This window comes from Chiloscyllium plagiosum, unplaced genomic scaffold (genome assembly GCF_037043375.1).
Source record: "Chiloscyllium plagiosum isolate Xiang-an unplaced genomic scaffold, Cpla_swu_hap1 HiC_scaffold_15, whole genome shotgun sequence".
Lineage (NCBI taxonomy): Eukaryota > Metazoa > Chordata > Chondrichthyes > Orectolobiformes > Hemiscylliidae > Chiloscyllium > Chiloscyllium plagiosum.
In genome coordinates, this window is record NW_028270153.1 from 68,315,731 (window position 1) to 68,604,088 (window position 288,358).

At 46.3% G+C, this 288,358-nt stretch overlaps 2 protein-coding genes across 4 annotated transcripts; one reads left to right on the top strand and one right to left on the bottom strand.

Annotated features, from left to right (window-relative positions):
- Positions 1-1,608: 1,608 nt before the first annotated feature.
- LOC122559935 (uncharacterized) lies at positions 1,609-233,685 on the bottom strand. 3 transcript variants are annotated; one of them, XM_087995010.1, is made up of 8 exons: positions 233,149-233,685; positions 192,935-193,106; positions 163,032-167,063; positions 28,284-28,399; positions 27,785-27,954; positions 16,460-16,558; positions 7,017-7,711; positions 1,609-2,904 (listed from the first exon to the last, which is right to left on the bottom strand). In XM_087995010.1, exons 3-8 carry the CDS (start codon positions 167,010-167,012, stop codon positions 1,867-1,869), a joined length of 6,099 nt encoding a protein of 2,032 aa, XP_087851136.1. In that variant the 5' UTR covers positions 167,013-167,063; positions 192,935-193,106; positions 233,149-233,685; the 3' UTR covers positions 1,609-1,866. The 3 variants fall into 3 exon arrangements, with proteins under 3 accessions (XP_087851136.1, XP_087851138.1, XP_087851137.1); XM_087995012.1 differs by lacking the exon at positions 192,935-193,106; XM_087995011.1 differs by lacking the exon at positions 233,149-233,685 and having other exon boundaries at positions 192,935-193,149.
- A 16,903-nt stretch (positions 233,686-250,588) lies between these two features.
- On the top strand, positions 250,589-266,312 carry LOC122559975 (uncharacterized). The gene is made up of 6 exons (XM_087995013.1): positions 250,589-250,809; positions 255,393-255,542; positions 255,677-255,778; positions 255,996-256,111; positions 256,482-256,633; positions 262,958-266,312. Exons 1-6 carry the CDS (start codon positions 250,651-250,653, stop codon positions 263,575-263,577), a joined length of 1,299 nt encoding a protein of 432 aa, XP_087851139.1. The 5' UTR covers positions 250,589-250,650; the 3' UTR covers positions 263,578-266,312.
- The last annotated feature ends 22,046 nt before the right edge of the window (positions 266,313-288,358 follow it).

A 288,358-nucleotide genomic window follows, 5' to 3' on the forward strand; every position in this document is an offset into this window, starting at 1 on the left:
CATAAATTACTTAGATGAAAATGTAGATGGGTGGGTTTGTACATTTGCAGACGATACAAGGACCAGTGGAGTTGTGGATAGTGTAGAAGGTTGTAAAAAGGATACAGCAGGATATAGATAAATTGCAGATATGGGCAGAGAAATGGGAGATGGAGTTTAATCTGGAGCAGTGTGAGGTGCTGCTCTTTGGGAGGTAAATGTTAAGGAAAAGTATACAGTTAATGGCAGAACCCTCAACAGCACTGATGTACAGAAGAATCTTGGGGTTCAAGTCCATCGTTCCCCGAAAGTGGCCACACATGTAAACAGGGTGGTAAAGAAGGCGTATGTCATTCTTGCCTTTATGGGTCAGGGAAATGAGTACAAGAGTCAGGATACCATGTTGCAGCTTTATAAGACTTTGGTTTGGCCACACTTAGAATATTGCATTCAATCCTGGTCACCACGTTACAGGAAGGATGTGGAGGCTTTGGAGACGGTGCAGAAGAGGTTTACAAGGATGCTGCCTGGATTAGAGAGCTATGAGGAGAGGCTAGAAAACTCAGGTTGTTTTCCCTTGAGCAGCAGAGGCTGAGGGGAGGCTTGATAGAAGTCGACAAAATTATGCGAGGGCTGATGGTCAGAATTTTTTTTCCCAGAGTTGAAATGTCTAATACCAGGGGGCATGCATTTAAGGTGAGGGGGGAAATGGTCAGAGTAGATGTGAGGGGCAAGGTTTTATTACACTGAGAGTAGTAGGAACCTGGAATGTACTGCCAAGGATGGTGGTGGAGGCAGGTAAGTGAAGGGCATTTAAGGGACTTTTCGATAAGCACATGAATATGCACGAAATAGAGGGATATTGCGCAAGTGCAGGCAGAAGGAGATTAGATTAATTTGGCATCATGTTTGCAACAACATTATGGGCCAAAGGCCCCATTCCTGTGCTGTGGTCTATATTCTAGGTTCTAAAAGTCCCTAAGAACAGGATCCATTATTGGAGAGGTATCTAACACCTCCCCTCAGAATGTCACCATCCAAGCATTCATCCATCTGCCCTGCTCCTCCTTTAATCATTAACTCATAACAATGAAGATAATTACCTGTGACAGTCTCTTGTTTATCTTTTTTGTGACGGGGTTTTAGATCAGAGTGGTGCTGGAAAAGCACAGCTGGCCAGGCAGCATCCGAGGAGCAGGAAAATCGATGTTTCGGGCAAAAGCCCTTCAACAGGAATAGAGGCTGGAAGCCTTCAGGGTGGAGAGATAAATGGGGGTGGGGGTGGGTGGGAGAAGGTAACAAGGACCCCTTGTCCTATGGAAGTTATTGATACAAGATGAATTATTATGCTGAATTGTCCAAACACATCTGCCAATGTTCTGAGAGTCTGGGGTTTGACCGGGGAGAGAGAGTTTTATTCTCTGACTTGTTCATGCTGTACATCTCCACGATTCCACATAAAATTCATCCGGAATATATTAAGTGTCAAATTGGTGACATACAGCACTTGAGATAATAACTGGGAATGGGGACTGTGGGGTAGTGCTATCTTTTGTTCTGTGTTGATGGGAGATTGAGAGACAATGCTGAGGTCATTGAACATGCAAAATCCATACTCTACACAAGAGCCACTGGAGAAACATCAACTCTTTATTAGCAACAAGTGTGAAAAAACTGACATTCCCTTCACTCCACCTACACTGGGGAAAAAAGTCTCACTCAACAAGATGCGACGTGAAATGATCACATGCAATAGTTCAATAATACATTAGTTTCAAAGGTACAGTCAGCCTGGCAAATATTCCTTTAGTTACAATCCACCAATCTTTACATAACCTGTTAATATCAAGCACTAATGTCCACACACATCCTGAGCAGCTCTCATGTCTATTCAGTCTCAATGATGAGTCTGTCTTCATCGCTGCTGCTCTCCTCATTCTCCATTTGATGCTGTATGTTTGTCATTTCCAGGGATTTGCCTCTTCTCTGGTTGTGCGAAAGTGCAGCAGTGGGAAGGTCCTGGGATCGACCAATTCCCTCGCACTGCTTCCCATCAATCCACTGGAACTTCCTTTGCCCTAAGCAGGGCCCACTTTCAGAGTTGAGTGACCCACTGATAATTGAGGGCAGGGCATTAGACTTCCTGTGGGAAGGAGTTGGGAGACCTTTTTGTTGAGAGAGCTTCTGCTCGTTGAGCTCCATGGATTCTGAATATTTTCGATCCAAAGCAAGAACGCTGACAGGAGATTCAGTGCGGTCTTGGGCAGTGTTTCCCAGCTTTGCCAGAGTAAGATTGGTGCAACCTACATTCTGCACAGCAGGTGTCTCTCTAAACTGACAAGCCTGGCCTTCAACAACACCACACCCAGATACAGACACGAGTAACTCCTGCATCTCTCCTGTGGAGTCAGCAGATGCTATAGGGTTACTGGAGACACTGGGAATTGCAGGTTCACTGCAGATGGTAGGAATTGAGGAGTCACTGGAAATACTGGGAATCACAGGCTCACAGGAGATGGTAGGAATTGAGGAGTCACTGGAAATACTGGGAATCACAGGCTCACAGGAGATGGTAGGAATTGAGGAGTGACTGGAGACACTGGTAATCGCACGGTTATTATGGACAGTGGGAATTGCAGGGTCTTGAGGGGCACTGAGAATTGTGTGGTCACTTGAGAAAGTAGGAACAGTGCACCCTGCAAATGGCCACTGAAGGATTATGGAAGAGAGTCCTGAAGGAAGGAGGAGAACATTAGGCTGTGCACTCTCTAAACCAGTCATCCCCACATCATTTTGTCCTCCAATCTGCAGTTGGCAGCTGTAAGGAGCTGAGGAGCTCTGGGAATGAGCTGCAGGTAAGTGTAATAACTGAACCATTCCAATGTTGACTGAAGGCTGTATGTCTCCTGAACACAGAAGCACTGACTGTGAACAAAAAGTACAACAGAAATATAAAGAACTTATCACAGTTTCGAGTTGTGCAATTGATAATATTGTGTTAGGCTTTTATAAAATTTATTTCATTCTGTCTATTTCGGGGCTACTTTCTTTTCAAGCTCAGGCCTTGGCTATAACAGCTTGAGGTTAAAATTAACAATCATCCCACTAGAAGTCAGGCTCACCCACAAAACTAGGAATGCCCTCTGAGTGAACCCTTCACCTTTGGGACTTTGTGCAGCTTATCTTTGTTTTTCTCACTTCCATAAGTTGTGGCCAACATTTACTGCCCATCCCTAAATGCAGGAGATCGAAGATGAAGAACAGCTTGAAACGTTTAGCACATTCCAAGCAATAAGCTGAATTGTGGATGTAAGCTTTCTCGCTGAGCTGGAAGCTTTGTTTTCAGACGTTTTGTCACCGTACGAGGTAACATCATCAGTGAGCCTCCAGTGAAGCACTGGTGGTATGGCCCGCTTTTTATTTATGTGTTTAGGTTTCCTTGGGTTGGTGATGTCATTCCCTGTTTTTTTGTTGGGGGTTGTAAATGGGATCCAACTAAATGTGGTTGTTGATAGAGGTTTGGTTGGAATTCTCATACACATCTCTGTTAGGCTTGTTCTAGGATGGATGTGTTGTTCCAGTCTGTTATCTGTTATATCCAGTCCTCATCTGTTATGTAAAGATACTAATGAGACTTGGTCATGTCTTTTTGTGGTTAGTTGATGTTCATGTATCCTGGTGGCTAGTTTTCTGCCTGTTTGTTCAATGTAGTGTTTGTTACAGTTCTTACAAGATATTTGTAAATGACATTAATTTTGCTTGTAGTCTATATAGGGTCTTTCAAGTTCATGAGCTGTTGTTTTAGTGCGTTAGTGGGTTTGTGGGCTACCACGATGCCAAGAGGTCTAAGTAGTTTGGCAGTCAATTCTGAGATGTAGTTGATGTAGGGGAGAATGCCGAGGGTTTCTGGACATGTTTTGTCTGCATGTTGGGGTTTGTTGCTGAGAAATCGGTGGATTATGTTCATTGGATACCTGTTCTTTTTGAATATACTGTATAGGTGATTTCCTTCTCTCTTTCTGGTTCCTCTGTGCTGCAGTGTATGGTGGCTCGTTGAAATAATGTTCTAATACAACTCCGTTTGTGGGTGTTGGGATGATTGCTCCTGTAGTTCAGTAGTTGGTCTGAATGTGTTATTTTCCTGCAGATACTGGTTTGAAGTTCCCCATTGGTTGTTCGTCCTACTGTAACATCTAGGAATGGCAATTTGTTGTTGTTTTCCTCCTCTTTAGTGAATTTTATGCCAGTAAGGGTATTATTGATGGTCTTGAAGGTTTCCTCTAATTTATTTTGTTTAGTGATGACAAAGGTCGTCATCCACGTAGTGGACCCAAACGTTGGGTTGGATGGTTGGCAGAGCTGTTTGTTCGACTCTCTGCATTACTGCCTCTGCTAAGAACCCTGATATCGGAGTTCCGTTGGTGTTCCATGGGTGTTCCGTTGACAACAAACAAAACTAATGTCATTTACCTTGCAAGGACTGTAACAAGCACTACATTGGACAACCAGACAGAAAACTAGCCACCAGGATACATGAACTTCAACTAGCCACAAAAAGACATGATCCACTGTCCCTAGTAGTTTTACATACAGATGAGGAAGGACACCACTTTGACTGGGTCAACACATCCATCCCAGGACAAGCCAAACAGAGACGTGTGTGAGAATTCGTAGAAGCATGGCACTCCAACCAGAACTCTACCAACAAACACATTGACTTGGATCCCATTTACCATCCCCTGAGGAAAAGAACAGGGAATGACATCACCACAGAAAATGACATCACCACAGGAAATGACATTGCCAACCCAAGGAAACCTAAATACATAAATAAAAAGCGGGCTATACTACCAGTGCTTTACCAGAGGCTCACTGAAGATGTTAGCTAGCATGGTGACGAAACATCTGAAAATAGACCTTTCAGCTCAGCGAACAAATCTACATCCAGAACCTCAACCTGAGCTACAAATCTGCTCAAAACTCATTGAGGTGAATTGTTTGGCACATGGCCACCAATAACAATATTTTTAAAGAAAGTAATTTTGGTAAAAATAAAACACCAACTACCATACAAGTTAAAAATAGTTTAGTAATTTTTAAAAGTTGTTTCCAGTCATTTAAAACTAGAGCTGGAATAATCCTCTGATCAATCCAGTTCCTCTGTACTAATTGTAAGAACTGAATCTTTTTATTTTCTATAGTTTCAATTATGGACTGTATTGGGAAAAAGGACTGTTTGTCCAAGGATTATGGAAAAGATGATTGCAGTTTTTCAAAAGCAAGTAACTTGATACTCATTGTAAATGCTGTATACAGAGCTGCCTGTTCAAACAGTGGGGGTGGATCCTACAGATAAACCGGTTAGGGATTGGAGAGGAGAGGATACAAAGATTTATCAGGTCGTTGCCTGTGCTGGATAATTATAGTTTTGAGGGGAAACCTAATTATGGGTTGTAAAATTATGAGGGATCCAAATAAAGTGAATGGGAAAATCTCATTCCCTCAGGTGTATGTTTATAAATAAGATTCAAAGTACTGGTTAAACAGCTTCAGTCTTAGACCCATCAAGTCAATCCTGTGCATTTCAAAATATCAATTGCCGCACCTCCTCCTTTCTTCCAAACAATGAGTAAGCAGGAAGATGAAGAACCCATTCCCGGTCCTAACTGAGCTACCTACTGGTTAGTGCAGTAGCCTCATCACCGCAGATATTAATTTATATCCGCAGCACATGGTCACTACAGACATTGAGAGGCAGACTGATTAATAACTCCTGCAACACATTTGCTCCTTTCCTTAACACATTTCTTGTAGTCCCTCTGTTTCCATCTCATTCCTACTCCTTCCAGCTATATTTGGTTACCCTCCCTAGTCTAACTTGTTTAAAACCCTCATACAAATAAGTTTGAATGGCCAATCCTGATAAAAAGATCACTTAACCTGATTTGTGTTGGAATCTGTTCTGCTCCTGCATAACAGATTCAATGGGGATGAAGGAGCATGAAGCTCAGTGGAGTCACCTCAGCAATACAGGGTACGCCGGGAGGTGGGGAACTCACTGTACATTCACAAACATACCCAGCCTGGGCAAGTCCCTCAGGATTATTATTTATTCACAATAAGAGGAACGATGATCCTAGCCAGCAAGAACACTGAGGTCAAAGCCTCCCTGTATGCATATGTGGTAAGAGAAGTGAATGGGGATTGAGGAGTATGGGCTGAAGGACTCCTTGTGCACTGAGAGAGCTTTTTAAACAGCCTGCCGAACACTGAAGGGAGGGGGAGGGCCTGGGGATCTGGGAGAGGGGATGAGGGAGGGGGAGTAAATTATGAGCTCTGGCCAGCTCAGTCAAAGAGCTGGCGCAAGTATGGTGATGGGCTGGAAAGCTTTCATTCCAGTAAGTGACCAGAACACATGTTCAGATAGTGTCATTGGCATTGTTTATGTCACCTGAGAGGTCAGCATGGGCTGAACAGTACCTCTGCCACAGCAGCACCCCATCAGTACTGCACTGGAATGTCATTCTTGAATATGATGTGGAGGAGCCGGTGTTGCACTGGGGTGGACAAAGTTAAAAATCACACAACACCATGATCCAATCTGACTCAAGACTGGGATACAGACAGACTCTAACCTCACACCTCTAATGCATTGTCTGGGCTGAGATATCACCTTGTTTTTATAAAACCTTATCTCGAGAAGGTGACTTAAAAGAAGTTCTGGGATTTACATATTAATGAACTGAAATCTGCAACCCATTCTAAAAGATGAAAGACTTAACAGCAATCTAGGTTTGTTCAATATATCATTTCAGTCGCATGACACTGTAATATTTTGCTATAAGTCTTGTGTCTTATGGTCCTGCTCCACAACCACCTGATGAAGGAGCAGCGCTCTGAAAGCTAGTGCTTCCAAATAAACCTGTTGGACTATAACCTGGTGTTGTGTGACTTTTAGTCTTCAATATTGATGGTTAAGCATGGAGTGACAGCTGGCTGCACTGTTCATAATCACCATCCCCTCTGTATGGACTCACCTCTGCCTGATGAGTCTGAAGAGCTTCTGTTTCTTTTAGGACGCGGTCTTTGATAGATTCGGTGGACCTTTGCTGTATTTCCATTTGCAGTGGCAATCCAGAGACAGCAGTTGGACACATCGAACTCCCAGATGATTGGCTGACAAGAATTGTCTCAGTTCCTAAGTGCAAAAGCTGCGCAGTTTTTGAATTTGCAACATGAGTAGCAGATGAGTTTTGGTCATCAGACAAGGCATCACTGTTTGCTTGCTCTGGGACTGCAGCTACCGGCAAGACACAAACACTGGTGCTGTTGGAGTTGGTGAGCTCATTCACACCACCCTTCACTATAGATAGCTTCTGGGGTTCAGATATTGCTGTGATTTTAGAAAGTGACCACACAGGAATCTGAGAGCAGAGTGATACAGTTGAATTCTCAGAGTCAGTCAGTGTCCAAGCAACTTTGGATGATTCGGAAAGGCTTGGGTTTGGTGATAGAACCAGTCGTGGAGAGATCATCGGACCTCTGCAGTCAGCAGGGCAAACTACAGCCTCTCCTGGTTGATAAAGGACAAGACGTCCATTTGAGAAAGGGCTGGATTTTTTGATAAGGAACTGGGAGTGTAGGTCGACAGATTTAGGTGTACTGGAAGCCAGGGAGCATACTTGTGTCCATTTTAAGAGATGCTGTTTCCCATTTAAACATTTTCTTTCACCTGAAGAGAAAAATGAAGATCACAGGCAGCACTTAGCAAACTCACAGGGATGTGGAGCCGCATTAAGAATAAACTAACAAACCATAGGCTGGTACTGGCCAGTAGACAAAACCAGATCAAAAGATCTCACACACACTGATACAGTCTGTTACAGGTTGACCCCACCTCTCACAGTCTGATCCCGTCCCTCACAGTCTGATCCCGTCCCTCACAGTCTGATCCCGGCTCCCAGAGTCTAACCACATCCCTCGCAGTCTGACCCCCATCCTTCAGACTATAATACCATCTCTCATAAGTCTCATCTATCCCTCACAGTCTGACACCATCTCTGATGTCCTGACATTGTCCCTCACTGTTGTCTGACCTGCCCCTTTACAGTTTGACCAAGTCTATCTGTTTGACCCAGTCCCTTGTAGTCTGACCCAGTCCCTCATGGTCTGACCCAGTTCCTCAATGCTTAATCCACCCTCACAGTCTGACAAAGTCTGTCTCCATCCCTCACAGTCTGTCCTAGTCTCTTATTGTCTGATCCAGTCCCTCATGGTCTGACCCAGTCTCTCAAGTCTGACCCTATCCTCTATCTGACCCATGCCCTACTGTCTGACCAAATCCTTCACAGTTTGATCTAACCTGCTATAGTCTGGCCCAGTCATTCGCAGTCTGACATAGTCTGACACAGCCTTTCAAGTCTGGCATCGTTGTCCCAGTCATAGAGATCTACAACACAGAAGCAGGTCCTTCAGCCCATTATGCTGTGCTGGCCAAAAGCAAATACCTAACTATTCTAATCACATTTTCCAGCACTTGCCCCATAACCTTGTATGCCTTGGCATCGCAAGTCCACATTTAAATATTTTTAAAATGTTATGAGGGTTTTTGCCCCTAATACCCTTACAGACAGCGAGGTCCAGATTTCCATCCTCTGGGTGAAAAAAGGCTTTCCTCACATTTCCTCTAAACCTCTGTTTACCTCAAAACTCACCTGGCCAATCATCCCTCCATCAAGGGGAACCGTTTCTTCTTGTCTGCACTATCTATGCTGCTTATAATTTTATACATCTCAATCACATCCCCTCTTAATCTTCTCTGCTCTAAGGAAACCAACCCCAGTTTGTCCAATCTTGCTTTATAATTGAAATGCTCCCATCAAGGCAATATCCTGGTAAGTCTTCTCTGCACGCTCTCCAATACTCTAGATGTTAACAGTATTTATACAGCTCCAGCATAACCTCCCTGCTCTTAAACTCTATGCCTCAACTAATAAAGGCAACTATACCACATGCCTTCTTGACCCCCTATTCTGAAACCTCAAGGGTCCAATGTACGTGTTCCCTGTGTCTTTGGTGCATTCCAAGGTTCCTAACATCCACCGTACATTCCCTTGTTTGTCCTGTCCAAATGTATCATGCCACATTTATCTGGATTGCATACCATTTGCCACTAATCAACTCATCTGACCAGCCCATCTATATCCCTCCATAATCTAAGGCCTTCCTCACAATATTTACCAGATGACCAATTTTTGTACCATCTGTGAACTTACTGATCAACCTTTTACATTCTATGAAGTCTCAACCATTTCTCTAAACCACAAAGAGCAAAATGACCCCTATGGGACCCCAGGCAGAAAAACACACCTCAATAATCAACCTATGCTTCTTGCTTCTCGGCCAATTGTGGATCCATTTTGCCAGATTTCTTTGGATCCCATGGGATCTTACCTTTGCTATCAGTTCCCCATATGTGGCCTTATCAAAACCCTTGTTGAAGTCCAAGTGGACTATGTTAAATGCATTAGTCTCATCTGCACACTTGGTCACCTCTTTGAAAAATTCAATCAAATTGGTCAGACATGAAAACAACCGTGGTAAGGGCTTTTGCCTGAAACGTCGATTTTGCTGCTCGTCGGATGCTGCCTGAATTGCTGTGCTCTTCCAGCACCACTGATCCAGAATGAAAACAACCGTGCTGACTGTTCTTGATTAATCCTTGCCTCTCAAAATGCAGATTAATTCTGTCTCTCAGATTTGCTTCAGATAGTTTCCTCACCACTGACTGTCTATCCCTTCCTCCCTTTTTGAATAAGGGTATCACATTGACTGTCCTCCAATCCTCCAGTACCTCTCCTGTGGCCAAAGAGGAATTGAATATTTTTGCAAGTGCTCTTTCTATTTCCTCCCTTGCCTCAGACAAGAACGTGGGATACGTTTTATCTGGCTTTGGAGGTTTATCTCCTTTTAATTTTGCCAGACCACTCAGAACCTGCTCTCTGTCTTCCTGAATTTCTTTAATTGTATCAGACACCTTCTCCTGATTTCTGTACTCACGTTGCCCCTCTCACTAGTGCTAACCGTCCCAAAGTATTCATCTTGAACCCTAACTCATCTTCTCGCTCCATGCACAAATTACCATTGTGCTCCTGAGTGGGCCCTATAGGTTCCCTTGATATTATTTTACCTGTAAAACTTAGGTTTTTCCTTTAACTCTCCCTCAATGTCAGCAAAACTAAACAACTGATCATTGACTTGAGGAAGGAAGGAGGAGGACATGCTCCTATCGACATCAATGGAGTTGAGGTGGAGACAGTCAAGAGTTTCAAGTTTCTAGGATTGACAATAACCAACAATCCGTCCTGGACCTCCCATGTACATGTGATAGTCAAGAAGCCACAACAAAGCCCCTACTTCCTCAGGAGGTTTCGGGAATTCAGCATATCCATAAGGACCCTCACCAACTTTTACAGATGCACCACAGAAAACATTCTATCTGGGTACGGCAAAAGCTCTCCAGGACCATAAGTTGTGAACACAGCCCAGACCATCACAGAAGCTAACCTTCTCAAACAAATCTTCTCAAATACTTTGCTAACCTCCCATCGATAGACTCCATCTACACTTCTTGATGCCACGGAAAGGCTGCCAACATCATCAAAGACCCCTCCCTTCCTGGTAGCACTCTCATCCATCCTCTTCCATTAGGCAGAAGATGGAGAAGCTTAAACACATGTACCAACAGGTTCAAGAACAGCTTCTTCCCTGTTGAATGAACCTAATTTCAAACCTAATGTTCACCTTGTTTTTGTGCACATCCCATGCAGCCTTACTCTGTCGAAACACTCTATGATCCGAATGTCCTTGTTTGTTATGAGCTGCCTGAACTGCACACAAAGCAAAACTTTTCACTGTACTTAGGTACATGTGACAAAACTAAATCAAATGAAATATTCTACCTGTTAGTATCCTTCTGTATCCCCTCTTTGTTCTCCTAATCTCTCTTTTCAACTCTCTCTTGCACATTCTATAATCCTTCGAGGCTTCTGCTCTCATCTGCCATAAACATCCTTTTTCTCTCAATCCAATGCCGTACATTCCTTGATATCCAGGGGTTACAGTCACTCACAGACTGTCCCAGTTCATCACAGTTGGATACAGAGCTTGAGGGAGTAGAAAGATGTTTGAGGGACAGAGTTCAAGGTTTCGGTTAGCGCTTGTGGGGTCAGATACTGATTTTGAGCAGATAGATTCAGAGCTTGAGGTGGCCAATGCAGAGTTGAAAGGGTCAGAAACAGAATTCAGAGGATGGATATAGAGATTGAGGAATCAGTTCTGGAGTTCAAAGGTTTGGATACAGAGTTTGAGGAGTCAAATTCAGAGATTAGTTTGGGGGGAATGGAGGGGTCGTATACAGAGTGGAGAGTGTGGTGCTGGAAAAACGCACCAGGTCAGGCAGCATCTGAGGAGCAGGAGAATCAATGTTTGGGCATTCTTGATGAAGGTCTTATACCCGAAACATCGATTCCCCTGCTCCTCAGATGCTGCCTGACCTGCTGTGCTTTTCCAGCACCACACTCTCGACTCTGATCTCCAGCATCTGCATACTTCACTTTGTCCTGGGTTATATACAGAGTATAGATTAGAGTGGTGTTGGAAAAGCACAGCAGTTCAGGCAGCATCCGAGGAGCAGTAAAATCGACGTTTCGGGCAAAAGCCCTTCATCAGGAATGTGGAGGTTGCACATCCTCCCAGTGTCTGTGCGGGTTTCCACCGGGTGCTCCGGTTTCCTCCCACAGTCCACTGATGTGCAGGTTGGGTGAATTGGCAATGCTAAATTGCCCGTAGTGTTAGGTGAAGGGGTAAATGTAGGGGGGTGGGTTGTGCTTTGGCGGGTCGGTGTGGACTTGTTGGGCCAAAGGGCCTGTTTCCACACTGTAAGTAATCTAATCTAGTAGGTAAGGATGTTTGTGCAGCGGCTAAGGAGATCTGAGCAGAGGGTAGAAACATTCAAACAGATAAAAGCTTGAGCACAAGTTGAACTGTCAAGGATCTCAGTAATCTCTTCATTTAGGCACCTGAAGAACAAATTTAGAAGAATATTTCTGAGAGATGCAAAAACAATCAAATTATTGTAGTGAGAGACTTTGATTATCGCAACATAGACTTGATTAATAATAGTGCTGATGCCTGTGAGGGGAAGACTTTCTGAAGAATGTGCTAGGTCAGTTCATGTTTCTGTCCTGACAAGGAAGGAGGCATTGCTGAATCAGAAGAATTAGGTGGGTTAAGTGCTAGGTAGCATTTTGGGAATAGCAATCATAGTATCATACAGTTTACATTCACTATGGAAAGAACAAGCTAAAATTCAGAGTAAAAATAATTAATTGTAGAAGGTTCAAGTGTGATGGAGTGAGATTGAATTTAACCCAGATAAAGTGGGATGAAAAATTGGCAGCCAAAATTAATATAGAGCCTTTGAAAATGAGAGAGCTCAGTATAGTCAAGGCACATTTCCATGAAGGCAGTAGGTTGGGCAAATAAATCCAAAGCTCTATGCATAACAGAGAAGATATAGAGTAAGATGAAGATGAAGCAGAAAAAGAGTGTATTTGACAGGCATTAGATTAACAATACATGTAAGAACAAGGCTGAATGTGGACAGTCCAGAAGGGAAGTAAAAATGGAAATCATAGACACAGAGTGTATGAAAAAGACTGACAGCTAACACAAAGCAATTCGAAAGTCTTCTCTTGACATATAAATAGCAAAAGGGTGTAAAAGAAGGAGTACTAGAATTATGGATCAAAAAGAAGGTTTGCACACAGAAGCAATGGAAATACCTAAGGTACAAAATGAACACTTTGCATCTGACTTAATCAGGGAAGAACATGCTACAGAGCCTGAATGAAATGGTTTGAGGGGACTGGGTGCGAGGGTGGGGAGGGGGGGGGGGGTTAGTCTGTAAAATTGATCAAGAATGCTTCAATTGATTAAAAAATGCAAGGGAACAACAACGTGAGAATGAAATAAGCAAAAATAAATAGCGAATGCAGTAAAGTAGATGAGATATTTAAAATGGCATTGAATAGAATTCAGGGACAATTAAAAAAGAGTATATGGAACAAACTAAATAAACTCAAAGAGGATAAAACCCCTGTTCTAGATTGATTGCATTCATGTATTTTGACAGAATTTAGTGAAGAGATAACAGAGGCATAGCTACATATATTTAATAACCTTTTAAGGAAAGCTGTAACTTCCCTGGACTGGTGAATAATTTAAGAAAGGGGCAAGACCAAGAAATCTAATTTCTTACTTGTGAGATAAGGGTGCATTTATTGTACATTCCTAACTGCCCACAGGGGAGTTAAGAGTCAACCACATTGCTGACGGTCTGGAGTCACAAGTAGACCAGACCAAGATGACAGTTTCCTTCCCTAAAGGACATTAGGGAATCCGATGGGTTTTTCCAAACAATCAACAATGGTTTCATGGTCAGCATTAAACTCTTAACTTCAGGTGTTTTATATTGCTGTGGTAGGATTTGAACCCAGCTCTCCAGAGCATTATCTGGGTTGCTGGAATAACAATCCAGTGGTAACAGTGCTAGTCTCCCCACATAATAGCTAGGTGATAGCAAAAAACCAGGTAATCCACATTTAAGAAGTATATTGTTACAGAGTTGGAGACAGATAATAAGCAGTTAAGAGAAAGAGAGTATAGAGTTGTAAATAGTTGTTGTTTAATGTTCACTTTAGAGTTAAAGAATAAATTGATATTATTTTCTTTAATTAGTGGAATTTGGGAGTTCTCTGTCACTCATATTTTAATAGATTACGTAGACAATGGTAAAGTAGGTGTCAGCAAGATAATCACTAAGAAATGCAATCAGGAACTCTGATAAAACACAGAGTAGTGACAATGTGGAACCCACTGTCGCAGGGAATGAGGCAAGTCAATAGTGTAGATACATTTAAAGGGAAATCCAATGAGTCTATGAGGGACAAGGGAAGAAGGTATGATGATAGTTTTAGTCGTGGAAAGATGTGAATGGAGCATAAAGACTGAGATGAATTGGTTAGCTCGATGGCCTGGTTCTGTATAAGTCCCATGTATATTCAGAGGAGGTTTCATCATGATGGGTCTGAACTGAGTACATAGAGAGGAGCAGTCCTCATTTATGGAAGAGTGAAGGTTGGGTGGAATGGTGGCTCAGTGGTTAGCACTGCTGCTTCATAGCTCCAGGGTCCCAGGTTCAATTCTAGCCTTGGGTGACTGTCTGTGTGGTGTGTGCACATTCTCCCCGTGTCTGTATGGGTTTCCTCTGGGTGCTCTGGTTTCCTCCCATAGTCCAAAGATGTGCAGGTCAGGTGGATTGGCCATTCTAAATTGCCCATAGTGTTAGGTGCATTAGTCAGAGGGAAATGGGACTGGGTGGGTTACTCTTCGGAGGGTCGGTGTGGGCTTGTTGGTCTGAAGGGCCTGTTTCCACACTGTAGGGAATCTAATCAAACGACAGTGATTTAAAGTGTTTAGCAACAGATCATGGAGACATCAGGAAAAGTCTTTTATGCAACAAGTGGTTGGTATGTGGAATGTTCTGCCTAAATGTAGTACAGGCAGATCCAACCATAGTTTTCAAAGGGTTATTCAGTAATTATATGAAGAGAAAATGTTTGCACAGCAATGGGAAAATAGCAGGCAAATAAGAATAACAGAATTTTTGTTGTAGGGAGCTCGTATGAATTCAATAGGCTGTTTGTCCTCGTGTGCTTGAACCAGTCTATGATTCCCAGAAGATTTAGACAGGTTAGTTATTTAAATGATGTTAAAACAATGACTGCAGATGCTGGTAACCAGATTCTGGATCAGTGGTGCTGGAAGAGCACAGCAATTCAGGCAGCATCCAAGGAGCTTCGAAATCGATGTTTCGGGCAAAAGCCCTTCATCAGGAATAAAGGCAGAGAGCCTGAAGCGTGGAGAGATCAGCCAGAGGAAGGTGGGGGTGGGGAGAAAGTAGCATAGAGTACAATGGGTGAGTGGGGAAGGGGATGAAGGTAATAGGTCAGGGAGGAGATGGTGGAGTGGATAGGTGGGAAAGGAGATAGGCAGGTAGGATAAGTCCAGACAAGTCATGGGGACAGTGCTGAGCTGGAAGTTTAGAACTAGGGTGAGGTGGGGGAAGGGGAAATGAGGAAACAGTTGAAGTCCACATTGATGTCCTGGGGTTGAAGTGTTCCGAGGCGGAAGATGAGGCGTTCTTCCTCCAGGCGTCTGGTCGTGAGGGAGCGGCGGTGAAGGAGGCCCAGGACAAACATGTCCTCGGCAGAGTGGGAGGGGGAGTTGAAATGTTGGGCCACGGGGCGGTGTGGTTGATTGGTGTGGGTGTCCCGGAGATGTTCCCTAAAGCGCTCTGCTAGGAGGCATCCAGTCTCTCTGAGGGTTTAACAAAGATTACTGATATTTAGGCAGACATTAAAGGGGACTGAGTGATTATTAAATTGATTTTGACACAGTGTTCTATTTAAAGAAGTTACAGCAGAAGATATGGATTTGAGCAGAGGTTAAGGATGTTTAGACAGAGGCTAAGAAAGCATTAACAAATATTAAAGTGATTAGAGCAGAGGGAAAGGATGTTTAGACCAAAGATAAACGGGTTTATACAGAGATTATGCTGGTTTGGACAAACAAAATTGTTTTGGACAGTGTTCTGAGAGTGAATCTATGGTGAGATTGTGGAGACTGGTTGGTAAAGTGGTAAACAAGGTGTCACAGACTGAAAATTGTCATTGGAAGCAGTGGGGAACAGTTAGGAGGTTTGTTTATGCAACAGGATTATTCGAACAGGAAACGTTTACCATGGGGGGGGTAATTGAGAGGGTTATACAGAGAATAGGGTATGGCTCACAACTCAATTAGACAAGGATTGCAGAGAAGAATGTAAATGGATTTGGAGAAAGAGCAGGGATCAGGAGGAGAGAAACTCAAGGAGAGTCGGTGCTTCATGTTTTATGAGTGTAACTCACCTTAATTTTGCTAGAAAGGTCTGGTTTTGGCCTCTCTCACATTCTCCACTTCCTTTTGGTGCATACCCAACTGATGATAGCATATTCAGGCAGCAGCATCCCCACCAACACCTCCCCATCCTGCCCAGAATGACAGCATAAACTCTCATCATCCATTTGAATTTCCCAGAGAAGACAAACCAGTGAATCCGAAATTTCATTTCACTCTCTCTAATTGTCTCTCACGTCAATTTTGCAAACATCATGGTGCATTTGAGGTTCAGGCTGGTTACTCAGGGTAAGGGTGAAAGATGCAGTAACACTAAAGACAGAGCTGTGCCCTGTACCAAACTCATGACAACCCAAACTTTCTACTGCCTGGATCTCACCACTTTTAAAAAGCACAAAATAACCCTTGCGTCAATAATTATAACACACTTTGATCACCTCTTTGAAATCAGAAAGCTCACCTTCTTCTGCCAGCTCCTGGCCCTCTGGATTTGTGTGGGTTTGTGGTTTTGCTTGTGTTTTCCTGTGGATCTTGGATTCGACATGTTTGGTCAAGTTCCCTGTCAGAATCATTCGGATTTTATTAGGTTGACATTTTAACTGGATGTAAAATTGCCCGACACATTCAATGACAACATGGTGATATTGGACTCAATGAACACAGTCTCTCTTCATCTTATTCATGTTTGGCAAAACCCATGGGAACCAAATTATCGAGACAGAAGACATCAGAACGGGGGAGGACTGAGCAAGGAATTTCAGTCCTTGAGTATATTTAAAGTAGTTGATTGCCAATTCTTTGATTTTCAATGACATAAAGGGTTATGGAAATAGTGTGAGTCAAAAGAATTGAGGGATTCATTCAGCCATAATTGTTTTAAGTGGTGCAGCAGGATTAGCAGATTAAATGGCCTACTCCTGTTCCAGTGTCAATGCATTGAAGATGGTTCAGAGAGGCTTTCTGGACCTCTACTGTTTTTGTAGAGGAGGGTTGCAGAGTTGTCTCCTGATGACAAGCGAGGCTAATATCAACTGGAATTAAGAAAAGCGGTGACTGGATTGAAGGTTCTGAGGGTCTTAACCAAGTGAATGTGGAGAGGATGGTCCTCTTATGGAAGGACCTAGAACGAGGGAGTCACTGGTTTAAAAATCAGGGGTCATCCACTCAAAACAGAGATTGGGGGAACTTTTTTCTCTCTGAACATTGTAAGCATTTGGCCTTTTCTTCTCAAAAGGTAATGAAAGCAGCGTCCATGAATATTTTTAAGGTCGAGTTAGACAGATTCTTGATAAGCAATGGAGATGAAAGGTTATCAGGGTAGTTAGGACAATGGATTTGAGATTATAGTTACATCAGAATTGATCATATTGAATGGTAGAACAGGTTCCAGGGGCTGAATGGCCCACTTCCATTCCTAATTCATTTGTATTCATGTGTGAAACTCCCCAGGACTATCTCTAATGTAAAAGTGCTATAAAAAGTTCCTATTGTTGCATTTGATGCTCAGAAGGATTCAGGGACATCATTCTAAACAATTTTCCTGTGTGATCCATGGGATGGATTTAAAGTTCCAGTTGCTGAGAGTTGGGGAGGAAACGAAAAGTCAAAGGCCTAGATTTTCTGATCTATTAGATGAGTAGAGTAATGAACCAGACTTTATAAAAAATCTTAAAGTAAGGGAACACTTAGGAAGCAGCGACCATAATATGGTAGAGTTCAGTCTGCAGTTTGAAAGAGAGAAGGCAAAATCGGATGTAATGGTGTTAGAGTTAAATAAAGGTAATTATGAGGGCATGAGAGAGGAACTGACGAAAATAGACTGGATGCAGAGCCTAGCAGGGAAGACAGTAGAGCAAAAATGGCAGGAGTTTGTGGGTAAAATTGAGGACACTGTACAGAGGTTCATCCCCAAGAAGAGAAAGATTATCCGGGGAGGGATTAGACAGCCATGGCTGACAAAGGAAGTCAGGAAATGTATCAAAGAAAAAGAGAGAGCCTATAAAGTGGCTAAGAGCACTGGGAAATCAGAAGATTGGGAAGGCTACAAAAACAAACAGAGGATAACAAAGAGAGAAATAAGGAAGGAGGGGATCAAACATGATGGTAGGCTAGCCAGTAATATTAGAAATGATAGTAAAAGTTTCTTTCAATACATAAGAAACAAACGACAGGCAAGAGTAGGCATTGGGCCACTTCAAACTGATGCTGGAAGCCTAGTGATGGGAGATAAGGAAATAGCAGGAGAACTTAATAAGTACTTTGCATCAGTCTTCACAGTGGAAGACATTAGTAATATCCCAACAATTAAAGGGAGTCAGGGGGCTGAGTTGAGTATGGTTGCCATTACAAAAGAGAAAGTGCTAGAAAAGCTAAAAGGTCTTAAAATTGATAAATCTCCTGGCCCTGATGGGCTACATCCTAGAGTTCTGAGGGAGGTGGCTGAGGAAATAGCGGAGGCGTTGGTTGAGATCTTTCAAAAGTCACTGGAGTCAGGGAAAGTCCCGGATGATTGGAAGATCGCTGTTGTAACCCCCTTGTTCAAGAAAGGATCAAGACAAAAGATGGAAAATTATAGGCCAATTAGCCTAACCTCGGTTGTTGGCAAAATTCTAGAATCCATCATTAAGGGTGAGGTTTCTAAATTCTTGGAAGAGCAGGGTCGGATTAGAACAAGTCAACATGGATTTAGTAAGGGGAGGTAGTGCCTGACAAACCTGTTGGAGTTCTTTGAAGAGGTGACAAGTAGGTTAGACTGGGGAAACCCAGTGGATGTGGTCTACCTAGACTTCCAAAAGGCCTTTGATAAGGTGCCACACGGGAGGCTGCTGAGCAAGGTGAGGGCCCATGGTGTTCGAGGTGAGCTACTAGTATGGATTGAGGATTGGCTGTCTGACAGAAGGCAGAGAGTTGGGATAAAAGGTTCTTTTTCGGAATGGCAGCCGGTGACAAGCGGTGTCCCGCAGGGTTCAGTGTTGGGGCCGCAGCTGTTCGCATTATATATTAATGATCTGGATGAAGGGACTGGGGGAATTCTAGCGAAGTTTGCTGATGATACAAAGTTAGGTGGACAGGCAGGTAGTACTAAGGAAGTGGGGAGGCTGCAGAAGGATCTAGACAGTTTGGAGAAGTGGTCCAGGAAATGGCTGATGGAATTCAATGTGAGCAAATGCGAGGTCTTGCACTTTGGAAAAAAGAATAGAAACATGGACTACTTTCTAAACGGTGAGAAAATTCGTAAAGCCAAAGTACAGAGGGATCTGGGAGTGCTAGTTGAGGATTCTCTAAAGGTAAACATGCAGGTTGAGTCCATGATTAAGAAAACGAATGCAATGTTGTCAATTATCTCAAGAGGGTTGGAATATAAAAGCACTGTTGTGCTACTGAGACTTTATAAAGCTCTGGTTAGGCCCCATTTGGAGTACTGTGTCCAGTTTTGGTCCCCACACCTCAGGAAGGACATACTGGCACTGGAGCATGTCCAGCGGAGATTCACACGGATGATCCCTGGAATGCTTGGTCTAACATATGAGGAACGGCTGAGGATCCTGGGATTGTATTCATTGGAGTTTAGAAGATTAAGGGGAGATCTAATAGAAACTTACAAGATAATACATGGTTTGGAGAGGGTGGACGCTAGGAAATTGTTTCCGTTAGGCGAGGAGACTAGGACCCGTGGACACAGCCTTAGAGGGGGTAAATTCAGAACAGAAATACGGAGACATTTCTTCAGCCAGAGAGTGGTGGGCCTGTGGAATTCATTGCCACAGAGTGCAGTGGAGGCTGGGACACTAAATGTCTTCAAGGCAGAAATTGATAAATTCTTGATGTCACAAGGAATTAAGGGCTATGGGGAGAATGCGGGTAAGTGGAGTTGAAATGCCCATCAGCCATGATTGAATGGCGGAGTGGACTCGATGGGCCGAATGGCCTTACTTCCACTCCTATGTCTTATGGTCTTATCTCATTGTCCGGGTACATGGATCCCACGGTTGCCAGCCAGGTTAACAGGGTTGTTAAGGAGGCATATGGTGTGTTCGCTTTTATTGGTAGAGGGATTGAGTTTCGGAAACATGAGGTCATGCTGCAGCTGTACAAAACTCTGGTGCGGCCACATTTGGAGTATTGCGTCCAGTTCTGATCACCACAGTATAGGAAGGATGTCGAAGCTTTGGAAAGGGTTCCGAAGAGACTTACTAGGATGTTGCCTGGTATGGAGGGAAGGTCTTACGAGGAAAGGCTGAGGAACTTGAGGCTGTTTTCGTTAGAGAGAAGAAGATTGAGAGGTGATTTAATAGAGACATGCAAGATAATCAGAGGGTTAGATAGGGTGGACAGGGAGAGCCTTTTTCCTTGGATAGTGATAACTCACATGTGAGGATATAGTTTTAAATAGAGTTGATGGATATCAGACAGATATCAGAGGTAGTATTTTTACTCAGACAGTAGGAGGGCTGTGGAAAGCACTGCCTGCAACAGTAGTAGACTCGCCAACTTTCAGGGCATTTAAATGGTCTTTGGATAAACATATGGGTGAGAATGGAATAGTGTAGGTTAGATGGACTTCAGGTTGCTTTCACAGGTCAGCGCAACATTGAGGCTGAAGGGCCTGTACTGCGCTGTAATGTTCTATGTTCTATACTTAGTCAGAGACTGCAAATACTCTGGCAGAATGCCTCAGGTACCCTCAGAATTCACAGTGCAGACTACATGGTACTTACCTGTGAAGTTTACATTTTTGATGGGGGTTAATCTGGCATCTTGAAACGTCCAGAAAGCACACCCTCCCAACTGTGTTATAATTGGAAATATCAGATAATATTGACTGATTTGTCTGGCTAGTTACTCAGAAAAGGTTTAAGGATCAATGAGTATATATTGGGCTTGATAATCCTCAACTCCACTTTCCTGCCTTTTTCCTATAACCCTCAATTCCCTTATTGACTAAATATCTTTTTATCTCAGCATTTTGAATATACTTAATGACCAGCCTGAGCAGCCTTTGCAGTAAAAGATTCTATAGGTTCATTACCACTTGAGAGAAGAAATTCTTCCCAATCGTTGTCTTAAATGGGTGATCCCTTATTTGGAGACAATGCGCTCTGATCCTAGACTATCCCACAAAAAGAAATAATTTTTCTGTATCTACACTGTTAAGGACCTTGACTATTTCAATAAGGTCATTTCTCATTCTTTTAAATTCCAGTGAGTATAAGTCGCATTGACGCAACCACTCCTCATTAGACAGTCCCTCCATAAGACATAGAAGCAGAAATTAGGCTATTCATCAAGTGCGCTCTATCCCTCAATCATGGCTGATAGGCTTTTCAACCCCATTTCCCATTTTCTCCCTGTAACCTTTGATCCCCTTGGAAATACTCAATGACCTGGCCTCCACAGCCTTTTGTGGCAATGAATTCCCCAGATTCACCACTCTCTGGCTGAAGACGATTCTCTATATCTCTGTTCTAAAGAGTCTTTCCCTTACTCTAAGGCTGTACCCTCGGATCCTAGTCTCTCCTGTCAACAGAAACATCTTCCCAATGTCCACTCTGTCCAGGCCGTTCAGTAATCTGTAGGTTTCAATCAGATCTTCTCTCATCCTTCTAAACTCCATTGAGTATAGTCCCAGAGTCCTCAAACGTTCCTCATATGTTAAGCCTTTCAATCCTGGGACCGTTCTTGTGAACCTCCCCTGGGCCCACTCCAGGGCCAGTACATCCTTCCTGAGGTATGGGGCCCAAAATTTCTGACAATACTCTAAATGTGGTCTGATCATAAGACTTATAAAACCTCAGAAATACATCCTTGCTTTTATATTCTAGTCATCCTGAGAGGAATTACAACATCTTACAGTCAGATACATTAGGGACATTTAAGCGACTCTTGGATCGGCACATGGATGATAGTAAAATGTAGTATATGTAGGTTAGTTCGATCTTAGAGTAGGATAAAAGGTCAGCACAACATGGAGGGCCGAAGGGCCTGTACTGTGCTGCACTGTTCTGTTCTATGTTCTGCATAACATTGTGGTTGTCTTCCTAACTACCAACGCAACTCGCAAGTTTACCTTAACAGAAATCTGAACTAGGATTCCCAAATCCCTTTGCACTTCAGATTTCTGAATTTTCTCCCCTTTTAGAAAATTGTCTATGCCTCTATTCTTCCTACCATGACCTCACACTTTCACACATTCTATTTCATCTGCTACTTCTTTCTCCTAACCTGTCTAAATCTTTCTGCAGCTTCCCCACCTCCTTAATACTGCCTGCCCCTCCATCTATCTTCCTGATGAAGGGCTTATGCCTGAAACGTCGAATCTCCTGCTCCTCGGATGCTGCCTGACCTGCTGTGCTTTTCCAGCACTACACTCTCGACTCTGATCTCCTTACTTTCTCCTGCACCTCCATCTATCTTTGTATCATCTGCAAACTTAGCCAGAATGCCCTCAGTTCCTTCAAGTAGATCATGAATCTATAAAGTGAATAGTTGTGGTCCCAATATTGATCCTTGTGAAACACCACTAGTCACCGGTTTCCATTTTGAGAAGGACCCTTTAATCCCACTCTCTGCTTTCTGCCAGTCAGCCAAGCTTCTATCCATGCTAGCACCTTGCCTCTGACACCATGGGCCCTTATCTTACTCAGGGCGAACGTGAGGACTGCAAATGTTGGAGATCAGAGTCAAGATTAGAGTGGTGCTGGAAAAGCACAGCAAGTCAGGCAGCATCCGAGGAGCAGGAAAATCGACTTTTCAGGCAAAAGCCTTTCATCAGGAATGAAGGCAAGGAGCCCCTGGGATGTAGAGCTAAATGGGAGGGGGGTGCGGCTGGGGAGAAAGTAGCCAAGAGTACAATAGGTGGATGGAGGTGGGGATGAAGGTGGTAAGTCAGAGGGGAGGGTGGAGTTGATAGGTGGGAAGGGAGATTGGCAGGTAGAACAGGTCATGAGGATGGTGCTGAGCTGGAAGGTTGGAATTGAGGTAAGGTTGGGGGAGGGGAAATGAGGAAACTGGTGAAGTCCACATTGATGCCCTGGGGTTGAAGTGTTCCGAGGTGGAAGATGAGGCATTCTTCCTCCAGGCGTTGGGTGGTGAGGGAGCGGCGGTGGACGAGGCCCAGGACCTGCATGTCCTCGGCAGAGTGGGAGGGGGAGTTGAAATGTTGGGCCACGGGGCGGTGGGGTTGATTGGTGCAGGTGTCCTGGAGATGTTCCCTAAAGCGCTCTGCGAGGAGGTGTCCAGTCTCCCCAATGTAGAGGAGACAGCATCAGGAGCAACGGATACAATAAATGACATTGGTGGATGTGCAGGTGAAACATTGATGGATGTGGAAGGCTCTTTAGGGGCCTTGGATAGAGGTGAGGGAGGAGGTGTGGGCACAGGTTTTGCAATTCCTGCGGTGGCAGGGGAGGGTACCAGGACGGGAGGGTGGATTGTTGGGGGGTGTGGACCTGACCAGTTGGTCACGGAGGGAATAGTCTTTACGGAAAGCGAAAAGGGGTGGGGAGGGAAATATATCCTTGGTGGTGGGGTCCATTTGGAGGTGGCAGAAATGTCGGAAGACGATGCGGTTTATGCGAAGGTTAGTAGGATGGAAGGTGAGGACCGGGGGTTCTGTCCTTATCTTATTCAGCAGCCTCCGGTGCAGGCTTTCTGGAAGTCCAGGTAGATAACATCGATTGGTTCTCCTCGGTCTAACCTGCTTGTTTCCTCCTCAAAGAATTCCAACAGATTTGTCTATTCCTGATGCTGCCTGAAATGCTGTGCTCTTCCAGCACCACTAATCCAGAATCCCTTTGATGAAGCCATGCTGACTGTGCCCTATTTTATCATGCACTTCCAAGTATTCAGAAATCTCATCCTTCACAATGGATTCCAAATCCTACCAACAACTGAGGTCAGGCTAATCAGCCTATCATTTCCTGTATTTTGCCTTACTCCCTCCTTAAACAGGGGAGTTACATTAGTGATTTTCCAGTCCACTTGGAGCTTCCCTGACTCCGGTGATACCTGAAAGGTCACCACTAAAGCCCCCAATATCTCTTCAGCTATCTCCTTCAGTACACTGGGGTATAGCCCATCTAGTCCAAGTGATTTGTCCACTTTCAGACCTTTCAGTTTTTCTAGCACCCTATCTTTGGTGATGATCATTGTACTCATCTCTGCCTCCAACTTCCTTGAAATTTTGGAATATTACTGGTGTCTCCCACTGTGAAGACTGACACAAAGTACTTATTCAATTCCTCAACCATTTCTTTGTTCCCCATTACTACTTCTCCAGCATCATCTTCTAGTGGCCCAATGTCCATTTTTGCCTATCTTGTGCCCTTTATATATCGAAAGAAACTCTTACAATCTTCTCAAATATTGCAGGCTAACTTACCCTCATATTTAATCTTTTCCCTCTTCATTTTTTTCGTCATTTTTCTGTGTTGGTCTTTATAGACTTCCCAATCTTCTGGCTTCCCACTGCCTTTCGCCACATTATGTGCTTCCTCTTATGCTTTTATACTATCCCTGACTTCCCTGGTCAGCCATGTTTGACTCATCCTCCCTTAAGTATGCTTCCTTTTCCTCAGGATAAATTTTTGCTGTGTCTCCCAGATTATTCCTAGAAACTCCTGCCATTGCTATTCCACTGTCTTTCCTGCTAGGCTCCTCTCCCAGTCAATTCGACCTATCTCCTCCCTCATGCCTCTGTAGTTGCCTCTATTCAACTGTAATACTGTTACTTCTGACTCCACTGTCTCTCTGTCAAACTGCCATGCCTGGTATCAGCTGAGTGAAGCTGCTTCTAATTCCAGTATATCTTGCCTTAGATAAGAGGTATTCCAAATACCTCTTACTGTATTCCAAATGTGATCTAATAAATGCATTGTATCGTGTTAGTAAAATACCCCTAAAACTCCCCTCAATCACTCATACTGATTTCACTTCTCTCCTTGTCAAGGAGCTTTTGACCTTTAAACCCTAACCTTTTAACCTAGTTACTGCTGTAAAAAAAGGGTGTGTTATTTGGCCTCCGGTTCCTATCCTGTGCTGAGCCAGAAGCTTGCAGATCAGTAATGGTCCCAGTTTCTCAAGAGAATGGAATCTGCCAAAAAAGGAACTAACATGGAGGATGTAGGTAAAAGCCAATGGGATCCAGGATAACTTGGTAAGTTGGATTCAAAACTGGCTCAGTGGCAGAAGACTGTTTGTTAGAAGGCTGTTTGTGACAGGAGGACAGCGTCCAGTGGCGTTCCACAGAGATTGTGCTGGATTTATTAATAGTCAAGATACATATATAAACAATGTAGATAAGAATGTTGGAGGATGACAAGTAAGTTTGCAATGACACTAAGATTGGCCAGATTGGTGTTGACAATGAGGAAGAAAGTCTTAGCTTCCAGGATATAAACAGGTTGGGCAGATCAGTGGCAGATGGAATTTAACCCTGATAAATGTGAGTTGATACACTTTGGAAGAAGCAACAAGACAAGGGAGTACTTAATGAATGGCAGGACATGAGGAAGCTTAGAGGAATAGCTCTTTGCCCACAAATCCCTTAAGATAGTTAAGAAGGTACTGGGGACACTTGCCTTTATCGTTCAAGGCATAGATTATAAGAGCCGGGGGGTTGTTTTGGAGCTATATAGGACTTTGGTTAGGCCATGGCTGGAGTACAGTGGGCAGTTCTGTTCACAGCACTATGGGTAGGATGTGATTGCACTGGGAGGGGAAGCAGTGAAAATTCACCAGGATATTGTCTGGAATCGAACTCTTCAGCAATGAAGAGAAGCTAATAAGCTCAGGTCATTTTCTCTGGTGCAGAGAGAGTTGAGGGGAGAACCTGATTGAGATGAATAAGATTACAAGGGACATGGACAGAATGAAATCAGCTGTTCCCCTTGTTTGAAGGTCAATAACAGGGGGCCATAATTGTAAGGTGAAAGGAAGGATGTTTAGATTAGATTAGATTAGATTAGATTACCTTACAGTGTGGAAACAGGCCCTTCGGCCCAACAAGTCCACACCGACCCGCCGAAGCGTAACCCACCCATACCCCTACATTTACCCCTTACCTAACACTACGGGCAATTTAGCATGGCCAATTCACCTGACCTGCACATCTTTGGACTGTGGGAGGAAACCGGAGCACCCGGAGGAAACCCACGCAGACACGGGGAGAACGTGCAAACTCCACACAGTCAGTCGCCTGAGGCGGGAATTGAACCCGGGTCTCTGGCGCTGCGAGGCAGCAGTGCTAATCACTGTGCCACCGTGCCGCCCACTTTAGAGGAGATTTGAGGAAATGATGTTTCACCCAGAAGGGGTGCGGGTCTGAAATGCACTGCCTGGGATGTATTTGAGCCTGGAAACCTCACACAACCTTGAAAAAGTACTTGGGTGAACGCTTGAAGTATTGTAACATTCAAGGGGAGTGAAGGGTTATGGGGAAAGTGAACATGAGGAATGTTGGATCAACCATGATCCTACTGAATGGTGGAGCAGCTTGAGAGCCCAAATGCCCTATCCCTGTTCAAATTTGTTATGGTCTTACAAGGCTCTGATCCTAGTTCTAGATGGTGCAATAGTGTAGGTTTGTGTACTTTGGCAGTACAGAGAAGATAAGCTGAAGGGTCTCTCTGTATTGTATGATTCTATGAATCTATGATAAGCATCAATCCAACTATGATTCTCACTCTGGGAAGATCCAGGATTTTTCCATTACTGCTATGGAGCTTGTGGTTCCCAAATATCGTCCCACCATCCCACTGCCTGCTCCTTCCACCTCATCGATTTACTCACCTGCCTCTCCTTCCCGACTTCACTCACCTGTTCCCCCTCACTCCATTCAGCTGCCCCTGCCTCTCCTCTCATGCCACTCACTGGGTGCTGCCAGACCCCTGCCCACTTTGCTTTACTCACTCGGGCCTGCCAGCTAGGCTCAAACGAGATCGGCCCCTTGTCTTTTCATCTCACTCTGTTAATGGACATTATTAGTGAATGCATTCAGTCTCATCAATGGTCACCACTGAGGCCAGTAAGCGACTTCATGTGGTGTCTAAAAGCCTGAGGTGTGAATTAACAAGTGAAGGTGGGCTCATCTCTGACTCTGTCATCAATCCTGCTTGAATAGTGAGTCGTAGACATGGGTGGGGGAGGAGGAGAATCTATTCCCTGGAGCAATGGAACTCTCCCCCTCCAAAGACAGGGACCTGCTTATCTTTCACTCTCTCCCATTGTCTATGTTTTCATCCTTCATCAGACCTAGGGTCAAAACCTCCTTTTTCTTGAACTGAGTCATTAGAAGATTTTCATAGAATTATAGAATCGCTACAGTGTGGAAATAGATCATTTTGCCCAACAAGCCCATACTCTGAAGAGTAACCCACCCCTACCCGATTACTCTACATTTCCCCTGACTAATGCACCTAGCCTGCACATCCCTGAAATCTTTTGGCAACTTCCCATGGCCAATTCACCTGACCTGCACATCTTTGGACTGTGGGAGGAAACCGGAGCACCCGGAGGAAACCCACGCAGACACGGGGAGAATGTGCAAACTCCACACAGTCAGTCGCCTGAGGCTGAAATCAAATCCGGGTCCCTGGTGCTGTGAGACAGCAGTGCTAACCACCGTGCCACTAATTTTGTGCTACTCTCTACACTTCATCTGATGAAGGAGCAGCGCTCCAAAAGCTTGTGATTTCAAATAAACCTGGTGGATTATAACTTGGTGTCATGTAACTTGGTCTGCCCTAGAACTCCGCCACCTCCACATCATCTCGGCATTTGTGCGTACCTTTCGTTTTGAAGGATCGATCACAGAGTTTGCAATGATAAGCCTGCTCACTGATGTGAGTCTGTAGGTGGATCTTCAGGTTGCTGGGTTTCTGAAAGCAGACTCCACACTCCTTGCATTTGTGTCTCTCGTGGCCACGACCTCTCTTGTGTGAATCATCGACTTGACGTCTATAAAAGAAATCAATCTTTTCAGAATTAATGATAAACAATCCAAGCAAATGAGCATCACCGTCCACTCATAGTCCAACGCTAGCTCTGATGATAATAATGTGACTGGAATCTCCACTCCATCTTGTCAATGTGACCAGAGGGTGCAAATCTACTGGGCTATATTGCAGGGGGAGCCACAATTCAGGATAGGTTTGTAGGTCTATAATCAGAAAGAGCAGCAAACGCCAGGCACCAGGTCACAGTCTGAAACAATACAGCACCCATTCAACATACACAGCCCCGGTAGAGAAATAGAATCAGACCGTAATAGACAACTGTCCACTCACCCTGCATCGGAGCTGCTTGAACGTCTGTGCTTGGCCACCCTCCTCCTCCTTCCCTTGGTAGTCACCAGCGACTTGGGGGCCAACCTCTGTCTGGAGTGAGAGTGCAACTTCTTTAGCTGGTAACAAGTGGAAAGGATATTAATCTGAGGGTTGACAGTGTTTGATACAACTGACCTGTGAGAAAAGCTAGAACTCATGGTAGAAAAGGGACAATAACTATGTGAATATGAAATTGGCTGAGTAACAGGAAACAGAGAATAAGGTCACGGGATATTTTCCAGCCTGGAGGAAGGTTTGTAGTGAAAATCTCCAGGGATTGGGATTTTCCTGATGTATATATTAATGATCTAGACCTTGGGAGAAAAGGAACAATCTGAAAACCTTCAGGGTATATAAAACTTTTGAAACATAGAAGCAGGAGTAGGCCATTCAGCCCTTCAAGCCTGCTGCACTATTCATTATGATCATGGCTGACCATCCAACTCAGTCGCCTGTTCCTGCTTCTCCTCCAGATCCTTTGATCCCTTTAACCCTAAGAGCTATATCCCCCCCAACTCCTTCTTGAAATCATATGATGTTTTGGGCCACGACTGATATCTAATAACAAATTCCACAGGCTCACCACTCTCGAGGTGAAGAGATTTCTCCTCATTTCAGTACTAAATAGTTTACCTTGTATTCATACCCTTTGACCCCCGGTTCTGAACTCACTTGCTATCCATAAATCCTTCCTACATCCAACCTGAACAGTCCTTTATAGGCTTCTATGAAAACCCCTCCTCATTCTTCATTCCAATGAAGATAATCCTAATTAATTTAGTCTCTCCTCAGTCATCCTCGGAATCAGTCTGGTAAACCTACACTGTACTCCCTCTTTCACCAGAACATCCTTCCTCAGATAGTGAGGTCAAAACTGCTCACAATACTCCAGGTACAGTCTTACCAAAATCCCATATAATTGCTGTTGTACCAACTCCTGTTCTTGAATCCCTCGCTATGAAGGTCCAATATTCTATTTGCCTTCTTCTCTACTTGCTGCACCTGCATGCTTACATTCAATGACTGAAGAACAAGGACATCCAGAACCCATTGCAGGTTCCTCTCTCTCCATTTATAGCCATTCAGTTAATTATCTGTATTCCTGTTTTGCTCCTAAAATGGCTAATTCACATTTATTCACTGCCTACCATTTTGAAAAAGACTTATTTATTCATACTCTTCACCTATTTCCTGTACATCTCAGTACACTATCCCTGATCCCATGCACTTTAATTTTACACACTAACCTCTTATGTGGGACTTTGCCAAAAGAGGTCCAGTAGATTTGTTAAGCATGTTTTCCCTTTCATCAATCCATGCTGACTCTGTCTGATCCTGCCACTGATTTCCAAGTGGTCAACTATTAATTCTTTTATAATGGACTCAAGCATTTTCCCTACTACCAAGGTCAGGCTGACTGCGTGATAAATTTTAGAGTCATAGAGTCCTACAGCACGGAGACAGGCCCTTTGGCTTGAACTGGTCCACACCAATCAAAATGTCTGTCCATGCTAATCCCATCTCCCTGCACTTGAATCAAATCCTTCTACTCCTTTCCTATCCTTTACGACAACGGGCACTGCACAACAATCAACAGACAAGAGGGTTCCCTCCCAGTTGGGGAACACTTCAGTGGTCCAGGACATTCAGCCTCGGACCTTCGGGTGACCATCCTCCAAGGTGGACTTCGGGACAGGCAGCAGAGGAAAGTGGCTGAGCAGAGGCTGATAGCTAAGTTCGGTCCCCATTGGGAGGGCCTCAACCGGGACATTGGGTTCATGTCACATTACATGATCACCATTGCACTACACACACACACTCTCACATACACGGACACAGGTACACACAGACGCGCACACAGACACCCACACACACCCTTATAGACACACACACTCCCACACTCACACACTTTCTCACACTCACAACCCCCACCCCAGACAGACACACACACACACAGACAGACAAAGACCCACATGCACACATTTATTTCGTGGGGTGAATTTGTACTTGCAGAGTTGCATTGCACTTTGCTCAAAAACTGCATTCATTCATGTAGAACTCTGAGCTCAAAAACTGCATGAATTTATGTAAAACTCTGTTATCTCACTTTTTAGATTAGAATCAATCTAAACATCAGGTCATAGACAGAGAACACAGGGGGCTAACACCTTCAACATATTGTCTAGCTATCACCATTGTTAACAGCTTATCCGAGAATACAACTTTAAAAAAAAGGGTTTTGTGATTTACACATGAAAGAAGTGAAACTATCACTGTATTCTAACAGATGAAAGGCTTAACAGACAATCAATTCTTCAATGTATAATTTCAGTTACATCACACTGCAAATTTTTGCGATAAATTCTGTGTTACGATCGAGCCCTCCACAATCACCTGATGAAGGAGCGTCGCTCCGAAAGCTAGTGTGCTTCCAATTAAACCTGTTGGACTATAACCTGGTGTTGTGTGATTTTTAACTTTGTACACCCCAGTCCAACACCGGCATCTCCAAATCATTTCCTATCCATGTATATGTCCAAATGCCTTTTAAATGTTGTTAATGTACCCGCCTCAACCACTTCCACTGGCGGCTCATTCTATATGCGTATCACCCTCCGTCTAAAAATGTTGCACCTCAGGTTTCCTTTTATTCTTTCCTCTCTAACCTTAAACTGATGCCCTCTAGTCCTCAATTCCCCAACCTTGGGAGAAAGACTGAGTACGTTCATGCTATCTATGCCTCTCATGATCTTATTCACCTCTTATTCACCCTTCAATCTCCTACGCTCTAAAGAAAACAGTCCTAGTCTGTCCAACTTCTCCCTATAACTCAGACCATTGAACCCAAGCAACATCCTTGTAAATTTGTTCTGCACTTTTTCCAGTTTAATAACATCCTTCCTCTAGCAAGGTGACAAAAACTGAACACAATATTCCAAGTGTGGCCTCACCAACGTCCTGTACAACTGAAACATAACTTCCCAACTTCTATACTCAGTGCACTGCCTGATGAAGGCCAGTGTGCCAAAAGCCTTATTCACTCCCCTGTCTACCTGTGACTCCACTTTCAGAGATCTGTGAATCTGAACTCCAAGGTGCCTCTGTTCCATGACACTCATTAAGGCCCTGCCATTCACCATGAAACTCCGACATTGATTTGACTTTGCAAATGCGAGACACTTATCGATATTAAACTCCATTTGCCATTTCTCAGCTCACACACACCCAGCTGATCAAGGTCCTGTTGCAATTTCTGAGAACCTTCCTCACTGTCCACGATACCTTCTATTTTATTATCATCAGCAAACTTACTAATCAGGTCTTGTATATTCTCATCCAAATCATTGATATCGATAACAAACAGCAATGGGCCCAGCACTGACCCCTGAGGCACTCCACTAGTCAGAGGCCTTTAGTCCAATAAGCATCCTTCCACTATTACCCTCTGCTTCCTATCATCAAGCCAATTGTGTATCCAATTTGCCAGTTCCCCCTGGATCCAACGTAATCTAACCTTCCAGAGCAGCCTACCATATGGAACCTTATCAAAGGCCTGACTGAAATCCATATAGATTATGTCTACCACCCTGCTCTTGTCAACTTTCCTGGTCACTTCATCAAAGAACTCTAACAAATGTGTGAGGCATGATCTCCCATTCACAAAGCCATGCTGACTATTCCTAATCAAACCCTATACTTCCAAATGCATGTAAATCTTATCTCTCAGACTCTTCTCAAATAACTTAGCTTTCTCTTTGCCTCCCTTCATCTGTAGGAATCGTTCCTGAGTCTTTAGCATCTTGGAGTATGACCACTAATTCATCCACTATCTCTAGGATCACTTCGTAAGTACTTGGAGAAATAAATTATCAAGCCCTGGCATCCTTATAGAGGTTTATAAAATCATGAGGGCCATGGATAGGGTAAACAGACTGGGGGAATCTAGAACTAGAGGGCATAGGTTTAGGGTGAGAGGGGAAAGATATAAAAGGGACCTAAGGAGCAACTTTTTCATACAGAGGGTTTTGCGTGTATGGAATTAGCTGCCAAGGAAGTGGTGGAGGCTGGTACAATAGCAACATTTAAAAGGTATCTGGATGGGTACATGAATAGGAAGGGTTTGGAGGGATATGGGCCGGGTACTGGCAAATGGGACTAGATTAAGTTAAAAATCACACAATACCAGGTTATAATCCAACAGGTTTAATTGGAAGCACACTAGCTTTCGGAGCGACGCTCCTTCATCAGGTGATAGTGTTAGGACTAGATTAGGTTGGGATATCTGGTCAGCAGAGACAAGTTGGACTGAAGGGTCTGTTTCTATACTGTACATCTCTATGATTCTATGACTCTATATATCTGTCTTGAATCCCATTAATTTGCCCAACACCATTTCTCTACTCATACTGATTTCCTTCTGTTCCTCCCTGTGCTCCCCAATGTTTCGGGTCTGTTATTTGTATCCTGTTTTGTGTGGATGGAACCAAAGTACATGGGCTCCCGATTATGAACGTTTCACACACAAACACTCATACTTACAAATGCGATCCCATACAGGGGTGTAATTTTAAATATCCGACATATGAACATTTCCTGTACTTACAGCTATTTTATATAACAGAATCGGTTCACAATCTGGGGGGACCAGCATTAGTTAGTTTGTCAGCCACCTCTTTTTTCCCCATTATTATTAATTTCCCTTTTTCTAGAATTGTCCTCACCAATCTTTTTCTTTTTGCATGCCTTAATATAAACTTTTACAATCAGTTTTTATGATCTCCCAAGGTTACTCTTGTACTCTAATCACCCTTCCTTCATCAATCCCTTTGTCCTCCTTTCCTGAATTCTAAACTGCTCCCAACCTCAACCTTGTTGTGTTTTCTAACCAATTTGTATGGATCTCCCTTGGATCTAATACTATTTCTGACTTCCTTTGTGAAGCCATGGTTGGATACCTATCTGTCTTACTTCTGCCCAGACAGGAATGAATAATTGTTGCAGTTCCTCCTTGCACATTTTAAAGATTTACCATTGGCTTTCATCACCATCTCTTTAAGTATTGTAATCTGCAAGGAGAGTGTTCTATTTTTTATTCATTCATAGGATGTGGGCATTGTTAGCTGTAATAATGATAACAAGGTCGATCAGCTGGACAACATAAATGATGGGTTCCCTGATTGGGGCTGTTAATCTGGATGAAATACTTTATGGATGAAAATTTGGACTACAAACCTCAACTTTATCCATTTGGAGTGACAAGGCAGTGCTGCCCATAGATTTGGGCTGCATTATGCGCTGAACACTGACACAAAGTGCTTATAGGTTAGAAGGGAGGCCAATTAGCGAATGCATTGACCTGTCTCCCTTTAAGGGATATTACATTTTCTGGACAACTCCAAGTTACAGCTGACAATATCACTCTTTGGACACAGAAAGATCCAGTCTTCCACAACTGAAATAATTGGTATTAATGAGGGAAAACAAAGGGCAGTCGCAACCGAAATTAAAACCTTTTTGGACCCGGAGACACCATCTCACAGTAGGGGCTGGCATATTGTTATAGGGAGCAAGAGTGATTGTCCTGAGCAAACGTCACATCAAATACTGGCTGAACTCCAGCAAGGTTATCCAGGGCTTTAGAAAATGAAGATGTTGTCAAGGAATTATGTCTGGTGGCCCGTCCTTGGATGCAGATATAGCTGCATTGGTAAGGCAGTATGCAAGTGCAAACACAGACAAACAAATACCGCCAACAGCTCCCCAAATCCACGGGAATAGCCAGGGAAACCTTATACACAGTTGCATGTTGATGATGCAGGTCCTTTCATGGGCTCAATGTTCTTAGCTGTTGTAGACAATGGCCTAATGGTATTATTGACAAGAGTGTTGTGCTGGAAAAGCACAGCAAGTCAGGCAGTATCTGAGGATCAGGAGAATCAACGTTTTGGATAAAAACCCTTCATCAGGAATGAGTTTTCTGCTCATCAGAAAGTGAGCAGTACTCACTTTCGCCTAATGGCGTTATTGTATACTATTAATCCAGAAACTCAGCTAATGTTCTGGGCACCTGGATTCAAATTCCATCATGGCTGATAGTGGAGTTTGAATTCAATGAAGAATCTGGAATTAAGAGTCTAATGATGACCATTGTTGATTGTTGGAAAAACCCATCTGGTTCACTAATGCCCTTTAGGGAAGGAAACTGCCATCCTTACCTGATCTAGCCTACATGTGACTCCAGACCCCAGCAATGTGGTTGACTCTAAACTGCCTGATGAACAATAAATGCTGGCCTAGCCAGAGATGCCTACATCCTGTCAGTGAATAAAAAGACTTCATTCAAAGTGTGTGTATGTGTGCAGGGTCCACTTGTCAAACACGAGGATGATGACAGAAGGACTGCACACATCTTTTGCAATACACAGAGTCCCAGAAGTGTTGGTCACAGAGAATGGGCCACCATTTACCAACAGGAATTTTGGTTATTTTTCAAAATCAAATGGGATTCCACAAAAAGTGTATCACCACATAACCCATCATCCAATGGCCTTTCAGAAAGAGCAGCAAAAGCAACTTTGAGGGCTGGCTTGCAGAAAGAGCCTACAGCCTCACTAGGTACCAAGCTATAGCAGTTCCTATTTGATTATAGGACCACCGCACATGCAACCACAGGGATTGTACCAGTTGAGTTGCTAATCGGTGGAAGACTCCGCACCAGGTTATGTCTGACCTTTCCAGACTTGGCAGGGGAAGGTGAAATAGCAACAGGAAATCCAGTGCTGGACACAAGACTCTGCCAAGCAAGAGAGACAGTTCCAAAGTGTGGTGCAAGAATCACGGAATTGGCCCCACATGGATAAGAGGCGTGAATAATGCAAGGTCAGTACCAGTGTTGTACAAAGTTCAGGTAGATACTACAGTCCTGAATAAGGATGTGGACCATATGCAAGCTGTGAATTCTCAAACAGTTGTGGGAGCAAAATGTACCCTGCTTGTCAGAACCTTCAGAAATGCTGCGGAATCCCTGGGTTCACCCTCTCTGTCAAGTGTTGGCAAGTCCTCTGAATCCGAGATGGACATGACAGAAGTATCCGCCTTGATATTTTTGCCTCCAGAAAAAGAAAATGAAAGTCTACCTGGGCGCTTCTGGTGCAAGAGGCAAGCTCCCATGTGTTACACTCTGTTTGCATCAGACACTTGGTCAGAGGAACCTGACTCAGTGCTAAAATGGGCCAGGAGGACTCCGAGGGGGAGGGATGAAATGATTGTAATGAGGTCAGCCATCTGGACCTCACAGAATATGAGTTCCTTGTTTTGGGCAATTAATCTGATCCAGTCAGGGAGCCCTTTCTGATAAAAAAAAGGGTGAATGTGAGAGATACTGACAACCTGGTACCTGACTCTTCACTATGTGCTGTACGTCTCTATGACTCTATGACTGTATGGTCAGCATGGATGAGTTGAACCAAAGGGTCTGTTTCCATATTATATACCTTTATGACTATAACCTGGCGTTGTGTGACTTCTGACCAATTAGGGATGGGCAACATACCATTAGCCAGTGAAATAACTGTACAGAGGCCAGTATCCCATCACTAAGTTACTCTTCATGAGGCAATACCAGAGGCAAAGACTATTCATTTGTAAATAAAGAGTAAATAAAGAGTAACTTAGTGATGGGATACTGGTCTCTGTACAGTTATTTCACTGGCTAATGGTATGTTGCCCATCCCTAATTGGTCAGAAGGCACACAACGCCAGGTTATATTCATAGAGATATGTAATATGGAAACAGACCCTTTGATTCAACTCATCCATGCTGACCATACAGTCATAGAGAGGTACAGCACGGAAACAGACCCTTCAGACCAACTCATCCATGCCGACCAGATATCCTAAATTAATCTAGTCCCATTTGCCAGCACTTGGCCTGCTAAACCCTTCCTATTCATATACCCATCCAGATGCCTTTTAAATGTTGTAATTGTACCAGCCTCCACCATTTCCTCTGGCAGATCATTCCACACACGCACACTTCCCTCTGCGTGAAAAGGTTGCCCCTTAGGTCCTATTTAAATCTTTCCCCTCTCACCCTAAACCTATGCCCTCTAGTTTTGGACTCCCCCACTCCAGGGAAAAGACCTTGTCTATTTACCCACTCCATGCCCCTCATGATTTTATAAACCTCTATAAGGTCATCCCTCAGCCCCCTACACTCCAGGTAAGGGTGAGGGTTTACTTCCCTGAAGGACATTAATGATCCAGGTGGTTTTTCCTGACAGTAGACAATGGTTTCACTGTCATCATTAGACTGCAAATTCCACACAGACAGTCACCCAAAGCTGGAATCGAGCCCAGGTCTCTGGCACTGCAAGGCAGCAATGCTAACCACTGAACTACTGCGCCTACCCTTATTAGTAATCAGTAGAATTCTTGCAGGAGTGGAAGGACTTGGGTGTATATGTGCATAAATCATTAAAGGTAGCGGGACAATGGAGAGAGCAGTTGACTAAGCACACAGCATCCTTGGCTTCATTGATGTTACATGATGAAGGAGGTGATCTCGAACTTGTTTGGTGACCTTCAAGGTGAAAATGAGCCTGTAATGATGAGAATAATCTTTCTGATCTAACCAAAAACATCTTGTTGAGTAAGCAATTTGAAATTTACTGCATTACGTAACTTCTTTACAGGTTACACGAATATGTCCAACCTTACGACAGAGGCTGTTGATGCACACTAGCCTCAGGTCTGTCTCCTGCAAGAATCTTGCCACACCACTTGTGGAAAGCACAAAAGATGAAGCGAGATGATCTCAATGTCAAGATGAGCCTTGCAGGATTTCTCGTCTAATTCAACCACACATCTCGCCATAGCCTACATCACTCAAATCTCTCTAAGGTTCTGCTGAAGGACCTTCAGAGGAAAAAAATGTATCTATACCTTCTCCATAAGCTTGGAGTCATTATCCTTGATTAAATGTTATTGTACATACTACTGTCTGTTATAAACCTCTTCTCTAGATACTGCACGGCAATGTACTCTCTATCTGATATCTAGATAAGCCCAAGCCAAAAAGACAAAGGAGGATTGGTGGCAGCAAACTGCCAGTGCCTACTACTGGTACAAGTGGCAAGTACCATAGGCTGGCAGCAGTAGTCATGTGTGAAAATACTGCAGACCCATTGGACACACAAGAAGAAAGCTTTTTAAAGTCAGTGATTAGGATCTAGAATTGGAGTGAATGTGGTGGAGAAGGACTGAGCAAGGCTCTCACGAAGGAATTTGAAAGCTATTTGAAAAGAATTATGGGAATAAAGCAGAGGAGTGCAACCAGCTAAATTGCTTCTTTGGAAAACGCAGTGCAGACACAATGGACCACATTTATCACACTGAAGGAGGTAGAGTTCCATGAGTCTGTGAAATCTTTGAATGTGACAAGATCAAGTTGAGATGGTTTGATAGAAAGGTTTAATGAAATCTTTTGCTTCATGAGTATAACAGCATGGAAGCTAACCTGCAGCTTTATGAACAGCGTTAATGCCCCAACTGGAGTACTGTGCTCAACTCTGGGCAATGCACTTCAGCAGGGTATCTGAGGACTTGGGCGGATGAAGAAAGGATTTTACCAGATGGCACTGGATGGAGGGGGAAGGATTGCAGCTATGTGGAGAGACTGGAGTTGTTGAGGTTGGAATCAGAGAATTCGACATTCGATGGAATAAGGACGGTGAAATAGTTTTCAGTAATGTATTGGTTGGGAAGTAGAGAGACATATTACAAGCAAAAGAACAAGAGGGGAAATGTGGAAAAATATCATTCACACATTGAGTTGCTGTGGTGTAGAACGTGCAGCCTGATTCATACTAGAAACATAAATACAGATGTAAAGAAATTAATCCAGGAGTGAAAGATAAAGTAAACACAATGCACTTGAGTTTTCAAACAGACTGTTTAGGTTATATGGCCCATACATTTAAAACCAATTTTCAGCCATAGAATATCCGGGCACCAACAATGGGGCAACGTATATTGGATTGAGATCAGTTTGTTTAATTAATTAATTAATGGAATAATTAACAATTTACTGCTTCATGAACATGTATGAAACTGTGATCATGTGATTGAGGACATTGCTGTGTTTGTTAGGGCAAAACCTGAAACCGCTACAAAGATTCTCATTTAGGTAAAGCTGACATCAAGATGATGAGACAGTTTCCGAAGAAAACAAGTACTTAATCAGGACCAGAGAGTTAGCAGCACTAATTTAAATTAAATAACAGTAACGAAAACCAATAATGGCATGAAAGAGAGATAAGTTCACAGGAGCAGATAAGAGGTCAAAGGGCTAATTAGACAGAAGTTTTCAATAGATGAAGAGGAAGAGATAATGTGGTTTTAGGAGAAAGTTATGGAGCCGATAAACACTGAAAATAGTGGAAAACATGCAGACAGACAGTTTAGAGTGAAGTACTGGACTACATGTACACATCAAGAAGGGACAGCCTCTTCACACCTAATGTTCGAATCCTCCTTTTGTCCATAAAGTTATTGGAAGTGAAATCAGTTGTAACATTTAAAAGAGGAAAGACTGATAGGGCTATACACACAGACAGCAAAAAGAGGGAAAATTCAACAAGCAGAATGGGACAAATGGCTCTATTTATCTGACATCATTCTGTGAAGTGATAACAAGATCAACTATCAAGGACAAGATCAACTATCAATTTCAGAAAGTTACTGACCACAGAGGCACATAATCTAATTCACTTTGTAAAATCATTGAGTTACAAACAGTCAAAAAGCTATGGCTATGACTATTCCTATGATTTCAAAATAAACTGCAGCCAGCATAAATATTGAGATAATACTATATCAGATGCACTGGGATACAAGTCCCACAAAAAATGACTCACACTGATTTTCAATGGGATACAGGTCCCACACAAACAGACTCTCATTCGGGTAAAGTTCCTACACACACTGATTCTCACTGAGGTACAGGTCCATATTCAGCAATTTGTACGTGGGTATGGATCCCACATGCACTGACTCACACTGTGGCACCAGTTCCGCACACAGTGATTCTCACTGGGGTATGGATCCCCAGATACTGACTCTCACCGGGGTAAAGGTCCCTCATGCACTGAGTCTCACTGGGGTGCAGGTCCCACACACACTGACTGTCACTGGGATGAGGTTCACACACACTGACTTTCTTTGGGATCTGTGACCCTTCCACATTCCATCACTAGGTTACAGGATCCACAGAAAATGACTGTGTCCGGAGTACTGGTCCCACATATGCTAATTCTCACTGGGGTACGTGTCCCACAAAAACTGAATCTCACTGGGGTACAAATCTTACATACACTGCCTGTCACTGTGGTATAGGTTCCACACACACACACACACTCATACACTCACTCACTCACTGGGATATGGTTCTCCATAAATTAACACTTACTAGGTAATGGATTCCACACACATTGACTTCTCTGGCGTATGGATCCGACACTCACAGACACACATTAGGGTACAGGTTGCAGATACACTGTCTGTAACTGGGGGGTGGAGCCCTCTCAAAATGACTCTCACTGAGGTACAGGTCAATAGACAATAGGTGCAGGAGTAGGCCATTCTGCCCTTCGAGCCTGCACCACCATTCAATAAGATCATGGCTGATCATCCTTAATCAGTATCCTGTTCCTGCCTTATCTCCATAACCCTTGATTCCACTATCCTTGAGAGCTCTATCCAATTCTTTCTTAAATGAATCCAGAGACTGGGCCTCCACTGCCCTCTGGGGCAGAGCATTCCACACAGCCACCACTCTCTGGGTGAAGAAGTTTCTCCTCATCTCTGTCCTAAATGGTCTACCCCGTATTTTTAAGCTGTGTCCTCTGGTTCGGCACTCACCATAAGCGGAAACATGTTTCCTGCCTCCAGAATGTCCAATCCTTTAATCATCTTATATGTCTCAATCAGATCCCCTCTCAGTCTTCTAAACTCAAGGGTATACAAGCCCAGTCGCTCCAGTCTTTCAGCGTAAGGTAATCCCGCCATTCCAGGAATTGACCTCGTGAACCTACGCTGCACTCCCTCAATAGCCAGAATATCTTTCCTCAAATTTGGAGACCAGAACTGCACACAGTACTCGAGCTGTGGTCTCACCAGGGCCCTGTACAGCTGCAGAAGAACCTCTTTGCTTCTATACTCAATCCCTCGTGTTATGAAGGCCAGCATACTATTAGCCTTCTTCACTACCTGCTTGACTGGTGTACAAGAACACACAGATCTCTTTGTACTGCCCCTTTACCTAAATTGATTCCATTTAGGTAGTAATCTGCCTTCCTGTTCTTGCCACCAAAGTGGATAACCATACACTTATCCACATTAAACTGCATCTGCCTTGCATCTGACCACTCACCTAACCTGTCCAGGTCACCCTATAATCTTCTAACATCCTCCTCACATTTTACCCTGCCACCCAGCTTAGTATCATCAGCAAATTTGCTAATGTTACTACTAATACCATCTTCTATATCATTAACATGTATTGTAAAAAGCTGCGGTCCCAGCACTGATCCCTGTGGTACCCCACTGGTCACTGCCTGCCATTCCGAAATGGAGCCGTTTATCACTACTCTTAGTTTCCTGTCAGCCAACCAACTTTCAATCCAAGTTAGTACTTTGCACCCAATACCATGCACCCTAATTTTGCTCACTAACCTCCTATGTGGGACTTTATCAAAAGCTTTCTGAAAGTCCAGGTACACTACATCTACTGGATCTCCCTCGTCCATCTTCAGAGTTACTTCCTCAAAAATTCCAGAAGATTAGTCAAGCATGATTTCTCCTTCATAAATCCATGCTGACTCTGACTTATCCTGTTACTACTATCCAGATGTGTCGTAATTTCATCCTTTATAATAGACTCCAGCATCTTTCCCACCACTGAGGTCAGACTAACTGGTCTATAATTTCCTGCTTTCTCTCTCCCACCTTTCTTAAAAGGTGGTACAACAGTAGCCACCCTCCAATCCGCAGGAACTGATTCCGAATCTATCAAACTCTGGAAAATAATCACCAACGCATCCACGATTTCTCGAGCCACCTCTTTCAGTACCCTGGGATGTAGACCATCAGGCCCCGGGGACTTATCAACCTTAAGACCTAACAGTCTCTCCAACACCAATTCCTGGCAAATATAAATTCCCTTAAGTTCAGGTCCTTCAGCCGCTGTTACCTCTGGGAGATTGCTTGTGTCTTCCCCAATGAACACAGATCTGAAGTACCAATTCAATTCTTCTGCCATTTCTTTGTTCCCCGTAATATATTCCCCTGTTTCTGTCTTCAAGTCTTTAGTCTTTTAGTCATTACCATTTTTTGCCTTTCACATATCTAAAAAAAACTTTTACGTTCCTCCTTTATATTTTTGGCCAGTTTATCTTTGTACCTCATTTTTTCTCTGCGTATTTCCTTCTTAGTAATCCTCTGTTGTTCTTTAAAAGCTTCCCAGTCCTCCGTTTTCCCACTTATCTTTGCTATGTTATACTTTTTCTCTTTTAACTTTATATGTTTCTTAACTTTCCTCGTCAGCCACGGCCGCCCATGCCTCCTCCTAGGATCTTTCTTCCTTTTTGGAATGAACTGGTCCTGCATCTTCTGCATTATACACAGAAATATCTGCCATTGTTCCTCCACGGTCATCCCTGCTAAGGTATTGCACCATTGAACTTTGGCCAGCTCCTCCCTCATAGCTCCATAGTTCCCTTTATTCAACAGAAGTATTGTCATTTCTGATTGTACCCTCTCCCTCTCAAATTGCAGATTGAAGCTTAATGTATTATGGTCACTACTTCCCAATGGCTCCTTCACTTTGAGGTCCCTGATCAATTCTGGCTCGTTGCACAATACCAGATCCAGAATTGCCTTCTCCCTGGTCGGCTCCAGCACCAACTGTTCTAAGAATCCATCTTGGAGGCATTCCACAAAGTCTCTTTCTTGAGGTCCAATACCATCCTGATTCTCCCAGTCTACCTGTCTGTTGAAATCCCCCATAACAACTGTAGTAACATCTTTGCAACAGGCCAATTTCAGCTCCTGGTTTAACTTACATCCGACATCCAGACTGGGGGCCTCTTTGGGGGCCTATAGATAACTCCCAAGAGGGTCTTTTTACCCTTAGTATTTCTCAACTCTATCCACTTTGACTCTACATCCCCTGATTCTGGGTCCCCCCGCGCAAGGGACTGAATATCATCCCTTACCAACATGGCCACCCCACCCCCTCTGTCCGTCAGTCAGTCCTTACGATAGCATGTGTACCTTGAATAATCATTTCCCAGGCCCTGTCCACTTGAAGCCACGTCTCAGTTATCCCCACAATATCGTATCTGCCAACTTCCAAAACAGTCTCAAGCTCATCCATCTTATTTCTAACGCTTCGTGCATTCATGTATAGTATTTTAATTTGTTACTGCCCTCACCCTTCCCATCAACTCCTATTTCACTCAACCTTACAGCATGATCCCTTTTTGAGTTTTCTGCCTCATTGATACCGTTGTCTTTCTTGACTTCCCTTGTTCTAACTTTCCCTCCAATTTCCTTCTTAAACATCCAGTTTGTCCCCCTCCCCCCCGCTACTTAGTTTAAATGTAGCGGTGTTGCAGTAGAAAACCTGCCTGCCAGAATGCTGGTCCCTAACCTATTAAGGTGCAAACCGTCTCTCTTGTATAATTTATGCTTACCACAAAACATACCCCAGTGATCCAAGAATTTAAATCCTTGCTTCCTGCACCAGTTCCCCAGCCACACATTCAAGTCCATTATCTACCTGTTTCTGGCCTCTCCAGCCCGAGAAACTGGAAGCAAACCGGAGATAACCACCCTGGACGTCCTGCTTTTCAGCCTTCTTCCTAGTTCTCCGAAGTCTTGCTGTAGTATGTTCCTCCTCTTCTTCCCGACATCATTTGTGCCGACATGTACCACCACCTCTGGCCCTTCACCTTTGTCCTTGAGGATTTCCTGCACTCTGTCTGTGATGTCTTTCACTCTAGCACCAGGAAGGCAACACACCATCCTTAAGTCCCGCCTGCTGCCACTAAAACCCCGGTCAGTTCCTCTCACTATGGAGTCCCCTATTACCACGGCTCTGTGCGGTGTCCGACTCTTCCGCTCTGCCTCCACACCAACCTTTGATTGACAGACCTGGCCGCCTCGCGAACTGGCAGTGTCATCTGTCTCTACTGATTCCAAAAGATTCAACTTGTTCCTGACAGGTACTTCCCCCGGGGTCTCTTGCACCTGTCTCCTCTCTGCCTTCCTCATCGTCTGCTCTCTTCTGCTCTCTTCTGGTAAGGTCGGTGTAATCACCTCGCTGAAGGTCTTGTCCAGAAAGATCTCGTTCTCTCGGATGAGCCTAAGGTCCTCGAGTTCTTTCATCAGTGCTGCAATATGCTCTGTCAGTAGCTGAACGTGCACACACTTTCCACACTTCTACGAGCCAGACACACCAGAGTCGCTGACCTCCCACACCAAGCACGTAGCACACTGAACCAGCTGGGCAGTCATGTCTTCACCCTCTTCAACTGTGGCGTAATCACTTCACTCAACCTCCTTGTCAAGGACTCCTGAGCTAAAGCCTCACTCTTCAATCCACAGGAACTTCCATGGAACATCTTTTTGGGGCAAGTCTGTGGACTTTTAATTTAGGTTAGAGGAGGAGGGAGGGAGGGAGGCCCTACTTTGTAGGACCTGGGGTCTAGAACACACCCAAGCAAATAACAATCACTTACCTTCCCGACCGGCTTTGTCCTCCTACTTTACTTTGGCCCAGCTCCCACACACACTGACTCCCACTGGCTATGAATCCCATACACACTGATTCTGATAGGTTGCCCAAACAGAAACTCTAACTGGGTTGCATGTGTCACATACACAGATGCTCACTTGGGTGCAGGTCCCTCCCACATAGACACACACCGGTATATGAATCCCACACATACATTGATTGTCACTGTGTTACAGGTCTGAAATAGACTGTATTCACTGCGATGTGGTCTCAAACAGGTAGACTATCACCGCGGAACAGTTACACAAACGCTGACACCACCTGGGTCATGTTCAACAAATACTGACACTCACTGGGATATGTAAAATGTACACTGGCTCTCACTGGGGTATGGTTCCCAATATTAATGACTCTCAATGGGCTATGGGATACACGCACTGACTGTCACTAGGGTACAGGTTCCACAAACAGTTACTTTAATTGTGCTCAAGTTCTTCAACACACTGACTCATATTGACAGACACTGATTCTTAGTGAGCTGGAGTCCCACACATACTGACTCTCATTGATGTACAGATCTCACCCATACTGGCCCTCTGTGGAGTATGTGTTGGATGAGTACTGACTCTTACTGGGGTATAGATCCCACAGACATACTGACTCTGACTGGGGTACAGGTTCCAGAAACAGTGACTTTCTCTGGAGTACAGTGTCTCCAACACACATTGACTCTCGTTGGGGGCCCAGTTTGGAAACACAATGACTCTCAGTGGTGTATGGGTCCTGCATGCCCATTGACTCTCAATGGTGTATGGACTGCACACACATAGGCTCTGAGGGGTGTATGAACTCTACATAAACTCTCACTGTTGTATAGGTCCCACACACACAATGACTATCATTAGTGTAAGCGTCACACATGCACACTGACTCTCACCCAGGTATGGTGACACACAAGATATGTTCTAATCAATCTCTTTAAAGACAGAGTCGTTGAGGTCTACAGCATAGAAAACAGACCCATGCAACCCAATTTTCACAATTTAAATTAGTCCCATTTGCCTGTATTTGGTCCATATCCCTCCATACCCAACCCATCCAAAACAGGCCATTCAGTCTATCAATGTCATTCCACACCTCTGGAGCAGGTGGCATGAACCCAAACCTCCTTGCTTACAAGTAGGGTCACTTCCAGTGTGCCACTCGGGCCTGGTGGCAGAGAGGCAATTGGATTATTAACTGAGGGCCCCCAAGGTAATGTTTGGGAACCTGTGTTCAAATCCCACCTTGGCAGATGATGAAATTTAAATTTACCAAAAACTCAATTTTAAGGGTTCTTGTGATGTAGTTGTAGTGTTCCTACCCCTGAAATAGGAGAGCCAGGTTCAAGTCCCATCAGGTCTCAAAGCTGTGGAATAACTTCTCTGAAATGATTAGAAAATATTTAATCCAAGGAAGCATGCGGTCCACAAACAATAACTTTTACTAGGAGAAATGTTCCAATAAACACTGACTCTCACTGGGAACAGACTCATCATACACTGACTCTCACTGGGTACAGACTCATCATACACTGACTCTCACTGGGAACAGACTCATCATACACTGACTCTCACTGGGAACAGACTCATCATACACTGACTCTCACTGGGTAAAGACTCATCATACACTGACTCTCACTGGGAACAGACTCATCATACACTGACTCTCACTGGGTACAGACTCATCATACACTGACTCTCACTGGGAACAGACTCATCATACACTGACTCTCACTGGGAACAGACGCATCATACACTGACTCTCACTGGGAACAGACTCATCATTCACTGACTCTCACTGTGTACAGACTCATCATACACTGACTCTCACTGGGTACAGACTCATCATACACTGACTCTCACTGGGTACAGACTCATCATACACTGACTCTCACTGGGAACAGACTCATCATACACTGACTCTCACTGGGAACAGACGCATCATACACTGACTCTCACTGGGAACAGACTCATCATTCACTGACTCTCACTGTGTACAGACTCATCATACACTGACTCTCACTGGGAACAGACGCATCATACACTGACTCTCACTGGGAACAGACTCATCATTCACTGACTCTCACTGTGTACAGACTCATCATACACTGACTCTCACTGGGTAAAGACTCATCATACACTGACTCTCACTGGGAACAGACTCATCATACATTGACTATCACTGGGAACAGACTCATCATACACTGACTCTCACTGGGTACAGACTCATCATACACTGACTCTCACTGGGAACAGACTCATCATACACTGACTCTCACTGGGAACAGACGCATCATACACTGACTCTCACTGGGAACAGACTCATCATTCACTGACTCTCACTGGGAACAGACTCATCATACACTGACTCTCACTGGGTACAGACTCATCATACACTGACTCTCACTGGGTACAGACTCATCATACACTGACTCTCACTGGGAACAGACTCATCATACACTGACTCTCACTGGGAACAGACGCATCATACACTGACTCTCACTGGGAACAGACTCATCATTCACTGACTCTCACTGTGTACAGACTCATCATACACTGACTCTCACTGGGTACAGACTCATTATACACTGACTCTCACTGGGTACAGACTCATCATACACTGACTCTCACTGGGTACAGACTCATCATACACTGACTCTCACTGGGTACAGACCCCACACACACTGACTCTCACTGGGTACAGACACATCATACACTGACTCTCTCTGGGTACAGACCCCACACACACTGACTCTCACTGGGTACAGACACATCATACACTGACTCTCTCTGGGTACAGACCCCACACACACTGACTCTCACTGGGTACAGACACATCATACACTGACTCTCACTGGGTACAGACTCATCATACACTGACTCTCACTGGGTACAGACTCATTATACACTGACTCTCACTGGGTACAGACTCATCATACACTGACTCTCACTGGGTACAGACCCCACACACACTGACTCTCACTGGGTACAGACTCATCATACACTGACTCTCACTGGGTACAGACTCATTATACACTGACTCTCACTGGGTACAGACTCATCATACACTGACTCTCACTGGGTACAGACCCCACACACACTGACTCTCACTGGGAACAGACTCATCATACATTGACTATCACTGGGAACAGACTCATCATACACTGACTCTCACTGGGTACAGACTCATCATACACTGACTCTCACTGGGAACAGACTCATTATACACTGACTCTCACTGGGTACAGACTCATCATACACTGACTCTCACTGGGTACAGACCCCACACACACTGACTCTCACTGGGAACAGACTCATCATACATTGACTATCACTGGGAACAGACTCATCATACACTGACTCTCACTGGGTACAGACTCATCATACACTGACTCTCACTGGGAACAGACTCATCATACACTGACTCTCACTGGGAACAGACGCATCATACACTGACTCTCACTGGGAACAGACTCATCATTCACTGACTCTCACTGTGTACAGACTCATCATACACTGACTCTCACTGGGTACAGACTCATCATACACTGACTCTCACTGGGTACAGACTCATCATACACTGACTCTCACTGGGAACAGACTCATCATACACTGACTCTCACTGGGAACAGACGCATCATACACTGACTCTCACTGGGAACAGACTCATCATTCACTGACTCTCACTGTGTACAGACTCATCATACACTGACTCTCACTGGGAACAGACGCATCATACACTGACTCTCACTGGGAACAGACTCATCATTCACTGACTCTCACTGTGTACAGACTCATCATACACTGACTCTCACTGGGTAAAGACTCATCATACACTGACTCTCACTGGGTACAGACTCATCATACACTGACTCTCACTGGGTACAGACCCCACACACACTGACTCTCACTGGGAACAGACTCATCATACATTGACTATCACTGGGAACAGACTCATCATACACTGACTCTCACTGGGAACAGACGCATCATACACTGACTCTCACTGGGTACAGACTCATCATTCACTGACTCTCACTGTGTACAGACTCATCATACACTGACTCTCACTGGGAACAGACTCATCATACACTGACTCTCACTGGGTACAGACTCATCATACACTGACTCTCACTGGGTACAGACTCATCATACACTGACTCTCACTGGGAACAGACTCATCATACACTGACTCTCACTGGGAACAGACGCATCATACACTGACTCTTACTGGGAACAGACTCATCATACACTGACTCTCACTGGGTACAGACTCATCATACACTGACTCTCACTGGGAACAGACACATCATACACTGACTCTCTCTGGGTACAGACCCCACACACACTGACTCTCACTGGGAACAGACTCATCATACATTGACTATCACTGGGAACAGACTCATCATACACTGACTCTCACTGGGTACAGACTCATCATACACTGACTCTCACTGGGAACAGACTCATCATACACTGACTCTCACTGGGAACAGACGCATCATACACTGACTCTCACTGGGAACAGACGCATCATACACTGACTCTCACTGGGAACAGACTCATCATTCACTGACTCTCACTGTGTACAGACTCATCATACACTGACTCTCACTGGGTACAGACTCATCATACACTGACTCTCACTGGGTACAGACTCATCATACACTGACTCTCACTGGGAACAGACTCATCATACACTGACTCTCACTGGGAACAGACGCATCATACACTGACTCTCACTGGGAACAGACTCATCATTCACTGACTCTCACTGTGTACAGACTCATCATACACTGACTCTCACTGGGAACAGACGCATCATACACTGACTCTCACTGGGAACAGACTCATCATTCACTGACTCTCACTGTGTACAGACTCATCATACACTGACTCTCACTGGGTAAAGACTCATCATACACTGACTCTCACTGGGAACAGACTCATCATACATTGACTATCACTGGGAACAGACTCATCATACACTGACTCTCACTGGGAACAGACTCATCATACACTGACTCTCACTGGGAACAGACGCATCATACACTGACTCTTACTGGGAACAGACTCATCATACATTGACTATCACTGGGAACAGACTCATCATACACTGACTCTCACTGTGTACAGACTCATCATACACTGACTCTCACTGGGTACAGACTCATCATACATTGACTATCACTGGGAACAGACTCATCATACACTGACTCTCACTGGGTACAGACTCATCATACACTGACTCTCACTGGGAACAGACTCATCATACACTGACTCTCACTGGGTACAGACTCATCATACACTGACTCTCACTGGGAACAGACTCATCATACATTGACTATCACTGGGAACAGACTCATCATACACTGACTCTCACTGGGAACAGACTCATCATTCACTGACTCTCACTGTGTACAGACTCATCATACATTGACTATCACTGGGAACAGACTCATCATACACTGACTCTCACTGGGAACAGACTCATCATACATTGACTATCACTGGGAACAGACTCATCATACACTGACTATCACTGGGAACAGACTCATCATACATTGACTATCACTGGGAACAGACTCATCATACACTGACTCTCACTGGGAACAGACTCATCATACATTGACTATCACTGGGAACAGACTCATCATACATTGACTATCACTGGGAACAGACTCATCATACACTGACTCTCACTGGGTACAGACTCATCATACACTGACTCTCACTGGGTACAGACCCCACACACACTGACTCTCACTGGGTACAGACACATCATACACTGACTCTCTCTGGGTACAGACCCCACACACACTGACTCTCACTGGGTACAGACACATCATACACTGACTCTCACTGGGTACAGACTCATCATACACTGACTCTCACTGGGTACAGACTCATTATACACTGACTCTCACTGGGTACAGACTCATCATACACTGACTCTCACTGGGTACAGACCCCACACACACTGACTCTCACTGGGTACAGACACATCATACACTGACACTCACTGGGTACAGACTCATCATACACTGACTCTCACTGGGTACAGACTCATCATACACTGACTCTCACTGGGTACAGACTCATTATACACTGACTCTCACTGGGTACAGACTCATCATACACTGACTCTCACTGGGTACAGACCCCACACACACTGACTCTCACTGGGTACAGATCTCACACACACACTGACACTCACTGGGTACAGATCCTACACACACTGACTCTCACTGGGTACAGATCCAACATACACTGAATCTCACTGTGTACAGACCCCACATACACTGACTCTCACTGGGTACAGATCTCACACACACTGACTCTCACTGGGTACAGACCCCACACACACTGACTCTCACTGGGAACAGACTCATCATACACTGACTCTCACTGGGTACAGACTCATCATACACTGACTCTCACTGGGAACAGACTCATCATACACTGACTCTCACTGGGAACAGACGCATCATACACTGACTCTCACTGGGAACAGACTCATCATTCACTGACTCTCACTGTGTACAGACTCATCATACACTGACTCTCACTGGGTACAGACTCATCATACACTGACTCTCACTGGGTACAGACTCATCATACACTGACTCTCACTGGGAACAGACTCATCATACACTGACTCTCACTGGGAACAGACGCATCATACACTGACTCTCACTGGGAACAGACTCATCATTCACTGACTCTCACTGTGTACAGACTCATCATACACTGACTCTCACTGGGAACAGACGCATCATACACTGACTCTCACTGGGAACAGACTCATCATTCACTGACTCTCACTGGGAACAGACTCATCATACACTGACTCTCACTGGGTAAAGACTCATCATACACTGACTCTCACTGGGAACAGACTCATCATACACTGACTCTCACTGGGAACAGACTCATCATACATTGACTATCACTGGGAACAGACTCATCATACACTGACTCTCACTGGGAACAGACTCATCATACACTGACTCTCACTGGGTACAGACTCATCATACACTGACTCTCACTGGGAACAGACACATCATACACTGACTCTCTCTGGGTACAGACCCCACACACACTGACTCTCACTGGGAACAGACTCATCATACATTGACTATCACTGGGAACAGACTCATCATACACTGACTCTCACTGGGTACAGACTCATCATACACTGACTCTCACTGGGAACAGACTCATCATACACTGACTCTCACTGGGAACAGACGCATCATACACTGACTCTCACTGGGAACAGACGCATCATACACTGACTCTCACTGGGAACAGACTCATCATTCACTGACTCTCACTGTGTACAGACTCATCATACACTGACTCTCACTGGGTACAGACTCATCATACACTGACTCTCACTGGGTACAGACTCATCATACACTGACTCTCACTGGGAACAGACTCATCATACACTGACTCTCACTGGGAACAGACGCATCATACACTGACTCTCACTGGGAACAGACTCATCATTCACTGACTCTCACTGTGTACAGACTCATCATACACTGACTCTCACTGGGAACAGACGCATCATACACTGACTCTCACTGGGAACAGACTCATCATACACTGACTCTCACTGTGTACAGACTCATCATACACTGACTCTCACTGGGTAAAGACTCATCATACACTGACTCTCACTGGGAACAGACGCATCATACACTGACTCTCACTGGGAACAGACTCATCATTCACTGACTCTCACTGGGAACAGACTCATCATACACTGACTCTCACTGGGTACAGACTCATCATACACTGACTCTCACTGGGTACAGACTCATCATACACTGACTCTCACTGGGAACAGACTCATCATACACTGACTCTCACTGGGAACAGACGCATCATACACTGACTCTCACTGGGAACAGACGCATCATACACTGACTCTCACTGGGAACAGACTCATCATTCACTGACTCTCACTGGGAACAGACTCATCATACACTGACTCTCACTGGGTACAGACTCATCATACACTGACTCTCACTGGGTACAGACTCATCATACACTGACTCTCACTGGGAACAGACTCATCATACACTGACTCTCACTGGGAACAGACGCATCATACACTGACTCTCACTGGGAACAGACTCATCATTCACTGACTCTCACTGTGTACAGACTCATCATACACTGACTCTCACTGGGTACAGACTCATTATACACTGACTCTCACTGGGTACAGACTCATCATACACTGACTCTCACTGGGTACAGACTCATCATACACTGACTCTCACTGGGTACAGACCCCACACACACTGACTCTCACTGGGTACAGACACATCATACACTGACTCTCTCTGGGTACAGACCCCACACACACTGACTCTCACTGGGTACAGACACATCATACACTGACTCTCTCTGGGTACAGACCCCACACACACTGACTCTCACTGGGTACAGACACATCATACACTGACTCTCACTGGGTACAGACTCATCATACACTGACTCTCACTGGGTACAGACTCATTATACACTGACTCTCACTGGGTACAGACTCATCATACACTGACTCTCACTGGGTACAGACCCCACACACACTGACTCTCACTGGGTACAGACACATCATACACTGACACTCACTGGGTACAGACTCATCATACACTGACTCTCACTGGGTACAGACTCATCATACACTGACTCTCACTGGGTACAGACTCATTATACACTGACTCTCACTGGGTACAGACTCATCATACACTGACTCTCACTGGGTACAGACCCCACACACACTGACTCTCACTGGGTACAGATCTCACACACACACTGACACTCACTGGGTACAGATCCTACACACACTGACTCTCACTGGGTACAGATCCAACATACACTGAATCTCACTGTGTACAGACCCCACATACACTGACTCTCACTGGGTACAGATCTCACACACACTGACTCTCACTGGGTACAGATCTCACACGCACACTGACTCTCACTGGGCACAGATCCCATTTACACTGACTCTCACTGGGTACAGATCTGACACACACTGACTCTCACTGGGTACAGATCCCACAAACACTGACTCTCACTGGGTACAGATCCGACATAAACTGACTCTCACTGGGTACAGATCCCACATACACTGACTCCCACTGGGTACAGACCCCACATACACTGACTCTCACTGGGTACAGATCCCACACACACTGACTCTCACTGGGTACAGATCTCACACACATATTGACTCTCACTGGGTACAGATCTCACACACACACTGACTCTCACTGGGTACAGATCTCACACACACTGACTCTCACTGGGTACGGATCTCACACACACATTGACTCTCACTGGGTACAGAGGCATCATACACTGACACTCACTGGGTACAGACTCATCGTACACTGACACTCACTGGGTACAGACTCATCGTACACTGACTCTCACTGGGTACAGATCTCACACACACACTGACTCTCACTGGGTACAGATCTCACACACACACTGACTCTCACTGGGTACAGACTCATCATACACTGACACTCACTGGGTACAGATCTCACACACACTGACACTCACTGGGTACAGACTCATCGTACACTGACACTCACTGGGTACAGATCTCACACACACTGACTCTCACTGGGTACAGATCTCACACACACACTGACTCTCACTGGGTACAGACGCATCATACACTGACACTCACTGGGTACAGACTCATCGTACACTGACTCTCACTGGGTACAGACTCATCATACACTGACACTCACTGGGTACAGACTCATCGTACACTGACTCTCACTGGGTACAGATCTCACACACACACTGACTCTCACTGGGTACAGATCTCACACACACACTGACTCTCACTGGGTACAGATCTCACACACACACTGACTCTCACTGGGTACAGATCGCACACACACTGACTCTCACTGGGTACAGATCTCACACACACACTGACTCTCACTGGGTACAGATCTCACACACACTGACTCTCACTGGGTACAGATCTCACACACACTGACTCTCACTGGGTACAGATCTCACACACACACTGACTCTCACTGGGTACAGATCTCACACACACTGACTCTCACTGGGTACAGATCTCACACACACACTGACTCTCACTGGGTACAGACTCATCATACACTGACACTCACTGGGTACAGACTCATCGTACACTGACTCTCACTGGGTACAGACTCATCGTACCCTGACTCTCACTGGGTACAGACTCATCATACACTGACTCTCACTGAGTACAGACTTATCATGCACTGACTCTCACTGGGTACAGATCCCCTACACACTGACTCTCACTGAATACAGATCCCACTTACACTGACTCTCACTGGGTACAGATCTCACTCACACTGACTCTCACTGGCTACAGGTCCCATGCACACTGACTCTCACTGGGTACAGACACCACATACACTGACTCTCACTGGGTACAGATCCCACATACACTGACTCTCACTGGGTACAGATCTCACATACACTTACTCTTACTGGATATGCATCCCACATACACTGATTCTCTCTGGGTACAGATCTCACACACACTGACTCTCACTGGGTACAGATCTCACATACACTGACTCTCACTGGGTACAGATTCCACACACACTGACTCTCACTGGGTACAGATCCCACATACACTGACTCTCACTGGGTACAGACCTCACACACACACTGACACTCACTGGGTACAGATCTCACACAAACACTGACTCTCACTGGGTACAGATCCCACACACACTGACTCTCACTGGGTACAGATCTCACACACACTGACTCTCACTGGGTACAGATCTCACACACACTGACTCTCACTGGGTACAGATCTCACACACACTGACTCTCACTGGGTACAGATCCCAGGCACACTGACTCTCACTGGGTACAGATCCCAGGCACACTGACTCTCACTGGGTACAGATCTCACACACACACTGACTCTCACTGCGTACAGATCCCACACACACTGACTCTCACTGGGTACAGATCTCACACACACTGACTCTCACTGGGTACAGATATCACACTCACACTGACTCTCACTGGGTATAGATCACACAAAAACTGACTCTCACTGGGTACAGATATCACACTCACACTGACTCTCACTGGGTATAGATCACACAAAAACTGACTCCCACTGGGTACAGATGTCACACACACAGACTCTCACTGGGTACAGATCTCACACACACTGACTCTCAGTGGGTACAGATGTCACTTCCACTGACTCTCACTGGGTACAGATCCCATTTACACTGGCTCTCACTGAGTAATGACCCCCACATATACTTACTTTTACTGAGTACAGATCACACAAACAATGACTCTCACTGAGTACAGATCTCACACACACTGACTCTCACTGGGTACAGATCACACAAACACTGACTCTCACTGGGTACAGATCTCACACCCACTGACTCTCACTGGGTACAGACCCCACTTACACTGACTCTCACTGGGTACAAACCGCACTTCCACTGACTCTCACTGGGTACAGATCTCACTTCCACTGACTCTCACTGTGTACAGACCCCACTTACACTGACTCTCACTGGGTACAGACCTCACTCACACTGACTCTCAGTGGGCACAGATCTCACACACACTGACTCTCACTGGGTACAGAACGCACTTCCACTGACTCTCACTGGGTACAGATCCCACTTCCACTGACTCTCACTGTGTACAGACCCCACTTACACTGACTCTCACTGGGTACAGACCTCACTCACACTGACTCTCAGTGGGCACAGATCTTACACACACTGACTCTCACTGAGTACAGATCCCACATAGACTGACACTCACTGGGTACAGATCAAACAAACACTGACTCCCACTGAGTACAGACCGCACATGCACTGACTCTCACTGGGTATAGATCCCACTGACACTGACAGTCACTGGGTACAGATCACACTTACACTGACTCTCAATGGGTACAGATCCCACACAAACTGACTCTCACTGAGTACAGACCTCACACACACTGACTCTCACTGGGCACAGACTTCACACACACTGACTCTCACTGGGCACACATCTCACACACACTGACTCTCACTGGGTACACATCCCACACACACTGAGTCTCACTGGGTACAGATCCCATTTACACTGACTGTCATTGGGTACAGATCACACACACACTGACTCTCACTGGGTACAGATCTCACAAACACTGACACTCACTGGGTACAGATCTCACTTACTCTGACTCTCACTGGGTACAGACCCCACTCCACTGACTCTCACTATGTACAAACCCCACTTACACTGACTCTCACTGGGTACAGACTCCACTTACACTGACTCTCACTGGGTACAGACCTCACTCACACTGACACTCACTGGGTACAGATCAAACAAACACTGACTCTCACTGGGTACAGACCGCACATGCACTGACATCTCACTGGGTATAGATCCCACATACACTGACTCTCACTGGGTACAGATCCCATACAAACTGACTCTCACTGAGTACAGACCTCACACACACCGACTCTCACAGGTACAGATCCCATTTACACTGACTGTCACTGGGTACAGATCCCACACACACACTGACTCCCACTGGGTACAGAACTCGCACACACTGACTCTCACTGAGTACAGATCTCACACACACACTGACTCTCACTGGGTACAGATCTCACACACACTGACCCTCACTGGGTACAAATCTTACACACACACTGACTCTCACTGGGTACAGATCCTACGTACACTGACTCTCACTGGGTACAGATCCCACATACACTGACTCTCACTGAGTACAGACCCCTGATACACTTACTCTTACTGGGTATAGATCCCACATACACTGATTGTCACTGGGTACAGATCCCACATACACTGACTATCACTGGGTACAGACCCCACATACACTGACTATCACTGGGTACAGACCCCACATACACTGACACTCACTGGGTACAGATCAAACAAACACTGACTCTCACTGGGTACAGACCTCACTCACACTGACACCCACTGGGTACAGATCAAACAAACACTGACTCTCACTGGGTACAGACCGCACATGCACTGACATCTCACTGGGTATAGATCCCACATACACTGACTCTCACTGGGTACAGATCCCATACAAACTGACTCTCACTGAGTACAGACCTCACACACACCGACTCTCACTGGGAACAGATCTCACGCACACTGACTCTCACTGGGTACACATCCCACACACACTGACTCTCACTGGGTACAGATCCCATTTACACTGACTGTCACTGGGTACAGATCCCACACACACACTGACTCCCACTGGGTACAGAACTCGCACACACTGACTCTCACTGGGTACAGATCTCACACACACACTGACTCTCACTGGGTACAGATCTCACACACACTGACCCTCACTGGGTACAAATCTTACACACACACTGACTCTCACTGGGTACAGATCCTACGTACACTGACTCTCACTGGGTACAGATCCCACATACACTGACTCTCACTGCGTACAGATCCCACATACACTGACTCTCACTGGTTACAGATCCCACATACACTGACTCTCACTGAGTACAGATCTCACACACACTGACTCTCACTGAGTACAGACCCCTGATACACTTACTCTTACTGGGTATAGATCCCACATACACTGATTGTCACTGGGTACAGATCCCACATACACTGACTATCACTGGGTACAGACCCCACATACACTGACTCTCACTGGGTACAGATCCCACACACACTGACTCTCACTGGGTACAGATCACACAAACACTGACCCTCACTGGGTACAGATCACACAAACACTGACTCACACTGGGTACAGATCACACAAACACTGACCCTCACTGGGTACAGATCACACAAACACTGACTCACACTGGGTACAGATCACACAAACACTGTCCCTCACTGGGTACAGATCACACAAACACTGACACTCACTGGGTACAGATCTCACACGCACTGACTCTCACTGGGGACAGATCACACACGCACTGACTCTCACTGGGTACAGATCTCACACGCACTGACTCTCACTGGGTACAGATCTAACACACACACTGACTCTCACTGGGTACAGATCACACACACACTGACTCTCACTGGGTACAGATCACACAAACACTGACTCTCACTGGGTACAGATCTCACACACACTGACTCTCACTGGGTACAGACTCATCATACACTGACACTCACTGGTTACAGACTCATCATTCACTGACACTCACTGGGTATAGACTCATCATACACTGACTCTAACTGAGTACAGACGTGTCATGCACTGACTCTCACTGGGTACAGATCCCCCACACACTGACTCACACTGGGTACAGATCCCACTTACACTGACTCTCACTAGGAACAGATCGCACACACACTGACTCTCACTGGGTACAGACCCCACATACCCTTACTCTTACTGGGTATGCATCCCACATACACTGATTCTCACTGGGTACAGATCCCACATACACTGACTCTCACTGGGTACAGACCCCACATACACTGACTCTCACTGGGTACAGATCTCACACACACTGACTCTCACTGGGTACAGATCACACAAACACTGACTCTCACTGGGTACAGATCTCACACACACTGACTCTCACTGGGTACAGACCCCACATACACTGACTCTCACTGGGTACAGATCTCACACACACTGACTCTCACTGGGTACAGATCACACAAACACTGACTCTCACTGGGTACAGATCTCACACACACTGACTCTCACTGGGTACAGACCCCACATACACTGGCTCTCACTGAGTACAGATCCCCTTCCACTGACTCTCACTGGGTAAAGACCCCACTTCCACTGACTCTCACTGGGTAAAGACCCCACATACACTGACTCTCACTGTGTACAGACTCCACTTACACTGACTCTCACTGGGTACAGATCACACAAACACTGACTCTCACTGGGTACAGATCTCACACACATTGACTCTCACTGGGAACAGACCCCACGTACACTGACTCTCACTGGGTACAGATCTCACACACTCTGACCCTCACTGGGTACAGATCACACAAACACTGACTCTCACTAGGTACAGATCACACAAACACTGACTCTCACTGGGTACAGATCTCAGACACACTGACCCTCACTGGGTACAGATCACACAAACACTGATTCTCACTGGGTACAGATCACACAAACACTGACCCTCACTGGGTACAGATCACACAAACACTGACTCTCACTGGGTACAGGTCACACAAACACTGACCCTCACTGGGTACAGATCGCACACACACTGACCCTGACTGGGTACAGATCACACAAACACTGACTCTCACTGGGGACAGATCTCACACACACACTGACTCTCACTGGGTACAGATGTGTCATGCACTGACTCTCACTGGGTACAGATCCCCCACACACTGACTCTCACTGGGTACAGATCCCCCACACACTGACTCTCACTGAGTACAGACGTGTCATGCACTGACTCTCACTGGGTACAGATCCCCCACACTGACTCTCACTGGGTACAGATCCCACATACACTGACTCTCACTGGGTACAGACCCCACATACACTGACTCTCACTGGGTACAGATCACACAAACACTGACACTCACTGAGTACAGATCTCACAAACACTGACACTCACTGGGTACAGATCTCACAAACACTGACTCTCACTGGGTACAGATCTCACAAACACTGACTCTCACTGGGTACAGATCTCACTCACACTGACTCTCACTGGCTACAGGTCCCATGCACAATGACTCTCACTGGGTACAGACACCACATACACTGACTCTCACTGGGTACAGATCTGACACACACGCTGACTCTCACTGGGTACAGATCCCACATACACTGACTCTCACTGGGTACAGATCTCACATACACTGACTCTCACTGGGTACAGATTCCACACACACTGACTCTCACTGGGTACAGATCCCACATACACTGACTCTCACTGGGTACAGATCTCACACAAACACTGACTCTCACTGGGTACAGATCCCACACACACTGACTCTCACTGGGTACAGATCTCACACACACTGACTCTCACTGGGTACAGATCCCAGGCACACTGACTCTCACTGGGTACAGATCTCACACACACACTGACTCTCACTGCGTACAGATCCCACACACACTGACTCTCACTGGGTACAGATCTCACACACACTGACTCTCACTGGGTACAGATATCACACTCACACTGACTCTCACTGGGTATAGATCACACAAAAACTGACTCTCACTGGGTACAGATATCACACTCACACTGACTCTCACTGGGTATAGATCACACAAAAACTGACTCCCACTGGGTACAGATGTCACACACACTGACTCTCAGTGGGTACAGATGTCACTTCCACTGACTCTCACTGGGTACAGATCCCATTTACACTGGCTCTCACTGAGTAATGACCCCCACATATACTTACTTTTACTGAGTACAGATCACACAAACACTGACTCTCACTGGGTACAGATCTCACACCCACTGACTCTCACTGGGTACAGATCTCACTTCCACTGACTCTCACTGTGTACAGACCCCACTTACACTGACTCTCACTGGGTACAAACCCCACTTACACTGACTCTCACTGGGTACAGAACGCACTTCCACTGACTCTCACTGGGTAAAGACCCCACTTACAGTGACTCTCACTGGGTACAGATCCCACTTCCACTGACTTTCACTGTGTAGAGACCCCACTTACACTGACTCTCACTGGGTACAGACCCCACTTACACTGACTCTCACTGGGTACAGATCCCACTTCCACTGACTCTCACTGTGTACAGACCCCACTTACACTGACTCTCACTGGGTACAGACCTCACTCACACTGACTCTCAGTGGGCACAGATCTTACACACACTGACTCTCACTGAGTACAGATCCCACATAGACTGACACTCACTGGGTACAGATCAAACAAACACTGACTCCCACTGAGTACAGACCGCACATGCACTGACTCTCACTGGGTATAGATCCCACTGACACTGACAGTCACTGGGTACAGATCACACTTACACTGACTCTCAATGGGTACAGATCCCACACAAACTGACTCTCACTGAGTACAGACCTCACACACACTGACTCTCACTGGGCACAGACCTCACACACACTGACTCTCACTGGGCACACATCTCACACACACTGACTCTCACTGGGTACACATCCCACACACACTGAGTCTCACTGGGTACAGATCCCATTTACACTGACTGTCATTGGGTACAGATCACACACACACTGACTCTCACTGGGTACAGATCTCACAAACACTGACACTCACTGGGTACAGATCTCACTTACTCTGACTCTCACTGGGTACAGACCCCACTCCACTGACTCTCACTATGTACAAACCCCACTTACACTGACTCTCACTGGGTACAGACTCCACTTACACTGACTCTCACTGGGTACAGACCTCACTCACACTGACACTCACTGGGTACAGATCAAACAAACACTGACTCTCACTGGGTACAGACCGCACATGCACTGACATCTCACTGGGTATAGATCCCACATACACTGACTCTCACTGGGTACAGATCCCATACAAACTGACTCTCACTGAGTACAGACCTCACACACACCGACTCTCACAGGTACAGATCCCATTTACACTGACTGTCACTGGGTACAGATCCCACACACACACTGACTCCCACTGGGTACAGAACTCGCACACACTGACTCTCACTGAGTACAGATCTCACACACACACTGACTCTCACTGGGTACAGATCTCACACACACTGACCCTCACTGGGTACAAATCTTACACACACACTGACTCTCACTGGGTACAGATCCTACGTACACTGACTCTCACTGGGTACAGATCCCACATACACTGACTCTCACTGCGTACAGATCTCACATACACTGACTCTCACTGAGTACAGACCCCTGATACACTTACTCTTACTGGGTATAGATCCCACATACACTGATTGTCACTGGGTACAGATCCCACATACACTGACTATCACTGGGTACAGAACCCACATACACTGACTCTCACTGGGTACAGACCTCACTCACACTGACACTCACTGGGTACAGATCAAACAAACACTGACTCTCACTGGGTACAGACCTCACTCACACTGACACCCACTGGGTACAGATCAAACAAACACTGACTCTCACTGGGTACAGACCGCACATGCACTGACATCTCACTGGGTATAGATCCCACATACACTGACTCTCACTGGGTACAGATCCCATACAAACTGACTCTCACTGAGTACAGACCTCACACACACCGACTCTCACTGGGAACAGATCTCACGCACACTGACTCTCACTGGGTACACATCCCACACACACTGACTCTCACTGGGTACAGATCCCATTTACACTGACTGTCACTGGGTACAGATCCCACACACACACTGACTCCCACTGGGTACAGAACTCGCACACACTGACTCTCACTGGGTACAGATCTCACACACACACTGACTCTCACTGGGTACAGATCTCACACACACTGACCCTCACTGGGTACAAATCTTACACACACACTGACTCTCACTGGGTACAGATCCTACGTACACTGACTCTCACTGGGTACAGATCCCACATACACTGACTCTCACTGCGTACAGATCTCACATACACTGACTCTCACTGGTTACAGATCCCACATACACTGACTCTCACTGAGTACAGATCTCACACACACTGACTCTCACTGAGTACAGACCCCTGATACACTTACTCTTACTGGGTATAGATCCCACATACACTGATTGTCACTGGGTACAGATCCCACATACACTGACTATCACTGGGTACAGACCCCACATACACTGACTCTCACTGGGTACAGATCACACAAACACTGTCCCTCACTGGGTACAGATCACACAAACACTGACCCTCACTGGGTACAGATCACACAAACACTGACTCACACTGGGTACAGATCACACAAACACTGATTCTCACTGGGTACAGATCACACAAACACTGACTCTCACTGGGTACAGATCATACAAACACTGACTCTCACTGGGTACAGATCTCACACGCACTGACTCTCACTGGGGACAGATCACACGCACACACTGACTCTCACTGGGTACAGATCTAACACACACACTGACTCTCACTGGGTACAGATCACACACACACTGACTCTCACTGGGTACAGATCACACAAACACTGACTCTCACTGGGTACAGATCTCACACACATACTGACTCTCACTGGGTACAGATCACACACACACTGACTCTCACCGGGTACAGATCTCACACACATACTGACTCTCACTGGGTACAGACTCATCATACACTGACACTCACTGGTTACAGACTCATCATTCACTGACACTCACTGGGTATAGACTCATCATACACTGACTCTAACTGAGTACAGACGTGTCATGCACTGACTCTCACTGGGTACAGATCCCCCACACACTGACTCTCACTAGGAACAGATCGCACACACACTGACTCTCACTGGGTACAGACCCCACATACACTTACTCTTACTGGGTATGCATCCCACATACACTGATTCTCACTGGGTACAGATCCCACATACACTGACTCTCACTGGGTACAGACCCCACATACACTGATTCTCACTGGGTACAGATCTCACACACACTGACTCTCACTGGGTACAGACCCCACATACACTGACTCTCACTGGGTACAGATCTCACACACACTGACTCTCACTGGGTACAGATCACACAAACACTGACTCTCACTGGGTACAGATCTCACACACACTGACTCTCACTGGGTACAGACCCCACATACACTGGCTCTCACTGAGTACAGATCCCCTTCCACTGACTCTCACTGGGTAAAGACCCCACTTCCACTGACTCTCACTGGGTAAAGACCCCACATACACTGACTCTCACTGTGTACAGACTCCACTTACACTGACTCTCACTGGGTACAGATCACACAAACACTGACTCTCACTGGGTACAGATCTCACACACATTGACTCTCACTGGGAACAGACCCCACGTACACTGACTCTCACTGGGTACAGATCTCACACACACTGACCCTCACTGGGTACAGATCACACAAACACTGACTCTCACTAGGTACAGATCACACAAACACTGACTCTCACTGGGTACAGATCTCAGACACACTGACCCTCACTGGGTACAGATCACACAAACACTGATTCTCACTGGGTACAGATCACACAAACACTGACCCTCACTGGGTACAGATCACACAAACACTGACTCTCACTGGGTACAGGTCACACAAACACTGACCCTCACTGGGTACAGATCGCACACACACTGACCCTGACTGGGTACAGATCACACAAACACTGACTCTCACTGGGGACAGATCTCACACACACATTGACTCTCACTGGGCACAGCCTCATCATACACTGACTCTCACTGGGTACAGATGTGTCATGCACTGACTCTCACTGGGTACAGATCCCCCACACTGACTCTCACTGGGTACAGACCCCACATACACTTACTCTTATTGGGAATGCATCCCACATACACTTATTCTCACTGGGTACAGATCCCACATACACTGACTCTCACTGGGTACAGACCCCACATACACTGACTCTCACTGGGTACAGATCACACAAACACTGACACTCACTGAGTACAGATCTCACAAACACTGACACTCACTGGGTACAGATCTCACAAACACTGACTCTCACTGGGTACAGATCTCACAAACACTGACTCTCAATGGGTACAGATCTCACAAACACTGACTCTCACTGGGTACAGATCTCACAAACACTGACACTCACTGGGTACAGATCTCACAAACACTGACTCTCACTGGGTACAGATCTCACAAACACTGACACTCACTGGGTACAGATCTCACAAACACTGACTCTCACTGGGTACAGATCTCACACACACTGACTCTTACTGGGTACAGATCACACAAACACTGACACTCACTGGGTACAGATCTCACAAACACTGACTCTCACTGGGTACAGATCTCACACACACTGACTCTCATTGGGTGCAGATCTCACACACACTGACTCTCATTGGGTGCAGATCTCACACACCCACTGACTCTAACTGGGTACAGATCTCACTTATTCTGACTCTCACTGGGTAAAGACCCCACTTACACTGACTCTCACTGGTTACAGATCCCACTTCCACTGAATCTCACTGTGCATAGACCCCACTTACACTGACTCTCACTGGGTACAGACCTCACTCACACTGACTCTCAGTGGGCACAGATCTCACACACACTGACTCTCACTGAGTACAGATCACAAATAGACTGACACTCACTGGGTACAGATCAAACAAACACTGACTCTCACTGAATACAGACCGCACATGCACTGACTCTCACTGGGTATAGATCCCACTGACACTGACAGTCACTGGGTACAGATCACACTTACACTGACTGTCAATGGGTACAGATCCCACACAAACTGACTCTCACTGAGTACAGACCTCACACATACAGACTCTCACTCGGCACAGATCTCACACACACTGACTCTCACTGGGTACAGATCCCACTTACACTGACTCTCACTAGGTACACATCCCACACACACTGACTCTCACTGGGTACAGACCCCACACACACTGACTCTCACTGGGTACAGATCTCTCACACACTGACTCTCACTGGGTATGGATCCCACATACACTGATTCTCACTGGGTACAGATCTCACACACACTGACTCTCACTGGGTATAGATCCCACATACACTGACTCTCACTGAGTACAGGTCTCACATAAACTGACTCTCACTGGGTACAGATCCCACATACACTGACTCTCACTGGGTACAGATCTCACACACACTGACTCTCACTGAGTACAGACCCCTGATACACTTACTCTTACTGGGTATCGATCCCACATACACTGATTCTCACTGGGTATAGATCCCACATACACTGATTCTCACTGGGTACAGATCCCACATACACTGACTCTCACTGAGTACAGACCCCTGATACTCTTACTCTTACTGGGTATAGATCCCACATACACTGATTCTCACTGAGTATAGATCCCACATACACTGATTCTCACTGGGTACAGACCTCACACACACTGACTCTCACTGGGCACAGATCTCACACACACTGACTCTCACTGGGTACACATCCCACACACACTGAGTCTCACTGTGTACAGACCCCACGCACACTGACTCTCACTGGGTACAAATCTCACACACACTGACTCTCACTGGGTACAGATCATACAAACACTGACTCCCACTGGGTACAGATCACACACACACACTGACTCTCACTGGGTACAGATCTCACACACACTGACCCTCACTGGATACAAATCTCTCACACACACTGACTCTCACTGGGTACAGATCTCACACACTCTGAATCTCACTGGGTACACATTCCACACACACTGACTCTCATTGGGTACAGACCCCACACACACTGACTCTCAATGTGTACAGACCCCACATACACTTACTCTTACTGGGTATGGATCCCACATACACTGATTCTCACTGTGTACAGATCCTACTTACACTGACTCTCACTGGGTACAGATCCCACATACACTGACTCTCACTGAGTACAGATCTCACACACACTGACTCTCACTGAGTACAGACCCCTGATACACTTACTCTTACTGGGTATAGATCCCACATACACTGATTCTCACTGGGTACAGATCCCACATACACTGACTATCACTGGGTACAGATCTCACATACACTGACTCTCACTGGGTACAGATCCCACACACACTGACTCTCATTGGGTACAGACCCAACATACACTGACTCTCACTGGGTACAGATCACACAAACACTGACTCTCACTGGGTACAGATCTCACACACACTGACTCTCACTGGGTACAGACCCCACATACACTGACTCTCACTGGGTACAGATCTCACACACACTGACCCTCACTGGGTACAGATCACACAAACACTGACTCTCACTGGGTACAGATCACACAAACACTGACTCTCACTGGGTACAGATCTCACACACACTGACTCTCACTGGGTACAGATCACACAAACACTGACTCTCATTGGGTGCAGATATCAGACACCCACTGACTCTAACTGGGTACAGATCCCACACACACACTGACTCTCACTGTGTACAGACCCCACGCAGACTTACTCTCACTGGGTACAGATCTCACACACACACTGACTCTCACTGGGTACAGACCCCACATACACTGACTCTCACGTGGTACACATACCACACACACTGACTCTCACTGGGTACAGACCCCACACACACTGACTCTCACAGGGTACAGACCCCACATACACTTACTCTTACTGGGTATGGATCCCACATACACTGATTCTCACTGGGTACAGATCCTACGTACACTGACTCTCACTGGGTACAGATCCCACATACACTGACTCTCACAGGGTACAGATCCCACATACACTTACTCTTACTGGGTATAGATCCCACATACACTGATTCTCAATGGGTACAGATCCCACATACACTGACTATCACTGGGTACAGAGCCCACATACACTGACTCTCACTGGGTACAGATCTCACACACACTGACCCTCACTGGGTACAGATCACACAAACACTGACTCTCACTGGGTACAGATCACACAAACACTGACTCTCACTGGGTACAGATCTCACACACACTGACTCTCATTGGGTGCAGATCTCACACACCCACTGACTCTAACTGGGTACAGATCAAACTTACTCTGACTCTCACTGGGTACAGATCCCACTTCCACTGACTCTCACTGGGTAAAGAACCCACTTACACTGACTCTCACTGGTTACAGATTCCACTTCCACTGACTCTCACTGTGCACAGACCCCACTTACACTGACTCTCACTGGGTACAGACCTCATTCACACTGACTCTCAGTGGGCACAGATCTCACACACACTGACTCTCACTGAGTACAGATCACAAATAGACTGACACTCACTGGGTACAGATCAAACAAACACTGACTCTCACTGAATACAGACCGCACATGCACTGACTCTCACTGGGTATAGATCCCACTGACACTGACAGTCACTGGGTACAGATCACACTTACACTGACTCTCAATGGGTACAGATCCCACACAAACTGACTCTCACTGAGTACAGACCTCACACACACTGACTCTCACTGGGTACAGATCCCACATACACTGACTCTCACTGAGTACAGATCTCACACACACTGACTCTCACTGAGTACAGACCCCTGATACACTTACTCTTACTGGGTATAGATCCCACATACACTGATTCTCACTGGGTACAGATCTCACACACACTGACCCTCACTGGGTACAGATCACACAAACACTGACTCTCACTGGGTACAGGACACACAGACACTGACCCTCACTGGGTACAGATCACACAAACACTGACCTTTGCTGGGTACAAATCTCACACACACTGACCCTCACTGGGTACAGATCATACAAACACTGACTCTCACTGGGTACAGATCTCACACGCACTGACTCTCACTGGGGACAGATCTTACACACACACTGAATCTCACTGGGTACAGATCTCACACACACACTGACTCTCACTGGGTACAGATCACACAAACACTGACTCTCACTGGGTACATACCCCACATACACTGACTCTCAATGGGTACAGATCCCACTTACACTGACTCTCACTAGGAACAGATCGCACACACACTGACTCTCACTGGGTACAGACCCCACATACACTTACTCTTACTGGGTATAGATCCCACATACACTGATTCTCACTGGGTACAGATCCCACATACACTGATTCTCACTGGGTACAGATCTCACACACACTGACTCTCACTGGGTACAGACCCCACATACACTGACTCTCACTGGGTACAGATCTCACACACACTGACTCTCACTGGGTACAGATCACACAAACACTGACTCTCACTGGGCACAGATCTCACACACACTGACTCTCACTGGGTACAGACCCCACATACACTGGCTCTCACTGAGTACAGATCCCCTTCCACTGACTCTCACTGGGTAAAGACCCCACTTCCACTGACTCTCACTGGGTAAAGACCCCACATACACTGACTCTCACTGTGTACAGACTCCACTTACACTGACTCTCACTGGGTACAGATCACACAAACACTGACTCTCACTGGGTACAGATCTCACACACATTGACTCTCACTGGGTACAGAGCTCACACACATTGACTCTCACTGGGAACAGACCCCACGTACACTGACTCTCACTGGGTACAGATCTCACACACACTGACCCTCACTGGGTACAGATCACACAAACACTGACTCTCACTGGGTACAGATCACACAAACACTGACTCTCACTGGGTACAGATCTCACACACACTGACCCTCACTGGGTACAGATCACACAAACACTGATTCTCACTGGGTACAGATCACACAAACACTGACCCTCACTGGGTACAGATCACACAAACACTGACTTTCACTGGGTACAGGTCACACAAACACTGACTCTCACTGGGGACAGATCTCACACACACACTGACTCTCACTGGGCACAGCCTCATCGTACACTGACTCTCACTGGGTACAGATGTGTCATGCACTGACTCTCACTGGGTACAGATCCCCCACACACTGACTCTCACTGGGTACAGATCCCCCACACACTGACTCTCACTGGGTACAGACGTGTCATGCACTGACTCTCACTGGGTATAGATCCCACTGACACTGACAGTCACTGGGTACAGATCACACTTACACTGACTGTCAATGGGTACAGATCCCACACAAACTGACTCTCACTGAGTACAGACCTCACACATACAGACTCTCACTCGGCACAGATCTCACACACACTGACTCTCACTGGGTACAGATCCCACACACACTGACTCTCACTGGGTACATACCCCACATACACTGACTCTCACTGGGTACAGATCCCACTTACACTGACTCTCACTAGGTACACATCCCACACACACTGACTCTCACTGGGTACAGACCCCACACACACTGACTCTCACTGGGTACAGATCTCTCACACACTGACTCTCACTGGGTATGGATCCCACATACACTGATTCTCACTGGGTACAGATCTCACACACACTGACTCTCACTGGGTACAGATCCCACATACACTGACTCTCACTGAGTACAGATCTCACACACACTGACTCTCACTGAGTACAGATCTCACACACACTGACTCTCACTGGGTACAGATCACACAAACACTGACTCTCACTGAGTACAGGTCTCACATAAACTGACTCTCACTGGGTACAGATCTCACACACACTGAGTACAGATCTCACACACACTGACCCTCACTGGGTACAGATCACACAAACACTGACTCTCACTGGGTACAGATCATACAAACACTGACTCTCACTGGGTACAGATCACACACGCACTGACTCTCACTGGGGACAGATCTTACACACACACTGAATCTCACTGGGTACAGATCTCACACACACACTGACTCTCACTGGGTACAGATCACACAAACACTGACTCACACTGGGTACAGATCACACAAACACTGACTCTCACTGGGTACAGACTCATCATACACTGACTCTCACTGAGTACAGAGCACACACACATACTGATTGGGTACAGATCTCACACACACTGACTCTCACTGGGTACAGACCCCACATACACTTACTCTTACTGGATATGCATCCCACATACACTGATTCTCTCTGGGTACAGATCTCACACACACTGACTCTCACTGGGTACAGATCACACAAACACTGACTCTCACTGGGTACAGATCTCACACACACTGACTCTCACTGGGTACAGACCCCACATACACTGGCTCTCACTGGGTACAGATCTCACACACACTGACTCTCACTGGGTACAGATCACACAAACACTGACTCTCACTGGGTACAGATCTCACACACACTGACTCTCACTGGGTACAGACCCCACATACACTGACTCTCACTGGGTACAGATCACACAAACACTGACACTCACTGAGTACAGATCTCACAAACACTGACACTCACTGGGTACAGATCTCACAAACACTGACTCTCACTGGGTACAGATCTCACAAACACTGACTCTCACTGGGTACAGATCTCACAAACACTGACTCTCACTGGGTACAGATCTCACAAACACTGACACTCACTGGGTACAGATCTCACAAACACTGACTCTCACTGGGTACAGATCTCACAAACACTGACACTCACTGGGTACAGATCTCACAAACACTGACTCTTACTGGGTACAGATCACACAAACACTGACACTCACTGGGTACAGATCTCACAAACACTGACTCTCACTGGGTGCAGATCTCACACACACTGACTCTCATTGGGTGCAGATCTCACACACCCACTGACTCTAACTGGGTACAGATCTCACTTATTCTGACTCTCACTGGGTAAAGACCCCACTTACACTGACTCTCACTGGTTACAGATCCCACTTCCACTGAATCTCACTGTGCATAAGACCCCACTTACACTGACTCTCACTGGGTACAGACCTCAATCACACTGACTCTCAGTGGGCACAGATCTCACACACACTGACTCTCACTGAGTACAGATCACAAATACACTGACACTCACTGGGTACAGATCAAACAAACACTGACTCTCACTGAATACAGACCGCACATGCACTGACTCTCACTGGGTATAGATCCCACTGACACTGACAGTCACTGGGTACAGATCACACTTACACTGACTGTCAATGGGTACAGATCCCACACAAACTGACTCTCACTGAGTACAGACCTCACACATACAGACTCTCACTCGGCACAGATCTCACACACACTGACTCTCACTGGGTACAGATCCCACACACACTGACTCTCACTGGGTACATACCCCACATACACTGACTCTCACTGGGTACAGATCCCACTTACACTGACTCTCACTAGGTACACATCCCACACACACTGACTCTCACTGGGTACAGACCCCACACACACTGACTCTCACTGGGTACAGATCTCTCACACACTGACTCTCACTGGGTATGGATCCCACATACACTGATTCTCACTGGGTACAGATCTCACACACACTGACTCTCACTGGGTACAGATCCCACATACACTGACTGTCACTGAGTACAGATCTCACACACACTGACTCTCACTGAGTACAGATCTCACACACACTGACTCTCACTGGGTACAGATCACACAAACACTGACTCTCACTGAGTACAGGTCTCACATAAACTGACTCTCACTGGGTACAGATCTCACACACACTGAGTACAGATCTCACACACACTGACCCTCACTGGGTACAGATCACACAAACACTGACTCTCACTGGGTACAGATCATACAAACACTGACTCTCACTGGGTACAGATCACACACGCACTGACTCTCACTGGGGACAGATCTTACACACACACTGAATCTCACTGGGTACAGATCTCACACACACACTGACTCTCACTGGGTACAGATCACACAAACACTGACTCACACTGGGTACAGATCACACAAACACTGACTCTCACTGGGTACAGACTCATCATACACTGACTCTCACTGAGTACAGAGCACACACACATACTGATTGGGTACAGATCTCACACACACTGACTCTCACTGGGTACAGACCCCACATACACTTACTCTCACTGGATATGCATCCCACATACACTGATTCTCTCTGGGTACAGATCTCACACACACTGACTCTCACTGGGTACAGATCACACAAACACTGACTCTCACTGGGTACAGATCTCACACACACTGACTCTCACTGGGTACAGACCCCACATACACTGGCTCTCACTGGGTACAGATCTCACACACACTGACTCTCACTGGGTACAGATCACACAAACACTGACTCTCACTGGGTACAGATCTCACACACACTGACTCTCACTGGGTACAGACCCCACATACACTGGCTCTCACTGAGTACAGATCCCCTTCCACTGACTCTCACTGGGTAAAGACCCCACTTCCACTGACTCTCACTGGGTAAAGACCCCACATACACTGACTCTCACTGTGTACAGACTCCACTTACACTGACTCTCACTGGGTACAGATCACACAAACACTGACTCTCACTGGGTACAGATCTCACACACATTGACTCTCACTGGGAACAGACCCCACGTACACTGACTCTCACTGGGTACAGATCTCACACACACTGACCCTCACTGGGTACAGATCACACAAACACTGACTCTCACTGGGTACAGATCACACAAACACTGACTCTCACTGGGTACAGATCTCACACACACTGACCATCACTGGGTACAGATCACACAAACACTGATTCTCACTGGGTACAGATCACACAAACACTGACCCTCACTGGGTACAGATCACACAAACACTGACTCTCACTGGGTACAGGTCACACAAACACTGACTCTCACTGGGGACAGATCTCACACACACACTGACTCTCACTGGGCACAGCCTCATCATACACTGACTCTCACTGGGTACAGATGTGTCATGCACTGACTCTCACTGGGTACAGATCCCCCACACACTGACTCTCACTGGGTACAGATCCCACACACACTGACTCTCACTGGGTACAGACGTGTCATGCACTGACTCTCACTGGGTACAGACCCCACATACACTTACTCTTATTGGGAATGCATCCCACATACACTTATTCTCACTGGGTACAGATCCCACATACACTGACTCTCACTGGGTACAGACCCCACATACACTGACTCTCACTGGGTACAGATCACACAAACACTGACACTCACTGAGTACAGATCTCACAAACACTGACACTCACTGGGTACAGATCTCACAAACACTGACTCTCACTGGGTACAGATCTCACAAACACTGACTCTCACTGGGTACAGATCTCACAAACACTGACTCTCACTGGGTACAGATCTCACAAACACTGACACTCACTGGGTACAGATCTCACAAACACTGACTCTCACTGGGTACAGATCTCACAAACACTGACACTCACTGGGTACAGATCTCACAAACACTGACTCTTACTGGGTACAGATCACACAAACACTGACACTCACTGGGTACAGATCTCACAAACACTGACTCTCACTGGGTGCAGATCTCACACACACTGACTCTCATTGGGTGCAGATCTCACACACCCACTGACTCTAACTGGGTACAGATCTCACACACACTGACTCTCACTGGGTACAGATCACACAAACACTGACTCTCACTGAGTACAGGTCTCACATAAACTGACTCTCACTGGGTACAGACCTCACTCACACTGACTCTCAGTGGGCACAGATCTCACACACACTGACTCTCACTGAGTACAGATCACAAATACACTGACACTCACTGGGTACAGATCAAACAAACACTGACTCTCACTGAATAAAGACCGCACATGCACTGACTCTCACTGGGTATAGATCCCACTGACACTGACAGTCACTGGGTACAGATCACACTTACACTGACTGTCAATGGGTACAGATCCCACACAAACTGACTCTCACTGAGTACAGACCTCACACATACAGACTCTCACTCGGCACAGATCTCACACACACTGACTCTCACTGGGTACAGATCCCACACACACTGACTCTCACTGGGTACATACCCCACATACACTGACTCTCACTGGGTACAGATCCCACTTACACTGACTCTCACTAGGTACACATCCCACACACACTGACTCTCACTGGGTACAGACCCCACACACACTGACTCTCACTGGGTACAGATCTCTCACACACTGACTCTCACTGGGTATGGATCCCACATACACTGATTCTCACTGGGTACAGATCTCACACACACTGACTCTCACTGGGTACAGATCCCACATACACTGACTCTCACTGAGTACAGATCTCACACACACTGACTCTCACTGAGTACAGATCTCACACACACTGACTCTCACTGGGTACAGATCACACAAACACTGACTCTCACTGAGTACAGGTCTCACATAAACTGACTCTCACTGGGTACAGATCTCACACACACTGAGTACAGATCTCACACACACTGACCCTCACTGGGTACAGATCACACAAACACTGACTCTCACTGGGTACAGATCATACAAACACTGACTCTCACTGGGTACAGATCACACACGCACTGACTCTCACTGGGGACAGATCTTACACACACACTGAATCTCACTGGGTACAGATCACACAAACACTGACTCTCACTGGGTACAGACTCATCATACACTGACTCTCACTGGGTACAGACCCCACATACACTTACTCTTACTGGATATGCATCCCACATACACTGATTCTCTCTGGGTACAGATCTCACACACACTGACTCTCACTGGGTACAGATCTCACACACACTGACTCTCACTGGGTACAGATCTCACACACACTGAGTCTCACTGGGTACAGATTATACAAACACTGACTCACACATGGTACAGATCTCACACACACTGACTCTCACTGGGTACAGATCTGACACACACTGACTCTCACTGGGGCACAGCTCTGCCACATACTGACTCTCACTGGATACAGATCTGACACACACTGACTCTCTCTGGGTACAGACCCCACTTACACTGTCAGTGTGTGTGTGAGATCTGTACCCAGTGAGGGTCAGTGTGAGTGAGATCTGTACCCAGAGAGAGTCAGTGTGTGTGAGATCTGTATCCAGTGAGAGTCAGTGTGTGTCAGAGCTGTGCCCCAGTGAGAGTCAGTGTGTGTCAGATCTGTACCCAGTGAGAGTCAGTGTGTGTGAGATCTGTACCCTGTGTGACTCAGTGTTTGTATAATTTGTACCCAGTGCGACTCAGTGTGTGTCAGATCTGTACCCAGTGAGAGTCAGTGTGTGTGAGATTTGTACCCAGTGAGAGTCAGTGTGTGTGAGATCTGTACACAGTGAGAGTCAGTGTGTGTGAGATCTGTACACAGTGAGAGTCAGTGTGTGTGAGGTCTGTACCCAGTGAGAGTCAGTGTGTGTGAGATCTGTACACAGTGAGAGTCAGTGTGTGTGTGTGAGATCCGTACCCAGTGAGTGTCAGTGTGTGTGTGAGATCTGTACCCAGTGAGAGTCAGTGTGTGTGAGATCTGTACACAGTGAGAGTCAGAGTGTGTGTGAGATCTGTACCCAGTGAGAGTCAGTGCTTGTATAATCTGTACCCAGTGAGAGTCAGTGTGTGTGAGATCTGTATCCAGTGAGAGTCAGTGTGTGTGAGAACTGTACCCAGTGAGAGTCAGTGTGTGTGAGATCTGTACACAGTGAGAGTCAGTGTGTGTGTGTGAGATCCGTACCCAGTGAGTGTCAGTGTGTGTGTGAGATCTGTACCCAGTGAGAGTCAGTGTGTGTGAGATCTGTACACAGTGAGAGTCCGTGTGTGTGTGAGAGTCAGAGTGTGTGTGAGATCTGTACCCAGTGAGAGTCAGTGTGTGTGAGATCTGTACCCAGTGAGAGTCACTGTGAATGTGTTCTGTACCCACTGAGAGTCAGTGTGTGTCTGAGATCTGTATCCCAGTGAGAGTCAGTGTGTGTAAGATCTGTACCCAGTGAGAGTCAGTGTGTGAGAGATTTGTACCCAGTGAGAGTCTCTCTCTGGGGACAGATCTGACACACACTGAGTCTCACTGGGTACAGTTTATACAAACACTGACTCACACAGGGTACAGATCTCACACACACTGACTCTCACTGGGTACAGATCTGACACACACTGACTCTCACTGGGGCACAGCTCTGGCACACACTGACTCTCACTGGATACAGATCTGACACACACTGACTCTCTCTGGGTACAGATCTCACTCACTCTGACTCCCACTGGGTACAGATCTCACTCATACTGACCCTCACTGGGTACAGATCTCACACACACACTGACTCTCACTGGGTACAGATCATACAAACACTGACTCACACTGTGTACAGATCTCACACACACTGACTCTCACTGGGAACAGATCTCACACACACACTGACTATCACACACACACTGACTCTCACTGGGTACAGATCTCACACACACACTGACTCTCACTGTGTACAGATCTCACACACACTGACTCTCACTGGGTGCAGATCTCAGACACACACTGACTCTCACTGGGTACAGATCTCACACACACACTGACACTCACTGGGTACGGATCTCACACACACTGACTCTCACTGGGTACAGATCTCACACACACACTGACTCTCACTGGGTACAGATCTCACACACACTGACTCTCACTGGGTACGGATCTGACACACACAGTCTCTCACTGGGTACAGATCTCACACACACTGACTCTCACTGGGTACAGATCTCACACACACACTGACTCTCACTGGGTACAGATCTCACACACACTGACACTCACTGGGCACAGCTCTGGCACACACTGACTCTCACTGGATACAGATCTGACATACACTGACTCTCTCTGGGTACAGATCTCACTCACACTGACTCTCACTGGGTACAGATCTCACACACACACTGACTCTCACTGGGTACAGATCATAGAAATACTGACTCACACTGGGTACAGATCTCACACACACTGACTCTCACTGGGTACAGATCTGACACACACTGACTCTCACTGGGTACAGATCTGACACACACTGACTCTCACTGGGTACAGATCTCACACACACACTGACTCTCACTGGATACAGATCTGACACACACTGACTCTCACTGGGTACAGATCTGACACACACTGACTCTCACTGGGTACAGATCTCACACACACTGACTCTCACTGGGTACAAATCTCACACACACTGACTCTCACTGGGTACAGATCTGACACACACTGACTCTCACTGGGTAGAGATCTCACACACACTGACTCTCACTGGGTACAGATCTCACACACACACTGATTCTCACTGGGTACAGATCTCACACACACACTGACTCTCACTGGATACAGATCTGACACACACTGACTCTCACTGGGTACGGATCTGACACACACAGACTCTCACTGGGAACAGATCTCACACACACTGACTCTCTCTGGGTACAGATCTCACTCACACTGACTCTCACTGGGTACAGATCTCACACACACACTGACACTCACTGGGTACAGATCATACAAACACTGACTCACACTGGGTACAGATCTCACACACACACAGTCTCTCACTGGGTACAGATCTCACACACACTGACTCTCACTGGGTACAGATCTCACACACACTGACTCTCACACACACACTGACTCTCACTGTGTTCAGATCTCACACACACTGACTCTCACTGGGTACAGATCTCACACACACACTGACACTCACTGGGTACGGATCTCACACACACTGACTCTCACTGGGTACAGATCTCACACACACTGACTCTCACTGGGTACAGATCTCACACACACTGACTCTCACTGGGTACAGATCTCACACACACTGAGTCTCACTGGGTACAGATTATACAAACACTGACTCACACAGGGTACAGATCTCACACACACTGACTCTCACTGGGTACAGATCTGACACACACTGAGTCTCACTGGGTACAGATTATACAAACACTGACTCACACAGGGTACAGATCTCACACACACTGACACTCACTGGGCACAGATCTGACACACACTGACTCTCACTGGGGCACAGCTCTGGCACACACTGACTCTCACTGGATACAGATCTGACACACACTGACTCTCTCTGGGTACAGATCTCACACACACTGACTCTCACTGGGTACAGATCTCACACACACACTGACTCTCACTGGGTACAGATCATACAAACACTGACTCACACTGTGTACAGATCTCACACACACTGACTCTCACTGGGAACAGATCTCACACACACACTGACTATCACACACACACTGACTCTCACTGGGTACAGATCTCACACACACACTGACTCTCACTGCGTACAGATCTCACACACACTGACTCTCACTGGGTGCAGATCTCACACACACACTGACTCTCACTGCGTACAGATCTCAGACACACACTGACTCTCACTGTGTACAGATCACACACACACACTGACTCTCACTGGGTACAGATCTCACACACACACTGATTCTCACTGGGTACAGATCTCACACACACACTGACACTCACTGGGTACGGATCTCACACACACTGACTCTCACTGGGTACAGATCTCACACACACACTGACTCTCACTGGGTACAGATCTCACACACACTGACTCTCACTGGGTACAGATCTCACACACACTGACTCTCACTGGGTACAGATCTCACACACACACTGACACTCACTGGGTACGGATCTCACACACACTGACTCTCACTGGGTACAGATCTCACACACACACTGACTCTCACTGGGTACAGATCTCACACACACTGACTCTCACTGGGTACGGATCTGACACACACAGTCTCTCACTGGGTACAGATCTCACACACACTGACTCTCACTGGGTACAGATCTCACACACACACTGACTCTCACTGGGTACAGATCTCACACACACTGACACTCACTGGGCACAGATCTGACACACACTGACTCTCACTGGGGCACAGCTCTGGCACACACTGACTCTCACTGGATACAGATCTGACATACACTGACTCTCTCTGGGTACAGATCTCACTCACACTGACTCTCACTGGGTACTGATCTCACACACACACTGACTCTCACTGGGTACAGATCATACAAATACTGACTCACACTGGGTACAGATCTCACACACACTGACTCTCACTGGGTACAGATCTGACACACACTGACTCTCACTGGGTACAGATCTGACACACACTGACTCTCACTGGGTACAGATCTCACACACACTGACTCTCACTGGGTACAAATCTCACACACACTGACTCTCACTGGGTACAGATCTGACACACACTGACTCTCACTGGGTAGAGATCTCACACACACTGACTCTCACTGGGTACAGATCTCACACACACACTGATTCTCACTGGGTACGGATCTCACACACACTGACTCTCTCTGGGTACAGATCTCACACACACTGACTCTCACTGGGTACGGATCTGACACACACAGACTCTCACTGGGAACAGATCTCACACACACTGACTCTCTCTGGGTACAGATCTCACTCACACTGACTCTCACTGGGTACAGATCTCACACACACACTGACACTCACTGGGTACAGATCATACAAACACTGACTCACACTGGGTACAGATCTCACACACACTGACTCTCACTGGGTACAGATCTCACACACACTGACTCTCACACACACACTGACTCTCACTGTGTTCAGATCTCACACACACTGACTCTCACTGGGTACAGATCTCACACACACACTGACACTCACTGGGTACGGATCTCACACACACTGACTCTCACTGGGTACAGATCTCACACACACTGACTCTCACTGGGTACAAATCTCACACACACACTGACTCTCACTGGGTACAGACCCCACTTACACTGACTCTCACTGTGTACAGATCTCACACACACTGACTCTTACTGGGTACAGATCTCACACACACTGACTCTCACTGGGTACAGATCTCACACACACTGAGTCTCACTGGGTACAGATTATACAAACACTGACTCACACAGGGTACAGATCTCACACACACTGACTCTCACTGGGTACAGATCTGACACACACTGAGTCTCACTGGGTACAGATTATACAAACACTGACTCACACAGGGTACAGATCTCACACACACTGACACTCACTGGGCACAGATCTGACACACACTGACTCTCACTGGGGCACAGCTCTGGCACACACTGACTCTCACTGGATACAGATCTGACACACACTGACTCTCTCTGGGTACAGATCTCACACACACTGACTCTCACTGGGTACAGATCTCACACACACACTGACTCTCACTGGGTACAGATCATACAAACACTGACTCACACTGTGTACAGATCTCACACACACTGACTCTCACTGGGAACAGATCTCACACACACACTGACTATCACACACACACTGACTCTCACTGGGTACAGATCTCACACACACACTGACTCTCACTGCGTACAGATCTCACACACACTGACTCTCACTGGGTGCAGATCTCACACACTCACTGACTCTCACTGCGTACAGATCTCAGACACACACTGACTCTCACTGTGTACAGATCACACACACACACTGACTCTCACTGGGTACAGATCTCACACAAACTGACTCTCACTGGGTACAGAGATCACACACACACTGACTCTCACTGGGTACAGATCATACAAACACTGACTCTCACTGGGTACGGATCTGACACACACAGTCTCTCACTGGGTACAGATCTCACACACACTGACTCTCACTGGGTACAGATCTCACGCACACTGACACTCACTGGGGCACAGATCTGACACACACTGACTCTCACTGGGGCACAGCTCTGGCACACACTGACTCTCACTGGATACAGATCTGACATACACTGACTCTCTCTGGGTACAGATCTCACTCACACTGACTCTCACTGGGTACAGATCTCACACACACACTGACTCTCACTGGGTACAGATCATACAAATACTGACTCACACTGGGTACAGATCTCACACACACTGACTCTCACTGGGTACAGATCTGACACTCACTGACTCTCACTGGGTACAGATCTGACACTCACTGACTCTCACTGGGTACAGATCTGACACTCACTGACTCTCACTGGATACAGATCTCACACACACTGACTATCACTGGGTACAAATCTCACACACACTGACTCTCACTGGGTACAGATCTGACACACACTGACTCTCACTGGGTAGAGATCTCACACACACTGATTCTCACTGGGTACAGATCTCACACACACTGACTCTCACTGGGTACGGATCTGACACACACAGACTCTCACTGGGAACAGATCTCACACACACTGACTCTCTCTGGGTACAGATCTCACTCACACTGACTCTCACTGGGTACAGATCTCATACACACACTGACACTCACTGGGTACAGATCATACAAACACTGACTCACACTGGGTACAGATCTCACACACACTGACTCTCACTGGGTACAGATCTCACACACACTGACTCTCACACACACACTGACTCTCACTGTGTTCAGATCTCACACACACTGACTCTCACTGGGTACAGATCTCACACACACACTGACACTCACTGGGTACGGATCTCACACACACTGACTCTCACTGGGTACAGATCTCACACACACTGACTCTCACTGGGTACAAATCTCACACACACACTGACTCTCACTGGGTACAGACCCCACTTACACTGACTCTCACTGTGTACAGATCTCACACACACTGACTCTTACTGGGTACAGATCTCACACACACTGACTCTCACTGGGTACAGATCTCACACACACTGAGTCTCACTGGGTACAGATTATACAAACACTGACTCACACAGGGTACAGATCTCACACACACTGACTCTCACTGGGTACAGATCTGACACACACTGAGTCTCACTGGGTACAGATTATACAAACACTGACTCACACAGGGTACAGATCTCACACACACTGACACTCACTGGGCACAGATCTGACACACACTGACTCTCACTGGGGCACAGCTCTGGCACACACTGACTCTCACTGGATACAGATCTGACACACACTGACTCTCTCTGGGTACAGATCTCACACACACTGACTCTCACTGGGTACAGATCTCACACACACACTGACTCTCACTGGGTACAGATCATACAAACACTGACTCACACTGTGTACAGATCTCACACACACTGACTCTCACTGGGAACAGATCTCACACACACACTGACTATCACACACACTGACTCTCACTGGGTACAGATCTCACACACACACTGACTCTCACTGCGTACAGATCTCACACACACACTGACTCTCACTGGGTGCAGATCTCACACACACACTGACTCTCACTGCGTACAGATCTCAGACACACACTGACTCTCACTGTGTACAGATCACACACACACACTGACTCTCACTGGGTACAGAGATCACACACACTGACTCTCACTGCGTACAGATCTCAGACACACACTGACTCTCACTGTGTACAGATCACACACACACACTGACTCTCACTGGGTACAGAGATCACACACACGGACTCTCACTGTGTACAGATCTCACACACACACTGACTCTCACTGCGTACAGATCTCACACACACTGACTCTCACTGGGTGCAGATCTCACACACACACTGACTCTCACTGCGTACAGATCTCACACACACACTGACTCTCACTGCGTACAGATCTCACACACACTGACTCTCACTGGGTGCAGATCTCACACACACACTGACTCTCACTGCGTACAGATCTCAGACACACACTGACTCTCACTGTGTACAGATCACACACACACACTGACTCTCACTGGGTACAGATCTCACACACACACTGATTCTCACTGGGTACAGATCTCACACACACACTGACACTCACTGGGTACGGATCTCACACACACTGACTCTCACTGGGTACAGATCTCACACACACACTGACACTCACTGGGTACGGATCTCACACACACTGACTCTCACTGGGTACAGATCTCACACACACACTGACACTCACTGGGTACAGATCTCACACACACTGACTCTCACTGGGTACAGATCTCACACACACTGACTCTCACTGGGTACAGATCTCACACACACACTGACACTCACTGGGTACGGATCTCACACACACTGACTCTCACTGGGTACAGATCTCACACACACACTGACTCTCACTGGGTACAGATCTCACACACACTGACTCTCACTGGGTACGGATCTGACACACACAGTCTCTCACTGGGTACAGATCTCACACACACTGACTCTCACTGGGTACAGATCTCACACACACACTGACTCTCACTGGGTACAGATCTCACACACACTGACACTCACTGGGCACAGATCTGACACACACTGACTCTCACTGGGGCACAGCTCTGGCACACACTGACTCTCACTGGATACAGATCTGACATACACTGACTCTCTCTGGGTACAGATCTCACTCACACTGACTCTCACTGGGTACAGATCTCACACACACACTGACTCTCACTGGGTACAGATCATACAAATACTGACTCACACTGGGTACAGATCTCACACACACTGACTCTCACTGGGTACAGATCTGACACACACTGACTCTCACTGGGTACAGATCTGACACACACTGACTCTCACTGGGTACAGATCTCACACACACACTGACTCTCACTGGATACAGATCTCACACACACTGACTCTCACTGGGTACAAATCTCACACACACTGACTCTCACTGGGTACAGATCTGACACACACTGACTCTCACCGGGTAGAGATCTCACACACACTGACTCTCACTGGGTACAGATCTCACACACACACTGATTCTCACTGGGTACAGATCTCACACACACTGACTCTCACTGGGTACGGATCTGACACACACAGACTCTCACTGGGAACAGATCTCACACACACTGACTCTCTCTGGGTACAGATCTCACTCACACTGACTCTCACTGGGTACAGATCTCACACACACACTGACACTCACTGGGTACAGATCATACAAACACTGACTCACACTGGGTACAGATCTCACACACACACTGACTCTCACTGGGTACAGATCTCACACACACTGACTCTCACTGGGTACAGATCTCACACACACTGACTCTCACACACACACTGACTCTCACTGTGTTCAGATCTCACACACACTGACTCTCACTGGGTACAGATCTCACACACACACTGACACTCACTGGGTACGGATCTCACACACACTGACTCTCACTGGGTACAGATCTCACACACACTGACTCTCACTGGGTACAAATCTCACACACACACTGACTCTCACTGGGTACAGACCCCACTTACACTGACTCTCACTGTGTACAGATCTCACACACACTGACTCTTACTGGGTACAGATCTCACACACACTGACTCTCACTGGGTACAGATCTCACACACACTGAGTCTCACTGGGTACAGATTATACAAACACTGACTCACACAGGGTACAGATCTCACACATACTGACTCTCACTGGGTACAGATCTGACACACACTGAGTCTCACTGGGTACAGATTATACAAACACTGACTCACACAGGGTACAGATCTCACACACACTGACACTCACTGGGCACAGATCTGACACACACTGACTCTCACTGGGGCACAGCTCTGGCACACACTGACTCTCACTGGATACAGATCTGACACACACTGACTCTCTCTGGGTACAGATCTCACACACACTGACTCTCACTGGGTACAGATCTCACACACACACTGACTCTCACTGGGTACAGATCATACAAACACTGACTCACACTGTGTACAGATCTCACACACACTGACTCTCACTGGGAACAGATCTCACACACACACTGACTATCACACACACACTGACTCTCACTGGGTACAGATCTCACACACACACTGACTCTCACTGCGTACAGATCTCACACACACTGACTCTCACTGGGTGCAGATCTCACACACTCACTGACTCTCACTGCGTACAGATCTCAGACACACACTGACTCTCACTGTGTACAGATCACACACACACACACTGACTCTCACTGGGTACAGATCTCACACAAACTGACTCTCACTGGGTACAGAGATCACACACACACTGACTCTCACTGGGTACAGATCATACAAACACTGACTCTCACTGGGTACGGATCTGACACACACAGTCTCTCACTGGGTACAGATCTCACACACACTGACTCTCACTGGGTACAGATCTCACGCACACACTGACTCTCACTGGGTACAGATCTCACACACACTGACACTCACTGGGCACAGATCTGACACACACTGACTCTCACTGGGGCACAGCTCTGGCACACACTGACTCTCACTGGATACAGATCTGACATACACTGACTCTCTCTGGGTACAGATCTCACTCACACTGACTCTCACTGGGTACAGATCTCACACACACACTGACTCTCACTGGGTACAGATCATACAAATACTGACTCACACTGGGTACAGATCTCACACACACTGACTCTCACTGGGTACAGATCTGACACTCACTGACTCTCACTGGGTACAGATCTGACACTCACTGACTCTCACTGGGTACAGATCTGACACTCACTGACTCTCACTGGGTACAGATCTGACACACACTGACTCACACTGGGTACAGATCTCACACACACTGACTCTCACTGGGTACAGATCTGACACTCACTGACTCTCACTGGGTACAGATCTGACACACACTGACTCTCACTGGATACAGATCTCACACACACTGACTCTCACTGGGTACAAATCTCACACACACTGACTCTCACTGGGTACAGATCTGACACACACTGACTCTCACTGGGTAGAGATCTCACACACACTGACTCTCACTGGGTACAGATCTCACACACACACTGATTCTCACTGGGTACAGATCTCACACACACTGACTCTCACTGGGTACGGATCTGACACACACAGACTCTCACTGGGAACAGATCTCACACACACTGACTCTCTCTGGGTACAGATCTCACTCACACTGACTCTCACTGGGTACAGATCTCACACACACACTGACACTCACTGGGTACAGATCATACAAACACTGACTCACACTGGGTACAGATCTCACACACACACTGACTCTCACTGGGTAAAGATCTCACACACACTGACTCTCACACACACACTGACTCTCACTGTGTTCAGATCTCACACACACTGACTCTCACTGGGTACAGATCTCACACACACACTGACACTCACTGGGTACGGATCTCACACACACTGACTCTCACTGGGTACAGACCCCACTTACACTGACTCTCACTGTGTACAGATCTCACACACACTGACTCTTACTGGGTACAGATCTCACACACACTGACTCTCACTGGGTACAGATCTGACACACACTGATTCTCACTGGGTACAGATTATACAAACACTGACTCACACAGGGTACAGATCTCACACACACTGACACTCACTGGGCACAGATCTGACACACACTGACTCTCACTGGGGCACAGCTCTGGCACACACTGACTCTCACTGGATACAGATCTGACACACACTGACTCTCTCTGGGTACAGATCTCACACACACTGACTCTCACTGGGTACAGATCTCACACACACACTGACTCTCACTGGGTACAGATCATACAAACACTGACTCACACTGTGTACAGATCTCACACACACTGACTCTCACTGGGAACAGATCTCACACACACACTGACTCTCACTGCGTACAGATCTCAGACACACACTGACTCTCACTGTGTACAGATCACACACACACACTGACTCTCACTGGGTACAGATCTCACACACACTGACTCTCACTGGGGTACAGATCACACACACAGTGACTCTCACTGGATACAGATCTCACACACACACTGACTCTCCCTGGGTTCAGTTCTCACACACACTGACTCTCACTGGGTACAGATCTCACACACACGGACTCTCACTGGGTACAGATCTCACACACACACTGACTCTCACTGGGTACAGATCTCACACACACTGACTCTCTCTAGGTACAGATCTCACACACACACTGACTCTCACTGGGTACAGATCACACACACAGTGACTCTCACTGGGTACAGATCTCACACACACACTGACTCTCACTGGATACAGATCTCACACACACACTGACTCTCCCTGGGTTCAGTTCTCACACACACTGACTCTCACTGGGTACAGATCTCACACACACTGACTCACACTGGGTACAGATCTCACACACACTGACTCTCACTGGGGCACAGCTCTGGCACACACTGACTCTCACTGGGTACAGATCTCACACACACTGACTCTCACTGGGTACGGATCTGACACACACAGTCTCTCCCTGGGTACAGATCTCACACACACTGACTCTCACTGGGTACAGATCTCATACACACACTGACTCTCACAGGGTACAGATCTCACACACACTGACACTCACTGGGCACAGATCTGACACACACTGACTCTCACTGGGGCACAGCTCTGGCACACACTGACTCTCACTGGATACAGATCTGACATACACTGACTCTCTCTGGGTACAGATCTCACTCACACTGACTCTCACTGGGTACAGATCTCACACACACTGACTCTCACTGGGTACATCTCTGACACACACTGACTCTCACTGGGTACAGATCTGACACACACTGACTCTCACTGGGTACAGATCTGACACACACTGACTCTCTCTGGGTACAGATCTCACACACACTGACTCTCTCTGGGTACAGATCTGACACACACTGACTCTCACTGGGTACAGATCTCACACACACTGACTCTCACTGGGTACAGATCTCACACACACTGACTCTCTCTGTGTACAGATCTCACTCACACTGACTCTCACTGGGTACAGATCTCACACACACACTGACACTCACTGGGTACAGATCATACAAACACTGACTCACACTGGGTACAGATCTCACACACACACTGACTCTCACTGGGTACAGATCTCACACACACTGACTCTCACTGGGTACAGATCTCACACACACTGACTCACACACACACTGACTCTCACTGGGTACAGATCTCACACACACTGACTCTCACTGGGTACAGATCTCACACACACTGACTCTCACACACACACTGACTCTCACTGGGGTACAGATCTCCGACACACACTGACTCTCACACACACACTGACTCTCACTGGGTACAGATCACACACACAGTGACTCTCACTGGATACAGATCTCACACACACACTGACTCTCCCTGAGTTCAGTTCTCACACACACTGACTCTCACTGGGTACAGATCTCACACACACTGACTCTCACTGGGTACAGATCTCACACATACTGACTCTCACTGGGGCACAGCTCTGGCACACACTGACTCTCACTGGGTACAGATCTCACACACACCGACTCTCACTGGGTACGGATCTGACACACACAGTCTCTCACTGGGTACAGATCTGACACACACTGACTCTCACTGGGTACAGATCTGACACACACTGACTCTCTGGGTACAGATCTCACACATACTGACACTCACTGGGCACAGATCTGACACACACTGACTCTCACTGGGGCACAGCTCTGGCACACACTGACTCTCACTGGATACAGATCTGACATACACTGACTCTCTCTGGGTACAGATCTCACTCACACTGACTCTCACTGGGTACAGATCTCACACACACTGACTCTCACTGGGTACATCTCTGACACACACTGACTCTCACTGGGTACAGATCTGACACACACAGACTCTCACTGGGAACAGATCTCACACACACTGACTCTCTGTGTGTACAGATCTCACTCACACTGACTCTCACTGGGTACAGATCTCACACACACACTGACACTCACTGCGTACAGATCTCACACACACTGACTCTCACTGGGTGCAGATCTCACACACACACTGACTCTCACTGCGTACAGATCTCAGACACACACTGACTCTCACTGTGTACAGATCACACACACACACTGACTCTCACTGGGTACAGAGATCACACACACGGACTCTCACTGGGTACAGATCTCACACACACTGACTCTCACTGGGTAGAGATCTCACACACACTGACTCTCACTGGGTACAGATCTCACACACACACTGACTCTCACTGGGTACAGATCTCACACACACTGACTCTCCCTGGGTTCAGTTCTCACACACACTGACTCTCACTGGGTACAGATCTCACACACACTGACTCTCCCTGGGTTCAGTTCTCACACACACTGACTCTCACTGGGTACAGATCTCACACACACTGACTCTCACTGGGTTCAGTTCTCACACACACTGACTCTCACTGGGTACAGATCTCACACACACTGACTCTCACTGGGGCACAGCTCTGGCACACACTGACTCTCACTGGGTACAGATCTCACACACACTGACTCTCACTGGGTACAGATCTCACACACACTGACTCTCACTGGGGCACAGCTCTGGCACACACTGACTCTCACTGGGTACAGATCTCACACACACTGACTCTCACTGGGTACGGATCTGACACACACAGTCTCTCCCTGGGTACAGATCTCACACACACTGACTCTCACTGGGTACAGATCTCACACACACTGACACTCACTGGGCACAGATCTGACACACACTGACTCTCACTGGGGCACAGCTCTGGCACACACTGACTCTCACTGGATACAGATCTGACATACACTGACTCTCTCTGGGTACAGATCTCACTCACACTGACTCTCACTGGGTACAGATCTCACACACACACTGACTCTCACTGGGTACAGATCTCACACACACTGACTCTCATTGGGTACATCTCTGACACACACTGACTCTCACTGGGTACAGATCTGACACACACTGACTCTCACTGGGTACAGATCTCACACACACTGACTCTCTCTGGGTACAGATCTCACACACACTGACTCTCTCTGGGTACAGATCTGACACACACTGACTCTCACTGGGTACAGATCTCACACACACTGACTCTCTCTGGGTACAGATCTCACTCACACTGACTCTCACTGGGTACAGATCATACAAACACTGACTCACACTGGGTACAGATCTCACACACACACTGACTCTCACTGGGTACAGATCTCACACACACTGACTCTCACTGGGTACAGATCTCACACACACTGACTCACACACACACTGACTCTCACTGGGTACAGATTTCACACACACTGACTCTCACTGGGTACAGATCTCACACACACTGACTCTCACACACACACTGACTCTCACTGGGGTACAGATCTCCGACACACACTGACTCTCACTGGGTACAGATCACACACACAGTGACTCTCACTGGGTACAGATCTCACACACACACTGACTCTCACTGGATACAGATCTCACACACACACTGACTCTCCCTGGGTTCAGTTCTCACACACACTGACTCTCACTGGGTACAGATCTCACACACACTGACTCTCACTGGGTACAGATCTCACACACACTGACTCTCACTGGGGCACAGCTCTGGCACACACTGACTCTCACTGGGTACAGATCTCACACACACCGACTCTCACTGGGTACGGATCTGACACACACAGTCTCTCACTGGGTACAGATCTGACACACACTGACTCTCACTGGGTACAGATCTCACACACACACTGACTCTCACAGGGTACAGATCTCACACATACTGACACTCACTGGGCACAGATCTGACACACACTGACTCTCACTGGGGCACAGCTCTGGCACACACTGACTCTCACTGGATACAGATCTGACATACACTGACTCTCTCTGGGTACAGATCTCACTCACACTGACTCTCACTGGGTACAGATCTCACACACACTGACTCTCACTGGGTACATCTCTGACACACACTGACTCTCACTGGGTACAGATCTGACACACACAGACTCTCACTGGGAACAGATCTCACACACACTGACTCTCTGTGTGTACAGATCTCACTCACACTGACTCTCACTGGGTACAGATCTCACACACACACTGACACTCACTGCGTACAGATCTCACACACACTGACTCTCACTGGGTGCAGATCTCACACACACACTGACTCTCACTGCGTACAGATCTCAGACACACACTGACTCTCACTGTGTACAGATCACACACACACACTGACTCTCACTGGGTACAGAGATCACACACACGGACTCTCACTGGGTACAGATCTCACACACACTGACTCTCACTGGGTACAGATCTCACACACACTGACTCTCACTGGGGTACAGATCTCACACACACACTGACTCTCACTGGGTACAGATCACACACACAGTGACTCTCACTGGGTACAGATCTCACACACACACTGACTCTCACTGGATACAGATCTCACACACACACTGACTCTCCCTGGGTTCAGTTCTCACACACACTGACTCTCACTGGGTACAGATCTCACACACACTGACTCTCACTGGGTACAGATCTCACACACACTGACTCTCACTGGGTACAGATCTCACACACACACTGACTCTCACAGGGTACAGATCTCACACACACTGACACTCACTGGGCACAGATCTGACACACACTGACTCTCACTGGGGCACAGCTCTGGCACACACTGACTCTCACTGGATACAGATCTGACATACACTGACTCTCTCTGGGTACAGATCTCACTCACACTGACTCTCACTGGGTACAGATCTCACACACACTGACTCTCATTGGGTACATCTCTGACACACACTGACTCTCACTGGGTACAGATCTGACACACACTGACTCTCACTGGGTACAGATCTCACACACACTGACTCTCTCTGGGTACAGATCTCACACACACTGACTCTCTCTGGGTACAGATCTGACACACACTGACTCTCACTGGGTACAGATCTCACACACACTGACTCTCACTGGGTACAGATCTCACACACACTGACTCTCTCTGGGTACAGATCTCACTCACACTGACTCTCACTGGGTACAGATCTCACACACACACTGACACTCACTGGGTACAGATCATACAAACACTGACTCACACTGGGTACAGATCTCACACACACACTGACTCTCACTGGGTACAGATCACACACACTCTGACTCTCACTGGGTACAGATCTCACACACACTGACTCACACACACACTGACTCTCACTGGGTACAGATCTCACACACACTGACTCTCACACACACACTGACTCTCACTGGGGTACAGATCTCCGACACACACTGACTCTCACTGGGTACAGATCTCACACACACTGACTCACACACACACTGACTCTCACTGGGTACAGATCTCACACACACTGACTCTCACTGGGTACAGATCTCACACACACTGACTCTCACACACACACTGACTCTCACTGGGTACAGATCTCACACACACACTGACTCTCACTGGATACAGATCTCACACACACACTGACTCTCCCTGGGTTCAGTTCTCACACACACTGACTCTCACTGGGTACAGATCTCACACACACTGACTCTCACTGGGTACAGATCTCACACACACTGACTCTCTCTGGGTACAGATCTCACTCACACTGACTCTCACTGGGTACAGATCTCACACACACACTGACACTCACTGGGTACAGATCATACAAACACTGACTCACACTGGGTACAGATCTCACACACACACTGACTCTCACTGGGTACAGATCACACACACTCTGACTCTCACTGGGTACAGATCTCACACACACTGACTCACACACACACTGACTCTCACTGGGTACAGATCTCACACACACTGACTCTCACACACACACTGACTCTCACTGGGGTACAGATCTCCGACACACACTGACTCTCACTGGGTACAGATCTCACACACACTGACTCACACACACACTGACTCTCACTGGGTACAGATCTCACACACACTGACTCTCACTGGGTACAGATCTCACACACACTGACTCTCACACACACACTGACTCTCACTGGGTACAGATCTCACACACACACTGACTCTCACTGGATACAGATCTCACACACACACTGACTCTCCCTGGGTTCAGTTCTCACACACACTGACTCTCACTGGGTACAGATCTCACACACACTGACTCTCACTGGGTACAGATCTCACACACACTGACTCTCACTGGGGCACAGCTCTGGCACACACTGACTCTCACTGGGTACAGATCTCACACACACTGACTCTCCCTGGGTTCAGTTCTCACACACACCGACTCTCACTGGGTACGGATCTGACACACACAGTCTCTCACTGGGTACAGATCTCACACACACTGACTCTCACTGGGTACAGATCTCACACACACACTGACTCTCACAGGGTACAGATCTCACACATACTGACACTCACTGGGCACAGATCTGACACACACTGACTCTCACTGGGGCACAGCTCTGGCACACACTGACTCTCACTGGATACAGATCTGACATACACTGACTCTCTCTGGGTACAGATCTCACTCACACTGACTCTCACTGGGTACAGATCTCACACACACTGACTCTCACTGGGTACATCTCTGACACACACTGACTCTCACTGGGTACAGATCTGACACACACAGACTCTCACTGGGAACAGATCTCACACACACTGACTCTCTCTGTGTACAGATCTCACTCACACTGACTCTCACTGGGTACAGATCTCACACACACTCTGACACTCACTGGGTACAGATCTCACACACACTGACTCTCACTGGGTACAGATCTCACACACACTGACTCTCTCTGGGTACAGATCTCACTCACACTGACTCTCACTGGGTACAGATCTCACACACACACTGACACTCACTGGGTACAGATCATACAAACACTGACTCACACTGGGTACAGATCTCACACACACACTGACTCTCACTGAGTACAGATCTCACACACACTGACTCACACACACACTGACTCTCACTGGGTACAGATCTCACACACACTGACTCTCACTGGGTACAGATCTCACACACACTGACTCTCACACACACACTGACTCTCACTGGGGTACAGATCTCCGACACACACTGACTCTCACTGGGTACAGATCACACACACAGTGACTCTCACTGGGTACAGATCTCACACACACACTGACTCTCACTGGATACAGATCTCACACACACACTGACTCTCCCTGGGTTCAGTTCTCACACACACTGACTCTCACTGGGTACAGATCTCACACACACTGACTCTCACTGGGTACAGATCTCACACACACTGACTCTCACTGGGGCACAGCTCTGGCACACACTGACTTTCACTGGGTACAGATCTCACACACACTGACTCTCACTGGGTACAGATCTCACAAACACTGACTCTCACTGGGTACAGATCTCACACACACTGACTCTCACTGGGTACAGATCTCACACACACTGACTCTCACTGGGGCACAGCTCTGGCACACACTGACTTTCACTGGGTACAGATCTCACACACACTGACTCTCACTGGGTACGGATCTGACACACACAGTCTCTCACTGGGTACAGATCTCACACACACTGACACTCACTGGGCACCGATCTGACACACACTGACTCTCACTGGGGCACAGCTCTGGCACACACTGACTCTCACTGGATACAGATCTGACATACACTGACTCTCTCTGGGTACCGATCTCACTCACACTGACTCTCACTGGGTACAGATCTCACACACACTGACTCTCACTGGGTACATCTCTGACACACACTGACTCTCACTGGGTACAGATCTGACACACACTGACTCTCACTGGGTACAGATCTCACACACACTGACTCTCTCTGGGTACAGATCTCACACACACTGACTCTCTCTGGGTACAGATCTGACACACACTGACTCTCACTGGGTACAGATCTCACACACACTGACTCTCACTGGGTACAGATCTCACACACACTGACTCTCACTGGGTACAGATCTCACACACACACTGACACTCACTGGGTACAGATCATACAAACACTGACTCACACTGGGTACAGATCTCACACACACACTGACTCTCACTGGGTACAGATCTCACACACACTGACTCTCACTGGGTACAGATCTCACACACAATGACTCTCACACACACACTGACTCTCACTGTGTTCAGATCTCACACACACTGACTCTCACTGGGTACGGATCTGACACACACAAACTCTCACTGGGAACAGATCTCACACACACTGACTCTCTCTGCGTACAGATCTCACTCACACTGACTCTCACTGGGTACAGATCTCACACACACACTGACACTCACTGGGTACAGATCATACAAAAACTGACTCACACTGGGTACAGATCTCACACACACTGACTCTCACACACACACTGACTCTCACTGTGTTCAGATCTCACACACACTGACTCTCACTGGGTACAGATCTCACACACACACTGACACTCACTGGGTACGGATCTCACAAACACTGACTCTCACTGGGTACAAATCTCACACACACACTGACTCTCACTGAGTACAGACCCCACTTACACTGACTCTCACTGTGTACAGATCTCACACACACTGACTCTTACTGGGTACAGATCTCACACACACTGACTCTCACTGGGTACAGATCTCACACACACTGAGTCTCACTGGGTACAGATTATACAAACACTGACTCACACAGGGTACAGATCTCACACACACTGACTCTCACTGGGTACAGATCTGACACACACTGAGTCTCACTGGGTACAGATTATACAAACACTGACTCACACAGGGTACAGATCTCACACACACTGACACTCACTGGGCACAGATGTGACACACACTGACTCTCACTGGGGCACAGCTCTGGCACACACTGACTCTCACTGGATACAGATCTGACACACACTGACTCTCTCTGGGTACAGATCTCACACACACTGACTCTCACTGGGTACAGATCTCACAAACACACTGACTCTCACTGGGTACAGATCATACAAACACTGACTCACACTGTGTACAGATCTCACACACACTGACTCTCACTGGGAACAGATCTCACACACACACTGACTATCACACACACACTGACTCTCACTGGGTACAGATCTCACACACACACTGACTCTCACTGCGTACAGATCTCACACACACTGACTCTCACTGGGTGCAGATCTCAGACACACACTGACTCTCACTGTGTACACATCACACACACACACTGACTCTCACTGGGTACAGATCTCACACACACTGACTCTCACTGGGTACAGAGATCACACACACACTGACTCTCACTGGGTACAGATCTCAGACACACACAGTAACTCTCACTGGGTACAGATCTCACACACACACTGACTCTCACTGGGTACAGATCACACACACACTGACTCTCACTGGGTACAGATCACACACACACTGACTCTCACTGGGTACAGATCTCACACACACTGACTCTCACTGGGGTACAGATCTCCGACACACACTGACTCTCACTGGGTACAGATCTCACACACACTGACTCTCACTGGATACAGATCTCACACACACTGACTCTCACTGGGTACAGATCTCACACACACTGACTCTCACTGGGTACAGATCTCACACACACACTGACTCTCACTGGGTACTGATCTCACACACACTGACTCTCACTGGGGCACAGCTCTGGCACACACTGACTCTCACTGGGTACAGATCTCACAAACACTGACTCTCACTGGGTACAGATCTCACACACACTGACTCTCACTGGGTACGGATCTCACACACACTGACTCTCACTGGGTACTGATCTCACACACACTGACTCTCACTGGGGCACAGCTCTGGCACACACTGACTCTCACTGGGTACAGATCTCACACACACTGACTCTCACTGGGTACGGATCTGACACACACAGTCTCTCACTGGGTACAGATCTCACACACACTGACTCTCACTGGGTACAGATCTCACACACACACGGACTCTCACAGGGTACAGATCTCACACACACTGACACTCACTGGGCACAGATCTGACACACACTGACTCTCACTGGGGCACAGCTCTGGCACACACTGACTCTCACTGGATACAGATCTGACATACACTGACTCTCTCTGGGTACAGATCTCACTCACACTGACTCTCACTGGGTACAGATCTCACACACACTGACTCTCACTGGGTACATCTCTGACACACACTGACTCTCACTGGGTACAGCTCTGACACACACTGACTCTCACTGGGTACAGATCTCACACACACTGACTCTCTCTGGGTACAGATCTGACACACACTGACTCTCACTGGGTACAGATCTCACACACACTGACTCTCACTGGGTACAGATCTCACACACACTGACTCTCTCTGGGTACAGATCTGACACACACTGACTCTCACTGGGTACAGATCTCACACACACTGACTCTCACTGGGTACAGATCTCACACACACTGACTCTCACTGGGTACAGATCTCACACACACTGACTCTCACTGGGGCACAGCTCTGGCACACACTGACTCTCACTGGGTACAGATCTCACACACACTGACTCTCACTGGGTACAGATCTCACACACACTGACTCTCACTGGGTACGGATCTGACACACACAGTCTCTCACTGGGTACAGATCTCACACACACTGACTCTCACTGGGTACAGATCTCACACACACACTGACACTCACTGGGCACAGATCTGACACACACTGACTCTCACTGGGGCACAGCTCTGGCACACACTGACTCTCACTGGATACAGATCTGACATACACTGACTCTCTCTGGGTACCGATCTCACTCACACTGACTCTCACTGGGTACAGATCTCACACACACTGACTCTCACTGGGTACATCTCTGACACACACTGACTCTCACTGGGTACAGATCTGACACACACTGACTCTCACTGGGTACAGATCTCACACACACTGACTCTCACTGGGTACAGATCTCACACACACACTGACACTCACTGGGTACAGATCATACAAACACTGACTCACACTGGGTACAGATCTCACACACACACTGACTCTCACTGGGTACAGATCTCACACACACTGACTCTCACTGGGTACAGATCTCACACACAATGACTCTCACACACACACTGACTCTCACTGTGTTCAGATCTCACACACACTGACTCTCACTGGGTACGGATCTGACACACACAAACTCTCACTGGGAACAGATCTCACACACACTGACTCTCTCTGCGTACAGATCTCACTCACACTGACTCTCACTGGGTACAGATCTCACACACACACTGACACTCACTGGGTACAGATCATACAAAAACTGACTCACACTGGGTACAGATCTCACACACACTGACTCTCACACACACACTGACTCTCACTGTGTTCAGATCTCACACACACTGACTCTCACTGGGTACAGATCTCACACACACACTGACACTCACTGGGTACGGATCTCACAAACACTGACTCTCACTGGGTACAAATCTCACACACACACTGACTCTCACTGAGTACAGACCCCACTTACACTGACTCTCACTGTGTACAGATCTCACACACACTGACTCTTACTGGGTACAGATCTCACACACACTGACTCTCACTGGGTACAGATCTCACACACACTGAGTCTCACTGGGTACAGATTATACAAACACTGACTCACACAGGGTACAGATCTCACACACACTGACTCTCACTGGGTACAGATCTGACACACACTGAGTCTCACTGGGTACAGATTATACAAACACTGACTCACACAGGGTACAGATCTCACACACACTGACACTCACTGGGCACAGATGTGACACACACTGACTCTCACTGGGGCACAGCTCTGGCACACACTGACTCTCACTGGATACAGATCTGACACACACTGACTCTCTCTGGGTACAGATCTCACACACACTGACTCTCACTGGGTACAGATCTCACAAACACACTGACTCTCACTGGGTACAGATCATACAAACACTGACTCACACTGTGTACAGATCTCACACACACTGACTCTCACTGGGAACAGATCTCACACACACACTGACTATCACACACACACTGACTCTCACTGGGTACAGATCTCACACACACACTGACTCTCACTGCGTACAGATCTCACACACACTGACTCTCACTGGGTGCAGATCTCAGACACACACTGACTCTCACTGTGTACACATCACACACACACACTGACTCTCACTGGGTACAGATCTCACACACACTGACTCTCACTGGGTACAGAGATCACACACACACTGACTCTCACTGGGTACAGATCTCAGACACACACAGTAACTCTCACTGGGTACAGATCTCACACACACACTGACTCTCACTGGGTACAGATCACACACACACTGACTCTCACTGGGTACAGATCACACACACACTGACTCTCACTGGGTACAGATCTCACACACACTGACTCTCACTGGGGTACAGATCTCCGACACACACTGACTCTCACTGGGTACAGATCTCACACACACTGACTCTCACTGGATACAGATCTCACACACACTGACTCTCACTGGGTACAGATCTCACACACACTGACTCTCCCTGGGTTCAGTTCTCACACACACTGACTCTCACTGGGTACAGATCTCACACACACTGACTCTCACTGGGTACAGATCTCACACACACACTGACTCTCACTGGGTACTGATCTCACACACACTGACTCTCACTGGGGCACAGCTCTGGCACACACTGACTCTCACTGGGTACAGATCTCACACACACTGACTCTCCCTGGGTTCAGTTCTCACAAACACTGACTCTCACTGGGTACAGATCTCACACACACTGACTCTCACTGGGTACGGATCTCACACACACTGACTCTCACTGGGTACTGATCTCACACACACTGACTCTCACTGGGTACTGATCTCACACACACTGACTCTCACTGGGGCACAGCTCTGGCACACACTGACTCTCACTGGGTACAGATCTCACACACACTGACTCTCCCTGGGTTCAGTTCTCACAAACACTGACTCTCACTGGGTACTGATCTCACACACACTGACTCTCACTGGGTACGGATCTCACACACACTGACTCTCACTGGGGCACAGCTCTGGCACACACTGACTCTCACTGGGTACAGATCTCACACACACTGACTCTCACTGGGTACGGATCTCACACACACAGTCTCTCACTGGGTACAGATCTCACACACACTGACTCTCACTGGGTACAGATCTCACACACACACGGACTCTCACAGGGTACAGATCTCACACACACTGACACTCACTGGGCACAGATCTGACACACACTGACTCTCACTGGGGCACAGCTCTGGCACACACTGACTCTCTCTGGGTACAGATCTCACTCACACTGACTCTCACTGGGTACAGATCTCACACACACTGACTCTCACTGGGTACATCTCTGACACACACTGACTCTCACTGGGTACAGCTCTGACACACACTGACTCTCACTGGGTACAGATCTCACACACACTGACTCTCTCTGGGTACAGATCTGACACACACTGACTCTCACTGGGTACAGATCTCACACACACTGACTCTCACTGGGTACAGATCTCACACACACTGACACTCACTGGGCACAGATCTGACACACACTGACTCTCACTGGGTACAGATCTCACACACACTGACTCTCACTGGGTACAGATCTCACACACACTGACTCTCACTGGGTACAGATCTCACACACACTGACTCTCTCTGGGTACAGATCTGACACACACTGACTCTCACTGGGTACAGATCTCACACACACTGACTCTCACTGGGTACAGATCTCACACACACTGACTCTCACTGGGTACAGATCTCACACACACTGACTCTCACTGGGGCACAGCTCTGGCACACACTGACTCTCACTGGGTACAGATCTCACACACACTGACTCTCACTGGGTACAGATCTCACACACACTGACTCTCACTGGGTACGGATCTGACACACACAGTCTCTCACTGGGTACAGATCTCACACACACTGACTCTCACTGGGTACAGATCTCACACACACACTGACTCTCACAGGGTACAGATCTCACACACACTGACACTCACTGGGCACAGATCTGACACACACTGACTCTCACTGGGGCACAGCTCTGGCACACACTGACTCTCACTGGATACAGATCTGACATACACTGACTCTCTCTGGGTACCGATCTCACTCACACTGACTCTCACTGGGTACAGATCTCACACACACTGACTCTCACTGGGTACATCTCTGACACACACTGACTCTCACTGGGTACAGATCTGACACACACTGACTCTCACTGGGTACAGATCTCACACACACTGACTCTCTCTGGGTACAGATCTCACACACACTGACTCTCTCTGGGTACAGATCTGACACACACTGACTCTCACTGGGTACAGATCTCACACACACACTGACTCTCACTGGGTACAGATCTCACACACACTGACTCTCACTGGGTACAGATCTCACACACACACTGACTCTCACTGGGTACAGATCTCACACACACTGACTCTCTCTGGGTACAGATCTCACACACACTGACTCTCACTGGGTACAGATCTGACACACACTGACTCTCACTGGGTACAGATCTCACACACACTGACTCTCTCTGGGTACAGATCTCACACACACTGACTCTCTCTGGGTACAGATCTGACACACACTGACTCTCACTGGGTACAGATCTCACACACACACTGACTCTCACTGGGTACAGATCTCACACACACTGACTCTCACTGGGTACAGATCTCACACACACTGACTCTCACTGGGTACAGATCTCACACACACACTGACTCTCACTGGGTACAGATCTCACACACACTGACTCTCTCTGGGTACAGATCTCACACACACTGACTCTCTCTGGGTACAGATCTGACACACACTGACTCTCACTGGGTACAGATCTCACACACACTGACTCTCACTGGGTACAGATCTCACACACACTGACTCTCACTGAGTACAGATCTCACACACACTGACTCACACACACACTGACTCTCACTGGGTACAGATCTCACACACACTGACTCTCACTGGGTACAGATCTCACACACACTGACTCTCACTGGGTACAGATCTCACACACACACTGACTCTCACTGGGGTACAGATCTCCGACACACACTGACTCTCACTGGGTACAGATCTCACACACACACTGACTCTCACTGGATACAGATCTCACACACACACTGACTCTCCCTGGGTTCAGTTCTCACACACACTGACTCTCACTGGGTACAGATCTCACACACACTGACTCTCACTGGGTACAGATCTCACACACACTGACTCTCACTGGGGCACAGCTCTGGCACACACTGACTCTCACTGGGTACAGATCTCACACACACTGACTCTCACTGGGTACGGATCTGACACACACAGTCTCTCACTGGGTACAGATCTCACACACACTGACACTCACTGGGCACAGATCTGACACACACTGACTCTCACTGGGGCACAGCTCTGGCACACACTGACTCTCACTGGATACAGATCTGACATACACTGACTCTCTCTGGGTACCGATCTCACTCACACTGACTCTCACTGGGTACAGATCTCACACACACTGACTCTCACTGGGTACATCTCTGACACACACTGACTCTCACTGGGTACAGATCTGACACACACTGACTCTCACTGGGTACAGATCTCACACACACTGACTCTCTCTGGGTACAGATCTCACACACACTGACTCTCTCTGGGTACAGATCTGACACACACTGACTCTCACTGGGTACAGATCTCACACACACTGACTCTCACTGGGTACAGATCTCACACACACTGACTCTCACTGGGTACAGATCTCACACACACACTGACACTCACTGGGTACAGATCATACAAACACTGACTCACACTGGGTACAGATCTCACACACACACTGACTCTCACTGGGTACAGATCTCACACACACTGACTCTCACTGGGTACAGATCTCACACACAATGACTCTCACACACACACTGACTCTCACTGTGTTCAGATCTCACACACACTGACTCTCACTGGGTACGGCTCTGACACACACAAACTCTCACTGGGAACAGATCTCACACACACTGACTCTCTCTGCGTACAGATCTCACTCACACTGACTCTCACTGGGTACAGATCTCACACACACACTGACACTCACTGGGTACAGATCATACAAAAACTGACTCACACTGGGTACAGATCTCACACACACTGACTCTCACACACACACTGACTCTCACTGTGTTCAGATCTCACACACACTGACTCTCACTGGGTACAGATCTCACACACACACTGACACTCACTGGGTACGGATCTCACAAACACTGACTCTCACTGGGTACAGATCTCACACACACTGACTCTCACTGGGTACAAATCTCACACACACACTGACTCTCACTGGGTACAGACCCCACTTACACTGACTCTCACTGTGTACAGATCTCACACACACTGACTCTTACTGGGTACAGATCTCACACACACTGACTCTCACTGGGTACAGATCTCACACACACTGAGTCTCACTGGGTACAGATTATACAAACACTGACTCACACAGGGTACAGATCTCACACACACTGACTCTCACTGGGTACAGATCTGACACACACTGAGTCTCACTGGGTACAGATTATACAAACACTGACTCACACAGGGTACAGATCTCACACACACTGACACTCACTGGGCACAGATGTGACACACACTGACTCTCACTGGGGCACAGCTCTGGCACACACTGACTCTCACTGGATACAGATCTGACACACACTGACTCTCTCTGGGTACAGATCTCACACACACTGACTCTCACTGGGTACAGATCTCACAAACACACTGACTCTCACTGGGTACAGATCATACAAACACTGACTCACACTGTGTACAGATCTCACACACTGACTCTCACTGGGAACAGATCTCACACACACACTGACTATCACACACACACTGACTCTCACTGGGTACAGATCTCACACACACACTGACTCTCACTGCGTACAGATCTCACACACACTGACTCTCACTGGGTGCAGATCTCAGACACACACTGACTCTCACTGTGTACACATCACACACACACACTGACTCTCACTGGGTACAGATCTCACACACACTGACTCTCACTGGGTACAGAGATCACACACACACTGACTCTCACTGGGTACAGATCTCAGACACACACAGTAACTCTCACTGGGTACAGATCTCACACACACACTGACTCTCACTGGGTACAGATCACACACACACTGACTCTCACTGGGTACAGATCACACACACACTGACTCTCACTGGGTACAGATCTCACACACACTGACTCTCACTGGGGTACAGATCTCCGACACACACTGACTCTCACTGGGTACAGATCTCACACACACTGACTCTCACTGGATACAGATCTCACACACACTGACTCTCACTGGGTACAGATCTCACACACACTGACTCTCCCTGGGTTCAGTTCTCACACACACTGACTCTCACTGGGTACAGATCTCACACACACTGACTCTCACTGGGTACAGATCTCACACACACACTGACTCTCACTGGGTACTGATCTCACACACACTGACTCTCACTGGGGCACAGCTCTGGCACACACTGACTCTCACTGGGTACAGATCTCACACACACTGACTCTCACTGGGTACAGATCTGACACACACAGTCTCTCACTGGGTACAGATCTCACACACACTGACTCTCACTGGGTACAGATCTCACACACACACGGACTCTCACAGGGTACAGATCTCACACACACTGACACTCACTGGGCACAGATCTGACACACACTGACTCTCACTGGGGCACAGCTCTGGCACACACTGACTCTCACTGGATACAGATCTGACATACACTGACTCTCTCTGGGTACAGATCTCACTCACACTGACTCTCACTGGGTACAGATCACACACACACTGACTCTCACTGGGTACAGCTCTGACACACACTGACTCTCACTGGGTACAGATCTCACACACACTGACTCTCTCTGGGTACAGATCTCACACACACTGACTCTCTCTGGGTACAGATCTGACACACACTGACTCTCACTGGGTACAGATCTCACACACACTGACTCTCACTGGGTACAGATCTCACACACACTGACTCTCACTGGGGCACAGCTCTGGCACACACTGACTCTCACTGGGTACAGATCTCACACACACTGACTCTCACTGGGTACAGATCTCACACACACACTGACTCTCACAGGGTACAGATCTCACACACACTGACACTCACTGGGCACAGATCTGACACACACTGACTCTCACTGGGGCACAGCTCTGGCACACACTGACTCTCACTGGATACAGATCTGACATACACTGACTCTCTCTGGGTACCGATCTCACTCACACTGACTCTCACTGGGTACAGATCTCACACACACTGACTCTCACTGGGTACATCTCTGACACACACTGACTCTCACTGGGTACAGATCTGACACACACTGACTCTCACTGGGTACAGATCTCACACACACTGACTCTCTCTGGGTACAGATCTCACACACACTGACTCTCTCTGGGTACAGATCTGACACACACTGACTCTCACTGGGTACAGATCTCACACACACTGACTCTCACTGGGTACAGATCTCACACACACTGACTCTCACTGGGTACAGATCTCACACACACACTGACTCTCACTGGGTACAGATCTCACACACACTGACTCTCTCTGGGTACAGATCTCACACACACTGACTCTCTCTGGGTACAGATCTGACACACACTGACTCTCACTGGGTACAGATCTCACACACACTGACTCTCACTGGGTACAGATCTCACACACACTGACTCTCACTGGGTACAGATCTCACACACACTGACTCTCACTGGGTACAGATCTCACACACACTGACTCTCACTGGGGCACAGCTCTGGCACACACTGACTCTCACTGGGTACAGATCTCACACACACTGACTCTCACTGGGTACAGATCTCACACACACTGACTCTCACTGGGTACGGATCTGACACACACAGTCTCTCACTGGGTACAGATCTCACACACACTGACACTCACTGGGCACAGATCTGACACACACTGACTCTCACTGGGGCACAGCTCTGGCACACACTGACTCTCACTGGATACAGATCTGACATACACTGACTCTCTCTGGGTACCGATCTCACTCACACTGACTCTCACTGGGTACAGATCTCACACACACTGACTCTCACTGGGTACATCTCTGACACACACTGACACTCACTGGGTACAGATCATACAAAAACTGACTCACACTGGGTACAGATCTCACACACACTGACTCTCACACACACACTGACTCTCACTGTGTTCAGATCTCACACACACTGACTCTCACTGGGTACAGATCTCACACACACACTGACACTCACTGGGTACGGATCTCACAAACACTGACTCTCACTGGGTACAGATCTCACACACACTGACTCTCACTGGGTACAAATCTCACACACACACTGACTCTCACTGGGTACAGACCCCACTTACACTGACTCTCACTGTGTACAGATCTCACACACACTGACTCTTACTGGGTACAGATCTCACACACACTGACTCTCACTGGGTACAGATCTCACACACACTGAGTCTCACTGGGTACAGATTATACAAACACTGACTCACACAGGGTACAGATCTCACACACACTGACTCTCACTGGGTACAGATCTGACACACACTGAGTCTCACTGGGTACAGATTATACAAACACTGACTCACACAGGGTACAGATCTCACACACACTGACACTCACTGGGCACAGATGTGACACACACTGACTCTCACTGGGGCACAGCTCTGGCACACACTGACTCTCACTGGATACAGATCTGACACACACTGACTCTCTCTGGGTACAGATCTCACACACACTGACTCTCACTGGGTACAGATCTCACAAACACACTGACTCTCACTGGGTACAGATCATACAAACACTGACTCACACTGTGTACAGATCTCACACACTGACTCTCACTGGGAACAGATCTCACACACACACTGACTATCACACACACACTGACTCTCACTGGGTACAGATCTCACACACACACTGACTCTCACTGCGTACAGATCTCACACACACTGACTCTCACTGGGTGCAGATCTCAGACACACACTGACTCTCACTGTGTACACATCACACACACACACTGACTCTCACTGGGTACAGATCTCACACACACTGACTCTCACTGGGTACAGAGATCACACACACACTGACTCTCACTGGGTACAGATCTCAGACACACACAGTAACTCTCACTGGGTACAGATCTCACACACACACTGACTCTCACTGGGTACAGATCACACACACACTGACTCTCACTGGGTACAGATCACACACACACTGACTCTCACTGGGTACAGATCTCACACACACTGACTCTCACTGGGGTACAGATCTCCGACACACACTGACTCTCACTGGGTACAGATCTCACACACACTGACTCTCACTGGATACAGATCTCACACACACTGACTCTCACTGGGTACAGATCTCACACACACTGACTCTCCCTGGGTTCAGTTCTCACACACACTGACTCTCACTGGGTACAGATCTCACACACACACTGACTCTCCCTGGGTTCAGTTCTCACACACACTGACTCTCACTGGGTACAGATCTCACACACACTGACTCTCACTGGATACAGATCTCACACACACTGACTCTCACTGGGTACAGATCTCACACACACTGACTCTCCCTGGGTTCAGATCTCACACACACTGACTCTCACTGGGTACGGATCTGACACACACAGTCTCTCACTGGGTACAGATCTCACACACACTGACACTCACTGGGCACAGATCTGACACACACTGACTCTCACTGGGGCACAGCTCTGGCACACACTGACTCTCACTGGATACAGATCTGACATACACTGACTCTCTCTGGGTACCGATCTCACTCACACTGACTCTCACTGGGTACAGATCTCACACACACTGACTCTCACTGGGTACATCTCTGACACACACTGACTCTCTCTGGGTACCGATCTCACTCACACTGACTCTCACTGGGTACAGATCTCACACACACTGACTCTCACTGGGTACATCTCTGACACACACTGACACTCACTGGGTACAGATCATACAAAAACTGACTCACACTGGGTACAGATCTCACACACACTGACTCTCACACACACACTGACTCTCACTGTGTTCAGATCTCACACACACTGACTCTCACTGGGTACAGATCTCACACACACACTGACACTCACTGGGTACGGATCTCACAAACACTGACTCTCACTGGGTACAGATCTCACACACACTGACTCTCACTGGGTACAAATCTCACACACACACTGACTCTCACTGGGTACAGACCCCACTTACACTGACTCTCACTGTGTACAGATCTCACACACACTGACTCTTACTGGGTACAGATCTCACACACACTGACTCTCACTGGGTACAGATCTCACACACACTGAGTCTCACTGGGTACAGATTATACAAACACTGACTCACACAGGGTACAGATCTCACACACACTGACTCTCACTGGGTACAGATCTGACACACACTGAGTCTCACTGGGTACAGATTATACAAACACTGACTCACACAGGGTACAGATCTCACACACACTGACACTCACTGGGCACAGATGTGACACACACTGACTCTCACTGGGGCACAGCTCTGGCACACACTGACTCTCACTGGATACAGATCTGACACACACTGACTCTCTCTGGGTACAGATCTCACACACACTGACTCTCACTGGGTACAGATCTCACAAACACACTGACTCTCACTGGGTACAGATCATACAAACACTGACTCACACTGTGTACAGATCTCACACACTGACTCTCACTGGGAACAGATCTCACACACACACTGACTATCACACACACACTGACTCTCACTGGGTACAGATCTCACACACACACTGACTCTCACTGCGTACAGATCTCACACACACTGACTCTCACTGGGTGCAGATCTCAGACACACACTGACTCTCACTGTGTACACATCACACACACACACTGACTCTCACTGGGTACAGATCTCACACACACTGACTCTCACTGGGTACAGAGATCACACACACACTGACTCTCACTGGGTACAGATCTCAGACACACACAGTAACTCTCACTGGGTACAGATCTCACACACACACTGACTCTCACTGGGTACAGATCACACACACACTGACTCTCACTGGGTACAGATCACACACACACTGACTCTCACTGGGTACAGATCTCACACACACTGACTCTCACTGGGGTACAGATCTCCGACACACACTGACTCTCACTGGGTACAGATCTCACACACACTGACTCTCACTGGATACAGATCTGACACACACTGACTCTCACTGGGTACAGATCTCACACACACTGACTCTCCCTGGGTTCAGTTCTCACACACACTGACTCTCACTGGGTACAGATCTCACACACACTGACTCTCACTGGGTACAGATCTCACACACACACTGACTCTCACTGGGTACAGATCTCACACACACTGACTCTCACTGGGTACAGATCTCACACACACTGACTCTCACTGGGTACAGATCTGACACACACAGTCTCTCACTGGGTACAGATCTCACACACACTGACTCTCACTGGGTACAGATCTCACACACACACGGACTCTCACAGGGTACAGATCTCACACACACTGACACTCACTGGGCACAGATCTGACACACACTGACTCTCACTGGGGCACAGCTCTGGCACACACTGACTCTCACTGGATACAGATCTGACATACACTGACTCTCTCTGGGTACAGATCTCACTCACACTGACTCTCACTGGGTACAGATCACACACACACTGACTCTCACTGGGTACAGCTCTGACACACACTGACTCTCACTGGGTACAGATCTCACACACACTGACTCTCTCTGGGTACAGATCTCACACACACTGACTCTCTCTGGGTACAGATCTGACACACACTGACTCTCACTGGGTACAGATCTCACACACACTGACTCTCACTGGGTACAGATCTCACACACACTGACTCTCACTGGGTACAGATCTCACACACACTGACTCTCACTGGGGCACAGCTCTGGCACACACTGACTCTCACTGGGTACAGATCTCACACACACTGACTCTCACTGGGTACGGATCTGACACACACAGTCTCTCACTGGGTACAGATCTCACACACACTGACTCTCACTGGGTACAGATCTCACACACACACTGACTCTCACAGGGTACAGATCTCACACACACTGACACTCACTGGGCACAGCTCTGGCACACACTGACTCTCACTGGATACAGATCTGACATACACTGACTCTCTCTGGGTACCGATCTCACTCACACTGACTCTCACTGGGTACAGATCTCACACACACTGACTCTCTCTGGGTACAGATCTGACACACACTGACTCTCACTGGGTACAGATCTCACACACACTGACTCTCACTGGGTACATCTCTGACACACACTGACTCTCACTGGGTACAGATCTGACACACACTGACTCTCACTGGGTACAGATCTCACACACACTGACTCTCTCTGGGTACAGATCTCACACACACTGACTCTCTCTGGGTACAGATCTGACACACACTGACTCTCACTGGGTACAGATCTCACACACACTGACTCTCACTGGGTACAGATCTCACACACACTGACTCTCACTGGGTACAGATCTCACACACACACTGACTCTCACTGGGTACAGATCTCACACACACTGACTCTCTCTGGGTACAGATCTCACACACACTGACTCTCTCTGGGTACAGATCTGACACACACTGACTCTCACTGGGTACAGATCTCACACACACTGACTCTCACTGGGTACAGATCTCACACACACTGACTCTCACTGGGTACAGATCTCACACACACTGACTCTCACTGGGTACAGATCTCACACACACTGACTCTCACTGGGGCACAGCTCTGGCACACACTGACTCTCACTGGGTACAGATCTCACACACACTGACTCTCACTGGGTACGGATCTGACACACACAGTCTCTCACTGGGTACAGATCTCACACACACTGACACTCACTGGGCACAGATCTGACACACACTGACTCTCACTGGGGCACAGCTCTGGCACACACTGACTCTCACTGGATACAGATCTGACATACACTGACTCTCTCTGGGTACCGATCTCACTCACACTGACTCTCACTGGGTACAGATCTCACACACACTGACTCTCACTGGGTACATCTCTGACACACACTGACTCTCACTGGGTACAGATCTGACACACACTGACTCTCACTGGGTACAGATCTCACACACACTGACTCTCTCTGGGTACAGATCTCACACACACTGACTCTCTCTGGGTACAGATCTGACACACACTGACTCTCACTGGGTACAGATCTCACACACACTGACTCTCACTGGGTACAGATCTCACACACACTGACTCTCACTGGGTACAGATCTCACACACACACTGACACTCACTGGGTACAGATCATACAAACACTGACTCACACTGGGTACAGATCTCACACACAATGACTCTCACACACACACTGACTCTCACTGTGTTCAGATCTCACACACACTGACTCTCACTGGGTACAGATCTCACACACAATGACTCTCACACACACACTGACTCTCACTGTGTTCAGATCTCACACACACTGACTCTCACTGGGTACGGCTCTGACACACACAAACTCTCACTGGGAACAGATCTCACACACACTGACTCTCTCTGCGTACAGATCTCACTCACACTGACTCTCACTGGGTACAGATCTCACACACACACTGACACTCACTGGGTACAGATCATACAAAAACTGACTCACACTGGGTACAGATCTCACACACACTGACTCTCACACACACACTGACTCTCACTGTGTTCAGATCTCACACACACTGACTCTCACTGGGTACAGATCTCACACACACACTGACACTCACTGGGTACGGATCTCACAAACACTGACTCTCACTGGGTACAGATCTCACACACACTGACTCTCACTGGGTACAAATCTCACACACACACTGACTCTCACTGGGTACAGACCCCACTTACACTGACTCTCACTGTGTACAGATCTCACACACACTGACTCTTACTGGGTACAGATCTCACACACACTGACTCTCACTGGGTACAGATCTCACACACACTGAGTCTCACTGGGTACAGATTATACAAACACTGACTCACACAGGGTACAGATCTCACACACACTGACTCTCACTGGGTACAGATCTGACACACACTGAGTCTCACTGGGTACAGATTATACAAACACTGACTCACACAGGGTACAGATCTCACACACACTGACACTCACTGGGCACAGATGTGACACACACTGACTCTCACTGGGGCACAGCTCTGGCACACACTGACTCTCACTGGATACAGATCTGACACACACTGACTCTCTCTGGGTACAGATCTCACACACACTGACTCTCACTGGGTACAGATCTCACAAACACACTGACTCTCACTGGGTACAGATCATACAAACACTGACTCACACGGTGTACAGATCTCACACACACTGACTCTCACTGGGAACAGATCTCACACACACACTGACTATCACACACACACTGACTCTCACTGGGTACAGATCTCACACACACACTGACTCTCACTGCGTACAGATCTCACACACACTGACTCTCACTGGGTGCAGATCTCAGACACACACTGACTCTCACTGTGTACACATCACACACACACACTGACTCTCACTGGGTACAGATCTCACACACACTGACTCTCACTGGGTACAGAGATCACACACACACTGACTCTCACTGGGTACAGATCTCAGACACACACAGTAACTCTCACTGGGTACAGATCTCACACACACACTGACTCTCACTGGGTACAGATCACACACACACTGACTCTCACTGGGTACAGATCACACACACACTGACTCTCACTGGGTACAGATCTCACACACACTGACTCTCACTGGGGTACAGATCTCCGACACACACTGACTCTCACTGGGTACAGATCTCACACACACTGACTCTCACTGGATACAGATCTCACACACACTGACTCTCACTGGGTACAGATCTCACACACACTGACTCTCCCTGGGTTCAGTTCTCACACACACTGACTCTCACTGGGTACAGATCTCACACACACACTGACTCTCCCTGGGTTCAGTTCTCACACACACTGACTCTCACTGGGTACAGATCTCACACACACTGACTCTCACTGGATACAGATCTCACACACACTGACTCTCACTGGGTACAGATCTCACACACACTGACTCTCCCTGGGTTCAGATCTCACACACACTGACTCTCACTGGGTACAGATCTCACACACACACTGACTCTCACTGGGTACTGATCTCACACACACTGACTCTCACTGGGGCACAGCTCTGGCACACACTGACTCTCACTGGGTACAGATCTCACACACACTGACTCTCCCTGGGTTCAGTTCTCACAAACACTGACTCTCACTGGGTACAGATCTCACACACACTGACTCTCACTGGGTACGGATCTCACACACACTGACTCTCACTGGGTACTGATCTCACACACACTGACTCTCACTGGGTACAGATCTCAGACACACACTGACTCTCACTGGGTACAGCTCTGACACACACTGACTCTCACTGGGTACAGATCTCACACACACTGACTCTCTCTGGGTACAGATCTCACACACACTGACTCTCTCTGGGTACAGATCTGACACACACTGACTCTCACTGGGTACAGATCTCACACACACTGACTCTCACTGGGTACAGATCTCACACACACTGACTCTCACTGGGTACAGATTTCACACACACTGACTCTCACTGGGGCACAGCTCTGGCACACACTGACTCTCACTGGGTACAGATCTCACACACACTGACTCTCACTGGGTACGGATCTGACACACACACTGACTCTCACTGGGTACAGATCTCACACACACTGACTCTCACTGGGTACAGATCTCACACACACACTGACTCTCACTGGGTACATCTCTGACACACACTGACTCTCACTGGGTACAGATCTGACACACACTGACTCTCACTGGGTACAGATCTCACACACACTGACTCTCTCTGGGTACAGATCTCACACACACTGACTCTCACTGGGTACGGATCTGACACACACAGTCTCTCACTGGGTACAGATCTCACACACACTGACTCTCACTGGGTACAGATCTCACACACAAACTGACTCTCACAGGGTACAGATCTCACACACACTGACACTCACTGGGCACAGATCTGACACACACTGACTCTCACTGGGGCACAGCTCTGGCACACACTGACTCTCACTGGATACAGATCTGACATACACTGACTCTCTCTGGGTACCGATCTCACTCACACTGACTCTCACTGGGTACAGATCTCACACACACTGACTCTCACTGGGTACATCTCTGACACACACTGACTCTCACTGGGTACAGATCTGACACACACTGACTCTCACTGGGTACAGATCTCACACACACTGACTCTCTCTGGGTACAGATCTCACACACACTGACTCTCTCTGGGTACAGATCTGACACACACTGACTCTCACTGGGTACAGATCTCACACACACTGACTCTCACTGGGTACAGATCTCACACACACTGACTCTCACTGGGTACAGATCTCACACACACACTGACTCTCACTGGGTACAGATCTCACACACACTGACTCTCTCTGGGTACAGATCTCACACACACTGACTCTCTCTGGGTACAGATCTGACACACACTGACTCTCACTGGGTACAGATCTCACACACACTGACTCTCACTGAGTACAGATCTCACACACACTGACTCACACACACACTGACTCTCACTGGGTACAGATCTCACACACACTGACTCTCACTGGGTACAGATCTCACACATACTGACTCTCACTGGGTACAGATCTCACACACACACTGACTCTCACTGGGGTACAGATCTCCGACACACACTGACTCTCACTGGGTACAGATCTCACACACACACTGACTCTCACTGGATACAGATCTCACACACACACTGACTCTCCCTGGGTTCAGTTCTCACACACACTGACTCTCACTGGGTACAGATCTCACACACACTGACTCTCACTGGGTACAGATCTCACACACACTGACTCTCACTGGGGCACAGCTCTGGCACACACTGACTCTCACTGGGTACAGATCTCACACACACTGACTCTCACTGGGTACGGATCTGACACACACAGTCTCTCACTGGGTACAGATCTCACACACACTGACACTCACTGGGCACAGATCTGACACACACTGACTCTCACTGGGGCACAGCTCTGGCACACACTGACTCTCACTGGATACAGATCTGACATACACTGACTCTCTCTGGGTACCGATCTCACTCACACTGACTCTCACTGGGTACAGATCTCACACACACTGACTCTCACTGGGTACATCTCTGACACACACTGACTCTCACTGGGTACAGATCTGACACACACTGACTCTCACTGGGTACAGATCTCACACACACTGACTCTCTCTGGGTACAGATCTCACACACACTGACTCTCTCTGGGTACAGATCTGACACACACTGACTCTCACTGGGTACAGATCTCACACACACTGACTCTCACTGGGTACAGATCTCACACACACTGACTCTCACTGGGTACAGATCTCACACACACACTGACACTCACTGGGTACAGATCATACAAACACTGACTCACACTGGGTACAGATCTCACACACACACTGACTCTCACTGGGTACAGATCTCACACACACTGACTCTCACTGGGTACAGATCTCACACACAATGACTCTCACACACACACTGACTCTCACTGTGTTCAGATCTCACACACACTGACTCTCACTGGGTACGGCTCTGACACACACAAACTCTCACTGGGAACAGATCTCACACACACTGACTCTCTCTGCGTACAGATCTCACTCACACTGACTCTCACTGGGTACAGATCTCACACACACACTGACACTCACTGGGTACAGATCATACAAAAACTGACTCACACTGGGTACAGATCTCACACACACTGATTCTCACACACACACTGACTCTCACTGTGTTCAGATCTCACACACACTGACTCTCACTGGGTACAGATCTCACACACACACTGACACTCACTGGGTACGGATCTCACAAACACTGACTCTCACTGGGTACAGATCTCACACACACTGACTCTCACTGGGTACAAATCTCACACACACACTGACTCTCACTGGGTACAGACCCCACTTACACTGACTCTCACTGTGTACAGATCTCACACACACTGACTCTTACTGGGTACAGATCTCACACACACTGACTCTCACTGGGTACAGATCTCACACACACTGACTCTCACTGTGTACAGATCTCACACACACTGACTCTCACTGGGTACAGATCTCACACACACTGAGTCTCACTGGGTACAGATTATACAAACACTGACTCACACAGGGTACAGATCTCACACACACTGACTCTCACTGGGTACAGATCTGACACACACTGAGTCTCACTGGGTACAGATTATACAAACACTGACTCACACAGGGTACAGATCTCACACACACTGACACTCACTGGGCACAGATGTGACACACACTGACTCTCACTGGGGCACAGCTCTGGCACACACTGACTCTCACTGGATACAGATCTGACACACACTGACTCTCTCTGGGTACAGATCTCACACACACTGACTCTCACTGGGTACAGATCTCACAAACACACTGACTCTCACTGGGTACAGATCATACAAACACTGACTCACACTGTGTACAGATCTCACACACACTGACTCTCACTGGGAACAGATCTCACACACACACTGACTATCACACACACACTGACTCTCACTGGGTACAGATCTCACACACACACTGACTCTCACTGCGTACAGATCTCACACACACTGACTCTCACTGGGTGCAGATCTCAGACACACACTGACTCTCACTGTGTACACATCACACACACACACTGACTCTCACTGGGTACAGATCTCACACACACTGACTCTCACTGGGTACAGAGATCACACACACACTGACTCTCACTGGGTACAGATCTCAGACACACACAGTAACTCTCACTGGGTACAGATCTCACACACACACTGACTCTCACTGGGTACAGATCACACACACACTGACTCTCACTGGGTACAGATCACACACACACTGACTCTCACTGGGTACAGATCTCACACACACTGACTCTCACTGGGGTACAGATCTCCGACACACACTGACTCTCACTGGGTACAGATCTCACACACACTGACTCTCACTGGATACAGATCTCACACACACTGACTCTCACTGGGTACAGATCTCACACACACTGACTCTCCCTGGGTTCAGTTCTCACACACACTGACTCTCACTGGGTACAGATCTCACACACACTGACTCTCACTGGGTACAGATCTCACACACACACTGACTCTCACTGGGTACTGATCTCACACACACTGACTCTCACTGGGGCACAGCTCTGGCACACACTGACTCTCACTGGGTACAGATCTCACACACACTGACTCTCCCTGGGTTCAGTTCTCACAAACACTGACTCTCACTGGGTACAGATCTCACACACACTGACTCTCACTGGGTACGGATCTCACACACACTGACTCTCACTGGGTACTGATCTCACACACACTGACTCTCACTGGGTACGGATCTCACACACACTGACTCTCCCTGGGTTCAGTTCTCACAAACACTGACTCTCACTGGGTACAGATCTCACACACACTGACTCTCACTGGGTACGGATCTCACAAACACTGACTCTCACTGGGTACAGATCTCACACACACTGACTCTCACTGGGTACGGATCTCACACACACTGACTCTCACTGGGTACGGATCTCACACACACTGACTCTCACTGGGTACAGATCACACACACACTGACTCTCACTGGGTGCAGATCTCAGACACACACTGACTCTCACTGGGTACAGCTCTGACACACACTGACTCTCACTGGGTACAGATCTCACACACACTGACTCTCTCTGGGTACAGATCTCACACACACTGACTCTCTCTGGGTACAGATCTGACACACACTGACTCTCACTGGGTACAGATCTCACACACACTGACTCTCACTGGGTACAGATCTCACACACACTGACTCTCACTGGGTACAGATCTCACACACACTGACTCTCACTGGGGCACAGCTCTGGCACACACTGACTCTCACTGGGTACAGATCTCAGACACACTGACTCTCACTGGGTACGGATCTGACACACACAGTCTCTCACTGGGTACAGATCTCACACACACTGACTCTCACTGGGTACAGATCTCACACACACACTGACTCTCACAGGGTACAGATCTCACACACACTGACACTCACTGGGCACAGATCTGACACACACTGACTCTCACTGGGGCACAGCTCTGGCACACACTGACTCTCACTGGATACAGATCTGACATACACTGACTCTCTCTGGGTACCGATCTCACACACACTGACTCTCACTGGGTACATCTCTGACACACACTGACTCTCACTGGGTACAGATCTGACACACACTGACTCTCACTGGGTACAGATCTCACACACACTGACTCTCTCTGGGTACAGATCTCACACACACTGACTCTCTCTGGGTACAGATCTGACACACACTGACTCTCACTGGGTACAGATCTCACACACACTGACTCTCACTGGGTACAGATCTCACACACACACTGACACTCACTGGGTACAGATCATACAAACACTGACTCACACTGGGTACAGATCTCACACACACACTGACTTTCACTGGGTACAGATCTCACACACACTGACTCTCACTGGGTACAGATCTCACACACAATGACTCTCACACACACACTGACTCTCACTGTGTTCAGATCTCACACACACTGACTCTCACTGGGTACGGATCTGACACACACAAACTCTCACTGGGAACAGATCTCACACACACTGACTCTCTCTGCGTACAGATCTCACTCACACTGACTCTCACTGGGTACAGATCTCACACACACACTGACACTCACTGGGTACAGATCATACAAAAACTGACTCACACTGGGTACAGATCTCACACACACACTGACTCTCACTGGGTACAGATCTCACACACACTGACTCTCACACACACACTGACTCTCACTGTGTTCAGATCTCACACACACTGACTCTCACTGGGTCCAGATCTCACACACACACTGACACTCACTGGGTACGGATCTCACAAACACTGACTCTCACTGGGTACAGATCTCACACACACTGACTCTCACTGGGTACAAATCTCACACACACACTGACTCTCACTGGGTACAGACCCCACTTACACTGACTGTCACTGTGTACAGATCTCACACACACTGACTCTTACTGGGTACAGATCTCACACACACTGACTCTCACTGGGTACAGATCTCACACACACTGAGTCTCACTGGGTACAGATTATACAAACACTGACTCACACAGGGTACAGATCTCACACACACTGACTCTCACTGGGTACAGATCTGACACACACTGAGTCTCACTGGGTACAGATTATACAAACACTGACTCACACAGAGTACAGATCTCACACACACTGACACTCACTGGGCACAGATCTGACACACACTGACTCTCACTGGGGCACAGCTCTGGCACACACTGACTCTCACTGGATACAGATCTGACACACACTGACTCTCTCTGGGTACAGATCTCACACACACTGACTCTCACTGGGTACAGATCTCACAAACACACTGACTCTCACTGGGTACAGATCATACAAACACTGACTCACACTGTGTACAGATCTCACACACACTGACTCTCACTGGGAACAGATCTCACACACACACTGACTATCACACACACACTGACTCTCACTGGGTACAGATCTCACACACACACTAACTCTCACTGCGTACAGATCTCACACACACTGACTCTCACTGGGTGCAGATCTCAGACACACACTGACTCTCACTGTGTACACATCACACACACACACTGACTCTCACTGGGTACAGATCTCACACACACTGACTCTCACTGGGTACAGAGATCACACACACACTGACTCTCACTGGGTACAGATCTCAGACACACACAGTAACTCTCACTGGGTACAGATCTCACACACACACTGACTCTCACTGGGTACAGATCACACACACACTGACTCTCACTGGGTACAGATCTCACACACACTGACTCTCACTGGGTACAGATCTCACACACACTGACTCTCACTGGGGTACAGATCTCCGACACACACTGACTCTCACTGGGTACAGATCACACACACAGTGACTCTCACTGGGTACAGATCTCACACACACACTGACTCTCACTGGGTACAGATCTCACACACACTGACTCTCACTGGATACAGATCTCACACACACTGACTCTCACTGGGTACAGATCTCACACACACTGACTCTCCCTGGGTTCAGTTCTCACACACACTGACTCTCACTAGGTACAGATCTCACACACACTGACTCTCACTGGGTACAGATCTCACACACACACTGACTCTCACTGGGTACTGATCTCACACACACTGACTCTCACTGGGGCACAGCTCTGGCACACACTGACTCTCACTGGGGCACAGCTCTGGCACACACTGACTCTCACTGGATACAGATCTGACATACACTGACTCTCTCTGGGTACCGATCTCACACACACTGACTCTCACTGGGTACATCTCTGACACACACTGACTCTCACTGGGTACAGATCTGACACACACTGACTCTCACTGGGTACAGATCTCACACACACTGACTCTCTCTGGGTACAGATCTCACACACACTGACTCTCTCTGGGTACAGATCTGACACACACTGACTCTCACTGGGTACAGATCTCACACACACTGACTCTCACTGGGTACAGATCTCACACACACTGACTCTCACTGGGTACAGATCTCACACACACACTGACACTCACTGGGTACAGATCATACAAACACTGACTCACACTGGGTACAGATCTCACACACACACTGACTTTCACTGGGTACAGATCTCACACACACTGACTCTCACTGGGTACAGATCTCACACACAATGACTCTCACACACACACTGACTCTCACTGTGTTCAGATCTCACACACACTGACTCTCACTGGGTACGGATCTGACACACACAAACTCTCACTGGGAACAGATCTCACACACACTGACTCTCTCTGCGTACAGATCTCACTCACACTGACTCTCACTGGGTACAGATCTCACACACACACTGACACTCACTGGGTACAGATCATACAAAAACTGACTCACACTGGGTACAGATCTCACACACACACTGACTCTCACTGGGTACAGATCTCACACACACTGACTCTCACACACACACTGACTCTCACTGTGTTCAGATCTCACACACACTGACTCTCACTGGGTCCAGATCTCACACACACACTGACACTCACTGGGTACGGATCTCACAAACACTGACTCTCACTGGGTACAGATCTCACACACACTGACTCTCACTGGGTACAAATCTCACACACACACTGACTCTCACTGGGTACAGACCCCACTTACACTGACTGTCACTGTGTACAGATCTCACACACACTGACTCTTACTGGGTACAGATCTCACACACACTGACTCTCACTGGGTACAGATCTCACACACACTGAGTCTCACTGGGTACAGATTATACAAACACTGACTCACACAGGGTACAGATCTCACACACACTGACTCTCACTGGGTACAGATCTGACACACACTGAGTCTCACTGGGTACAGATTATACAAACACTGACTCACACAGAGTACAGATCTCACACACACTGACACTCACTGGGCACAGATCTGACACACACTGACTCTCACTGGGGCACAGCTCTGGCACACACTGACTCTCACTGGATACAGATCTGACACACACTGACTCTCTCTGGGTACAGATCTCACACACACTGACTCTCACTGGGTACAGATCTCACAAACACACTGACTCTCACTGGGTACAGATCATACAAACACTGACTCACACTGTGTACAGATCTCACACACACTGACTCTCACTGGGAACAGATCTCACACACACACTGACTATCACACACACACTGACTCTCACTGGGTACAGATCTCACACACACACTAACTCTCACTGCGTACAGATCTCACACACACTGACTCTCACTGGGTGCAGATCTCAGACACACACTGACTCTCACTGTGTACACATCACACACACACACTGACTCTCACTGGGTACAGATCTCACACACACTGACTCTCACTGGGTACAGAGATCACACACACACTGACTCTCACTGGGTACAGATCTCAGACACACACAGTAACTCTCACTGGGTACAGATCTCACACACACACTGACTCTCACTGGGTACAGATCACACACACACTGACTCTCACTGGGTACAGATCTCACACACACTGACTCTCACTGGGTACAGATCTCACACACACTGACTCTCACTGGGGTACAGATCTCCGACACACACTGACTCTCACTGGGTACAGATCACACACACAGTGACTCTCACTGGGTACAGATCTCACACACACACTGACTCTCACTGGGTACAGATCTCACACACACTGACTCTCACTGGATACAGATCTCACACACACTGACTCTCACTGGGTACAGATCTCACACACACTGACTCTCCCTGGGTTCAGTTCTCACACACACTGACTCTCACTAGGTACAGATCTCACACACACTGACTCTCACTGGGTACAGATCTCACACACACACTGACTCTCACTGGGTACTGATCTCACACACACTGACTCTCACTGGGGCACAGCTCTGGCACACACTGACTCTCACTGGGTAGAGATCTCACACACACTGACTCTCCCTGGGTTCAGTTCTCACAAACACTGACTCTCACTGGGTACAGATCTCACACACACTGACTCTCACTGGGTACGGATCTCACACACACTGACTCTCACTGGGTACTGATCTCACACACACTGACTCTCACTGGGGCACAGCTCTGGCACACACTGACTCTCACTGGGTACAGATCTCACACACACTGACTCTCACTGGGTACAGATCTCACACACACTGACTCTCACTGGGTACAGATCTCACACACACTGACTCTCACTGGGTACAGATCTCACACACACACGGACTCTCACAGGGTACAGATCTCACACACACTGACACTCACTGGGCACAGATCTGACACACACTGACTCTCACTGGGGCACAGCTCTGGCACACACTGACTCTCACTGGATACAGATCTGACATACACTGACTCTCTCTGGGTACAGATCTCACTCACACTGACTCTCACTGGGTACAGATCACACACACACTGACTCTCACTGGGTACATCTCTGACACACACTGACTCTCACTGGGTACAGCTCTGACACACACTGACTCTCACTGGGTACAGATCTCACACACACTGACTCTCTCTGGGTACAGATCTCACACACACTGACTCTCTCTGGGTACAGATCTGACACACACTGACTCTCACTGGGTACAGATCTCACACACACTGACTCTCACTGGGTACAGATCTCACACACACTGACTCTCTCTGGGTACAGATCTCACTCACACTGACTCTCACTGGGTACAGATCTCACACACACACTGACACTCACTGGGTACAGATCATACAAACACTGACTCACACTGGGTACAGATCTCACACACACACTGACTCTCACTGGGTACAGATCTCACACACACTGACTCTCACTGGGTACAGATCTCACACACAATGACTCTCACACACACACTGACTCTCACTGTGTTCAGATCTCACACACACTGACTCTCACTGGGTACAGATCTCACACACACACTGACTCTCACTGGGTACAGATCTCACACACACTGACTCTCACTGGGTACAGATCTCACACACAATGACTCTCACACACACACTGACTCTCACTGTGTTCAGATCTCACACACACTGACTCTCTCTGGGTACAGATCTTACACACACACTGACTCTCACTGGGTACAGATCTTACACACACACTGACTCTCACTGGGTACAGATCTCACACACACTGACTCTCTCTGGGTACAGATCTCACACACACTGACTCTCTCTGGGTACGGATCTGACACACACAGACTCTCACTGGGAACAGATCTCACACACACTGACTCTCTCTGCGTACAGATCTCACTCACACTGACTCTCACTGGGTACAGATCTCACACACACACTGACACTCACTGGGTACAGATCATACAAACACTGACTCACACTGGGTACAGATCTTACACACACACTGACTCTCACTGGGTACAGATCTCACACACACACTGACTCTCACTGGGTACAGATCTCACACACACTGACTCTCACTGGATACAGATCTCACACACACTGACTCTCACTGGGTACAGATCTCACACACACTGACTCTCCCTGGGTTCAGTTCTCACACACACTGACTCTCACTGGGTACAGATCTCACACACACTGACTCTCACTGGGTACAGATCTCACACACACACTGACTCTCACTGGGTACTGATCTCACACACACTGACTCTCACTGGGGCACAGCTCTGGCACACACTGACTCTCACTGGGTACAGATCTCACACACACTGACTCTCCCTGGGTTCAGTTCTCACAAACACTGACTCTCACTGGGTACAGATCTCACACACACTGACTCTCACTGGGTACGGATCTCACACACACTGACTCTCACTGGGTACTGATCTCACACACACACTGACTCTCACTGGGGCACAGCTCTGGCACACACTGACTCTCACTGGGTACAGATCTCACACACACTGACTCTCACTGGGTACGGATCTGACACACACAGTCTCTCACTGGGTACAGATCTCACACACACTGACTCTCACTGGGTACAGATCTCACACACACTGACTCTCACTGGGTACAGATCTCACACACACACGGACTCTCACAGGGTACAGATCTCACACACACTGACACTCACTGGGCACAGATCTGACACACACTGACTCTCACTGGGGCACAGCTCTGGCACACACTGACTCTCACTGGGTACAGATCTCACACACACACTGACTCTCACAGGGTACAGATCTCACACACACTGACACTCACTGGGCACAGATCTGACACACACTGACTCTCACTGGGGCACAGCTCTGGCACACACTGACTCTCACTGGGTACAGATCTCACACACACACTGACTCTCACTGGGTACAGATCTCACACACACACTGACACTCACTGGGTACGGATCTCACAAACACTGACTCTCACTGTGTACAGATCTCACACACACTGACTCTCACTGGGTACGGATCTGACACACACAGACTCTCACTGGGTACAGATCTCAGACACACTGACTCTTACTGGGTACAGATCTCACACACACTGACTCTCACTGGGTACAGATCTCACACACACTGACTCTTACTGGGTACAGATCTCACACACACTGACTCTCACTGGGTACAGATCTCACACACACTGAGTCTCACTGGGTACAGATTATACAAACACTGACTCACACAGGGTACAGATCTCACACACACTGACTCTCACTGGGTACAGATCTGACACACACTGAGTCTCACTGGGTACAGATTATACAAACACTGACTCACACAGGGTACAGATCTCACACACACTGACACTCACTGGGCACAGATCTGACACACACTGACTCTCACTGGGGCACTGCTCTGGCACACACTGACTCTCACTGGATACAGATCTGACACACACTGACTCTCTCTGGGTACAGATCTCACACACACTGACTCTCACTGGGTACAGATCTCACAAACACACTGACTCTCACTGGGTACAGATCATACAAACACTGACTCACACTCTGTACAGATCTCACACACACTGACTCTCACTGGGAACAGATCTCACACACACACTGACTATCACACACACACTGACTCTCACTGGGTACAGATCTCACACACACACTGACTCTCACTGCGTACAGATCTCACACACACTGACTCTCACTGGGTGCAGATCTCAGACACACACTGACTCTCACTGTGTACAGATCACACACACACACTGACTCTCACTGGGTACAGATCTCACACACACTGACTCTCACTGGGTACAGAGATCACACACACACTGACTCTCACTGGGTACAGATCTCAGACACACACAGTAACTCTCACTGGGTACAGATCTCACACACACACTGACTCTCACTGGGTACAGATCACACACACACTGACTCTCACTGGGTACAGATCTCACACACACACTGATTCTCACTGGGTACAGATCTCACACACACTGACTCTCACTGGGTACAGATCTCACACACACTGACTCTCACTGGATACAGATCTCACACACACTGACTCTCACTGGGTACAGATCTCACACACACTGACTCTCCCTGGGTTCAGTTCTCACACACACTGACTCTCACTGGGTACAGATCTCACACACACTGACTCTCACTGGGTACAGATCTCACACACACACTGACACTCACTGGGTACGGATCTCACACACACTGACTCTCTCTGGGTACGGATCTCACACACACTGACTCTCACTGGGTACTGATCTCACACACACTGACTCTCACTGGGTACAGATCTCACACTCACTGACTCTCACTGGGTACGGATCTGACACACACAGTCTCTCACTGGGTACAGATCTCACACACACTGACTCTCTCTGCGTACAGATCTCACTCACACTGACTCTCACTGGGTACAGATCTCACACACACACTGACACTCACTGGGTACAGATCATACAAAGACTGACTCACACTGGGTACAGATCTTACACACACACTGACTCTCACTGGGTACAGATCTCACACACACTGACTCTCACACACACACTGACTCTCACTGTGTTCAGATCTCACACACACTGACTCTCACTGGGTACAGATCTCACACACACACTGACACTCACTGGGTACGGATCTCACAAACACTGACTCTCACTGGGTACAGATCTCACACACACACTGACACTCACTGGGTACAGATCTCACACACACTGACTCTCACTGGGTACAAATCTCACACACACACTGACTCTCACTGGGTACAGACCCCACTTACACTGACTCTCACTGTGAACAGATCTCACACACACTGACTCTTACTGGGTACAGATCTCACACACACTGACTCTCACTGGGTACAGATCTCACACACACTGAGTCTCACTGGGTACAGATTATACAAACACTGACTCACACAGGGTACAGATCTCACACACACTGACTCTCACTGGGTACAGATCTGACACACACTGAGTCTCACTGGGTACAGATTATACAAACACTGACTCACACAGGGTACAGATCTCACACACACTGACACTCACTGGGCACAGATCTGACACACACTGACTCTCACTGGGGCACAGCTCTGGCACACACTGACTCTCACTGGGTACAGATCTCACAAACACACTGACTCTCACTGGGTACAGATCATACAAACACTGACTCACACTGTGTACAGATCTCACACACACTGACTCTCACTGGGAACAGATCTCACACACACACTGACTATCACACACACACTGACTCTCACTGGGTACAGATCTGACACACACTGACTCTCACTGGGTACAGATCTGACACACACTGAGTCTCACTGGGTACAGATTATACAAACACTGACTCACACAGGGTACAGATCTCACACACACTGACACTCACTGGGCACAGATCTGACACACACTGACTCTCACTGGGTACAGATCTGACACACACTGAGTCTCACTGGGTACAGATTATACAAACACTGACTCACACAGGGTACAGATCTCACACACACTGACTCTCACTGGGGCACAGCTCTGGCACACACTGACTCTCACTGGATACAGATCTGACACACACTGACTCTCTCTGGGTACAGATCTCACACACACTGACTCTCACTGGGTACAGATCTCACACACACACTGACACTCACTGGGTACAGATCATACAAACACTGACTCACACTGGGTACAGATCTTACACACACACTGACTCTCACTGGGTACAGATCTCACACACACTGACTCTCACACACACACTGACTCTCACTGTGTTCAGATCTCACACACACTGACTCTCACTGGGTACAGATCTCACACACACACTGACACTCACTGGGTACGGATCTCACAAACACTGACTCTCACTGGGTACAGATCTCACACACACTGACTCTCACTGGGTACAAATCTCACACACACACTGACTCTCACTGGGTACAGACCCCACTTACACTGACTCTCACTGTGTACAGATCTCACACACACTGACTCTTACTGGGTACAGATCTCACACACACTGACTCTCACTGGGTACAGATCTCACACACACTGAGTCTCACTGGGTACAGATTATACAAACACTGACTCACACAGGGTACAGATCTCACACACACTGACTCTCACTGGGTACAGATCTGACACACACTGAGTCTCACTGGGTACAGATTATACAAACACTGACTCACACAGGGTACAGATCTCACACACACTGACACTCACTGGGCACAGATCTGACACACACTGACTCTCACTGGGGCACAGCTCTGGCACACACTGACTCTCTCTGGGTACAGATCTCATACACACTGACTCTCACTGGGTACAGATCTCACAAACACACTGACTCTCACTGGGTACAGATCATACAAACACTGACTCACACTGTGTACAGATCTCACACACACTGACTCTCACTGGGAACAGATCTCACACACACACTGACTATCACACACACACTGACTCTCACTGGGTACAGATCTCACACACACACTGACTCTCACTGCGTACAGATCTCACACACACTGACTCTCACTGGGTACAGATCTGACACACACTGAGTCTCACTGGGTACAGATTATACAAACACTGACTCACACAGGGTACAGATCTCACACACACTGACACTCACTGGGCACAGATCTGACACACACTGACTCTCACTGGGGCACAGCTCTGGCACACACTGACTCTCACTGGATACAGATCTGACACACACTGACTCTCTCTGGGTACAGATCTCACACACACTGACTCTCACTGGGTACAGATCTCACAAACACACTGACTCTCACTGGGTACAGATCATACAAACACTGACTCACACTGTGTACAGATCTCATACACACTGACTCTCACTGGGAACAGATCTCACACACACACTGACTATCACACACACACTGACTCTCACTGGGTACAGATCTCACACACACACTGACTCTCACTGCGTACAGATCTCACACACACTGACTCTCACTGGGTGCAGATCTCAGACACACACTGACTCTCACTGTGTACAGATCACACACACACACTGACTCTCACTGGGTACAGATCTCACACACACTGACTCTCACTGGGTACAGAGATCACACACACACTGACTCTCACTGGGTACAGATCTCAGACACACACAGTAACTCTCACTGGGTACAGATCTCACACACACACTGACTCTCACTGGGTACAGATCACACACACACTGACTCTCACTGGGTACAGATCTCACACACACACTGATTCTCACTGGGTACAGATCTCACACACACTGACTCTCACTGGGTACAGATCTCACACACACTGACTCTCACTGGGGTACAGATCTCCGACACACACTGACTCTCACTGGGTACAGATCACACACACACTGACTCTCACTGGGTACAGATCTCACACACACTGACTCTCACTGGGTACAGATCTCACACACACACTGATTCTCACTGGGTACAGATCACACACACACTGACTCTCACTGGGTACAGATCTCACACACACACTGACTCTCACTGCGTACAGATCTCACACACACTGACTCTCACTGGGTACAGATCTGACACACACTGAGTCTCACTGGGTACAGATTATACAAACACTGACTCACACAGGGTACAGATCTCACACACACTGACACTCACTGGGCACAGATCTGACACACACTGACTCTCACTGGGGCACAGCTCTGGCACACACTGACTCTCACTGGATACAGATCTGACACACACTGACTCTCTCTGGGTACAGATCTCACACACACTGACTCTCACTGGGTACAGATCTCACACACACACTGACACTCACTGGGTACAGATCATACAAACACTGACTCACACTGGGTACAGATCTTACACACACACTGACTCTCACTGGGTACAGATCTCACACACACTGACTCTCACACACACACTGACTCTCACTGTGTTCAGATCTCACACACACTGACTCTCACTGGGTACAGATCTCACACACACACTGACACTCACTGGGTACGGATCTCACAAACACTGACTCTCACTGGGTACAGATCTCACACACACTGACTCTCACTGGGTACAAATCTCACACACACACTGACTCTCACTGGGTACAGACCCCACTTACACTGACTCTCACTGTGTACAGATCTCACACACACTGACTCTTACTGGGTACAGATCTCACACACACTGACTCTCACTGGGTACAGATCTCACACACACTGAGTCTCACTGGGTACAGATTATACAAACACTGACTCACACAGGGTACAGATCTCACACACACTGACTCTCACTGGGTACAGATCTGACACACACTGAGTCTCACTGGGTACAGATTATACAAACACTGACTCACACAGGGTACAGATCTCACACACACTGACACTCACTGGGCACAGATCTGACACACACTGACTCTCACTGGGGCACAGCTCTGGCACACACTGACTCTCTCTGGGTACAGATCTCACACACACTGACTCTCACTGGGTACAGATCTCACAAACACACTGACTCTCACTGGGTACAGATCATACAAACACTGACTCACACTGTGTACAGATCTCACACACACTGACTCTCACTGGGAACAGATCTCACACACACACTGACTATCACACACACACTGACTCTCACTGGGTACAGATCTCACACACACACTGACTCTCACTGCGTACAGATCTCACACACACTGACTCTCACTGGGTACAGATCTCACACACACTGACACTCACTGGGCACAGATCTGACACACACTGACTCTCACTGGGGCACAGCTCTGGCACACACTGACTCTCACTGGATACAGATCTGACACACACTGACTCTCTCTGGGTACAGATCTCACACACACTGACTCTCACTGGGTACAGATCTCACAAACACACTGACTCTCACTGGGTACAGATCATACAAACACTGACTCACACTGTGTACAGATCTCATACACACTGACTCTCACTGGGAACAGATCTCACACACACACTGACTATCACACACACACTGACTCTCACTGGGTACAGATCTCACACACACACTGACTCTCACTGCGTACAGATCTCACACACCCTGACTCTCACTGGGAACAGATCTCACACACACACTGACTATCACACACACACTGACTCTCACTGGGTACAGATCTCAGACACACACTGACTCTCACTGTGTACAGATCACACACACACACTGACTCTCACTGGGTACAGATCTCACACACACTGACTCTCACTGGGTACAGAGATCACACACACACTGACTCTCACTGGGTACAGATCTCAGACACACACAGTAACTCTCACTGGGTACAGATCTCACACACACACTGACTCTCACTGGGTACAGATCACACACACACTGACTCTCACTGGGTACAGATCTCACACACACACTGATTCTCACTGGGTACAGATCTCACACACACTGACTCTCACTGGGTACAGATCTCACACACACTGACTCTCACTGGGGTACAGATCTCCGACACACACTGACTCTCACTGGGTACAGATCACACACACACTGACTCTCACTGGGTACAGATCTCACACACACTGACTCTCACTGGGTACAGATCTCACACACACACTGATTCTCACTGGGTACAGATCACACACACACTGACTCTCACTGGGTACAGATCTCACACACACACTGACTCTCACTGGGTACAGATCACACACACACTGACTCTCACTGGGTACAGATCTCACACACACACTGATTCTCACTGGGTACAGATCTCACACACACTGACTCTCACTGGGTGCAGATCTCACACACACTGACTCTCTCTGGGTACAGATCACACACACACTGACTCTCACTGGGTACAGATCACACACACACTGACTCTCACTGGGGTACAGATCTCACACACACTGACTCTCACTGGGTACAGACCCCACATACACTGACTCTCACTGGGTACAGATCTCCGACACACACTGACTCTCACTGGGTACAGATCACACACACACTGACTCTCACTGGGTACAGATCACACACACACTGACTCTCACTGGGTACAGATCTCACACACACTGACTCTCCCTGGGTTCAGTTCTCACACACACTGACTCTCACTGGGTACAGATCTCACACACACACTGACACTCACTGGGTACGGATCTCACACACACTGACTCTCACTGGGTACTGATCTCACACACACTGACTCTCACTGGGTACAGATCTCACACACACACTGACACTCACTGGGTACGGATCTCACACACACTGACTCTCACTGGGTACTGATCTCACACACACTGACTCTCACTGGGGCACAGCTCTGGCACACACTGACTCTCACTGGGTACAGATCTCACACACACTGACTCTCACTGGGTACGGATCTGACACACACAGTCTATCACTGGGTACAGATCTCACACACACAGTCTCTCACTGGGTACAGATCTCACACACACTGACTCTCACAGGGTTCAGATCTCACACACACTGACACTCACTGGGCACAGATCTGACACACACTGACTCTCACTGGGGCACAGCTCTGGCACACACTGACTCTCTCTGGGTACAGATCTCACACACACTGACTCTCACTGGATACAGATCTGACATACACTGACTCTCTCTGGGTACAGATCTCACTCACACTGACTCTCACTGGGTACAGATCACACACACACTGACTCTCACTGGGTACATCTCTGACACACACTGACTCTCACTGGGTACAGCTCTGACACACACTGACTCTCACTGGGTACAGATCTCACACACACTGACTCTCTCTGGGTACAGATCTCACACACACTGACTCTCTCTGGGTACAGATCTGACACACACTGACTCTCACTGGGTACAGATCTCACACACACTGACTCTCACTGGGTACAGATCTCACACACACTGACTCTCTCTGGGTACAGATCTCACTCACACTGACTCTCACTGGGTACAGATCTCACACACACACTGACACTCACTGGGTACAGATCATACAAACACTGACTCACACTGGGTACAGATCTCACACACACACTGACTCTCACTGGGTACAGATCTCACACACACTGACTCTCACTGGGTACAGATCTCACACACAATGACTCTCACACACACACTGACTCTCACTGTGTTCAGATCTCACACACACTGACTCTCACTGGGTACGGATCTGACACACACAGACTCTCACTGGGAACAGATCTCACACACACTGACTCTCTCTGCGTACAGATCTCACTCACACTGACTCTCACTGGGTACAGATCTCACACACACACTGACACTCACTGGGTACAGATCATACAAACACTGACTCACACTGGGTACAGATCTTACACACACACTGACTCTCACTGGGTACAGATCTCACACACACTGACTCTCACACACACACTGACTCTCACTGTGTTCAGATCTCACACACACTGACTCTCACTGGGTACAGATCTCACACACACACTGACACTCACTGGGTACGGATCTCACAAACACTGACTGTCACTGTGTACAGATCTCACACACACTGACTCTTACTGGGTACAGATCTCACACACACTGACTCTCACTGGGTACAGATCTCACACACACTGAGTCTCACTGGGTACAGATTATACAAACACTGACTCACACAGGGTACAGATCTCACACACACTGACTCTCACTGGGTACAGATCTGACACACACTGAGTCTCACTGGGTACAGATTATACAAACACTGACTCAAACAGGGTACAGATCTCACACACACTGACACTCACTGGGCACAGATCTGACACACACTGACTCTCACTGGGGCACAGCTCTGGCACACACTGACTCTCTCTGGGTACAGATCTCACACACACTGACTCTCACTGGGTACAGATCTCACAAACACACTGACTCTCACTGGGTACAGATCTCACACACACTGACTCTCACTGGGAACAGATCTCACACACACACTGACTATCACACACACACTGACTCTCACTGGGTACAGATCTCACACACACACTGACTCTCACTGCGTACAGATCTCACACACACTGACTCTCACTGGGAACAGATCTCACACACACACTGACTATCACACACACACTGACTCTCACTGGGTACAGATCTCAGACACACACTGACTCTCACTGTGTACAGATCACACACACACACTGACTCTCACTGGGTACAGATCTCACACACACTGACTCTCACTGGGTACAGAGATCACACACACACTGACTCTCACTGGGTACAGATCTCAGACACACACAGTAACTCTCACTGGGTACAGATCTCACACACACACTGACTCTCACTGGGTACAGATCACACACACACTGACTCTCACTGGGTACAGATCTCACACACACACTGATTCTCACTGGGTACAGATCTCACACACTGACTCTCACTGGGTACAGATCTCACACACAGTGACTCTCACTGGGTACAGATCTCACACACACACTGACTCTCACTGGGTACAGATCTCACACACACTGACTCTCACTGGATACAGATCTCACACACACTGACTCTCACTGGGTACAGATCTCACACACACTGGCTCTCCCTGGGTTCAGTTCTCACACACACTGACTCTCACTGGGTACAGATCTCACACACACTGACTCTCACTGGGTACAGATCTCCCACACACACTGACACTCACTGGGTACAGATCTCACACACACTGACTCTCCCTGGGTTCAGTTCTCACACACACTGACTCTCACTGGGTACAGATCTCACACACACTGACTCTCACTGGGTACGGATCTCACACACACTGACTCTCACTGGGTACTGATCTCACACACACTGACTCTCACTGGGGCACAGCTCTGGCACACACTGACTCTCACTGGGTACAGATCTCACACACACTGACTCTCACTGGGTACGGATCTGACACACACAGTCTCTCACTGGGTACAGATCTCACACACACTGACTCTCACTGGGTACAGATCTCACACACACACTGACTCTCACAGGGTACAGATCTCACACACACTGACACTCACTGGGCACAGATCTGACACACACTGACTCTCACTGGGGCACAGCTCTGGCACACACTGACTCTCACTGGATACAGATCTGACATACACTGACTCTCTCTGGGTACAGATCTCGCTCACACTGACTCTCACTGGGTACAGATCTTACACACACACTGACTCTCACTGGGTACAGATCTCACACACACTGACTCTCACTGGGTACAGATCTCACACACACACTGTCTCTCACTGGGTACCGATCTCATACACACTGACTCTCACTGGGTACAAATCTCACACACACTGACTCTCACTGGGTACAGATCTGATACACACTGACTCTCACTGGGTAGCGATCTCACACACACTGACTCTCACTGGGTACAGATCTCACACACACACTGACTCTCACTGTGTACAGATCTCACACACACTGACTCTCACTGGGTACGGATCTGACACACACAGACTCTCACTGGGTACAGATCTCACACACACTGACTCTCTCTGGGTACAGATCTCACTCACACTGACTCTCACTGGGTACAGATCTCGCACACACACTGACACTCACTGGGTACCGATCATACAAACACTGACTCACACTGGGTTCAGATCTCACACACACACTGACTCTCACTGGGTACAGATCTCACACACACTGACTCTCACTGGGTACAGATCTCACACACACTGACTCTCACACACACACTGACTCTCACTGTGTTCAGATCTCACACACACTGACTCTCACTGGGTACAGACCCCACTTACACTGACTCTCACTGTGTACAAATCTCACACACACTGACTCTCACTGGGTACAGATCTCACACACACTGACTCTCACTGGGTACAGATCTGACACACACTGACTCTCACTGGGTACAGATCTGACACACACTGACTCTCTCTGGGTACAGATCTCACACACACTGACTCTCACTGGGTACAGATCTCACACACACACTGACTCACACTGGGTACAGATCTCACAAACACTGACTCTCACTGGGTACAGACCCCACTTACACTGACTCTCACTGGGTACAGATCACACACACATAGACTCTCACTGGGTACAGATCCTATACACACTGACTCTCACTGGGTACAGATCTCACACACACACTGACTCTCACTAGATACAGATCTCACACACACTGACTCTCACTGGGTACAGATCTCACAGTCACACTGACTCTCACTGGGTACAGATCTCACACACACTGACTCTGACTGGGTACGGATCTGACACACACAGACTCTCACTGGGTACAGATCTCACACACACTGACTCTCACTGGGTACAGATCTCACACACACACTGACTCTCACTGGGTACAGATCTCACACACACTGTCGCTCACTGGGTACAGACCTCACACGCACTGACTGTCACTGGGTACAGATGTCACACACACACTTATTCTCACTGCGTACAGATCTCACACACACTGACTGTCACTGGGTACAGATCCCACACAGACTGATTCTCACTGGGTACAGATCTCACACACACACTGACTCTCACTGGGTACAGATCTCACACACACACTGAATCTCACTGTGTACAGATTTCACACACACACTGACTCACACTGGGTACAGATCTCACACATACTGACTCTCACTGGGTACAGATCTCACACACACTGACTCTCACTGGGTACAGATCTCACACACAACACTGACCCTCACTGGGTACGGATCTCACACACACTGACTCTCACTGGGTACAGATCTCACACACACTGACTCTCACTGGGGCACAGCTCTGGCACACACTGACTCTCACTGGGTACAGATCTCACACACACTGACTCTCACTGGGTACGGATCTGACACACACAGTCTATCACTGGGTACAGAACTCACACACACTGACTCTCACTGGGTACAGATCTCACACACACTGACACTCACTGGGCACAGATCTGACACACACTGACTCTCACTGGGGCACAGCTCTGGCACACACTGACTCTCACTGGATACAGATCTGACACACACTGACTCTCTCTGGGTACAGATCTCACTCACACTGACTCTCACTGGGTACAGATCTCACACACACACTGACTCTCACTGGGTACAGATCATACAAATACTGACTCACACTGGGTACAGATCTCACACACACTGACTCTCACTGGGTACAGATCTGACACACACTGACTCTCACTGGGTACAGATCTCACACACACACTGTCTCTCACTGGGTACAGATCTCACACACACTGACTCTCACTGGGTACGGATCTGACACACACAGACTCTCACTGGGTACAGATCTCACACACACTGACTCTCTCTGGGTACAGATCTCACTCACACTGACTCTCACTGGGTACAGATCTCACACACACACTGACACTCACTGGGTACAGATCATACAAACACTGACTCACACTGGGTACAGATCTCACACACACACTGACTCTCACTGGGTACAGATCTCACACACACTGACTATCACTGGGTACAGATCTCACACACACTGACTCTCACACACACACTGACTCTCACTGTGTTCAGATCTCACACACACTGACTCTCACTGGGTACAGATCTCACACACACACTGACACTCACTGGGTACGGATCTCACACACACTGACTCTCACTGGGTACAGATCTCACACACACTGACTCTCACTGGGTACAAATCTCACACACACACTGACTCTCACTGGGTACAGACCCCACTTACACTGACTCTCACTGTGTACAGATCTCACACACACTGACACTCACTGGGTACAGATCTCACACACACTGACTCTCACTGGGTACAGATCTCACACACACTGACTCTCACTAGGTACAGATCTGACACACACTGAGTCTCACTGGGTACAGATTATACAAACACTGACTCACACAGGGTACAGATCTCACACATACTGACTCTCACTGGGTACAGATCTCACACACACTGACTCTCACTGGGTACAGATCTCACACACAACACTGACCCTCACTGGGTACGGATCTCACACACACTGACTCTCACTGGGTACAGATCTCACACACACTGACTCTCACTGGGGCACAGCTCTGGCACACACTGACTCTCACTGGGTACAGATCTCACACACACTGACTCTCACTGGGTACGGATCTGACACACACAGTCTATCACTGGGTACAGAACTCACACACACTGACTCTCACTGGGTACAGATCTCACACACACTGACACTCACTGGGCACAGATCTGACACACACTGACTCTCACTGGGTACAGATCTCACACACACTGACTCTCTCTGGGTACAGATCTCACTCACACTGACTCTCACTGGGTACAGATCTCACACACACACTGACACTCACTGGGTACAGATCATACAAACACTGACTCACACTGGGTACAGATCTCACACACACACTGACTCTCACTGGGTACAGATCTCACACACACTGACTATCACTGGGTACAGATCTCACACACACTGACTCTCACACACACACTGACTCTCACTGTGTTCAGATCTCACACACACTGACTCTCACTGGGTACAGATCTCACACACACACTGACACTCACTGGGTACGGATCTCACACACACTGACTCTCACTGGGTACAGATCTCACACACACTGACTCTCACTGGGTACAAATCTCACACACACACTGACTCTCACTGGGTACAGACCCCACTTACACTGACTCTCACTGTGTACAGATCTCACACACACTGACACTCACTGGGTACAGATCTCACACACACTGACTCTCACTGGGTACAGATCTCACACACACTGACTCTCACTGGGTACAGATCTCACACACACTGACTCTCACTAGGTACAGATCTCACACACACTGACTCTCACTGGGTACAGATCTCACACACACTGACTCTCACTGGGGCACAGCTCTGGCACACACTGACTCTCACTGGGTACAGATCTCACACACACTGACTCTCACTGGGTACAGATCTCACACACACTGACTCTCACTGGGTACGGATCTGACACACACAGTCTATCACTGGGTACAGAACTCACACACACTGACTCTCACTGGGTACAGATCTCACACACACTGACACTCACTGGGCACAGATCTGACACACACTGACTCTCACTGGGGCACAGCTCTGGCACACACTGACTCTCACTGGATACAGATCTGACATACACTGACTCTCTCTGGGTACAGATCTCACTCACACTGACTCTCACTGGGTACAGATCTCACACACACACTGACTCTCACTGGGTACAGATCATACAAATACTGACTCACACTGGGTACAGATCTCACACACACTGACTCTCACTGGGTACAGATCTGACACACACTGACTCTCACTGGGTACAGATCTGACACACACTGACTCTCACTGGGTACAGATCTCACACACACACTGTCTCTCACTGGGTACAGATCTCACACACACTGACTCTCACTGGGTACGGATCTGACACACACAGACTCTCACTGGGTACAGATCTCACACACACTGACTCTCTCTGGGTACAGATCTCACTCACACTGACTCTCACTGGGTACAGATCTCACACACACACTGACACTCACTGGGTACAGATCATACAAACACTGACTCACACTGGGTACAGATCTCACACACACACTGACTCTCACTGGGTACAGATCTCACACACACTGACTATCACTGGGTACAGATCTCACACACACTGACTCTCACACACACACTGACTCTCAGTGTGTTCAGATCTCACACACACTGACTCTCACTGGGTACAGATCTCACACACACACTGACACTCACTGGGTACGGATCTCACACACACTGACTCTCACTGGGTACAGATCTCACACACACTGACTCTCACTGGGTACAAATCTCACACACACACTGACTCTCACTGGGTACAGACCCCACTTACACTGACTCTCACTGTGTACAGATCTCACACACACTGACACTCACTGGGTACAGATCTCACACACACTGACTCTCACTAGGTACAGATCTGACACACACTGAGTCTCACTGGGTACAGATTATACAAACACTGACTCACACAGGGTACAGATCTCACACACACTGACACTCACTGGGCACAGATCTGACACACACTGACTCTCACTGGGGCACAGCTCTGGCACACACTGACTCTCACTGGATACAGATCTGACACACACTGACTCTCTCTGGGTACAGATCTCACACACACTGACTCTCACTGGGTACAGATCTCACACACACACTGACTCTCACTGGGTACAGATCATACAACCACTGACTCACACTGGGTACAGATCTCACAAACACTGACTCTCACTGGATACATATCTCACACACTCTGACTCTCACTGGGTACAGACCCCACTTACACTGACTCTCACTGGGTACAGATCACACACACATAGACTCTCACTGGGTACAGATCTCACACACACTGTCTCCCTCTGGGTACAGATCTCACAAACACTGACTCTCACTGGGTACAGATCTCACACACACACTGACTCTCACTAGATACAGATCTCACACACACTGACTCTCACTGGGTACAGATCTCACACACACACTGACTCTCCCTGGGTTCAAATCTCACACACACTGACTCTCACTGGGTACAGATCTCACACACACACTGACTCTCACTGGGTACAGATCTCACACACACTGTCGCTCACTGGGTACAGACCTCACACGCACAGACTGTCACTGGGTACAGATCTCACACACACACTTATTCTCACTGCGTACAGATCTCACACACACTGACTCTCACTGGGTACAGATCTCACACAGACTGATTCTCACTGGGTACAGATCTCACACACACACTGACTCTCACTGGGTACAGATCTCACACACACACTGAATCTCACTGTGTACAGATTTCACACACACACTGACTCACACTGGGTACAGATCTCACACATACTGACTCTCACTGGGTACAGATCTCACACACACAGACTCTCACTGGGTACAGATCTGACACACACTGACTCTCACTGGGTACAGATCTCACTCACACACTGTCTCTCACTGGGTACAGATCTCACACACACTGACTCTCACACACACACTGACTCTCACTGTGTTCAGATCTCACACACACTGACTCTCACTGGGTACAGATCTCACACACACACTGACACTCACTGGGTACGGATCTCACACACACTGACTCTCACTGGGTACAGATCTCACACACACTGACTCTCACTGGGTACAGATCTCACACACACTGACTCTCACTGGGTACAGATCTCACACACACTGACTCTCACTGGGTACAGATCTCACACACACTGACTCTCACTGGGTACAGATCTCACACACACTGACTCTCACTGGGTACAAATCTCACACACACACTGACTCTCACTGGGTACAGACCCCACTTACACTGACTCTCACTGTGTACAGATCTCACACACACTGACTCTCACTGGGTACAGATCTCACACACACTGACTCTCACTGGGTACAGATCTCACACACACTGACTCTCACTAGGTACAGATCTGACACACACTGAGTCTCACTGGGTACAGATTATACAAACACTGACTCACACAGGGTACAGATCTCACACACACTGACACTCACTGGGCACAGATCTGACACACACTGACTATCACTGGGTACAGATCTCACACACACACTGACTCTCACTGGATACGGATCATACAACCACTGACTCACACTGGGTACAGATCTCACAAACACTGACTCTCACTGGATACATATCTCACACACTCTGACTCTCACTGGGTACAGACCCCACTTACACTGACTCTCACTGGGTACAGATCACACACACATAGACTCTCACTGGGTACAGATCTCACACACACTGTCTCCCTCTGGGTACAGATCTCACAAACACTGACTCTCACTGGGTACAGATCTCACACACACACTGACTCTCACTAGATACAGATCTCACACACACTGACTCTCACTGGGTACGGATCTCACACACACTGACTCTCACTGGGTACAGATCTCACACAGACTGATTCTCACTGGGTACAGATCTCACACACACACTGACTCTCACTGCGTACAGATCTCACACACACACTGAATCTCACTGTGTACAGATTTCACACACACACTGACTCACACTGGGTACAGATCTCACACATACTGACTCTCACTGGGTACAGATCTCACACACACTGACTCTCACTGGGTACAGATCTCACACACAACACTGACCCTCACTGGGTACGGATCTCACACACACTGACTCTCACTGGGTACAGATCTCACACACACTGACTCTCACTGGGGCACAGCTCTGGCACACACTGACTCTCACTGGGTACAGATCTCACACACACTGACTCTCACTGGGTACGGATCTGACACACACAGTCTCTCACTGGGTACAGATCTCACACACACTGACTCTCACTGGGTACAGATCTGACACACACACTGACTCTCACTGGGTACAGATCTCACACACACACTGACTCTCACAGGGTACAGATCTCACACACACTGACTCTCACTGGGTACAGATCTCACACACACACTGACTCTCACAGGGTACAGATCTCACACACACTGACACTCACTGGGCACAGATCTGACACACACTGACTCTCACTGGGGCACAGCTCTGGCACACACTGACTCTCACTGGATACAGATCTGACATACACTGACTCTCATTGGGTACAGATCTCACTCTCACTGACTCTCACTGGGTACAGATCTCACACACACACTGACTCTCACTGGGTACAGATCATACAAATACTGACTCACACTGGGTACAGATCTGACACACACTGACTCTCACTGGGTACAGATCTGACACACACTGACTCTCACTGGGTACAGATCTGACACACACTGACTCTCACTGGGTACAGATCTCACACACACACTGTCTCTCACTGGGTACAGATCTCACACACACTGACTCTCACTGGGTACGGATCTGACACACACAGACTCTCACTGGGTACAGATCTCACACACACTGACTCTCTCTGGGTACAGATCTCACTCACACTGACTCTCACTGGGTACAGATCTCACACACACACTGACACTCACTGGGTACAGATCATACAAACACTGACTCACACTGGGTACAGATCTCACACACACACTGACTCTCACTGGGTACAGATCTCACACACACTGACTCACACTGGGTACAGATCTCACACACACACTGACTCTCACTGGGTACAGATCTCACACACACTGACTCTCACTGGGTACAGATCTCACACACACTGACTCTCACTGTGTTCAGATCTCACACACACTGACTCTCACTGGGTACAGATCTCACACACACACTGACACTCACTGGGTACGGATCTCACACACACTGACTCTCACTGGGTACAGATCTCACACACACTGACTCTCACTGGGTACAAATCTCACACACACACTGACTCTCACTGGGTACAGACCCCACTTACACTGACTCTCACTGTGTACAGATCTCACTCACACTGACTCTCACTGGGTACAGATCTCACACACACTGACTCTCACTGGGTACAGATCTCACACACACTGACTCTCACTAGGTACAGATCTGACACACACTGAGTCTCACTGGGTACAGATTATACAAACACTGACTCACACAGGGTACAGATCTCACACACACTGACACTCACTGGGCACAGATCTGACACACACTGACTCTCACTGGGGCACAGCTCTGGCACACACTGACTCTCACTGGATACAGATCTGACACACACTGACTCTCTCTGGGTACAGATCTCACACACACACTGACTCTCACTGGGTACAGATCTCACACACACACTGACTCTCACTGGGTACAGATCTCACACACACACTGACTCACACTGGGTACAGATCTCACAAACACTGACTCTCACTGGATACAGATCTCACACACTCTGACTCTCACTGGGTACAGACCCCACTTACACTGACTCTCACTGGGTACAGATCTCACACACACACTGACTCTCACTAGATACAGATCTCACACACACTGACTCTCACTGGGTACAGATCTCACACACACACTGACTCTCCCTGGGTTCAAATCTCACACACACTGACTCTCACTGGGTACAGATCTCACAGTCACACTGACTCTCACTGGGTACAGATCTCACACACACTGACTCTGACTGGGTACGGATCTGACACACACAGACTCTCACTGGGTACAGATCTCACACACACTGACTCTCACTGGGTACAGATCTCACACACACACTAACTCTCACTGGGTACAGATCTCACACACACTGTCGCTCACTGGGTACAGACCTCACACGCACTGACTGTCACTGGGTACAGATCTCACACACACACTTATTCTCACTGCGTACAGATCTCACACACACTGACTCTCACTGGGTACAGATCTCACACAGACTGATTCTCACTGGGTACAGATCTCACACACACACTGACTCTCACGGGGTACAGATCTCACACACACACTGAATCTCACTGTGTACAGATTTCACACACACACTGACTCACACTGGGTACAGATCTCACACATACTGACTCTCACTGGGTACAGATCTCACACACACTGACTCTCACTGGGTACAGATCTCACACACAACACTGACCCTCACTGGGTACGGATCTCACACACACTGACTCTCACTGGGTACAGATCTCACACACACTGACTCTCACTGGGGCACAGCTCTGGCACACACTGACTCTCACTGGGTACAGATCTCACACACACTGACTCTCACTGGGTACGGATCTGACACACACAGTCTCTCACTGGGTACAGATCTCACACACACTGACTCTCACTGGGTACAGATCTCACACACACACTGACTCTCACAGGGTACAGATCTCACACACACTGACACTCACTGGGCACAGATCTGACACACACTGACTCTCACTGGGGCACAGCTCTGGCACACACTGACTCTCACTGGATACAGATCTGACATACACTGACTCTCTCTGGGTACAGATCTCACTCACACTGACTCTCACTGGGTACAGATCTCACACACACACTGACTCTCACTGGGTACAGATCATACAAATACTGACTCACACTGGGTACAGATCTGACACACACTGACTCTCACTGGGTACAGATCTGACACACACTGACTCTCACTGGGTACAGATCTCACACACACACTGTCTCTCACTGGGTACAGATCTCACACACACTGACTCTCACTGGGTACGGATCTGACACACACAGACTCTCACTGGGTACAGATCTCACACACACTGACTCTCTCTGGGTACAGATCTCACTCACACTGACTCTCACTGGGTACAGATCTCACACACACACTGACACTCACTGGGTACAGATCATACAAACACTGACTCACACTGGGTACAGATCTCACACACACACTGACTCTCACTGGGTACAGATCTCACACACACTGACTCTCACTGGGTACAGATCTCACACACACTGATTCTCACACACACACTGACTCTCACTGTGTTCAGATCTCACACACACTGACTCTCACTGGGTACAGATCTCACACACACACTGACACTCTCTGGGTACGGATCTCACACACACTGACTCTCACTGGGTACAGACCCCACTTACACTGACTCTCACTGTGTACAGATCTCACACACACTGACACTCACTGGGTACAGATCTCACACACACTGACTCTCACTGGGTACAAATCACACACACACTGACTCTCACTGGGTACAGACCCCACTTACACTGACTCTCACTGTGTACAGATCTCACACACACTGACACTCACTGGGTACAGATCTCACACACACTGACTCTCACTGGGTACAGATCTCACACACACTGACTCTCACTAGTTACAGATCTGACACACACTGAGTCTCACTGGGTACAGATTATACAAACACTGACTCACACAGGGTACAGATCTCACACACACTGACACTCACTGGGCACAGATCTGACACACACTGACTCTCACTGGGGCACAGCTCTGGCACACACTGACTCTCACTGGATACAGATCTGACACACACTGACTCTCTCTGGGTACAGATCTCACACACACTGACTCTCACTGGGTACAGATCTCACACACACACTGACTCTCACTGGGTACAGATCATACAACCACTGACTCACACTGGGTACAGATCTCACAAACACTGACTCTCACTGGATACATATCTCACACACTCTGACTCTCACTGGGTACAGACCCCACTTACACTGACTCTCACTGGGTACAGATCACACACACATAGACTCTCACTGGGTACAGATCTCACACACACTGTCTCCCTCTGGGTACAGATCTCACAAACACTGACTCTCACTGGGTACAGATCTCACACACACACTGACTCTCACTGGGTACAGATCATACAAATACTGACTCTCACTGGGTACAGATCTGACACACACTGACTCTCCCTGGGTTCAAATCTCACACACACTGACTCTCACTGCGTACAGATCTCACACACACACTGACTCTCACTGGGTACAGATCTCACACACACTGTCGCTCACTGGGTACAGACCTCACACGCACTGACTGTCACTGGGTACAGATCTCACACACACACTTATTCTCACTGCGTACAGATCTCACACACACTGACTCTCACTGGGTACAGATCTCACACAGACTGATTCTCACTGGGTACAGATCTCACACACACACTGACTCTCACTGGGTACAGATCTCACACACACACTGAATCTCACTGTGTACAGATTTCACACACACACTGACTCTCACTGGGTACGGATCTGACACACACAGTCTCTCACTGGGTACAGATCTCACACACACTGACTCTCACTGGGTACAGATCTCACACACACACTGACTCTCACAGGGTACAGATCTCACACACACTGACACTCACTGGGCACAGATCTGACACACACTGACTCTCACTGGGGCACAGCTCTGGCACACACTGACTCTCACTGGATACAGATCTGACATACACTGACTCTCTCTGGGTACAGATCTCACTCACACTGACTCTCACTGGGTACAGATCTCACACACACACTGACTCTCACTGGGTACAGATCATACAAATACTGACTCACACTGGGTACAGATCTCACACACACTGACTCTCACTGGGTACAGATCTGACACACACTGACTCTCACTGGGTACAGATCTGACACACACTGACTCTCACTGGGTACAGATCTCACACACACACTGTCTCTCACTGGGTACAGATCTCACACACACTGACTCTCACTGGGTACGGATCTGACACACACAGACTCTCACTGGGTACAGATCTCACACACACTGACTCTCTCTGGGTACAGATCTCACTCACACTGACTCTCACTGGGTACAGATCTCACACACACACTGACACTCACTGGGTACAGATCATACAAACACTGACTCACACTGGGTACAGATCTCACACACACACTGACTCTCACTGGGTACAGATCTCACACACACTGACTCTCACTGGGTACAGATCTCACACACACACTGACTCTCACTGGGTACAGATCTCACACACACTGACTCACACTGGGTACAGATCTCACACACACACTGACTCTCACTGGGTACAGATCTCACACACACTGACTCTCTCTGCGTACAGATCTCACACACACTGACTCTCACACACACACTGACTCTCACTGTGTTCAGATCTCACACACACTGACTCTCACTGGGTACAGATCTCACACACACACTGACACTCACTGGGTACGGATCTCACACACACTGACTCTCACTGGGTACAGATCTCACACACACTGACTCTCACTGGGTACAGATCTCACACACACTGACTCTCACTGGGTACAAATCTCACACACACACTGACTCTCACTGGGTACAGATCTCACACACACTGACTCTCACTGGGTACAGATCTCACACACACTGACTCTCACTGGGTACAGATCTCACACACACTGACTCTCACTAGGTACAGATCTGACACACACTGAGTCTCACTGGGTACAGATTATACAAACATTGACTCACACAGGGTACAGATCTCACACACACTGACACTCACTGGGCACAGATCTGACACACACTGACTCTCACTGGGGCACAGCTCTGGCACACACTGACTCTCACTGGATACAGATCTGACACACACTGACTCTCTCTGGGTACAGATCTCACACACACTGACTCTCACTGGGTACAGATCTCACACACACACTGACTCTCACTGGGTACAGATCATACAACCACTGACTCACACTGGGTACAGATCTCACAAACACTGACTCTCACTGGATACAGATCTCACACACTCTGACTCTCACTGGGTACAGACCCCACTTACACTGACTCTCACTGGGTACAGATCACACACACATAGACTCTCACTGGGTACAGATCTCACACACACTGTCTCCCTCTGGGTACAGATCTCACAAACACTGACTCTCACTGGGTACAGATCTCACACACACACTGACTCTCACTAGATACAGATCTCACACACACTGACTCTCACTGGGTACAGATCTCACACACACACTGACTCTCCCTGGGTTCAAATCTCACACACACTGACTCTCACTGGGTACAGATCTCACAGTCACACTGACTCTCACTAGGTACGGATCTGACACACACAGACTCTCACTGGGTACAGATCTCACACACACTGACTCTCACTGGGTACAGATCTCACACACACACTGACTCTCACTGGGTACAGATCTCACACACACTGTCGCTCACTGGGTACAGACCTCACACGCACTGACTGTCACTGGGTACAGATCTCACACACACACTTATTCTCACTGCGTACAGATCTCACACACACTGACTCTCACTGGGTACAGATCTCACACAGACTGATTCTCACTGGGTACAGATCTCACACACACACTGACTCTCACTGGGTACAGATCTCACAGTCACACTGACTCTCACTGGGTACAGATCTCACACACACTGACTCTGACTGGGTACGGATCTGACACACACAGACTCTCACTGGGTACAGATCTCACACACACACTGACTCTCACTGGGTACAGATCTCACACACACACTGACTCTCACTGGGTACAGACCTCACACACACTGACTCTCACTGGGTACGGATCTGACACACACAGACTCTCACTGGGTACAGATCTCACACACACTGACTCTCACTGGGTACAGATCTCACACACACTGACTCTCACACACACACTGACTCTCACTGTGTTCAGATCTCACACACACTGACTCTCACTGGGGCACAGCTCTGGCACACACTGACTCTCACTGGGTACAGATCTCACACACACTGACTCTCACTGGGTACGGATCTGACACACACAGAATCTCACTGGGTACAGATCTCACACACACTGACTCTCACTGGGTACAGATCTCACACACACACTGACTCTCACAGGGTACAGATCTCACAGTCACACTGACTCTCACTGGGTACGGATCTGACACACACAGACTCTCACTGGGTACAGATCTCACACACACTGACTCTCACTGGGTACAGATCTCACACACACACTGACACTCACTGGGCACAGATCTCACACACACTGACTCTCACTGGGGCACAGCTCTGGCACACACTGACTCTCACTGGATACAGATCTGACATACACTGACTCTCTCTGGGTACAGATCTCACTCACACTGACTCTCACTGGGTACAGATCTCACACACACACTGACTCTCACTGGGTACAGATCATACAAATACTGACTCTCACTGGGTACAGATCTGACACACACTGACTCTCACTGGGTACAGATCTCACACACACACTGTCTCTCACTGGGTACAGATCTCACACACACTGACTCTCACTGGGTACGGATCTGACACACACAGACTCTCACTGGGTACAGGTCTCACACACACTGACTCTCTCTGGGTACAGATCTCACTCACTCTGAGTCTCACTGGGTACAGATCTCACACACACACTGACACTCACTGGGTACAGATCATACAAACACTGACTCACACTGGGTACAGATCTCACACACACACTGACTCTCACTGGGTACAGATCTCACACACACTGACTCTCACTGGGTACAGATCTCACACACACTGACTCTCACACACACACTGACTCTCACTGTGTTCAGATCTCACACACACTGACTCTCACTGGGTACAGATCTCACACACACACTGACACTCACTGGGTACGGATCTCACACACACTGACTCTCACTGGGTACAGATCTCACACACACTGACTCTCACACACACACTGACTCTCACTGTGTACAGATCTCACACACACTGACTCTCACTGGGTACAGATCTCACACACACTGACTCTCACTGGGTACAGATCTCCCACACACTGACTCTCACTAGGTACAGATCTGACACACACTGAGTCTCACTGGGTACAGATTATACAAACACTGACTCACACAGGGTACAGATCTCACACACACTGACACTCACTGGGCACAGATCTGACACACACTGACTCTCACTGGGGCACAGCTCTGGCACACACTGACTCTCACTGGATACAGATCTGACACACACTGACTCTCTCTGGGTACAGATCTCACACACACACTGACTCTCACTGGGTACAGATCTCACACACACACTGACTCTCACTGGGTACAGATCATACAACCACTGACTCACACTGGGTACAGATCTCACAAACACTGACTCTCACTGGATACAGATCTCACACACTCTGACTCTCACTGGGTACAGACCCCACTTACACTGACTCTCACTGGGTACAGATCTCACACACACACTGACTCTCACTAGATACAGATCTCACACACACTGACTCTCACTGGGTACAGATCTCACACACACACTGACTCTCCCTGGGTTCAAATCTCACACACACTGACTCTCACTGGGTACAGATCTCACAGTCACACTGACTCTCACTGGGTACAGATCTCACACACACTGACTCTGACTGGGTACGGATCTGACACACACAGACTCTCACTGGGTACAGATCTCACACACACTGACTCTCACTGGGTACAGATCTCACACACACACTAACTCTCACTGGGTACAGATCTCACACACACTGTCGCTCACTGGGTACAGACCTCACACGCACTGACTGTCACTGGGTACAGATCTCACACACACACTTATTCTCACTGCGTACAGATCTCACACACACTGACTCTCACTGGGTACAGATCTCACACAGACTGATTCTCACTGGGTACAGATCTCACACACACACTGACTCTCACGGGGTACAGATCTCACACACACACTGAATCTCACTGTGTACAGATTTCACACACACACTGACTCACACTGGGTACAGATCTCACACATACTGACTCTCACTGGGTACGGATCTGACACACACAGACTCTCACTGGGTACAGATCTCACACACACTGACTCTCTCTGGGTACAGATCTCACTCACACTGACTCTCACTGGGTACAGATCTCACACACACACTGACACTCACTGGGTACAGATCATACAAACACTGACTCACACTGGGTACAGATCTCACACACACACTGACTCTCACTGGGTACAGATCTCACACACACTGACTCTCACTGGGTACAGATCTCACACACACTGACTCTCACTGTGTTCAGATCTCACACACACTGACTCTCACTGGGTACAGATCTCACACACACACTGACACTCACTGGGTACGGATCTCACACACACTGACTCTCACTGGGTACAGATCTCACACACACTGACTCTCACTGGGTACAAATCTCACACACACACTGACTCTCACTGGGTACAGACCCCACTTACACTGACTCTCACTGTGTACAGATCTCACACACACTGACTCTCACTGGGTACAGATCTCACACACACTGACTCTCACTGGGTACAGATCTCACACACACTGACTCTCACTAGGTACAGATCTGACACACACTGAGTCTCACTGGGTACAGATTATACAAACACTGACTCACACAGGGTACAGATCTCACACACACTGACACTCACTGGGCACAGATCTGGCACACACTGACTCTCACTGGATACAGATCTGACACACACTGACTCTCTCTGGGTACAGATCTCACACACACTGACTCTCTCTGGGTACAGATCTCACACACACTGACTCTCACTGGGTACAGATCTGACACACACTGAGTCTCACTGGGTACAGATTATACAAACACTGACTCACACAGGGTACAGATCTCACACACACTGACACTCACTGGGCACAGATCTGGCACACACTGACTCTCACTGGATACAGATCTGACACACACTGACTCTCTCTGGGTACAGATCTCACACACACTGACTCTCATTGGGTACAGATCTCACACAACCACTGACTCACACTGGGTACAGATCTCACAAACACTGACTCTCACTGGATACAGATCTCACACACTCTGACTCTCACTGGGTACAGACCCCACTTACACTGACTCTCACTGGGTACAGATCACACACACATAGACTCTCACTGGGTACAGATCTCACACACACTGTCTCCCTCTGGGTACAGATCTCACAAACACTGACTCTCACTGGGTACAGATCTCACACACACACTGACTCTCCCTGGGTTCAAATCTCACACACACACTGACTCTCCCTGGGTTCAAATCTCACACACACTGACTCTCACTGGGTACAGATCTCACAGTCACACTGACTCTCACTGGGTACAGATCTCACACACACTGACTCTCCCTGGGTTCAAATCTCACACACACTGACTCTCACTGGGTACAGATCTCACACACACAGACTCTCACTGGGTACAGATCTCACACACACTGACTCTCACTGGGTACAGATCTCACACACACACTGACTCTCACTGGGTACAGATCTCACACACACTGTCGCTCACTGGGTACAGACCTCACACGCACTGACTGTCACTGGGTACAGATCTCACACACACACTTATTCTCACTGCGTACAGATCTCACACACACTGACTCTCACTGGGTACAGATCTCACACAGACTGATTCTCACTGGGTACAGATCTCACACACACACTGACTCTCACTGGGTACAGATCTCACAGTCACACTGACTGTCACTGGGTACAGATCTCACACACACACTTATTCTCACTGCGTACAGATCTCACACACACTGACTCTCACTGGGTACAGATCTCACACAGACTGATTCTCACTGGGTACAGATCTCACACACACACTGACTCTCACTGTGTACAGATCTCACACACACACTGACTCTCACTGGGTACAGACCTCACACACACTGACTCTCACTGGGTACGGATCTGACACACACAGACTCTCACTGGGTACAGATCTCACACACACTGACTCTCACTGGGTACAGATCTCACACACACTGACTCTCACTGGGTACAGATCTCACACACACTGACTCTCACTGGGTACAGATCTCACACACACACTGACTCTCACTGGGTACAGATCACACACACACTGACTCTCACTGGGTACAGATCTCACACACACACTCACTCTCACTGAATTCAGATCCTACATCCGTTTGCGTTTGTTGGTGGCATCGCAACATTTTAACATTTATATTGCCAGTAATTAATCTGAGACAATTGTTTGTCCTGATCATAATCCCCTAACGTTTTCAGAAAAACTTAGGGATTAAAACTCCCGAGTATTTAGATGGAGCTTCTTGTTGCTGCTATTCCATTTAGAAATTTTCCACGTGGTAGGAGGACAGAGTCTAATTGCCACTACATTCTCACAGCTATGATTAAGGATAACAAAGGTGTTTGGTGGCAGAAGAAATCAATTGAAATGGTTTGTTCTATTGAATGTTAGAGTCAATGTAACTTATTAATATCATAACGTAAAAGTTTTTTCAAAATTAAGCCATCTTTGTAAATTGATGGTTCTTATTTTTAAGGGGGAAGGTATAAAGACACTATGGCTTTAAAAGTTTTTTTTGTCCTTTGTTTTATGAAGAGAGATTGCAACAGAGGTGCTGAGCTGTCTCTTCCAAGTCAATTCACAGCTTATGAGGTCTTGGGGTTTGTTTTTAGTTGGAACAATAGAAGCAGCATGAAGGAGTGGGATCAAGCTCCCACAGAATCAGGATTTTAGTCTACCTTTCAGTAGCTGCTGGTGTATGGAATCCACTATACACCTCTCCCTGCTCCAGCAAAACACTTGAGCTTTGTCTGCCCCTCAGAGCTTGCTCTTGATGTTCTTTCTTCCTGGACTGGAGAATCGCATGTGAGGTCAATCTATTTTACTGAATTAGGCTTTGCCAAGGGTGTATTTATGGGATGTTATTGTATTGGAACAGTAGCTGTTTAGTAGTTAAAAAATTTTGTCAAGTTTTCCAATAGAGTTAAATTAGTCCAATTCTTCTTTCTTTTATTTGTGTTTTAACTATAGTGTAAGAAGAATAAAGTGTGTTTCGCTTCAAGCCTGGTCGTTTGACTAATCAAATTACATCTGGAACACAAATCTTATGCTTGCCTTAAAAAATACGACAAATAAGTGGTCTATGCTATCTTCTTAATCTACTTTGAGAGAGGTTAGTCTGGTCCATAACAATCAATCACCCACATTCTTCTCCTGGGGCCCTTCCCACAAACCCTGACCCTCACTGGAGTATGTGATACACAAATACTGACTTTCACTAGGATACAAGTGACATAATCCTAGCTGTTCTTTCTAAGTTTTCCTTCTATACTTAACTTCTATCAGTAATTTCTCATATTAACTTTTAAAAAACAGTTATGAGACATAAGTGCCTCCTCTTTGCTAATAACTTGGATAGTTAGTCAGCGGTTTTAAGAGTTTGTATCATTGCCATTCTTAGAATTTTCTAAGGTGCTTTTTGTTAGTAATAGATATGTACTCCCAACAAACGGTGTCAGAAGCCTTCACCATAAGAACTGCTTGGGTGCTGTAAATTGATGGAGAAGTCAACTGAGAGGGTTATTATGATAACTGCCCAAACTTTCATTATATGGTACAGACTCACGGATCTTCACGTTATGTGTGCCTGTGTGGTTAAGTCTGTGTCCATGACATGAGTTCCACAAACATTGATTTGCACTGGGGTAGGGGTCCCACATGAACTGATTCTCATTGGGGTATTGAACACACACACTGGATCTCACTGGGATATTGGTCACTCAGACATGTCCTCCCACCAAATATGAGTCCCTCGAACATTGACTCTCACTGGGGAAAATACTAAATAAAAACCGAAACAACTGCCGAAGCTATAAATTAGAAACAAAAACAGAAATTGCTGGAAAAGCTCAGCAGATCTGGCAACATCTGTGAAGAGAAATCACAGGGAGTTAAAGTTTCAGGTCCAGTGACCCTTTCTCAACTGAGGAACCGGAAACTCTCACTGCGTTGTGGGGTCCGCAGTTGCAGGCACTGGATACTGCAACAGCTATGTGTTCTGACAACATTCTGTCAATTGTACTAAAGACTTGTGCTCGTGAACTTGCCATTCCCTTAGCCAAGCTCTTCCACTGTGGATACAACACTGGCATCGACCCGACAACATGAAAAATTGCCCAAGTATGTCCTGGGCATAAAAGGCAGGTCAAATCCAACTCACCCAATCACTGCCCCACCAGTCTACTGTCGATCGTCAGTAAAGTGATGGTAGGGGTCATCAACAGTGCTATCAAGCAGCACATGCTCAGCAACAGCCTGCTCAGTGACCCCCAGTTTAGGTTCTGCCAGGGCCAATCAGATCCTGACCTCATTACAGACTTGGTTCTAACGTGGACAAAAAAGCTGAATTCCAGAGGGGAGGGGAGAGTGTCAGTCCTTGACCTCAAGGCCGCATTTGACTGAGTGTGGCACCACAGAGCTCTAGCAAAACTGGAATCACTGGTATCAGGGGAAAACACTGCAGTGGTTAGAGTCATACCTGACACATGGGAAGATGGTTGTGGTTGTTGGAGGACATTTATCTCAGCTCGAGGACATTCCTGCAGGGGTTCCTCAGGCTAGGCCCAACTATCTTCAACTGCCTCATCAATAACCTTCACTCCATCATAAGGTCAGAAATGGGAATGTTCGCCCATCATTGCACAATGTTCAGCACCATTCGCGACTACTCAGACTCTGAAGCAGTCCGTGTCCAAATGCAACAAGATCTGGACAATATCCAGGTTTGGGCTGACCAGTAACAATTGACATTCATGCCTCTCAAATACCAGGCTATGACCAACACCGTCACCAACAAGAGACAATCTAACCACTGCCCCTTGACATTCAATGGTGTTACCATCATTGAATCCCCCGCTATCAACATCCTGGGAATTATCATTGATCAGAACTCAACTGGACTCACCACATAAATGCAGTGGCGACAAGAGCAGTCCAGAAACTAAAAATACCATGGCTAGTAACTCACCTCCTGACACCACCCCTCAAACCGCAACATGAACAGAAACCCCTGGTCCTCACATTCCACCGCACCAACCTCCATATACATCACATCATCCTCTGCCATTTCCATCACCGACAAACGGACCCCACCACCAGAGATATATTTCCCTCCCCACCCCTATCCGCTTTCCGTAAAGACCATTTCCTCCGCAACTACCTCATCGGGTCCACACCCTCCAACAACCCACCCTCCCCTCTTGGCACTTTCTCCTGCCACCACAGGAATTGCAAAACCTGCGCCCACACCTCCCCCCTCACCTCCATCCAAGGCCCCAAAGGAGCCTTCCACATGAATCCCACCGCCCCGTGGCTGAACATTTCAACTTTCCCTCCCACGCTGCCAAGGACATGCGGGCCCTGGGCCTCCTCCATCGCCACTCCCTCACCACCCAATGCCTGGAGGAAGAATGCCTCACCTTCTGCCTTGGGACTCTCCAATCACACGGCATCAATGTGGACTTCACCAGTTTCCTCATTTCCCTTACCCCAGTTCCAACCTTCCAGCTCAGCACCGCCCTCATGACCTGTCCGAGCTGTCAATCTTCCTTCCAACCTATCTGCTCCACCCTCCTCTTCAACTTATCACCTTTATCTCCACCTCCTTCAACCTATTGCACACTCAGTTACCTTCCCCCTAGCCTCACCCCCCCTCCCCATTTATCGCTCCACCCCCAAGCCTCCATCCTCATTCCTGATAAAGGGCTTTTGCCTGAAACATCGATTTTCCTACTCCTTGGATGCTGCCTGACCTGCTGTACATTTCCAGCACCACACTCTCGACTTTAATCTCCAGCGTCTGTAGTCCTCACTTTCGCCTCCTGACTCCCCAGGTCCTGTCCACCATCTACAAGGTACCAATCATTGTGTGATGGAATATTCCCTACTGGCCTGGATGAGTGCAGCTCTAACAACATTCAAGAAGCTTGACACCATCCACGGCAAAGCAGCCTGATTAATTGGCACTGCATCCACAAGCATCCACTCTGTCCAACACCCACGTTCAGTAGTAGCAGTGTGTACTATCTACAAGGTGCAGCACAGAAATTCACCAAAGATCCTCTGACAGCACCTTCCAAACTTCACAACCACTTCCTTCGAGAAGGGAAAGAGTAGCAGACACATGGGGCCACAATCACCTGGAAGTTCTCTCCCCAAGTCATCACCATCCTGACTTGGAAATATATCATCATTCCTTCACTGTTGCTGGGTTAAAGTCCTGGAATTCCTTTCCTAATGGCGTTGTGGGTCAACCCGGAGCAGATAGACTGCAGCAATTCTCAAGTAGGGATGGGCAATAAATTGCTAGCCAGCCAGCAATGCCTACATCCCACATTACACCTGCATCCGTCAAAATTCCATTTTGCAACTCTTGGCGTGGCAATTGCACATCTAAATATTTCTTAAATGGTATAAGGGTTTCTGTTTCTAACACTGATACAAGCAATGAGTTGCAGATTCCCACCACCCTCCAGACATCAAAGGTTTTCCTCATAGAGTCATATTGCATGGAAACAGACCCTTCAATCCAACCAGTCCATGCCGAGCATTATCCCAAAAGAAACTGATCCCACCTGACCGCCCCTGGCCCATATACCTCCAAATTCTTCCTATTCATGTGCTTATCTAAATGTCTTTTAAACATTGTAACTGTGCCTGCATCCATCACTTCCTTAGGAAGTTCATTCCAACCGTGAACCACCCTCTGTGTCCCCCTCATGCCTATACTGAAGCTCTTTCCTCTCACCTTAAAAATGTGCCCTCTAGTCCTGAAATCCCCCATCCTATTCCTTCTAAACCTCTATTCCTTACCTTAAATCAATGCCCCATGATCGTTGATCCCTCCATCAAAGCAAAAAGTAACTTTCTGTCTACCTTATCCATGTCCCTCATAATTTTGTCCATCTCAATCATGTCCCCTCTCAATTTCTTCTGCTCTGAGGAAAACAACTCCAGTCTGCCCAATCTCTCTTCATAACTGAAACTTTCCAGCCCCAGGCAACTTCCTGGTAAAACTAAATAAAAACAGCGGACGCCATAAATCAGCAACAAAACCAGTAAAGCAACAAAAAAAATCATCTGTGGAGAGAAATCTGAGTTAATGTTTCAGGTCAAGTAACCTTTCCCCAGAACTCAAGATATGAGTACAGCACAGAATTTGAACTGTATCCAATATAAAGACAGCGTTGGATAAGAATACGGTGTTAGGTATGAATAGTGCCTGATATTACAGCAGAGCCACAGATTGGGAATAATAATAGCTGTGGTGATAATGTTGCATCCCATGCCGTGGTTGTAAGCTGTGCTATAGAGTCAGAGCGTGTGTGATATTTGACGTAGGACAAAATTGATCATTACCAGCAATCAGGTTCACATCAACTTTGGGCAAACACCTTTCTGTCCATAACTCAGTGAAGATTTTGAAATGTAACAGTTGATCAACACAGATTGTTCAAAGGTTCCCCAACCCTGTACAAGTGAAGTAGTGACTTATTGGATTGATAATGGAATTGCAGTTAATGTCATGTATTCATTTTCCAAAGCTGCAAGGTAAAACATCTCACAGGAATTTGTTTGAGAAGTTTAGACTGCAATCTAAAAGTGAGGGCAGAGAGTTTGTTGACAATCAGAAAAACGTTCATATCATTGGGTGTTGTTTACACTCAAGAGAAGGCACATGTCGATTTTGAACTGTACAAACTTACCACATCCTCTTCGACTCTTTCGTTCTATTTATAAAACACAATCTGCTGTTAGCCTTTTTATAACTGTGATGTCCCATGTGTGAGCTATCAAGGTCTTTGTATCAGACTCCATTCTTCCTGTTAATCTCCATTAAGATTATTCTGCTCTTCCCTGATATTCCTCCCAATCTATTTTGTGGCAAAGTTCTCCATTTTGAATGGCATCTGCCATCTCTTAGTGCATCTTATTAATCTGTTTTTGACTTCTGGAACTTTCTCCCTCTGCTACCAGCTGCTGGAAGGTTATCTACTGTCTTTTGATCAGCAAGTTTGAAACTTTGCTCACTCTACCTGAATCAAAATTACTTCCTTATATCAAGAACCAAAATGGATACATCACCAACATAAAACATAAAACAGTACAGTATAGGAATGGGTCCATTGGCCCATGATGTTGTGCTGAACGTGATGCCAAATTAAACTAATCTCTTCTGCTACCCTTGGTCCATATCCCTTGCATATTCATGTGCTTATCTAAAAGTCCCTTAAATGCCCCAATTTTTCTGCCACCACCACCACTTCTGGAAGCACATTTCAGACTCCTACCACTCTCTGTGTAAAAAACTTGCCCCGCATATCTCCTTTGAACTTTCCCCAATTGACTTTAAATGCATGCCCCCTAGAATTAGACATTGCAACTCTGGGAAAAAGATTCTGACCATCAACCCTATCTATGCCTTTCATAATTTTATAGACCTCTATCAAGTCTCTCCTCAGCCTCTACCGCTCCAGAGAAAAGAATGTGAGTTTTCTAGCCTCTCCTTACAGCTCATACCCTCTAATCCAGGCAGCATCCTCTTCTGCACCCTCTCCAAAGTTTCCACACCTTTCCTGTAATGTGGAAACCAGAATTGAATGCAATACTCCAAGTGTGGCCCAACCAAGGGCTTATAAAGCTGCAACATGACATCCTGACTCTTGTACTCAACGCCCCAAGCAATAAAGGTGAGAGCATGCCATATGTCCTCCTTACCACCTTATCTACTTGCGTGGCCACTTTCGGGGAGCTATAGACTTGTACCCCAAGATCCCTCTGTACAACAATGCCATTCAGGGTCCTGCCATTAACTGTATATTTTTCTTAACATTTGATCTCCCAAAGTGCAGCATCTCACACTTACCTGAGTTAAACTCCATCTGCCATTTCTCCACCCACATCTGCAACTGGTCGATATCCTACTGCATCCTTTATGCAATATTCTACACTATCCACAACTTCACTAATCTTTGTATGTCTGCAAACGTACTAATCCAAGCATCTGCATTTTCATCCAAGTCATTTATAATTTCATCCAAGTCATTTATAACTCTATTGTCCTGCGATCTAATTAGCTCATGTTCTTGGATAAGTGTGAGGTATTGCATTTTGGTAAAACAAACAAGAGTAAGATTTATATAGTTAATGTTGGGGCCTTGGGTAGTGGTGTAGAACAGAGAGACCTAGGAGTTCAGGTACATAATTCTTAAAGGTTTGTTTTGCAGGTAGCAGGGTGGTTATAGATTAAATTCCCTACAGTGTGGAAACAGGCCATTTGGCCCAACAAGTCCACACCAACCGTCTGAAGAGTAACCCAGTTTCATTTCCCCACATTTACCCCTGACTGGTGCACCTAACACCATGGACAATTTAGCACGGCCAATTCACCTGATCTGCTCAGCTTAGGATTGTCAAACAAAACTCAAGCAGACACAGGGAGAATGTGGAAACTTCACACAGTCACCTGAGGCAGGAATCAAACCCAGGTCCCTGGTGCTGTGAGGCAGCAGTGCTAACCACTGAGCCACCGTGCCACCCTTAAGAAGGCATTTAAGATGCTTGCCTTTATTGCTCAGACCTTTGAGTATAGGAGTTGGTATGTCATATTGATGTTGTACAGGACATTGGTAAGGTGTCTTCTGGAGTAGTGTGTGCAAATGTGGTCACCTTGTTATAGGAAGAATATAATTAAACTGGAGAGGGCTGAGAACAGATTTACCAGGATGCTGCCGGGAATGAAGGGTTTGAGTTATAAAAATAAGCTGAATAGGCCAGGACTTTTTTCACTGAAGCGTAGGAGGTTGTGATTTATAAAATCATGAGGGGCTTAGGGAAGGTGAAATCCCTCTGGGGTGGGGCAGTTCAAAACAAGGGGGCATATTTTTAAGGTGAGAGGAGAAAGATTTAAAAAGGACATGAGGAGCAACCTTTTTCCATAGAGAGTAGTTCATGTGTGGAATGAACTGCCATAGGAAGTGATGACTACAGATACAGTTAGAATGTTTACAAGAGATTTGGGTAAATACATGAATAGGAGAGGTTTAGAGGGATATGGCCAAATACAGGCAGGCGGGATTAATTTAGTTTGGGGAAGGGTTTAGAGGGATATGGGCCAAGTGATAGCAAATGGGACTAGATGAATTTCAGATATCGGGTCGGTATGGACGAGTTGGAGCGAAAGGTTTGTTTCTGTGCTGTATGACTCTATGACGTGGCTGAGTTAGAAGCATAAAGAATGAAGAATTATTCACTTAAAAATATCCTTGATGGAGAGGACTCACTTGGTCCTGGATCCCATCAATGTCTATAGAATAACTCTTGATCCAGGAACCTAAAGCAGGGACAGAGCCATACTGTAGCCTTTATGGCTTTGGAAGAGAAAATCTTGCACCCATATTTCAGCCCAGAAGCGCTTATGTCTTGTTTGTATCTCCAGAGAAGATTGAGGCCACATAGCAGAGAAGGACGGGATCTCTGAGGGGAGTCTTAACAATCGATGATGCAAGTAAACAGAACAAGGGGATCAATACAATATGAACCTCCAAAGAAGCATTTGGATGTGTACTTACTGATTGAGCACTGGTGTCTCTGCCTTTCTGCTGGAGTCTGTCCACAATGACGGTGTCCTTCAGTGCCAAGCTTGGTCTATCAGAGGCATTTTCACAGGTTCCCCAAGTGGCATATACAGAAGTGGATCTGTCCTTCTGCTGGGTATGTAAGGGTACAGTCTTCCTCAGGTAACACCAGGTGAGCTCAGGCTGAGTGGTCATCTTCTGGAAGGAGGAATTGTCAGAGTTGACCTCAGTCAGTGGAATATTTGGCTCCCTCCTTGACCTGCACTGCACCCAGTTTTGGTATCTCTCTCCACCTGAAGTACACTTGATTTGCTGACATCCAGATCCAGTAACGTTTGACCAATCCAGTTCTCCATTCAGTTTAACATTGCTGGCACCCTGTTGACATTGCCCCAGCAATGAATGAGCAAGATTAGAAACAGGAGCCCATCGGCCTCTGTGGAGACTATTAGCTGCTGGCCAGTGTACATCGTGAAGCTTGCCACCAGGTTGGCTGCAAATAGACCACTGGAATCTTTTGTTCATTAAATGAATAAGATTAGTGACAACAGCTGTTGTATGTATAGCTGATGGAAGCTGACTACCTTCAGAGACAGTGTGGGTGTGTTGAACCAATTCACATCCCTCCGTTTTCTGCACTTCGTTGAATGATGGCTGCAGTGTTGGATGTGGTGTCTGCTGGTCATGATGGGATGGCTTCGGCCTGTTCCACTGTGAAGTTTGAGAATCACCTTCACTTGTCTCCTCATGCACTATAGTTTGTGTAGCCAATGCAGAGGGCAGTCTGATCAGCTCCATCTTGGGCCATTTGAGTTGATATTTCGGAAGAAAATGATGCTTTTGTAAATAGGGATCTTTTACCTGAAGAGGTACTGGTGTAACACATTGGATCATGTGAGATTCCATACGGAAAACCTTGTTCGGATGGTTTGCCTGACTTCCAACAGTGTCCGATATCAATGGAAAACCATTCGGCTGAACAACGCCCCCACTGTCCTCCATTATTTCTGCCTTGGCCTCTGAATCTGAAGGCAAGAATTGAGGAAGGAATGTGGATGAAGTTGCTACTGACTCAGGACAAGACTTTGACTGATTGGATAATGCCTGCTCAAAGTCAATGAAGCTGATGGAAACAGTTGGTGATGGCTGCTTTGGTGAGTTGGTACTCTGGAGGTGCCCATGGCCACCATTTGAGGTCAGAGTGCCAACAAATGGAAATGACTGACTCAGAACAATCACGCCTGGTAAATTGGAGTCAAACTGTAGATCCTCAGTTGGATTTTCAATATTAACTAATTTCAGTCTTTGTTTCTTTTTGGGAGGTTTTGCTGGTGAAAGCTTTGAGACACCATTGTTAGTGTCAATATATTCTTCAGGCTGATTTTCTTGCTGACTTTTTACTTTGATTGACTCTTGTACAGCTTTATTTTCTGGAACTTGAACACTGAGTTGCCTCACCAGCTTGGGGTGTGAGAAATGCCTCTGTATTGATCTTTTATGATCTTTCTCTTTTTGCAGGCTTGGTACAGATGATGGTTGGAGCAGAGGGAGACCCTTTGTTGTGCAGTCAGTAGTTTCTTGCACTGCACCTGCTGAATTTGTGTTGCCTGACCTTTCATCTGTATTCGGCGGCTCGTCTGAACTGGAGGTTGTGATAACAGGCAGTTCCTGGATCAGCGGTGTTGTGGTTTTGTCTGCACTACGACAAGGATCTGGATTTGTCTGTTTGAATGAAGAATTGTCAAAATTCCTCGGTAAAAACTGTGCTTGAAACATCTGATTGTTGAAAGTTGTAACCTTCACTGGACCAAAAATCAATGGATCCGAAAGGTGCTTTCTAACAGGGGTTTTATGGATTGAGGAAGTGGCCATTGAGCTGGTGTGTTGATTCTCAGAGAGGACAGTGATCACCCTGTCCTGTGCCACAGTATGGTTGGCACAGTTTATTGTGGAAATCTGTGTGACTTGGTTGCCACATTGCAGCATAGGCATGGCACTGCTGGTTCTCTTTACTGCCTGATATTTCTTTCTGAACGTCTCTTCCCCGTACATGGACCACTTTTCATGTGAGAACTTGGTCAGCTTTTTCTGGCTGTTCCTCTTTTCTAAGCATTTGTGCTTACTTCTTGACACTGGACGAAATTCAGTGACATTGGAGATTCTTTCTCCAGCAGTAGAGGACCCATCCACAATAGGAACACTTGTCTGTGAGTCCTCAAGTGCTGTTTGCCTGACCAGAGTTCGATGGTGTGAGGGATGGAAGTCTAATGATCTAGACAGTGAGTTCTCAGTGCGAAATGCAGCAGAGGACGTCCTCTGTGTGCAATGCTTCTCTGGTCCATAGCTTAAAACTTTGGCCATTTTATTGGATAATACATTATACTCACCTGGTGGCAACGAATTACTTCTTATAACTGGTAAACAATCAACAGTTGGAGCAAGATGAGATGGTAATGAGAGGAATGTTTGCTGTAATTTGCCAGAGGATGATGGAATGGCCTTTGGTAAGCTGGACGAAAGGTTTGATCTCTTATTGACGTGGCTAGACTTCATGTCAAAATGAAAGGAATCCTTGAAAGTGTAAGGCATTGGCAAATCAATGCTCCCCTGTTTCGAAATAGCCATCTTTCTTGGCCTCACATTTTCTAACTGTTTGTCATCAACAACAGCCTTATTATCAGAGATCAGTTTTGAGATTCGTTCTCCCAGCTCCAGTTTCCCAAGTTGGTTCCTGTCCATTCCTTGCACAGCATTCTCCCCTGTGGACAGTCCACCAGCACTCTGCTCAGCACTAACCAAGCTCTGACTGGACTGAGAGGCTCTCCCTGGTTCAGTATCAGTGCTCTGCCCTTGAAAACCCCACACAGAACCCAAGGAACATGACTGTTGGTCAGAACTGTCCGAATGGGAAAAGTATCCAGAGTCTGTACTTTCGTTTGTTTGTACACTAGAACTTGAAGACTTGTTGATCCACTGTTTAGCAAAATATGTTGCCTGTTGTCTCTGTAAAGAAATCTGCTTGTTTCCAGTCGGTGCTTCCTGTTGCTGGGCACCCTGTTTCTCTCCATCAATTACCTCATTCTCTCCTTTTTCAGTAGTGGAATTCCTGCTCCAAAACATGTCCCAGGGCATGTTTGGGAAGCCCTGGTTACCTAAAAGGTCCATGTTGTTGGATTTGGGTACTAGCAGCTCACGTTGATAGGATGTGCTTCCCTTCTGCCCATCTTCCTGTTGAATATTTATATCTGAATATCTAGCAGCCACACAGATCAGTGCCGAGCTGGGACCTGACTCACTACCTGTTAAAAGGCGACAATTATTCACGTGTGTTTGTGTTCTTTTATGTTTATAGAGATTACTCTGAGTTTTAAAGGAAATCCCACAAGTTGTGCATGGGAATGGCCGTTCTCCGGTGTGAGAGCGGATGTGTTTCTCCAAGACGCTGGGTTTCAAGCAGTCTCTCCCACAATGATTACACACATACTTACTCTGCTTTTTCACCTTGACCTGATTCATATTCACCAGCAGTTGGTACTGTCTTTGTCCAGACCCATGGGGAGAGGGATCAAGCCCTGGTCCACCTTTATGGGGCAAGTGTTGAGATGGTTCTTGATCATTGTGGATGAGAGGCTGACTGATTGCCTTGGATTGTGGTGCTGGGATTTCGGATGTACTGCAGGCAAGAGCAATGTAAGAACTCTTACCCATTTCTTTTGTGTTTGTTGGTGACCTCTGTTCAGCTGGCTGTTGGAAGATTTGGTGAGGAAATAAAGGGGAAGGATTTGGCTGCAGGGAGATCAGTTGAGAAGGTGGAGAGCCATCTGGTAATTTTGTAGGATCAGAATAAGGTGCCATGCCAATCAGTCCCGGCTGGTGCACAGGGCCATTGATCTGCAGGAGACTCTGAAATGCAATCTCTGATGTTCCAGCCTCTGTTGGATCACACAGATCTGTTTTGTTCTCACAAGCCATCATCTCTGTACTCTGGTGTAATGTTCACCTGGCCTCCAGATGATCCTAAGTAAACTGCAAAATATAAATATGTTGGATTAAGTTACAGATTGCAGTTACTTCAGAATAAGTGATGTTTATATGTGACCCACTACTGTATCAGTAATCAATCTGTGAATCTGCCCGATTCAACTCTGGCGAATATCTACCCCATTGAGGCTGTCGCACCACTGCAGTGAACAGTTGATCACAAAAGATCTTACTGGCAGTATTCAAACTGGACTTTGTTCCCCTCTTACCTTAATCTCACATTTACAGGGATCCAGTTTGACTCCAGCCTTGGGTGACTGTCTGTGTGGAGTTTGCAAATTCTCCCTGTGTCTATGTGGGTTTCGTCTGGGTACTGTGGCTCCAACCACACACACACACACACACACACACACACACACACACACACACACACACACACACACACACACACACACACACACACACACACACACACACACACACACACACACACACACAACAAGGGATTACAAGGTCAGAGTGGGATGTTCTTCAGAGGGTTGGTGCAGACCCCATAGGCCAAGTGGCCTCTTTCTGCACTGTTGGGATTCTAATAAAAAGCTATTTTTCTCTTTATTTCTTTTTATTGTGCTACATATTGGCATAGTGCAGCCTATTACAAGGGGGCATAGCTTTAAATTAAGGGGTGGTAGGTATAGGACAGATGTTAGGGGTAGGTTCTTTACTCAGCGAGTCGTGAGTTCATGGAATGCCCTGCCAGTAGCAGTGGTGGACTCTCCCTCATTATGGGCATTTAAGCGGGCATTGGATAGGCATATGGAGGATAGTGGGCTAGTGTAGGTTAGGTGGGCTTGGATCGGCGCAACATCGAGGGCCGAAGGGCCTGTACTGCGCTGTATTCTTCTATGTTCTATGTTCTATGTTCTATTTCCTGTGATGTCCTTAACCATACTGCAGTCTCTATCCCTCTGGAATCCTTGATATTAACAAGGAATCCTGCAAAAATGAGGAGAACGTTCCTTCTATTAAATATTGGGAAGACTGAAACCATTGTCTTTAATCTCATTGAGTGGGTGGAGAGACGGCAGATGGATTTCAATGCATAGAAGTGTGAGGTGATGAACTTTGGCAGGAACATACCAAATACTTCTCTGGGGGCTGCAGGAGCAAAGGGACCCTGAGTGTATATGTAGGTGGCAGGTCAGGTTGAGACAGCAATTCATAAAGTAGACAGTGTCCTAGGCTATATTAAACAGTGCCATAGATTACAAGAGAAGGAGATTATACTAAACTTGTATAAGACACAGCTGCATCTTACAATATTGTGATAAAGTGTCATTTTCAAAAGGTTTCATGGAGAGTTTCCCTCTGTGGAGCCTAGTCAGATTTCTCATGCAATTATCACATTAACTATCGTCTCATTAACTATCTACCCCATGCCTAAGGTGCTCCTTTCGTCTGATGTTAGCCTGATTTTCCTACATACTTTTGTCAGAAGTACTCCCATCTATCCCAGCTTCCTTGGCACCAGTGCCATGTTTAAAAGGCTGTTGTGCACCTGGTCAAGTGCTGTCAGTCTGGAGGCTGCCCTTTTGGCTGAGAAGGGGAAATTGGCCCCCTGCTTTGTGGTGTGGCACCAGCAGGTCTGGTTGACAGGGTGGTGTGGAGAAGGATGTTCTCTACCCTCAGGTCTGGCAGAAGTGGCCACACCACCTGGCAGGCTGGTCTGAAGTTGCCACCCATGTCTCTGTGGATTACATGGTCGAAATAAATGCCTAGTAATGTGGGTTAAGAGTCACACTCTTCTCTCTGATACTTCACACACACTATCTCTGCAAATGTGTCCACCTCCGCCCAAGACTCGTGCTCCACCACTTTCATTAATTCCTGTAATGTTTTTCCTACTTGCTGTCCCCTCACAAGCTCCCACATCATTTATCCTGCAGCCCTCTTCACTACCTTTCACCTACCTGCACCAGCATGTGCCTACCCACTTTCATTCACTCAATCCCTCCCTTTTTCTCATTCCAGGAGAAAACAGACCTTAAGAGGACCAAGAGAGTCAGGTGGGTGGGTTTAGTGTCCAATATCAGTCTTCTTACTCCATGAGGAGAGGTTCCTCACCCTGCCTGGTAAAGATTGGGTCTGCTCCTGCAGGGATGCTGAAACCTCCAGGTCCCAGCACTCAGATAAGAAGCATTATTTATTGACATGCTACTCTCCCATTCCCCATTCTAACATGTTAACATTGTTACCCTTTAGTCACGATACATTCTGCCTCTTGTTTTCTCCAGTCACCCAGAAGGATGTTTCTGGTCTCCACCATTGGGAGACCTGGCCAGCAAGATCATCCCTCCTCTCCCTCCAAGGAAGACAGCACAGATTCCTCAGAGGAAGCCCCAGCCAGCTGCCTCCTACACCTTTCACCAGCTCAGACACTGACACCTGGGGAGGGGCTTTTATCGCAATTAGACTTGGAAGCACCTATTGGTGAGCTCTTCACTGCCAGCCCTCCTCAGCTTGTCGAGCAAGGAAGGTCCCAGGACGTTGGGCACTCAGAGCACAGCCTGAGACCAGGCACCTGCTCAGCACCAGGCAGGAGACAACTCCATGGTGTCGGCAATTCAAAGTTTGACTAAAATACACAGACAGAGGAACAGCAGACAGGTTTACAGGAGCACCAGGAAAACTAGCTCAAAGGCTGCAGGTGTCCATCAACACTCTTCTTATCATGGCAGGTTTGACAACATTTGTACAGAGGTTGTAAGCTTGCTCACTGAGCTGGTGGGTTTGCTCTCAGACATTCTGTTACTATGCTAGGTAACATCATCAGTAACCCTCTGGCGAAGTGTTAGTGTTCTGTCCTGCTATTTATGTGTCTTGGTTTGTGTGGTCAGTAACATCAGTTCTGTTTCTGAGAGTTTGCTAAATGGGGTCCAAATCGATCTGTTTGTTCCGGTTTGAATGCCAGGCCTCCAGGAATTCCCCCGCGTGTCTTTGTTTAGCCTGTCCCAGGTTGGATAAACTGGTGTCCCTCGTCGTCTGTGTGTACAAATACCAGTGATAGTTGGTCATGTCTTTTGGTGCCTGGTTGGTGCTCATGTATCCTGGTGGCTAGTTTCCTGCCTGTCTGTCCGATGTAAGAGAGAAAGTGGAGCTAACATTTCCGGGTCCTGTGACACTTCTTCAGAACTGGTTGTGGCTCAGAAAAGGTTGGTATCTCTGCAGGAGATGGGATGGGGAAGGGGGAGAGGTTGAAACTTTATTGCTGGAACAGCGCAGCAGGTCAGGCAGCATCCAGGGAACAGGAGATTCGACGTTTCGGGCACAGGCCCTTCTTCAGGAATGAGCAGAGAGTGTTCAGCAGGAGAAGATAAAAGGTAGGGAGGAGGGACTTGGGGGAGGGGCGTCGGAAATGCGATAGGTGGAAAGAGGTCAAGGTGAGGGTGATAGGTCGGAGTAGGATGGAGGCGGAGAGGTCAAGAAGAAGACTGCAGGTCAGGAAGGCAGTGCCGGGCTGGAGGGATCCGGCTGAGACAAGGTGGGGGGAGGGGGGATGAAGAAACTGGTGAAGTCCAAGTTCATCCCCTGTGGTTGGAGGGTTCCCAGTCGGAAGATAAGACGCTCCTCCTCCGACCGTCGGGTTGTTGTGGTTTGGCGGTGGATGAGTCCAATGACCTGCATATCCTCGGTGGAGTGGGAGGGGGAGTTGAAATGCTGTGCCACAGGTTGGTTGGGTTGGTTCGTCCGGGAGGCCCAGAGGTGCTCTCTGAATCGCTCCGCAAGTAGGCGGCCTGTCTCCCCAATATAGAGGAGGCCACACCGGCTGCAGCGGATGCAGTAGATGATGTGGGTGGAGGTGCAGGTGAATCTGTGGCAGATATGGAAGTTTCCTTTGGGGCCTTGGAGAGAAGTGAGGGGGGAGGTGTGGGCGCAAGTGTTGCACCTCCTGCGGTTGCAAGGGAAGGTGCCGGGAGTGGTGGTTGGGTCGGTGGGGGGTGTGGATCTGACAAGGGAGTCGCGGAGGGAGTGGTCTCTACGGAAAGCTGATAGGGGAGGGGAGGGAAATATATCCTTGGTGGTGGGGTCCGTTTGGAGGTGGCGGAAGTGACGGCGGATGATGCGCTGTACATGGAGATTGGTGGGGTGGTAGGTGAGGACCAGTGGGGTTCTGTCCTGGTGGCGGTTGGAGGGGCGGGGCTCTAGGGCGGAGGAGCGGGAAGTGGAGGAGATGCGGTGGAGGGCACCGTTGACCACGTTGGGGGGGAAATTGCGGTCCTTGAAGAAGGAGGCCATCTGTGTTGTACGTATTTTGAACTGGTCCTCCTGGGAGCAGATGCGGTGGAGACGAAGGAATTGGGAGAATGGGATGGCATTTTTACAGGGGGCAGGATGGGAGGAGGTGTAGTCTCCGTAGAGACCACTCCCTCCGCGACTCCCTTGTCAGATCCACACCCCCCACCGACCCAACCACCACTCCCGGCACCTTCCCTTGCAACCGCAGGAGGTGCAACACTTGCGCCCACACCTCCCCCCTCACTTCTCTCCAAGGCCCCAAAGGAAACTTCCATATCCGCCACAGATTCACCTGCACCTCCACCCACATCATCTACTGCATCCGCTGCAGCCGGTGTGGCCTCCTCTATATTGGGGAGACAGGCCGCCTACTTGCGGAGCGATTCAGAGAGCACCTCTGGGCCACCCGGACGAACCAACCCAACCACCCTGTAGCACAGCATTTCAACTCCCCCTCCCACTCCACCGAGGATATGCAGGTCATTGGACTCATCCACCGCCAAACCACAACAACGCGATGGTCGGAGGAGGAGCGTCTTATCTTCCGACTGGGAACCCTCCAACCACAGGGGATGAACTTGGACTTCACCAGTTTCTTCATCCCCCCTCCCCCCACCTTGTCTCAGCCGAATCCCTCCAGCCCGGCACCGCCTTCCTGACCTGCAGTCTTCTTCTTGACCTCTCCGCCTCCATCCTACTCCGACCTATCACCCTCACCTTGACCTCTTTCCACCTATCACATTTCCAACGCCCCTCCTCCAAGTCCCTCCTCCCTACCTTTTATCTTCTCCTGCTGAACACTCTCTGCTCATTCCTGAAGAAGGGCGTGTGCCCGAAACGTCGAATCTCCTGTTCCCTGGATGCTGCCTGACCTGCTGTGCTGTTCCAGCAATAAAGTTTCAACTTTGATCTCCAGCATCTGCAGACCTCACTTTCTCCAAGGGGAGAGGTAACTGATTAGTGGAGATAGAGCCCAAAGAGAGAAAAAAACAATTGGACAAAGGAATGGGTAAAGGTCAGCTGCTAATAAGGACCAGACGTAGCTGACAATGGGTCATGTCTGGTAGCAGCCCATGTGATAGCAAAGCCTGGTGTGTCGGGGTTAGGATAAGGAGGTGCTCAGGCCCTAAAACTGTTGAACTCGATATTGAGTCCAGAAGGCTGCAGAGTTCTCAAGCAGGAAATGAGGTATTGATCTTTCAGCTTGCAATGAGCTTTGCTAGAGCACTGAGACAGAGATGCTGATCAGGGAACATGGTGATGAGTTAAAGTTGCTGGCAACTGGAAGCTCAGGGTCATTTTTGTGGATGAAACGTAGGTGTTCTGCAAACCAGTCATCTAGTCTGCACTCCGTCCCCCAGTGTAGAGGAGACCACTTTGTCAGCAGCGAATACAGTCGACTAGATTGAGTGAAGTGCAGGTAAATCACTGCTTCACCTGGAAGATGAATCTGAAGGAGGGAGAAAGTAAACTGGCAGGTGTTGCACTTTCTGCAGTTGGAGGGGAAGTTGCAGTGGGGCTGTGGGGATCTGTTGGGAGTGAAGGAAGAGTGGACCAGAATGCCCCAGAAGGAATGGTCGCTGCAGAAGGCTGACAAGGAAGGAAAGTGGAATATATGTCTGATGGTGGCAACTCACTGAAGATGTCAGAAATGGCAGCTAATGATCCTTTGAATGTGGATATTGGCGGGATGGTAGGTGAGGACAAGGGTGATCCTAACGCTATTGTAGAAGGGAGGTGAGGGGATGTGAGCCAAAGTGTGGGAGATGGGTCAACTATGGTGCTGCAGAATCCTTTGGTTGAAGAAGAAAGTGGACATTTTGGAGGCCCCATTTTTGAAGTTGCCATTATCGGAACGGTTGTGAGGAACTGGGAGAATGGGATAGAGTGTTTACAGGAAGCAGGGTGTGTGGATTTTTGGTCAAGGTAACAGCGGGACTCAGTGGGTTTGTGATAGATATTGGTGGCCAGCCTATTCTAGAAATGGAGACAGAGATGTTGAGGAAGGGAGGGAAGGAGTCTGAGATTGCCCAGGTGAAGGTGAGAGTAGGGTGGACATTAGAAGTGAAATTGATAAACTTTTCCAATTCTAGATGGAAGAGGGAGGCAGCACCAGTAATATTATCAATCCCCCGGACTGGAGTAAGATTGGAACAAGGAATGTTCCATGCAACCCACAAAGAGACAGGCAAAGCTGGGGGCCCATGCAGGGACCAACGGCCCATACCTTTGACCTGAAGAAAGTGAGACGAGTTAAAAGAGAACTTGTTCAGTGAATACAAGTTGGGCCAGGTGGAGGAGGGTAGTGGTGGATAGGGACAATTCAGGCCTTTTTCCCAGGAGGAAGCGGAGAGCCCTGCGACCATCCTGATGGGGGAATGGGGATATAAAGAGATTGCACATCCATGGGAAAGAGGTGGCCGCTGGACCCCACAAATTCTGAAACTGATCCAAAGCATCAGAAGAATCACATCAGAGGACCTCTGCTTTTTATAGTTTTTATAAACGGCTTGGATGAAGAAGTGGAAGGATGGGTGAGTAAATTTGCCGAAGGTGTTGTAGACCATGTGGAGGGCAGTTGTAGGCTACAACAAGATATTGACAGAATGCAGAGCTGGGCTGAGAAGTGGCAGATGGAGTCCAACCGAGATAAATGTGAAGTGATACATTTTGGCAGGTAGAATTTGAATGCTGAATACAGGGTTAAAGACAGGATTCTTGACACTATGGAGGGACAGTAGGATCTTGGGGTCCATGTACGTAGATCCCTCAAAGTTGCCACCCAAGTTGATAGGGCTGTTAAGAAGGCATATGGTGTTTTGGCTTTCATTAACACGGGGATTGAGTTTAAGACCCGCGAAGTTTTGCTGCTGCTCTATAAAACCCTGATGAGTCTACATGTGGAATATTGTGTCCAGTTCTGGTGACCTCATTATAGGAAGGATGTAGGTGCTTTAGAGAGGGTGCAGAGGAGATTTACCCAGGATGCTGTCTGGATTGGAGGGCTTGTCTTATGAAGAGAGGTTGAGTGAGCTCGGGCTTTTCACACTGGAGAGAAGGAGGAAGAGAGGTGACTTGATAGAGGTGGACAGGGTAATGGGAGGCATAGAGAGAGTAGATAGCCAGAGACTTTTCCCCAGGGTAGAAATGGCTGTCACAAGGGGTCATAATTTTAAGGTGATTGAAGGAAGGTTAAGGGGAGATGTCAGAGGTAGGTTCTTTACGCAGAGAGTGGTGAGTGCGTGGAATGCATTGACTGCAGTGGTAGGAGAGTCAGAGACATTAGGGGCATTTCAGCGACTGCTGGACAAGCACATGGATGGCAGTAAATTGAGGGGTGTGCAGGTTTGGTTCATCTTAGATTAAGATAAATTCTCGGCACAACATCGTGGGCCGAAGGGCCTGTACTGTGTTGTACTGATCTATGTTCTAGGTGGGAAGGGACTAAACAAGGGGAGAAGAATTGAGTCGAGATAAGAAGAGCTGAAGTCTGTGGGTCAGGAGCTGGCAGAAACAATGCATCTGCTTGGGTAGTCCTGTTTGTGGATTTTGGAGAGGAGATCGAAGTGGGTTGTGTGGGGTTGGGGCCTATGAGCTTGGAGGTGGGGGCGGGAGTGTGGGGTAGCATAGATCACTGGATAGAATTAAATTAGAATCTGTAGTGGACACAACGGCCCGGTGTTCCATGGCGGAGCCATGGTCTAAGGGAAATACGAGAACGTATCTGAGAGTCGGCACTCAGCCTCTGCAATGCAGAGTCCACTAGACTACAACATCACTACCCTTATCATCAGGCATAATTACAAAGCCAGGGTTGGATCTGAGAATATGAAGTGCAGTCAGTTCCACAGGGAGATAAGTTGGAATGGGTCAGGGGGTAAAGCAATTGAGGTTGACTAATGTCATGTTGACAGTTCTCAGTGAACAGGGCGAAAGTGAGGACTGCAGATGCTGGAGATCAGAGTCAAGATTAGAGTGGTGCTGGAAAAGCACAGCAGGTCAGGCAGCATCCGAGGAGCAGGAAAATTGATGTTTCGGACAGAAGCCCTTCATCAGTGAACAGGTCAATTGCAGGTAAAAGGACAGTAAGAGGGTTCAGGTAAAGAAAGAGTATTGAAGGTAGGTGAAGGATATCTGGGTGATGGGAGAGGGAGAGGACTCTTGTTCAGCATATGCAGTTCTTTCAGTGTTTTGTTTATAGAGTCATAGAGATGTACAGCATGGAAACAGGCCCTTCAGTCCAAGTTGTCCATACCCACCAGATATCCTAAATTAATCTAGTCCCATTTGCCAGTATTTGGCCCATATACTCCAATCCCTTCCTATTCGTATACCCATCCAGATGCCGTTTAAATGTTGTAATTGTACCAGCCTCCACCACCTCCTCTGGCAGCTCATTCCATACACGTACCACCCTGTGTGTGAAAATATTGTCCCTCAGATCCCTTGTAAATCTTTCCCCCCTCGCCCTAAACCTATGCCCCTCTAGTTCTGGACTCCCCCACCCTGGAGGAAAGGTCTTCGCTATTCATCCTATCTATGCCGCCCACGATTTTACAAAATTCTAATGTCAATCCTCCGAAAATCGTCCCAGCCTACTCAGCTTCTCCCTATAACTCAAACGCTCCAACTCTGGCAACATCCTTTTCTTCACCCTTTCAAGTTAAACAACATCTTTTCTATAGCAAGGAGACCAGAATTGAACTCAGTATTCCGAACGTTTACTGTTCCTATCATACTGCCTCTGCCCTGTGATTGTCTGGTGACTTCCATGGTTTGGGACTACCATGGAGGGCCAGGTCCAGCAGCCTCAGTGTCTGTTGTATATGCAGACATACCGGGACACCATTGCCATAGCCCAACTATTGATGCTGCCCAGAAATCTCCTCTCAGGACACTTCCAGAGGTGGCTGAGCCCTCCAACTCCACCCCACCTGTCAGCCTCAGCCCTGTGGGGCTTCAAGCTGAGAAGGTCACGGGGTGTCTGGGCCCTGTGGACACAAATACCCCTGGGGTCACCCAACCAAAATGTCAAGACCAGTGGGCTCCCCCACCCCAGCTGTGGATACTAGAACTGGACTGAGAAATAGTGGGAGAGTGAGAAAGATCTTCAGAGAGCATGTACGTATTACTGTCATTGCAAATATATTCTCACTTTTGCAAATATTTGCTCGGTTTTCTCAATCAGCTGTGTGTGCAAGCCTCTGTTTGTACAACTGAGTTACCCCTCCGTGTTAACATCCCTCTTGCATCCTGGAATTCTGACTCCAATCCCTAAATTAAGTCACCAATCCTCCATCCTACAGCAGTGAACAGCCCCCCCAGGACTGCCCGTGGCCAGTTCTCTGGACTATAAAAGTACAGACGGCTGTCCCTCAAATCACCTCAAACAGCCAATGGATCACGTCCAATCCCCTGGACTGATATTGGAGGCTGCCTGTACCAGGATCCCCAAATGAGGGGTGTCTCAATTTTTTACACAGATGTTGGTTCACATGAGGACTTCCTGAGGAAGTGGTGGATGTGGGTAAACTTACAATGTTTAAAACACATTTGGAGAAGTACATGAATAGGACAGGTTTGGAGGGATATATGCCAGGAGCAGGCAGCAGGATGAATTTAGTTTGGGATTATGTTCAGCATGGATGGTCTGTTTCCATGCTGTCTGACCCGATGACTCTATGAGTCCCTTGACTTGACTGATGATCGCTCCCCGTTGACTTTGTGACATGGCTATCAACTATTGCATTTCATCATAGAGTCATAGAAACCCTATAGAATCCCTATTGGATGTGCCGCATAAGCCACTGGCACACAGTGCTGCGTGAGATTGACCCAGCTCATTGCTGTAAAGCAAGAGGTCCACTCCCTTGACTAAGGACTGGAGTCCTGGAGGGCAAGCTGCCAGGTTGTGTGACTGCACTAAACTGCAAGGCAAGCCAGAAGTACCATGAGTCTTTAAATTGTATCTGAGCTGTAATTAAAGCACCAAAAGGCAAGGCAATGCAGGGATGAAATCAACAAGGCAAAAGTGAGGACTGCAGATGCTGGAAACCAGAGTTTAGATTAGAGTGGTGCTGGAAAAGCACAGCAGGTCAGGCAGCATCCGAGGAGCAGGAAAATCTACGTTTCGAGCAAAAGCCCTTCATCAGGAATAGAGGCAGGGAGTCTCGGGGATGGAGAGATAAATGGGGGGGTAGAGCTGGGGGAAAGGTAACAAAGAGTACAATAGGTGAATGGGGGTAGGGCGAGGAGGGGATGGAGGTGATAGGTCAGAGAGGAGGATGGAGTGGATAGGTGGGTAGGAAGATTGGCAGGTCAGACAGGTCATGGGGACAGTGCTGAGCTGGAAGGTTGGAACTGGGGTAAGGTGGGGGAAGGGAAATGAGGAAACTGGTGAAGTCCACATTGATGCCCTGGGGTTGAAGTGTTCCCAGGTAGAAGATGAGGCGTTCTTCCTCCAGGCGTCTGGTGGTGAGGGAGTGGTGGTGGACAAGGCCCAGAACCTCCATGTCCTCGGCAGAGTGGGAGGGGGAGTTGAAATGTTGGGCCACGGGGCGGTGGGGTTGATTGGTGCAGGTGTCCCAGAGATGTTCCCTAAAGCGCTGTACGAGAAGGCGTCCAGTCTCCCCAATGTAGAGGAGACCGCATCGGGAGCAACGGATACAATAAATGATATTGGTAGATGTGCAGGTGAAACTTTGATGGATGTGGAAGGCTCCTTTAGGGCCTTGGATAGAGGTGAGGGAGGAGGTGTGGGCGCAGGTTTTGCAATTCCTGTGGTGGCAGGAGAGGGTGCCAGGACGGGAGGGTGAGTTGTTGGAGGGTGTGACCCAACATGAGCATGCTAGTGTACACTAAGTGAGCTAGAATTAAGAGAATAAACCAGCAACCCTGAGAAACAGTTTGTCCAGTCCGTGAGCTGGGGGGCAGGGGTCTGCCCAAGCAAACTAAGTGTCCTTGCAGCAGCCTGTTCAAAATGCAGCATGGTAATTCAGAAGTGTACTGTAAGTGGATCAGAGCTGTGGCATGATAACAGTGGTTCATGTCAGACTCCAAACTGGAGTTTCCAGGTACCTGCTCTGACCTTCATGTCAGGAATTGTTAATGTCTAATTGTATCCAATGGGTGATAGAATGGGAACCAGTGCATTAATGAGGTGGGGTGAAGTAATAATGAGGGTCATAATGCTTGTTAATACCCATAATCCCACCATGAACTCTCACTGCTCACCAGTGGGAATCTTGTCTTGACTACCTGGAATTTAGTTGGTAAACATGATGTGCTGCTCCTGACATTTGAAAGGCTTAGCTCAACTTCCCCCAAATTTCTCACCATAGCTCAAACTGATGAAGGCTGATGAAGACTCTACCCAGTCGTTTGATTCCTGCTGGAGTATTGTGTACAGTTCTGGGCATCACATTTGACAAAGGATATGAAGGCGTCAGAGAGGCTGCAGAAAACATTTACAAGAATGATCAGGGATGACAATTCAATGAGGTTGAGGAATTATAAAACTTAGGTGGTTATAATAGTTACAGTGTGGAAACAGGCCCTCTGCCCAACAAATCCACACTGACCCTCTGAAGACTCATTTCCCTACATTTAACCCTGACTAATGCACCTAACACTGCGGGCAATTTAGCATGGCCAATTCACTTAGCTTCCACATCTTCTGGAATGTGGAAGGAACCAGAGCACCCAGAGGAAACCCACGCTGACACGGGGAGAATGTGCAAACTCCACACAGACAGCTGCCTGAGGCAGGAATCAAACCCAGGTCACTGGCGCTATGAGGCAGCTGTGCTAACCACATATCTAATCTGGATGCAATGGGCCAAAGGGCCTTTTTCTGTGCTGTAGATCTCTGTGACTCTAAGTTGTTTTTCCTTGGTGAAAGATAAGTAGAGAGGAAATTTGATCTCTATCAAATTCAAAATCACAAGACATTATGAGAAAAATTCTTCCTTATACAGTGAGTAGTTAGGATGTGGCTCTGAGAGTGTGACAGAGGCAGGTTTAAATTGAGACATCCAAGAGAGAACTAGTCTGGTTTCTGAAAAGGAGCAACATTGCAGGGTTACAGGGTAAAGGTTAGAATATGGCTGCAATTGCTGGAGAGCTGGTGCAGATATGATGGGCGAATGGCCTCCTTCTGCAATTCTGTAGTTTCTTGAACTGTTCTGGTAAATCTACTGTGGCACCTCTCAAAGAGCTTCACATCCCTTCGAAAGTGTGGTGAACAGTACCGGATCTGTGCTGGGATCTAAACAGCATTTTATAAAAGCTGCTTTTGTACTCATTGCCTCTCCCCATGAAGCCCAAGTTCCCAGATGTTTTACTAACCACTTTCTCAGTATGTCCTGCCACCTGTAAAGATTAAAGATGTCTGCAGCATGCTCTGAGTCCTCTGTTCCCTACGCACCCTTTAGAATTGTGCTGTTCATTCTATATTGCCTCTGCCTATTACTTCTAGCAATCAACTTACACTTCTCTGAATTATAATTTGATACTTGTCAGTCCATTCTGAGAGGAAAAAGTGAGGACTGCAGATGCTGGAGTACCAGAGTTGAAAAATGTGGTGCTGGAAAAACACAGCAGGCCAGGCAGCAGAAGGGTTTATGCCCGAAACGTCGATTCTCCTGCTCCTTGGATGCTGCCTGGCCTGCTGTGTTGTTCCAGCAACACATTTTTCAAGTCCATTCTGAGAGCCTATCTATATCCTATTGCAGTCAATATACATCAGCCTCATTGTTTGCCACTCCTCTAAGTTTGGTTTCATTGGCGATTGAAATTTTCCAATATCCAAATGCCTTGCAAATCTATCAAAAAATAAACTGTGATCCTCACTCTGACCCTAAGGGATCACTTTTGTTTTAATTGTAAAGGCTGTATATTTTATATTTCAGTAATTTTTATTACGGACTGAATTGGGAAAAGAAGTGTTTTGATACCAAGGATTATAGAAGAAATAGCTACACTTTTAAAAAGCAAATTACTGAAACTCATTGTAAATTGCGTACACATTGTTGCTTTGTTCAAGCAGTGAGGGGAAGCTGCTTGTGTACTGGCCACACACTGGGATGTGCACAATGTAAGATTCAGCCAGCTCAATGTTGCCGATTACCAGTTGTGGATGACAAAGGTCATTTGCCTGACAACAACTATCTGATAGGCTCCTGAGTAGCAAGAACCGCTTGTGGATATGAACAATACTGTCAGAAGCCTTTGGACTGCCACAAAGGAAAAAGGTTTGTCCTCCTCCAGTAAGATACCTAAAGATGTTAAAGCTTGTTTCTTTACCCTCACCAGTTGTTGATTAAGCTGACCACTAACCAGTAACTGAGAGACTTTGGAATTAGTGTATCAATCACTTGTGAAAAGAAATTGAGGAACAAAACATCCTGCCAAGCAGAAGAGTCAACTCAGTGAACCATGTTAATTAAGGCCACTGGATTACTTCCCCAGTCTTGTTTTTCTGTATATCCATAACAACAATTTTTTCTATCTATTTGAGGCTACCTGTATGTGTGTGAAGGGTTGTTTTTTAAGAAGAGGGCAAGAGTTTTAAGTAGAAGAACTATATGTTGGCATTTCAAGATTATTTACCTGTGGCTACAATCTATTTGCAGCTCTTGTTAAAAATGGTATAGTGATTGTAATGAGGTTAGCCAGATGGACTTCATAGAATATAAGTTCCCTGGTTGTTACCTGCGCCAATCAGGGAGTCCTGACTGACAGATATAAACTGGAGTGTTGGGAGTGGAGTGCATTATTTCCCCCTCCAACTCTATTTTGATTTAATCCCTGCCCTCCCCTTCATTGTTTGATCACACAGCATTGCCCTTTGATGTGAAGGGCAGTGTTTGTCAATCGCCACTCGGGTGTTTTCCTATCTTCCTGGTGGTGGAAATTGAATAAAGATTCGTACACCTTGTGTCTCACACTGTGCCTCACACCTGCACACACACAGCATGGGTGCTGGGGAAAAATAAGCACTACCGCAGTTAGGCGGGAGTGTGGGGGTAAAGAGGTAAAAAAAACAGGATTTTGATTTAATCCCTGCAAAAAAACCTGGAGCGCCAGAGACTCTGTTCACTCTGAAAGCTTGGTCTGAGGAAGCTGGGCCAATGTCAAGTACAGTGCACGTGTAAATAAAGGGTGATGGGATACCAGCCCCTGTGGAGTTATTTCAGTGGCCTATGGAGAACATTTTACAAGATCCATCCCAGAATGCCATTTATCTGGATGGGGTGCTGATAGCAGAAAAGACCAATAAAGAACATAGATCAGGAACAGGCCCATCGACCCATGATGTTGTGCTGAACACGACACCAAATGAAACTAATCCCTGCTGCCTGGCCTTGGCCCACATCCCTCCATTTCTTACATATTCATATGTTTATCTAAAAGTCTAATAGCCACATTGTTGGGGCAGTGCTCAGAATGCCAGCAAGGACAAAATTACAGCCAGCAGCTCCCCCACATTCGTGGGAATGGCCAGGTAAACCCTCGACTCCATTACACATCAACTATGTCAGCCTTTTCATGGGATTAATGTTCTTAGTCATTGTGAATGCTCTCTCAGTGGTTGGATGTGCATTGAGTTCTTTCGTCAAAAGCTGTGAGCATCTTTTGCAATACATGGGCTGCTCCTGGAAGTATTGGTCACAGACAAAGGTGAATCATTTACCAGCAGGGAATTTGAGTATTTCCTAAAGTCAATTGGCATACAGCATGAAAGGACAGTTCCATGCATCCATTGTCCAATGGTCTGGCAGAAAGTGCAGTCCAAACTGTAAAGAAATAGCTGACATATGCAGTTGATATGAAAGTTTTTCAGTTGCTGTTTGATTATAGGACCATGCCTCACGCAACCACAGGGAGAGCTCCAGCAGAGTTGCTTATTGAGAGAAAACTCTACACCAAATTAAATCTGATCCTTCCATACCTTTGAGGAGTGGGTGGGGAGCATGAAACGGCATCAGGAATGTCAATTCTGGACACAAGACTCCGCTAGGTGAGACAGACAATTAACGTCAGGGGACAAAGTCTGGTGTCGAAACCACGGAAATGGCCTTGCATAGGTAAGATATAGGTCCCATGATATACAAAGCTTGGGTAGGGGAGTTGATCCTGAACAAGCACATGGACCACATGAAAACTGCAAACTCACAAATGGGGCAGGAACAAAACCTATTTGGCCCCTCAGAACAGCTGGAAAGGTGTTCTCCCCCTCTGTCTGGTGGTATCGAAGAAACCTCACACTCTGAGATGGACATGGTAGATGTTGTAGCCTTGAAATCTTTACTGCCTGAAGAAGAGGATGAATTTCTTCCAACACGTTCTGGCTGCAGTCTGGTACATGCTGTGTGTATCTGAGGCTGAGTTGAGGAATTGGACCTGGTGCAAAGATGCTCCTGGAGAGGCTACAAGAAAAAGAATAGACCTATGTGCCCAGACTTTGGGGGAGGGGATTTAATGATTGCAACAAGGTCAGCCAGGTGAACCTCATAGAATATGAGTTCCCTGATTGGGGCTGTGAACCTGGTCCAAGTCACTGAGAGCTGCCTCTGAGGAAGCCGGACCAGTATCAAACACTCTGCACATGTGAATAAAGGGTGATTTGGTGACAGGATGCTGGCCTCTGTGGAGTCACTTCACACAGAAACCTGGTTCATGTTTTCTATTAATCTGGGCATAATCACAAGGTGAATATTGAGGACTTTGCATATGTTGATACAATTTTTAAATTTTTGATGACTCCAGGAGTTTTGGGGCTTGATTTCCAGCTCGCTATGCCAGTGAGTCATGCTGCTATCTTTCAACTAATTAAAAAAGAAGTAGGTAGAAAATCTGTGCAGAATGACTCTCCCCTTAATGCAGTATGAGTAATTTTCAGAGCTTGAATCTGAGTTGTCAGGGCTGCATAATGTGTTGCTATCTGACTCATATCAAAGAGGCTGCAGTCACAGAGCCCCAGCAACTGAGAAAATACCCTCTTTATCACATACTCTGAATAAATGCCCTCTCAATTTCCCCTCAAAATTAATATCCTCTTGTTCACCTGCTCTAAATAAATGCCCTCTTGGAATGCCTCCTTGGGACAAATAGGTAGAAGGTAAAAACCATCATCTCCCAGACCATACAGAACCTCATCGCCTCAGGAGATCTCCCACCCACAGCTTCCAACCTCATAGTCCGAGAACCCCGCACTGCCCGGTTCTATCTCCTTCCCAAGATCCACAAGCCTGACCACCCTGGCCGACTCATTGTCTCAGCATGCTCCTGCCCCACTGAACTCATCTCTACCTACCTCGACACTGTCCTATCCCCCTAGTCCAGGAACTCCCCACATACGTTCAAGACACCACCCACGTCCTCCACCTCCTCCAAAACTTCCGTTTCCCCAGCCCCCAACACCTCATCTTCACCATGGATATCCAATCCCTCTACACCTCCATCCGCCATGACCAGGGCCTCCAAGCCCTCCGTTTCTTCCTCTCCCGACGTCCCCAACAGTACCCTTCCACCGACACTCTCATTTGTTTGGCCGAACTGGTCCTCACCCTTAACAATTTCTCCTTCGAACCCTTCCACTTCCCCCAGACCAAAGGGGTAGCCATGGACACATGTATGGGCCCCAGCTATGCCTGTCTCTTTGTTGGCTACATAGAACAGTTCATCTTCCGTAATTACACTGGCACCACTCCCCACCTCTTCATCCGCTATATTGATGACTGCATTGGCGCCACCTCATGCTCCCACGAAGAGGTTGAGCAATTTGTCAACTTCACCAACACATTCCACCCTGACCTTAAATTTACCTGGACCATCTCTGACACCTCCCTCCCCTTCCTGGACCTCTCCATCTCCATTAATGACAACCGACTTGACACCGATATTTTTTACAAACCCACTGACTCCCACAGCTACCTGGATTACACCTCTTCCCACCCTACCTCCTGCAAACATGGAATGCCGTATTCCCAATTCCTCCGCCTCCGCCATATCTGCTCCCAGGAGGACCAGTTCCACCACGGAACACACCAGATGGCCTCCTTCTCTAGAGACCGCAATTTCCATTCCCACGTGGTTAAAGATGCCCTCCAACGCATCTCGTCCACATCCCGCACCTCCGCCCTCAGACCCCACCCCTCCAACCGTAACATGGACAGAACGCCTTCCACCCTACAAACCTTCGCATAAACCAAATCATCTGCCGACATTTCCGCAACCTCCAAAAAGACCCCACCACCAGGGATATATCTCCCTCCCCACCCCTTTCCGTCTTTTGCAAAGACCGTTCCCTCCGTGACTACCTGGTCAGGTCCACGCCCCCAAACAACCCACCACCCCGTCCTGGCACCTTCCCCTGCCACTACAGGAACTGCAAAACCTGCGCCCACACCTCCTCCCTCACCTCCATCCAAGGCCCTAAAGGAGCCTTCCACATTCATCAAAGTTTTACCTGCACATCCACCAATATCATTTATTGTATCTGTTGCTCCCGATGCGGTCTCCTCTACATTGGGGAGACTGGGCACCTCCTAGCAGAGCACTTTAGGGAACATTGCCGGGACACCCGCACCAATCAACCACACCGCCCCATGACCCAACATTTCAACTCCCCCTCCCACTCTGCCGAGGACATGGAGGTTCTGGGCCTCCTTCACCGTCGCTCCCTCACCACCAGACGCCTGGAGGAAGAACGCCTCATCTTCCGCCTCGGAACACTTCAACCCCAGGGCATCAATGTGGACTTCACCAGTTTCCTCATTTCCCCTTCCCCCACCTTACCCCAGTTCCAACCTTCCAGCTCAGCACTGTCCCCATGACTTGTCCTACCTGCCTATTTTTCTTTCCACCTATCCACTCCACCCTCCTCTCTGACCTATCACCTTCATCCCCAACCACATCCACCCATTGTACTCTTTGTTACCTTCCCCCACCCTCCTCCCTGACCTATCACCTTCATTGTTGTGGTTCTGTTCGCCGAGCTGGGAATTTGTGTTGCAGACGTTTCGTCCCCTGTCTAGGTGACATCCTCAGTGCTTGGGAGCCTCCTGTGAAGCGCTTCTGTGATCTTTCCTCCGGCATTTATAGTGGTTTGAATCTGCCGCTTCCGGTTGTCAGTTCCAGCTGTCCACTGTGGTGGCCGGTATATGGGGTCCAGGTCGATGTGCCAAGGTTGATGGTCCAGGACCAATATACCGGCCACTACAGCGGACAGCTGGAACTGACAACCGGAAGCGGCAGGGAAAGGCCACTATAAATGCCGGAGAAAAGATCACAGAAGCGCTTCACAGGAGGCTCCCAAGCACTGAGGATGTCACCTAGACAGGGGACGAAACGCGTGCAATACAAATTCCCAGCTCGGCGAACAGAACCACAGCAACGAGCACCCGAGCTACAAATCTTCTCACAAACTTTCTATCACCTTCATCTCCACACCCACTCACCTATTGTACTCTATGCCACTTTCTCCCCACCCCCACCCTCCTCTCATTTATCTCTCCACCCTTCAGGCTCTCTGCCTGTGCTTCTGATGAAGGGTTTTTGCCCGAAACGTCGATTTTCCTGCTCCTCGGATGCTGCCTGAACTGCTGTGCTTTTCCAGCACCACTAATCCAGAATCCTTGGAACAAATACCCTGTCCTTTGTTTTGACACTGATTAAATACCCAAGCTTTCACTCCTTTGAATGAGTACCCTCTCTATCACTGTTTTGAATAAATAAATACCCTCTTTAGACTCCGCTCAAAAAATATCTTCTCCATGACCCCTTTGAAAAAAAATACTATCTTCATCACCACTTCGAAATAAATGCACTCACCACCTCTCCCTCTGACTAAATGCCCTTTCCACTTACCCTCTCCATCATCCACTCCAAATATCCTCTTCATCAACTACACTGAATAATTAGAGTCATAGAGATGTGCAGCACAGAAACAGACCCTTCAGTTCAACCCGTCCATGCCGACCAGATATCCCAACCTAATCTAGTCCCACCTGCCAGCACCCGGCCCATATCCCTCCAAACCCTTCCTATTCATATCCCCAACCAAATGCCTTTTAAATGTTGTAATTGTACCAGCCTCCCCCACTTCCTCTGGCAGCTCATTCCACACGTACCACTCTCTGTGTGAAACATTGCCCCTTAGGTCTCTTTTATATCTTTCCCCTCTCACCCTAAACCTATGTCCCTCTAGTTCTGGACTCCCCCACCCCAAGGAAAAGACCTTGTCTATTTACCCTATCCATGCTCCTCATGATTTTATAAACCTCTATAAGGTCAACCCTCAGCTTCCAACGCTCCAGGGAAAACAGCCCCAGCCTATTCAGCCTCTCCCTTTCGCTCAAATCCTCCAACCCTGGCAACGTCCTTGTAAATCTTTTCTGATCCCTTTCAAGTTTTACAACATCCTTCCAATAGGAAGGAGACCAGAATTGCACGCAATATTCCAAAAGTCATCGTCTTCATCATTGTCTCTGTATAAATGCCTGCTCCTTCTCCCCTTCTGTCCATAACAGTGCTAACAAGCAGCACCTGCTCAACAATAATCTGCTCTGTGACACTCAGTTCAGGTCCTGCCAGCACCACTCAGTTCCTGACCTCATAAAAGCCTTGACTCAAAGATGGATGAAACAGCTGAATTCCAGAGGTGAGGACACAGTGATTGTCTTTGACATCAGGGCCACGTTTCATCAAGTGCAGTATCAAGGAACCCTAGCAAAACTGGAGTCAATAAGAATCAGGGGAAAACTCTTTGCAGGTTGGAGTCATTCCTAGCACAAAGGGAAGATGGTCGTGATTGTTGTGAGTTGGTCATCTCTGGTCTAGGACAGTTCTGCAGGAGTTCCTCGGGGTAGTGTCTTAGGCCCAACCATCAACCAAAGCTACTCATCAGCAACCTCCCCTCCATAAGGTCAGAAGTGGGGATTGTTCACTGATGTTCAGCACCATTCACAAATCTTCAGATACTGAAACAGTCCATGTCAAAATGCATCAAGACCTGAACAACATCCAGGCTTGACTCAATAAATGGCAAGCAACATTCACACCACACAAGTGTCTGCAATGACTGTCTCCAACAAGAGACAATCAAACTATCTTCCCTTAACATTGAGCGACATTACCATTACTGAATTTCCCACAATCCTGGGAATTTCATTGACTTGAAACTGAACTGGACTAGCAATATAAATCCAGTGGTTACAAGAGCAGAGCAGGGATTAAGAATTCTGCAGCAAATAACTTCCTTCCTGACTCCCCAAGAGCAGCCCACCATCCACAAGACACAAGTTAGGAGCGTGATGAAATACTCACCGTATGGCTGGGTTTGTGTAGCTGCAATAGCGCTCAAGAAGCTTAACCCCAAAGAGTGGCAGAAATGCGAAACATGTTGGCTGAGAGGGTGACGGAGGCAGGTAACCTTGCAACATTTAAGAAGCATCTGGACAAGCCCACTTAAATTGCTAAGGCATAGTCGGCTATGAGATTAGTACGGTATGCTCACAAAATCAGACATTACTGGAAAAACTCAGCAGATCCGGCAGCACCGGTGGAGAGAAGGCAGAAGTTAACATTTCAGTTCTAGTGACCCTTCTTCAGAATGGGTCACTGGACTCAAAATGTTAAATTTGCTTTCTCTCCTCAGATACTGCCTGATTTGCTGCATTTTCCCACCAATTTCTGATTTCCAGCATCTGCAAGTTCTTTGGTTTTTGGTGTAGTTTGCTGGTTAGTTAGACATGGGGCCAAAGGGCATGTTTCTATACTGTATGACTCTATGATGTTATTACCGTCCAGGTCAAAGGAGCCCCTTTGATTGACAGCCCATCCATCATCTTCAACATTTGCTACAGTAACTCATCAAGGTTCCTCTGACAGTATCTTGTAAACCTCCACTTTCTACCATCTAGAAGACAGCAGCAGCAGATACTGAGAGACATCATAACTTGGAAATATACCCTTTCATATTGCTGGGTCAAAGCCCTGGAATTCCCTCCCTAATGGCACTGTAGGTCTACCCACACCTCATGGACTGCAGCAATTTGAGAAGGCAGTCACCACCACCTTCTAGAGGGCACCTAGGAATGGGCAATAAATGGGCCTATTTGCGATGGACTCCGATAATGAAATCCACATTCCTTGATTGAACAAAAAGAATTATAATGGGGTTAATTGCTGTTGCATGTCATGTGGCTCACTGGACCTTTCTGGCACTGTAGTTTTACAATGCAAAAGGAGGGCATTCGATCCATCATTTCTGGGTCAGCTCCTGAAAGAGCTACCCAGTTAGTCCCATTCACCTGCTCTATCTCCACAGCCCTCGAAATAATCACTTTCAAATACATATCCAGCTCTCTTTTGAAACCACATATGGAAACCATTTCCACCACTCTCCCAGGCAATGCATTTCAACTCTCTGAGTAAAGAACTTTCTCCTCATCGCTTTCCTCACTCTCTTGCTGCCAGTCTTGAAGTTGTGACCCCTAGTTACTGACTTACCAACTAGTGGGAACAGGTATTCCTCTTTACCCTCGAGGAGAAAGTGAGGTCTGCAGATGCTGGAGATCAGAGCTGAAAATGTGTTGCTGGAAAAGCGCAGCAGTTCAGGCAGCATCCAAGGAGCAGGAGAATCAACGTTTCGGGCATGAGCCCTTCTTCAGGAAGAAGGACTCATGCCCGAAACATCGATTCTCCTGGTCCTTGGATGCTGCCTGACCTGCTGCGCTTTTCCAGCAACACATTTTCAGCTTCCTCTTTACCCTGTTAAAATTTTATATAATTTTGAACACTTCAATAAAACAAACACCTCTTAATCTTCTCTGTTCCAAGGAGGATAAGGCCAATTTCTCTAATCTTTCCTGTATCTAAAAACTTTCATCCCTGTTATCATTCTAGTAAATCTCCTTTAAATTCTCTCCGGGGCTTTAACACCTTTCCTTAAACAAGTTGCCCAGAACTGAACACAAATACTCCAAAGGTCATCACTGTCTCTGCATAAATGCCCATGACTTACTTCTTCTGTACCCGACAGTGCTAGCAAACACAATGCCTCTGCATTGTTTCTGACCAATGACCTGTCGAGGTACAGAATCTAGCTTTTATACTCTCTGCCTCTATTTATAAACCCAAAGATCCTATAAGCCTTCTTAATAACTGCTTCAACTTGCATGACCACTTCCAGAGAATCATGCATGTGAAATTGACGTCCGTTTGGTCCTGTATCCCCTCAAAGTTGGACCCTTGAGCCTGTATGTTTTGACTGTGTCTTTTCTATCCTCGTGCATTACCTGATATTTCTCTGCATTGAAATTAATCTGCCAGATACCTGCCTATTTAGTCTCTCTAAAGTTGCTCAGCATCATCCTCATAATTCACTATTCTCCCTAGTTTAGTATCATCTGCAAATTTAGAGATTTTGCCCTCAACACCCATCTTCAAATCTTTTATACAAATCAGAAAAAGGAAGGATCCAAACACCAGTCCCTGAGAATCCCTACATAGTATAAGCAGGCCATTCAGCTCATTGAATCCACATCGACCCACCAAACAGCATCACACGCAGACCCATCCCTACCCTATCCCTGTAACCCTGCATTTCCCATGACTAATCCACCTGGACCCTACGGGCAATTTAGCGTGGCCAATCCACCCTAAGCTGCACATCTTTGGACTGAAGGAGGAAACAAGAGCACCCAAAGAAAACCCACACAGACACAGGGGCAATGTGCAAACTCCACACAGACAGTCACCCAAGGGTGGAATCAAACCGGGTGCTCTGGTTTCCTCCCACAGTCCAAAGATGTGCAGGTTAGGTGAATTGGCCATGTTAAATTGCCCGTAGTGTTAGATAAAGGGGTAAATGTAGGGGAATGGGTGGGTTGCGCTTCGGCAGGTCGGTGTGGACATGTTGGGCCGAAGATAATCTAATCTGTAAATAATCTAATCTAATCTCAACAAACCCGAATCTCTGGTGCTGTGAGGCAGCAGTGCTAACCACTGAGCCACCATGCTGTCCCTCTTTCAACTTGTCTCCAGTGTGAGAAATGCCTATCTATACTTCCTCCCTGTTCTGCATCTTTTAGACAGCTTTGAATCCATGCTGCCGAGGATTCTTCAATCCTAAACATTTCTGATTTGATTAGATTAGATTACTTACAGTGTGGAAACAGGCCCTTCGGCCCAACAAGTCCACGCCGAAGCGTAACCCACCCATACCCCTACATTTACCCCCTTACCTAACACTACGGGCAATTTAGCATGGCCAATTCGCCTGACTTGCACATCTTTGGACTGTGGGAGGAAACCGGAGCCCCCGGAGGAAACCCACGCAGACACGGGGAGAACGTGCAAACTCCACACAGTCAGTCGCCTGAGTCGGGAATTGAACCCGGGTCTCTGGCGCTGCGAGGCAGCAGTGCTAACCACTGTGCCACCGTGCCGCCCACAGCACCAGAGACCAGTTTCAATTTCATGTCTGTGTGGGTTTTTGCTGAGTGTTCTGGTTTGCTCCCATAGTCCAAAGATGTGCCGGTGAGATGGATTGGCCATGTTAAATTGCCCCGTACACTCCAGGGTTGTGCAGGCTAGGTGGATATGCCATGGTGAATGTAGGAATAGGGTTGGTGTAGACTCGATGGACTGAATGGCCTCTTTTCACATTGTAGCAATTCTATGAACATCCACTGCCTGTGTCATCAAAGGATTTCATCAAAGAAATCAGTTAAATTTGTCAGACACGACCTGCACATGACAAAGCAGCATTATTATATTTTCCTTAAAGTGATATTTATCTTATCCTGTATTTTGGCCTCATCAGTTTTCCCACTATTGATGTTTAGCTGACAGGTCGGTAGTTTCTGGGTTATGCTTTGCCTCTTTCTCAAAAAACAATGTCACATTTGCAATTCTCCAGTCCCACAAGATGCCTGCAACATTTCTGTCAATGGCTCCACAATTTGCTCTCTCAGCAATCTAAGATGCATCCTGTCTGAACCTGGAGACTTCTCTACCTGGAGTGCTACCAACCTTTTTGCACCTTTTCTTAATCTATCACTATACTGCTCAGATGCTCAACACCCACATTTTCAACTAGTTCTTAAAGTGTTAAAAGGTTGTCTGCTATAGTTTTTCCCTGGTTTTATAGATTGTCACTCACTTGATGGGTCTATAATGGTGGCAGTAAATAGTAGAGTTCTCGGGGTTGCTGCATTAATGGGGCCTACTGTGAGTCTTCATGATCATGAAGGCAATGGCCAAGTGGTATTATTGCTGGACTGTTAATCCAGAGACCCAAGTAATGTCCTGGGAACCCAGGTTTGAATCCTGCCATGGCAGATGGTGAAATTTGAATTCAATAAGCCAGGAATTAAGAGTCTAACGATGACCATAAAACATTATTGATTGTTGGAAAAACTCAATCGGTTCACTGATGTCTGTTAGGGGAGGAAACCGTAATCCTTACCTGGTCTGGCCTACATGTGACTCCAGACCCATAGCAATGTGGCCGACTCTGGCAAATTATGGATGGGCAATAAATGTTGATCAGGCCGGTGACGTCCTCATTCTATGAATGAACTAAAAAAAAAGTTGAAAATCATACAACACCAGGTTATAGTCCAAGAGGTTTATTTGGAAGCACTAGCTTTGCTCTGAAAGCTTCTAGTTCGAAATAAACCTGTTGAACTATAACCTGATGTTGTGTGATTTTCAACTTTGTCCACCCCAGTCCAACAGCAGCACCTCCACATCACTAATGTAATGGCATTCACCCAATCAGACCATTCAATGCAACTGTGTCCAGTTCTGTTCACTGGAATTGTGTATGACTGGAGTTATGTTCTTTGGGTTTCTGTAAAATTCAGCTCCCTAGGGTTGTGTACATTCCCATTTACTGGGGCTGTGTGTACATCTATTCACTTATGTTCACATGGGCCGTGCAAAATTTAATCACTGGATCTGTGAAGTCTCATTCATTGGAGTTGTTCACTTCAGTTGTACATACTGGGGCTCACGGGGTTGTGTATACAGTAATGATGATCATATGTTTTTATATAATGGGGATCACTGGGATTTGCATAATGGGGATAACTGGTTTATTATGGGAATCACTAAACTTTATATAATGGGGAACTCTGGGTTTTGTGCGATGGAGTGATTGGATTATTATTATGGGATCACTGGGTTTGGTATTCAAGGGGGTCACTGGATTGTTTATATGAAGGTAACTCCCTTTGTTAGGAAATTAGATCACATCCCAGTTTACTCTCCCCTAAGTTTGCAGCAGTTTTTACAGGAATATGTTCTACTACCATGGTAGATCTGAACTCCAATATACTACAGGCCTCAACTCAGAAATCACCCTGTCGGCCGTAATAGAGGATTGAACCCTGTTCCAGCAGATTAAAGTGAAGTGATCTGAAACTTATTCATTGTCTATCAGCATTGTATTTTTCACTTTCAGACTAATCACAATAAACTGCCATAAATCCATTCTTCCCATGTCACACAAGCTCTCACCTATTCCTTCTTAGGGTCATTTAGGATTATTGTGGGTTGTGTAATAGGCTTTTGCCAAGATTTTCTATTTCTATTTCAGTACGACCTACCTTATACTGAAAGATTGTACTGCAGTCCAAGTTCATGTCCCTCGTACAGAAAAAGTCAGTGAGGAAGTAGTTTAGCTGCACCCAGTTACATGGAAACATAGTTCTGTTTGCCACCTGGCAGAGCAGTGACACCAGCTACAGCAGATCAACAAAGCTTCATCCTGGACCCTCGCTGAAATACAAACGCTGTTATCAGTAAAACATGAAAATTTGCTGCTGGGGAGATCTCCAAAGGACTTTTTGTAAATCCTCGCAGCAAAATATCATTTCTAAAAAGTGGTTACTGCGTATCACTGTAAAATGATAATGTGTAGGCGGTGAACAGAAGTGACATGAGATATGAAGGAAGTGAGCTAACCTCAGTCTCATTAAATGGGAAATTGCTGCAGAAACTGCAGGTTGCATTGCAAAGCAGGATTCTCAACTCGAATGCTATATTTCATGATTGTGAATATTTGACACAAACCATTTGAACTCCTCCCTCGTACCATTTAAAATTTAAAGTTAACAAGTTTCAGTTCATCAAGAACAAGGCATGGTCTACGTTGGAGGGATAGAATTGCCCTAATTTTCACACCTGGTCATCTTTTTGTAAAATTCAATCAAGTTGGTCAGACATTCCTTTTCCTTAACAAAACAATGCTGACTATCCTTGAACAAAACTTGCCTCTTCAAATGCCGATTAACTCTGTCCCTCAGAATTACTTCCTATAGCTTCACTACCAAAGGTTAAACCAACTGGTGCATAGTTTTCTCCTTTGTCGCTTGCTCTATTTTTGAGTAACGATACCACATTGGCTATCCTCCAGTCCTCTTTCATTACTCAATGAATGGCAAGACACTGGGGAGCTCAGACGAACAGAGAGAGCTTAAGGTGCTTCTCCAACTGAAATTTTTCAAAGCAGTGACCAGGTGTGTGGATGAGGGCAATGTCATTGATGGAGTCGACTTGTCTTCAGCAAGGCTTTTAATAAGATCCTGTAGGGGATGCTGATAGCAAAGGTAAGAGCCAATGGGATCCAAGAAAATTTGGCAAATTGGATCACAATTGGAAGCAGAAGGTGGTGGTTAACAGGTGGTTTTCTGACTGGAAGTCTGTGTTCATTGGGGTCTCACAGTGGTCAGTGTTGGGGCCTTTGCTGTTCACAGTTTATATAAGTGATTGGTGCTTAAGTATAGACAGTTGATCAGTAAGTTTGCAAATTACACAAACATTGGTGAGATGGTAAATAGCCAGAGGATGGCCTTAGATTTCATAAGGATGAACATGGGCTGGTCAGATGGGTGGATCAGGGACAAATGGAATTCAATCTGGATAACTGTGACGTGATGCACCTGGACAGCACAAACAAGCCAAGAGTATACAGAAATAGTAGGACCCTGAGAAGCACTGAGGGGTCAAAGGTATGTGTAAACCGGTCCCTTTACGTACCAGGACTAGTGGATAAAGTAGTTAAGAAAGCATGTGGTCCAATTGCCATTATCAGCTGAAGCATAGAGTTTAAAAGCAGGGAGATGATGCTGAAATTGTACAAAATGTTGGTTAGGCCACAATGAGAGTATTGTGTTCAGTTCTGGAATCTACATAATCGGAGGGATGTTATAGCACTGGAGTAGGTGCCAGTTACCAGGATGTTGCCTGGGCTAGAGATTTTCAGTTATGAAGAAAGGTTGGATAGACTAACATTGTTTCCCATGGAGCAGAGGAGATTGAGAGAAGACATGATTGTGATGTATAAAGTTATGAGGGTTATAGATGCGGTAGACAGAAAGGGACTTTTCCCCTTGATGGAGGGATCAATGACAAGGGTGGCATACATTCAGGGTAAGGATCAGAAGGTTTAGAGGAAACATGAGGGCAGTGGGAATACGGAACTCATTGCCTATAAGGGTCGTAAAGGCAAAAGCCCTCATAACATTTAAGAATTATTTAAATGGGCATTTGCAATTTCAAGGCATACAAAGCCATGGGCTAAGCTGGAAAAAAGGGATTAGAATAGTTAGGTTATTCTTGTTGAGCAGCGTGAATGTCATAAAGTCCAAGAGTGGTACAGCTTGTAAACAGACAATTCGGTCCAACTCATCCATGCTGACCAGATATCCTTAATTAATCTAGTTCTGTTTGCCAGACCTTTCCATTTCTATCTCGGGTGACCGAATCAACACGGACATTTACTATAAACCGACCGACTCCCACAGCTACCTAGACTACACCTCCTCCCACCCTGCCCCCTGTAAAAACACCATCCCATATTCCCAATTCCTTCGTCTCCGCCGCATCTGCTCCCAGGAGGACCAGTTCCAATACCGTACAACCCAGATGGCCTCCTTCTTCAAAGACCGCAATTTCCCCCCAGATGTGATCGACGATGCCCTTTACCGCATCTCCTCCACTTCCCGCTCCTCCGCCCTTGAGCCCCGCACCTCCAACCACCACCAGGACAGAACCCCACTCATCCTCACCTACCACCCCACCAACCTCCATATACAGCATATCATCCGCCATCATTTCCGCCACCTCCAAACGAACCCTCCTCTCCCCTATCAGCATTCCGAAAAGATCACTCCCTCCGTGACTCCCTCGTCAGGTCCACACCCCTGCAACCGCAAGAAATGCAAAACTTGTGCCCACACTTCCCCCCTTACTTCCCTCCAAGACCCCAAGGGATCCTTCCATATCTGCCACAAATTCACCTGCACCTCCACACACATCATTTATTGCATCCGCTGCACTCGATGTGGCCTCCTCTATATTGGGGAGACAGGCCGCCTATTTGCGAAACGTTTCAGAGAACACCTCTGGGACACCCGGACCAACCAACCCAACCACCCCGTGGCTTAACACTTCAACTCCCCCTCCCACTCCACCAAGGACATGCAGGTCCTTGGACTCCTCCATCGCCAGACCATAGCAACACGAAGGTTGGAGGAAGAACGCCTCATCTTCCGCCTAGGAACCCTCCAACCACAAGGGATGAACTCAGATTTCTCCAGTTTCCTCATTTCCCCTCCCCCCACCTTGTTTCAGTCAAATCCCTCGAACTCAGCACCACCTTCCTAACCTGCAATCTTCTTCCTGACCTCTCCGCCCCCACCCCCACTCCGGCCTATCACCCTCACCTTGACCTCCTTCCACCTATCGCATTTCCAAAGCCCCTCCCCCAAGTCCCTCCTCCCTACCTTTTATCTTAGCCTCCTGGACACACTATCCTCATTCCTGAAGAAGGACTCATGCCCGAAATGTCAATTCTCCTGTTCCCTGGATGCTGCCTGACCTGCTGCGCTTTCCCAGGAACACATTTTCAGCTCTGATCTCCAGCATCTGCAGTCCTCACTTTCTCCTGCCAGCATTGGGCCCATATCTCTCCAGATCTTTCCTGCTTATGTACCCATCCAGATGCCTTTTAAATGTTGCCCCTTAGGTCCCTTTTAAATCATTCTCCTCTCACCCTAAACCTATGCCCTCTAGTTTTGGACCACTCCCACCCCCCTCCAATCCTGGGGAAAAGACCTATTCACCCTATCCATGCCCCTCATGATTTTATAAATCTCTTATAAGGTTACCCCTCAGCCTCTGACACTCCAGAGAAAACAGCCCCAGTCTATTCAGCCTCTCCCTATAGCTCAAATCCTCCAGGCCTGGCAACATCCTTGTAGATCTTTTCTGAACCCTTTCAAATTTAACAAAATCTTTCCTATAGTAGTGAGATCAGAATTGCACGCAATATTCCAAAAGTGGCCAAACCAATGTCCTGAACAGCTGCAACATGACTTCTGAACTCCTGTACTCAATGTATTGACCAATAAAGGCTTTCTTCACTAAACACCAAACACCTTCTTCACTATCATATCTACCTGCAACTCCACTGTCAAGGAACTATGACCCTGCACTCCAAGGTCTCTCTGTTTGACAAACTCCCCTGGACCTTACCATTAAGTGTATAAGTCCTGCCCTTATTTGCCTTACAGCACCATACCTTAATCTAAATTAAACAGTCTCTGCCACTCTTCGGCCTACAAGGTCCCCTTGTACTCTGAGGTAAGCTTATTTGCTGTTCACTACACCATCAATTTTGGTGTCATCTGCAAACTTGCTAACCAGAACTCTTACATTCACATCTAAATCATTTATATAATTGTCAAAAAGCAGTGACCCAGCATTGATTCCTTGCGACACACCACTGATCACAGGCATCCAGTCCGAAAAGCTACCCTCCACCACCACCCTCTGTCTCCTACCTTTGAGCCAATTTTGTATTTAAGTGGCTAGCTCTCCAAGTATACCATGTGATCTAAACTTGGTAACCACTCCATCGCCTGACCATAGCAACACGACGGTTGGAGGAAGAATGCCTCATCTTCCGCCTAGGAACCCTCCAACCACAAGGGATGAACTCAGATTTCTCCAGTTTCCTCATTTCCCCTCCCCCTACCTTGTCTCAGTCAAATCCCTCGAACTCAGCACCGCCTTCCTAACCTGCAATCTTCTTCCTGACCTCTCCAGTTTCCTCATTTCCCCTCCCCCCACCTTGTCTCAGTCAAATCCCTCGAACTCAGCACCGCCTACCTAACCTGCAATCTTCTTCCTGACCTCTCCGCCCCCACCCCCACTCCGGCCTATCACCCTCACCTTGACCTCCTTCCACCTATCGCATTTCCAACGCCCCTCCCCCAAGTCCCTCCTCCCTACCTTTTATCTTAGCCTGCTGGACACAAAATCTTTCAAAACGCTTTGCTGAAGTCAATATAGACTACGGCTGAAGGACCTTTATCTATGTTGTAGATCGCTATGATTCTCTGACTAGGGAGCTGGGTACATATGTGCACAAGTAATTAAAGGTGGCAAGGCAGATAGAGTGAGCAGCTAACAAAGCATACAATATTCCAGGCTTCATTAAGAAGGACAAGAGTAGTCAGGTTATGCAGTATCAGTCTAAGGCACGAGTTCCACTAAATTCCAGGAAGGAGGTCAACACATTAGAGAGAGTGCGGTAATAGTTTATAAATTTTCAGGGACTTGAAAATTCACTTATGTCAATGGAATGGAGAAGTTGGAACATTTTTCCTCAGAGCTCAGAATGCTGAGGGCAGATTAGTTGGAATTTTTCAAAATCATGAACAGAAAAGATAGGGAAAAATAGCTCTTGCTCATAAAAGAATTGAAAACCGGAGTGCACTTTAACAGTGTTTTGCAGAAGACATTAGGGTGATGTGAAAGAAAAAAACAATTTCACACAGCGAGCTGTTAGGTTATGGAATGCACTGTCTGGAAACGTAGGCAAGTTCAATTGAGGCATTCAAGATGTCATTGGATAGTTATTTAAATAAGGTTGCGCAGGGATAGTACCGGAAAATGGCGTTAAATTAAAATGCACAGATAACTGGTGAATGCGCAAATGGGCCAAATGCCCTCCTTTTGCAACAAGACTTTTCTATGTTTCTGGGAACTGAGCTGACAGGCACCTTGAGAAATATGCATTTTACTGAAAATCAGATAATTGAATGTAACTGCGGAGTAAAGCTACTGTTTAGCTGGAACTGGTGGCTAAGCCTACAGAGAAAAGGAGCTGAAAATCTGTGCACGTCCAGATTTTTGAAAGGTTTTATGGCTGACATTAGTGACGTGAATGATGAGGGGACCACCAGTAGAATCAGTGAGCTCTTTCTTCCATGTGCTATTTAATTATCAATTATAGCTTTAACCAATCATCATATGCCTTTTAATTCATATTTCATTGATGTTGGTTTTAGTTTGATTGTCATAAAGTTTAAATGTGAATCTTGAGTGGTTATGGTAGCTCAGTGGTTAGCGCTGTTACCTCACAGCACCAGGACCCGGGATGGATTCCAACCTTGGGTGACTGCCTGTGTGGAGTTTGTGCATTCTCCCCGTGTCTGTGTGAGTTTCCATCAGATTTCCTGGTTTCCTCCCATAGGCCAAAGACATATCGATTAGATGGATTAACCAGGATAAATGTATGAGTAGAGATCTGGATGGGATGCTCTTTGGAGGGTTGGTGCAGATTTGATAGACCAAATGGTCTCTTTCCATTCTGTCAGGATTCTATGTTTGTTCATGGGTTTTCTCGTTAAGCTCATTCAGTTAATTTGTTTTTTATAGTTTGTTGACCGCCCAAGGAACTCTGTCCAGCTCCTTCAGAATCTTTTATGCCTCATTGAGATCACCTCTCATTCTTACAGTATCGTGGTGGTTCATGGTTACTACTGCCTTACAGCACTAGGGGCCCGGGTATGATCCCAGCCTCGGGAGTCCAGTGCAGAGTTCACACATTCCAGTGCAGAGTTCACACATTCTCTCCATGTCCGCGTGGATTTCCTCAAGGTGCTCCGGTTTCCTACCGCAGTCCAAAGTTATGCAAGTTAAGTGTATTGGCCATGCTAAATTGCTCATAGGGTCCAGGAATGTGCTTTGGATTAGCTTTGGGAAATGCAGGGTTACGGTTGGGTCAGTGTGGATTCAATGGGCCGAATGGCCTGTTTCCACACCGTAGGGAATCTATGATTCAAATCACTAGAGAATATCAGTCCAATTTACTCAGATCCTCACTGTCATCTGTAGGATCAATCTAGTCAATACGGAGACCAAAATTTCACACAGCATTTCAAATGTAGTCTCAACAAAACCCTTTATAGTGGAACACATTTATAGCCAAAGGTCTTTAGCCCTGTGCCCAAGCCCTTTATAATATGAATCCACATGCCACATGCCTTCCTAATTTCTTACTGCATCCAGTGTTAACCTTTCATGCTCCTTGAAACACACAGCATCCTGCTCAGCATTAACATTTACAAATTTCACACTTTTGGAAAAAATAATTCTGCTTTCACTTCCCAATGTTATAACGTGTCTGTATTATTGGATGGGATTTTACACCCTTCCTCTTGGAAGTTTGAATACAGGAAGGGCATTTAAATTCCTGTCTGTACCACTCAGCCTGCCGGGTCCACACCAGCCCTCCAAACAGGATCCCCTACCTTTGTAACCCAGCACTTCCCACGGCTCATCTGCCTAGCCTACACATCCCTGAACATTATGGGCAATTTAGCATGGCCAACCCACCTAACCTGCACATCATTGGACTGTGGAACAAAATGAGAGCAACTGGAGGAAACCCCAAACAGACATGGGGAGAACATGCAACTCCACACAGACAGTCGCCCAGGGTAGAATCAAATCCATGTCCCTGATGGTGTGAGGCAGCAGCACTAGCCACTGTGCCACTGTGTTTATTCACACATGGAGAGTTCTTGACACTGATTGAGAGCTTGCTCTGAGGGAGCTCTCAGAGTGAACAGGATGTCTGCCACTCCTGCTTATACCTGTCAGCCAGAGCTCCCTGATTGAACCAGATTAACAGCCCCAATGAGGGAACTCATATTCTATGCCATCCACCTGGCTGACCTTTTTAAAATGATTGCATGTCTTCCCTCCTGAGTCTGAGGACATAGTTCATTTCTTCTCCTTGAGTGTTTTAATACTGAGTCAGATTTTGGTGATAGGAGCAATGTGTAACAAACAGTAACTCACGGCTGGTGCCCAGAGCATCTTAGAAGAACTTTATTCTCTTCTTCAGGGGACAAAGATGCTGAGGTGGTGGTATCTGCTGTGTTCCATGGTTCTCAGGTTCTGAGGTATCCTCAATACTGAATGGAGAGGGAGAGGGAGAACCCATAGGTTCCAGAACAATCAGAAAGGCACATTTTGCTCCCACATCATTTGTGAGTTTGCAGCTTTCATATGGTCCATGTGCTTGTTCAGGACCATTGCAGCTACCTGAAAGTTATACATCACTGGACAGACATCAGCATCAACCATGCCTCTTACCCATGCACAGCCATTCCTCTGGTTTCAACATAAACCTTCATTCCCTGAGTGAACTGTCTCTCTCGCTCAGTGGAGCTTGTGTCTGGCATTGGCACTCCTGATGTTGCTTCACGCTACCATCAACCCCACCACCCAACCCCCCACCCCACATCTGGGAAGATCAGATTTAACCTGGTACGTAGTCTTCTCCCCATTAGCAACTCTGCTGGAGCTACTCCTGCAGTTGCGGGTAGGGTGGTCCTGGAACTGGGACAGTTTGGTATATAATGATGCTGTAGGCTGTTTCTTTAAGCCTGCCTTCAAAGCTTGGACTGCTGTTTTCTGCCCAACCCTTGGATGTTATTGAGCTGTCCTTATATGTTGAATATCATTTGACTTCAGGAAATTCCTTGCTGTTCTGTTATCTGTGACCAACACTTCTAGGAGAGCATGCATTGCAACAGTTACACTTGGTTTTTCTATTGTCGTCCCCATGTTTGACAAATGAATTCAATGCACATCCAGCCCAATTATGTAGGTGTCCACAATGACTAAGAACATTGAGCCCATGAAAAGGACCTGTATAGTTGATGTGCAACTGAGTCCAGAGTATACCCAGCAATTCCCATGAATGTGCGGGAGCTGCTGGAGGTAATTTTTGTCCTTGTCGGCACTCTGGGCACTGCCCCACCAAGATGGCTATGTCTGCATCTAATTTCTCACCAACATCTTCATTTCAGAAAACCCTAGATGACCCTGGTGAAGGTCAGCCAGTATCTGGCGGTGACCTCTGCTTGGGTCAATCACTCTTGCTCCCCATAATAATATGTTGTCCTCTACTGTGATCTGGTCTCTTCAGGTCCAAAAAGGTTTCAGTTCTGGTTGTGATGGCCCATTACCATCAGTTTTGCCAAGACCAAATCTTTCTGCATTCAAAGTCTGATATTATCAGCTGCAACTGGAAGTGTGTCCAGAAAATTTAAAACCACTATAGACTCTTCCGGTGGTGATACCACAGGCGGTGTATCTGCCAGCAGGAGGTAGTTCAATGCATCTGTATTTGCCACCTTGGCCTCCTGGATGATGTTCCAACTTGTAATTATACCCACTTACTATTAGAGCCCACTGCTGAATTTGGCCTGAAAAGTAGACTTTGCATGGGATTGTTGTCATTTACTATTACAAGTTTACAAAGACATCGGTGGAACTTCTTGATTCCAAAAATGACTGCCAAACCTTGCTTCTCTAATTGGTTGTTTTAGCCAAAGTACTGATCCATATGCTAATTGGGTATGCCTCTCCGTTGGGTTAATACTACCCTGATGCCGAATGGGGAGGTATTGCATCAGGTCTCACTGGGGATAACAGAGTGCCAACGCTTCAGAAGATGATACAAACAACTCTCCTATAATGCGATAGTTGGGTCCCCTTGCAATGTTGTGTTTTCGAAAACTGCACAATACAAGTTTTGGGCCCTATGGGAAAACTCCAGTTTAGCGAACCTGTCCATTTCTCATTAGTTACAGAAATGTCAAGTTGTTACAAGCGAAATTTCCCAATGTGTTGTATTCTCTGCTCCTGGAGTGGAGTTTATCCAGATCCTGGTTCTCTGTCATTAAACTCAGTGAAAGTTCTGGAAGGTGTTTTCTGGTGTGAGTAAAATCTCCTTTTTTTTGAGGGTTGGCATGCTCTGAATGGCTGGAGGTTTTGATGGGTCTTGGGTTTCAGAGAGAATGAAGGGCCGGGACTCTCAAATCCTCAGCCCACTCCTTTCAAATGGAGATTGGATGAACTTGGACTGGGCATAACTTGGGGTTGGTTGGGTTGGGGAGAGATGAGGGTCACCAGTAGTCCGTCTTTAGTTTCACACCTCCCCCTTCCACATACATACACTCTCTCTTGTAAAACTACCATCTGTTGAAGCTTCAGATAGCCAGCAAATGAGCCTCTACTTAACAAAAGGCCCTGTCTTTTGCTCCCTGTCTTTCTCTCTCCCTTCCTGCTCCTTGGCACCCTGCGCACCCCCCCTCCCCCCATGTCCATGCATGATCCCAGTAAGCATTCAGCAAGATATTCCAATGTCAGCTTCCCCTACTTTAGTTGCAGATAGAAGCAAATAAATGCACATGCACAGACAACAACCTGTTGGTATAGATGCACCAGCAGAATAAATCACAGCCGGCTGATAATACAGAGGATGGAATTGCATTAAAGAGAACGCAAGTTGTCTTTTGAAAAGAGTTCTGCAACTCACAAATCACATTCCAGCCAAATCACAATTACAAAATGCACATTATATGAGAACGACCTGTAGCTGTTTCTTCACTTCCCTGAAAGCTATGGCTTGGTTATGTGACCATTTCCAAGGTGACCTTTTTCTAAGAGTTGATGCAAAGGTTCCAGGATGGAGGCCAGGTTATGTATTAACTTGCCACAACAATTCACCAGCCGAAGGAAAGACCTAAGCTCTGGAACTGACTTAAGAGCTAGAGCGCCTTTGGTCACCCTCACTTTATGTGTGTAACCAAATCTTGAGCTTATGCTTGCTACATCGACCCTCCTGCTGCTCAGATGCTGCTTAAAAAATAATTTCCAGCACCACACTTTTTGACTCTCATCTCCAGTATCTGCAGTCCTCACTTTTTCCTCGTTGACTCTTTAGACCAAGTAGGGGTGCCTGAAACACACATTTTCCCTTTTAAGTTGGATGCTGGCCAGAGAGTAATGTGTAAGGACTATGTCCCTCCCCCAAGTTCTCTAAGTACTCTTTATTGGTCTCCCCTGTTATTAGCACGTCATCTAGATAAATGGCAACCTAGGGTAAGACCTTGTAAACTGTCTTGTATTGTCCACTGAAAAATTGTAGAGGCTCGTGATACACTAAATGGCAGTCTTACATTTGGTATAAATCCTTATGTGTAATAATTGTAGCACACTTCAAACCTAACTGCAAGTACACATGACTCATGTCCAGCTTCATGAAAGAAAGCCCCCACCCAATTGGGTTTTTATCCAGCTGCAAAAAGCAGTTTAGTTTGTTTAAAATCCCCACAAACGAAAGCAACTTGTCAGGTTGCACAAGCAGTATGACTGGCACAGGCCATTCCACAAACTGGACTGGCTTGATGATGACTTCGCTTTTCAGCTTTCTGATTCCTGCCTCTCCTTCTGCTGTAAGCCAAATGGCACTGGGTGGGCCTTCCAGAATTGTGGAATTGCTTCCTGGTCAACATGCAAGGTGGCCTTGGCTCCTTTGATAGGCCCCAGACCTTCCTGAAAAGCTTCCAGCTATTTAATTAGGACTTCACTCAAGCAGTTATTTTCTGATCGAAAAATGTTCAGCCAATCGACATGAATTTTTCTCAACCAATTTTGCCACATCAAGCTTGGGCTTGAGCCTCTTACTACAATCAGTCGTAACTGAACCAGCTGTTTCTCACAAGAGACCAGAACCAATGTTGTACCATTATTCTGTAAAGGTTCCCCGGTATGTGTTCTCAGTCTAGCTGAGATCTTACGCAAACCTGGAGTTCAGAGTGAATTTTGTTAAAGACTGGTTCTGCGATCATTGAAACGGCCGGGTCGGTATCGACTTCCATCTGAACCAGGTGACCATTTAACCAGAACTTATTTTGATTGGTTCTGATTTGGATACTACAAAGCAATTTAACTGTTCCAAACCAGATGTCAGAGAGGATCTTTTAGTGTGTATCCTCTCCTGGGTACCAGCCTATGAATTCTCTTACTCAATTTAGGTCTAGTGGGACTCTTTTGTTGTCTCCAGTCTACAATGGCTTGCTGGTTGGGATCCTGAAGAAAATTTTAACCATTTGGCAAGGCTTGGCTTTGTTTTGGACCTAAATTGTAGGCAGACCTAAATTCCCTCTATTCAGGATATGTCCTAGGTGAAGCTATACAATTGCCTTCACTCAAGTGGTGTTCCCAAGCTCAGTCAGATTCGCGAGGGTTTCCACATTCCATTGAAATATCCCATATACTAAAAGGTCTCTCAACATCTCATTAACAGTTCAACCAAAGTCTTATGCCAGTCGTCTTAACCTGATCAAAAATCCTGATACACATTCCCCTTGTTCTTAAATTGCCAACTAAAACCAATAGTATCTCAGAATTAGACGAGGGTTGTAGTTTAATATTCCTTTAATAAATTCTTCAGTTCTGGAAAGGTATTTGTTGCCTCAGGGAAAGTCAAGTTCCTAATAACCAAAAAAGCTACAGGTCCACAAGTCATCAGGATAATTACTCATTGCTTTTAACCTATCCTAGTGTCATTAGCCTGGAAAAATACTGCATTCTTTTCACATTCTGGGCCCAGCCATAGACAGCAGGATAGAATATTCCAAGCATCCCAAATAACAACATGATGCCAGAAATGCTTACCACAACTCTAAAATGACTGGTGCAAGCAATTTTTTTCAGGAATGTGCTTTTCTGTCATCACCACTGAAATAACTCCACAGAGGCCAGTATCCCATCATCAAGTCACCTTTTATTTACATGTGAAGTGTCATTGATGCTGATCCAGTTCCCTCAGAACCAGCTCTCAGTGTGAACAGGATGTCTGACACTCCTGTTCTTACCTGTCAGCCAAGGCTCCCTGATTGGACCAGGTTAATAACCCCTGTCAGGGAACTCACATTCTATGAAGTTCATCTGGCTGACCTCATTACAATCATGATATGCCAGGCATCAATCTAGGCACCAGAGACGACATGTTTGTGCCAAAATGGGAAGTGTCTGCCAGACTGGTTGAGCAGCGACTGATATAGTCGTACTCACAGAAACCTTCCCTTCTTAACATAATATAGAAATACAAATCAAACTTAAAGATATACATAGTTCTGTCTGCTTAAGAATCTAGTTTTCAAATAATAGCGATACAACAAGATTCTTCATCATGATATCATCACCACTATCAACATCCTGGGGGTTTACCATTGACCAGGAACTGAATTGGACTGTGGTTACAAGAACACATCAGGAGTTTTGGGGAGAGAGAAGTGGATGAGTACAGCTCCATCAACACTCAAGAAGCTTAACACGATCCAGCCCACTTGGATGATAGCCCATTCATTACCTTCAACGCTCGCTACAGTAACTCATCAAAGCTCCTCGGACAGTACCTTCTAAACCTGTAATTATCTCCAACCAGGAGGACGGCAGCAGCAGCAGATACATAGGAACATCACCTCCTGTAAATTGCCCTCCAAACCACTCACCATCCTGACTTGGAAACATATTGCCACTCCTTCAGTGTCTCTGGGTCAAAATCTTGGAATTCCCTCTTCTTCCAGCATCATGGGTTTACCTGCTGCACACGAACCACAGTGGTTCAGAAACCAGCTTCTCAAGGGCAAATAGGGAAGGGCAATAATTACTGTGGTAGTCAGCAATATCCACATTCCCACAAACAAATAAAACAAAGTTTGGTATTACAATTGTCTTAACTCCACTTTCCTGCCTGTAGCAAGGTGAGGTCTACCCATCTATGAGTGAGTAATGGTAGGTTTTATTGGATATAACCATAAACAGAGGATGGTGGGAGGGAATATCTGATCTGGAGCCCCACAGGTCCAGGTATATGTTCCATCTGATCTGATATACTCTAACAATGCCCAGAGTAAAGATATAATTCACCACTGTCCCCCAGGTTAGTTTAAACTTTAAACTAGTGAGTTAGCGGGAAGGGAAAGGGAAAATGACAGAAGGTATGATGGTAAACAGAAAGGGAAGCAGCAGCTTAGCTTGAGTACAAGGCAGACTATGAAAGAAGTAAAAATGAAGGATAACTCAGGACATATTATTAGATGAGTTAGAAATCATGAAAGTACGAAAACTAGCATAAGGGCACTTTACCTGAATGCTTGTAGCATTCGTAACAAGGTCAATGAGCTAATGGCACAAATCGTCGCAAATGACTATGATTTAGTAGCCATTACAGAGACATGGTTACAGGATAGTCACAATTGGGAGTTAAACATCCAGGGGTATCAGACTATTCGGAAGGACAGACAGGAAGGTAAGGGAGGTGGTGTAGCTCTGATATTCAAGGACAACATCAGGGCAGTGCTAGAGATGATATAGGTTCTATGGAGAATGAGATTGAAATCATTTGGGTGAAAATGAGAAATTCTAAAAGGAAAATGTTGCTGATAGGTGTAGTCTATGGGGCACTAAATAATAACATCACATTGGGATAGGCAATAAACAAAGAAATAACTGATGCCTGTAACAATGGTACGGCAATTATCATGGGGGAGTTTAATCTACATGAAATTGGTCAAACCAGCTCGGTCAGGGTAGCCTTGAGGAGGAGGTCGTTGAGTATATCCATGATAGTTTTCTTGAACACTATGTAATGGAACCAACGGGGAGCAAGCTATCCTCGATCTGGTCCTGTGTAATGAGACAGGAATAATTAATTACTTCATAGTTAGGGATCCCCTTGGAAGGAGTGATCACAGTATGGTTGAATTTCAAATACAGATTGAGAGTGTGAAGACAAAATCCAATACCAGGATCCTGTGCTTAAACCAAGGGAGAATACTATAGAGTGAGGGAGGACTTTGCTAAAGTAGACTGGAAACAAAGATTTTATGGTGGGACAGTTGACAAGCAGTGGAGGACTTTCAAAGCAATTTTTCAAAGTGCTCAGCAAAAGAATATTCAGGTGAAAAGGAAGGACTGTAGGAAAAGGGGTAATCTGTCATGGGTGTCCAAGGAAACAAGGGAGGCTATCAAATTGAAAAAGGCATACAAAGTGACCAAGATCGGCAGGAAACTAGAAGATTGAGAAACCTTTAAAGGTCAACAGAAAGCCACAAAAAGAGCATTAAAGAAAAGTAAGGTAGGACACAAGAAAAACTTAGCACAACATATAAAGACAAATATATCAAACAAAAAAGAATGGCTAAAGTAAACGTTGGTCCTTTAGAGGATGAGAAGGGACATTTCAGTATGGGATATGATGAAATGGCCGAGGCATTGAACAGGTATTGTCTGTCAGTGTTCACAGTGGAGGACATGGATAACATGCCTGTAATTGACAAAGAGATGAAGGTAGGTGAGACCTGGAAACAATCATTATTACTGAAGAGGTAATGTTGGGCAAGCTAATGGAGCTAAGGATACACAGGTCTCCGGCCCTGATGGAATGCATTTCGGGGTAGTAAAAGAGATGGTAGGAGAAATAACAAGGGCACTGGTGGTAATTTTCCAAAGTTCACTCGACCATGGGGCAGTCCCAGCAGATTGGGAAACAGCAAATGTGACATTACTGTTTAAAAAAGGAGATAGACAAAATATGGGCAATTATAGACTGGTTGGTTTAACTTCTGTCGTGGGAGAAATGCTTGAGTCTATTATCAAAGAAGAAATAGCAAGGCATCTCATTAGAAATTGTCTCATTGGGTCGATGCAGCATGGGTTCATGTTTAACAAATCTTTGGAATTCTATAAAAACATTACGAGCAAGGTGGACAAGGGGATCCAGTGGATGTGGTGCACCTAGATTTCCAAAAGGCCTTCGACATGATGCCAGACAAGAGGCTACTGCATATGATAAAGATGCATGATATTATGGATAAGGTATTAGCATGGATAACTAACAGGAGGCAGGTTGAGGATGAATGAGTGCTATTTTTATTAGCAATCAGTAACTAGTGGTATACCTCAGGGATCAGCGTCGGGACCACAATTATTCACAATTTATATAGATGATTGGAGTTGGGGACCATGTGTAGTATGTTAATATTTGCAGATGACACTAGGATAAGTGGCAGAGCAAAGTGTGCAGAGGACTGTGAAACTTTGCAGAGGAATATAGATACTTTAAGTGAGTGAGCAAAGGTCTGGCAGATAGAATAAAATAGAACCCCTACATTGTGGGAACAAGCCCTTCGGCCCAACAAGTCCACACCGACCCTCCGAAGAGTAACCCACCCAGACTCATTCCCCCTACCCTATATTTACCCGACTGACTAATGCACCTAACCAACACATCCTGAACACTATGGGTAATTTAGCATGGCCAATTCACCTAATCTACACATCTTTGGATTTGGGAGCACCCGGAGGAAACCCACACAGACACGGGGAGAATGTGCAAACTCCAAACAGTCGCCAGAGGCTAGAATCGAACCCAGGACCTGGCGCTGTGAGGTAGCACTGCTAACCACTGAGCCACCGTGATGTGGAATACAATGTAAATAAATGTGAAGTCATACGTTTTGGTAGGAGTAACAGTAAAAGGGATTATTACTTGAATGGTAACAAGTTGCAGCATGCTGCTCTGCAGAGGGATCTGAGTATCCTGTGCCTGAATCACAGGGGGTTGGTCTGTAGGCACAGCAAGTATTTAGGAAGGCAAATGAATTTTGTCCTTCATTGCTAAAGGGATTGGTTTAAAAGCAGAGAGGTAATGTTGCAGCTGCACAGGGTGCTGGCAAGGCCACACCTGTAGTCTGCGTGCAGTTTTTGGTCTCCTTACTTGAGAGAGGATGTACTGGCACTGGAGGGGATGCAGAGAGGTTCACTGTGTTGATTCTGGAGTTCAGGAGAGTTGGCTTATGAGGAGAGGCTGAGTAGATTGGGATTATATTCATTGGAATTCAGAAGAATGATGGGTGATCTTATAGAAACACACAAAATTATGAAGGGAATGGATAAGATAAAAGTAAGAGAGGGTGTTTCCACTGAGGTGAAGCCAGGACAAGAGGGCATAGCCTCGAAATTAGAGGGAGCAGGTTGAGGACTGGATTGAGAAGGAGCTTCTTCACCCAGAGGGCTGCAAATCTATGGAACTCCCTGCCCAGTGAAGTAGTTGATGCTACTTCAGTAGATGTTTTTAAAACTAAGGTAGATTTGTTTTTTTAACAATGTATGACTTAAGGGTTATGGTCGGAGCACGGGTAGGCTCGGAGGGCTGGATGGCCTACTGCTGCTCCTAGTTCTTATGCTCTTTTGATAACCATTTCTACCACCATTTAATATTTTTACGACTCATTTCCCTCTCTGCCAAGCGTCTTGTGTTTGAGAGAATTTCAAACAGCATTGTCTGTTCTCTTCGGGAACATATGGGATCTCTCTTCCTTTCATTGTGTGTAATCTCTTTTCATTTCATTGGAGAGTTGACAGATTGGTTGAACTAAAGTTTCTGATGACACCTGATTTTTAAGCCTGTGACCTACCCGAAGATTTGAATGTAGCAGCAGATAAGACTAATTAAGGGAAAGTTGATTTGAAGGACCAGATTCCAGGCCTTGAATGGTCACAGCCTCTTGAAAAGGAAGACAGGAAAGAGAAAATGAAGGTGTAAGTTACTTTCCACAGTATTCCTAGCATCTAACCTGCTCTTGTAGCCACTGTGTTTATGTGGCGAGTCCAATTAAGTTTCTGATCAATGGTAGCCCCAGGATTTTGACAGTGGGGGTTTCAATGATGATAACACCATTGAATGTCAAGAGGAGATGGTTAGATTGTCTCTTATTGGCGATGGCCATTGGCTGGTATTTGTGTGGCATGAGTGTTGCTTGTCACTTGTCAGCACAATCCTGGATATTGTCCAGATCTTGCTGCAATTGAACATGAACTGTTTTAGTATCTGAGGAGTCATAAATGGTGCTGAACATTGTACAATCATCAGTGAACATCCCCACTTCTGATGTTATGATGGAGGGAAGGTCATTGACAAGCAGTTGAAGATGGTTGAGCCTTATACACTACCTTGAGGAACTCCTGCAGAGATATCCTGGAGCTGAGATGACTGATCTTCAACAACCACAACCATCTTCCTATGCGTCAGGTATGATACCAGCCAGTGGAGAGTTTGCCCCATTATACACTGATTCTAGTTTTGCTAGGGCTCCTAGATATTAGGCTCAGAGCTTGAATGTGGCCTTGATGTGAATGGCTGTTACTCTTACCTCCCCTCTGGAATTCAGCTCTTTGTCCATGTTTGAACCACGGCTGCATTGAGGTAAGGAGCTGAGTGTCTTAGATTACTTACAGTGTGGAAACAGGCCCTTCGACCCAACAAGTCCACACCGACCCTCCGAAGCGTACCCACCCAGACCCATTCCCCTACATATACCCCTTCACCTAACACTACGGGCAATTTAGCATGGCCAATTCACCTAACCTGCACATCTTTGGACTGTGGGAGGAAACCGGAGCACCCGGAGGAAACCCACGCAGACACGGGGAGAATGTGCAAACTCCACACAGTCAGTCGCCTGAGGCGGGAATTGAACCCAGGTCTCTGGCGCTGTGAGGCAGCAGTGCTAACCACTGTGCCACCGTGTCCTGGCAGAACCCAAACTGGGTGACCAGGTACAGGTGCTGTTTGATAGCACTGCTGATGACACCTTCCATCACTTTACTGATAGTCGACAGTAGATGATTAGAACCAACTGTTCCTTGACATCACGCGAAGCGAAACGAATTGGCTAAAGACTATTATCTGTAATGCTGAAATCACTGAAGACGAGTCATCCACTCTGCATTTCTGGCTGAAAATTGCTGCGTGTGCTTCTTACCTTCTTTTGGCTAAATGTGAGTTGGATCACATTTTTGGAAGGCGTTCTGCTCCAACATCCAGTGAGATTTTTTACCATATTTAGCAAGTTCATCTCATTAATTAATTACCCCACCTCAAATGTCTGATCCTGGTTCCATCTTACTGTGCACTGTCCATGGAACAACTTCCATTCAACAAATATCTGCTGAAAGACCAGCATCCCTTGTGTCCGCACCGTCTCTTAAAAAAAAAACACTATGTACCTGGAAGTCTGAGGCCACTCTTCTTGTTCAAGGCCAGAGTCTGAAAATGTCAGAGAGGAGGAAGATGACATTGTGGTTCTCTGACTGGGTCCTGGAGATCCGGGTTGTCAGGGTGATGCAAAGAAAAAGATTCCTCCTCTCAGAGGATGAGCTGGGGACCCCGTGCCCCAAACCATGGCTGCCTGCTCTGAGACTGTCACCTGGGTCAGTGCAGTCTCCAAGAACAGTGATGGATCCATGGATCAATGTTTGTACTGAGAACCTGCCACAGCAAGTGGAAGCAAATAAGCAAGATGTATACCATTGGTCCTTATGCTACAACATCATCATTCTTTCCCTGGCTTCTGTGGACAAAAGGTTGAATGAGGTGGACAGTGATATCTCAGGCAGGGACCCCACAGAACTTTTTCCAGTGCAGTCTGCGTGCATTGTTTCCCTCTGAAACGCCTCACATTAGTGGGTGCTAAGTAGTCAAAACACTTAGTCCCAGCCATTCTTCCTCATCATGAACTTTCAATTTCCTGGAAGATGATTCAAGGTGTTGAAAGCTGTCCCCAGGTCCTCACTCAACTGGTCACAGTTGCTTACATCTTCCCCCCCTCCCCCACTCCAGCCCCTGCTGCACAAGGTGACCATGCCAAGTGTGGTCATACACTACCATCCCCTTGAAGCAAGGCTGATCCTGAGTTTTGACAAATAACCCCTCCAACATCACCATGACCACGACCTCACCAAGACCTCATTCCCAGCTGTGCTTTGCCATTTTCCCCTCTCCACCATCCTTGTAGATACTGTGGCCTTCTTCACAATTGTCATCCGCTGTAATCACCCAGTCTGCAGCCCCCAGTCCCAGCCATGTTCAAGGCTGAAATAGACAGGTCTTTCATCAGTAAGGGAAGCAAGGGGAAAGGCAGGAAAATAAGGTTGAGGATGATAAGATCAGTCATGATCACTTTGAATGACCTATATACGCTCTTATATCTTGCGGTCTTATGGAATAACATGCCAAGTCTGTGATCAATGCTTGTGCCTCCTCCAAACAGGGAAAGCATTTGGGTGGAAGTGAGAAATAAGAAAGGGATGATCACCTTATTGGGATTGGACTCCACTCCACACCTCCCACCACCCCCCCCCACCCCCCCCCCCCCCCCCGCCCCATCCCCAACCGCCTCCCCAGAAATTTGTTAAGTGTGTACAAGACAAGTTTCTGATTCAGTATGTCGATGTACCAAGAAGGTGCAAATTTTGACCTACTGTTGGGAAATAAGGCAAGGCAACTGACTGAGGTGTCAGTGGGGGATGACTTAGGGGCCAGCGACTATAATTCTATTAGTTTTACAATAGTGATGGAAAAAGACAGACTGGATCTAAAAGTTAAAGTTTTAAATTGGAGGAAGGCCAATTTTAACAGTGTTAGGCAAGAAATTTCAAAAAGTTAATTGAGGGCAGATGTTCACCGGTAAAGGGATGGCAGGAAAATGGGAAGTCTTCAAAAATGAGATAACGAGAGTCCAGAGACAGTATCTTCCTATTAGAGTGTGCAGTTTTGGCCTCCATGTATCTCAGAGAGTATATAATGGGCCTGGAGCATGTTAAGGGGAGATTCATAAGAATGGTCCCAGGAATGGAATGAACAGCTCAACATATGAGGAATGTTTGAGGACTCTGTGTCTATGCTCGATAGAGTTTAGACTGATGGGGGGGGGGGGTGCTAATTGAAACTCACAGAATACTGAATGGCCTGTATAGAGTAGATGTTGGGAAGATATTTCCATTGGTAGGAGAGACTAGGACCCAAGGGCACTGCCTTCTAGTAAAGGGAAGACATTTTAGATGGAGATAAGGAGACACTTCTTCAGACAGAGAGTGGGGAATCTATGGAATTCACTGCCACAGAGAGGCCAGGTCATTGAGTATATTTAAGGCGGAGATAGATAGGTTCATGATTGTAAAGGAGATCAAGGGTTACAGGGAGAAAGTGGGAGAATGGGGTTGAGAAACTTATCAGCCATGATTGAATGGTGGAGCAGACTCTATGGGTTGAATGGCCTAATTTCTGCCCCTATGGTTTTAAGGGTGAAAGGCAAGGCTGGTAGGTGTAGGGAATGCTAGATGACGAAAGAAACTGAGGTCTTGGTCAAGAATAAGAAGAAAGCATATGACAGGTATGGACAGCAGAGATTGAGTGAATCCCAAGAAGTGTATAAAGGTAATAGGAATTTACTTCAGAGGGAAATCAGGAGGGCAAAAAAGGGACATAAATTTGTTAAGTGTGTATTTTTGCTTGAGTATGTGGATGTACCTACTAGAGAAGGTGCAAAACTTGACCTACGCTTGGGAAATAAGGCAGGGCAGGTGACTGAGTGGGGGAGCACTTTGGGGCCAGTGACCATAATTCTATTAGATTTAAAATAGTGATGGAAAAGGATAGACCAGATCTAAAAGTTGAAATTCTAAATTGGAGAAAGGCCAATTTTGATGGTATTAGTAAGAACTTTCGAAAGCTGATTGGAGGCAGATGTTCGCAGGTAAAGGGACGGCTGGAAAATGGGAAGCCTTCAGAAATGAGATAACGAGAATCCAGAAAAAGTATATTCCTGTCAGGGTGAAAGGAAAGGCTGGTAGGTAAAGGGAATGCTGGATAACTAAAAGAATTGAGGGTTTGGTTAAGAAAAAGAAGGAAGCATATGTAAGGTATAGACAGGATAGATCGAGTGAATCCTTAGAAGAGTATAAAGGCAGTAGGAGTATACTTAAGAGGGAAATCAGGAGGGCAAATAGGGGACATGATTTAGCTTTGACAAATAGAATTAAGGAGAATCCAAAGAGTTTTTAGAAATATATTAAGGACAAAAGGATAACAAGGGAGAGAATAGGGCCCCTCAAAGATCAGCAAGGCGGCCTTTGTGTGGAGCCGCAGAAAATGCATCAGTATTTACTATGGAAAAGCATATGGAAGATATAGACTGTAGGGAAATAGATGGTGACATCTTGAAAAATGTCCAGATTACAGAGGAGGAAGTGCTGGATGTCTTGAAACGGATAAAGGTGGATAAATCCCCAGGACCTGATCAGGTGTACCCGAGAACTCTGTGGGAAGCTAGAGAAGTGATTGCTGGGCCTCTTGCTGAGATATTTGTATCATCGATAGTCACAGGCGTGGTGCCGGAAAACTGGAGGTTGGCAAATGTGGTGCCACAGTTTAAGAAAGATTAAAGACAAGCCAGGGAACTATAGATCAATGAGCCTGACCTCGGTGGTGGACCAGCTGTTGGAGGGAATCCTGAGGGACAGGATGTACATGTATTTGGAAAGACAAGGACTGATTAGGGATAGTCAACATGGCTTTGTGCATGGGAAATCATGTCTCACAAACTTGATTGAGTTTTTTGAGGAAGTAATAAAGAGGATTGATGAGGGCAGAATAGGTTAGATGTGATCTATATGGACTTCAGTAAGACGTTCAACAAGGTTCCTCATGGGAGACTGATGAGCAAGGTTTGATCTCATGGGATACAGGGGGAACTAGCCATTTCAATACAGAACTGGTTTAAAGGTAGAAGACAGAGGGTGGTGGTGGAGGGTTGTTTTTCAGACTGGAAGCCTGTGACCAGTGGAGTGCCACAAGGATCGGTGCTGGGCCCTCTACTTTTTGTCATTTACATAAATGATTTGGATGAGAGCATAAGAGGTACAGTTAGTAATTTTCCAGATGACACCAAAATTTGAGGTGTAGTGGACACCTGTGGGTTACCTCAGATTACAACATGATCTGGACCAGATGGGCCAATGGGCTGAGAAGTGGCAGATGGAGTTTAATTCAGATAAATGTGAGGTGCTGCATTTTGGGAAAGCAAATCTTAGCAGGACTTATACACTTAATGGTAAGGTCCTAGGGAGTGTTGCTGAACAAAGAGACCTTGCAGTGCAGGTTCATAGCTCCTTGAAAGTGGACTCGCTGGTAGATAGGATAGTGAAGAAAGTGTTTGGTATGCTTTCCTTTATTGGTCAGAGTATTGAGTACAGGAGTTGGGAGGTCATGTTGCGGCTGTACAGGACATTGGTTAGGCCACTGTTGGAATATTGCTTGCAATTCCAGTCTCCTTCCTATCGGAAAGATGTTGTGAAACTTGAAAGGGTTCAGAAAAGATTTACAAGGGTGTTGCTAGGGTTGAAGGATTTGAGCTATAGGAAGAGGCTGAACAGGCTGGGGCTGTTTTCCCTGGAGAGTCGGAGGCTGAGGAGTGACTTTATGGAGGCTTACAAAATTATGAGGGGCATGGATAGGGTAAATAGGCAAAGTCTTTTCCTTGGGGTCGGGGAGTCCAGAACTAGAGGGCATAGGTTTAGGGTGAGAGAGGAAAGATATAAAAGAGACCTAAGGGGCAACGTTTTCACATAGAGGGCGGCAGGTGTATGGAATGAGCTGCCAGAGGAAGTGGTGGAGGCTGGTACAAATGCAACATTTAAGAGGCAATTGGATGGGTATATGAATAGGACGGATTTGGAGGAATATGGGCCGGGTTCTGGCAGGTGGGACTAGATTGGGTTGGGATATCTGGTCGGCATAGATGGGTTGGACCGAAGGGTCTGATTCCATGCTGTACATCTCTATGACTCTAAGACTCAATAGCATATGCTTCCTGGATTTTGGCTGATACCACACTGTCCCAGTTCCTGTTCGACTATAGGACCACCCTGCATGCAACAACAGGGTTAGTTCCAGTTGAGTTGCTGATGGGGAGAAGACTTCACACCAGGTCAACCCTGAAATTTCCAGACCTGTCGGGGAGCGTGACATGGCAGTAGGAACACCAATGCTGACCACGTGCCTCCATTGTGAGTGAGACAATTTCACTCAGGGGACGAAGTTTGGTTCCGGAACCATGGAAATGGCCCTGTCTGGCTATGAGGTGAGGGTGATGCAAGGTCAGGTCGCTTGACTTATAAAGTTCAGGTCGATGATATAATCCTGAACAAACACATGGATCATCTGAATGCTGTTACCTCACAAATAGAGCATGAGCAAAACATACCTAACCCCTCAGAACAGCCAGAACGCCTGTCAGAAACCACAGGTTCTCCCCCTTCAACTAGTGTCGAGGAAATCTCAGAGTCTAAGACAGATACAGACTCGATAACATTACCACCAGAAAAAGAGGAGGGACTTCACCCAAGTGACTCTGGATGTAAGAGATAGGCTACGGTCCAGTACATGTCGCCCCTTTCAGAGACCGAATCGGAGGAACCAGAGGCGAAAATGCCAAAAGAAAAGCTACAAGAAAATGACCAGGCCTACATCCCCAGACTGAGGCGGGGAAAGGTGGAGTGATTGGAATCAGCAGAATCTTGTTGACTACGGGATCCTTGATTAGGGTTGTTAACCTGAGCCAATCAGGAAAGCCCTGGCTGACCAATATAACCAGGAGACCTACCCTCCCCTTCACTGTTTTGATCACACAGCAATGCCCTTTGATGTGAAGGGCAGTGCTTGTCACTGGCCACCTGGGTGTTTTCCTATCTTCCTGGTGGTGGAAATTGAATAAAGATTCGTGCACTTTGTGTCTTCCACTGTGTCTCCCACCTGCACACACACCATGGGTGCTGGGGATAAAATAAGCACTACCGCACTTAGGTGGTAGTGTGGGGGTAAAGAAAAAAAAAAAAAAAAAAAAAAAAGAGAAAAGAAAAAAAAAAAATATATATAACCAGGAGACCTACCCTCCCCTTCACTGTTTTGATCACACAGCAATGCCCTTTGATGTGAAGGGCAGTGCTTGTCACTGGCCACCTGGGTGTTTTCCTATCTTCCTGGTGGTGGAAATTGAATAAAGATTCGTGCACTTTGTGTCTTTCACTGTGTCTCACACCTGCACACACACACCATGGGTGCTGGGGAAAAAATAAGCACTACCGCACTTAGGTGGTAGTGTGGGGGTTAAAGGGGAAAAAAAAAAGGAAGAAAAAAAAAAAAAAAACAAATAGGGATTCACACAGCACTGCCCTTTGATGGGAAAAGAAAAAAAAAAAAAAAAAAAAATATAACCAGGAGACCTACCCTCCCCTTCACTGTTTTGATCACACAGCAATGCCCTTTGATGTGAAGGGCAGTGCTTGTCACTGGCCACCTGGGTGTTTTCCTATCTTCCTGGTGGTGGAAATTGAATAAAGATTCGTGCACTTTGTGTCTTTCACTGTGTCTCACACCTGCACACACACACCATGGGTGCTGGGGATAAAATAAGCACTACCGCACTTAGGTGGTAGTGTGGGGGTTAAAAAAAAAATAAAAAAAATAAAAATAAAAACAGGAGATTTTGTCTTTTACTGTAAAAAAAAATATAACCAGGAGACCTACCCTCCCCTTCACTGTTTTGATCACACAGCACTGTCCTTTGATGTGAAGGGCAGTGTTTGTCACTGGCCACTCGGGTGTTTTCCTATCTTCCTGGTGGTGGAAATTGAATAAAGATTGGTGCACTTTGTGTCTTTCACTGTGTCTCACACCTGCACACACACACACCATGGGTGCTGGGGATAAAATAAGCACTACTGCACTTAGGTGGCAGTGTGGGGGTTAAATTTTTAAAAAAGTTTAAAAAAAAAGAAAAAATAATCAGGGGAAAAAAGAAAAAAAAAAAGAAACAGGACATGGCAGGCATACAACTGCCTTAACATCTTACCTTTTTCTTTAATTATTAATTGTAACCAATCTTAACAATTATGTAGCACATTTGTGTGGTTTCATTAAATTTATTTGAAATAAAAAAAAAGAAAGAAACAGGAGATTTGGCGACTTGGGTGTTTTCCCTAAGAAAAAAAAATATATAACCAGGAGACCTACCCTCCCCTTCACTGTTTTGATCACACAGCACTGTCCCTTGATGTGAAGGGCAGTGTTTGTCACTGGCCACCCGGGTGTTTTCCTATCTTCCTGGTGGTGGAATTTGAATAAAGATTCGTGCACTTTGTGTCTTTCACTGTGTCTCCCACCTGCACACACACACCATGGGTGCTGGGGATAAAATAAGCACTACCGCACTTAGGTGGTAGTGTGGGGGTTAAAAAAAAAAATAAAAAAAATAAAAATAAAAACAGGAGATTTTGTCTTTTACTGTAAAAAAAAAATATAACCAGGAGACCTACCCTCCCCTTCACTGTTTTGATCACACAGCACTGTCCTTTGATGTGAAGGGCAGTGTTTGTCACTGGCCACTCGGGTGTTTTCCTATCTTCCTGGTGGTGGAAATTGAATAAAGATTGGTGCACTTTGTGTCTTTCACTGTGTCTCACACCTGCACACACACACACCATGGGTGCTGGGGATAAAATAAGCACTACTGCACTTAGGTGGCAGTGTGGGGGTTAAATTTTTAAAAAAGTTTAAAAAAAAAGAAAAAATAATCAGGGGAAAAAAGAAAAAAAAAAAGAAACAGGACATGGCAGGCATACAACTGCCTTAACATCTTACCTTTTTCTTTAATTATTAATTGTAACCAATCTTAACAATTATGTAGCACATTTGTGTGGTTTCATTAAATTTATTTGAAATAAAAAAAAAGAAAGAAACAGGAGATTTGGCGACTTGGGTGTTTTCCCTAAGAAAAAAAAATATATAACCAGGAGACCTACCCTCCCCTTCACTGTTTTGATCACACAGCACTGTCCCTTGATGTGAAGGGCAGTGTTTGTCACTGGCCACCCGGGTGTTTTCCTATCTTCCTGGTGGTGGAATTTGAATAAAGATTCGTGCACTTTGTGTCTTTCACTGTGTCTCCCACCTGCACACACACAAAAAAGAAAAAAGAAGAAAAAAGAAAAAAAATATACATATATAACCAGGAGAGAGTCCCTACCCTCCCCTTCACTGTTTTGATCACACAGCACTGCCCTTTGATGTGAAGGGCAGTGTTTGTCACTGGCCACCCGGGTGTTTTCCTATCTTCCTGGTGGTGGAAATTGAATAAAGATTCGTGCACTTTGTGTCTTTCACTGTGTCTCCCACCTGCACACACGCACCATAGAAGAAAAAAAAAATAACCAGGAGAGAGTCCCTACCCTCCCCTTCACTGTTTTGATCACACAGCACTGTCCCTTGATGTGAAGGGCAGTGTTTGTCACTGGCCACCCGGGTGTTTTCCTATCTTCCTGGTGGTGGAATTTCAATAAAGATTCGTGCACCTTGTGTCTCTCACTGTGTCTCACACCTGTGCACACACACCATGAGTGCTGGGGAAAAAAATAAGCACTACCGCACTTAGGTGGTAGTGTGGGGGTTAAAGGGAAAAAAAAAGAAAGAAAAAAAAATATAACCAGGAGAGAAACTGGGATTTGAGGTTTGTCCTCATGTCCCTGAAAAATGTATGGTAGGGTTTGGGGCCTGGCTTTGCTGCTCCTCTCCCTTGTAAAATTGCTGTCTCTTGTATGCAGCTGTAAATGTAACTGTTTGTTGTAAACTGTTTTTGTAATTTGTTTAATAAAATAATATAACCAGGAGAGGCAAGTAAGAAGGTTATAATGAAGGGGGACGTGAAGATCATGTTGCCAGAGAGTAGAGGTCAAAGTGTATGACTTTATCATTGAAAGTGAAAAATAACTTGGAAAAATTATTTGGGCTTGCGAGCATTTGTAAATGAATGTTCTATGGAAATGACTGAAAATTCAAGCAATTTGAAAGCTGATTATTTCAAATAGTATTCATTGGCTGATATGTTTGTAATAAATACCAATGATTGTCAAAAAATATATGTTTATATATAAAACCAGGAGAGGTGTTCTCACTGTATCTCACACGTGCACACACATGACATGGGTGCTGGGCAATATAAATAAGCACTACCACAGTTAGGCGGTATTGTGGGGGTTTATAAAACAAAAAGAAAATAAATGAAAAAAATATAACGAGGAAATCAGAATCTCCACAGTTGAGGACTGACAAATATATATATTATAGAAGCAGGAGAGGTGTTCTTCACTGCACACACACACACACACACACACACACACACAGATGGGTGCTGGGGAATAAATAAGCACTACTGCTGTTTGGTGAGTGTGAGGGTTTGGAAAGAAAACAAAATATATTACCAGGTGTTCAGAATCTCCTCACATCAGGAGAAAAATTATATATATTATATGTATAATTATAAACAAGAGATTCACAAGGAGGTTGAGTGAAGTGATTACGCCACAGTTGAAGATGGTGAAGACATGACTGCCCAGCTGGTTCAGTGTGCTACGTGCTTAATGTGGGAGGTCAACGACTCTGATGTGTCTGGCTCGTATAAGTGTGGAAAGTGTGCATATTGCAGCGCTGATGAAAGAACTCGAGGACCTTAGGCTCATCCGAGAGAACGAGATCTTTCTGGACAAGACCTTCAGCGAGGTTATTACACCGACCTTACCAGAAGAGAGCAGAAGAGAGCAGACAATGAGGAAGGCAGAGAGGAGACAGTTGCAAGAGACCCCGGGAAGTACCTGTCAGGAACAAGTTGAATCTTTTGGAATCAGTAGAGACAGATGACACTGCCAGTTCGCGAGGCAGTCAGGTCTGTCAATCAAAAGTTGGTGTGGAGGCAGAGCGGAAGAGTCGGACACCGCACAGAGCCGTGGTAATAGGGGACTCCATAGTGAGAGGAACTGACCGGGGTTTTTGTGGCAGCAGGCGGGACTTAAGGATGGTGTGTTGCCTTCCTGGTGCCAGGGTTAAAGACATCACAGACAGAGTGCAGGAAATCCTCAAGGACAAAGGTGAAGGGCCAGAGGTGGTGGTACATGTCGGCACAAATGATGTCGGGAAGAAGAGGAGGAACATACTACAGCAGGACTTCAGAGAACTAGGAAGAAAGCTGAAAAGCAGGACGTCCAGGGTGGTTATCTCCGGTTTGTTTCCAGTTCCTCGGGTTGGTGAGGCCAGAAACAGGTAGATAATGGACTTGAACGTGTGGCTGGGGAATTGGTGCAGGAAGCAAGGATTTAAATTCTTGGATCACTGGGGTATGTTTTGTGGTAAGCATAAATTATACAAGAGAGACGGTTTGCACCTTAATAGGTTAGGGACCAGCATTCTGGCAGGCAGATTTGCTACTGCAACACAGCTACATTTAAACTAAGTAGCGGTGAGGAGGGGACAAGAAGGATGTTTAAGAAGGAAATTGGAGGGAAAGTTAGAACAAGGGAAGTCAAGAAAGACAACGGTATCAATGAGGCAGAAAACTCAAAAAGGGATCATGCTGTAAGGTTGAGTGAAATTGGAGTTGATGGGAAGGGTGAGGGCAGTAACAAATTAAAAATACTATGCATGAATGCACGAAGCATTAGAAATAAGAGGATGAGCTTGAGGCTGTTTTGGAAATTGGCAGATACGATATTGTGGGGATAACTGAGACATGGCTTCAAGTGGACAGGGCCTGGGAAATGAATATTCAAGGCTACATGCTATCGTAAGGACAGACTGACGGGCAGAAGGGGGTGGGGTGGCCATGTTGGTAAGGGATGATTCATGTTGGGGGAACCTAGAATCAGGGGATGTAGAGTCAGTATGGATAGAGCTGAGAAATTCTAAGGGTAAAAAGACCCTCTTGGGAGTTATCTACAGGCCCCCAAACAGTAGTCTGGATGTTGGACGTAAGTTGAATCAGGAGCTGAAATTGGCCTGTCACAAAGACGTTACTACAGTTGTTATGGGGGATTTCAACAGGCAAGTAGACTGGGAGAATCAGGATGATATTGGACCTCACGAAAGAGACTTTGTGGAGTGCCTCAGAGATGGATTCTTAGAACAGCTGGTGCTGGAGCCTACCAGGGAGAAGGCAATTCTGGATCTGGTGTTGTGCAACGTGCCAGAATTGATCAGGGACCTCGAAGTGAAGGAGCCATTGGGAAGTAGTGACCATAATAAAATAAGCTTCAATCTGCAATTTGAGAGGGAGAGGGTACAATCAGAAATGACAATATTTCTGTTGAATAAAGGGAACTATGGAGCTATGAGGGAGGAGCTGGCCAAAGTTCAATGGTGCAATACCTTAGCAGGGATGACAGTGGAGGAACAATGGCAGACATTTCTGTGTATAATGCAGAAGTTGCAGGATCAGTTCATTCCAAAAAGGAAGAAAGATCCTATGAGGAGGCATGGGTGGCCATGGCTGACGAGGGAAGTTAAGAAACATATAAAGTTAAAAGAGAAAAAGTATAACATAGCAAAGATAAGTGGGAAAACGGAGGACTGGGAAGCTTTTCAAGAACAACAGAGGATTACTAAGAAGGAAATACGCAGAGAAAAAATGAGGTACAAAGGTAAACTGGCCAAAAATATAAAGGAGGATCGTAAAAGCTTTTTTAGGTATGTGAAAGGCAAAAAAATGGTTAAGACTAAAATTGGACCCTTGAAGACACAAACAGGGGAATATATTACGGGGAACAAAGAAATGGCAGAAGAATTGAATTGGTACTTCAGATCTGTGTTCACTGGGGAAGACACAAGCAATCTCCCTGAGGTAACAGTGGCTGAAGGACCTGAACTTAAGGGAATTTATATTTGCCAGGAATTGGTGTTGGAGAGACTGTTAGGTCTGAAGGTTGATAAGTCCCCGGGGCCTGATGGTCTACATCCCAGGGTACTGAAGGAGGTGGCTCGGGAAATCGTGGATGCGTTGGTGATTATTTTCTAGAGTTCGATAGATTCGGGATCAGTTCCTGCGGATTGGAGGGTGGCTAATGTTATACCACTTTTTAAGAAAGGTGGGAGAGGGAAAGCAGGAAATTATAGACCAGTTAGTCTGACCTCAGTGGTGGGAAAGATGCTGGAGTCTATTATAAAGGATGAAATTACGACACATCTGGATAGTAGTAACAGGATAGGTCAGAGTCAGCATAGATTTATGAAGGGGAAATCATGCTTGACTAATCTTCTTGAATTTTTTGAGGATGTAACTCTGAAGATGGACGAGGGAGATCCAGTAGATGTAGTGTACCTGGACTTTCAGAAAGCTTTTGATAAAGTCCCACATAGGAGGTTAGTGAGCAAAATTAGGGTGCATGGTATTGGGGGCAAAGTACTAACTTGGATTGAAAGTTGGTTGGCTGACAGGAAACTAAGAGTAGTGATAAACGGCTCCATTTCGGAATGGCAGGCAGTGACCAATGGGGTACCACAGGGATCAGTGCTGGGACCGCAGCTTTTTACAATATATGTTAATGATATAGAAGATGGTATTAGTAATAACATTAGCAAATTTGCTGATGATAATAAGCTGGGTGGCAGGGTAAAATGTGAGGAGGATGTTAGGAGATTACAGGGTGACCTGGACAGGTTAGGTGAGTGGTCAGATGCATGGCAGATGCAGTTTAATGTGGATAAATGTATGGTTATCCACTTTGGTGGCAAGAACAGGAAGGCAGATTACTACCTAAATGGAATCAATTTAGGTAAAGGGGCAGTACAAAGAGATCTGGGTGTTCTTGTACACCAGTCAATGAAGGTAAGTATGCAGGTACAGCAGGTAGTGAAGAAGGCTAATAGTATGCTGGACTTCATAACAAGAGGGATTGAGTATAGAAGCAAAGAGGTTCTTCTGCAGCTGTACAGGATCCTGGTGAGACCACACCTGGAGTATTGTGTGCAGTTCTGGTCTCCAAATTTGAGGAAAAACATTCTGGCTATTGAGGGAGTGCAGCATAGGTTCACGAGGTCAATTCCTGGAATGGCGGGACTACCTTACGCTGAAAGACTGGAGCGACTGGGCTTGTATACCCTTGGGTTTAGAACTCTGAGGGTGGATCTGGTTGAGACATATAAGATTATTAAAGGATTGGACACTCTGGAGGCAGGAAACATGTTTCCGCTGATGGTGAGTGCCGAACCAGAGGGCACAGCTTAAAAATACGGGGTAGACCATTTAGGACAGAGATGAGGAGAAACTTCTTCACCCAGAGAGTGGTGGCTGTGTGAAATGCTCTGCCCCAGAGGGCAGTGGAGGCCCAGTCACTGGATTCATTTAAGAAAGAATTGGATAGAGCTCTCAAGGATTGTGGAATCAAGGGTTATGGAGATAAGGCAGGAACAGGATACTGATTAAGGATGATCAGCCATGATCGTAATGAATGGTGGTGCAGTCTCGAAGGGCAGAATGGCCTACTCCTGCACCTATTGTCTATTGTCTATTGTCTATTCAAAATCTCCTCACTTCAGGGAAGACTATATCTCTGGGCTCACCCCCACCCCCCACCCTTACCAGTTTAAATCCTCCCGAGCAGCTCTAGCAATTCTCCCTGCCAGTATATTAGTCCTCTTCCAATTCAGGTACAATCCATCCTTCTAATACAGGTCACTTCTATCGCAGAAGAGATACCAATGATCCAAAAATGTGAACCTTCCTCTCCTGCATCAGCTCCTCAGCCATGCATTCATCTGCTCTATCCTACTATTCCTATTCTCACTAGCTCGTAGCACCAGGAGTAATCTAGATATTACTACCCTTGAGGACATCCTATTTAAATTCATGCCTAACTTTCTATATTCTCCCTTCAGAATCTCATCCTTTTCCCTTCCCATGTCATTGGTTACAATGTGTAAAATGACCTCCTGCTGGTCCCTCTCCCCCTTGAGAACATTCTTCACCCTCTCTGAGACATCCTTGATCCTGGCACTAAGGAGGCAACACACCATTCTGATTTTTCGCTGCTGGCCACAGAAATGTTTATCTGTGCCTCTGACTAGAGAGTCCCCCTATCATAATCGATCACTTGGAACCTGACGTACCCCTCATTGCAATAGAGCTAGTCTCAATACCAGAAACATGGCTGTTCATGCTACATTTCCCTGAGAGCCCATCACTTTCTACATTTTCCAAAACAGCATACATGTTTGAAATGGGGATAGCCACAGGGGACTCCTGCACTGCCTGCCTACCTCTCATATCTTTCCTGTGGTTAACTCATTTATGTGACTATATCTGTGGCTTTTCTCTCTTCTTATAACTGCCATCCATCACACCCCCAGCACTTGTAAGTTCCTCACTGCCTCTATCTGTTACTCCAACCAATCCGTGCGATCCAGTTGGATTCACAAATAAAGACACTTCCTGCAGACATAATCCTCAGTAACATGGAAACTCTCCCTAAACTTCCACATATGACAGGAAGAGCATATCACTCTACTAAAGGCCATTTTTGCTCCTTCACAATCTACAAATCCAGAAAACAGCACCATTTTATTGCTCTAAATAACACTGCTCCAGGCGAATTTACTTGCTATGGATTATGCTTTTAAAATTTAATCAAGAGACAGATTTCAATAAACACATAATCAAGAAAGAACCCACTCTACTCACTACTGTAGTCTTACAGCAAGGTTACATGTTAAAAACTATGCACTTATCTGTTCCTGTGCTGTGAGATCTCCCATACAGGTTCCTCCAAGATCAGTTGTGAATTTCGCTGTTTGTTACGTTTTCCTAGACGCACTCCAATGTCCAGAGATGCATGAATTCAAACAGCAAAGGCAGATTCACTGCTGAGTTAGTTAGCAATGTAGGTTTCTTTCTCTCTCTCCCACAGAGACCATGCACTGGCTGCCTTTTGTCTGTCTTTCTCCCTTGTAAAAGTGCTGTGTCTTTTACTCCTTTTTCCATAAAGCTTCCAAACAATGCAACAGCTTATAAAACAGTTTCTGGAATTCGAGGAAATCACCTCCAACCCCTGAAATACCTCAAATAAGGAGCAGATCTTACAATCACAATTTTTCCATCCTCCATCTTGGATTACCCGAGAACTCTGTGGGAAGCTAGGGAAGTGATTACTGGGCCCCTTGCTAGATATTTGTATAATGACTACAGGTGAGGTGCCAGAAGACTGGAGGTTGGCTAACGTGATGCCACTATGTAAGAAATTGGTAAGGAAAAAACAGGGAACTATAGACTAGTGAGCCTGACATCAGTGGTGGGCAAGTTGTTGGAGGGAATCCTGAGGAACAGGATGTACATGTATTTGGAAAGGCAAGGACTGATTAGGGACAGTCAGCATGACTTTGTGCGTGGGAAATCATGTCTCACCAACTTCATTGAGTTTTTTGAAGAAGTAACAAAGAGGATTGATGAGGGCAGAGCGGTGGCTGTGATCTATAAGACCTTCAGTAAGGCATTTGACAAGGTTCCCCATGAGAGACTGGTTAGCAAGGTTAGATCTCACAGAATAAAGGGAGAACTAGCCATTTGGATACAGAACTGGCTCAAAGGTAGAAGACAGAGGGTGGTAGGGGAGGGTTGCTTTTTAGATTGGAGGCCTGTGACCAGTGGAGTGCCACAAGGATCAGTGCTGGGCCCACTGCTTTTTGTCATTTATATAAATGATTTGGACGTGAGCTTAAGAGGCACAGTTAGTAAGTTTGCAGATGACACCAACATTGGAAATGTAGAGGACAGCGAAGAGGGTTACCTCAGAGTACAATGGGATCTTGATCAGATGGGCCAATGTGTTGAGGAGTGGCAGATGGAGTTTAATTTAGATAAATGCGAGATGCTGCATTTTGGAAAAGCAAATCAGAGCAGGACTTATACACAAAATGGTAAGGTTCATAGCTCCTTGAAAGTGGAGTCACAGGTAGATAGGATAGTGAAGGAGGCGTTTGGTATGCTTTGCTTTATCAGTCAAAATATTGAGTACAGGAGTTGGGAGGTCATGTTGCGGCTGTACAGGACATTGGTTAGGCCACTGTTGGAATATTGCGTGCAATTCTGGTCTCATTCCTATCGGAAGGGTTTTGTGAAACTTGAAAGGGTTCAGAAAAGATTTACAAGGATGTTGCCAGGTTTGGAGGATTTGAGCTATAGGGAGAAGTTGAACAGGTTGGGGCTGTTTTCCCTGGAGCATCGGAGACTGAGGGGTGACCTTATGGAGGTTTACAAAATCATGAGAGGCATGGATAGGGCAACTATGCAAGGTCTTTTCCCCGAGGTGGGGGAGTCCAGAACTAGAGGGCATAGGTTTACGGTGATTGGAGACAAAAAGGGGACCTAAGGGGAAACATTTTCACTCAGATGTTGTACATGTAAGGAATGAGCTGCCAGAGGAAGTGTTGGAGGCTTGTACAATTTCAGTATTCCTGAAGAAGGGCTTATGCCCGAAACGTCGATTCTCCTGTTCCCTGGATGCTGCCTGACTTGCTGCGCTTTTCCAGCAACACATTTTCAGCTCAATTAGAAAATGGCTGACTGAATGAAGTCCTAATTAAATAGCCGAACATTTTTCAGTAAGGTCTAGGAACTATCAAAGGAGACAAGGCCACCTTACATGTTGACCAGGACGTAACTCTATGGTTCTGTAAGGCCCACCTTACAGGCAAAAATAGAGGCAGAAATCAGAAGACTGAAAAACAAAGGAATCATCAAACCAGTCCAGATTTCAAAGGCTGTGAAGTCCGACGGGCTGGTTCACCATTGTGGAGGTTTTAAAGCTGGATATACACATACTGGATTTATACATAAAGCTACTGGAGGGGGGGGGGGGTGCGCTGGACATGAACCATGAATACTTACAATTATGGTTAAATGAGGATTCCCATACACAAGCTACAATTCACACTCATAAGGGTTTGTACCAATACGTGAGACTACTATTTGAGGTATTATCAGCTAGTACAATTTTTCAGTCGACAAAAGAGAACATTTTACAAGGTATACCCCAGGTGGCCACTTGACTAAATGATGTGCTAATAACAGGGAAGATCAATACAGAGCACTTAGAGAACTTGGACATAGTCCTTAGACGTTACTCCCAGGCAGGTGTATGCTTCAGAAGGGAACAATCTGTATTCCAGGCATTCCAAGTGACCTATTTGGGCTAAAGAGTTGACAAGACCGGGTTACACCCATTGGAAGATTAAGTGAGGGCAATCAAAGGTGCCCAGCTCCCATGTCTGTACCAGAGCTTAGGTCTTTCCTTTAGCTGGTGAATTATTGCGGAAGGTTCATACATAACCTGGCTTCCATCCTGGCTTCCATTCCTAAAAAATCACGTAGCTTTCAGGGAATTGAAGAGACAGCTATCATCCTATGATCCCAAGCGAGATCTGGTATTGACATGCAAATGCTCATGAACGGCACTAAGGTAGTATTAGCTCCTAAGTGGTCCAATGTAAAGAAATGTCCAATAATGCAGATCATAAATATGCCCAAGTCGAGAAGGACGTTTTGATGGTCATATTTGGAGTCAGGAAGTTCCACCAATAGCTTTATGGATGCCAATTTGTAACAATAACAGACTACAAGCCCCTGCTGGGTCTACTTAACGAAGGCAAGGCATTACCGCCCACAGTTTCAGGCTGAATTCAGTAATGGGCTGTAATACTAAATACGTATAATTACAAGTTGGGTCATCATCTGAGAAGTCAAGTAGCAAATGCAGGTGCATTGAGCTGTCTCCAACAGGCAAATACACCACTGGTAGTACCGCCACTGGAAGAATGATTTTAAGTTTGCTGGACACACTTCCCAGTCACAGCTGACATTACACGTTGGACACAGAAAAATCTGGTCCCGGCAAAACAGAAACAACTGGTGGTAATAGGGAAACCCAAAGGGCCATCACAACCAGACCTGAAACCTTTTTGGACCCAATGAGACCAGATCACAGTTGAGAATGGCCTATTATTATGGGGAGCAAGAGTAATTGTCCCAAGAAAAGGTCACAGCCAGATACTGGCTAAGCTCCACCAGTATCATCCAGAGGACTTCAAAATGACAATGTTAGTGAGAGGTTAGGTCTGGTGGCCAGAATTGGATGCAGACATAACCACATTGTTGGGGCAGTGCTCAGAGTGCCAACAAGGACAAAAATTTACTGCCAGCAGCTACCTCACATTCGTGGGGATGGCCAGATAAACCTGGACTCAGTTACACATGGGCTATGCAGGTCATTTCCTGGGCCTAATGGTCTTAGTCATTGAGGATGCCCACTCAAAGTTGGATGTGTATAAAGTTCAATTGTCAAACTTGGGAATATCGACATTAAAAACTGCTTGCATCCTTTGCAATACACGGACTCCTGGAAGTGTTGATCACAGACAATGGGCTTTCTCCAAGTGAGACAGACAGTATACTACAGGGAGCAAGGTTTGGTGCAGGAATCATGGAAATAGCCCTGCATGGGTGAGAGCTTGGTCTACATGAGGTCAGGTCGAGTGACATATAAAGTTTGGGTAAGAGCGATGGTCCTGAACAAACACATGGACTATATGAAAGCTGCAAACTCACAAACCGTGTAGGAACAAAACACACCTTGCTCTTGGAAGAGTCAGAAAGGCTGTTGAAACGTGTGGGTTCTCCCTCTCCATCAAGTGATTTCAAAATCTGAGATGGACATGGTGGATGTCACCTCATTGACTGTTTCGTCACCAGAAGAAGAGAATGAATTTCCTTAGACATGTTCCAGGTACAACAGGCAAGTTACTGTGTGTTACATGCTGCCCTTTTCCAGGGTACAATCAGAGAAACCTGACCCAGTGCTAAAACACCCCAGGAGAAACTGCAAGAGAAAGAGCCAGCCAATGTCCTTGTACTCAAAGGAGGAGGGATACAGTGATTGTAACGAGGTTAGCCAGGTGACCCTCATAGAATATGAGCTCCCTGATTGGGGCTGTTATTCTGGCCCAATAAGGGAGTCCTGGCTGACAGATGAAAAGAGGATTGTCAGAGACTCTGGCACTCTGAGAGGTGGTTCTGAGGGAGCTGGATCAGTGTTAAGGACTTCCCATGTGAAAATGAAGGGTGACTTGGTGATGGGATACTGGTCTCTGTGAAGTTATTTCACCTGTCCTTTCACCTATCTTTGTGTTGGTGGATAGAATTGACCCCTTAATTTGGAGAAGAGAGGGATATTACCTCAGTGACGACAGGTGACAGACCTGCAATATTACCATGTTTTGTGTCTACGTGCGACTATTACCTTCTCGTTTTGCACATTTTTCTGTTTATGGTACCATAAATGGAACATGAGTTAGGTAGAGAGTAAACTTGAACGGGGAATACTTTTTGTAAATCGTCCTCTTCCTCATTGAATGTCATTCTCCCTCTCCATACCTCTTTGATTTTCTCTGCCTCACTCTGTACCTCTCTCTGTTTCATTCTGTACCTCTCACTCTCTCTTAGTCTATATCTCTTTCTGATTTGGAGATGCCGGTGTTGGACTGGGGTGTACAAAGTTAAAAATCACACAACACCAGGTTACAGTCCAACAGGTTTAATTGGAACCACACTAGTCCTATCACCTGATGAAGGAGCGTCGCTCCGAAAGCTAGTGTGCTTCCAATTGAACCTGTTGGACTATAACCTGGTGTTGTGTGATTTTTAACTTTATATCTCTTTCTGTGACTGTCTCACTTTGTACCTCTCTCTCTCTTACTGTCTTGCTATGTATCTCTTCCTGTAACTACCTTGCTGCGTGTATCACTGTCTCACTCTGTCTCTCTGTCTCACTCTATACTCTCTCTCGCGCTCTCATTCTGCACCTTTTTCTGTCACTATCCCGCTCTGTGCCTCTCACTAACTCACTCTTTATCTCTCACTGTCATGTTCTGTATCTCTCTAACCATCTCTTTCACTCTCTCACTGTCATGTTCTGTATCTCTCTTGCTCAGTATCTCTCTCTGTTACTGTCTCATTCGGTATCTCTCTGGTACTATCTCACTCTCTACCTGTCTCTCTGTCTTGCTCTGTCTCTCTCTGTCTCAATAAGACCATTCAGCCCCTTGAGCATGCTCCAACATTCATTGGATCGTGGTTGAGCTCTGGTGAGTAGAGTCACTGTTTACCATCATTCATAAGACAATCCCCCCAAACGAGAGATCATCCTAGTGAACCTTCTCTGATCTGCCTCCAATGAAATGATATTTTTCCTTAAATAAAAGAACCAAAACTGTTCACACTACTCCCGATGTATGGTCTCACTACTATTTTGTACAGTAGCAGTAAGAATTCTCTACACATATTCCAACCCCCTTGAAATAAGGGCCAACATTCCATTATTCTTTCTGATTACCTGCTGTGCGAGTTTTCAATGTTTTATGCATGAGTACCCCAAGTCCCTTTATGTTGCAGCTGTCAACACCTTTTCTCTATTTAAGTAATACCCTGTTCTTTTGTTCTCTCTTGCAAAATGAACAACTTCACATTTTCCCACATTATACACTATTTGCCAACTTTTTTCTCACTTAACCTATCAATATCTCTCTGCAAACTGTCTGTATCCCTCTCACAGCCTGCCTTTCCACCTATTTTTGTATTGTCTGCAAATTTGGCTCCAGTGAATTAGCTTCCTTTCTCCAAGTCATTAATATATATTGTAAGTAGTTGCGGTCCCAGCACTGATCCCTATGAAACTCCACAGGTCACAGGTCGCCAATGTGAAAAAGAACCCCCCTCCTGACTCACTGTTTCCTGCCCATTAGCCAATTCTCTATCCACGCAGATACTAAACCTCCAACACTATGGGCTCTTATCTTTCAACTTAACCTTTTGTGAGATACCTTGTTGAATGCCTCCTGGAATTCCAAATGCAACACATCTACCAGCTCTCCTTTATCAATTCTGATTGAGACTTCTTCAAAAAAAACTCAAATAAATTAATCAGGCACAATTTAGCTTGCACAAAGCCAAACTGAATATGCTTGATTAGATTATGATTTTCCAAATGTGCTGCTATTACTTCCTTATTAACTGATTCTAACATTTTCCAACAATAGATGTTAGGCTCACTCTGTACCTCTCTCTGTCTATACCTCTATCTGTTTATGCCTCTTTGCCAGTGCCTCTCTCTATTTATGTCTCTCTCTACTGATCTCTCATTCTGTGCCAGTGTCTCATTTTGTACCTTTTTCTGTCTGTACCTCTCTCTTTCTATGCCTTTATCTGTACCAGTGTCTTGTTCTGCACAGCTCTGTCATTTTTCTTGCTTCCTTTCACTGGTTCTCTCTTCCCATCCACCCTTTCTCTGCTTCCCTTCCTCTGCCTCCCACGTTAATATGTTTGTCCCTCTCCCACACTCTGACTCTCTCTGACATTGCTTCTTCCTCTATCCTTCTCTTTACCTCCCTATCTCTGTCTACCTCCCTCCCTCTCTCCCTTAGGCTGATATGGTCTCTCTCCCTCACTTTGCCTTTATCTCCCTCCATCTCATCATTCTCTCTGCCTACCATTCCTCTGCGTTCTCTCTCTCTCTCTCTTTCCTGCTCACACTCTCTCATTTGTCCCCCCACCTTCCAAACCTCACTAGTCCTCACTAGGTTTCTGGAAATTTGAAAAAAATGTTTTATAATAGAGATTTGATACAGAGCGTGTAATACTGAGAGAAAATGTTTCACCAACAAAGTAGGAGGCTAACTGTTGCGATTTCTGCAGTAATGTTATTTGGTGAATTCTCCTGCCCACCAACAGACCCGGTTGCAATCTCCACAGCCTGAAAGAATCAGGACTCCATTCTACCTTTCAGCCTCTTACACAAGAAATAGCAAAGGCCAAGATCAGAACATGGTAAACGAAGCTGAAGGATAGCAGCAGTTTTAGCTGAGACTGGAGAAAGACCCACACACAATGCCTCTAACCTGCTGATGCTGGGTGTTGCTTTGCTGCTGAGGGGAGCGGATGCTTCACGGTTAATCTGGAGCACAGCCACTTCCTACTCACTCTTCACATTGATGAAGGTTGTCGTCTATTCATATGTCCGCAGCACTGCTGCCCACACAAGTGTGGGAAGTGTTTTCAGAGCTAAGCCGAGCAGACTGGAGTCTTGGAGCACTGAGTGTTTTCCAGCAGGGGTTGTGTGGGTGTACATAATGACAGGCCTGGCTTCAAACCACACAGCAAGGGCTGAGGGAATCATCACCACATTCTGTGAAACATAGTACAGCACTGATCAGCCCACCGTGCTCCCGTGCTCCCAGATTCGGTGGGGAAATATGCTGGCAATCTCAATCGAACTGTGTAAACAGTTTCCAAGTTACTAACGGAGCTTCACATCACCAACAGGGAGTAGCTCCAATGGAGGACTTTGCGATGAGTCGAGAACCCAAATAAAGCAGCAACTGCGATATTTCAGGAATCTGATCAGAGTGTTGGAACAAGAGGAGGCAGATCCAGATCTATGACGTTCACTCCTTACTCAGCTCACCGGCAATACAAGCAGTAAAACCGGCCTTCGAATCTCTAGGTTACAGAGAAAGGAAATCACTCTGGACTCCTGTTCCAATTCATTGTCCAGTGAGCACCTCATGAGAGAGAGGAGAATCTTGAACAGCCAGCGTTGAAACCTGGGTTAAAGAGATGTGACATCACCCAGGATTCCTGATTCTGATCATGGTGCAGGTGTTAGACTGAGTCAGGGAGAATACCTGCTCCTGATCACTGTGCAAAGAGCTCAAGTTGAAAGAAAGTTGAAATTTTGCCAGTTTCGCTGTTCCCGGTCATCAAGTAATGATAATTTGCAAAGCAACTTCCTTCCAAACAAAACTCAGCAACTATGGCAGCAACTCTGGACAGGGAAACAGTGTTAATGCTTTGAGTCCAGTATGATTCTTCTTCAGAACCGGTTTTTATTTGACCTCCTTCTGATCATTGTCCAGTGAATTCAGCTGTGGAAATTGGGAAATCAGCCAAGGGTCTTGTTCCTGATCGCTGTCCAGTGGATCACTCCTAAAAAATCAGGAGAAATCCAACTCAACTAACTACTGCCCTATGTTTCCTCTCAATCATCAGAAAAGTAATGGAAAACAGTGCTAGCAAACACCACTTATTTAGCAGTAACTTGCTCACTGATGTTCAGTTTGAGTTCTACCAGTGATAGTGAGGAGGGAAGTCGAAGACAACAGGCTAAAATAGACTGGCTGGTCAAATGGGCTGAACAGTGGCAAATGGAGCGCAATCCTGAAAAATGTGAGGGGTTGCATTTTTGTAGGACTAACGTGGCAATGAAGTACACGATGAATGGTAGGACCCAAGGAAGTACAGAAAATCAGAGGCACCTTGGTGTGCATGTCCACAAGTGGATGAGGTATTTCAGAAGACATATTGGATACTTGCAGTTGAGGTGTGGAATATAAGAGTATTTAGGGTATGATGGAGATGTATATAACTTTACTTATACACCTGGAGTATTGTGTGCATGTCTGGTCACCACACTATAGCATGCGATTATACAGGAGCAGTGCAGAGGAGATTCACCAGGATGTGAAGTGGAGTCACAGGTAGACAGGGCAGTGAAGAAGGCTCACTGGTCTTCATCAGTCAGCCATTGAGTATAGAAGTTGGGAAGTTATGTTGCAGTTATACAGGACGTTGATAAGGCCATACCTGGAGTTTTGTTTACAGTTTTGGTCACCTTCTTATAGGAAGATTGTTATTAAATTGGAAAGACTGCAGAATAAATTTACAAGAATGTTGCCTGGATTCAAGGGTCTGAATTATAAGGAGAGGTTGGACAGGCTGGGACTTTTTTATTTAGAACGTAGGAGACTGAGCGGGTCCTTATAGAGGTGTATAAGATTATGAGAGGCATGGATAGGGTGAATGCACTCAGTCTTTTTCCCAGGGTTGGGGAATTGAGGACTAGAGAGCATCAGTTTAAGGTTAGAGGGGAAAGAATAAAAGGGGCAACTTTTTTACAAAGAGGTCGGTATGCATTTGGAATGAGCTGCCTGTGGAAGTGGTTGAGGCGGGTACATTAACAACACTTGAAAGGTATTACGTGAATAGGAAATACATAGATAGGAAAGAATTAGAAGAATATGGGCCAAGTGCAGGGAAATGGGGTTAGAGTGAACAGAAATTTTGATCGGCATGGAGTGGTTTGGGCCAAAGGGCCTAACTCTGTGCTGTAGGACTCTATAACTCTATGTTGCCTGGGCTGGTGCAAGTCAGAGGTTGGTTAGGCTGGGGTTGTTTTCCTTCAAACAGAGAAGGAAAAGGAGGGATCTCATTGACGTATACAAATTTATGAGAGGCATATATATATAGGGTATACAGAGGGAAACGTTTCCCCTTAGTAATAGAGTCAATGACTGGGGGAAGTTTAGAAGGAATTTAAGGACAGATTCTTTTCACTCAGAGTTTGGTGGGTATCTGAAACTCACTGCCTGAAAGTATGATAGAGGCAGGAGCCATCATAATATTTAAGAAGCATTTAGATGATCACTTATGAAGTGTTATACCATGCAAGGCCAAGTGATGGAAAATGGGACTAGACTAGATAGGTACTTGCTGACCAGCAATGGGCATGATGGGCTGAATGGCATCTTTCCATGTTGTGAAACTCTGTGGCTGTATAAATGCAATGACCCTTGCTTCAGTTGGGGATTCACATGGAACTGATGGTTCCTCCAGTAGCTCATTCAAGCAACAATTTATCTCGAGTGAACAGACTCTTGCACCCTCTGTCCATGCTTGTATTTCTCAGTCAGTCACTAGTTAATGCCCAGAAGTTGGAACTCTGCATCTCCCATGGTGTGATCAACCAACTCGACATAAACCTATCATCTTCCCAGAAATAGTTCTAAGTTCCACAACGTGAGCAATTTATATTGTTTCACATGCCTGCAGATAACTTGATTCACCTCAGTTGGCAACTTAAAATGGCCAGAGTCCTCCTCCTACCACTGAAATGAATTGCCAACTTATTCCTTCCCCAACATTAGTTAATATCTCCCTTAATATCCCCCACAGACTTGTTTTGCCTGGCTTCAGTGCTCTCTCTCTCTCTCATTGTTACTTCCACAAAGTTAATCGCCCAACAGCAAGTATTCAGGAATGAGTGAGCTGCTGAGAGACAATAGAGTGGATGAATTAGTCTTGCACCTAGATATAAATGGGTATGACATCGTTTGGATTACAGAAGTATGGCTGCAGGGTGACCAGGGATGGGAACTGAGTAACTAGGGGTATGTGATTTTTATGAAAGACAGAAAAAAGGGAAAAGGAGATTGGGTAGCACTGCTGGTTAAATAAGCCATTAAAGCAGTAGAGGGGAAGGATATTAGTTCAGGTCAAATAGAATCCAATGGGTAGAGCTTAGAAACACCAAGGGACAGAAAACAATAGTGGGGGTTATGTGTAGATAACCAAATAGTAGTGGTAATCTTGGGGAAAGCATTAAATATGAAATTAGTGATGCAAGCAATAAAGGTACAGCTGTGATTATGAACACCTTTATTCTGCATTTAGATTGGGCAAATCAAATCAATAACAATACCACAGAGGGGGAATCCCTGGAATGTGGATGGGATGGTTTTCTGGACTTCAAGAAGTTGAGGAACCAACCAAAAAATAGACCATCCATAACAGAAGATTGTGTAATCAGAAAGGAATAATTGGTCATCTAACTATACTCTTTGAGGAAGAGTGACTATAATATGATGGAATTCCTCATTAAGATGGAGAGTAATTTTGTGGATTCTGAGACTAGAGTCCTGAATCTAAACAAAGGAAATATGAGATATGAGCTGGCTATGGTAAATTGGGGAATATTACTTGAAGAGATGTCAGTGCATATGAAATAGCAAACACTTAAAGAATACATGAATGAACGACAACGATTGTGCATTCTTCGAGAAACCAAAGGAACTACTGATGTTAGAAATCTGAAACAAAAAGAGAAATTGCTAGAAAATCTCAGTAGATCTGGCAGCATCTGTGGAGAGAAATCAGAGTTAATGTTTCGGGTCCAGTGATCCTTCCTCAGACCCATTCTTCACAAACTCCAGTTCTGAGGAGTATGTAGGTTAGTCTGATCTTAGAGTAGAATAAAAGGCCAGCACAACATCAAGGGCCGAAGGGCCTGTACTGTTCTGTGTTCTATGTTACAGGGAACATACAAATTGATCGCAAAAGCTTTTATAGGCATGTGAACTGAAAAAGATTTTTAATAGGCATGAGAAGAGAAAAAGATTAGTGATGACAAATGTAGGCCCCTTATAATCAGAAATATGGGAACTTATAATTGCGAACAAAGAGATGGCATACTGATTAATGCATATTTTCATACAATCTCAGTGGCCAAACAACCCATCACGACCACACCAACCTTCCGAAGAGCATCCCACCGAGATCCATCTCCCTATCCCTGTATCCCTGCATTTTCCATGGCTAATCCACCCAGCCTATATATTCCTAGACACTATGGGAAATTTAGTTTGGCTAATCCACCGAACTTGCACATTATTGGACTGTGGAAGGAAACTGAAGCACCGAGAGGAAACCCACCCAGACACGGGGAGAATGTTTGGCATAAAACAAACAAAGAGTCCGAATAAATGGGTCTTTTTCCGAATGGCAGACAGTGACTGGTCAGTTATTGCAGGGACCAGTGATGGGAACCCAGCTATTCACATTTTTATATTAATGATTTAGAGTAGGAAACTAAATGTATTATCTCTAAGTTTGCAGAAGACACAAAACTACATGGGAGGGTGAGTTGTGAGAAGAATGCAGATGCTTCAGTGTGATTTGGTCAAGTTGACTGAGTTGGCAAATACATAGCAGATAAAGTATGATCTGGATAAATGTGAGGTTATTCACTTTGGTAGTAAGAAAGGGAAAGCAGATTATTATCTGAATCTGCGATAGATTGGAAAAGGAAAAGGTACATCAAAACCTGGGTGTCTTTGGACACAGTCACTGAAAATGAGCAATGCAGATGCAGCAGAGGATGAAAAAGGCAAATGGTATGTTCTCTTCATAGCGAGAGGAGTATAGGAGCAAGGATTTCTTGCTGCATTTGTACATGGCTTTGGCTAGATCACACCTAAAGTATTAGACCCAGACCCAAAACGTTAACTCTGCCAGACCTGCTGAGCTTTTTCAGCAATTTCTATTTCTATTTCTGATTTACAGCATCTGCAATTCTTTCAATTTTTAGATACGCTAAATGCAGGAAAGATGTTCCCAAGAGCAAGGGAGTCTATAACTAAGGTCACACCTTAAGGATACACGGTAGGCCATTTGAGACTGAGGAGAAGAGAAATTACTTCATTTAAAGTGGTGAGCCTGTGGAATTCTCTGCTGCAGAAATCAGTAGAAGCCAAAATGTTGAACATTTTCAAGTAGGAGCTAGTTTTTTTGGGCAAAAGAGATCAAAAGGTATATAGAGAAAGTAAGAACAGGATACTGAGTTAAATGACCAGCTACAATTACATTGAAAGATGGAGAAGGCTTGAAGGGCCAGATTGCCTACTCCTTGTCCTCTTTTAGAGTCATAGAGTAATACAGCATGGAAACAGGCCCTTCAGCCCAAACTGGTCCACATAATGAAAGTGAGGTCTGCAGATGCTGGAGATCAGAGTCGAAAGTGTTTTGCTGGAAAAGCACAGCAGGTCAGGCAGCATCCAAGGAGCAGGAGAATCAACGTTTTGGGCCGGAGTCCTTCATCAGAAAAATCAGGAATGCTGACTATGGTGCCCACTCACCTAGTTCCAATTGTCCGTATTTGGTCCATATCCATCTAAATCCTTCCCATCCATGTATCTATTCAAATGTTTTTTTAAGTATTGCTGTTGTACCTGCCTCACCACCTTTGTGGCAGCCCATTCCATGTGTGCACCATTCTCTGCATGAAGGAGTTGCCCCTCAGTTCCTTCCTAAATCTTTCCCTTCTCACCTTAAACCTATGCCCTCTACGTTTCAATTCCCCATCCCTAGTGAAAAGGCTATGTCCTATCTATGCGACTCATGATTTTATACATCTCAATAAGGTCACCCTCTCATTCTCCTACATTCTAAGGAATAAAGTCCTATCCTGGCCAAACTCTCCCTATAACTCAGGCCTACAACCCTGGCAACATTCTTGTAAATCTTCTTTGCATTCTTTCCAGTTAAACAATGACTTTCCTCTAACAGGGTGACCAAAACTGTACACAATACTCCAAGTGCAGCCTTACCAATGACTTATACAACTGTAACATAACATCTCACCTCCTGTAGTTAATGTCTTGAATGATGAAGGCTAGCATGTTGTCTACCTGTGACACCACTTTCAACAAGCTATATACTTATACTCCTAGGTCCCTCTGTTCCACAACACTCCTCGGGACCTTACCATTTACGGTATAAGTCCTACTTTGGTTGTACTTTCCAAAGTGCAATACCTCACATTTATCTGTATTGAATTGCTCAAGACTGTCTGCTCTTTACACTTTCACTGTATTTAGTTAAAAATCACACAACACCAGGTTATAGTCCAACAGGTTTAATTGGAAGCACACTAGCTTTCGGAGCGCGCTCCTTCATCAGGTGATTGTGGAGGGCTCGATCGTAACACAGAATTTATAGCAAAAATTTGCAGTGTGATGTAACTGAAATTATACATTGAAAAATTGATTGTCTGTTAAGCCTTTCATCTGTTAGAATACAGTGATAGTTTCACTTCTTTCATGTGTAAATCACAAAACCCTTTTTTTAAAGTTGCATTCTCGGGTTAGCTGTTAACAATGGTGATAGCTAGACAATATGTTGAAGGTGTTAACCCCCTGTGTTCTCTATGACCTGATGTTTAGATTGATTCCAATCTAAAAAGTGAGATAACAGAGTTTTACATAAATTCTTGCAGTTTTTGAGCTCAGAGTTCTCCATGAATGTATGCAGTTTTTGAGCAAAGTGCAATGTAACTCTGCAAGTACAAATTCACCCCACAAAAATATGTGTGCATGTGGGTCTTTGTCTGTGTGCGTGTCTGTCTGGGGTGGGGGTTATGAGTGTGAGAAAGTGTGTGTGTGTGTAGTGAGTGCAGAGTTTCTTAAGTCTGTGAGGGGGTGCATGTGTGAGTGTGGGAGTGTGTGTGTCTATAAGGGTGTGTGTGGGTGTCTGTGTGCACGTCTGTGTGTACCTATGTCCGTGTGCATGTGAGAGTGTGTGTGTAGGAATATCTGTGTGTGTGTGTAGTGCAATGGTGGTCACCTGTAAAGTGACATGAACCCAAGGTCCCGGTTGAGGCCCTCCCTATGGGTACCGAACTTAGCTATCAGCCTCTGCTCGGCCACTTTCCTCTGCTGCCTGTCCCGAAGTCCACTTTGGAGGATGGTCACCCGAAGGTCCAAGGCTGAATGTCCTGGACCACTGAAGTGTTCCCCAACTGGGAGGGAACCCTCCTGTCTGTTGATTGTTGTGCGGTGCCCATTCATCCGTTGTCATAGCCTTTGCTCGGTTTCCCCAATGTACCATGCCTCCGGGCATCCTTGCCTGCAACGTATAAGATAGACAACGTTGGCTGAGTCACATGAGTACCTGCCATGTACAAGGTGGGACGTGTTCCCACACGTAATAGTGGTATCTATGTCCACAATCTGAACTGTCTTGCAGCGTCCACCGTGACACGGTTGTATGGAGTTGTCCTGAGAGCCGGGCAGTTTGCTACGAACAATGATCTGTTTGAGGTTTGGCGGTTGTTTGAAGGCAAACAGTGGAGGTGTGGGGAAGGTCTTGTTGAGGTGCTCATCCTCATTGATAATGTGTTGCAGGTCTCGAAGAACATGGCGTAATTTTTCAGCCCCTGGGAAGTACTGAACAATGAAGGGTACCCGGTCAGTTGCAGCAAGGAATTCAGAAGCAAGTTCTTCAGAGTGGTGAGAATGTGAAACTCACTATCACATGGAAGTGAATTGTTTTGATGTATCTGAGGGGAAACATAGAAAATGTTAGTTGACTATAAAAGGTGTAGAAGCACACTTAAGAGGGAGTTCAGAAGAGGAAAAAGAGGGTATGAGATGGATCTGACCAGTAAGGTTAAAGATAACCCCAAGAGGTTCTATAGCGACATTAAATATAAAAGGGTGGCGAGGGAGAGAATAGGTCCCCTTAAAGATCAGCATGGCCATCTATGTGTGGAGCCACAGGAGATGGGGAGAATACTTCTCCTCAGAATCATGGATGCTAAGGAAATAAAGGAAACAAGTGGGATGTTTTGGACCACATGCATTTTACTAGAGAGGAGGAATTTACAACCTTAAATCACATTAAGGTGGATAAATTCCCTGGGCCTGATTAAGTCCATTCTTGGAGGTAAGCAAAGAAATTGCAGAGGCCCTTGCACAAATTTTTGCTTCAGCTGGAGAAGTTCTGGAATTCTGGAGAATGGCTAATGTTATTCCATTATTTAAGAAAGGAAGCAAACAAAAGCCAGAGCACTACAGGCCAGTGAACCTTACATCAATGGTCGGCAAGTTATTGGAGAGGATACTGAGGGATAGGATCAACCAACATTTGGATAGTCAAGGACTGATTAGGGATAGTCAGCATGGATTTGTGAGTGAAACGTCATGTCTGACAAATCTTTTTGAAGAGCTAAGCGAGAGGATAGATAAGGGTAGAGCAGTGGATGTTGTCCATATAGACTTTAGTAAGACCTTTTACAAGGTCCTGCTTGGTAGGCGAGTTATGAAGGTTAGGTCACATGGGATCCAGGGAGAGCTAGCTAATTATCGACCATAGAACATTACAGTGCAGTACAGGCCCTTCGGCCCTCAATGTTGTGCTGAGCTGTGAAACCAATCTGAAGCCCATCTAACCTACACTATTCCATTATGATCCATATGTTTATCCAATGATCATGGAGGGAAGAATCCAGTAGCTGTCATCCATGTTGCTACCAATGACATTGGTAGAAAGGAGATTCTGATGAAAGATTTTGAACAGTTTACAGCTAAATTGAAAAGCAGAACCTCCAAGGTAATAATCTCTGGACTTGTAGATAGAATGGCTTTCAGTTAATGAGGCACTATACCCGTACAGGGGTAGAAAGGAGCTATTCTAATGCAATGGACTTTACTTGAACCATGTGGGTTTGGTACAGGGGAAATGTAGGTTTTACAAGGCAAGAAGATATAGAAGTAGTACAGAGCAGATATTTGGATAACAATATCTAAAGTAGGACAGGAAGAAACTGAGTATAGAAACGTAGTAAAACAGCAGTAAATAGGGTCATGGGGGATAAAAGAATTGTGAAAAGGCAAAAATAGTATTCTTTACTTGAATGCATGTTATATTGGAACGAGATAAATGGATTAATGGCACAAACATAGAATAACAAATATGATCTTATAGCCATTGCAAAGACATGGTTACAGGGAAATCAAAGCTGGGAATTAAATACTCAGGGATATGTGACTTTTTGAAAGTTCAGAGTGTGGTGCTGGAAAAGCACAGCCGGTCAGGCAGCATCCGAGGAGCAGGAAAATCGACATTTTGGGCAAAAGCCCTTCATCAGGAATGAGGCTGAGGGTTGGCTGCACCAATCAATCCCACCACCCCATGGCCAAACACTTCAACTCCCCCTCCCAGTGTGCCGAGGACATGCAGGTCTTGGGCCTCATCCATCACCACTCCCTTACCACCTAACACCTGGAGAAAGAATATCTCATCTTCCGCCTCGGCACCCTCTAACCCCATGGCATCAATGTGGACTTCATCAGTTTCCTCATTTCCCCTCCCTCCAGCTTATCGCAGTTCCAACCTTGCAGCTCAGCACCGACCTCATGACCTTCTCCCCCCCCGCCGTCCATCTCCCTTCCCACCTAGCTGCTCCACTCAGACCTATCACCATTACTCCTACCTCCATCTACTTATCAGACTCTCAGCTACCTTCCTCCCAACCCCACCCCCACCTCACTCCCATTCATCTCTCCACCCCCAAGGCTCCCAGCCTCATTCCTGATGAGGGGTTTTTGCCTGAAACATTGATTTTCCTGCTCCTGGGATGCTAACCGGACCTGCTGTGCTTTTCCAGCATCACACATTCAACTCTGATCAGGCAGAAAGGAAAGGGTGATGGGAATGGCGTTGTTGGTAATGGATGGAATAAGTATGATAGTGAGACATGTTCTTGAATCAGAAGACGTATGGGTGGATGTAACACATAAGAAGGGAAAGAAGACACCGGTAGGAGTAATTTAAAGTCCCCCTAACAATAATATACAGTGGGACAGAGGATAAATCAGGAGATAATAAGGGGATGTAACAATGACAATATAGTAATCAGGGGTCATTTTAATCTGGCAGAGTCAAACTGGCAGAGGAAGCTATGAGGAAGAATTCATTGTGTACTAGGGACAGTTTCCTAGAATAACGCATTGTGGATCCAACCAGGGATTAAGCTATTTTGGATCTGGTGATATGCAATGAAATAGGTTTAATAAATGATGTCAGAGTAAAAGATCTCTTCAGAAATAGTGACCATAACATTGTAGAATTTACCATTCAGTTTGAGAGGGAGGAACTTGTGTAAGAAACAAATGGTCTAACCTTAAATTAAGATAATTATAAACGAATGAGGGCAAATCTGGCTGGAACAGATTGGAAAAGGGGTTTAGCAGCAAAGATAGTTGACAATCAAAAAAAAATAGAAGGAGAAAAGAACTTACAAGTAAAACCAAGACAGATAGTAAAAGCTTCTTTAAATATATAAAAAGTAAGAAATAAGCCAAAGTGATCAGGGGTTCCTTAAAGAATGAGGCTAGGGAAATAATAATGGTGAACCAAGAAATGGCAGAGAATTTGAATAAATATCTTGTATTAGTTTTCACAGTGAAAGACACGAAGATTATTCCAAAATTATGAAACAATCAAGGGGTAGATAGAGGGGAGGAAATAAATACAATAATTATCAATAGAGAAAAACTGCTAGGAAAACTAATGGGATGAAAGAACAGTAAATCCGCAGGACTATAGAACAGAAACAGACCCTTAAGTTCAACTCTTCCATGTCATCCAGGTTTCCTAAACTGAACTAGTCCAATTTGCCTGCATTGGGCTCATATCTGTCTAAATCTTTCCGAACCATGTATCCATCTAAATGACTTTTAAATTTTGTGATTGTATTTGCCTCTACCACTTCCTCTGGCAGCTCATTCCATATAGGAACCACTCTCTGTATTTTTTATTCATTCACAGGATAAGGGCATCTTTGGCTAGGCCAGCATTTATTGCCCACCCACTGACGGAAGTCAACCAAGTTGCTGTGTGTCTGGAGTCATATGTAGACCAGGCCAGGTAAATATGGCAGTTCCCTTCGCGAAAGGGCTTTAGTGAATCAGATAGGTTTCTCCTGACAATTGACAATGGATTCATGGTCATATTTAGATTACAAATTCCCATATCTTTAAATTGAATTCAATTTCAAACAACTGTCATGGCAGGACTCAAACCCAGATCCCTAGAATATTACCTGGGTCTTTGGATTAACAGTCCAGCAATAATATCACGAGGCCACTAGCTCCCACGTTGTGAAAAGTTGTCTCTCAAGTCCCTTTTAAATCTTTCTCTTCTCACCTTAAATGCATGCCCTCTAGTTTTGGACTCCCCTTCCGTGGAGAAAAGTCCTTGGCTATTCACCTTATCTATGCCCCTCATGATTTTATAATCCTCTCTAAAGTCACCCCTCAGCCTCCTATGCTCCAGGGAAAATAGTCCCACCTTATCCAGCCTTTCAACTCAAAACCTCCAGTCTCAGTAATATTCTTATCAATCTTTTTGCACCCTTTCCAGTTTAATAAAACCTTCCTTTAGTAGGGCAAACAGAATTGTACACAGTACTCCAAATGTAGCCTTCCCAATGTCTTGTACAGTCGTAACATGGTGTCAACTCCTGCACTCAATTCTCTTACTGATGAAAGCGAGTGTGCCAAATGCCTTCTTCACCCCATCTATCTGTGATGTCACTTTCAAGAAACTATGTACCTGTATCTCGAGATATCGCTGTTCAACAATACTCCACAGGGCCTACTATTAAGTGTTTAAGTCCTGCCCTGGTTTGTCTTACCAAAATGCTAGACCTCATTTTTCTTTAAATTAAACTGTATCTGCCATTCCTTGTCCACTTGCCCAGTTGATCAAGATCTTGTTGTACTTTTAGATAACCTTTTCACTTGCCGTCTTTCTTAAATAATTAGCAACCCTCCAGTGTTCCGGCACCTCACCTCTGGCTGTCCCTGAACACCTGTTCTGTAAAGTGGATTCTTTCAAGACATCTGTATTATTTCCCTGAATTCCGTAGCTTCCATGTCTTTCTACACAGTAAATACTGACGTGAAATTTTTATTTCGGATCTCACCCATCTCCCATGGTTCCAACTATAGATGGCCTCGTTGATCTTCCTAATCTTTCCCTAGTTACTCTTTTGACCTTAATATTCTTATAGAATCTTGTTGGATTCTCCTAAGCCTTATCCTCTAAAGGTCTCTCATGTCCCCTTCTTGTCCTTCTGATTTCCCCCTTAATTATACTGCCTATACTCCTCAAAGGATTCACTTGATTCTAGCTGTCTTTACCTGACATAAGCCTCCTTCTTCTTGAACAGAGCCTCAATACCTCTGGTCATCCAGTGTTCCCTACTCCTGCCAGCTTTACTCTTCACATCAACAGGAACATGTTGTCCCTGAACTTGCTTGACTTGCTTTGAAAGCCTCCCACTTGCCAGACCTGTGAACAGCCTCCCCCAGTCAACTTTTGAAAGTTCCTGTCAAAACCATCAAAATTGGCCTTGCCCTAATTTAGAATTTTAATTTGTGAATCAGACCTATCCTTTTCCATAACTATTTTAAAACTAATAGAGTTATGGTCACTGGTCCCAAAGTGCTCCCCACTTTCCCTGCCTTATTTCCCAAAAGTAGGTTGAGTCTTTCCCCTTCTCTAGTAGGGCCATCTATATATTAATCGAGAAATGTTTCTAGAACACTTAACAAATTCTCCCCATCCAAACTCTTAACATTAAGGTGGTCCCAGCCTCATTTATTGCATCTGTTGCTCTCAATGTGGTCTGCTCTACACTGGGGAGACAGAACACCAACTCGCGGAGTGGTTCAGGGAACATCTCTGATCCGCACGCACCAAACAACCCTACCGCCCTGTGGCCAACCACTTAAACTCTCCCTCACACTCCGCCAAGGACATACAAATCCTGGGCCACCTTCACTACTAAATCAAAGTCACCCGCCAACTGGAGGAAGAACGCCTCATCTTTCACCTCAGGATCCTACAACCACATAACATCAACAGTGACTTCACCAGTTTCCAAATCTCCCCTCTACCCACCTCATCACAGATCCAACCCTCCAATTCGCAGCTCTCTCACAACCTGTCCTACCTGTCTATCTTCCTTTTCACCTATCCACTCCACCATCCTCATTGACCTATTACAATCACCCCCCAACTGCATCCACCTATCACCATATCTCACCTCCCTTCCCCCAGCCCCACCACTACCGCCCCCCCCCCCCCACATTTATCTTTCAGCCCCATTCACCTTCCAGATTCTTGATAAAGGATTTACACCTGAAACAGTGTCTCTCCTGCTCATTGGATGCTACCTAACCTGCTGTGTTTTTCCAGCACCACACATTTTGATTCAGACTCTCCAGCATCTCCAGTCCTTATATTCTTCCACTCTATGTTTGGAAAATTAAAATCTCCTACTATTATAACCCTATTATTCTTATAGCTATCTGTTGTATCCTAAGATATTAAAGTAAGTTGCAGATGCACTGGTAGTGATCTTTCAAGAATTCTTAGATCCTGGAAACGTCCCAGAGGACTGGAAAACTGCCAATGTAACATCAATTTTTAAAAAGGGAAGTAGAGAAAAAACAAATGACTAGAGGCCATCTGTTATTGGGAAAATGTTATAGTCTATTATAAAAGATGCAATAGCAGAGCATTAAGAAATGCAGTGGCACGGTGACTCAGTGGTTAGCACTGCTGCCTCACAGTACCAGGGACCCGGCTTCAATTCCTGCCTTGGGCAACTGTCTGTGGGGAGTTTGCACATTCTCCCCGTGTCTGCATGGATTTCCTCCCACAGTCCAAAGATGTGCAGGTTAGGTGAATTGGCCATGTTAAATTGCCCGTAGTGTCAGATGTAGGGGAATGGGTCTGGGTGGGTGTGTTTTCGGAGGGTCGGTGTGGACATTTTGGGCCGAACTGTAGATTCCCCACACTGTAGGGAATCTAATCTAATTATAATATGACCAAGCAGAGTAAGCATGGTTTCACTAAAGAAAAATCTTGTCTGTCAAATTTAAGAGAATGTTTTGAGGAAGTAACAAGAAGAATACATAAAGGGAAAGCAATACTTTGGATTTTCAGAAAGTTTGATCAGGTACCTACTTAATAAGATAAGAGCACAAAGTTGGAGGCATTATATTAGTATGGATAGACAATTGGCTAACTATTGAAATCAGAGTTGGGACAAGGGGGCCATTTTTAGGATGGCAACCTATAACAAGGGGTGTGCCACTGGGGTCAGTGCTGGGGTCACAACTATTTACAATATGTATTAATAACTTGGATGAGGAAGGTGAATGTACTATATCTAAATTTGCAGATGACACAAAAATAGGTGTGAAGGCAATTGATGCAAACACATGGTCTGCAGAGATATATGAACAGGTTAAGTGAATGGGCAACAATGAGATAAGTGGAAAATAATGTGGGAAAATGTGAGGTGCCATTTTCACTTAGGAGATGAATATTGTAGAAAGCTTTAAAGAGAGGGGTTTGGGAGTTCTTCATCAATGAATCATAAAAAGCTAGCAGCCAAGTTCCACAATTAATAGAGACAATACTGTAAACTTGACTTTCCTCATGTGTCACTTTGATTGTTGGCCCAGTAGAATGTTGGCCTCGATTGGCTCTGTTTTTCTCTCCATGGATGCTGTCAGATGTGCTGAGTTCTGTAGCATGCTCTGTGTTGATTTAGAATGTCAGCATCCATAGTATTTTCCCTTTTAACAGTGGGGAGCTTTTGCTAAAATTATCCAGGCCACTGGTTAAATGGAATCCTATAAATGCTATATTTTTGAACCCCAGTCAGTCTAGAGGAGGTTCATGAGACAGATACCAAGTAAGGAATGGCAATCTTCTGAGGAGAGATTGAGTAGGTTGAGCTTGTACTCATTGGAATTTGGAAATTATAAGAACCAAATTGAAACATTCAAGATTCTGAGGGAACTTGACAATGCAGTTGTGGAGACATTATTTGCCTTGTGAGAGAGTCTATGATCAGAAGGCATAAGGGGTAACTCGTTTAAGACATAGATGAGGAATTCCTTCTTTCAAAGAGTAATGACTTTGTGGAATTTGTTTACTGCAGAGGGCTGTCAAAGCTAGTTATTAAGTACATCAAGGCTGAGACAGGCAGAGATTGGAATGGTCAAGACTGGAGGTTGTAAAAGCATGAATACGATTTCAGCAGCAGATGAGGGTTAGAAAATTTGGACAGTGAGAGCCTTTTTTCCTCGGATGGTGATGGCTAGCACAAGGGGACATAACTTTAAATTGACGGGTGATAGATATCAGACAGATGTCAGAGATAGTTTCTTTACTCAAAGAGTAGTCGGGGCATGGAATGGACTGCCTGCAACAGTAGCAGATTCAACACGTTTAAGGGCATATCTTGGTCATTGGATGGGCATATGGACGAGAATGGAATAGTGTAGGTTAAATAGGCTTCAGATTGGTTCCACAGGTCGGCACAACATCGAGGACTGCAAGGCCTGTACTGTGCGGTTAACGTTCTATGATTTGAGGGAGAGGTAAAGGTGGATGATACGGAAACTCAATAATCTGATTTGTCCTGACAGAGGCAAAAACCAGCAGCAGTTGGGTTGTTAATTGGAATATATAGGAAGTTCAGTTTCGCCTCTTCGGTTAAAGTGTTGTGTGGCACATTGGTAATGTCCCTATCTCTAGACTAGACAGTTTTGGTTCTGTAGAAGAAAGTGAGGAGTGCAGATGCTGGATATTAGTGTGGAGAATGTGGTGCTCGAAAAGCACAGCAGGTCAGGTAGCATCCAAAGAGCAGGAAAATCAAGACCTTTTGGGCAAAAGCCCTTCATCAGTCTTGGTTCTGTAGCTGTGTCTGAACAGGATTGATTTAAGAATTTATCTTAGACTCTCTTGTTGCCTAGGGACAAGTTTGAGAAGATTTCAAGGAAATGACAGGGAAGTGGAAGTGTTTCTGCTGCTAATCTGACCATAGCGCATATTGTTCGGGCAACCACCATGGGTGTGGGGCTTGGAGAAAGGGGCTTGGTTGGGAGTTGAGGATAGGGCATGGAGATTGGGAGATGGGTATTGTGATTGGGAAACGTGGGTTTAGTGTCAAGGCTGGGGTTTAGGTTGGGGAAGGTGATGGACGTGGGGTTTGCATTGAGTGTGGAGGTGGAGTTCAGATGGGAGTCAGGGATCTGAAGATGGGTATTGTAGTTGGGAATGTTGATCTGGGCCCGGGGTGAGGGCATGGGGTTGCAGACAGAGGTTCAGGAATGGGGATTGGCATGTGTATTTGGGTTGGGGGGGGTAGGGTGTTCAGGGATGGGGATTGGCATGTGTATTTGGGTTGGGGGGGGTAGGGTGTTCAGGGATGGGGATTGGCATGTGTATTTGGGTTGGGGGGGGTAGGGTGTTCAGGGATGGGGATTGGCATGTGTATTTGGGTTGGGGGGGGTAGGGTGTTCAGGGATGGGGATTGGCATGTGTATTTGGGTTGGGGGGGGGGGAGGGGGTTCAGGGATAGGGATTGGGATCAAGGATGGATCGAGTTTGGGATCGGGTGAGACTGGGAATGGACGTTCTGGGATGGGTGTTTGGGTTGGACTTCAGTTGTGAGTGGGATGAGGGGCTGAGATGACAATGGGAATGGGGGCTGCAGCAGAGCCGACTGAGCATGCTCAAGACTGCTTAGTCAGTTTGAATTTTACCGGCACCTCTGCGCATGCGAGTTACCCCAGCGGCGGTTAGGTTGTACCACTCCGCCCGGGAGCAAAGGGGGGGGGGACGGGATTTGGATGGCCTGAGGCGATACTCAGTCACCGGGTCTTGATGTTTCAGGAGATGTGTTTGCACAGGAACCAGGGTGTCTTGGTGCGGTTGAGGGGGAGTGAACTCCCTAACCGCGGTTAATCCGTCCTGGGAGGGGGGAACAGTGCACTTGGTACACAGGGGGAACCCCTGAGCTGAGGTAGGACCCTGCAGGCCCCGCCCCGCCCCGCCCCGCCCCGCCCCGCGACACGGACTCCACCCTGGAGAGGCCCCGGCCCCGGCCCCGACCCTGACCGCCCCCTGAGCTCCCGGCAATGGCGTCTCGTCGGGCCCCGCTCCTCCTCCTCCACCTGCCCGTGTTCCTTTGGTACCTGTTCGCCCTTCACAAGGAGATGCTGCTGACAAGCGGAGGCCGCCTCTTCGGCTCGGACACTTACGGAGGCCGTTGGAAGTACCTGACCTTCATCAATATGGTAAATGTCCGGAAGGTGGGACTGTGTGTTCGAGCTCACGCCCGGGGGTCCCTCACCCTCACCCTCTCCCTCACCCTCTCCCTCACCCCTCACCCTCACCCCTCACCCTCACCCTCTCCCTCACCCTCTCCCTCACCCTCTCCCTCACCCTCTCCCTCACCCCTCACCCTCACCCTCTCCCTCTCCCTCTCCCTCTCCCTCTCCCTCTCCCTCACCCTCTCCCTCACCCTCTCCCTCACCCTCTCCCTCACCCTCTCCCTCACCCTCACCCTCTCCCTCACCCTCTCCCTCACCCTCACCCTCACCCTCTCCCTCACCCTCTCCCTCACCCTCTCCCTCACCCTCTCCCTCTCCCTCTCCCTCACCCTCACCCTCTCCCTCACCCTCTCCCTCTCCCTCTCCCTCACCCTCACCCTCACCCTCTCCCTCACCCTCACCCTCTCCCTCTCCCTCTCCCTCACCCTCACCCTCACCCTCTCCCTCACCCTCTCCCTCACCCTCTCCCTCTCCCTCTCCCTCACCCTCACCCTCACCCTCTCCCTCACCCTCTCCCTCTCCCTCACCCTCACCCTCACCCTCTCCCTCACCCTCTCCCTCACCCTCACCCTCTCCCTCTCCCTCTCCCTCTCCCTCACCCTCTCCCTCACCCTCACCCTCACCCTCACCCTCACCACCCACCGGGGTGGCGTCTGAAAAAAACTTAAATGACAAAAAAAAATAACAGAAATTGCCTCAAAAACCTGCCTCTGCTGCACCCAGAACAAAACTAGGTTCATCTGACAGCAATAAAGCAAATGGAATCAGGTTTGGCAGCTTCCTCATTCCTGAAGAAGGGCTCAAGCCCGAAACGTCGATTCTCCTGCTCCTTGGATGCTGCCTGACCTGCGCTTTTCCAGCAACACATTTTTCAGCTCTGGTACTCCAGCATCTGCAGTCCTCACTTTCTCCTAGCATCTAGGCAGAAGCCGAGTTAAGGTTTCGGGTCCAGCGACTCTCAATTTCGGTTTTTTTTTTCTTCTGTTTCTGATTTCCTGCCTCTTCGTTTGGAGGAAACCCCCCGTGTTCTGCGGCAATGTAAAGGCAGTTTTACACTCTGTCCACAGTCAAGGTGAGAGTGGTGCTGGAAAAGCCCAGCAGGTCAGGCCGATTGTGGCTACAGTGTTGAGGGAGCTTTATTCTGATCTAACCCTGTGTTGTACCTGTCATAGAGATGTACAGCTCGGAAACAGACCCTTCGGTCCAACCTGTCCACGCTGACCAGATATCTCAACCCAATCTAGTCCCACCTGCCAGCACCCAGACCATATCCCTCCAAACCCTTCCCATCCAAATGCCTCTTAAATGTTGCAATTGTACCAGCCTCCACCACTTCCTCTGGCAGCTCATTCCATACACGTACCACCCTCTGCGTGAAAAAGTTGCCCCAGAGGTCTCTCTTATATCTTTCCCCTCTCACCCTAAACCTATGCCCTCTAGTTCTGGACTCCCTGACTCCAGGGAAAACACTTTGCTTATTTGCCTATTTACCCTGTCCATGCCCCTCATAAATGCCTTGATGGAAAATGGCTGATATAGAAAGTGTCTTGTTTACTGTGATCTTTGGCTAATCCAGGCTGACATAATGATAGCATTACAAAAATTTCACTAGTTTTTAGGATCTTGAATATGCTGCTTGAGAATGTGGAGGAGGCAGTTTAGCTGAGGCATTGAGTTGAACCTTTCTTTAGATGGAGAATGTGCAGTATCACAGGGAGAAACCAGAACAGCGACAACTGAATTGTTCCAAAAGAGCTAATGCATGTCGGCTGAATGGCCTCCTGTGCTGGATTAGTTGTGTGACTGGAAAACCTCTTAGCTGTAAACAGGAACCTGAACAATCAGAGCTTGATTGAAGACACAGATAGTGAAGGGCAGGAAAATTCTCCCCTGTGACTAAGCCAGTATTAGACTCCCTATAAACCGACTGGTCGTTTTTCAGTGCCTTTATTGGAAGCTTGATGTGTGCAAATTGTCTGCCCTTCATATCATAAGTAATCAGGGCTGTTGTGCTTTCTTGCGTTCCCCACTCCTGCACCTGCGGTGTTCTCTTTCCCACCCCTTTGCATGCCAGCTCACCCACATTTCCCTCTCTCTGTGTGCAGCCACTTTTCCTCTTTTGTGTGACCATCATATCAGATATGATTTGAGGTGGGGGGAATGAACTAATTCCTTTCAAGTCCTACTTCTCCACTGGTCACAAGTTTTAAAATTTAACCAGAATGGTTAATTAGAAACAGCTTTAGACTTTGGTTTATAAACAAGTCAGCCAGGGTTTTCTTAGTCAACAAAAAAATTTTTATAAATAAAATTTACATAAATGTACATGGAAAGATTATTAACAAGAGATTTGTACTGTAACAATATAGATAATGACGTGTATTCTAACATTCCAAATTTAACATGGGGCAAATATGGGTAACTCACCAACTCTGTTCAACGACACCACAGAACACATCAAAAGCAGTTGTAGTCAGAAAGGTTTCATGGATTTCTTACCCATGCCCCCCCCCCCCCTCAGATTTAGTGATTTTGTAGGTTCTGGATATAAGAAAAAACTGATGATACAAGTCACCAAATCTCATTGAAGCTGCAAAGAAGTTTGAAATTCCCTTGACCTATTGTTAGTTTACCTTCCTTTCTTTGGATTACAGTTCACTGGATTCTAGAAACTGCATTTACTTGTGGCACAGCTACAGCTTCTAATAGATACCAAGGCAGTACTGTTCTTGTTTGTTTCCTCAGTTCTAATCAGGTGCACCAAGCAATTACTGCTTGACGGTTTCCAAATATTCTTCATCCTGCTCACAACTATCCAATTGTTCTTAAGTCCAAAAAGCTTAGAAGCAGGACAGTTCAATTGCCATCTCCATAGTACAACTTAAGTCATTTTCTTTGTGAAACCTCCTCGTATCTTCTGATGAACTATTTTTCATGACCCTTCAACCTTTATAGATCTTTTTAAAACCTTGCAACAAACCCCACCAAATGCTAAGCAGAATTGAATATAGCATCGTAAAGTGTCAGTGGATTAGTAATCCAGTATTCCATGCTCATGTTTTAGGGACATGGGTTCATATTCCACCATGGCAGATCCAATAAAAATCTGAAATAAAAAGCTAATCTAGCAACAACCATATAACCACAATTGATTGGTGAACCAAATCAGTTTTTATAAGTGTCATTTAGGAAAGGATATCTTTCCTTGCTAGGTCTGATCTACTTGTGAATCCAGATGCACAGCAATATGATTGACTCTTAACGGCCCTCTGGGCAATCATTTCCAGCCCAGCCCAGCCCACACCAAATGAATGAGTAATAATTTTAAAAAGTGGGTAAAAAGAAAATAGTTTTGTAACAAGTTGCACAATGGTTTTCACATCCTGGTGTATCTCTTGTCTTAGTATTGACATTTTATCTCCTGGAGGGCTAAGTCATTCCATTCCTGTGGTTTCTCTCTCACGATCAGTTTCTCGGACAAGCTTGAAGTCTTTGCTCTTTTATTACTTGTCTCAAGCTCCCAAAATCCCCCTCTTTGGTGTCTTTCTATATTGTGCCCTGCTTCGAAGATTTCCAGCTTTGCTATTTAACAACGCGGTGTATTTAATAAAGCCATGCATTAAGGAATTTACTTGTGGTTTGCTTTAATTATTTTTGGCAACTAATATCTTGCAATTAACCTAATAATTTTACAGTGATTGTTTCCTACATTGTAACCTTAAGAGAGTTCAGAAGTTGTTTCTGTGATTATTGGTTTTGTTACAGGGTGAGGTTAGAAAGGCTGAGGTTCTCCTGATTGAAGGTCGATTTGATAAAGCTGTATGTGATAATGCCAAATATATATGAGAGAAATAGAAAAAGAAAAACTCCTCCCATTAGCTGATTTATACAAGGACTACTTAAGATTTTGGATATGAATTGCATAGAGATGTGAACAAGTTTTTTTTTTAAGCATCATGATAATAAAATGGATCATGCTGCCTCTGAGGATAGTGGAAATGGAGATGATGATCATCCAATTTCCTTTTGAAATCATTGGAGATTTAAAGCAAATAAACTTGCAAGACTCTGGGAATCGAGCAGGGGAGTGGGACTGACTGGATTGCTTCGCAGGAAATTGACATGAACTCAATGGGTTGAATGGCCCTCCTGCTGTAAATGTCTCTAACAATGTTTCCAAAATATCTCTAGCTGGTGCCCTTTGGGTATTTTGAGGTCATCAGTGACATTATATAATTGCAAATCTAATTATCTGTTTTCACTTTATGCAATGTTCATAACACTACAATAGTCTGAATCTGCAATGTGTTAGTGGTAACAGCTTTGCTGACTTGACTTCAATCAGAATGGATATTCCCAGACTCCTTTCTCCTAACCAACTACCATATCTGTGTCTCTGGTTGTCATACCCCACAATTGTTCTCTTACTGTTTTGCATACTTTATCTACTGCACTTACTGCTTCGGCACTGTTCAGTTCTCCCCAGTCAGGTTATTGTTGGATTCGTATAGATTGATGGTCTTATTGATGTGATTCCCTCTCTCTAGGTCCTGCAGACTACATTTTTTGGAGTGTGTGTCCTCACAGACCTAGTATGGCATCTTTCTTGGTCTGATAAACGTATGCAGCAATTGTCATTGAGGATGAGTGCTCTCCAGGACTGGCTGTTCTCAGCTCTTGCCTTCCCCATTGGCTTTGTAAGTACAGCATTCCTCTTCAATAAGATGTGCATCGCTGGGACTGGGATGTGCATGTATTCCCAGCTCCATCAAATTCAAATGGAATGCTTGGAGTTCCTGACTGATCCTTTTTCTTTTTCTTTTTCTGTCAGTTTGTCGTCGTGAGTTTCTGGATTCTTTATGCCTATGACCGGGAACTTGTTTACCCAGAGATTTTGGACACGATCATCCCGACCTGGCTGAATCATGCCATGGTGAGTGAGAATGTGTCTGAAACCCTCAGACTGCCAGATGGAATCAGTCTATTTTCCCCATGTTCTGGCTTCTTGCAGTCAGACTGGATGTCCCTGCACCCTTCCCAGCTGACCCATCTGTGCTTTGTCTGCCTCTCCCACTACCTGTGACCCCAACCTCCCCACCCCACCCAGTCAATCTAAGCTGCTCACGTTGTATTTCTGTTGTTCTTTGCAGCACACGGTGGTCTTGTTGCTGCTCATGTTGGAGCTGATTGTGGTTCAACATCACTGGCCCAGCCACAAAGGATGCCTGACTGTGCTTATCACTTTCTGCAGTTCCTATTTGGTCTGGTGAGTTTCATTCAGGTTCTCAGGTATTGAGATGATACAAAAACAGGCACCAACTTCAAACATGTTCCATTGGACAAAGCTCCATTTCCTGTTGGTATTGATCCAACCTTTACTCCCTGCTATCTAACTGAACCTCTGCATGCACCCATGCACGTACAGAGCTTGTGGCTTTCACTTTTATTCCTCCTCTCTTACGTTGCCCCACCTTCCCATGCCTCCCTTCTCTCCTATGTGCTCCCTCCACCCCCTCACAATCTGCCTTCCTCCTTTGGAAGGGACTGTGTGTATTTTTATTGCACCTTTTATGTGGTATCACATAATGAATACAAAAGAATCCATAAGTCTTGCTATCTTTCTCATTTTTTTTCAGGGTACTTTGGATTCGCCACAGGTCAGCTATCTGGGTCTACCCCATTCTGGAGGTACTCAGTCCCTTTGGGCTGGGTATGTTCCTGACAGCAGCTGTCCTTGTAACTATCTCTTTGTATGTTGTTGGTGAGAAACTGCATTACTGGAGATGGGGTAAGTCCAACCAAACTGAGCAGGACCTTGTCCTGACTCAACCCCAGGGCAAACTCCATTAACACTAAGTTATGTTTGGGTCTTGTGTTGGTCTTGTATAGTATTCATTTGAAAATGTAAGTGTTTGCCCTAAGTACTTGAACTTGATTCAGTCTTCATGTCCTAACTTGATCTCAGTACTGACAAACTAGTGGATCGCTGTTGAAATACTCTGATCTGTAAACTGGTATTTGACTGGATCTCTAAGCAGTGATTTGCTCATGGGTCTTGAAGCTGAGATTTCAATCATTATTGAGTGATTTGACTGTCAATGCTGGAATATGGAGTGGAGGAGGGTAGGGTTTCTATCTCTCTGTTGTACACAATTTCACCAGCAGATCTTACGCTATCCCAATCTCAACCATCTCTTCGGGTGCACAGATCCAGGCGTATCGAATACCCTCTCTGACACTGGTTTTTCCACATTGTGTCTGCAAATCTCTCAATTCATGATATCAATACAGTGTTTCATAAATTGCATTATATATCATTGAAGATGCTTATCAAACTGTTTATTATCTATTGTGCTCTTATTATTTAAGATCTTTCACTGGAGTTGGGATCCAGGGTTAGGTACAGAGTACAGCTCTCTACACTTTTTTTTTAAAATCGAAAGTAGAGCTTTCTCTATGCTTTACCATTATTCACTTCCAGAGCATGTGCAACAGTATTTAAATATACAAGCATGTAAGAAGGTAAACTTTACATTCCACAAGAGAAAGCAGCAATAAAAATTGTTACCAGGCTTAACTGTTAGTTATTGAGGGTGTTCTACTCCAGGAGGCTTGGTGCTGGAGATTAAACCTCAACCCTGAAAAGAGCAATAAGGATAATCCAGGCAATTTTTTAGACTGGTAAGTGTCTCATTGGTATTTAGGAAACTTTTGGAGAGAATTCTTAGGGATAGGATTTACACACATTTGGAAAAGCATGGCATAATTAGGGGACAGTCAGTAGGGGAAGTCATGTCTTGCTAACTGAACTGAATTTTTCAAGGAGGTGACAAAGGTGATCGATGAGGGTAGAGCAGTGGATATTGTGTACGTGGATTTTAGTGAGGCTTTCAGTAAGGTCCTTCATGGTGTGGTCATCCAGATAGTTAAGATACATGGGATCCATGGTGACCTGGCCACGTGGATTCAGAATTGGCTTGCCCATAGAAAGCAGAGGTTAGTGGTGGAAGGTTGTTTTTCAGGCTGGAGGTCTGTGACTAGTGTTCCACAGGGATCCACACTGGGACCTCAACTGTTTGTGATGCATTTAAATGACTTGGTTGAAAATGTAGGTAGGGGGTTTAGTAAGTTTGCAGATGATAACGTGGAGTGGTGGATAGTGTAGAAGTTGTCAAAGGACACCGGATGTGGATCGGTTGCAGATTATGGGCGGAGAAATGGCAGATGGAGTTTAATCCTGTAAATGTGAGCAGCTGTATTTTGGGAGATCAAATGTTAAGGGGGACCCCGAATAGCATTGATGTACAGAGGGATCTTGGGGTTCAAGTCCATAGCTCCCTCAAAGTGACCAAGTAAATATGTAGGGTGATAAAGAAGGTATATGGCATGTTTGTCTTTATTGGTCAGGGAATTGAGTACAAGGATGTCATGTTGCAGCTTTAAGAATTTGGTTAGGCCACACTTATGAGTATTGCAGCCAGTTCTGGTCACCACACTATAGGAAAGATGTGGAGGCTTTGCAGAGAGTGCGGAAGAAGTTTACCAGGATGCTGCTTGGATTAGAGGGTATGAACTATAGGGAGAAAAGTTCGGTTTATTTTCTCTGGACTAGTATAGGCTGAAAGAAGACTTGATAGAAGTCTATAAAATTGAGATGCATGGATAAGGTTGACAGTCAGAATCTTTTTCCCAGAGATGGAATGTCTAAAACTGGGGCATTTTAGGTGAGAGGGGGAAAGTTCAAAGGAGATGTGAGGGGCAAGTTTTTTTTTAAGACAGTAGTAGGAGTCTGGAACATGCTGCCAAGGATGGTGTTGGCTGGAGATACAATAGGAGTGTTTAAGAGACTTTTAAATAAGCACATGAATATGCAAGGAATGAAGGGATATGGACCAAAGGCAGGCAGAATGTAATTTGGCATCAAGTTTGGCATAATTTCATGCGTTGAAGGGCCCATTCCTGTGCTGTACATTTCTACGTTCTGTGTTCAACTGCTAGGTATTGCCCAGGCTTGTGTAGCTTTGAGATTGTGATATAGTGTACGATGACTCTATGGAATTTTTTTTAAGAAAACTGTGTGATAAGTCATGACCCAAGTGGTCTCCAGCATATAGATCGGCATTCTTGGTAAAGTTTTCACTTATGAGGGAGTGCTTCAGAGCGGATGAAATGAACTGGGCAACTCACTCTCTAAGCACTCAGTACTGAGTTTTAGCAGGTACCCATTAATGGTGTGGGGATTCCATTCATTGTTGGTTACTCGGTGCTCTCTGCTTTCTCTTCAGTTCTGCTACTTGCTCTTGCTGTTTATTGTAGAAAATGTGCTTTCGTGCTGAGCTTGTTTTAGTGACACAGATTGTGAATGAGTCCTGTCAGCTACAAAGAGTTAGCAGCACTCCAGATACTGGTGTGGAGCCAGTCAGGATTGCAACCAACATCTTCAGTCAAGGTAAGTAGCTATCTGACCCCTCGCCTCTCTCTGATCTCCGCCCAATTCATATTCACTCTAACTTTGTTTTTGTGTTTGCACTGCGCTGCCTGAATTTGCATTTGAAACTATATTGTGGTCCCAGCTGTATCCAGTATCTTGCCAGTGCTCTGCCATTAATGTTTGCTTTGCTGCATAGTATGTGACTACCTAAGTATCTGTCCCAAGCCCTGACTGACAGGATATTTGGGGAGGAGGGGAGTTACATGACTGATAGGGAGGCTGTTGTGAAGAGCAGCGCTGCTGTGGTAGATAGGAAGGGGAGTGAAGAATCATGAGACAGAGGTGAAACATGTTAGTCGGTTTGCCAAGCTAGTTGATTTTCTTGCAAATGTTTCGTCTCCGTCCTGGGTGACATCTTCAGTGTTGTGTAGCCTCTGGGTGAAGGGCTGTCATGATCTGTCATGCCCCAAATTTATATGATTCTGTCTGTTCTGGCAGGTGGTTCTACTTCCAATTTTATACTATAGTGGTCGGTGGATGGGGTCTATTTCAACGTATTTGTTTATGGAATCACGAGGTGAATACCAGGCCTCCAGGAATTCCTGAGCTTGTCTTTGTTTAGCCTGTCCCAGTATTATGACATTGTCCCAGTTGAACTGGTGTCCTTCATTCAGTGTGTATTGATATGAGGGAGGACTGGTTGTTTCATTTTGTAGCAAGGTGATGCTCATGTAATTTGGTAGCTCAGCAAAGACAAGCTCAGGAATTCCTGGAAGCCTGGTATTCATCCACTAGTCCATAAACAAACACGTTGAAATAGACCCCATTTACAGACCACTATAGTACATAATCAGAAGTAGAACCACCTGCCACAACAGACAACTGTGCAAATTTGGGGCTGATCACAACGATAGCACTTCATTTGGAAGCCACACAGCAGTAAAGATGTCACCCAGGAGGGAGATGAAACGTTTGCAAAGAAATCAACCAGCTCGGCGAACTGACCAACAACTTCGTCCACAACCCAAGCTACAGAGCCTCACTAAAACACTTGTAAATAGAGGTGATTGGAAGGAGTCCACTTCATCCTCTGCATGTAGACGTTGGCTGAGAAGCTTGCCCAACTGCCCATTACTAACTTGGCATGACCAGTGTCAGCATTCAGGTCAACAACAAGCAACATGATTGAGAACCAAGGGGGTTGGTGATGCGGAGCATGTAGCTAGCATTCTGGGAAAGAAGAGGCAGAGGGCCAGGGGTCCAGGAATGAGTCATGTGACTAGGAAGCGAAAGTAGGCATGTGGTTTGGGATAGCAGGTTCCTGGAATGAGGGAGTATGGGTCCAAAGTGAGTGGGGCCAGGTAAGAGTGGGTGTGGAGCTGAAGCTAAGGAGCAAGGGGCCAGAGCTCCAGGGTCTTTTGGATATGAGGCCAGCAATGACGGAATCAGGGAATGATGAGGTGCAGCCCAGGAGCCAATCATAGAGACACTGAGTCATACAGCATAAAAACAGACCCTTCAGTCCACCATGTCTAGCTGACCAACAAACACCAAACTATACTTATCCAATGTCAATTGTATCCAACGTATACTTATCCACTTAATCAATTGTCAGACTATGCCCTGGCATTTTATGTGCTCATCCAGGTGCCGCTTAAACGTTGCTAGAGTACCTGCATCCAACACCCTCTCAGGCACCATGTTCTATATATCTACCACCCTTTGGCTGAAAAATGTTTTGTCATATCTCCTCTGAACCACTTGCTCTGCACCTTAAAGTTATGCCTTCTAGCCTTAGACATGTCTGCCATGACGGAGAGATTCTCATGACCTAAGTCTGCCAATTTTGTTTATCTCTATCAGATTTTCTCCCACCCTGTCTCCTCTGTTCCAAGGAAAACAGACTCTCCTTATACATGAAACTTTCATCCCATGCTGGTAAATGCCTCCACACTCTTTCCAGTGCAATCACATCAGCCTGATAGTGATGACCAGAACTGCACACAATATTCCAACTGTAGTCCAGCCAATGTTTAAGAAAGTTAAAACAAGACTTTCTTTCCTGCCCTGTGAAGGCAAGTATATTATATGCATTATCCACCACCCTGACCACCCATGCTGATACCTTCAGGGATCTAGGGCCTTGGACACTAAGGTATTCCTCAATAGTCCCTAGGTACATACCATGCATTGTGTATACCCTGTTGGAGCTCACAAATTGCATTGCCTTGTACTTACCAGGATTAAATTCCATCTGCAGTTGCTCTGTCCAAATTACCAGCTAACCAGTATCAGACTATAACATGAGACATCACCCTCCCTATCAACACTGCTAATTTTTGGCCTCTGCAAACATAATAATTAAACCTTGTAAATTCACATCCAAGTTCATTAATGTAAGTAACAAACAGCAAGATTTCCAGCACTGATCCCTGTGGTACTGCTGGTCACAGGCTTCCAATTAGAAAACAACTCTTCTCCATCACTCTCTGCCTCCTGCATGTAAGCCTATTTGGAGCCAATTTGCCAGCTTACCTTGGCTCCCATGCACTTTTTTCTTTCGACCAACCTTCCATATGGAACCTTGTCAAAGGCCTTACTAAGTCCATAAACCCCATCAACTGCACTACACTCATCAATATATTTAGTCACCTTTTCAAAAACAATTTAAATTAATTTAGGTAGACAGGATCTCCCTCTAACAAATCTGTGCCAACTATGCCTAATCAGTCCCTGCCTTTCAAGTGTTGATTAATCCTGTCCTTCAGAATTTTTTCAATAATTTCCCTACCACAGATGTCAGACTAACTGATCTGTAACTATGCTGTCCTGCTGGCCTTTTTGAACAAAGTATTAGCTGAACCATTTGCCAATGACCAGTGAAGTATAAATATATCAGCCAGAGTCCCAACAATCTTATCCCTTGTCTCCCATTGCAGCTTGGGGTTCATCTCATTAGGTCTTGGGGATTTACGCACCTTAGGTCTGCTAAATAATCTAGTAATTTCCTCCCCAATGTGTTCTAGACCCTCACCATCACAATTGATATCCCCAGCTACAATGTCTTTCTCCTTTGTGAATACTGAGGAGTATCCGTTTAAGGTCTCGCCTAAATCCACTGCCTCTGTGTATAGATTGCTCCTTTGCTTTCTAATAGGTCCCATTATTTCCCTGGTAATCCTCTTACTCTCAATATAATTATAGAAAACCGTACGGTTTTCCTTCTGCCAAAGATTTTTCATGGCCCTGCTTTGCGCTCTTAATTTGCATTTTAGGCAACCTCCTACCCTGTATACTTTTGAAGGGACTCCCCTGTTTTTAATGCACTACTTAACATATGCTTCCTCGTTTTTCTTTATCAAACTCTCTATCCCTTGACATCCAGGGTAGCCTGGACTTGCTGTCCTGGCCCTTAACTTAGGACCAGTGAGTTCCTCTAAGAGTATTCACTGTACAACTTAGTCACGGTCACAGTCCCCAAAATTCTCATTCACTGAAACTTTGTTAAATACAAACAGACATCAGTTCCTTCTAAAACAAGACTGCAATTGCCACCATTTCTCTGATTTAGTCTTTGTATGAGATCAGTCTGAAACAGTGGGAGTATGTGGGTTCATTGTTTAATCACCTTTATGAACTGCTGCAGATGTTTATTGATAAAGTTGAATTATATCCCAACAGGTCTCCCGGATCAGTGTGGGAAAGAATCTTGGTACTTTGATCGAGATCAGGCACAGGAGTGCAGGTTGAACTCTGCCAGCGTGGCTGCAAGTGAGAAATGCAGCAATCCTGACATTCTTGACTCTGCATCTCCATCCACCACAGCAACTGTCTCCCAGTCCTTTGGGACTCTCACCCCATTCTCAGACCCTTTTCAGCAGAAGCTTCTAGATCTTCATAAAGATGGGTTTGAACATTTGGCAGGAAAGTTGGACCAGATGATTGACCTGATGGGAACTATTGCCCAGAGTTTGAGTGCACTGGCCCTCATCCAGTCTGAGCCAGCTGTTCCTGTGATTCGCTGTCCGTCTCCTGCTACAGTTAGTCACAGAGCAAAACCATCTACCCCTGAACAGAGTGAGTCAGCCACTGACCCCCCTGGGGAACCTGAGCTGGACACCAACACTCAAAAAGAGATTGACAATCCAAAACCTATTCGCCTCCCCTTAAAAAGTCAGCTGCCCAGTCTCCGAAGGATAGTGAAATCTACCTCCTCAGCGAGTTCAGGAGTACATACAGCATCAAGTATGGAAATGAGGCAGGCAGAACAGGGGTCTCCCAGCTTGATTCCCAACCTATAATGTCTCACTGAAAGGTACAATTTGACCTTAGCACCACCAGCTCCTTTGTGGGGAGTGGAGAAGGATTGGTTGGGAAGGGGTGTGAATGTAGAGTGGGGGAGGGAGATGTAGAATGAAGATTCATTTGAAGTTGCTATTCCTGATCAGTCAGATGAAGCCCAGACTTGCCTGACTGCAGGCTGCTTTTTTTTTAGATGTGCTTCCAACTAGTTTAGGGAAAATATCGCAATTCATTATAGATTGCTTTATTAGCTATAAAAGATATTGGAGATGTCTAGCCTAGCAATGATATCTGGAGCTGGGAAGTGCTGATGAATTGATAAATCCCGAGTGTGTGACTCAGTGATGTTGATGGTATGATAGTGAGTATGTGGGACTCCAAAAGAGAGGGCGCCACAGCTGTCCTCATCTTAGGACAGTGGGTCATTAACATGTTGTCCCCACCGGAGTGAAAGAAGCTGTTTCATCACTGTCAGCTTCTGTGCTCAAGGAAGTGGAATAACCTGTCTCTCTGACTGTTTTAATTTAAGATTCAAGTTTAAACTGTCTAAAACTCATAACTTTTAAAGACAAATTAGTGTTTCCTTTTACTTTCCTAAAAGCTGACATCTCAGACTGGGAGGTACTCAGACTGCACAGTGAGATGGAATTCTGAGGCAACCCTGTGACAGTCCTGTCCCACCAGCGTACTGTCTGCACAAACGCAAGTTGTGTAACTATTGCCCCACCCCAGCTCCCAGCAGCAGTCTTTCAGGTAATTGGGCTGAAGTTCCAAAGGATACAAATTTTCTGAAAAGTGGTATATTTACTCAGGCATGGATTCCTCAGTGTTTGGGCAGCATTCCCCAGGAAATGTATTGTTTACAGGTATCATAGCCAAGCTCTTGGTCCTATTTTTGCATTTACTGTTTGTATCAAGTCAGCACCTGCCACAGGGAAAAGTTTGCACGTTTCTTTTTCTTTAAATTGTAAAACATTGAAATAAAATGGTCGGCAACACAACATCTTTAAAATTTCATTTGTGTTTAATGTACAGGATCGTTGTCACTAGAGAGGTTTCTGTTAGTGCACCAGATCTTCTCATACCAACAGTAACAGATGTAGAAACATCAGTCAGTGTTGAGCACTGGGTCCTGTTTTGTCCTGAGGGACTATTTTATGCAGAGTATTTTCTATTGAATCCCATCATTACCAGTTTTGCTGGGAATTCTTGATGTCACACCCAGCCAAACACTGCTTTAATGTCAAGTGTAGTCACTCTTTCTACTCACCTCTAGAATTAACCTCTTCTGTCCACAATTCATTCAAAGCTGCAGTGAAGTCAGGAGTGGTCGAGCGGCCGTGGCAGAACCCAAACTGCATGTCATTGAGTAGGTTATTCCTTTGCAAGTGTCATTTGGTAGCACTATTGACTACCCCTTCTGTCACTTCAGTCATCAAGAGTAGACTGATCAGGTGGTAATTAGTGAGGTTGAATGTTTCCTGCTTTTTGTGCACATGACATTTTATTGAGTAGATGCCAGTGTTCTAGCTGTAGTTGAACAGCTTGGCTGCTTTTTTTTTTGAAGCATGAGTCTTCCACACTATTGCGAGAATGTTGTCAGAGCCCTCAGCCATTTCTAGATATCTTAGAATGAATTGAATTTGTGGAAGACTGGCATCTATAATGCTGGGGATTAATGAAGGAGGGCAAGATGGATCATCCATTCAACACTTCTGAAGTTGGATACAAATATTTCAGCCTTACCTTTGGCATTCCTGTTCTGGACTCCTCTTCCTGGGGGATGGGAATATTTGCGAAGCCTCCACCTCCAGTGAGTTGTTTAATTGTCTGTGGATCAGAGTTTACATATGATCTGTTAGTTGTAATGTTGCATAGCCCTGTCTATCACATGCTGCTACCACTGTTTAGTTTGCAAGTACTAATTTGTCACAGCTTCAAAAGTTCACACTTCATTTTTAGGTATACCAGACACAGCTCCTGGCATACCCTCCTGCACACCCCATTGAACCAGGGTTGATCTCCTGGTTTGGTGGCAGTTGTAGATTGTGCTGATGTTGATGATGCAGGCAGAACTTTGTCCAGCAAAGACCTTGTTGTGATCGATCTAATTCATACTTCTGTGAATATACTCATCGGTGGCAAGTAGATTATTGAAGACAAGGTCACGGAAGATTTTCACTCTTGGTTCTCTCAGGCTATCTTTAAGGACACGAATCATCAATTAGTGGTGCTAAGTTTCTTTCCATGTTGACTTAATGTCAGGAGATTGTGGTTCCTGTAATCAAAAGTTGAGAACTCCCAGGGTAATAACAATAGAAATTGCTGGAAAAGCTTAGCAGTTCTGACAACATCTGTGGAGAGAAATCAGAGTTAATGTTTCTGGTTGAATGACTTCCTCAACTCAGAGGATAACCCCTCCTTGCCTGTGTGCTGCCACTTCTGAATATCTCCAGTGATGGTGTTTGGTATGATTCCATGTAAATAACTGTGACAGGCTATAGCTTGTCTTTGGGGCAGCCGTCAGAATTTTGACGCTCACCCCCAGTATTGTTTCCTGTATTCTTTCTAGAGCCTGTATGGAATTCTGAGTAGTCTGAGCAGCACGCTGCATCCATTGAGAGAAGGTGGATTGCAATTTTTCTTCCACTGTTTGTTTACTATTAAGTGTGCATATATATTATTTTACTGTCACAGGTATTCTTCTTGATGCAATAAACAGAATTTTGCTGGGCTTAAAAGTCTGGGCCCCCTTTTGTGATGGAACACCAAATATACTATGTGACTGAAAAATTACACTAATAATTTATTCATTCCTTTGGCAGCTTTTTGCACATATCTTTCATTGCTGCCCAGTGATGGTATACTGCGTTCAGCTTGATATTTTGTCCAGATGGAATATATGACTTAATTTGCATCAAGTTGTCCAATTGATCTGTTTATGGATTTACACACAGTCAAGTTCGTGAGGTTAAATCCACATTCACAGTCAGCAGTTGATGTCTAAAATGTTGCATAAATATCCAGCAGGGGCTTTTTTTTTAGACTGGTCATTGTTTAGAGCATATTTCACCAAATCACTGTCTGAATAGAATCTGTCTTGACTTAGCTTGGTATAAAAGTGGAATGTTTTGATATTGTTTGCACAATGCTATCTTTCAAATTGCAATTTGATCAAGTTGTATGCTTTTCTTGTTATTCCTGGTCTAGAAATCAGTTTTTCAGTTGGTCATATTGTGGTTGAATGAATTGAAGGACTATAGCAGTGTCCACATCACTATTGAAAGCAGTCAGAACTACCTTGATTGCATCACTCTGATAAACCCGTTCACTCGATAACTGAGTCTTCGGTTTATTCACCTTGGCCTTTTCAAATTGCATAGCTTAAATCATTACTGAACAGCTTCTCTGTTTAAAAACAAAAATTGCCAGCTCACTGAGCATCAGTCAAGCTATTGATGCTACATGATATTGTGGCTTTGTGAGCAATTTCATGCTATATTTGTTTATTGGATCATGCACTTATTCACATGCTCTTTACAATACTCAAACAGACATTATGGTTTTGCATTAGCACACTCTATAAAACATCTTGACAGCCAACTCCCTTCATTCTGAGTTTGAAATGCCATAATATTGACAAAATTATCAAATTCTTCCATCTTCACAGTTGACCTTTGTGCGTGGGAAATCATGTCTCACAAACTTGATTGAGTTTTTTGAAGAAGTAACAAAGAGGTTTGACGAGGGCAGAGCGGTAGATGTGATCTATATGGACTTCAGTAAGGCATTCAACAAGGTTCCCCATGGGAGACTGGTTAGCAAGGTTAGATCTCATGGAATACAGGGAGAACTAGCCATTTGGATACAGAACTGGCTCAAAGTGGTGGAGTGTTGTTTTTCAGACTGAAGGCCTGTGACCAGTGGAGTACCACAAGGATCGGTGCTGGGTCCACTACTTTTTGTCATTTACATAAATGATTTGGATGCGAGCATAAGAGGTACGTTAGTAAGTTTGCAGGTGACACCAAAATTGGAGGTGTAGTGGACAGCGAAGAGGGTTTCCTCCGATTACAACAGGATCTTGACCAGATGGGCCAATGGGCAGAGAAGTAGCAGATGGAGTTTAATTCAGATAAATGCGAGGTGCTGCATTTTGGGAAAGCAAATCTTAGCAGGACTTATACATTTAATGGTAAGGTCCTAGGGAATGTTGCTGAACAAAGAGACCTTGGAGTGCAGGTTCATAGCTTCTTGAAAGTGGAGTCGCAGGTAGATAGGATAGTGAAGAAGGCGTTTGGTATGCTTTCCTTTATTGGTCAGAGTATTGAGTACAGGAGTTGGGAGTTCATGTTGCGGCTGTACAGGACATTGGTTAGGCCACTGTTGGAATATTGCGTGCAGTTCTGGTCTCCTTCCTATCGGAACGATGTTGTGAAACTTGCAAGGATTCAGAAAAGATTTACAAAGATGTTGCCAGGGTTGGAGGATTTGAGCTACAGGGAGAGGCTGAACAGGCTGGGGCTGTTTTCCCTGGAGCGTCAGAGGCTGAGGGGTGACCTTATAGAGGTTTACAAAATTATGAGGGGCATGGATAGGATAAATAGATAAAGTCTTTTCCCTGGGGTGGGGGAGTCCAGAACTAGAGGGCATAGGTTTAGGATGAGAGGGAAAAGATAAAAGGGACCTAAGGGGGAACTTTTCCATGCAGAGGATAGTCCGTGTATGGAATGAGCTGCCAGAGGAAGTGGTGGAGGCTGGTACAATTGCAACATTTAAGAGGCATTTGGATGGGTATATGAATAGGAAGGGTTTGGAGGGATATGGGCTGGGTGCTGGCAGGTGGGACTAGATTGGGTTGGGATATCTGGTCAGCATGGACGGGTTGGACCGAAGGGTCTGTTTCCATGCTGTACATCTCTGACTCTATGACTTGTTGAATGTTGTACAAATTATTCTTAGAAGTATTTCAGTACTCTGCGTAAATGATACCCTTGCATCAAATGTTTCCAGATCTTCTCTGAGCAATACTATTTTGATCTGACAAATACCTGATTTTGTTGCAAGGCTCAGCTCCATTTGATATAAATATTACCATCTTCTATAAATCAAGATCACTGTTAATATAAAATTGCTTGATTGCTGCCACAAAAGAGAAACTGTTGCAAACAGTCAGTTTAAAGATTTCTGCAAGGACAGTCTTATAAGCAAGTTCAGATTCTGGTTGAAAAACAAAATGTTGATGTCCATGCCTTACTCCACTGTCAGGGTGTGAAAACTAGAATTGCAGAATTCCTCCAACAACTGTCTGTCTCTGTACAACTAACGTTGTACTCTACATTGCACTCTACAACGTGTAATTCTTGCTGCTCCAGCTATCAGTGATTGGGTGAATACTTTGCATGATTATGAAGGTCTTGCACCAAAAGCATGGACACCTTCATCTTCACTGCAGATATTACATTATCGATGAGAATTTTCACCACTTCAGGGTTGGTCTTTTTGTGCTCTGTGCACACTACCTTCCTCTCATGATTTCCTGGTGTTTTGGAGCCTCAAAACTCATTTTCTTTAGTTTTGGACGTTTTAAAACTTAAGACATCAAAGCTTTAGAATACGAAAGCTTAAATAATTTGCTTGTGTCACATCTGAATTCCTTCAGGGGGTGGTAGAGAGTAAAGAGAACTTTCAGTTTAAAAGAATAGAAGAAGCTTTACATTTGGTTTAGAAGACGGGAAGGAGCTTTTCTCTGTCTGCACCTATGCAGTTCCTGTCCTCGAGTATTTGGTGGGGACAGTGTCATGAGGGTTTTGCTTTCCATTTAAAGAATTAGATTGGGCTTTACTTTATATCTAGTCCTGTACAATATCTGTCCTGGTAGTATTTGATGGAGACAGTGTCAAGGGAGCTTTACACTCTGTCTAACCCCATGCTGTACCTGTCCTAGGAGTGTTTGATGTGGACAGTACAATGGTAGTTTTATTCTGTATCTAATCCTATCTTGTCCCTATCTGGGGAGTTGTTGTGGTTCTGTTCGGCGAGCTGGAAGTTTTTGTTGCAAACGTTTCGTCCCCTGGCTAGGCGACATCATCAGTGCTTGGGAGCCTCCTGCGAAGCGCTTCTTTGATGTTTCCTCCGGTGTTTATAGTGGTCTGTCCCTGCCGCTTCCGGTTGTCAGTTTCAGCTGTCTGCTGTAGTGGTTGGTATATTGGGTCCAGGTCGATGTGTTTGTTGATGGAGTTTATGGATGAGTGCCATGCCTCTAGGAATTCCCTGGCTGTTCTCTGTCTGGCTTGCCCTATGATAGTAGTATTGTCCCAGTCGAATTCATGTTGCTTGTTGTCTGCGTGTGTGGCTACTAAGGATAGCTGTTCGTGTCGTTTCGTGGCTAGTTGATGTTCATGTATGCGGATTGTTAGCTGTCTTCCTGTTTGTCCTATATAGTGTTTAGTGCAGTCCTTGCATGGTATTTTGTACACTACATTCGTCTTGCTCATGTTGGGTATCGGGTCCTTCGTTCTGGTGAGTTGTTGTCTGAGCGTGGCTGTTAGTTTGTGTGCCGTTATGAGTCCTTGGGGTCGCAGTAGTCTGGCAGTCAGTTGCGAGATGCTCCTGATGTATGGTAGTGTGGCTAGTCCTTTTGGTTGTGGTATGTCCTCGTTCCGTGGTCTTTCTCTTAGGCATCTGCTGATGAAGTTGCGCTTCACTACAAGAGTATACAGGAAAGCCACACACACAGACCAAGTCCTAAACTATGAAAGTAACCACCCCAACACACACAAACGAAGCTGCATCAGGACACTATTCAAAAGGACCACAACACACTGCAGTACACCAGAACGGCAAAAAGAAGAAGAGGAACACCTATACAAGGTATTCGCCAAAAACGGATACCCTAACAGATGCCTAAGAGAAAGACCACGGAACGAGGACATACCACAACCAAAAGGACTAGCCACACTACCATACATCAGGAGCATCTCGCAACTGACTGCCAGACTACTGCGACCCCTAGGACTCATAACGGCACACAAACCAACAGCCACGCTCTGACAACAACTCATCAGAACGAAGGACCCGATACCCAACATGAGCAAGACGAATGTAGTGTACAAAATTCCATGCAAGGACTGCATTAAACACTATATAGGACAAACAGGAAGACAGCTAACAATAAACACCGGAGGAAACATCAAAGAAGCGCTTCGCAGGAGGCTCCCAAGCACTGATGATGTCGCCTAGCCAGGGGACGAAACGTTTGCAACAAAAACTTCCAGCTCGGCGAACAGAACCACAACAACGAGCACCCGAGCTACAAATCTTCGCACAAACTTTGAACACTTATCTGGGGAGTGTTTGATGGGAAAAGTGTCGAGGGAACTTCACTTTCAGGTGAAAAGAATAGAGACAGCTTTACTCTCTCCTCTGCTCCTTAGAGTGTCCTGGGAGTGGTTGATGGGGGAACAATGTAGAAAGGAGGTTTCAGATTAAAAGAGGAGAGAGAGATTTACTCTGTATTTAATTCCATACTGTCCCACTCACAGGGTTGTTTCGGGACAATGTTGAGGAAGCTTTCTGTTTTTGTTCAGGAGAGTAGAGGTACCTTCACTCTATCTAACCCCCTGCTGATCTGTCTTAGGAGCATTTGATGGGCACGTAAAGAGAGCTTCACTTTTGTCTATCGCCATGCTGTACCTGCCGTTGCGATTAGTTATTGGTGACATTGTAGAAAGTGTTTTATTTTGAGTTTAAAAGAGTCAAAGGAGCTTTAGTCTGTATCTAACCTTATGTTGGACCTGTTTGATGGGGACAGTTTTGAGGAAACTTAATCTGTAACCTTTAGCACATAATTACATTCTAGCCTGTCTATTGCTAATACTTGCTGTTTTTCTGACTGTTTTTGTGTTGTTTTATTTCAGGAAATGTGGAATCCATGAGAAAATCAAAGTGAGGTGGTGACTGTTTAGATTTGAATACCATGATGACTGCTGAAACGTTGCTGTGACATCTTAATTTTGAGCCCGTGATCACTTAGTGTAAGGGTCACCAACAATAGCAGTGTTCACAATGAAATATCCTTTCTTTCTCAGACTTTTACTTCTGGTTAATCTCCAATAAGATGGAATGCTGTGAGAACTATCTGTTGTATTGAGTTACTAAGCCCCACCCCAGCACCACAATCAGACATCTGAAGGTAGTAGAGCAGTTACAGTTGCTTGCAGCTGGTGACATAATCAGTAACTGGTCCTTAAGTCTGTGTCGGGCTTGAGTCTCAGCTGGGCTCAGTGAGCCTTTGTCAGACCTCAGTCTCTGCTGGTCTGGTGACTCTATGCCGAGCCTCAATCTGCAAGAGCCTTTTGATTTCCTACTGATGTTATATAGAGTCATAGAGACGTACAGCACGGAAACAGTCCTTTCAGTCCAACCTGTCCATGCCGTCGGATATCCCAACCTAATCTAGTCCCACCTGCCAGCACCCAGCCCATATCCCTCCAAACCCTTCCTATTCATATACCAATGCCTCTTAACTGCTGCAATTGTACCAGCCTCCACCACTTCCTCTGGCAGCTCATTCCATACATGCACCACCCTCTGTGTGAAAAACGTTGCCCCGTAGGTCTCTTTTATATCTTTCCCCTCTCACCCTAAACCTGTGCCCTCTAGCTCTGGACTCCCCCACCCCAGGGAAAAGACTTTGTCTATTTATCCTATCCATGCCCCTCATAATTTTGTAAACTTCTGTAAGGTCACCCCTCAGCCTCTGATGCTCGAGGGAAAACAGCCCCAGCCTGTTCAACCTCTCCCTGTAGCTCACATCCTTCGACCCTAGCAACATCCTTGTAAATCTTTTCTGCACCCTTTCAAGTTTCACAACATCTTTCCGATAGGTCTAAATAATGGCCTGTACTCAATACTCTGACCAATAAAGGAAGGCATACCAAACGCCGCCTTCACTATCCTAGCTACCTGCAACTTTATCATTAATCAAATTTCTAGATCTAACAACTGGCAGGAGTCGTGCCTTAACACAATAGGGTAAAGCGCACATCTCATCTCTGGAGAATATGTGCTTTCTGCTCACGTAAGGGCTATTCCAGCTGAGTCACAGCTTGTTCTGTTTTGTGCTCTAATTCATTTATACCTGAACTCATCAAAGACTTGGTTGTTGGGAAAAGGAAAAACCAGAATTACTGTTTAACCCAAAACTCGCTCATGGGGACAAGCTTAAAAGAGCTCATTTGGCACCTTGAGCCTGCTATGCCATTCCGTACGATTGTGGCTGGTTTGATTGTGACCTTAACTTTCCTGTCCAGGGTCCATGATACTTGACTACCTTGTGATCAAAAATCTGTGTAGCTTAGCCTTGATTATTTTCAGTGACCCAGCCTCTGCTGCTGTCTGGAAGAGAAATGTCTGAACAACCCTCAGAGAAGAAAGATCTCTTAAATGGAAACCTCTTATTCTAAAGCTGCTTCCTGAGTTCTAGAATCCTCTGAGCATCCCTCCTGACAAGCCCTTTTTTTAAAAAGAAACCCTTTTCATTTGTCTAAACTCCAGTAAGTTTAGGCCAACCTTTACCACTACACCATCATCTCCAAGTATAATGTGACTGGACAAGTAGAGGCCCAGGCTGTCTAGGCATGTGGGATCTGGTAGAATTTAAATCCAATTAATAAATCTGGAATTGAAAGCTGGTCTTAGTAATGGTGACCATATCAGCTATCATTTATTGTTGTAAAAAACTAATTAGGTTCACTAATGTCCTTTCTGGTAAAGCAATCTGTCCTTACCTAGTCTGGATCTACATGTGATGCCTGACCCACAGCAATGTTGTTGATTCTTAACTGCCCTCTGAAATGGACCGAGCAAACCACTCAGTTCAAAGGCAGCTAGATATGGGAACAAATACTGCCCTTGTCGGCAATGCTGACATTCCATGAAAAATGAAAGAAAATAAACTTCTTCATCTGAGGATTTTATGAAGTGAACCTTCTCTGAACTGCCTTCATTGCAAGTTTATCCTTAAACAGGAAACCAAAACAATACACAATATTCCAAGTGTGATCTAACCAATGCCCTGTGCAATTGTACCAAGATTTCCTGACTTTTATCCTCCATTTCCCTTGCATGTAAAGGCCAGCATTTCATTTACCTTGTTACTTCCCTTACCTGCCTGCTAACCTCCACTGTTTTATGCACAAAGACATCCAACTCCTTCTGTACTGAAGCATTTTGGATCGTGACAAATTGGACAAGGGTCGAGAGTGTGTTATTGGAAAAGCGCAGCAGGGCAGACAGCATCCAAGGAGCCGGAGAATCGACGTTTCAGGCATAAGCCCTTCATCAGAAATGAAGGGCTGACAAATTGGACAAGCTAATTTTCACATTCCATCTGTCAAATTTTGCCATCACACTTAACCTATTCTATGTTCCTTTGTAGACTATTCACAATTTGCTTTACTATCTATGTTTGTAGCATCAGCAAACTTGGTCACAAATCATTGATATTGATCATAAACATTAGGCTCTAGTACTAGTACATGCAGCAGCACACTAGTTTGCTAGTCTGTTAATGATTCTTTTATCCCAATTCTCTGTTTCCTGTTAATTATCCAAGCTAATACATCCATCCAATTTCTTGTGCAGTAGCCTTTTTTAGGTTAGATTTATGTTGCACCTTATTGAATGTCTTTTGAAAATGAAAATGCACTACATCTACTGGTCCCACTTTATCTACCTACTTGTATACTCAAAGAATTGTAATAAATTTGTCAAACATGATTGTCAAACCTTTCCACAATACAGTGTTGTTGCTGCCTGATCATATTGTGGTTTTTTTCAATGACCTGTTACTGCCTCCTTAAGCAGGATCGGTGAGCTTGGCACAGTCAGGAAGGAGAGATCATATCTGGAGTGAGGCACAGCACAAATGAGTATACATTTTTGGGATTTTAGAGCAGTGTGGGAATTTAGTGCTAAGGGGAACAGGTGCTTTTTTTGCTTAGTTTTTTGGTTCATAGTTTGTAAGGTCTCTATAACAGGATAAATTGAGGTTCACATTCAGGGGCCTAGCACGAAAGAAGTGACATCACAGGACAGTGTGAGGCAAGAACTTTCGAAAGCTGATTGGGGGCAGATCTTCGCAGGTAAAGGGACGGCTGGAAAATGGGAAGCCTTCAGAAATGAGATAACGAGAGTCCAGAGAAAGTATATTACTGTCAGGGTGAAAGGAAAGGCTGGTAGGTATAGGGAATGCTGGATGACTAAAGAAATTGAGGATTTGGTTAAGAAAAAGAGGGAAGCATAAGTAAGGTATAGACAGGATCGATCGAGTGAATCCTTAGAAGAGTATAAAGGAAATAGGAGTATACTTAAGAGGGAAATCAGGAGGGCAAAAAGGGGACTTGGGATAGTTTTGGCAAATAGAATTAAGGAGAATCCAAATTGTTTTTACAAATACATTAAGGACAAAAGGGTAACTAGGGAGAGAATAGGGCTCCTCAAAGATCAGCAAGGCGGCCTTTGTGTGGAGCCGCAGAATATGGGGGTGATACTAAATGAGTATTTTGCATCAGTATTTATTGTGGAAAAGGATATGGAGGATATAGACTGTAGGAAAATAGATGGTGACATCTTGCAAAATGTCCAGATTACAGAGGAGGAAGTGCTGGGTCTCTTGAAACGGGTAAAGGTGGATAAATCCCCGACCTGATCAGGTGTACTCGAGAACGTGTACCCAGGAAGCTAGAGAAGTGATTGCTGGGCCTATTGCTGACATATTTGTATCATCGATAGTCACAGGTGAGGTGATGGAAGACTGGAGATTGGCAAACGTGGTGCCCCTGTTTAAGAAGGGCGGTCAAGACAAGCCAGGGAACTATAGAACGGTGAGCCTGACCTCAGTGTGGGCATGTTGTTGGAGGGAATCCTGAGAGACAGGATGTACATGTATTTGGAAAGGCAAGGACTGATTAGGGATAGTCAACATGGCTTTGTGTGTGGGAAATCATGTCTCACAAACTTGATTGAGTTATTTGAGGAAGTAACAAAGAAGATTGATGAGGGCAGAATGGTAGATGTGATCTATATTGTCTTCAGTAAGGCGTTCAACAAGGTTCCCCATGGGAGACTCATTAGCAAGGTTAGATCTCATGGAATACAGGGAGAACTAGCCATTTGGATACAGAACTGGTTCAAAGGTAGAAGTCAGAGGGTGGTGGTTGAGGGTTGTTTTTCAGACTGAAGGCCTGTGACCAGTGGAGTGCCACAAGGATCGGTGCTGGATCCACTACTTTTTGTCATTTATATAAATGATTTGGATGTGAGCATAAGAGTACAGTTAGTAAGTTTGCAGATGACACCAAAATTGGAGGTGTGGTGGACAGCGAAGAAGGTTACCTCAGATTACAACAGGATCTTGATCAGATGGGCCAATGGGCTGAGAAGTTGCAGATGGAGATCAGATAAATGCGAGGTGCTGCATTTTGTGAAAGCAAATCTTAGCAGGACTTATACGCTGAATGGTAAGGTCCTAGGGAGTGTTGCTGAACAAAGACACCTTGGAGCTCCTTGACAGTGGAGTTGCAGGTAGATAGGATAATAAAGAAGGCGTTTGGTATGCTTTCCTTTATTGGTCAGACTATTGAGTACAGGAGTTGGGAGGTCATGTTGCAGCTGTACAGTACATTGGTTAGGCCACTGTTGGAATATTGTGTGCAATTCTAGTCTTCCTATCGGAAAGATGTTGTGAAACTTGAATGGGTTCAGAAAAGATTTACAAGGATGGTGCCAGGGTTGGAGGATTTGAGCTATAGGGCGAGACTGAAGAGGCTGGGGCTGTTTTCCCTGGAGCGTTGGAGGCTGAAGGGTGACCTTATAGAGGTTTACAAAATTATGAGGGGCATGGATAGGATAAATAGACAAAAGTCTTTTCCCTGGGGTGGGGGAGTCCAGAACTAGAGGGCATAGGTTTAGGGTGAGAGGGGAAAAATATAAAAGAGACCTAAGGACCAACATTTTCACACAGAGGGTGGCATGGGTATGGAATGAGCTGCCAGAGGAAGTGTTGGATTCTGGTACAATTCCAACATTTAAGAGGCATTTGGATGGGTATATGAATAGGAAGGGTTTGGAGGGATATGGGCCGGGTGCTGGCAGGTGGGACGAGACTGGGTTGGGATATCTGGTCAGCATGGACGGGTTGGACCGAAGGGTCTGTTCCCATGCTGTACATCTCTATGACTCTAAAACCGTAAATTGGTTGATAATAGCTACTAATCTGACTATCCATTCTAAGTTACTTTCTGATTAAAGTTAAATAGAAATATTTTATAGATTAAAAATGAAAAGTTCAGTGGGAATGTTTTTCAAAAAATGAAATACTAAGTAAATAAAATCGACATGCGAGGTCACACATTGAGATAAATGGGAGGGGGTGGGGCTGCAGAAAGGTAGGTAGGAATGCGATAGATAGATGAAGGCGGGGGGTGATGGCGATAGGTCAGAGTGGAGTGGATGGGTAGGAAGGAAGATGGACAGGCGGGACAGTTCAAGATGGTGGTGCCATAGTTGCAAGGTTGGCCGTGAGGGAAGGAGAGATGAGGAAACTGGTGAAATCGACGTTGATTCCGTGCAGACAGAAGGTCCCAAGATGGAAGATGAGGTATTCTTCCTCCAGTCGTTGGGTGGCTAGAATTTGGTGATGGAGGAGGCCGAGGACTTGCATGTCCTTAGCGGAGTGGGAGGGGGAGTTGAAGTGTTTGGTCACAGGGTGGTGGGATTGTTTGGGGTGTGTGTCCCAGAGGTGTTCTCTGAAATGTTCCACAAATTGGCATCCTGTCTCCCCAATGTACAGGAGACCACAATGAGAACACCCCACCAACCTCTGGACGCATCTCCTCCACTTCCTGCACCTCCGCCCTTGAACCCCACTCCTCCAACCGCAACAAGGACAGAACCTCCCCCCCCCCCCCCCCCCGCAGTCCTCACCTTCCACCCCACCAACCTCCAGATACAACGCATCATTCTCTGCCATTTCTGCCACCTACAGTCAGACTGCACCACCAAACACATATTTCCCTCCCCACCCCTTTTCAGTATTCTGCAGACCATTTCCTCCATGACTCCCTTATGAAGTCCACCACCCCCTCACCAACCAGCTTCCACTTCCAGCACCTTCCCTTGCCACCACAAGAGGTGTAAAACCTGGGCCCACACCTCCCACTCACCTCCATCCAGGGCCCCAAAGGATCCTTCCACATCCTGCAGAGATTTTCCCACACCTCATCTGTGTCCGATGCTCAAAATGTGGTCTCCTCTATATTGGGGAGAGAGAGGACAGCAACTTGAGGGACATTTCAGAGAACATCTCGGGGACACATGCACCAAACAACTCCATTGCCCTGTGGCTGAACACTTCAACTATCCCTCCCACTCCGCCAAGGACATGCAAGTCCTGGGCTTCCTCCATCACCAAATCTTAGCCACCCAACATCTGGAGGAAGAACACCACTTCTTCCACCTTGCGACCCTCCAACCACACGGGAACAATGTCGATTTCACCAGTTTCCTCATCTTCCCTCCACCCACCTTATCCCAGATCCAACCCTCCAACTCGGCACCGCCCCCTTGTACTGTCCTGCCTGTCCATCCTCCTTCCCACCTATCCGCTCCACTCTCCATTCCGACCTATTAGCATCCCTCCACAGCTTTATCTACCTATTGCATTCCCACCCACCCCCTTCCGTCTATCTCCCAGCCCCCTTTCCCCCTGACTCCCTTCACCAGCACTCCTGACAAAGAGTTGAAACAGTGACTCTCCTGCTCTTTGGATGCTGCCTGACCGGCTGTGCTTTTCCAGCACCACACTTTTTGACTACCTCAAATTCAGTCAGTCATCTGGAACAGGAGCATGTGACTATGAGATAGGCAGTTAAAGGGATCCAGAAGGTAGTGCTGCAGGAGTTTGGGCCCCTGAGTTTGTTTAACAAGTTTGAGATTTTTGTTCCTTGTGTGATTGAGAGCAAGGTCTGCAGGGAGAATGAGCAAACCAATGTACAAGGAGCCATTCAACACTGGGGAGAAACAAAATATAGTTGTAATCAGGGATAATATAGTCAAGGGAATAGACACCGTTCTTTGTGGCCACGCATGGAAGTCCGAAAGGCTATATAGGCTGTCTGGTGCCCAGATTCAAGATATCTGGGCTGCTGAGGAACATGGAATGTGGGGGAAAGATCCAGTTGTTGACCCCACATAAGTACCAACAGTATAGACCGACCAAGAAGAGGTTCTAACGAGGGAATACAAGCAGCTAGGGGCTAATTTAAAGCAGAACCAAAAAGATATGAAATAACTCTTCAGAGGCCAGCATCCCGTCACGAATCATGCTTTATTTACAAATTCATAGCCTTTGACATTAGATTGCCTCTCACTGAGTCAGGCTTTCAGAGACTCAATATCCCTGACATTTACCCTTATCTGTCAGCCAGGTCATAGAGTCACCTAGCACAGAAACAGACCCTTTGATCCAACCAGTCCATGTCAAACATTATTCCAACTAAAGTAGTCCAACTTGTCTGCTCCTGGCCCATATCCCTCCAAATCTTTCCTATCATGTACTTATCCAAATGTCTTTTAAACGTTGTAATTGTACCCACATACACCACTTCCTCAGGAAGTTCATTCCACATACGAACCACCCTCTATGTAAAAGATTTGCTCATGTCTTTTTTAAATCTTTCTCCTCTCCATTTAAAAATGTGCCCTCTCGTCTTGAAATCCCCCATCCTAGGGAAAAGACAACTACCATTAACCTTATCTATACCCCTCAATATTTTATAAACTTATATAAAGTCGCGTCTCAAGCTCTTGCGCTCCAATCAGAAAAGTCCCAGCCTCTCCAGTCTTTATCTCCCTGATTGGACCAGATTAACAGCCTCAATCAGGGAACTTGTATTCCATGAGGTCTAGCTGGCTGACCTTGCTACAATCACAACAGTTATAATGTCTGGATTACTCCCTGAGCCACATCTAATTGAGTTTAGATCAGAGTGGTGCTGGAAGATCACAGCAGTTCAGGCAGCATCCGAGGAGCAATAAAATCGACATTTCGGGCAAAAGCCCTTCATCAGGAAACGTCGATTTTACTGCTCCTCGGATGCTGCCTGCACTGCTGTGCTTTTCCAACACCACTCTAATCTAAACTCTGGTTTCCAGCATCTGCAGTAATTGTTTTTACCTAGCTGATTTTAACCCTACTGCGAATCCTCTTGCAAGGATGCCTGTCTTGAAGAAGATTTCCTCCTCTCTCTACACGAAGGACTTTTGCCTGAAATGTCGATTTTACTGCTCCTCAGATGCTGCCTAAACTGCTGTGCTTTTCCAGCACCTCTCTAATCTAAACTCTGGTTTCCAGCATCTGCAGTCATTGTTTTTACCTATATGCTAATTGACACAGCTTCAGCAAGACTAAAGGGGTAAACATGGCTCAAAGATTGGTGTGGGAGAGATGGGTTTAAATTCATGGGAAATGAGAAGAAAGAAGCTGTTCCGGCTCTACCTGAATCATACCAGGTCCAGATTCCTGTCATAACTAGGGCTATCCTTAACCTATATTTTGGGAGAAGGCGGTGTTGTGTTCAATTGATGGTGTTCAGTTACATGAAAATCAAAGGTAAAGGAGGATTGCAGGTTAGTGGTGGGGCTGATTGTTATCAGAAAATAAAAGGAAGTAACATTCACTAAATACTTCCTTGTCTTGTTACCATAAGGACATGGAGAGAATTTAAAGTCAGAATGAGAGGTTTTGTTAGACTCATGTCCATTACTCAGTGAGGAGAGGGGTGATGGGCAGATGGGACTTGGTGTGACTCAGAATCTGGGCAGCAGTTTTGGATGAGTTGAAGATTATGGAGGAAGAATGTGGACAGTGGCCAGGAGTGTGTGAGAATAGTGGAGACTGGAGATAAGAAAGGCAAGAGTAAGAGTTTCAGCAACCCATAAGCATCAAGATTCAGCAAAATCAATGATGATTTTCAGGGTGGAAATAAACAGTCTGTGTGATAGTGTAGATACACAAACAAAAGCTCACCTCAGAATTAGCTCTGACACTGAGGTTGTGACCAGTTTGGTTCAGCCTCACTTACTCCTAGAGATTAAGATGAAGTTATTGGGTGGTGAACAGTGTTTGTATCAAGGATTGGGCTGCAATTATTCCAGAATTTCTGCTCGTCCAATACTGGATGTCAGGTAAACAGTGACAAATTGGAGAGTGATAGGTTTAGAGGAGAGCTGCTGTAGACATGCCCAGTCAAGGTTTTAAGGCTGATGTGTTTTTGGATGGTGTCAACCAGAAGCTGAGGTCAGATTCTCAAAACTTCTTCATTCATCATCATGGACAATCCCAGGGAACTGCATTTCCAGAATGACCTGCTGTGTTTTTGGAGAATGCCTCTTTTTAACAGAGAGATCTGACTCTGGCTTTCTCTTTTCTTCAGAGTAAAGATTTCTCAGTTCTGATGTGATTCTGTTTTGTCAGATGGTTCATTCTTCTGCAACTAATGTTTCATCCCAGCTCCTAGCTTCCCTGTCAGACTTGCTGTTTGTGTGATATTAGTGTGAGAACTCCTACTCTTTCCCACAGGATCATCAGTTCCCTTTTGCTGAACTACAGCGCCAGACATAACACTGTCTTGAACTTTTAAGTTCTTATGTTTGATTTCTGTTGTTTAATACTCTTCAACTATCAGGCTGCCTTTCCATATCTCTTGCATTATCCAAGGAGCATGTCTTTCGGTTGACCATGCCCTTTATTTCAAAATGAGGCCAAAATGGTCTTGTTTCCCAGTCTGTTTCGTAGAGTCATAGTCACAGAGGTGTACATCATGGAAACAGACCCTTCGGTCCAACTCGGCCATGCCGACCAGATATCCCAACCTAATCTAGTCCCATTTTCCAGCACTTGGCCCCATATCCCTCTAAACCCCTCCTATTCATATACCCATCCAAATGCCTTTTAAATGTTGTATTTGTACCAGCCTCCACCACTTCCTCTGGCAGCTCATTCCATACACGCACCACCCTCTACATGAAAAAGTTGCCCCTTAGGTCTCTTTTATATCTTTCCCTTCTCACCTTGAACCTATGCCATTTAGTTCCTTGAACTCTGCTTCCTGGTTTATATAGGCTTGTGTTATCCCTGGAAAGAATTTATTCTACCAGTTTTGTGCAGCACAAGCATTCCTAAACAACCTGTTAAACATTTTCTTTGTTATCCAGGTATGTGGTAATTTCTTCCTTCATTGTAGACTTTAACCTTTACTCCTATCCCCTCATTGTTCTGACTGCAGATTTCCTTCCCACACACCTAATAACAGAGCACTTTGATCTCCCATTGTCTAAATCTCCCACTGTACTGCATAAGTTGTTTCTTTGATGAATATTGAGCTGTTTTCTCCTTTCTTGTCCTTTCTACCTCTGTTCGATGTGTTACATTTACTGTGCTCACTTTTCACAGTACAGTTTCTATTAAAACTATTGAATCTAAAGCTCCTGTGAAAAAGCTGCTTCCAGATCCCCCAGTTCATTTCGCACTCATAGCTCAGTAGGATGGCAGTCTTCCAAGTGAGAAAGTTTGCGTTCAAATCCCAGTGCATAGTCTATGCTGGAACTCCAGCTCAGGACCGAGAGACTGCCCTAACTGGAATGCTATGTTTTCGATTGATCATTAAATCAAGACTTCACCTGTCCTCTCAGAAGATGTATGAAATCTTGCGGGAGTTATTTCTGCAATCCTGCCAATTATCTATCCCTCAATTAAGATCCTAATAACATCATCATTATCTGCTCCTTTTCTCATTGCTGTATATGAAGAGCTTGCTAAGCACAAATTGGTTGCCACTTTTCTTGCATTACAATAGTGACTACTTCAAAAGAATAGCTTTGAAATGCTTTGGGAAATTGATCATGTGAAGGTGCTATTTAATACAAGTCTTTCTTTCCCTGAACTCTGACACAGCTGTTTTCCTGATCCTCTTTGTATTCTCTCAACTTTCATTGCAACCATTTCCTCTTCTGGAGCAAATGCCAAAGATTATTCACTTGTTTTCTGTATATTAGTCTCTTATGCATTTCTTCTTTCAAATGACACACTATTTCACTAGTGTGTCTAGTATTTTAATGCTGTAATAAATATTACAATATTATTAAAGGTTGTGCACTCGTTACCCTTGAAATAAAAGCCAATATTCTGATTTCATTCCCTATTAACTGCAGAACAGTTTTGCTGGCTGTTTTTGTGATACATGCACAAAGAACAAAGAAATCTTACAGCCCAGGGACAGGCTGTTCGGCCCTCCAAACCTGAGCCGATCCAAATCCACTGTCTAAACCTATTGCCAATTCCTAAGCATCTGTATCCCTCTGCTCCCCACCTACTCAGGCACCTGTCCAGACGCATCTTAAATGATGCTACCGTGCCTGTCTCTACTACCTCTGCTGGCAATGCGTTCCAGGCACCACCCTCTGTGTTAAGTACTTTCCACGTGCATCCCGCTTAAACTTTTCACCTCTCACCTTGAACGTGTGACCTCTCGTTATTGAATCCCTCACTGTGAGAAAAAGCTTATCTCTATCCACCCTGTCTATACCCTTCATGATTTTGTAGACCTCAACCAGGTCCCCCCTCAATTTCCTTTTTCCTAATGAAAACAATCCTAACTTACTCAACCTCTCTTCATAGCTAGCACCTTCTATACCAGGCAACATTCTCGTCAACCTTCTCTGCACCCTCTCCAAAGCATCCACATCCTTTTGGTAATGTGGTGACCAGAACCGTACAACAGTATTCTAAATGCAGCTGAACCAAAGTCTTGTACAGTTTTAACGTGACCTGCCAGCACTTGGACTCAATACCCCGTTTGATGAAGGCAAGCATACCATATGACTTTTTGACCACTCTATCCACCTGTGCAGCCACAGTCAGGGTACAATGGATCTGAACTCCTAGATCTCTCTGCTCATCAACCTTTCCCAAGGCTCTTCTGTTTACAGTATATTTCGCTCTAGAATTAGACTTCCCAAAATGCATCATCTCACATTTGCCTGGATTGAACTCCATCTGTGCCCAACTCTCCAGTCTATCTATATTCTCCTGTATTCTTTGACAGTCCCCTATGCTTTCTGCTACTCCTCCAATCTTCGTGTCATCTGCGAACCTACTGATCAGACCAATAATGCCCTCTTCCAGATCATTTATGTATATTACAAACAACAGTGGCCCCAGCACTGATCCCTGTGGAACACCAGCGGTCACCTTTCTCCATTTTGAGAAACTCCCTTCAACTACTACTCTCTGTCTCCTGTTGCTCAACCAGTTCTTTACCCATCTAGCTGGAACACTCTGCATACCAGGTGACTTCATTTTCTCCATTATTTTACCATGGGAAAGCTTATCAAATGCCTGACTAAAGTCCATGTATAAGACATCTACAGCCCTTCCTTCACCTATCAACTTAGTCACTTCCTCAAAGAACTCTATTAAATTGGTAAGGCACAGTCTCCCCTGCACAAAACCATGTTACCTATGCCATGTTGGGGCGGCACAGTGGTTAGCACTGGTGTCTCACAGCACCAGGGTCCTAGGTTCAATTCCAGCCTTGGGCGACTGTCTGTGTGGAGTTTGCACATTCTCCCTGTGTCTGCATGGGTTTCGTCCAGGTGCTCTGGTTTCCTCCCATGGTCCATAGATGTGCAGGTCAGGTGAATTGGCATGCTAAATTGCCCATAGTGTTAGGTGCATTAATCAGAGGGAGATGGATCTGGGTGGGTTACTCTTTGGAGGGTCGGTGTGGACTGGTTGGGCTCAAGGGCCTGTTTCCACACTGTAGGGAATCTAATCACTGATAAGTCCATTCTTTTCCAAATATAAATAGATTTTATCCCTCAGTACCTTCTCCAGCAACCTTCCCACCACTGACTCACTGGTCTGTAGTTACCTGGAATATACCTATTAACCTTCTTGTACAGGGGGACAATGTGGTCAACCTCCAGTCCTCCGGCACGTCACCTGTGTTTAAGGATACTACAAAGATATCTGTCAGGACTCCAGCTATTTCCTCTCTTGCCTCCCTCAGCAACATGGAATAGATCCCATCTGGTCCTGGGGATTCGTCCACCTTAATATCCTTTAGCCTACCCATCACATCTTCCCTCCTTATGTCAATGTGATCCAGAGTAAACAAACTTGAATACAGGAATTGGTAAGTTATGTTGAGGTCGTAAGGACATTGGTGTGGCCTCTTCTGGAACACTGTGTCCATTTCTGTTCACCAGTTGAAGTAAGGATATTATTAAGCTGGAGAGGATTCAGAAGAGATTTATCAGGATGTTGTCAGAAATGGAAGTTTTGAGTTATAGAAGAATGCTGGAGAAGCTGGGACTTTTTTGCTTGAGGTGTAGGAGGTTTTTTAGATTAGATTAGATTAGATTACAGTGTGGAAACAGGCCCTTCGGCCCAACAAGTCCACACCGACCCGCCGAAGCGAAACCCACCCATACCCCTACATTTACCCCTTACCTAACACTATGGGCAATTTAGTATGGCCAATTCACCTGACCCTGCACATCTTTGTGACTGTGGGAGGAAACCGGAGCACCCGGAGGAAACCCACGCAGACACGGGGAGAACGTGCAAACTCCACACAGTCAGTCGCCTGAGGCGGGAATTGAACCCGGATCTCTGGCGCTGTGAGGCAACAGTGCTAACTGCTGTGCCACCGTGCCGCCCACGGTTGAGAGACATCCTTACATAAGTTTATAAAATAATGAGGGGAATTGATAAGGTTAATGGTAGTTGTCTTTTTCCTAGGATGGGGGAATTGCAAGACTAGGAAGCATATTTTTAAAGTGAGAGGAGAGAGATTTAAAAAGGATGAGGGGTAATTTTTGTTTACAGAGGGTGGTATGCATGTGGAATGGATTTCCTGACGAAGTGGTTGATGTGGGTACAACTACAATGTCTAAAATACATTTGGATAAATACATGAAAAGGAAAAGTTTGGAGGGATATGGACCAGAAGCAGGCAGATGGGACTAGTCTAGTTTGGAATTATGTTCGGCATGGATTGGTTGGATCAAAGGATCTAATTTCTTGCTGTATGACTCTATGACCCTCTTTGCCGCATTCTTCATTTAAATAATATTCAGCTCCTCCATTCTTCTTGCCAAAGTTCATAATGTCCCAACTTCCAACATTAAATGCCTTTCCTTTCTAATTCATTAAAAAAGGGGCACATTCCTGTTCAATCTTTCCCTTATGCCAGTGTGTTATAGATAGCAAAGTACAGACAACAAAGTTGTTGGTTGAGACTGTGTAAGATGGTGAGAGTCCCTCAGTGGTGAACTTTCACCTCTGCGTTTCTCACCATGTTGCTGCCCTGTCTCCTAGAGCCATGGACATTTACTGAGCTCTGCTCGGATTCGTCCTTTATCCCACTGAGCACATTAGAGAAATAGACACTGCTCACTGCAGCCAGGAGCATGAACCCCAAAGGTTGTATTGTTGCCCAGTGTTGGAACTGGACAGAAACTTGGGAGTGGGAGGGGAAGGATCCATTTGTCATGGTCAACCTGGGTGTCGATGGCAGAGGAAGGACTAAACAAGGGGTTTACTCCAAGACTAGGAGCAGCTGGGGCCAAAATTAAAAAGCAAAACCAAAAAGGCAATAAAATCTGGATTACTATCAAAACCACAGGCAAGTTGTTCTGCATTATTAAGATCAGGGAGTTAGATACTAAATCAGAAATTACTGGAAAAACTCAGGTCTGTGGAGACAAAGCGGAGTTAACATTTCAGATCCAGTGATCCTTCTTCAGAACAGGTTCTTCTCTCAGAAGAAGATTTTGTTTCTGATTTCCAGCATCCGCAACTCTGTTTTTTATTTGTTCAGCGAATTAGATGTTCAGAGACTAGCGTGGGAGAAATGGAATACAATTCATGGGCCACATTCAGCAGTATTGGGGAAAGTAGGTGCTGTACATTTGGGATGGGCTTCACCTGAACTGAGCTGGGATCAATGTACTGGGGAGTCATATAGCTAGGATTACAGAGAGATTAAAGTAAATAGTAGGGGAGGAGAGGAAGATGAGTTCACTTGAGATGGGATTGGAAAGTTAAAGAAAAAGGATAAGGCAGTAGAGTAGGTAGGGATGTGGGAAATGATAACGGGAATGTGACAAAAGAGACAGAGTGTAAAAACCAAAGATTGTAGAAGGAAATAACGGAGTAATGAGGAGGCAACACTAAACTATTAATCCAGAAACCCAGCTAATATTCTGGGGAATGTTTGAATCCCGCCACAGCAGGTAGTGGAATTTGAATTTAGTAAAGAAATCTGGAATTAAGAATTTACCAATAACCATGAAATTATTGTTAATTATCAAAAAATAATCTGGCTCACTAATGTCTTTCAGGGAAGGAAATCTGCTGCCTCACCTGGTCAGGCCTACATGCGACTCCAGACTACACAGCTCTCAATACCCTCTGAAATGGCCTAGCAAGCTACTCAAACATATCAATCTCAACAAAGTCTCAACAAAGAAATGAAACTGGATGGTCCACAAAGCTTCAACTTAGACACTGGAAGAGACCATAGCAGATACAGCCCTGTCAACTCTGCAAAATCCTCCTTACCAACATCAGGGGCCAGTGCGATAATTGGGAGAGCTGTCTCACAGACTATTCAAGCAATAACTTGACACAATCATACTCACGGAATCATACAGATTCATCAGCAGGAGGTTTCTCTGCCCACGTTTAACCTGAGTGTTAAGGAATCCCTGGTCAACTCCCTCCTGCCATATATTACTGTGCCTCTTACAGGCAATGTCCCAGCAGAAATGGAGGCACAGTGACACAAATCAGAAATGTGTGAAATACCTTCCATTTGCCTGGATGGGAGCAGCTTCAACAACACTCATGAAGTGTTGGCACCATTCAGGTCAAAGCAGCCCAATAGATTGGCACCACACCGACAAACTCTCTCCACCACCCTCGCTCAACAGCAGGAATGTGTATGATCTATAAGATGCACTGCAGAATTTCACCAAAGATCTTTGGACAGCTCCTTCATTACCACAACCACTTCCATCTGGAAGGATAAGGGCAGCGAACACATGGGAACACCATCACCTGTAAGTTTCCTTCCAAGCCACTGATCATCCTGACTTGGACATATATCGCTGTTCCTTCACTGTTGCTGGATCAAAATATAATGGCATTGTCAGTCAACCTACCACATGTGGACTGCAACATTTCAAGATGGCAGCTCACTATCATCTTTTCAAGGGCAACTAGGGATGGGCAATAAACGTTGGTCAGCCAGTGATGCTCACATCCCACAAATGAATTTTTAAGAAGTAGCCAAAAACAGCAAAAAGATAGAATTAGGGGGCACTTTGTGAATGCTCACAACATTTGCAGCAAGTTAGACATTTTTTAAACTCATTCGTAGGACTTTGGCATCACTAGCTAGCCACACAATTAATGTCCATCCGTATTTGTACTGGAGAAAGTTATAGCAGACTATCTACTTTAACAGGTGCAGTCTACAGTGAGTAAGTACATCCGTAATGCTGTTCAAAAGGCACTTCCACCATAAATAGAAATAAATGGATATATAATCGTCACTACATAGACACGTTCACAATAAGACTATACGAAATCAGAACAGGAGTAGGTTGTTCGGCCCTTGAGCCTGCTCCACTATTCAATGGGATTAT

What these genes read in the sequence shown, in the direction of transcription:
- LOC122559935 (XM_087995012.1), bottom strand. Translation starts at nt 167,012, where the DNA reads ATGATGGCTTGTGAGAACAAAACAGATCTGTGTGATCCAACAGAGGCT. An exon ending in GAGACACCAGTGCTCAATCA is followed by an intron (nt 28,400 to 163,031) that starts GTAAGTACACAT and finishes ACTTGTTACCAG; the next exon opens with CTAAAGAAGTTGCACTCTCA. An exon ending in TCGATCCTTCAAAACGAAAG is followed by an intron (nt 16,559 to 27,784) that starts GTACGCACAAAT and finishes TGATTCTGACAG; the next exon opens with GGAACTTGACCAAACATGTC.
- LOC122559975 (XM_087995013.1), top strand. Translation starts at nt 250,651, where the DNA reads ATGGCGTCTCGTCGGGCCCCGCTCCTCCTCCTCCACCTGCCCGTGTTC. An exon ending in ACCTGACCTTCATCAATATG is followed by an intron (nt 250,810 to 255,392) that starts GTAAATGTCCGG and finishes CCCTCTCTCTAG; the next exon opens with GTCCTGCAGACTACATTTTT. An exon ending in TGCAGTTCCTATTTGGTCTG is followed by an intron (nt 256,112 to 256,481) that starts GTGAGTTTCATT and finishes ATTTTTTTTCAG; the next exon opens with GGTACTTTGGATTCGCCACA.